A 243,793-nucleotide genomic window follows, 5' to 3' on the forward strand; every position below is an offset into this window, starting at 1 on the left:
CAAGCGCCGTGGGGTCCTGGGGGAAAAGCAGCCTGTGTTTGTTGCTGCTTTGACAGTTGAGGCTCGGAGAGGGGCTGGCAAACAATGGGAAATGAAACATTTGAGTGGTTGCAAAAAATTCCGTGGGAAATCCCCCCTGGTGGTATTTATGTGCGCCAGCAGTGACAAGGGGAGCTCGGGGCTTTCGATTTCAAGGGTTCCTGGGCAGACCACAATAGCATGCTGAGATGGCGGTCCCCAGAAACAGCTCTTCTGGGGCTGCACAAGCCTGACCCTGGTCTGTCCAGCTAAGTAAGATTTGGCCACGCGCGTGGAGCTGGCTGTGAGCTTGTCAAGCGCTCATCCACGATTTCAGAGCACGGGCCTCCCCACTTCCTTCTCTAAGACAAATCCCTTTCAACTCTTCCTCTAGATTTTCCCTGGCCTCAAGAGCCTTGGGGGAAAGAGGGAAGTGGGGAAGGGGGTGGGTTATATGACTGGTAGGTTTTCCCTTGGGCTCAGCCCCACCTGCATAATTGTGGGAACCTTAGTCCCCTGCAGACCCCTTCCCCACAATCTAATTGAAAAAAGTCCAAAATTGAGGCCTTATATACGTTCCCCTGGCATTTTCCCATTAATATCTGGCCTCTTGCTTTCTCCTTTCCTGCTTAAAATGAGCATTTATTTGTCTGCTGCTTCTCCTCTCAACCCTCATTTAGAGAATAAAGTGAACTGATAGTAGCCAACTTGAGAACTAGTGAGTGAGTATTCAAAATCCTTAGCCATTCTTGCTGATGTCTTGCTACTGCTGCTGCTGTAATGGCATATATGTGTTTATAGATGCTTATACTTTAGGGGTGTGGTGGAGGTGGGGCTTCCCTGGTGGCCCAGGCAGTAAAGAATCTGCCTGCAATGCGGGAGTCCTGGGCTTGATCCCTGGGTGGGGAAGATCCCCTGGAGAAGGGAATGGCTACCCACACCAATCTTCTTGCCTGGAGAATCCCATGGACAAAGGAGCCTGGCAGACTACAGTCCATGAGGTTGCAAAGAGTTGGACAGGAATGAGCAACTTTCACTTCACAGGGGTGAGATGTATGGATTTTTAGAGACACTTTGCCCATTGTATTAGTCAGGAGGTTTCAGTTGCAAAATGACAAACTCCTAACTTGAATGGACTTAAGCCAGATCAAAAGTGTATTGGAGTTTTTAACTGAGAAGTAAGGGCTGTGTGAGTTTCAGCCATGGCAGGACCCAGGCTCTCCTTGAAGTCTTCAGGAATCTGCCTCTCCTGACCTCTTTGGCCCTGCTTTCCCCTGTTTTGGTTTCATTTTGAGATTGGCTCTCTCCATCTGTTTTACAGAGTCTGATGGAGGCTTTCTCCTGGTTGCCTCCTGGAAAAGTCCCGGGGTCGGGTCTGGTGGGTTCTGATAGGTTCAGCTGCCCATTGCTAAGCCAATGACTAGGGCAAAGGGGCTAGAATGATCTGATTGCCTGGGTTTCAATCACATGCTCACTGCTAAAGCCTGGCCGAGTCACAGGGATAGAGTAAGGGTGAGTGGTTCCCCCCGGGAACACCAGGGTACTCTTACCAGAAGGGGAAATGGATGGTGGGTGGGTGCTGCTGGAGGGAGGAAGACAGTGGTGGGGAGCCAGGAGGACTGCTTGCTGGGACTATAGGACACCTGCCCTTCTCTCAGCTGTGTAACAACTCTTGTGTCCATTTGTATGTTTCATTCCCTTGAATACTTTCATTTAAACAAACAGATTCTCATAGTTTCAAAGCTTGAAAATCAGTGATTTTTTTTTTTTTTTTTGCAAACTTTGCCTGCTCACTTATTCATAAATGAGTAACAATAATAGCCAGAAAGAGGCAGGAGCCTAGCCAAGGCCACGCGGGCAGCAGCAAAGTGCAGGATCTGAGAAATCACACCTCAGGGTTCCCGTGTCCTGCCCTTCCCACTTGCCACCTTGCGGGTTGGCTAGAGGTCTGTGGACAGAGACCACCACACGCACTCCTGCCACGTCTCACTGACTGGTTAGCCAAGGAGGCAGAATGGAGCGGCTTCCCAGGGCAGAGCAGAGGGGAACTCCGTGTGGCTTTTTCTCTGGTCTCTGGGTACAGGCAGCCACGGGGGACCCCCTCTGTAGGTAAAATCCTGCCGGCATGGAGAACACCAGTCAGATTCCGCTACTCCTGCCTTGTCCTGGGAGCTTACATCACCGTCCCAGAAGAACTTACATGAGTGAGCCATGTGCTTCTGTTTAAGATGTTTACAAACAACTTCTCTGCTCTGCCCTCCTTGTCTGGAAAGCTGGTCTCTGGGCTCCAGCCCTGCCATGTATTTCAGACCCAGCACGCTGCAGCACCAGTCACTGCTAATCATCATAGCTAACCTTTTTCGAGTGCTTACAGTGTTCTCGAAAGTGTGTGCTAAGTTCTTGATGGGTATTGTTTCATCAAATCCCCCCAAGGCCCCCTTCCTCTCCTCATCTGTAAAAGAGGTGCTATTATTATTTTACAGGTGAGGAGATGAAGGTGCAGAGAGATGAATCAGTTTCTCCAGGGTGCTCACCCAGCTTCAAACTAAAGCCATCAGAACCAAGAGCATGAGCTGGTGTACGGGAGGTGCGTGATGAACGCATGGACAAGGAAGGAGCAGTTGGAGCCGCACCTGTACGCAGACAAACTTCTCCGCTGCCGTTTCCCTTCTCTCCTACGCTGTCTTGCCTGGTGTCTCCGGCAAACACACACAGGGGATTCCAGGGAGAGAAGGCTCCCAAAGTGCAGGCGGAACATGGGTGGGTCGAGTAAGGAGAGGCACGTGGGCTCATTACTTAGACTACCTTGCGGCCGCTTATTGAATTAGTGTGATTCTTAACATCTTCAGCTTGGATCTCCTCCAGGCCAGCCAGCTGGTGCATTCAGTACGACTCAGCTCGCCTTAACTCAATTAACAAAGCCGGACTGAGCCGAACTCAACAAGTATTTCTGAAGACTGAGCTGGATGCAGGGGTAGAAAAAACAAAGGCAGGCAAGACTCAAGACTGCCAGACTCAACCCTGATGGAGATGCCTTGAACTTCTAGCAGATAATTCAGTGCCATATTTTCTAAGTACCACCTTTGCACTCCCCCTGTGCTATGAGATACTTGCTTCACAGTCTTCTTTAAATTAACTTCTAAGAAAATTAATTTCCTTCTTCAAACTTAAATAAGTTACTCTTTTTAAATTATCAAAGTGAAATTGACAGAACATAAAAACAACTATTTCAAAGTGAACAATTCAAGAGCATTTAATACATTCCCAGTGTTGTATAACCACTACCTCTATCTAGTTCCAAAACATTTCCATCACTCCAACATAAAAACCCTGCATCCATGAAGCAGTTTCTTCTTGTATCCACCTCCTCTTAACCTCTCATAACCATTAATCTGCTTTCTGTCCCTGTGGATTTGCCAGTTCTGGGCATTTCATGTAAACAGAACCAGATAATACGTGATCTTTTGTGTCTGGTTCCTTTCTCTCAGCATCATGTCTTCGAGGTTCATCTATGTTGTAGCCTGCATCAGTTCGTCATTCCTTTTTATGACTGGGTAATACTCTGTTGTTTGTATCTATCACATTTTGTCTATTCATTCATCTGTTGATGGATATTTGAGCTGTTGCTACCTTTAGGCTATTGTGAATAGTGATGCTAAATAAGTTTACCTCGTTCATTCATTTAGATATAATGGACATATAACACTGTAAAAATATGAAACGCTTCACGTATTTGCATGTCATCTTTTCTCAGGGACTGTTTAATTTTCTCTGTATGTTCCAATTTTGGGATCCAACACTGGGTACCAAAGTGAATGCTGAATGCTTATTTCAAAAGGAAAATTTAAATAGAATAGATATGTAACTCTTATAAAATGTCACCTACATGGCACATAAAATCACTCCCATATACTCTGATGTGGTAGTAAAAAACCCGATCTCTGGATGTGGTCAACCTTGACTCTGAATCCAGGTTTCACCAACTGAGGGGACCCTGGCCAATGTCCTGTCTTCCTCCAGCTCCCTGAATAGCACATGGGTTAGTGGCAGGGACTCCTTCCTGCACAGTCAAAACAACCCCAATATAACTCTCTAGGTGGCCCTCATATCCGCGGTTCCACATGGAGGATTCAACTGGCCACAGGTCATGTAGGACCATAGTATTTACTGAAAAAAATCTGCATGTAAGTGGATCTGTGTTGTTCAAGGGTCAATGGGACTTGTAATTGCTTCCTCCTGAAGCTGTTGTGAGAATTAAAATCATGTAAGGTGCTCAGTGCTGTCAGGCACGTAGTCAGTGCTCAGTATATGAAAGCTTGTAGGTAGGACCACAGGTTCTAAACAGGCACACTAACAGGACTGGTAGCTAACAAAGCAAGTTATGTGCCATGTGCCAGGAACTTGGGAAACGCTTTGCGTGTGCAATAATTCATGTAATCCCCACAAATTATTATTACCCCCATATTGTAGGTCAGAAAACAGGCAGAGAGGTGAACCCGGGAGCTGAAGGCCACACAGCAGAGACCTGAGCTCTGGGAAGGTTAAACAACAATATGAGAAGTAACCCCAAGTCCACTGGAATGTCAGGCTGTCCCTGGGCACAGATAATTAATTGCAAAAGGGCTGCCTGGGCCCTTGAGGTCCCTGGCCTGGCAACTTGCTGCAGACCCCGTCTGGAGGTGCCTCCCAGCTGTGTGTTTTTATTGAGTCGCTCTTTCTTGGGTCTGCCGAGAAGATGCTCCTCACATCTTTTCTAGCTGACTTGTCTTTCGTAGTTAATGGGATTCACCTGCTCTCCCTGCACCTCATCATCCCTCAGGGTCCCTAAAACTGCCCCTTTGCTCTGCGATCTCCCCTCTTCCCATGCTTCGGGAAATGCCACGCTGTATAAAATACTGTCAAATGCAAAGTACATTCACAACTCTTCTGTGTGCACAGCAATAGAAGATGAGTTTCGGGGTAAATATACCAACTCTGGAGCGATTTTGTGATTTATTCAGAAAATTGGCTTCCAGATCACTGTGGACAAGACCCAACTTGGCTGGAAGACTGTGATCCGTCAGCAGAGCCACACGGACAGCTGAGCTGGCCAAATTTTATTCTGAGAAAGGATAACTCTCATAGTGAAAGGCAAGAACTTTTAAGAAAAATTTACGCTACAGTCTGGTCCTACAATGTATGCAGTTATGTTCCGTACATTCATTCAACTGTGGGACTCTGCAGAATAGTAATAATAACAATAGCATGATAACAAGAGAAAAGACTAAAATACCTGTAAGTGCTAAGGCAAGAGTTCACCTGCCTTTCATCTCTGGGGTGCATGCAGTATCAGCCCCAAGCACCTCTCAGTCCTCAGCATGAGTCCAGCGCATAAATATCTGCTGTTTTCATGTAAGACAGCCTCTAAAATTTGGCCAGCTTCATCTGGTGCTCAGCTGAGCAATCAACAACCTTCTCCAAAACCGGAGAAACCCAGCTGTGTTGGGCTGACGGCGAGAAATCACAACCGCCTCCAGTGGAACGTCTCTCCAAGGGCTTTCAAGGTTAATTTCTGATCATGGTCTGAATTCGATTAGCTGGAGAGCTGTACCATCACCTCAGATGTGTCTCTGCCGTATTCTCAAAGATGAACAGAAACTGGTTTCAGCTGTATTGTCAAAGCAACTTTTCTGAAAGCCAGGACCAAACCTACAACAGGGTTCAGTAGGGGCCATCAAAGTGATAAGATTTGAAAAAAGTCAATCAGCATCACTCCATTTCCTATTCTCTCCCCACCCCATACTAAAAAAGCCTAGAGGGGAAAACAACAACAACAAAAAACTTTTAAAATCTGATGGTGTTACCTTAATGGGGAAACTCTTTCATCCTCAGTAGTCCAGTAAGTTTATCAGTTTACCTACTTAGTCACCAGCCGCTAGAAGTCAGAGGGTGCAGAGATTCCCAGCAGCCTGGGGAGCACAGAGCCAGTCCTCACTCTCTCTCAACTTTGTCCCTACGTAAAAACTCCCACTGCCCACAGAATGACATCCAAACTCAAGGACCTTCATTTGCTGGGCCCTACCCACCTCATAAACTAAGCTCCCAGGGCAGGGTCTGGTTCTCACTTATCTGCAGGTCTGCCTAGCACCGAGTGTGCAGAGTTTGGCAGATAAGCCAGAGCACAAGGAATACATGTCAAATAAGTTTAAAAAAAAAAGAAGAAGAAGAAGAAGTAACCCGTTTAGAGGCTGACCTGGTAGTCCAGGGGTTAAGAATCCACCTGCCAATGCATGAAACACAGGTTCGGTCCCTGAAGATCCCACATGCCACGGGGCAACGAAGCCCATGTGCCACAACTATTGAGCCTGTGCTCTAGAGCGGTGCTCTGCAACAAGAGAAGCTACTGCGATGAGAAGCCCATGCACTGCAGCTAGAGAGTAGCCCTTGCTCGCCACACCTAGAAAAGCCTGCGTGCAGCAATGAAGACCCAGAGCAGCCAAAATAAATAAATAAAGAATTTTTTGTATAAAGTAACCTGTGTAAAACGCAGGTGAAGTGCAAATCTCAGCACTATGTCATATAAAAAAAAATTTTCTTTTAAAGATAACTAGAGAGCAATTTAAATCTTTACCAGAATTTTCAGGAAACATCCAAAAAAATATGATTTATAATGTAAAGCAAAACTTCGGAACTTTGGTATTTCTCTTTAATGGCATCTGGCCCCCAAGTCACTCTCAAATTCTCCCCAACTCTCCTTCAGCTCTAACTTTTCATTTCCTCTCCCATCTCTCTTTCCAAATACAGCATCCATTCTTTTCTAGAAGTGCAGGGTAGCTGGTTAAAAGCATGAGTGCTGGGGCTCACTTTGCTGATTACAAACACAGTTCTGTCACTCTGATTTGAGCGGGAACCTGGCATGTAAGTGCCCCATAAATGCAACCTGTTATTTAAATCCTATTGGCTTCCCCGTTCTATTTTTTTTTTTCCAACTTGGCCCACTTTTCCATTAATGCAACAAGAAATGTATATGAGTTTTCTAGGGCTGCCAAAACAAATTGCCATAAACTTCATGGCTTAAAACAATAAAAATTTATTCTCTCACAGTTCTGTAGGCCAGAAGTCCAAAATCAAGGTGGCAGTAAGGCTATGCTCCCTCCAGAGGCCCCAGGGGAGATTTTTGTTCCTTGTCTCTTCTAGCTCCTGGTGCCCCCACAGCTTCACTTCCTGCCCCTGTGGATCTCTCCTCTGTGTGTCTCATGGGAACGCTTGTCATTGGATTTAGGACCAACCCAGATGAATCCGGGATGGTCTCATTTAAAATTCCTTAATTTAATTACATCTGCAAAGATGCTTTTTCTAAATAAGGTCACATTCACAGGTTCTGTGGGGTCAGAATACGGACATACTTTTTGAGGGGGCCATCACTCAACCCACTACAAGATGATACTGGGTCCTTCCTCTTGTGGGTTGTGGGTGGGTGGGAGACAAGGCTGCACACTCCTGTAATTCTTCCTCTTCTTTTTTTTAATCTTTTTATTCTCATTATGATAAATAAGTCAGTAGCCAGCATCAGGTACTTGGGAATGAGGAAGGAAAGAGGCAGATGACAGGAAGGCACTGTCAACTTTTCCTTTTCACTGATCCTCATCAACTCCTTAAATGATGCAGGTCTGCAGCCATTGCACACCTCATTGCAAGAGCTGCTGCATCCTGGGGGTGAGGTGGGTGCAGGAAGCAGAGTTTCAGCCACAAGGTCCGACCCTCAGGCAGACACATCCTGTCAAAGGCCTAGGGACAGAGCATCTTGGCTTTCCCACTGGGGGTCGTGAGCTGCCTGCAACACTGGCTGGGGCCAGGAGACAGTTCACATTAGTTATTTATTGATATCCTGTGTTAAGGTTCTGCCTCGGCGGCACTGAAGGGATCCAAGAGGCAGTGACTTCACGTGACTCACACTGCAATCAACCAGCTTCTTGGCACAATGTATTTATCTACCCAGAACTATTTTTGGTATGTGTTCATAGACAGCACACACTAAAGTATTTGGTATTTGAGATGCAAGCATTAAAGATGATTAAAGTTAGCTGATAATGAGCATGCCTAGAATAGACAGATTCTGTGTGTGTGTGCGCGCGCACGCTCCATGTGTGTGCTCTGTTGTGTGTCTGCAAAGCAGATGTCTACAAGCCTGCCCTTACGTGACCTCACCAGTGTCCTGGATCAGCTAAGATGTCCACGGATGGAAGATGGAAATAGATGGGAACTGGCCTGTCTTACCAGACACCCCAACCTTTCCCAACTCTACTCTGCCCATCCTTCAAAGCCCAGCCCATTCTGCCTTATCAAAGAGCCTTGCTTGGCCACTCTCTGAACTCCTAGACCACAGATAACAAACAGGCTTCATCTCCAGGACCAGCTTGGATGAAACGGGCAGGGAACACCCAGAGCAGTATGTTGAGTGGGGTGCTGAGAGCATTCAGACCACACCTACAGCGTAAAGCCTTTATATGTCCCTGCTCTCTAGCCCAGGATCTAGATGTAGTAGGCACTTAATCAATACTTGTGCAGTAATTAATTTTCATTGTTTGGACTCTGAAATTAGGTCAGAAGAAAGGTCTCTCTCTGAAGTGCAATCCCCTGAGGACTTCTGAGAGTAAACTTGGATGACCACTGAGGGTTGGGTGCCTGGGCATATTCTTTTTTTTTTTTTTATTTTACATTGGAGTATAGCTGATCTACAATGTTGTGTTAGTTTCAGGTGTACAACACAGTGACTCAGCTACACTTGTACATATATCTAATCTTTTTCCAATTCTTTTCCCATAGAGGTTGTCACAGAACACTGAGTAGCTCCCTGGGCTATCCAGTAGGTCTTTGGTGATTATATAGTTTATATATAGAAGTATGTATATGCCAGTTCCAAACTCCTAACCTTCCCCCACATTCTGCCCATCTCGTAGACCAAATCCTACATGTGTACTGGGGTGTCCCCGTCTAAGAGGATGGCCCTGTAATTCTGTAGTGAGGTAATAACACCAGGCTCATCTGTCAAGCCCATCTCTAATTGTTTGGTTTTCCTAATGGAATGTAGCGTCCTCAAGAAGAAGAGAAGCACCATAATGTGAGGTTTTGTGTAGGCTGGTTTCTAGCTGTGAGCTGTGGACCTGAAATGATAGTTAAATCAATGAAGAGGCACTGAGCTGTCGACTCGGAATCTGGGTGCTGGTAAAACCCAAGTATTGACGGCCCTCCGTGGATGTGTTGCAGCCCAGCTCTTACAGCCTTGATTGGGGTGCGCGCACTCTCTCTCTCTCTGGACAGGAGCAGCCAAAGAGAAATGGAAGTATGAGGCTAGCTGATTGTTTTCAGTCTGCATGACAGACCGCCCCCCTAACAAGACTCCAGGTCAAGTGCTCTTCACTCTGCAGATCTAGTGGGGAGAAATTAGCTCTCAGTAGTATTCCCAATTATGGAGAGAAGCGATTCCTCCCTGCTCTGGCTGTCACGGGTCTGGCAGTAGACCAAGAGGCAGGAAGCCTGTCTTCTTCCTCAGCCTCTTTCTCCATCTTGCGGTGTGACCTTGGCAGATGACTTAACCTCTCAACTTCTTTGCTGCCTCATTTGTAATGTTCCACCTTTTATCACTTTCATAGTCCCGGTTCTAGAATAAATGAGACAAGCCTCTAAAAGTCGTATTTTAGTCTCCGAGAAATACTGGAGCCAGGTAAATGCTAAGCACAGCCATTTCGTTTGCTTTTACTGTGTGTGTTACTAACTTGTGGGACTTTAATAATGGCAAAAAATGAATGGATTTATGTAATTGTTTTGTTTTGTCCTAGGCGCCTTGAGGCATTTCCGGAGTATTGTGTTATTGCTCACCTCTTTTATGGAGTGGATGTTGCTGTGCCCATTCCTTAGCAAATGAAGGGAGCTGACTTCGAAGTGAGCCACGTGGATGGGCTGGAAGTAATTCCTGCTCCTAATGTAGTGTGGGGCTTCCCTGCTGACCCATAGGTCCCTAGCACACACTCATGGATACTGGCTCAGCCAGTTATTCAGCCATATCCCCCCCCTCCCTCCACCAGGTATGCTGACTTTCTTTTACTTCTTTACAAGCACCAAATGCTTTCCAATCTCAAACTATGCACACCTGTTCTTTGTGGTGGGCGGCCCTTCCTGCCCATGTTTCCTCTGGCCAATCCAGACCCACCCTTCAGGCCTCAGCTTCGATGTCACCTTTGCAATGAAGTCTTCCATGACCCTCCATTCTCTGCTCTCACAGGTACTATATCTGTCCTTTACAGAGCTCATCACACTTGTGTCTAAATAACTGTTAGCTTAATGTCTGTCTTCCCCACTAATGATGAGTTCCATGAGGGCAAAGAACTACTTGTCTTATTCATTACTGTGGCACCAGAACTGAGAGAGCACTCAATAAAAATCTGTGGAGAGAGAGGATGGATGGATAATGGATAGATAGATGGATGAAAGGATGGAGGAATGGATAATAATATATAAAGAGGTGGATGGATGGACAGATGGAGAAATAAATGAATGTATGTATAGACAGATGAATAATGGATAGATGGATGGATGTAGTGTTTGTATATGAGAGTGATCCAAATCACTGGTATTCATCATCAAAAGAAAGCTTTAAGGTCCAAATATTCACAGAAGCCTACGGATGCAGACCTAGGATACATGTCAACAGGGCCACAGAGACTCTGGGTAGAATCCTTCTTTGCCTCAACCTAGTTTCTGATGATGCCTGCTAATCCTTGACATTCCTTGGCTTGCAGCTACATTACTCCAATTTCTGCCTCCATGGTCACGTGGTAGTCTCTCACCAGGCAGAGGAACCAAATCAAATTCCCAACATTCATTGGATCACAGAGAAAGCAAAGGAATTCCAGGGAAAAAACCTACTTCTGCTTCATTGTCTATGCTAAAGCCTTTGACTCTGTGAATCACCACAAACTGTGGAAAATTCTTAAAGAGATGGGAATACCAGACCACTTCACCTATCTCCTGTATACAGGTCAAGAAGCAACAGTTAGAACTGCATATGGAACAACAGACTGGATCCAAATCAAGAAAGGAGTACGTCAAGATTGTATATTGTCACCCTGCATATTTAACTTTTATACAGAGTACATCATGTGAAATGCTGCACTGGATGAATCACAAGCTGGAATCCAGATTGCTGGGAGAAATATCAACAACCTCAGATATGCAAATGATACCACTCTATTGGAAGAAAGTGAGGAGGAACTAAAGAGCCTCTTGATGAGGGTGAAAGAGGAGAGTGAAAAAGCTGTCTTAAAACTCAACATGCAAAAAAACTAAGATAATGGCATCCAGCCCCATCACTTCATGGCAAATAGAAGGGGGAAATGTGGAAACAGACTTTATTTTCTTGGACTCCAAAATCACTGTGGACAGTGACTTCAACCATGAAATTGAAAGATGCTTGCTCCTTGGTAGGAAAGCTATGACAGACCTAGACACTGTATTAAAGAACATAAACATCATTTTGCCCACAAAGGTCCATCAAGTCAAAGCCATGGTTTTTCCAGTCGTCATGTACAGGTGTGAGAGTTGGACCATAAAAAAGGCTGAGTGCCGAAGAATTGATGCTTTTGAATTGTGGTGTTGGAGAAAACTCTTGAGAGTCCCTTGGACTGCAAGGAAATCAAACCAGTCAATCCTAAAGGAAATCAACCCTAAATATTCATTGGAAGGACTGATGCTGAAGCTGAAGCTCCAATACTTTGACCACTTGATGCAAAGAGCCAACTCATTGGAAAAGACCCTGATGCTGGGAAAGACTGAAAGCAAAAGGAGAAGGGGGCCGCAGAGGATGAGATGGTTAGATAGCATCACTGGTTCAATGAACATGAATTTGAACAAACTCTGGGAGATAGTGAAGGGCAGGGAAGACTGGCGTGCTGAAGTCCATGAGGTCGCAAAGAGTCAGAGATGGCTTAGAGACCAAACAACATATAAGGACATCACTCATACAGGGTTAAAGCTCCAGGCTACTTGAGTGTGACCTCATCTTTAATTATACCTGAAACAACCTTGTTTTCAAACAAGGTCATATGCTGAGGTACTCTGAGTTAGGATTTCAAATGTGCCTTTGGTTGGGAGATTCAATTCAACCCATAACAATCTGGGAGACAGCAATGCTTCTCCCAGGTATGTATCCTAGAAACACCCCTGCTTGGGGTGACAAGGAGGCATGTGTGAGGATGTTGGTGGCAGCCAGGTTTGTCACAGCAAGGAGCTTGAGGTGACCTATCTGTCCATGACAAGGGAAACAGATAAGCCAAATATGATGAATGCAGATCATGGAATAACATGCAGCAGGCAGAAATAATACACTGGGTTTGCATATATCACCGTGGATAGATCTTAAAAACATAGCATGAGATGAAAAAAGTAGGAACTAGACTGAGATTTATGATATAAAACCATTGACATAAATTTAAAACACACACACCCAAAGAACAACATTATGTATGTTTCATAAGCATTGGAAAGTGGGTTGGAAGGATTTATTTTTCACACACTGGAGTCACTGCCTGTGAGAGCGGTAATAGTAGATGAAGGCAAAAAATAACACGAGAAGGCACGAGAGGGTTCTGAGGCAGACAAGTGCTGAACCTGTGGCATAAACTGGGATGTGCGATGCTACGAATGCGTGCATCCGGGGTCCAAACTTTACAAAAAGGGAAGAAATCATGTAACGAATTAATTAGTGACAACTGTGCTGGGGACCCGGCGGGGTGGGTGGGCTGGTGCCCATGGTCTTCCAAGGACACACAGCAAAGAAACTTGATGTGCTCTGGAACAGCAGGTAAGATTTTGTGGAGAAAACAGTGCTTACGCTAAGACCTGGGGAAGAACTGGAGTTGGGCTGGGTGGGGAAGGGAAGGACAGAGGGTTCCAGGAAGAAAGACGGCGTGAGTAAGAGCCCAGGAGAGTCCAGGCTGGCCTGGCCCGTCAGCCTGGGAGAAGGGCACAGGCCCCACGTCATTGTTCTGCCCTCCCCCCAGCCCCTAAGGGGGAAGGGGGGCCAGGGCTGGCTGTCAGATGCACAGAGGGACCAAGTGGCAGAAAAAAGTAAAAGACGCAGACGCATGTGAAGCACTTCCACAGAGAATTACGGGTCTTCCTATACTTCAAAAACACAGGGCTCTCTCCAAGTCTCTTTTGCCTCCTGTTTGACGGCAACATGGGTGCCTGTTTCTTTAAGAAAAACAGCAGAGGAGTGTGATGAGAAGCCGCAGATTCAGAGCCGGGGGAACTCTAGGGTGGGGTGGGGTCTGTGGAGCGCCAGGAAAGGATGCTCCAGCGGAAGGGGGAAGGGGCAGCTGCTGCTGAGCTATGGACAATGCCTGCCTCCTCCTGAATGCAGTCCCAGTGTTGACACCTCTTTCCTTTTTTCACGAGAAACTTGAAATTGCTCTGGATATATATGGGAAATCTTCTCCTTTTACCTATTACAATCTAACCTAACCATAATGAGGTGCCACTTCACACTAGCTAGGATGCTATCATAAAAAAATAAAATGGTAAGTAACAAGTGTTGAGGAGGATGTGGAGAAATTGGAACCCTCATCCATGGCTGGTGGGAATTGCAAAGTGGCCCAGACACTATGGAAAACAGTGTGGTGGTTTCCTAAAAAGTCAAACAGAATTACCACATGACCTAGCAATTCCACTCCTTGTTACACGCCCAAAAGAACTTGAAGCAGGTGCTCAAACTAGCATGCCTACAGATACAGTCATAGAAGCATTATTCACAAATAGCCAAAAGGTGGAAACAGTCAAAAGTCCGTGAATGGCTAAGGGCATAAACAAAAAGTGGTCTATCCATACAATGGAATATTATTTGGCCACAAAAAAGAAATGAGGTACTGACACAGACTACAACAGGGATGAACCTCGAGAACATGACACTAAAGGAAAGAAGCCAGACACAAACGGTCACACAGTATATGGTTTCATTTATACATAGTGTCCAACACAGGTACATCTCTAGAGACAGAAAGATCAGTGGTTGCCAGGAGCTGGGGGGAGAGGGGGATAAGGATGAATGAATAATGGGTGTGGGGCTTCCTTTTGGGTGACGAACATTTTTTGGAACTAAATCAAGGTGGCAGTTGCACAAGATTGTGACTGTACTGAATGCCATGCAGTTGTTCACTTTGAAACAATTCACTTCATATTATGTAAATTATCCCTCACTTAAAAACACTAGAAAATATGTAATTCAAATATTCAATAGAAAAATATATATAGGCCAAATGAAACAAGCCTGCAGACTGAATCTCAGGCCTGGGATGCCCACGTGTAAGTCTGGTGCACTTAAGTAAGCCCCCAGAGACAAGTTTTGTGCAGAGTTGGTGTTTAGGATCCCTGTTTTATTGGGAAGGAAACGGAGGCCCTCAGGGGTAAAGGGATTGGATGAGGGCTGAGTGTAGGAGCTGGGGCAGGGGACCAGAGTGTGGTCTCTAAGCAAACTGACCCCATGTTCCCTGCATTTGGGGCTGAGGTCTGGGGAAAGACAAGAGGGACAACAACTATTGAAGCAGAGAGTGGTGAGAGGTATGGTCTGAGCTGTGTGGTCTGAGCTGCAAGTTCAGACAGGAACCGCGTGTTGTGATTCCCTGGAACTCTCACCTTCTCCTCCACAAGACCAGGAGCATTGCTTATGAATTTAGGCAATTCAGCAAACCCATGCTGAACACCTACTATGTATACAATTTGAGCTACGTATGAAATAATAAAAGTTAGCAAGTGGGAAACCGAAGGGTTTGCTCTGTGCAAAGCCCATTCTATGCAGGGGCCTCTCTGATACCCACAGCAACTCTATGAGGCAGAAGCAGAGCTGGCACACCCTGCATGCATTCATATACCAGTTCAACCACACACCACTGGCCAAAAAGAAGAGAGGTGGATGCTCATTAAAAGGGTGTGGACAACACCCCGTGTCCTGTCCCTATGTAGACTTGCCACACAGGAAGCATGCAGAGAAAATGTGTGGACCTGCTCATTCACGGTCTCCAAACCCAGGAGCCTTTCCTCTTATGTGTATCTGTCATGTCACCATTCAAATGTGATTCTAGAAGAAGGTTTCTCAAACCTGCGGGGGAAGGGTAGGGGTCTGAAAGATTTTCATGACGCTTTTGCCTTCACCCTGGCTTTAGAATCTAGTACCCACATACACTGCAATTCATAGGTAGTATTATCATCCCATTACACAGGTGAGAAAACAGAGAATCACAGGGAATAAGTTACTTGCCCAAGGTCTCTGAGCTAATAAATGATGATTTGAGCTCAATCCATTCTACCCTAAAATTCATTCCTTTTTTCTCCACCACATGGCCTTCCTATCTTCAAGAGGGGCCCAAAAGAAATCAGCATGCCGGAACATAGAGAGACTCTTCACAGACTCTCACTCCTGGAGGTGGCAGTGAGCAGTTATCTACACACCTCCTGGTTCTGCATGAGGCCACAAGTAAGTTCAAATTCAAAAAATATGTATTGAGCTGTGTAATACTTAGGATTGTAAGACATAAAACCTAACTCGGACTGGCTTAAACCCAAAAGGGAATGTATTAGCTCATATAGCTGGAAAGTTCATGGGGGTGATGGCTTCAGGCATGGCTGGATCAAGGGGCTCAAATGGTCAGCACACAGTCACTGCATGTTTGTTTTCTTCTATGTTGGCTTTCTTCTTCGGCAGATTCTCCCTCCCTTTATATAAAGAGATCTGCCAGCAGCACCACCTTTAAAATTTGACTGCTGAGAAACCCAGCAGAAAGATTTTCTCCATCCCAATAATTCCACCAGCATCCCTGAAGTTAGCTCGGATGATCTCAACTTGGGTCCTGTGCATATCCAGGAACTTGTCCCTACAGTCAGGAGTGTGTGAGATTCTCCAGGATCAGTCTCAGGTCACAAGCTCACCTCCAAAGTGTGAGAATGAGGATGAGCCCTGAACCTTTACAGAGAAGAGAGAGAGGGATGCTGTGGCCAGAAGGTAAGGGAACAGGCTGAGGGAGGTGAAACAGATGCACTAAAAACTACCCTGGAACACCAAAAACTGGGCTGGGCATGCTCAACTCAGGACAGTGCGCACAACAACTGTGTATCATTACTGCTGCTTCATGAGGCACAGAGAGGCTTGACATTGTAGCCCACACCTGACTTCCAGGTGAGGAAACAGCCTTCGTTGCCCAGAGGCACCCTGCTGTCAGGTATCACAGCCAGGACTTGAAGTCAGATCTGCCTAACTCCAGGGCCACAGCTTGCCGCTGTCTCAGAGGAACCCGTGCACGCTGGTGAGCCCCGTGAAAACTCTTCAGCGCTTTGTTCCTTTCTCTTAAGTTGCAGACCCAGTCAGCGAGTTCTTTATTTCCACAAATGGTGCTGTTAAACTAATGGCTCTGGGACCTAGAGTCTGGCCTCTGAGCAGTCAAGCCTTCCCCACATTCTGCCTTGCAAAGAATTCATTAGAAAGTCCAGGAGCCAAGGCCCACGTGGAAACGTTTGGCGGCCGCCATTTTGCTGCAGGGTGGCAAACGTGAGCACCTTGCACGTGAGCGCCTTACACGACCTCTCGCCCAGCGTTAAAGGCGGCAGGGGTCGTCACCTCCTAGAAAGCCCCCTTGTAAAGGGCGGTGGCGGACCTCGTCAGGCTGAAAAATGCTAAGAAGCCAGGGTTGAAATAGAGGCCTCTTTCTGTTTGGTCAATAAGCAGCTGTGAAGGATGCGTAGGACGCAGCTAAATTTATTTGTTCCTTTCTTTCTCGGAACAGCAGCAGCCAGGCTCAGAATGCAGCTGTCTCGCTCTCCCGTGAGCCTTCTGCAGGCACCAGCATGCACAGAGGTTGGCTCTCCAGGACGCAAAAAATTATCCCCCCCCCCCACCCCCCCAATTGGTTCCCTTCCTGCTGCGGGCAGGACTTCCAGGGCCTCTCTCCAGTGGGGAGAACTCAGGAGCTGCCTCCCTGGCCCTAGGTGGAATCATTTACCTTTTTTAAAAACAGACGGGCTGCTGAACGGAGATACCCTGGCCCTTGCGGCCACACCCTGGAAAACCACACAAGTCCTGACCGCCTCTGCTTTCACTGCTTAGACCTGTGGGAAACTTGCAAGACACAAGCCGCGTGGGGAGCGGGCGGGGGCGCCCCGGGAGGGGCCCTTCCACCTCACGGCCCAGGCGGGCTTGGCAGAGTCCTTTCTGGAATCCATCTGCCGTCGCAAAGCCTAGCTGAGGGCTACCTTCAGCCGGGGGCTTGAACATACTGGTTGAAGTGGATTGGTTTTTTGTTTTTTGTTTTTTTTTTAAGAAGTGCTTTGTTGAGTCTTTCAGAAGGGCCCTGCGGGTGGGGAAGTGAAAGGAGGGGGGGACGCCGCGGGAAGAAACTGCTTCTTTATTTCTAGCCTTGCCTGAACGGCTTCTTGACGGTTACTGCTACGGTTCTGCTGAGTCAGATGCACACCCCCCCAGCTGCTCACCGGAAACACAGCTGTGAGGCGAAAATAACCACAAGGCCCAGCACGGAGCACCGTGCGCCTTCCAGAAAAGAGGGCAGAAAACCTCAAAACAGAAGAGAAAAGTACAAAACAACAACAACAAAAAAACCCACCCGTCAGAAACCCACCGCGGCTCGCTCACCTGGCCAGGCCTGGGGCGCTCTCCTTGTCGGTCACAGCTCAGAGGCGGGGAGATGGACCGCTTTACCACTGTAGTAGGTTAAGTAGCGCCCCCTTCCCCCCACCGCAAAAGTGAGATGTCTATGTCTTAACCCCCGCGACCTGTGAATGTGATCTTACTTGGAAGGGGGGTCTTTTCTGGTGTAACAGACTTACAGATCTCAAGATGAGGTCACCTTGGATTCCCTGGGTGGGTCCTACATCCAGTGACAGGGGTCTTTACAAGGGTGAGGGCGAGGAGATTAGACACTGCAGATACAGACGGGAAGGCCAGGGGAAGACGAGTCCTGATGCAGCTGCAAGCCAAGGAACATCAAGGATTTGGCACGGAAGCCACGGGAAACTAACAAAGTCACCATGACTTCCACTTGCCAGGCCGTCTCCTCGCCACCCCTTTCCCCTTGTCTGGACTGAAAGCATTCATAGCTTCTTGGTTGCAAGGTGTCTTACACAGATATTGAGGTTCCCTTTTTCCTGGGCTTCCCTGGGGGCTCAGATGGTAAAGTGTCTGCCTACAGTGCGGGAGACCCGGGTTTGATCCCTGAGACGGGAAGATCCTCTGGAGAAGGAAATGGCAACCCACTCCAGTACTCTTGCCTGGAAAATCCCATGGACGGAAGAGCGTCAGTCCACGGGGTTGCGAAGAGTTGGATACGACTGAGCGACTTCACTTTCTTTCCTTTCTTTTTTCTGGACTTAGTAGTTATCAGGAAGTAAGATGGTGCCCCAAGGACTTCAGGATCTAGGGAGCAGCTGGGGTCCCCAGTTATAGATAAGACTCTGCCACAGACAGAGACACAGGTGTGTGACCTCATAAACCAGCCACCATTCACTGACGGAGCTGAGCATGGCATGTTAGAAAACGGGTTCTATGTTTGAATACTGGCTCGGCCACTTACTAGCTGTGCGGCCTGGGGTAAGCTACTTAACTTTTCTCAGCCTCAGTTTCCTCACTAATTCAATAGGGAAGCTGTCCCGTTATACACTGGGGATCTATCTCTACCGTGGAGAGATGACCTGAAAATGATCCTGCTATTAAACATATAGAGAGATGTTGAAAAGAATAATCACTGTTAATGCAGAACAGAGTTTCTAAGGAAATCAGGGTAATTCCCAGGTAATTCCCAAAAATAAAGAAAGCAAGCCCAAAGCTGATAGCGCTGTACCTACAGTGCCTGGGGACAGGAGGCACCACCTTGGGTCACAGCAAGGCTGGGAGCTGAAGCCAGAAAACCGTCATAAGACTGGTCTTCATAAGCTTCCACCCTGACACAGTTGTAAGGATTATGTGAGTTTGCACATGCAAAGTTGTACTTGGATGAGGCTGTACTTGACAGCTCTTTTTGTTCGGTGCTTTATGTGAGTGTAGTTAATGCCTGTTGTTTTTGGCAGTTCAGTAACTATGACACTGTATTTTGGTGACAGCATCCCAGTTTATCTTTGGGAGATCATCTCTCTTCTACCACCTTGGAAGGAGAATATACAACTCAGACCTGGCCCATCAGAGTCAGGGATTATTCAGGGATGGATGTGCAATCCAAAGTGGGCTAATCAGAGTGAATGATATCTGAAAATATTGGGAAAGAGAAAAATTCACTCTGTCTTGGATCTGCACATGAGTGGCGTCTAAGCCTGGGGCTGCCGGAGGACATCTCTGCCACTATCTGGGAAGAACCTGCCAGAGGATGGTGCCAAAACCAAGGAAAGGAAAGATGAGAGGCAGAGAAATTCCCGGTGATACTGTCTGAGTCCAGCTCAGTCGTGTCCAACTCTTTGTGACTCTTTGTGACCCCATGGACCGCAGCACACCAGGCCTCCCTGTCCATCACCAACTTCCAGAGTTTACCCAAACTCACATCCACTGAGTCGGTGATGCCATCCAACGATCTCATCCTCTGCTGTCCCCTTCTCCTCCTGCCTTCAATCTTTGACAGCATCAGGGTCTTTTCAAATGAGTCAGTTCTTCACCTCAGGTGGCCAAAGTATTGGAGTTTCAACTTCAACATCAGTCCTTCTGATGAACACTCAGGACTGATTTCCTTTAGGATGGACTGGTTGGATCTCCTTGCAGTCCAAGGGACTCTCAAGAGTCTTCTCCAACACCACAGTTCAAAAGCAACTGAGACTCTAATTACATGTAGGGTCAGTCACCTAAAACTGTTGCAGAATCTCCAATGCTGTGGTAATTTTTTTCCAAGTCTTTTTTCTCCCTACAGTGCTACAGTTTGAATAACTTCTATTCTTGTGTTAATGTGTGTACTAATCTTTCCTTATGCAACTTTTTAATGTGCTGTTGTTTAATATGCTAAGAAGATGTTTCATATGTTATTTAATATGTAAACCTGTCCAGTGGATTTTACATTTAAGATATTTTTTTCTTTCTAGAAGTTTCCTTTGGTTCTTTAAATTTTTTTCTCCTATTTTTCATTATATTCATTTTTTCCTTTAAATCTTTGAACATATTTGTAATAGCTGTTTTAAAGTCCTTGTCTGTTAATTACACCATCTTTATTATTTCTAGTCTGTTTATCGTGACTAATGTTTCTCTTGGTAATGGTTCACATTTCAGTGCTTATTCCTTAGATACCTAGTATTTTTTTATTTAGATTTTGTTGGTTTTGGAGAGCAGTGATTTAATGGTCAGTTTGATTTTTTGAGGCTTTTTTAAAAGCTTTGTTGGCGTGGATCTAGCGGAGTCCTTCTTCTAAGGCTGGTTTAGCCCTGTTACTAAGTCTGACCTCACTGTGGTCTCTAATGAATACCTTGGATGTTCAATAGGTTATTCCCATCCTGGCTTGCTGAAATAAGTGCACCTAATCCCATGAGCACTCTGGGAATTATTCAGCCTATACTTCCACTTAATTATGCTTTGCTATATTTGTAGCATTTTATCCAAAGCCTGAGCAACTTAGTATTCGGTCAGTGACTCCAAGACCTCCTCACACAGATCTCTGGCACTGTTTATCTATGTGGTACCTTCTTCTCTGGAACTGTACTTCACAGATTCCAGCCTCTTTAGCCTCTGCATGTGATAATCCATGTCTCCTCAACTCTAAGAGGCCACTATGCTTTGTTTAGAATCATCCTTCCTGTGGCTCAGTGTTAGGGAACCTGCCTGCCAATGCAGAGAAATCAAGAGATGCAGGTTCGATCCCTGGGTCTGGAAGATCCCCCGGAGTAGGAAATGGCAACCCACTCCAATATTCTTGCCTGGGAAATCCCATGGACAGAGGACCCTGGTGGGCTACAGTCCATGGGGTTGCAGAGTCGGACACGACTGAGCAAGAACACACATCCTTCTTGTACTGCAGTCTAAAAAGTACTTTCATGCAGCAAAGTGATCATGGGCTCAGTCATCTGCTTCCCTTCCTTCAGGCTCACAGTTCTGCACAGCCTGTTTCCCAATGCCTGAAAACAGTTGTTTCATATATTTTGTCCATTTTCCTAGTTGCATACAGCTAGAAAACACGTCTGGTGCCAGTTACTTTATTATGGCCAGTGGCAGAAGACAACTCTAGCTAACTTGAGAGAGTGAAAAAAAGTAAGCATTGGAAGGGCCTAGGGGGACTCACAGAATAGATGTACTAGCCGAAGAACAGTCCTCAGAAGGGACATTGGCCACAGCAACTCTGGAGACTGAGGGGAACTAAGAGTCTCTTCTGGGCATAGAAACCTGGATGAATGAGCTCCAACCCTGTGGAGTCCTTCAAGAGTCAAATTTCTGGGCGACTATGTCTGGACTAGCCACAGTCATGGGGTTATGTCTTGGCCAGAGGAGAGCAAGTCACTCTGATTAATGATTACTACCAAGAAAACATCCAATGGAAAAGGATGGATCACCAAAACAAAACTGGGTTTCTCTATCCAGAAAAAAGGAAAATGGCTGATAGCCAAGGATAAACAACAGACACAATATCCAGTGTCTATTAGAGAACAGCATCTTTAAGAGGAGTTGGCTTTTAAACGCTGAGCCTCGGTGTTTATTTTTGCTGTTTCCACACTAGACTGCATAGCTGTCCTTCCCCTCACATCCCTGCCTTCCTCTGCAACACAGAAAGACTTTCCCAGCAACAACTGCACTTTATGGGCAACATATAGACAAGATAAAGGGGCTTCCCAGCTGGCACAGTTGGTAAAGAACCTGCCTCCCAATGCAGGAGACACAAGAGACTCGGGTTCGATCCCTAAGTCAGGAAGATCCCCTAAAAGAGGAAATGGCACCCCACTCCTGTATTCTTGCCTGGAAAATTCCATGCACAAAGGAGCTTGGAGGGCTACAGTCCAGGGGTTTGCAGACAGTCAAACACGACTGAGCGCGCGCGCACACACACACACACACACACACACAGACAATATAAACTTCATATCAGGTGAGAAACATCAGTTTAGGGCTCATTGGTAACAGATTCTCTGAGTCTGCCAATGTTCAAGGAAGACTTCCAGAAAATAAAACACATGGGGTGGGGGTAGAGGAGGCAAGCTTGAACCTGTGTCCTGGGAACAGAGCAAGGAACAAGACATGTCCATTCTCCTTCCTTTATTCATAACCACTCAAAGCTGGAAGCTCCCTGCCTGAAGGAGACTGTTTTGTGTTTCAAGAGTGAAGATGAGGTGGCTGCAGGCTAGTTCATCCAGTGGTTTAATTCAACCAAACATATAGTCAGATGCATCAACAGGTAAAGGAACCAGATGTTCTCTGCTTAGGTTGTTCTGAGGAAATTCTGCCGCCTCCACTCTGCATAGAGGCTAATCAGATACTGTGTGTGTCTGTCTGTCTGTGTCTGTGTGTGTGTGTGTCTTTGTGAAAGTTCTGCAGAACTCATCACCTGAGGTTCTAAAATTTCCACAAACATTACTTTCTTGTATAATCATACCCATCTCGGAGATGGAAAATCAGAGGTACAGTACGTGGAATGGTGAGTCAGTGACACAACCTAGAATCGAGTTCGTGACTGCAGGGTAAAGTTCTCCTGGAGCCTTGAAAGCAAATTTTGAAAGCATGGGCAGGGGAGCAGGGACAAAAGAGAGAGAGGGGAGAGAGAGAAAGGAAAACAAGCCTTCACAGGTGCTGGGTTTTCAGAGTGTTGAGAGATGATGTTTATATACAATCAAGATTTAAACTGAAATCATAGTCAAGTAAAAGCACATCGAATCACATGGCTATGTTGGTTTTTTCCCCCCTCAAGCTTTGTTTATTAGCTATGTCCATTGTCTGGTTCAACTTAGAAAGAAGTCTTTTCATTCCTTGTTGGGGCTTTTCCTTTCCTAAGAAAGAGACTGGTACGTTCATGCTGACTGAGCTCACCTCCTCGGCCAGTGGGAAAAAGAGATGGGGATTCGGTTAGCCTTCTGGGGAGGTGTCCAGAGCTTGTGAGGGTTATACAGGGACAAACGATTCACTGCTGTGTTTCTGATGCCAAGCACAATGCCTGATCCATGGTGGGTGTTCAGGAAATTATTTGTTGAATGAAAGAAAGACGGCATGAACGTGAACTTCCAGTCACGCCTGGACTACGTATTTGCCAAAACAGACCCCAGCGCTTCCAGGGCTTTGCACATTTTTTCCATTCTTTGTTGTCCCGGCGATTGTCTCCTCAACCTTTTAAGGCAATGGATCTTAACCTTTTGTGGGTCATGAACTCTTCTGAGAATCTGAAGAGAGCAGCGGAGCCTCTTCTCAAAAAATGCACAAACTCAGACACACGGTTTTGCGGATCCTGTCCAGTTGTGAGCACGTGTCCTGAACCTCATCCCCTGTCTCAGCCGAACAATCCCAGCCTTGCTCTCCTTCATCCCCCGGAGTTGCTTGCTCCTTCACCAAGTTCCCACAACACTTTCTTTTTAATTCAAAACAACAATAGTTTATTTTGCTCACACATGTGTCATTTGGGCAGGGCTTGGAGGTGCCCTCTGCGCTGTTAGCTGGGGCGGCTTGAGACTTCGATTGGAATCACCCAGAACTTGCTCACTCACCTGCCTGGAGGCTGATGTTGGGGCGACCTAGACAGCTGGGCTGCTGGAGGGGAGCTCTGCACTGCCCTCTCTCTCTCCCCTCCCCGGGCCTCCCCTCAGCCTCTCTGGAACGGCCAGAGCACTTTACACACACTTCTCTCATAGTTTAACACACAGCACTTCGGTTATTATTTATGCCTGTTGATGGTGGTAATTGCCTTAGTCACCAGCAACAAGACTGCACGTTCCACCGGGGACAACAACTACAACGTGTTCATATGCATTTCCCCGGGGCCCTAACGAGTACCTTGCACATGGTACCTGTTAGGGACCTGGGGAAATAGGGCTATATATGCTAATTGAAATACCTAAGTAGGTATGTGCTTATCTTACTATTATGCCCCATTACATTTAAGAAATAGGATTAGATGTTAGCCTATTTACATACATCAATACCACAAAACAAAAAATTTTAAACGAGGAGATGGGGACTCAGTGAAAAGGTAGGCAAATATGTTGAAATGAAGAATAAGATTGGTACTCAAAATATACACCATGGATTACTATACCATTATTGGCAGGGACCCAGAAATCCAGTTTCAGCATCCTGCCAGTAAGGGCAAAGAGGGAAATATAATCAGTTGCAAAACTGATGGTGTTGGATATAAGCAAACTGACTGCATAGGAAAGCACAGCTCCTGCTGGTAAAATTGCAACCTTCCAGTATTAAAAATTATAGCAAGTTTATACTCCATGCCAGTTAAGGAAAGTTCAATACAAGCCAATCTATAAGTGGCCTTAAAACAAAGAGATAAAAGGTTGCAGACTCTGAGAGTCTGGTTTCATCCACAGAAAAACATAAGGCTGTCTAGTCCACCTTTTCCTAAAGGACATGTGATGGCATACAGTCCTGGAAAAGCTCTGCCCACAAAGGGTTCTGCAGTCAAGGAGGTGGGAAACCGCCTCCAACCCCACTGACATCCTCTTGGGATCTCACAGTGAATGCTAGCATTTTAAAGGCTCTGAGAAGTCCTGCAGTAAAGAAACCCAGCCTTTCTCAAGCTCCTTTGCCCACTATTGTGCAAGAACCTAGGGACTGTCTCCAGATGGGACCTAGGTCCTACTGTAAACAACTTTTCTTTCTCCTAAGAACAGGTCAGATGAACAGACTGCCATTCTTAAGCAGCATATGCCAATACCTCTTTCTTTTGTTCCTTCTAAAAGGACATGGGGTGGGCGGGGCAGGGGGGAGCTTCCCTGGTGGTCCAGTGGCTAAGACTCTGCTGTCAATGAAGGTAGCCTGTGCTTGATCCCTGGCCAGGGAATTAGATCCCACCTGCCACAACTAAGCGTTTGCATGCTGCAACTAAGACCTGGTGCAGCCAAATAAATGAATCAATATTTTTTTAAAAGGACATGGCGTAAGAAAGAAACAAAGTAATATCTGCAAATCTCCTCCTTAAAATCACCTTTATTTAAAATCCTATTTGCTCTTTTTTTCTAGGTATGACTCCAAATAAAGAAATATGTTTTAGAAAAGAAACTGGTCATTCAAATTCCAAATAAGGCAGAAGAAAGGTATGAGGGACCATCACTCAGAGCCCACAGTTTCTCCCCATGAGAAATTAATAAGGGGTCAGCACACCCCTTTTCTTTGCTGGCCACCTCTGTAGATATCGGATAAGACCCCTGAGGTATCTGTAACCATAGCCATGGGACTTCCCTGGTGGTCCAGAGGTTAAGAATCTGCCTTGCAATAGATGAGACACAGGGTTGATCCCTGGTCAGAGAACTAAGATCTCACAGGCTGTGGAGCAGTTGAGCCCCCACACCGCAACTAGAGAGTATGTGTGGCACAGCAAAATATCTCACATGCCAAAACTAAGATCCAATGCAGTCAAATAAATAAAACCTTCAACAACAACAGCAGCAAAAAACCCCATAACCATAGCCACGTCCTCTGTTACCTATAACTGAGCACTAAACCAGCAGTACTTACTCAGACCAGTCAGAAAACTATCGAGTTGCACCTTCGGCAGATGGCGGGGAGCAGAAGGGGCAGTGACTGTCTGTTTTGGCTTCGCTTGTGAAGAGAAATTAAGGGTGTGTTAACTTTTGTCCAGCTCCTGTCTCCTGGTACACTAGCGTTTCCATCTCAAAAGAAGCCAAGTGTGAGCTGGTTCGAAAAGGGAAAGCATGTCTGATTTTGGCAGGCCATGGAACAATCCCCGAGACCTGTCTTCACAAAGCACTTGTTAATATCCTACTTAATAACTCTACGGGACTCGCAGCAGAAAACTGATGAAACGAGTGGAAGGATTGCAGAGCCTTTAAGGTCAATTCTCAAACTGGGTTCCATGGAGCACCAGTGGTTCCACAGTGTCTCAGGGGCTACAGGGAGGGAAGGGAAGAGGCCCCTGGCAAGCAGAGATCTGAGTTCTCAGACGCAATCAACCAGGGCAGTTTCTCTTTTTCCACGCAAGAACATATTTGAGGAAGAGAAGGGGCAGGGATTTAAGTACTTAAATTAGAAAATGTTTGAGAACTACTGCTTATATGGAGCTTCACACATATTATTTCTCATAGCTGAGATTCTGATAAGAATTGAAAAGCTAACAATTAACGTTATATTCTTAGCAAGAACCTAGGGGGCAGAAATTTAATTTTTTTTTAATCAAAAGCAGAGCAGAACTATGGCAAAACATGTGATAAATGATGAAAATACTTGCAGTCATATAATTAATAAAGAGTTAATATGCTTAGGTTATAAAATGATCCTACAAATTAATGAGGAAAAGACCAATAACCCAGTAGAAACGTGGGCCAAGGATACAGAATTCACAGAAGCAGAAATGCAAATATTCAATAAACATATGAAAAGATGCTCAGGCTCACTTGTCAGGGAAATGCAAATGAGAACAATGAGATACTATTTTTTACCCATCAGATTGGCAAAAATGGAAAATATGTGTAACATCCAGAGCTGGCAAGAGTGTGAGGAATCTAGTTCTCTCAAACGCCATCGGGGGAGGACTGTAAATTATTATAAAGTGGTGGAAAGTCAACTGTTGGTATTTTTGAAAATTTAAACTGTAGCCCGGCACTCCCACTTCTGGGAATATATCCACCAGAAATGAAAATGCCAGTGTATAAAGATATAAATATATGAAGAAGTATATTGCAGCATCGTTTGTAATAGTTTAAAAAAAAAAAACCTGGAAATACTCTGAACGTACATTAATAAGAAAATGGTTGAACAAATCATGATGTATTTATATTAAGGAATACAGCACAGATATTAAAAATTATAAAATAAAATTGTACACATTGACTGGGAGTTATGCCTACAACATCTTGTTAAACAGAATAAAAGCAAGTACAATCCTATTTTTATTTAAAAAACATAACAAAAATACCAAAAAAAAACAAAAGTCACAACCAGTAAGTGGGTTTCTGTATGTTTTTATAAATAAAGAAAACAGTAGGGAAACGTTTATACCTAACTGTTAACACTGATTGTATCAGGGAGCTGGACTGGAGAGGAGTGGTAAGACTATTAATTTTATTTCAGACACTTCTTTATTATTTCAAATATTACAAAAGATATGTATTACTTTTGTAATTCAAATGATCAGAATTTTTAAAAACAGAATTAGGACAGGAAATTCAAAGCAAATCAAATTACTTTGACAATCACTGGAAGGCAGAATGGAGCTGGTCTCCTGGTATGGGGTCTTAAAGCACTGAACCCAGGGAGATGCACAACTACTAGAAGGCACCCCAGCTATGCATGGGGGTGGGTTGAAGGAGAGCCTTTTAATAGGGCTGACATCTTCCTTGAAAAACAGTCATGACTCTTCTCTAACATAAGCGGAAGGATTGAATGAGACCCCAAAGTGACAGGCTACAGCAAAGAAGTCAGAGGGATTTCCCTGGCAGCTCAGTGGTTTAGACACTGTGCTTTCACAGGTTCAATCCTTGGTTGAGGAAATAAGGTCCTGCAAGCTGCTACCTGGCCAAAAGTAGAAACAAACAAACAAACAAAAAGAAAAAAAAGAAAAGGAGCCAGCACATTTTTCTGTAAAAGACCAAATAGTACCTCTATTAGTTTGTGGACTGTTTGGTGTCTGTCACAACTATTCAACTCTGTCATTGTAGCAGTATGTAAATAAAATGGGCATAGCTATGTCTCAATAAAACTTTGAAAAAACAGATAATGGGTGGATTTGACCCTACGGCTGACCTCTGCTACAGAACATGGGCATAATTATTTTTTAAAAGCAAACCATTTCATTGAAGTATATCTAATATATGTATGATAAAAGTATGCCAATCTGATGAATTTTTCAAAGGGAACACATCTTTATAACTACCACCCAAATTAAGTTGCAGAACATTACCAGCACACCAAATGTGTTCCTTGGGCTTAACCCAGGTATCCCCAGCCCCCAAAGATAGCCACTAATTTTACTTCTGTCCTCACAATTTGTTTTGAATGGTTGTAAACTTTATATAAATGGAAGCATACAACACTTTCTTTCACTCAATGATATGTGAGATCCCTCCATGCGATCGTGTAGTTTTATCCAATATCATCACTATACAGCGTTCTATATATAGTGTTGCAATTATCAGATTGTAAGAATACATCACACTTTATATATCTGTTTTGATATTGATGATATTTGGGTTGTTTCCAGTTTGGAGCTTGCTATACAGTGAATGTTTTTGTCCCTCTAAAATTCACATGTTGAAACCTAATCCCTGTTGTGATGGTATTAAGAGGTGGGGTTTGGGGGAGGTAATTAGGTCATACAGGTGGAGCCCTCATGAATGGAATTAGTGCCCTTATAAAAGAGACCCTAGAGAGATCCTTGTCCCTTCCACCATCTGAGGACACAGTGAGAAGATGGCCATCTATGAATCAGGAAGTGGGCCCTCACAGGACACTGACTCTGCCGAAACTTTGATCTTGGACTTCCCAGCCTCCAGAACTGTAAGAAATAGATATGCGTTGTTTATAAGCTACTCAGTCTATGGTATTCTGTGATAGCCACCTGAATGGACTCAGACAGAGCTATTACAAATAATGCCACTATGAATATTCTTGGCCATGTCTTTTGGTGCACACATTTACTTTTTACTATTGAGCATATTCCTAGAGTACATGTGCTACATCCAGTTTTTGTAAATACCAAGTAACTTTCCAAAGTGGGTATTCTAATCTGCCCTCCTATCCTAAGCTTATGAGAGTTCCAACAGTTCCCAGCATTGCCAACACTTGGTATTGACAGATTTCTTTGTAATTTTAGCCATTCTTGTATATGTGCAAAATTTATATATATATAGCAAAGTTCAAAAATCTTAGGTGTTCATCTAAAAGTTTTTACTCGTATAAAAATTATTTGTGGTTTGAATCACATTCCCTTAATTACTAATGATGTTGACTCTCTTTTGACAGGTTTATCTGCCCTTTGGATTTCTTTTTTGTGAAAAGAGTATTCATGTGTTTTGCTCATTTTTTTAAAAAAATGGATTTTCTTTTTCTCATTGATTTACAAGAGTGCTTGAAATATTCTGAATACGAGCTCTCCATTGATATCTTTATTCCAACTATCTTCTCCCACTATGTGACTTGCATTTTCATTGTCTTAATGGAGTCTTTTGATGAACAGAAGTTCTTCATTTTATTGAACAATTGATCAATTATTTTTTCATGGTTATTTGTGTGTGTGTGTGTGTGTGTGTGTGTGTGTGTGCCCTGTTTCAGAAATATTTGCTAAAGGAAAACTGTCTCTATACTCACAATACTTCTGAATGAAATGTGTTGAATTTTTTTCCCTCAAACCAGCCAATTTCCCAATCTTGGAACACAAACCAGGTGTCCTATAATTTGACTCAATTTTGACACTAAACTCCACAAGTTAAGAGCTCAATTCCCACACGACTGTCCTCAGTCAGATGCCTGTTACAAGTAGCAAGTGCCCCAGGTACCCATACTTCCATCTGACTTGGCTACAAAGTCAGGAGTTCCCACAACTCCCCATTTTTGATAATTTGCTGGAACAGCCCACAAAATTCAGGAAAATATTTACTTATAAAGTGTACAGATGAAGAGGTACATAGGGTGAGGTCTAGAAGGGTCACAATCACAGAAGCTTCAGTCTTCGTGGAGTAGAGATGTGCCACTCTCCAAAAATGATATGTCCTCCCACCCAGAAGCTTTCCAAATCTCATAGTTTAGGGATTTTTATGGGGGCTTCATTATATAGGCATGACTGGCCCTTAACTCAATCTCCAGCCCCTCCCCTCTCCCTAGAGGATGAAAAGTGGGGCTGAAAGTTCAAAGCCTCTAATCATGACTTGATCTTTTTGATGACAAGCCCTGGAGTAGGAAATGGTCACCCAACTGAGCATGGACACATGCACGCCCCATCCTGAAATTATCCAGGAGACCACCAAGAGTTGCTTCATTAGGATGAAAGAAGCTCCTTTGACCCAGGAGATTTCAAGGGATTTAGGAGCTGTGTATCAGGAAATAGACACAGAGTCCAATACATATGTCTTATTATGTCACATTTGCCTATCCTCAAAGTCATGAAGACATTCTCCTGTATTATTTTTTAGAAATGTAGAAATGCTCCTGTTTTACCTTGTACATTTGAATCTACAACCATTTGAACAAACTCAACCAGAAATGTTTAGGAGTGAGCATTACCCACTGCACTAGTTTCAGTCCCTGTGTTCTTCCAGAACCTTGACATTTGCCATCAAGAGGTAGAGTTTATCTTCCCTTCTTTTCAACCTGGGCTGGCCAACAGAATTCTCAATCAATAGAATGCTGCAGAAGTGACAGCATGATTTTTTTCAAGAATAGGTCACAGAAAGTGATGTGGTTTCCACCTGACTCTCTGTCTCAGGACATCTGCTTTGGGTACCTTGGCCACCATGTAAGAGAGCCAGCTTCCCTGAAGCCACTCTGCTGGAGAGACCACAATGAGATATGACATATAGCCAAGGAACCCGGCTGTTCCAGCCCCCAACCAGGGGTATAAGTCTGTCCAGCCCAGCTGCCAGACATGAGCATCTAAGTGACCTAGACTTCTAGGTGACCCTACTTTCGCCACATGAGATACCCTGAGCTAGAACTGCCCAGCCAAATGTCCCATCTTTCCAGGCTCTGGGCTTCTCTGGTGACTCAGTCATAAAGATTCCAGGTGCTAACTTAGCACTAGTTTTACTGGGAAAACTAACCTGTGACTGGGTTAGGCCGGTTTCCACTACTGCTGTTTATTTCAGGGGTGTGTTTGCAAACTCCAAAGACAAAGGAAGCTTTGACTTTCCTTTGTCAAGCCTCATTTCAATCTATTTAGTGTCTATGCAAATGAAAGAGCCCATTCATGAAAGGAGAAAGACTCCTGTAGATTAAACAGATGGGAAAGATGAGATAAGACGGTCCCCTTGGATACTCTTGAAGGGTAGTGAGTCTTGGTGTTCATCCAGAGAGATTAGCTGAGGATCACTTCACTAACTTTGGTCAGAAGGATAAGACCCAAAGTGGGGCTGGGGGAACCTTTACCCCATCCAAAACTGGAATAAGGCTGATTTCACAAAGAGATTTTCCTGCTCCAGAGTCCCTGTCACTCAGCTTCTGTCTCCAGTTATCTAGCAGCTCAGGTTAAAGAAAAAACTCCTTCCAACTAGTACTCAGGAACTAACCAGGCCTTGGGGATCCAACCCAGGGAAAAAGGCTGGTTCTACTTCCTGGAGGCTTAAGTGGAACATGCAAATCAATGTGTTTGAATTATCAGCAGAACTGCATTTTTCACTTTTTAAACACATGCTTGGATGGGGAGACACATGTGCACCCGTAGGTGATTTGTGCCAATGTATGGCAAAAACCACCACCATATTGTAAAGAAATTATCCTCCAATTAAAATTAATTAATTAATTTTTAAATGGTTGACTTGCTAATAATGGCAATAACATCTACCTCTATGCACAACCATATTATTTACCTGTTTACTCCCCACCTCCACACCATCACACAAGGAGATCAGAGACCTGGGTTGTCCACTTCTTGCTGCTTCCCCTGCGCCCAGCCCAGTGGGCTCCAGACCAACTTCCTGAATGAATGAGTGAGTGAGTGAGTGATAAATGCTAACAACAAGCTTTTAAGAGCACCTACTCCAGGCAGGCACTATGCATTATTTCACATCCTCCTTCAGCTTCCCTTGAGGGAAGGGTGGTTGTCTTGGTTTTACAGAGGTTAGAAAATTTGCCCCAAATCTCAGACTCTCTAAGGGGAAGAATCCAATTTCAAATCCAGCCTGTCTGACTCACAGAAACTCCTCTTTAATACTAAGCACAAAATTGGCCACAGAAGGGTCAGGGGGAGACCACCCACCCTTTTTGTCTTTCCTGAGATAAGAGGGTTTTCATAAGGGCCTTGAAGACCAGAGTCTAAAACTCTACACTGCTCTGCTGAGCCTGGACCCAGCTTTGCAGCCCTGCCCAGAAACCTCTGCTTAGACCAGGGTTCCTGTCCCGCTTCTGTGGCCTGGGAACTTGCAGGGAAAGGGCAATTAAATTAACAGGGTCACGGAAAGAGGAGGAGGGTGAGAAGCTGGTGGCCAAATCCAGAAAGACCAGATTTCAATTTGCATAATAATTTTGTTAGCAACAATAGGCATCCAGGACATCTATTTAAAGGCTGTAATGTTAATTTAATGGGGAAAAAGCTAATACAATTCCCCTAGAATTTTTCAATTAAATTAATGTGATGGGCTTTAATGGATAGCTTAAGTAAAGAGCGTGAATTAGAGAAATATTGCATAAATTATACATATACTTATATATATGCCGCCCATATATATAATCTCTCTGCTCTAAGGTTCTGACATATTGAGAGGCCCTATGCTTAAATCTGGCAACCAGTTATAACTCTATTTCAATTAAAGTGACCCTTTTATTATCCAGAGAAGGGGAGGGCTTCTTCCTGTGGGGTTTCTTCAAACCCCTACCCTTCAACAACACACCAGGAGGCTCCAGTCTTAAAGAAACAGAGGACTCACTGAACGATAGGCCGTGACAGGAGAGTGCACAAAAAGTCGATGATAATGAGACATCTCGCAACACAAAAGCCTTTTCCTCGATCCCTTCTCCCTAAAGACATCTAACAGGAGAGCAAACAAAATGGACTGAGTTTCAAGAACCACTTTACTTTCTTGAGCATGAATTCATTCACACGTCTCGTTCAGTGAGTGTGAACTGAACAGCCACTAAACTCTGGACACCGTTGTGGATGCCTCCAGGAATGTCAGAGTGAGCAATCAGATGTGATCCCTGCCTCACAAAAACATCCAGGCTGTGTTCAGTTATGCTCTTCATGCTTCTGTTTTGTCACTTGTTAAAAATGATGATATTAAAAGACGCTTACTACTTGGAAGGAAAGTTATGGCCAACCTAGACAGCATATTAAAAAGCAGAGACATTACTTTGCCAACAAAGGTCCGTCTACTCAAGGCTATGATTTTTCCAGTAGTCATGTATGGATGTGAGAGTTGGACTATAAAGAAAGCTGAAGGCTAAAGAATTGACGCTTTTGAACTGTGGTGTTGAGAAGACTCTTGAGAGCCCCTGGACTGCAAGGAGATCCAACCAGTCCATCCTAAAGGAAATCAGTCCTGAATATTCATTGGAAGGACTGATGTTGAAGCTGAATCTCCAATACTTTGGTCACCTGATGTGAAGAACTGACTCACTGGAAAAGACCCTGATGCTGGGAAGGATTGAAGGCAGGAGGAGAAGGGAACGACAGAGGATGAGATGGTTGGATGGCATCACCGACTCAACGGACATGAGTTTGGGTAAACTCTGTTGGTGATGGACAGGGAGGCCTGGCGCGCTGCTATCCATGGGGTTGCAAAGAGCTGGACACGACTGAGGGACTGGACTGAACGGAACTGAAAGATGATGACTGCAGGAGCCACAGATCGCTGTCCAAGATGGTCCCCAATAACCTCACCACCTCGTTTCCTTACCTTTGTGTGGGACTCTTCCCTCACTAAGAGTGGAGCCAGCAGGATATGCAGAAATGGAGGAGGTGATTGCTAAACCAAGATCATAAAGGATATCGCAGCCTCCTCTTTCTTCTCTCTCTCTGAGGGAAGCTGGCCACCAGGTTGTGAGGATGCTAAAACAGCCTGAGGGGGTGGCCCATCTGGGGGAGGGACTGAGACCCCTTGCGTCATCTTGCCAACAGCCATGTGAGTGAGTCACTTGGAGCAGATCCTTCAGCCCCAACCAAGCCACCAGATGAGATAACAGCCCCAGCTGCCATCTCACCCTCTTGAGAGATCAGGAGTCAGAAGCACATTGCTAACCATCCTCAGGTTTCTGACCCACAGAAATTGCACAAGATGATAAATGTTTATCGTTGCTTTAAGCGTCTAAGTGTCAGAATCATCTGTAATGCCCCAATTAATAGCAGACACAGTGGTCTCCCCATTCATCTAGCCTTGGGTGAAATCACGATGGAGGCAACGTTGGTCCTGTCTTCAGGGTCTGCACCTGTCTCCATTCGCCTTCCCCACTCCCTTTCCCAAGGCCACACTCCCTGCTCCTTTGCTCAAGCTCTGACCTGATGCACAGGCTGCCTGACTGACCGTTCTCAGGGGTGTTGTCATTGTAATTAAAGTCTTTCAAAAAATCAAAAAGGATTTCAGACACTAAGAAACAAAGGTCTCCAGGTGAAATTTCAGGAAACTGAGGAGCTGTTAGCTACTGGGAGTACTTAGAGATCCTCACATCACTTCTCCCAGGGGCCCATGCTTTTTACTCAGTTTCAGCAGCCAAAACAGAAAGGGCACACAAGTGCTAACACTGACTCATTTCCAGTTTTTAGCATCAGTCTTTGTTTCCGTGGGCAACTTTTCTCCCTCACAGACTATGAGTTCATGAATTGCTGATACAAAAGATAAATAGCTAAGTGAGGTTTCTATTGATTCAACTCCAAAATGGACCAGCAGTGAAGCCTGGCTACATCGGTCCACAGAGGTGGCTGTGAACTTGCAGGGAGCCCCAGACTGAGTCTTGGCTCGTGCATGAACATGAGTGAGTACAAGCATCTCTCCGAGCCCATTTTCTCTTTCGTAAAGTGGGGATATTAATAGCTGTCTCACGCAGGTAGGAGGGAGCCTGGCATGTAGGAAGAGCTGAATGCACACTGCTCTTGTACAGCACCCCGCGGAGAGCGTGGCAGAGGCAGCGGGAAATAGCCTTTCTGCTCGGCATCCAGCAAACTATCTCACTGAGCCTCACAAGAGCTGACACCTAAGGGAGATGGCGGGTCTGCTGTGTCTGATGGTCAGTGCTCTCTGATTGGCAGGCCAGACTCCAGGGGGCTGCCCAGCTACCAGCAGCTCTGCTGCCCGCCACGTCAGGTGGTCCTTCTGGGCTGTTTCCCAAGGGGGTTTCCCTCTGAGACTGACTGCTGAGTTGGCCCCTTTCCTAGGAGGCATGAGGGCAACAGCAAGGGGAGTAGGGAAGCCAGAGTTCCACAGGGTGGAGTGCAATGTTCTCCCTGTTGGGACTGACTCCCATCTGAAGTGGAGGCAGGCTGAGTCTCTAAGGGAAACACATTTAGGAAAATCATGCGGAGGGTGGCGGGGGCTGTCTCCAGAGCATACCACCCATGGGATGCCCCAAGCACCCAGATGCTTGGGTCCTTCTGGTTTGTACAAACCAGGGTAAGAGAGCTGCCACTCCACAGAGTCGGAAAGATGTGACTTGAGGGTTATTCCAGCCGTCTCCACCACTGTGTGTATAAAGTTTGTCTGCAGGAAGAGAGAGCAGGGCATACAGTTCCTACATCTCAACCATTTCCTTCTCTTTTTGAGCAGACAGCTGGGTCCTTGGCCTCTGCAGCATGGTTCATCACTGTCTGTGAAAGATCAACAGTAGAATCTGAACAAACTTCACTAGGGAAATGAGCACTGACACCCTGTCTTATAAATGAAAGTGGGCAGGTTGTGTTACAGAAATCGGGCAGCCAGACAATGAGAGAATCAGGGAGTTTTTGCCGTTGATAGGAGATGCTCTTCGCAGTGGAGGCTGTGACAGAGTGATGATCCTGATAGCATCTGTCAACTCTCCCCCACATCCCTGCATCCATACATCAACTTGTTCACCTATCCATTCATCCATTCATGCATCCACCCATTCATCAATGCACCAATCAATTGATCTTTCTATTCATCCATCTATTCTTCTATCCACCTACCTATCCGTGTGTCTATCCATCCATGTATCCATGTAGCCATACACCCACGTATCCATCCATCCATCCATCCATCATTCATTCAATCATTCACTCATTCACTTGGCAAGATTTTATGGAGTACCTAGGACAGCCATGGCCCTGTGAGATTCCCAGTTCAGTGCGCACTTAGCTGAGAGCCTACTCTATGCCTGCTGTGCTACCTGCTGGTCTGTGAAGGGGAATATGCCAGGGCCCTCCAAGGAGTTTACAGTCTGGTTATGGGTGGGGGATAGAAAAGTAAACACCTGTTAGAGTGAAAAGAGTCTAGAGAAACACAGAGGAGACCAAACCGTCTGTGATTCAAACTGGCCCACAGCAGTGACAATGGGGCTGCCCAGAGCCTCCTAGTTTCCACCCAAACACCACTGAAAGTAATTGTGCACCTGCTGAAGAGCTAGTGAGGGGGCAGCAGAGATAACTCACCACTGTTTCACCTGACCAGCACCTTTGGGGAGAATAATAAGTGCTCTTCCGTTCTCAGCCGCCGTGGTTCAGGTGGAGCTGACCTCACTCATCTGCTCCAGGTCTGGCCAAGCAGAGAACCAAACACTCCTGGCTGGAGGAATGAGTTCTGGGGTATGGGCAGCAAACCTTCCTTGAAACTTTGGTAGGAACCTGGGGAAAGGGAAGACTCTTTCTAATTCTAATGGGCCTGGAGTGGCCAGGACCCATGCTTCCCACCACAGAGCAAGTGTATCTGAGGATGATGCCAACACAAGGGAAGCAAGACCCAGAGGAGGAGAGAGGGACATGGTGTTGTTTGGGCTTCAGAATCTAGCCCTGCCTCCTCTGATACGTGAGCCAATAAATCCCTCTATGGCTTCAAACAGCCTACGGTGGTTTCTGTCACAACCTAGAATTCCAGAGAACACACTTGGCAACATTCAGAAATAAGACTCATGGCCATCACTGCTCCATCAGGCAGCTTTGTCTGCATATTAGCAGATAAAGTAGTGGAATGGTGGGAGGGCGGATGGGCAGGTGGACGAGATGATGAATTGAGGAATGCTGTCTTGTTCACCAGTCAGTCGGAAACTCTTATGCCAAGAGCAGCTTCTGTCAAGGACATGTAGGGTTCACCGACTCTCTCCTCAAGGGGAGAGGTGACCTAGATTTTTGTTTTAACCCTGCCTCTAATCTTCTGTGTGATCTTGAGCTGGTGACTGTCTCTCTCTGGGCCTCAGACACCTCAACTGCAAAGTGAATGAACTGTAGTGAGATCTGCATTTCTTGAAGCATCATCAGGAGAACAGCAGTCTTTTGAAATGAAATGGGAAGACTATTTACACATGTGTATGCTTAGGAACTGTGACGCATTAAATTGGGTCCCTTCTCCCCTCCCCTCAAAGACATGTTGAAGACGCGCAGACTTTCAGAGCATTTCCTTATTTGGAAGTAGAGCAATTGTAATCAATTGTAATCAGTTAACATCAGATCACAGTGGAGTAGGGTAGGCCCCTAGTCCGGTATGACTGGTGTCCTTATAAGACAACTGCTATGTGAGGACAGACACAGGAAGAAGGCCAGATGAGGATGAAGGCAGAGATCACAGGGATGCAGCCGCAAGCCAAGGAATGCCAGCAACTGCCACAGACTTCCAGAAGTTACAAAGAAGCAAGGAAGAACGCGTCCCTACGGCCTTCAGAGGGAGCGTGGCCCTGCTGACATCTTGATTTCCAGCTCCTAGCCTCCAAAAGTGGAAGACAACCAATTTCTGTTGTTTTAAGCCCCCCAGTTCACGGTGCTTTGTTATGGCTGCCCCAGGGCACTGCTGAGGCAGTCTGGACGTCTGCTGATTCTGTATGGCGTGACCCCTTGGAGACCACCAGTCACACTCTTGCCTTAAAAGGTCTAACGATTCCTCCAGAAGAGATTCTCTTAACACATCTAATCCAGCATTTCCACAAGCTCTTTGATGGCTGCTAAGATTTGATGATCTCTAAGATCTGTTCCAACAGTGACTTTGTGGGATTGCTCTTAAGTTCATCATCTCAAAGGGAGAAGACACAGCTAGGAAAGAAGCCAGATGGGGGATGTGGGTAGGTCTAGTCAAACTTTCATCCTTTTTATATTTTAATTTTTTAAAAAAGAAACTGTTTATGTGGTTTAAAAATATTCAAACAGTTTTAAAAAAAAGGCTGTATAATAAATCTCTGTACTTGGAAAATAAGTCTCTCTTCCACACCTCTCCCCTAGACCTTCACAAGACATTCTCTTATTTATTCATCTGGAGATAATTCTATGCATATATAAGCACATATATAGATACAGTAGCCTACTATCAATATACTTATTGTTTTCTGTAGTGTCTTTTTTAAACTTAATGTATCTTTAAGATTCTGTATCGGTAGCTACAGATCAAAGTTTCTCACTCTTGGCACCACTGGTATTGTGGGGTGCATAATTCTTTACTGTGGGGGCAATGCCAAGCATTGCAGAATATTTAGTGGCATCCCTGGCCTCCACCCACTAGATGCCATTAGTGCTGCCCTTCCCCCTTCAGTTATCACAGCTTATCACAACCAAAAGTGTCTCCAGACTTCGCCAAATGTCCTCTGAGGGGTAAGGCTGGCCGGAGTGAGGACGGCTGATGTAAATCTGCCTCGTTCTTCCGAAGGGCCATCCAGCCTTCCGTTGCGTAATTTACTCAGTCAGTCCCTTACTGGCAGCCACTTACATTGTTTCCAGTCTTTGGTTGGTGTAAACAATGTTATAATGAATATTCTTGCACCGGTGTCTTTGGTGCAAAAACATAAGTTTATCTGTTGGCTAAATCTGTAGGACATTGTCTTGTTCACCACTTAGTCAATATTGGTTAAGTAAACATACGAATGGGCTTCCCAGGTGGCTCAGTGGTAAAGCATCTGCCTGCCAAGCAGGAGACAACATGGGTGTGATCCCTGGTTTGGGAAGATTCCCTGGAGGAGGAAATGGCAACCCACTCCAGTATTCTTGCCTGGGAAATCCCACGGACAGAGCCTAGTGGGCTACAGTCCATGGGGTCATAGAGTTGGACACAGCTGAGCGATTATACATACACATATGAGTAGAAGGAGAACAGGAACCGGGAGCTTCCAATTCCCATCTTTTCTACTAAGTGGGGGAAATTCTGCCTGGAGCTGGACATGAAGCCAAGGTGGAGTAAGAAACAGCACCAAGGGATGGAGTCTTCGTCTAAGCCCCTTGATATAGTCGTTTCTGAAGCCATCACCTCCTGGGTTTGTCCACTCTGTGAATCAATGTATTGTCTCTATGACTTAAGCCTGTCTGAGTTAGGGTTTTGCAACCTTTAACTAAAAGATTTCTGGATATCAACAGAAGCGTCAGTCCTCTAAGAGGCCTGTCCTGATCCAAATCCTCTTTTCTGGGCTCCTACGGACCCCGTGCTGTGCGCACTCAGTCAAGTACTTCCCCTGTGACAGTCACCCCCATAGGTCTCCTCACCCCTCCATGCAGAGCCCCTGCCCAGACTGGATGCTCAGAAAGCTCTGTTGAATGAATGAATGTGAGTACCATATGACTCGCAGCCTCAACACCTCTGCTAAGTAGGGGCTCAATAAATCCACGTGAGGAGCCTTCTGGCGGCAGAAGCCTCTTAATTCTGGAAGCTCTGCCAAAGGAGCAGAACAATACCAGCTCCAGGGCACGGGGCTGGGCGGGGAGGGAGGGGTTCCTAGGGGTTGAGGGGTTGTCTTCCAGGAATCTCTGCTGTCCAGAGCCACCCACTGGACTTCACTGGGCAAATGGCCTGCACCTAAACTTTCCACTCACTTCCAGAACAGGTTTGGCTTCGCTGGGAAGCATCCTACTTCGGCGAATCATGCCCCAAATGCCGCAAACAAAGTACACCATTTATGTCGTTCATGTTTATAAAGTGCTCTGAGTGTCTTGGACAAGAGCCTCCACACAAGCGCAAAGCTTCACAAACCAGCAGAAAGGACTAGAATCTCCTTCAACAGCTTCCACCCTGCAAAGTGGCCCGAATCCTTGCCAGAGGATCTCGAAAGACCCAGAGGCAACAAGCAGGCATCCTAAGTGCCAGGCGTGTTTACACGCATTCCGTATTGATAAATGAGCACCTACTGTGTGCCAGGCACTGGTCTAGGAGTTAGTCTGATGTTCAACAGTGAAAGAAAGCTTTTGTTCTAATGGGATGGGGGCAGGCAGAGAAAGGAAGGAGTCATTTCAAATACAAATAAACATTATAAAGAAAAGAGAACAGGGACTTCCCTGGCGGTGCAGTGGTTAGGACTCTGCGTTTCCACAGCAGTGGGGTAGGAGGGACGTTGATCCCTGGTTGGGGAATTAAGATCCCACAAGTCGAGTGGCACAACCAAAAAAAGAGAGAGAGAGAAGAGTGAGTGTGGTGATAAAGAGGACTCTGGAGAGGTGTTTCCTGAGGATGGGAAATCGCTCTGTCACCTCCTCAATCCCCGCAGCCACTGGAAGTCACCTCACTGGGAGCGGAGGCTGCAGGTAAGAGAGCACAGTGCCCTGCCACAGGCACACAGCCAGAGCGGGCCGTGTTCAGAGTGCCCGGGGCTTGTTTTAGGCAGCTTTGATAAGATGCTCGGGCACAGAAATGACTGCCATGAGAAAAAGAAGTACATCATACTCGCAGATCCCTAGAAACAGGAGGCATGGCCCGACCTGCCGGGTGCCATGGGGAAGCACCAGGGACTGTCAGGAGGTGGAGGCAGCAAGGGAAAAGTACAGGTGAGAACTTTTACTATGGTTTCTCCTGGGAGGAATGGGTGAGACAGAGCAGCAGGCTCCAGACGGGCTAGTAGTAATAACCTCAGTGAGATCTGGGGAGTGGGGACGGTGCCCACGTTGCATGTCCTGGGTGAGTAGGGCAGGTCGACAGTGGCTCAGAGGGTGAGAGGCCTGTCAAGAAGAGGGTCAGAGATGTGACATCTGGATTGGCTGGTCTGCATCTGAAAGGCGTGCTTCCTGGCGACTTGTTCCCTATCTCTAGAAATTGGCTAAACCCAGGAGGAGCAGGTCCCAAGATGTTCAAAGCATCAGAATATAGGAAATAAGACACAGCTAATAAGCAGACTTAGCCTGGGGTCTCAAACTATCCTCCCAGCTGCCCACAGTCACTGCAGGGACCAAGACCCTGGCAAAGTGGGACTCTCCACCTGTGGGAAGGATACAACAGGTCCGGTTCAACTACATAAGGAAAGAGAAGAGTTGTTCCGGCGTCACTTAGGACACTGTCTTGGCATGGGCCCATTCATCCTCATAAGCCTGCAGACAGAAGGGTACAATGAGATAGACAAAGGCCCTTAAACTGTGAAGCTGATGAGAAGGAAAATGAGTTTGTGCTGCAATGCCCAAGAGTTATTTTATTTTCTTATAAATTCTGCCCCATTTCAATTCAGAGCTTGTTGTCAAGAGCAAAGGACAGAGGAGGTGGTGTCCTTGATTAAAACAACACAAATACTGTTTTCAAAAATGTAGCTGGCTGGTGCCCATGTTGTTTTAATTTGCTGGGACCAGATTGTCCAGCCCTCGTGGATTTGATCCCAGACAGGCTCGTTTGACTTATTCAGAGAAAAACTCTGTTCTCAGCCACAAACTGTACCCCTCACCCTGGCCAAATATGTTGCAATCCTTGCTAAAGGTCCCAACAGTTGTTGCCCAGGAGTCCCAAGCCCACCTTCTGGACACCAACTCCAGATGCTACTCACATGTCCTCCACATGCCCCTGATCCCAGAAGGAGACCACAGAGCTGGTCCAGGCTTACCCTTAGAGTAAAGCAGGTTGAGCTACCAGCATATGGTAGGTACTCCACAATTGTTTGCTGAGTGAATGAGTGAGTAATTGGATGGGTGGATGGATGGATGGGTGGATAAGTGATGGATGGATGAACACATGGATGGATAGATGGCTGGATGCCTGGCTGGCTGCATTTTCTTTAGCCATTCATCAACTGATGGCTTTGGACTTTAGGCTTGGTTCAATTTCTACCAGGCAGGTAAAAAGAATTTTCTCTCTCTTTTCCAGTGAAATGTTTCCATCCCCATATTGACTAGACCAGCTTTCTCTTTTTCAAAAGGAGCTACTTCCTTCATCCAAAAAAAAAAAGGCAAAAAAACCCCCAGGGTTTCCCTGGTGGCTCTGTGGTAAACAGCCCCCAGGAGAGCCAGGCAATGCAGGAGAGACAGGTTCAATCTCTGGTCCAGGAAGATCTCACATGCCACGGAGCACCTAAGTCCGTGCACCACAGCGATTGAGCCTGCGCTCTCGAGCCCGTGCTTTCCAACAAGAGGAGCCACTGCAATGAGAGAAGCCGGCGCACTGCCACAAAGAGGAGTCCCCGCTCTCCGCAACTGGAGAAGAGTCCACATAGCCAGCACGGCCAAAATTACAAGTAAACAAATATTTTAAAAAGTAAAAACAGAACTACTACTACATGATCCAGCAGTTCCACTGCTGGGTATAACTCCAGAGGAAACGAACTCAGAATCTTGAAGAGGTATCTGAACTTCCAGGTCAGGGAAGCATTATTCACAATAGCCGTGACATGGGAACAACCTAAGTGTCCACTGGCAGGGGAATGTCTAAAGAAAATGTGGCATATTTACACAATGGAATATTATTAGGCCATTAAAAAAAAAAAAAGGAGATCCTGCCATATGCAACAACGAGAACCTGGAAGACATTAGGCTCAGTGAAATAAGCCAGACCCAGAAACACGATACTGCACGGTATCACTTATGTGTGGAATCTAAAAAAGTTGACCTTGCAGAAGCAGAGAGTAGAACAGTGCTTGCCAGGGGCTGGGAGCGTACAGGAGATGGGGAGATGGTGTGGTCAAGGGCACAAAACTTTCAATGTGAAGATGAATAAGTTCTGGGGATCTCCTTAATACTGCTGATTAGTACTGATTAATAATTAATTAATAATTAATAATACTGCTGATTAGTACTGAACTGCATTCTTGAAATTTGATAAGAGTGTAGATTTTAAGTGTTCTCCCCCCTACACACACAAAGTTGTAACTATGGAAAATAAAGATAAAAGAATGCACCTCTGTCTCTTTCATTTTATTCTGCTCTCTTACTTCATGCCTTAAAACAAGTCTGGCAGCAGGAGAACACAGGGTGCTCATGAAGACAGTCTCTCCTTTAAAAATGACCATGATCTCACTCCTCCTCCCACCCCCGTGGAAACTGGAGCACGGCTCAAGGAGACCTGCTGTCACAGGATCCGGCTTACGGGCACAAAAGCCGGGAAATTTCAGAGCCGATCTGGGCCAGGGGAGGCCAGAGCTCGTGAGCTGGGCTGAAATGATTCTTCCAGACTGCAGAGAAGAGAGTGGCCTGCCCGCCCGCCAGCCTGCCCAGCGGCAAACAGGAAATCCCAGAATTTATAGATGACCCCGTTACAAGGCAAATGTTTTGGAACAAACTGTTCTTCTTTTTAAATCCTTGTTTTCCACTAGTTTTTCTTTCTGGATTCCCCCCTCCTTTCCACCTTCCCGCTGTCCTTGTTAAACCGGGGCCACAGCGCCACCTGCTGCCCGTCGTGGGCAGAGGGCCTCCACTCGGACGGGCCCTGGGTCCGGTCCCCAGCGCCCCTGCCCTACCACGGGTGGGTGAGCGGCTTTCTGGCTCCTGTCCCAAGGGTTTGTGCTTAGGGTCACGTACCAAGCCGCAGGAGAACTGCTCCTGTGGTTCTTATGTGACCTGAAGACTCGTGGTAAGCTGTCTCCCCACCGCCCGTCCTCTGGGAGGGCTGGTGGAAAAAGCAAGTCATGCGGTATGACCGGCCAAGGCCAGGTCTCCACTCCGCGCACACCAGCTGGGCCAGCTTTGGTCAATCACGTCAACCCGAGGAGCCTCGACTCCTTCCGGGCCCGACTGCGGATACCGCGCCGGGTGGTCTGGAAAACGTGAGGTGCACGTGCCACCGAAGATGCTCCATGGACGTTGGTCTCCTTTCCCTCCGTTTGGAGTGCTGCTCATCGGGAGAGAAGAGCCGGGAGAGTTTAGGGTCGAAGCCTGCACCTCACGTTTCTCTCCTGACTGAGAGCTCCTCACAGGCACGCCGGCCCCGGGCACACGCCGAGCCTCAGCGCAGCCCCCGCGTGTGAGCGGAGGGCCCCGGGCGGCAGCTTCTCCCTCTTCAGTTTCGGGTTCCTCCCCTGTATCTGGAACGGTAGTCATGCCCACAGCACAAAGCTTGCTGAGCCCTGAAACGAAGGCACGTCCAGAATTTAGCGGGCAGGACTTGGCGAGTAGTAAAGTCGCCCACGACCCTAGCTATCATCATTATCGTGAGACGAACATGGTGCCTCACACGTGGTAAGAGGCATTTGGTAAATGCATGAATGAAAAACATCAGAGGACATAAGGCAGAAGTTAGTTACAGTTCAGGCACTGATGTGCCATGAGACACTAAATGTCACTGTGCCTGACCCTTCCCGTCCAGGAACCTTCCTTTATTGAGTATAGGACCCTCCGCCTGGGACCTCAGTTCTTCCACCTGTTGGATGGGCATGACATCCATCCTCCCTATTTCTCAGAGGCGATCTGTCCAGGGGTATGTGTGAAACAGCTTTGAAAAGTTTTAACGGGGTGTAGCAAGGAAGGAAGGCTTTATTTTCATTTAGGGTGGTTCCATGTGCCTGGTGGCTTCGCCCTCACCCTCCAAGGGTTCCTGGGGCTCTCTGGGGGTACGTGGGGTTTCTCTTGACACAAAGTGGTAGCCATGTCCCTGGGCCCCGAATCTCTGGGTGGGGTGGGGGGAGGGGTCAGATCAGTTTTATACTACAGAGCCTGGGCTTGTTAGCTCTATTGCTACTGACCCAAGTTGAATACACTCCAAGAAGTGAGTTCCCCTCTAGGAAAGCTCCTCCTCCAACCCAGAGAGAGAATCATGCCTGATAATGCATCTCCAATATGGCGACTAGTTGGGGGAGAGATTCGAGACAGGTGGGTCAGGTGACATCAGGGAGAAAGTCTGGGGGCCACCATAAGCACCATGACAGAGTCCCAGCCTCGTCTGGGGGGTCCTGGGGGGCCACAGAGTATTCGTAGCAAGGGAGGGACATGTCCAGAAAGAGAATTCAGGCAGCCGCATGAGGGATACATTACAGCAAGGGCCACACAGCTCCTTCCATGCTACGTGGCCTAGAGGTAGGATAATCGACCGTCCTGGGTCACCCAGGACAGAGAGAGTTCCCAGGGCATGGGGTCTTCAGAAAAACTGGAGTGTGCTAGGACAGGTTGGACACACTAATTCAGTGTAAACAGCGCCCCCTGTGGTTGTGCAGCCATGATTCTGACTCCCGCCCTCTAAGGCCTGCTTTCCCCCGACCTCCTCACCTGCTCTCGCAGATCACCTGTCTCTGGTCCCACTCCCTCTCAGTTCTATTCTGCTGAGTAACAGCTAGCTTATTGGATTAATACACAGGGATGGATTGCACACTTATCCCTTCTAGGTAAGCTTTATGCGTTTAAACAAAGGCTTCCTGAAGACAATGTTTAATCCAATGGAGTGACTCTAACCATAAACATTTTTAACCCAGGAGAGGTGGGGGAGACACGGGGGTGCTAAGCGGGGAGTTGCCCACATCGCATCCCCCACCTGGCATCCTGTTGGCAGCTATCTATTTCACCTTGCGCGGAGCCAGCTGTGTCTTCCTGGCTTTCCACTCACCCTCCTGCCCTGGCAAGGGAGCCGGCGGGAGCCCGGGCTGCTTAAATATTCTGTAAATAATGCTGACTGCAGAACTTTATAGATAGACTCACAGAATCACAGCCATAGAATCACAGAATGTCAGAGGAGAAACAGATGCTAGACATCATAGAGTCCAGGGTCAGAAAACACACTGCACTCAGGCTGCCACGTCCCCCTGCCAGGCCCACGGCAGACATCACTAATCCATCATGACACCGTCTAGCTGAGCTTGTTTGTCGCCTTAGACTCCTCCGAGGCATTCCAGGAAGCAGCTACCAATTATCTCGGACCTACTAATAATAGCTAAGGTTTATTGAATATACTTACTGTGTTCCTTTTTCCACACCCTTCCTCACTGTTACCACTTGAGTCACTAATTGTCTGCCAAGCCCTTTATATCAGCGTTACTCAATCACAGCACCATTGACAAGTGGGCTGGACAATTCTGTGTTGGGGGGGAGGGAGGTGGGCAGGCTGTCCTGTGCATCCCTGGCCTCTACCCACCAGATATCAGTAGCACTGCCCTCCCACCCACCGCCCCCCAACTACCACCCAAGTCAGGACAACCTAAACTATCTCCAGGCATTGTCAAATGTCCCCTGGGTGGGCAGGGTGTGGGTGTGGGGGGGCATGACCCTCCTGGTTGATAATGGTTTATAGATTTTCTCTAATCTTCATAATACTCCCCTGAATTTATATTATATGGATGAAGAAACCAAGGCCAAGAAAGGGCTCAAGAAAAGTTGGTGACAAAAGCAGGATGCAGGGCCCAAATTCCCCTCCGAGGACTCTTCCTCCTCCAGCCATTAGGGAAATTCCGTTAGGGTTCATTGTCTTTGGCTGCAGATTCCCAGGGGAAGGAGTGGAACCTGCAAGGCTGAGAAAAACCAGATGCCTAATCGATGCTCCCCCCCCCCCCCCCCCCCCCCCCCGTTTGACCGAGGGCGCTGGAGGAGGACAGGGCCTGGTGTGGCAACCATCTTGGGCTCACCTCCCCTGAAAATGGCCCTGGGTTGTGGAGGCAGCTCTCCCCCAGGGGGAGAGGGTGTCTGGGAGCCTGTGAAGCTTGCCAGCGGCACGGAGGCTGTTAGAGAAGAGGGAGCAGCAATAGCGATAATACCCTCCTTCCCGCCAACATTGACAAGGCTCTCCCCACTTCATGGGGAGCACGTGAAACCTGGCTTTGCCCCCAGAGATTTGGGATTGAAATCCTGACAGTTTGGACATATAGCCCGTGGGCAATGTTTCCCTTCCCCGGGGCTTGTGTCTGTGCCAAGAATTCCTAACAAAGGCGGGCGTGGGGGGTGTGGAGATTAATTAATTGTAACCCATTTTAAAAAAAAAGCGAGGGGTGGTGCTCACGAAACTGACTGGTAAGATGGTAAGAAACTGTCCATTTTTCTCCTTGGTAGCGATCAAAATGTCCTGAGTTTCTACACACATATTTTACAGACGTTCCATAAATCCTCTCTCTGTGCTTCTTCCCTATAAGTTAGGTCCCCTGGGAGGTCATTGAGTTTCCTCACTACGTGTATTCAAGAGAAAATTGGATGTAACACTTAGAGTAGGCAGCAGTCGGTTGGGGGAGGAAGGGGGAGGAAGGGGGAGGACGTCTGAGGAGAGAACGTGGACTGAAAGTTCAGTGCCAAGGACAGCGACACCCCTTGTCTTGGAAATTCCTGACATTTCCAAGCCATCTTTGGCTACTAGTGCACAAATAATCTCTTTGTACTATCTTTTTATTCCTTTTATGTATTTATTTCCAACCACAAAATTAATGCTCCTTTTTTTGCACAAAATCTGAAAGAGGAGAGGAAAGTAGAAACAAAATGGGACCCCCCCCACCCCCACCCCTCACCAAAAAAAAAAAAAAAACCTACCCGCAAAAACCCCCACCTTGGATCCCAAGATTTTTTGCTTTGTTCTGTTTTGTTTTGAAGATTTTCCTGGGCAGTTTGAGAGCATCATTTCAGCCACAGTAGTCCCACCTTCAGTGTGTGTGACAGGCACCCAGGGAGCTTGTTAAAACTGCAGAATCCCCAAGCCTGTACTCCCAAGAGTGGGGGGGTTGTAGGTCGGGGGTGGGTCCCACGGATCTGCGTTTTTAATAAAACCCTTGGGTGACTCTGATGCGGGCGGACATTGGACCACACTTTGAGAAATAATGAGTTTCAGGTTTTTCAGACCCTCCGCAAATCAGAGATGTGAAAATCCAGATTTAAAACAAAAATTGGGATGGTGGGGGGTGGGTGGGGGCGAGGATTGTTTTCTGGAAGGGCTCAGCTTAAACAGGCATTTCCCTTAGTGCTGCTAACATATGATCCCGTTCACACTCGGTGATTCAGCGACGCAGCCCGGACCTCATCCGCGCGCTCTGGGCCAATACGGCAAAACGCCACCTTTTTACAGAGCAGCGGTGACACCCATCTGCTCGGATAAATTAACGTTTCCATCTCAGATAACTCATTTGGCTGGATCATCAAGGTTACACGCCAACTCAGAGAGAGGGGAGGAGATGATGTAGGGGGTGGGTGGGAGGGTGGGGGGCAGGAGAAGCGTTTTGCAATGTATAAATTGCAACACTGCCGCATTTTTATAGCCAAAGGGTGGGGGAGTGAACACAGTTATAGTGCAAGCCAAACGCACCCCGTTACTGTCTCCTTTCATAATTCCTGCTGATGCCTTGGGGTAGGTCATAGCCAAAGCTGCATCAGCTGAAGATGGGTGCAGCGAGTTGGGGCTGATGTTCCTGTGCAAGACACTGTGGAGCACGTGTGAGCAGGAGCGTGTGCACATGTGTGTGCGCGCATGTGCGCACCTGTGTATGTGTGTGTGCGTGTGTGTGTGTGTGTGTGTGTGTGTGTGTGTGTGTTGGGGGTACCGCATCGAGATGTGAAGATTGTTCTAGACAATGAGATCAAGAATTTCAGTGAAGGGCATGGAGGCCATAGTAAAAAGGTATTTCTTTTTTTTTTTTAACTTTTTACTTTGAAATAAATTTAGAGTTGAAGAAAAGGCTCAAAGATAGTACAGAGATTTCCTGTATATGCTTTGTCCAGCTTTCTCTAATGTTAGCATCTTACACAACTGTTGCCCAACAAGCCAAACCAGGAAACTAGCATTGGCACATCACTGTTAACTAACTAACCTACAGGTCCTATTCTCCATTTCACTATTTTTTTTCTCTCCTCATGTCCTTTTATTCCCGACAAAGAGGTACTTTCAAGTCAGAGAGAGTTGGGTATGAACCCCAGCTTTGTCACTGGGAAACTGCCCAAAGCTCTGTCGATGCTGAGTCCTGGTTTCTTCACCATCAAATGGGAGAGAGCCATCTCCACCTGATGGGATCCTGGTGAGCACTGCACGAAAAACTATGTCCTGAACTTGGCACGAAAGTAGGCAGTGATGTTCATTTTTCTTTTTTCCACCCTCTTTCAAAGGAGCATATTTCATCCTCAAGGACAAGTGGACATTTGCATAAATTCCTGTTGGACCAGCTTAACTTAATCTCAGCTGCTGGTTCTGTTTTTTTTTATTTTTTTTTTTGATTAAAAAAAAAATAAGACAAGAGAAGAGGAAATAAAATTAGGAAGCCATTACAATAGCCCGTGTGAGCTAAGCCTGCACAGTGGCAGTAGAGAGGTAAGAAGAGAAGAGGTTTGATAAACATTTCAAATGCAGAATAGAGAGGAGCTGATGACCGTTTGGATGTGGAGAAGGGAAATGGGAGGAGCCAACGATTAGCAGATAATACTTCTGAATGACTGCTAATCCCTTTCACTGAGATGAGCAAGAGGAACCAGCTCCAGGGAGGAGAGAGGCCAGACACAATAATAACCCTAACCAGCACTTGTTGAGTGCCTGCTGTATGCCTGCCAGGTGCCACGCCAAGCGCTTTCCCAGACGGTGTCACTGAATTTTCTAAAACAACCGAAGAAAACTGTGACACAGAGAAATTAAGTCACGTGCCCACATAGTTTTTTGGGAAGTATTAAAACAAAGTAACCTGCAGGCAGGACCGCTACACAGTTTGCTGGGCTCACTGTAAAATATAGATGAGAATACCTTGTTCAAAATGTATTAAGTATTTCAGGATGGTGCAAGCAGAACATTCAACCAAGCGCAGGGTGCTACTGAGAGCGGGGCCCCGTGTGACCGCACAGGTCTCAGGCCCTGCTGCAGGAAATCTGTATGAGGGCAGGCACAAGGAAAAACTTTGAGACGAGACGAGAACTAAGGAAGGGCACGGAGGGCCACACTCACAGCAACCAGCGAGAGGAACGCACAAAGAGTAGCCGGCAAGTAGAAGCAGGAAGAGGAAGATGTACTCAGAGCCACCGAGGATGGAGGCGGCCCTCTGTTTGCCAACTGGGACATTGCTGTTGGCCTTGGAAGCCCAGTTTTCAGAAGCAGAGGAGGCAGAAGCCGACTGCATTAGTCAGTGGTCTGAAAGGAAGTGCAGGAGCCGCAGGGCAGCCCTGGCATTCGTATCTTAAGAAGTCCCTCCCTTGCCAAGATCCAAGGGCAAGTTTGTGGCACCACCAAAGTGATTAAAAAAAAAAAATCAAACCACTGAAAGACTGCTTCTCATTTGGGTCCCCTGGGCACTGAGAAATGCCTTTCTCCTTCGGCTTCTTCTCCTCCCACTTAGCCTCACAAATGTTTGGCTGACTCCATCCTCAAGTTGTGGCCGGGGACTGGAGCTGAAATGCCTTTGAGGATTCTTGTACAGCGACCACGAGACTCTCTTTCTGGGGACTTGAGGGCTGCCAAGGCTTCAGCGTGGCCAGGGGGGGTGAGGGGGCTCGGATCCAGGAACAGGCTACGTTCCTTTGTTTGGACAGTTGCAACCAGGAGGGACAGATCGTCATGGGCTGTTTATTTATAGACATTGGCTGGGTTGTTGGTCTCATTCTGAATAAAGATACTAAAAGGAAAAGAGGCAGCTCATGGCTCCCAGATTCGGCCTCACGGAGAGAAACTTGCCTCCTGTGTCACAGCTGCCTGCTTTCAGTGTCATCCTCCTGAATGGCCTCACTCCGCTTTTTCCTTCCTAAGCCAGAGAGTCCCCAAGCGATTGGAAGCCCCGGCAAATAACTGGCCTTCAAGGCAAGTGTGTAGATCACCGACACTGGCACTGAACACTTGGACTTGCCATGACTGGTTAACTCCTGCCTGCGTGCATGCTGAGTTGCTTCGGTCTTGTTGGACTCTTTGCGACCCTATGGACTATAGCCAGCCGGGCTCCTCTGTCCATGGGGTTCTCCAGGCAAAAATGCTGGAGTGTGTTGCCATGCCCTTCCCAGGGGACCTTCCCGACCCAGGGGCCGAACCTTCATCTCTTCGGTCTCCTGCTCTGGCAGACGGGTTCTTTAACACTGGTGCCACCTGGGAAGCCCCGGTTAATTTCTGAGCATAACAATAATCTGAGTTTTCAGCAAGTTGTATGTTTCTAAAAGTCACAGGAATGGTCCATACCACAGTGAAAGATTAGCTTTTTAAAAAATAGACTTCATTTTTAGAGCAGTTTTAGGTTCACAGCAAAGCTGAAAGTAAAATTTGCTCAGTCGTGTCTGACTCTTTGCGACCCCATGGCCTATATACAGTCCAGGGACCGAACCCAGGCCTCCTACATTGCAGGAGGGTTCTTTACCAGCTGAGCCACAAGGGAAGCTCCAGTAAAACTGAGTGGAAAGTAAAAAGAGTTTCCATTTACCCCTGCCCATCAACACATACTGCCTCCCCCCACTATCCTTATCCCCCAACAAAAGTGGGGCATTTGTTGCAACCAATGAACTATACCGACTCACCATCATCACCCAAGCCCACAACTGACATTCTGGGTTTGGACAAATGTATAATGACATGTAACCACCATTATAAGATCGCACAGAGTAGTTTCATTCCCCTGAAAAGTCCTCTGTGCTCCACCTCCCTCAACCATCATCCCTCAACCTCAACCTCACCCTTCCCTCAACCTCATCCCTCCCTCAACCCAGCAGCTGGCAACTTCTCATCTGTTTACTTTCTCCATAGTTTTGCCTTTTCCAGAATGTCACATAGTTGGAATCATATGGTATATAGGTCTTTTAAGAGGTAAGCTTAATATTAACTTTTAAAATACATGCTTAATGTGGAAAACCCCAACTGCACGGAAGTGGATGCCACTGCCAGTGTGAACTAGTCTGTATGAACCAGCTATGCCGTGCTGTGGTAACAAATCGGCCCTGAAACCCCAGTCCCTCCTAACAGTCCATTTCTCAACCATAAAAAGTCTGATGCAGGAAATCGGGGACTCTCCCCACCTCAGCACGTGGTGCCGGAGTTGCTGCAGCGAAGGGGAGAGCGAGAGTCAGAAACTCCCACCTGCTTTTAAACAGCTCCACCTAGAAGGGACACCCAGACACGCTCACCCCGATGGCCAGACTCGTCACTCAGCCTCTATCAAACAACACAGAGACAAGGAAACAGACGCGAACACAAGGTCTACACAGCAAGCAGGACTGTCTCTGCCCCAAACTGAAAGTTATCCCCAAACCCTGATCCCATTCCACAGAGGTAACTAGCTCCGGGTAACTAGCTCAGGTGACTAGCTCAGGTAACTGCTGGGTTGATAACTTTCCAGATTGTCCTCTAATATATGCATATTTATCTACGTTACTCATAACCTACTTTCCTACACATTCACCTGTAACGCCTAAAACTTCTTCTTTTACATAAATGGGACTGTGCTTTGCCTGTGTTCTTGCAATGTACTTTTTTCCCACTGGACAGTGTATCTTGGACATCCATTCCAGTAGCGATCAGCTTAAATGTGGTTTCACAATAAAGCAGTAAATTTAAACTGTCCTCCTGGTGCTTTCTGCTCCAGTTGTGAGCTCTGGGCCACAGGGATAGCATCTTATCACCGGTGCCATACATTGGGGATTTCCTGCATACAAGGTGTGGTGCTAAGTGACCTACCCACTCCCAACAACACCAGAAGGATGATGCCATTGTCATCTCCTCCCAGTGTTCAGGTGATGTACCTGTAGTTCAGAGACATGAAGAAATGTTCTGTCCAAAGTCACGTGGCTGGGAGTGATGGGAGGCCACCTACTGGACTCCATAACTTGGATTTTCTCCTCCTTCTTGCCTGTGGTGCATTTTTGAAGCCTCAGTGCCTACCCTGGTCTTGATACTTGATAGATGTTAAGTAGTATTTATTGAATAAATGGCCAGGAGGTGCCCAAAGACTGAAAGGAATCCCCCAAACTATATGGAAATGGCTATAGGCATCTGAGGGGCTTCCCAGGTGGTGCTAGTGGTGAAGAATCTGCCTGCTAATGCAGGAGATGTTAAGACATGGGTTTGATCCCTGGGTCGAGAAGATCCCCTGGAGGAGGGCATGGCAACCCACACCAGTGTTCTTGCCTGGAGAATCACAGGGACAGAGGAGCCTGCAAGCCTTTGGTCCATAGGGTCGCAAAGAGTCAGACATGACTGAAACGACTTGGCACACACACACACAGGCCCTTGTAATACTTACTGCCAGTACCAGTCTCCACGCTGAAATGCAGTGTGTACTTGGATTCGTATTCTGATGATGCTACAAATTCCTAAGGGCCTAAACCATGTGTTTCCTACTAAGTATCTCCAGCTCCCATCAACACAGGGTAAGCGAGAGCATCTCACCACCTTGCTGGGAAGCCCCAGGCTCCCTGGCACTTACACTGAAACACCCAGTCCCACCAGGCATGTGCGCTGTTTGCACCTCCCCTCTGCCCACAGACATCCTTCCCTCCCCTGGATCTTTGCTCGAATGCCCCTCTCCAGAGGACTTCCCTCACCCCTACCTTGAAGACCACTGTCTGTCTTCTCTGAGCCGGGGTCCTCAGCCTCGACACTAGTAACAGTTCAGTTCAGTCTCTCAGTCATGTCCGACTCTTTGTGACCCCCATGGATGGCAGCACGCCAAGCTTCCCTGTCCATCATCAAGTCCTGGAGTTTGCTCAAACTCATGTCCATCTGGGCCCAGACAATTCTCTGTGGTGGGGCTATCCTGTGCATTGTAGGATGCTCAGCAGCACCCCCGCTCCCCACCTCCACCGCCACACACACACAATTGTGACAACCAAAACTGTCCAGACACTGCTGACTGTCCCCTTGCAGCAAAGCCACCCTCACGGAGAACTCCTGCACTAAGTGATTAGCATGTACACAGCCATCTCTTAAAAAAGGTCAAAAGGATGAACCTATTCTAAGAGGCTGGCGTAGCTCCTCTAAAGAGGCATTTCTCTGTGTCCTTCTGAAAATGACTTACAGCACTAACCACGGCAGTGCTCAAAGCAACCTAGGACTGGTCTTCTGTTAAATAGAATTAGACCTTCTAAGCAAAGGTCTTCTGTGAAACAGACTTTTTGGATGTCCAGTGGGAAACTGCTCAGGGTTTCTCTTTGTTTCCACGGAAGGGGAAATGGGGGAAAGGATGCTCGTTCTTTATGACAGCATCTTAGAATTCCTGCCTGGACCTCTCACTCAGAAACCAGGTAGAGAAAAAAATAAAAGAAACCAGGTAGAGGTTGCTGACTTGTGTGGCTGGGCTGAAAGGCAGGGAGCCAAAGGCTGGCTTAAAACCCTTCCCAGGTCTACTCCAGAAAAAAGTTGTCTCTATATATAACTAACCTAATACCGAGGTTAGGAACACAAGCTCTGAACAAGCCTGAGAAATGCATGCTGTAAATGGTGATAGTTGAGGCAAAAGCAATACACTACATTCATTAGGGACACCCTCTGCCTGGGGTTTCTGGCTTCGAAGGGACAATCCAAACAGTGCTTCAGACCTTGTCCTTTCCCACAGCTGTGACCTCCAAGGCAGGGCAGGCTGTAAACCAACCAGGAAGCTGCCACTTGTGCCCCCTGGAAGCTCAGCTAAGGGATGGCTGCTCTAAGAAGTGCCTTCAGCCCCCAGCAGGGAAATATGATAACTGTTTTGCTTCTCAGAATGAGTTTCAGGTTCATTCATTCAAATGTTCTGCAAGTGCTGACTGGGCCCTAACCACATTCCTGGTGGTCTATGAACTAGTGGTTAAGAGCGCCGCTGGCTCTGGAAACAAATAGCTCACTTAAATGCCATCTCTGCTACTTACTGTGTGATGCTGGGAAAGTTACTTAACTTCTCTGAACCTAATTTTGCTCGTATGTAAAACAGGGATAAAAATACCTACCCCTGGGGCAGTGATGATTAAATGAGATAGTGTCCATAAAGTGCTTAGCAGAGTAGCATCAAAGAGGAAGCAGATAGTTATTATTATTACTATTATCATTCAGAAAGATGTAAATAGCTTTGTAATCCCTGAAGGCAGAGTGCAAAGTGACAGCAGTGGATAACAAGGCTGGTTGGTAGATAGAACTGCGTTATTTCTGACCAGGAGAGGATACAAAATCATACAATCCTAGAGCAGAAAGGAAAATTCAAGATCACTCAGTTCGATACACTTTGTAAGCATGGAAGTAGAGTTGAAGTACACGGATGTTGGGTGAAGTGACTTGTCCAAGGTCACAGAGAAAGTTAAGGGTAGGTCTGGGCTGGAGGGAGCTCAGGCTTCCTGACGCCCAGAGAATTTTCCATGGCTTTATCCATCACTGATGCATGGACGAAAGGGAAGTACCTCCTCCCTCAATGTAAACCAAGACCATAGTCACAGACAGATGTTCCAAAGACTTTGCTGGTGGAAAATTCAAGTTGACGTATAGTAGTTTTAAGGAATGTTTCCATAGAGATGCACAAATAATTGGAACAATAATCCCTTGTACGGGCAGAAAAGAACCATTCATTCAAACAGGACATGGAGAGGAGGTGGGGGTGATGTGCTTGTTCTAGAACGGTGGACAGAAAGGCCAGGCTGAGAGCTCCAGTGATCCAGGTTTAAAAGCCAACATACTGGACGTCAGTCCTGTTCACAGATAACACCCAGCCTGCATGTCTTCACTGAATGAGCATGTTTTTCTGTAAGCCAGGCCCTGGCTGAGGCACTGACCACAGACTGTCAACTCCTCTTCCGAAAAGCATTTCTGCCCGTATGAGTCTGGTCTTGCTGCTGTAACATACGGCCACAGACCTAGCAGCTTATAGCAACACTGGTTCACGTTCTGCATGTCTGAAGTCTAAAATCAAGGTGTCAGCAGGGCTGGCTCCTTCTGGAGGCTTCAGGGGAGTATGGGTTTCCTTGTCTTTTTCCACGTGTGGAGGCCACCGCCCGCATGCCTCAGCTTGTGGCACCTTCCTTGTGTCCTTCCCGTCTCCAGGATCCATCATCACGTCTCCTACTGCTGACGACAACACAGGTGCAGACATGTGATAGCCAAGGGGCCATCGGAAAGGTACTTGACTTCTTTGAGCCCCAGTCTCCTCTTCAGAAAGGCATCAGTGGTGGGAATGCGTGAAATGAGGTATGTGTGAATGCTGAGCACCAGGCCTGGCCCACAGTAAGGACTCAAGAAAGGCTGAAGTTTTTATGATAGCAGTGATTATTGTTACAGCCATCATCATCATCTGATGCTCTCATTTCCATCATACAGCTCAGGGGACACAGACGAAGAGGTGTGACATTTGCCGGGGATCTCAGGAGAGGAGAGCCCTGAGCTGGTCCTGATCAGATAGCTGTGAAGAAATCTGGCCAACAGACAAGGGGAGAAGGAGGAATTTTCTGGACAAAGGAAACTGCACAGTGCAAGGCACGGGGGTTTGAAAGTACACGGGGCGTTTATAGAACCAGGAGGGCTCAGGTGGCCAGACTAGAGGGTCAGGAGGCAGGATGGATGGCAAAGGGCTTGAGAGTTAGGTCTTTGGAATCAGAGGGGCCTGGGCTCCAGCCCCACGGCTCCTCTTAAGAGCTCTGTAACCTAGGACATCTTTCTCTCTCCGCATCCTCCTTTGTAAAAAGTGGGAGGCGATAGCGCCCACCTCCCACGATTGTTGCAAAAAAAAATGATTTGGGTGAGCTGAGAGGTCTCCTGGGAAGGGCTTTGTGGACCTGACCGAGGAGCCGCTCTCTCTCCTCCTGTTTTCCCTTCACTCTGTACCCTCTGTCCCTTCTCCTCTGCCAACAGGAAGTCTGAGCACTGACCTTCCTAATCTCATGTTTCTGTCACTGTCCTCCTGAACTTAAAATAATAGACTTTTCACAGGTGGAAAAGATGTTACGAGACCTTTGCTCATCTATAAAACGTGGGTAATGCTATAAAACGATGCTATCATCGGCCTTCTATGGTTGCCCTGAGGATTCGCAGAGACTGTGCAGAAGGCCTTTGATGGCGTATCGTGGGAGGTTAACGGCGTGGGCTCCGGAGTTGGCTGCACGCAGCCCAGGTTCTGGCTGTGTCGGTTACCAGTTCTGTGACTGTGGGCAAACCCTCTCTCCGTCACAGTCCCTCATCTGCAAAATGAGGATGTTCATGCCGGTGGCAGAGGTCCTTTGCAGGGGATAACTGAGAGAATGCCTGGGATATACTCATTAACTGTTATTATGATGATGCTCTTTTCATTTACATGTGAGGAAAATCAGTCTCAGAGACGGGAAGTGCCTTGCCCAAGGTCACACAGCAACTTGGTGGCGATCCATCACACAGGAGGCAGCTTCCTGTAGGATCAGAGGTCCGAGCGAGTTCTTGGCACAGGTTCCAGTGCCTGGGACCCAAGACCATGCGGCCCACTGCCCCTTGGTAGGCTGTTGTCCTGTGTGAAGGGCAAGGTGGTCTCCGCCGCCCCCGCCCCACTCCCCCGCAGCCTACAAATCCGCCTTGGTGGCCCCTGCATCTCAGGGCAGTGCTGCTCTGCCTGCTGAGGAATCAGATGGCACCAGCAGACGGTCTCTCCATGCTACGGGAGCCTGCATCGCTCCCATCATTTATTTTGGACAGGACACAAGATGGGATATCAAAGGAATCAGCTGCTGGTCAGAGGAAACGGCTAAGGGGCCAGACCTCCTCCCGGGGCTTCCGGGAACAGAGTAAACACCCTGTGCAAGTGGGAAGCTGGCTCCCCCATTTTAATCCGACTTTATGAATTGAAACTTAATCCATTCAAAGATATTGGAGGCCAACTGGTTTCCTGGTAAAAAACTTTTTACTAAAAAAAAAAAGTTATATATACTTTTTAAAATTAAAAAAACCTGGGTGTATTTTTATTTATAGAATTCAAGTTAAGATCGAAGAGTCTCGAGCAACAGTTGGGGCCGAATGAAAGGAAAGGGTCAAGACCGCTGGCTCCCCGCTTTCAAAGGAGCCAGAGGATGACCTTCGGCTCGGGGCTATATTTTCCATCCTGCTCTGTGGAATAAGTGAGTTTTTCAGACTTCTTGGGAGCAGATGCTAGTGTGAGTAATGCCTTCCTTTGCTCAAGGCACAACATAAACATGTCCTAATGCCCAGTCAGTGGGCACACAACTACATTCCAGGCCAGCAGGCACCACTGTCGTTAAGAGGCAATTGCCATCGTCCGGCTTCAACAGCAAGAATGCCTGAGGCAGAAGTTCTGGGGAGGATGCCTCGTAGGGGCCAAAGACGTCAGTGTTCGCGTCTTCCGTTCTGGGTGTGGGCGACCAGGTCACGGATGGGTTGGTGCTGACATTTTCCTTGGCAGGTAGGGTGCAGTGGAAAGGACAACGACCTCAAGGTCGGCAGATCTTAAGTCATAAGCCTGCCGGATGTCCAAGTCTATCCTTAGTTTTCCCATCTATAAATTGGGCATCTCCCAGAGACATACTCCGGGTTTTGTGTGTGGGTGTGTTTTAAGTAAATTTTAGTTTTTAGAGTGGTTTTAGGTTCATAGCAATGTTGAGCAGAAACACATGTGCAGATCCCTCATTCTCAAAGTCCCCCAGCAGAACGGGACATTTGTTACAATCGATGAACCTACACAGACAGATCATCACTGCTTAAAGTCATAGCTTACATTCGGGTTCAATCTTCGTGTTATACGTTCTATAGGTTCCGACAAGGGTATAATGGCATGCATCTGCCACTCATGTATCATACAGTATCACTGCCCTAAAAATCCTCTTGGTGTTGTTGTTGTTTAGTTGTTTAAGTCATGTCCAACTCTTTCATGACCCCATGGAGTGTAGCCCACCAGGCTCCTCTGTCCATGGGGTTTCCCAGGCAAGAATACTGGAGTGGATTGCCATTTCCTTCTCCAGGGGATCTTCCCCTCCCAGGTAGAGAACCTGCATCTCCTGTCTCCTGCTTGACAGGCAGATTCTTTCCCACTATGCCACCTGAACCACCAAAAACCTCTCTGGACTCTGCCTATTCTTCCCTCCTCCCACCCAACTGCTGGCAACTACTCTTTTTACTGTCTCCACAGGTCTGCCTTTTCCAGAATGTCAGTTGGAATCATATAGTATCTAGCCTTTTCAAGATTGGTTTCTTTCACTTACTAATACGCATTTAATTTTCCTCTATGCCTTTTTACAGCTTAATAGCTCATTTATTTTTAGTGCTAATAATAGTCTGCTGTCTGGATGGACCACAGTTTATTTATCCATTCACCTATTGAAGGGCATCTTGGTTGCTTCCAAGTTTTGGCAATTATGAATGAAGCTGTTATGAATATCTGCATGCAGGGTTTCATGTGGACATAAGTTTTCAACTTCCCAAGTCTGAAAACCAGACCAGCTGTGTCTCAGATGTTCAGCATCCTTTTGATAGTTTGCAGTCTAGAAGTGAGCCCAAAGGAATTTACTCTGCTGTGTCAGTCACACTGGCCACTAGAATCTGAAAAAAATGTAGCTGAGAATACCAGGGGAATGGCTGAAGTGGAGATCAGAATGTAAGAATTATCTTTACACCCACAGAAATAACAACCCTTTGTTCAATCAGTTTTTCATAGCAAAATCAAAAGGATATCAAGGAACCTCATCCCCCTCAACCTCAACAATCAATTACAGGCATACCTCATTTTATTATGCTTCGCAGATGCTGCTTTTTCTTTCTTTCTTTCTTTCTTTTTCTTTTTTTACAGATGGAAGGTTTGTGGCAACCCTGTGTCAAGCAAGTCTAGCAGCACCATTTTTCCAATAGCATTTGCTCACTTCCTGTATCTGTGTCATATTTTGGTTAATTCTCAAAATTTCACTATTATTCTGTTTGTTACGGTGATCTGTGATCAATGTTCTTTGATGAAGGCTCAGATAAGGGTTAGCATATTTGAGCAAAGAAGGATTTTTAACTTAAGGTCTGTACTTTGTTGTTTTAAGACATAATGCTAGTATAGATTTAACAGACTACAGTATAGTATAAACATAACTTTTATATGCACTGGGAAACCAAAAAAGATACATGTGATTGATTCATTTTATTTCGGTGGTCTGGAACCGAACCTGTGATAGCTCTCAGGTCTGCCTATACTATTATTTAGGATGAACAACAATAGAATTGCCCTCCACTTCAGCCCCGTCTAGAATTCAAAACTGCTTTTGGCATACTACTCCATTCATTTTCACAGTAACCCTGGGAGTGTTCTGTTAGGTAAAATCTGTATTATTTTTACCACTACAAAATACATAGTGCTGTTCTCTTGATGGAAACTTACTCAGGCTATGGTCTTTAAAGGAATAACTGAGAGAAAATGCTCTGGGTGGTCTGAGCTCTCGTGGACAGTCCGAATAACTCCCAAATGTAAGCACTGCACACTCCCCCCACCCGACCCCGACCTCTGCAGCAGTGAGGAAGTGTTGCTTCTGAAGGGTCAGGGCTGGGAAACAGCTTCTGATGACCTGAGTACCACAGGGCCCTGGGAAGCTCTTAGGTTCACTGCGTTTGAGTCTCCTGAAATAATATTATGTATTATTCTTGGCTCTGTAGCTCTCTTACTGGTTGAAATTAGAGGTTCATGTAAACTCTCCACTTTCCTCACTTGTAAATGGGTTCATTGTTTTTGCCCACCTTATGAAGGTGTTGTGCTGATAAAACAAATTGAAGGCAGACCAGTAAGGCCCCTGAATCATCTGATGGGCTGCATCAGAAATGCTAACTGTATGTAGAGAAAGAGCTTACAGAGATGTTCACAGTCCTGACGAGCAATCACCAACTGGGGATGGACCCTGCAATCAGACAACTAGTGCCCAGGCTGGGGAAGACCTGGGAGAATGCAGGTCTGGGGCAAATGGATGGTCTTCTGAATTGGAAAGACCTGGGCTCAAATCCCAGCTCTGCCACTTGCTGGCTGAGGGACATCGGGTAAGTCAACTAACCTCTCTGAGCCTCCATTTCCATGAACTCTTCCATGAACTGAGAAAACCCAGTCTCTTAGGATTGCTGTAGGGATTAAATGAAGCATCTGACATGTAGTAGATGCTTAATAAGGGACAATGGTTGTAAGAGCCTGTCATTTGTCATGAGGTCTTATGAATGTAATGCAGTGTTTCCAAAATGTGCAGCATTTTTGCCACTTACAGGGAACAAAGAGAGGGTTCCAGGTGGGACACAGAAATTCTTAGATATGTGGAATTAAGAACAAATAAGGTACAACAGATTTGTTATTTCATGACTGTTACCACTTAGAATAGGGCTAAGTTTTTAGAAAATAAGTCATTTTTAAAATGATAATAGATAAGTGATCATACAGTTGGACTTGGGGTAACAAAACTTGAAGGTGGTGTATGAAAGCCTTAAACCACAAACGGCTGATGGAATAGCACAAAGGCACTGTGCTAGGAGCGGGTTCTGACCTTAGGTTTACACTCATCAGTCACATGGCCAAGGCCAGCTCCTAAATCTCTCTGAGCCTCGGTTCCCTCATATGTAAAATGGGATGATAATATCTAAGAAGGTAAAAATGAGGTTAAAAAAAGAAAACTCTTGGAAAACTGCACAAGCACCATCCAGTATAAGAGGTTTATTACTTGCTATCCCTAATGTGTGCTTTGACAGAGAAATAATCTATGCTTGGCTGCCAGCTGATAAGACTGAAACATAGATTAAGTTCCAAGTCAAGGAGGGTTTCAATCCCCACCCTGCCATTTACCATCCTGCAGCTTTGAGAAAGCAGTTTAAGGTTTCTATACTTCAACCTTCTCGCCAGTAAAAAAAAAAAGGGGGGGGGGGTTAAGAAAAACAATACCAAGGTTGTAAAGGCCAATAACCCAAAGGAAGGTGGGTAAAATGTGACAGGACAGAGGACCAGAGGTGAAATATACGATGGCTCTTCAACATGCAAACATATTCTTTAACTCACTCATAAGATACACACTAATTAAAACCACAATAATATGACCTTTTTCTCATTTTTATGGGTATGGCTTTTTATCACCAAATAATCAGTTTGGTAAAGCTGTGTTAATGGTATAGGAAATAATTTCGCCTTCATAACGATGGCGAGGAGGTAAACTGTTACCACCTCTGGAAAAAAAGTGAAAGAAATTGAAAGTTAGTCGCTCAGTTGTGTCCAACTCTTTGCAACCCCATGGACTGTAGCCTGCCAGGCTCCTCTGTCCATGGAGATTCTCCAGGCAAGAATACTGGAGTGTGTTGCCATTTCCTTCTCCAGGGATCTTCTCAAGGCAGGGACTGAACCCAGGTCTCCTGCATTGTAGGCAGATCCTTTACTGTTTGAGCTACCAGGAAAGCCCACCCATATGGAGGGCAATTTATAATTTGTCAAGAGTATATGAAAGTACAGATCCTTTGAGGCTGAATGCTAGGGTCCACATCCTAATCCCTGGAATATGTGTTACCTTAAGTGGCAAAAAGGATTTAAGATTAAGTTAGGAATCCTGAGACTGGGAAATTATTCTAGGTTATCCAGGTAAGTCTGATATTATCCAGGGGTCCTTATAAAAGGGATACAGGAGATGAGAGAGGAGGAGGCAATGTGCTGACAGAGCAGAGTTTAGTGTCCCTTGAGAATAGAGGAAGTGGCCACAAGCCACGGAAGACAGCTGGCCACCAGAAGCAGAAAAAGGCCAGGACATGCTTCTCCTGGAGTCTGCAGAAGGAATCTGACCTGCCAACACCTGGATTTTAGCCCGATGAAATTTATTTTGGACTTCTGACCCCCAGAGCTGTGAGAGAAGATGGTTCAGTGTTGTCCTGAGCCCCTCGTTTGTGGCTAAGCGGTCATGGGAAACTAACATGCGTTCTGCCATTCAGCGAGCTCATTTCTAGGATTTTATCCTGAAGACACAACTGAGTAGGTACAAAATAATGACAGACGGGGTTGCACGCTGACCTCCACAGGTCAGCTCTTTTGTCCATGAACAGGCTCTGACTGTGCCTTCATGCTGTATGTAGGGCTCGGTCACACCCAGGCATGCTTCATCCTTCCTGCTACACTGACGCTGGCAAGACAACGCCTCTCTGCCAGCCTCGGGTCCGACGTTGAAATTGCAGGAAGATTGCCTTTGCCGCAGCAAGTTTCTAGCCCCTACTCCCAGGGTCAAGTGTTAAGGGAAAGTTCCTCGTTATCTAATCCTGAGAAGCCCTCGGGTGAGCCCAAACGGAGCTCTCCTCTCTCTTCAAACACAATACACAGCTCTTTGTCTTCATTGCGGAGCAAGGCTTTTTCCTGACATGGGAAAAATACTCCTGCATGATGGATTAAAATTCCTCAAAGAGGGAGAAAGAGGAAAGCAAAATAAATGTATCTGCTTGACTTCGAGTACAGATCCCCTTGTGGGGCCTTGTACCATCCTCAGAGCTGGGCTGGAGCTATTTTAAAACTAATGTTGTGCATGAGACGAACCTACTCAATAGAAAAATCTTCTGTTCGGGGATGGAGATGGGCAAGAAATCAGTGCCGGGGCTCCGAGAGGGCTTGCTGTGGTTATAAACGTTCCCAGCTGCATCAGCAAAGCTGCTCCGGAGTTGACCGTAAACCTTTTGCAGGAAACTCAGGAGGCAGGGCTGACGAGGCAAACTGAAAACTGGAGTCCCTTTGACTAGGAGTCTTCTCAGGCCGCTAAAAATACCCAGTGATCTGCCTGCCCCATGTGGGGGCAGGTCAGGGAACCCTTTCTCCTCCCACCTCCCTGTGCCCGGTGAGAAAAGTGGCCAGGTAAGGAGGTGGGGATGGTGGAGCAAGAGAATTCAGCAGATACCAGGTGAAGAAACTCTTGCCAGGCCCGGTGCTATGTGCCAGAGCCGCAGAGTGTCTCCCTAGACTAGTAGGTGAGGGCAAAGCATGGAGTTTAGAGCCAGAGAGATCTGGGTTCGAATCCCAGCTCTGCCATTTATACTTGTCTGTACGGCCCTGTGCCCGAAGCATGTGGCTTTATAAGCCTCAGTTTTCCCATCTGCAAAGTGGAGCTAATAATCCGAATTTGTGGACTGCAAGCTTTAGGGATTACGTATGGCAAGTGCCTGGCGTAGAATGGGTTCTGTATAAATAGGAGCTGCTATTATTGCTCTGCCAATCTAGTGAAGAAAGACCTTTAGAAGCAATGGGAAATCAAACAAGGAGGAAAACCGCACACAATCCCAGGCTTGTAAGGTCTGGGCAGCAAGTGTCAGAAAAATTCTCAGGAAGGAAATGTTCTTGCTAAGACCTCACCCAATCTCTGTAGTCATAGAAATCTCTCCCAAACTTCCAATGTCAATAAATGCTCCCTTTCTTCCAGCCTGCCCAGATCTGCCAGGGGGTTGTCCTTTTGTGCAGCATCACTGCAATATTCACCTGTTTGCTGTCTGCAGCACTGAATGGCATCATTCCTTCTCCGACACCCAGGGAACTGGAAAACGCCAGGTGGGTGATAAAAGAGTAGATTGGAGGGTTTGAATGGAGAGCAGAGAACACCCTGGGTAGAGGAGGCAGGGAGCACCAGCAGGCGAAGCAAGTGTATCACTCAGAGGCCAATCAGCAAGCTGGGCCACTACACACACCGGCCTCCACTTTAGACGCTGGCCACAAGGAGGAGTCCCCAGGCCACCTGCATGACTGGCCACAAAACCAAGGGGGTTCCCAGGATTCTCTTAGGTTTGCTTATTCCCTAGAACACCTCACAGAACTGAGAACAGTTGTAAAGGACATAGATCGGATCACCAGAGGAAGAAGCACACAGGGTGAGGTTGGGGAGGCCCCTGAACATGGAGCCTCCCTGCCCTCCCTGGGAACCAGGGCATCAATGTGTTCCATCATCAACATGAAGCCTGGCACAGCTATGCTTTCTCCAACCAGGAAGCTCTACCAGGGTTTTATTTTTGTGCAGAGATTGGGATTTCATCACAATGGCATGATCGACTGAATCATCTAGAACATGCAAGGATGGGGATTCTGGGAAACATAGGTGGGGGGGCAGTCAAGGTACCATACATGAGATTAGTGAGAAGTCAACCGCAAAGCAAGACCAATGCTAAATGGCAGGGGCAGAAGGGAGGAGACCCCTGTCTCCACGGTGTGAATTAATGGGCAGTAAGAAAGATGTTTCTAGAACAAACCTGGAGCCCCAGGACTCCAGGGTAATCCTGACTGTTCCTTTGGTCTTTTTAAGAATGGAGACAGCCTGAGAGGAGAAATCACAGGACACAAGCCTAGACTCTAACTAGAGTCCAGCGGGTGTCTGGTACTTCCTCTGCATATAACTTTTCTCATCCTTGACTGACTCAAACCTCCAATGTAGTAAAGCAGATTTTGTTCATCCATGGTTTGCAGGACTGGGTTACTCTTAGGACTGTGTTTCTGTATGAGCCAAAGGCAGACCCAGGAGCCCTCAGGCTGATGGCTTTGTACCTCACTCACCAAATCCACACACTCTTCCCATTAAAGGCTATATACAAAGGACCCGCCATGGACCACAGACCACAGGCCGGGTGAGTCCGAGAGTCCCACTTCCTGCAGGAGGGACAGCGCCCCTTCTGCTACATCCTTCAGCCCGCTTCTAAGCCATTTCACAACCTGTTAGTGCTTCCGTCACAGAGGAGCTGACTTCAAACAGTCCATTTCACCACCTGGAAGCCCATTTAGAGGAGAGGATGGAGAAGGGGGTTAGTCCAGGTGCTCACACGATGACCCAGGTTATCACTTCCTTCCAGCTACTCATTCACAGTATCTGGGGATAATTGAGACATACAAGGAAAGAAGATGTAGAAGAATATTATGGATAACTGATCCACTACTGAGGAGCAGGCAGATAGATCCGATAATGTCCTCCGTTTCCTCAGGAATTGCTTAATTTCAAAACCTCATCCTGTGGCTGGGTGACGTATCTTTATCTTTGCTTAGAAAAATATGGTCAAAATATGTATAGACTAGAAACGAAGAGATTAAGAAGCGGTGGCAAGAATATACAGAAGAACAATACAAGAAAGGTCTTAACGACTTGGATAATCACAAAGGTGTGGTCACTCAACTAGAGCCGGACATCCTGGATGTGAAGTCAAGTGGGCCTTAGGAAGCATTACTACATACAAAGCTAGCAGAGGTGTCAGAATTCTACCTCCTCAATGTTTTAGAAATCAGGATGCAAGTGCCCAGGCCCCCTTTATAGGTACGTGACCCAGAGCCCACACGTCGGCCGCTCCTCACGAAGCGACCCTAGAGGTCGGGGTTCGTTGGTGTAGGAGGAGCAGATCCAAGACGGACTGCGGCTGGGAAGGTGCTGCAGAGGCCGCCAGTCCAGCTGAGACCCCAGTGCTGGGGCAGAAGCAGAAAGGAAAGCTGTGCTCAGGGCACGTGGAGCTCACCACCAGCAGCACAGGGATTTAAGCATCGGGCCCCTGGGCAGACACTGTTTTGGCGGCTGCTCTTGGAAGCTTGGTTTCAAATCTGGTCCTCTCCCATAACTTTGAGAGTGACCACATATCCTTTAAAAATATACATATATATATAGATCTCCTTTCTGCTTAAACCAGAGTGGATTCCATTGTTTACCCTAAGAACTGCCAGACAGAACCCTCTTCAGTCTGTTCTCCAGGACACAGTCAAAATCAGTTTTTTAAAAGCTGAAATCAAATAGCACCACTTGCCTCCTTGAGAGGCCCTGTGTGACGGGATCTCGCTCAGCTCTCCAACCTCATACCACCCCACACTCATCCTCTCGCCAGCTCTGCTCCAGCCACGCTGGCTCTGACGCCAGAAGTTCCTTCCCAGCGACTGCGTGCCAGCAAGTCCCTCTGCCGGGCAACGTTGCCCTTCGACCTTTCCCATGCTTGACCCTCGGATTGCAGGTCAGTGTCATCTCTTCCAAAAGGGCTGCCTGGATCGTGCTGTGGCAGAAGCCCATATCTCCCTCATTATTCTCCATCTGGTCACACTGTGGATTCCTTCAGAGAGTCTACCCCAATTTGTAATTGTTTCGCCTGTTTACTTGCTTATTGTTGTATTACTGTTTATTACATTACTTGTTGTTTATTGGCCACCTCTAGATGATAGATTCCATGAGAGCAGAGATAAATTTTCTCCTTAATTGCAAGGTCCCCAGACCTAGCACACTCCTTGCTCCGTTTTATTGTAACAACTTGGAAGATCTTAGGTGAATGAATGAATTAGCATTTACTGAGCATCTGTGTGCAAGAATTGTCATAGAACATGTGCTATACATGCATATTAACTTGCCAAATCCTCATACTAACCCTATGCGATAGGTATTAGGTATTATTATTCTCCGTATTTTATAGATGAGAAAATTGAGCACAGAAAGGTTAGGTCATTTGCCCAAGGGCACACACAGCTAGTCAGTGGAGAGTAGTCTGTACCTAGATAGACTAGCTTGGGAATCCATAGTCTCAACTAGAGCTGCCTGGAAGGAAAGAAGGAAGAAAGGATAGAAAAAAGGAAGGAAGGAAAAGTAATGAGTGAAAAGTAGACAAGTCCAGTATTTCCGGAAGCAGGGTGATCTCTAGGGATCCCTTCAAATCCCAGGACCCTATTATTTAGTGGGGTAGAGGCTGACTGGGGCTGCTGCACGTGATGAGTATTTGCACTCATGGAGTATGTGGGTATTTTACCAGTCCATCTGCCAGATGCTGGTAAATATTATTACATCCACATCTCACAAGGGAATTGAGGTTTCAGACTCAGAGTCACAGATCTTTTCCTGTGTGCTGACTCACAGAGTCTCCTGTGAGACTCAGAGATCCCCAGGGGGAGAAAAATTCAAGCTTCCCAAGTTAGACCCTGCTGGAGCAACTGGGCTGGTCAGTAGGTCTAGACGTCAGCCACGGAGAGCCCTCTAAAGATATCTCATGTCACAGCTGAGCACGGTCAAGTTCACATGTCCAGGTAGCGATTCTCTTAGCTGCCCCCTCAACCCAACCGCAAACACATTTTGGAGTGAATTCAGAGCAAAACAAAGTTCATTTTTATTAGTGATGGCAGAAAATACTATTTTGTTATGGTTATGATGTTGTTATTTACCATTATCTCTTCTGTTATGATGTTATGATATACTGTTACAGACGAAGTTATGAACAGTAGGAACTCCATATCAGGGTCTCTTCGGAGTATCTAGAATAATCACAGTGGAGATACAGTAGAGACCATAGTCATATTTTCCCCATGTCATTAAACAGTGAATGGATGAAATAGGATACGACCAGAAGATTTGTGACTTCCTTGTTCTAAAGATTAATAAAGGACTCTGCACAAAGATACTGTTTTTTCCGAGAGCTGAGATTCAAGCGATCTCTGTTTTGCTCTATTTATAGTCTCTGTATATTTACATTCTCTTTATATTTTGCTGCATTTTCTGTTTGTTGGTATTCTTTTTTAAATTAAACAACCAATTAATTAATTTTAAATGGAAGGATTTAAAATTACAATGATTTACAATGTTGTGTCAGTTTCAAGTGTACAGCAGATTGATTCAGTTATACATATACATTTTTTTTCAGATTCTTTCCCATTATAGGTTATTACAAGGTATTGAATATAGTTCCCTGGGCTATATAGTAGGTCCTTGTTGTTTATCTCTTTTATATATAGTGATGTGTATCTGCTAAGCCCAAACCCCTAATTTATTCCTCCCCCGCCCCCAGTATTCTTTGTCAGTAAGGATGTTTTAGTTGTTTTTATAGTCAGAAAAAAAATAATAATAAACAAACAACCAAAGGAAAGCATTTGATACATCAGTCTGGACACTGATCAACACAACAACCTTACTGTTCTGTAAGCTCTACGGGATCCCGAGGCTAAAGGACTGGGTGCAGGAGGACGGAGAACTTTGCCAAAAAGAGTTAAGGGGAGGCTGAGGCCAAGGCCTGGAGCCCAGAGGAGGCAGGAAGTGGAAAGAATCGATCTGGAGGGTGTAGGGCTCAGGACACAAGGCTCTTCCATCTTCAGCGCTGAAAATCCCATGTCCTGGGGAACCCTCGGTCCTGAGCACATGGTGACAATCAGTCAGCCTGATGGGTAGCAGGGCAGTGCTGTAAAGAGAGAGCCCACTTACAAGGCAGCTGTGACCACCTTATGACTTTGCTCTGTCACCTCCATGAACACTCAGAATCCTTTAATAAAACAGCTTGTCCAAGAGGTCTGCTCTTTCTCCATCCCCCGAGAGGCCCCCTTCATTTCCTGAGAGAGGACTTTATTCTCGACTTGTTTTCACAGTGGTCTTTTTAAAGTCTCAGCTGTTCCAGGGAGAGTAAATAGGTTTTAAAATTAATTATCAATTAAAGGGAGGTTAATTGGCACTGGGCTAGCCATCTATTTTGTCTGTAACTGAGGCAGCCCACCCCTCCCCACTCTCCAGAACCCCAAAGACCTACACGAGGGCCAATAAACCCCAGCAGCAGAGGCTGTTCATGTGTGATCTGAGGACTAATGAAAATCATCCTTGGTATTTACCTCTTTCCTGTTGGAAGGTGAATTCTGTGGTCATTTTGATTTTCCTGCTCATCAGTATATATGCCAGTCTTCCAGGTGGACTTACCAACTTAAAAAAAAGAAAAAAGTGGCTTGCGAATATTTTATTGGCATAAAGATTTCTCCCCAGCCCCCACTGCACTTAGGGAAATTGCCATGACAGAGGAGATGAGAAGAGCAATGGAGGAGGAGCATATTTGTTAACCGGCATGTATCTTCCCCTGTGATTAACATCTGGCACATCTTCTCATATCCTGATTTCATTTAAGTTCAGTCTGATTCCTTAGCTCTTTCTGATTCCTTAGCTCTTGACGTGTGATCCTGTGCCTTCCTCGCTCCTGCTGGAAGGCTCGGCGTCCTTCAGGTGGGGGAGAAGGCTGTGGTTTGTGTTAACAATGATCCTTTGCTGAATTCCACGGCTCATCTGACCTCAACGTTAATGAATATTTATAGGGAGCCAATAGGGAGCATTTGCAAATTTGGCTCAGGCCAGACAGGTGAACACTTGCAACCAAGATGATTACCTCGCCTGGTGTAATGATGGACACGAATATGGAAATACACCAGATTATACAAACAGGACAGACTGGCTCTTCTCTGCATTCTGTCACTGACCTCGAATGCCTTAAAATGCAGAAAACAGGACTTGAAGAAGCCATGCGTCATTTGGGTGTCCTGGGAATGCCAATCGATGATCTGAGGCCCAGGGACTCTCTTGGGAGTCAGTTGGAGGGTGACAGCCAGCGGGTAGCGTTAGGTGAAGACGCAGCTGGGCCTGCGCCCACAGTCACGCTTTCTCCCCACTCTCTCCGCTCCTCTCCTCTGCTAGTCTCAGAAAGGTGGAACCTATGTTACGCTGGTGGGTGACATGGGGGCCGTCACAGGCCCTGGAGGTCAAGCATGTTCAACCTCTGGGAGTACCTTGCATTGTCGCTCTCAGTCACTGTGTCAGGCACAGGGGCTGGCGTTACCCCATTGAGCAGAGGAGGATACTGAGGCGGCGAGAAGAAGGGACACGGTGATTTGGGAAGGGGACTGGGCTCACTGGAGAGGCGAGAGGAAAAGCCCAGCTCATCTCTTGACTCCCTGGCTGAGGTTCTAGCTGTTGCTCCCGGGGTAAATGTGTTCACTGATGACTTTCTCTCTCCAGGCTCCCTTCTCCAGGTCAACATCCGTTTCTTTCCTTTCTCTTCCTTCTTCCCTGCATCTTTTAAACCGAAGTTTCTCATTCTCAACACTATTGACAGTTGGGGGTCAGGTATTCCTTGGTCTCCAGGGGCTGTGCTGTCCCTGCAGGATGTTCAACAGCATCCCTGGCCTCTACTACCTACCAGACGTCCACAGCACCCCAACCACGCTGTGAAAATGAAATGTGTCAAATTCACAGAGACAGAAAGTGGAATGGTGGTTACTGGGGCTGGAGGGTGTAGGGAAAGGGGGAGTTACTGTTTAACAGGTATGGGGTTTCAGTTTTGCAAAATGAAAACAGGTTTCTGTGAATGGTCGGCGGTCGATGGTTGCACAAAAATGTGAAGGCACTTAATGTCATTGAACTGCACACTTAAAAGCGGTTAGGATAGTAAATTTTATGTATGTAGTATCTACCGCAGCGAAAAACAATAGTCAAATAAACGACTTAAATGGAAAAGAAACTAGAGCTGAGCTCAATAGGGAAACCCCAGGGATGTGACAAAAGCACTGGCGTCGGATATTTGAATTCTTGTCTCCGTTATGACTTTTGTTCTCGCCCAGCACAGAGGAAGGAGAGCATGTGGACATAGCCATGCTTGTCTTTAGAAACAAGTCGTGCTGCCCCCCAGGCTGGAGAGCCCCCAGTGACCAGCAAGAGTCCTGGAGAGCATTTTCTGTTTCTCATGTCCTACCACTCTCCCCCTGCCTCCCATCCTACATTAAAAATATTACTCATCATCTTAACCCAAGCAGCAAACAGAAATAGCAGTTGCCTCCTTGTGTCTCTCTGTCACGTCCCTGTGATCTCTTGTTTGTAATGATTTTCTCGAGATTCTTGAGACACTATTTTAAAATCCCCTACTGGCAGAAAGGGAGATTGCACCTTTTCCAGGGTGGCCTCCCAGCACCGCACAGACCAACTCACTGACTCTCCAGATAGGAAAAACTGAGGACGATTTTTTCCAGTCTGCCACCGTGAGTGACAGGGGAGAGGGGACAGCTGCTGATCCCTCTCAGTAGGCTTTCCAGAAGGAACTCCCTCCAAGACTGTGCAGTTCAGTGGTCAGACTGGCTCTACCCAGGCTCTGCGCGGAATTTCCCAGGAATGGGGTTAATCTATGCGGTCCCAAAGATGACTACCAGAGGACTCTTAAATGGAAATGGGTGCAAGGTTAGAAAACATTGTCACTCCAGTCTTTGAGAGGTGAAGCTGGCCCAGGTCAGTGACTAGGACCTGCTCTAAAGCAGCCGTGACGGGCAGTGTGCCCCGGGTTATGCAGTGTTGTACACAGTGGGTATGGCATCTTTAGCAAGGTGGAAAGGCAGCAGGTTTTCCAGACTGCTTTAGCACTCTTAAATTACCCTTCAGAAGGAGGTATGAGTGAACTGGGTAGCTGATGATTCTAAATGGGGGACTATAAGGTGTGTGTTGGGAGCGGGGGTTGTGTATAGTCGACTTAAGATTTCAGACAGAAGTGAGATGGCCTACTACTCTCTCTTGCCAAGCCACGAAAGTCTGTCTCAAACAGATGAAGGTCAGAGCTGGAGAGTCTGGGTGACAAATACTGGCATAGTTTTATTTTGAGCAACCTCAGGTTATTTCATCTTCCACTGTGCTCCTTGGGAAAATATTTTCCAGGAGCCAAACTGTGTCCAGGCGCAAAACAAAACCCGTTCATCTCGCTGGGAGTTAAATAGCGAGGGAAATGGAATTTAGCATGTTTCTGTAAATATTCATTAATTCAGCAAAGTGATCTTAGCATGCGCAAGGCGCTGTGTTCCCTAGCTCTGTGGCTATCAAGATTAAGAGTGTTTTAAAATGACACATGTTTAAGCAAAGATATCTAGTGTTTAAATACCAATGAATCTCCCTCGTTTTAGGACAGAGATCAGCTTGAGGTCCAGTGTGGTGAGCCAGGGACAGCCCTCTCCCTGGATGATGGAAACAGCCTTCTTGTTTGATGTTACTTCTGCTAACTACGCTTCTCAGAGTGAAGGTAAACATGAAGGCCAGGGGAGTTTCACAAATATTTGCTCTTTGGTTAATATTAATGTATATTCATGTTTACTCGAATTTTCAAGTATACCCTGAATTGGTACCAACTGGCCATAAATGAACTAGTAGCAAAATCAGTAAGAGCAACACAGGAACAGGTGCTAGTTTCTTCACAACCATATCAGAGCCCTTAAATGGTGTTCAGGCATTTCTTTTCTTTTTTTTTCCTGTTTTTCATCTTTATCACCAATATTAAGCCCCAGTGTTGAGGAAGAAGAGACATTCTTTCTAAACACCCTATCGAAGTGTCCCTTTTCACAATCTTAGTCCCAGACTAGCATCCAAGAGTGAGTTATCATTCCCATTTTACAGACTGAGGAAACAGGCACAGAAATGAAGTAATTTGCCAAAGGTCAAATGATTGGAGCCCAAGTCTGTTTGACTGCAGGCTCTCTATTATTAAGCAAATCAACGAAAACATATGCTTTCCTTTACCTGGCATAGAAGTATGGAAAATAAATGAAATCAGAATTTGTTTTCCCTAGTTCATTATGAAAGGTTGTTTTTCAGACCATTAATCATCTGATAGAGAATAGGGAAGGGATGGGGAAACTGAGAACTCAAACACCCCAAACCAATGGCGGTTACAGATGAAGTATCACTGAAATCATAATGCTGATCACTGGGAAAATACAACTCGATTTGAAATGTTTGATCTGCACCCAGCGTTCAGCACGCTCACTTATAGCATAAATTAAAATAGATTAGCAACAAGGACAGAGAAGCAGGGATCATATTGAGAAGAGGAGAGGCTTGGGAGTCAGAGCACCCTGGACCCCATATCTGAGTGCTCTCTGCTACTTCTAAGCTGTGAGACCTTAGGCAAACTGCTTAACCTCTCTGAGTTTCAGTGCCCCCGTTTATGAGCTGAAGATAATAACTTTCCAGGAGGGTTATGGTGAAGTTTAAATAGGACAAAGTATACGAACACCCAGGCTTCCCAGGTGGTGCTAATGGTAGAGAACCCACTTGCCAAGACAGGAGATGTAAGAGATGCAGGTTTGACCTCTGGGTCAGGAGGATTCCCTGGAGAAGGGCATGGCAGCCCACTCTAGTATTCTTGCCTGGGGAATCCCATGGACAGAGGAGCCTGGTGGGCTACAGTCCACGGGGTCACAAAGAGTCGGACATGACTGAAGCGACTTGGCACACACGCACGCATACAAAGCACCCATCCCATTGGGGATGATCAATAAATATTGATTTCTTTCTTTTCTCCATTCATTAGACTATAAAATTGTAACAAGTGTCTGAGGCAACTTCTAAGGCTAGGTTGAGAATAATATTAATAGACTGTGAAGGAATTAGGAAATAATCATACTGGGAAATTTATTTGAGGCAGAAAAAAATGCTATCTATCTTTATGATCTAAATGTGTGCATCCTACATACATGTACCTATCACACAAATGTGGAGACGTGTCCATTTCTGAGTTGGTGCCAGAAAGGTGCCAACACACATAGTCCTTCCTTCTGAGTCAGAGAATTAGTTCAACGCAGTCCTTCCCAAAGCGTGCTCCTTAAAGCTCCAATTGTATAAATATTTCCTAAATGGAAAACCAAAAGGAGTGTTCAGCCTCTAAGACTGGAAATCACAGCATACTGTATCTATCCCTCAGAAATTTTAATACATGTTAATGGCAAACCTATTTGACCACAGAACCCTTTTCCACTTAACATCTATTATTCATCTTATGAAACTAGTGTCCCAATAACACATGCTGGAAAATGCTGTAGTTAGACTAGTTGAAAATCTACTGCATTTTGACAGTATTAAAAGAGAGAAATTCCTCGTCACTTCTGACTTGACCTCTGTTCCCCCTGGCTTTCTCTCTCAAAGTCATTTCTGCTTTCACATGTGCTCACGGTGGTTTATTCTACTTAATATAACAAGAAGCAATTTACTCCCATTTCAGAACATGAGAGCTAGACTCTCATACAGGGGAGGGAAATGACACATTTCCTAAGTCTACTGTCCATCACGAGGAACAAACAGAAAGTGGTCCTCGCACCAGTGTGGGCAGACACTAATTTTGGCACTTAAAATCCCTTAAAAGTTCAACTGCCTGTATTTGACACATCAAAGAGGATTATATTGGGCACATCAGAAGGGTGTTCGTTTCAAAAGAGCCACAGAATCAAACAAGGACATAAAAGCGCGATTTATCACTTTGTCAAGGTTCGGCAAGGTCCCAGTCCACAAGCTAAGAGCCCCTAAAGCGAATAGGAGCCATCAATTCAATAATCGACAAGAGCCAGTAGAGATATTATCAATGAGCTGCAGAATACTGTTATACTTTAAACGTTTGTTGGTCAATGTCTGCCATAAAGTTGGAACTTCTTGCATGGCTGGTGCATTAAAACGTTTTGAAGCTGTAATCAACAAAAGACCTATTTTAGTGTTTGTGTCAAAAGCCTTGTGGGAAGCAGAATTCTAGCTTGGCCCCCAAGATGCCCAGCTTTTGCTCTATAGACACCTTTCCCCAGTTCTTCAAACACCAATCTAGGTACTGCTAAGAAGATAATTCTGCAGAAGTAATTAAGGTCATAAATCGGTTGACCTTTAGAGACAAAGATTATCCAGGTGGGTCTCACCTACTCACATGAGCTCTATAAAGCTGAATCTAAATGTCAGAGATTCAAAGAGCAACGTTCTATATGCCATCATTGGCTTAAAGATGGAGGGGGCCACATGGCAAAGAATGTGGGTTGCCTCTAGGAGTTGAGAATGGCTCACAGCTGATAGTCAGCAAGTTCTAGAGTCACAAGAAACTGAATTCCACCACCAACAAGAACAGTCTTGGAAGCAATTTTCCCCAGAGCCTCCAGATGAAAACTCAGTCCAGATGACACCTTGACCTGAGCCTGGAGATACTCTGAGCAGAGAACCCAGCTCCTCCATGTTGGACCTCCACCCTACAAAACTGGGAAATGGTAACACTGCGGGTGTTATTTTATGCCACTGAGCTTGTGGTAACTTGTTAGACAGTAATAGGAAACTAAAACAAGTCTCAGTCAACTCAGGGTTAGTCTGAGGAGCACAGGGAGATGATTCTTAGGTAAGGGCAGGATGCAATTGCTATTAGGACCCTCTATTGCTTTTCTTAGTCTGGTTTCTCAGCTGACAGTCAACTATCAGAATTAAAATAAAAGACACAAGTGGTGAAAATACAAATCAAGACCACGAGAAATCACTTCACACTCAATAGGATGACTATTAGAAAAAGAAAAAGGACAATAACAAGTGTTGGTAAAGATGTGGGGAAGTTGGAACCCTCACACTTTGCTGGTGGGAATGTAAAATGGTGCAGTCACTTTGGAAGACAATCCAGCAGGTCCTCAACAGGTAAAATATAGACTTATCATATGACCCAACAATTTTGCTCCTAACTATATACCCAAGAAAATTAAAAATGTACAGCCACACAAAATCTTCAACATGAGTATGCATAGTAGCGTTATTCATAATGGCCCCAAAGTAGAATCAACCCCAATTTCCATCAACGGATGAATGGGTAAATAAAATATTATATACCCATACAATGGATAGCATACAACATTATGCTAAGTGAAAAAAGCTAGATACAAAGGGTCATGTACTAGATCAATCCATTTATATGAAATGTCCAGAACAGGCAAATCCACTGAGACAGAAAGTAGTAGACTAGTGGTTGCCAGGGGACAGAGGAGGGAAAATGAGAGACTAATCATAAGTATGGGGCTTCTTTCTGGAGTGATGGGAATGTTCTAGAATTAGATAATGGTAATCATCATATAGGGGCTTCCCTGGTGGCTCAGCAGTAAAGAATCCGCCTGCGATGCAGGAGATGTGGGTTTGACCCCTGGGTTAGGAAGATCCCCTGGAGAAGGAAATGGGAGCCCACTCTAGTATTCTTGCCTGGGAAACCCCATGGACAGAGGAGCCTGGTGGGCTACAGTCCATGGGGTCGCAAAAGAGTTGGACGCAACTTAGTGATTAAACAACAAAAGCACAATGACTGTATAACAGTGGATATACCAAAAAACTACTGAAAAATAGACTTTAAAATGGTGAATTTTATGTTATGCAAGTTATATTTCCATAAAAATTTAGAGAAACAGAAGTGACAGAAAGCTCATAAATGAAGTGGGTTTTTTCCCCAAATACATCAACTCTCTGTATTTTATTCCATCCCCATCTTTTTATTGTGAAAAGTTCCAAACATATAAAGTTGAAAGAATGCATTCCTGAATATCTTTCACCACATTCAACAACTGCCAACATCTTGTCATATTTGCGATTTGCTTTAATGCCCTCTCACTTTCTTTCCACACATGCACACACATGGTTTTTGTTTTTCCTTAACTGGATCATGTGAGTTTGTCTTGCCCATACCACAAGCATAAGTATTTTGAGGGTAAATATTAATAACACCTTTTGCATTCCCCAAGCCATCTAACAATAAACACCGGAGAACAAACACAGTGGGGTGCCTCACTCATCTCCAGAAACACTATTCTCTAGGGCAGTAACCTTCAAACACTGTGTAAGCAACACAATCCTTCCTTTGATTGATAATCATATTCAGATGAGCTTTGTTTGGTTACCTAGAAAACATCTGTGAGGATTAAATGTAGCATGCTTGGTACACGGTGAGTGATCAATAGCTGGCATTATTGGGTCACAAAGAAACCAGGTTTCACTAAAATAGTAAATGGGTAGCTTAGGCTTAAGTACAAACAACATGTCGAAAGAGTCTTCTGAATTAAGTAAGTTAGTTAATGCAGTGAAATTTATGTCCTAGGCTTATCATCTAGTACAGAGACGATAGCTAGGGTTTGTTGACTGGTGGGGAGAACAGGTTTGCTATGATTGATTAGTGATGTCTGCCATGGCACTGGACCTTCTCTAATCTGAATGGACATGTCTTCCACATCTGATCTAGATTTACAAATGCAACATGAACGCAGAGTAGAGGCCTGACCAGTCAAAAAGCAATTTCAATAAAGACGTCTAGGTTCTCACTAAACGTTCTTCACTGTGCCTGAGTTTTTCTTTCGGGTGTCATTTTCCTGCTTACCTATGCAACCTCCCACCCACGCTGTTCTCCCACCATCCTTTCTCTATTACCTAGATGATAGAAACCAGAGAGTGAACACACAAAAACATCACGTGGTATCATTGCAACCAAATTCTAACACGCTGGTTACGAGTGCCTGGAAGCATGAAGAGATGAATAAGCATCATAAGGAGTGAAACCTCCCTTCCCTTCCCCCCTCAGCTTGAAATAATTCAGCATTTCTTCCTTTTCCTTCTCTGGGAAGTGGCTTCCAGGTACAATTCCTCAAATGGCAGATTTTTAAACATATCTACATCAGAACTTTATTCACAATCTTAAGTGAAGACTCAGTGCGCCAAGCCAGGATGATGATAACAGTGAACTCTTTGGGATTTCATTCATGGTATTCAGTTAAGTCATCTCTTTTCTATGAAGACTTTCTTTGGAGTACACTCTAGATAATAATAACCACTTACATCTATAACATAGTACTTTTCAAAGAATTTTCATCAACAATTGTCTAATTGATTCTCATTTTACAGATGAAAATTCAGATGTTGAAGCATCTGAGAAGCTAAGTGAACTCTCTGAAGTCACACAGGATGGTACAGCATAGTCCAGTGTCTCTCCCAAGAACATTCTTTGGGAGTAGCAGAAAGAGGCTGGCCCACTTACCAGCTGCTTGAGAAATACTGGCAAGATAGCAAACCTCACTGAGCCTCAATTTCCTCTTCTGTAAAACTTCAAAAGTTATAGCTACCTTTTAGGCTTGATATGAGAGGTAAAGATGGATAAAGTGCCTATCCTCTTGTGGAATGCTGAAAAGTGGCCCTCCAAAGGTATATATTTACTTCCTAAGTCCCAGAATCTGTGACTATTATGTCATATGGCAAAAGATGTGATTAACCTGAGGATTGTGAGATGGGAAGGTCATCCTGGATTAACCTAGCAGGCCCTAAATGCAATCACATGTTTCTAGAAGAGAGAGGCAGGGGGAGATTTGATACTGGCACACAGAAAGAAACTTGATGTGAATACAGAGGCAGAGATTGGAGTGATGTGGAACACAAGCCCAGGAATGCTGTCAGCCACCAGACACTGGAAGAGGCTAGGAATGGGTTTGCCTTAGAATCTCTGGAGGGAATGTGGTCCTGCTGACACCCTGATTCTGGACACACACATATGCACACATATGTACTGTATGAAAGTGCACATGTGTGCCCTCACCCCCCCCACACACACACAATAAGGTAATGATGGTGCCTGTCTAGGAGTGTCGCTGGGAGGATGGAACGGGATGACGTCTGCTCCAGGTCTGGCACAGTTCCTGGCACATCGCTCTCATGCAGTAGCTGTGGGATATTATCTCAGTAAGGAAAAGTCAGCGTCTCAAAGTAAAACTAAAACTGAAGGTAGAAATCTAGGTGAGTTTCCTGTTGCTGCTGAGCAAATGACTACAAACTGAGGGGCTCGCAACAACACAAGTCTGTCGTCTCCCATTCTGGAGGTCAGTGGTCTGAGATGGGCCCTCAGGGCTGCCTTCCTAATGGATGCTTCAGGGGGAATCTTCTCCCTTGCCTTTTCTGGCTTCTAGAGGTCACTCGTGTTCCATGGCTCTTGGCCCTACCTCACTGCTACCTCCACTTCTGTGATCACATTGTCTGTGACTCTGACCTTCCTGCCTCCCTCTGATGAGAACCCTTGTGATCACATTGAGCCCGTCTGGATAATCCACACTAATCCCCCCATCTCCAGATTCTTACCCACATCTGCAAAGTCCCTTTTACCACATAAGGCAGCAGATTTGCAGGTTTTGGGAATTAGGTGGTGGACATTCTGAGGGGCCATTATTTTTCCTCCCACAGAAAACCTTGGTGCTCTGCTTCTCCCATTAGAGGGCAAAGAAATCCTCTAAATGGACCTGCTGTTTTCCTTTTCTTTTTAATTGAACATAGTGGGGAAAGATGGAAATCTGCATTTCAATACAATATTTATAGTCAGCAGACACGTTTACATGTTCAGGAGCTTATTTAAATAAGGAGACTTAGAATCAAACAGGCAGATCACTTACCTCATACACATAAAAACGGGGTGGAAAGAAGACCCTAGTTACTGTTCGTCACTTTCTTTTAAAACCATGGACACCGATCACACACCGCAGCATTTGTGCAGCAGCTTGTCAGCAGCTCGTGTAATCAATGGGAACATTCATCTCAACAATATGTCCAGCCATCTACTTTCCATGACATCACTGTTTCTTTCCATAGAAAAGAACTCCGCAAACTTTCCCAAAGGAGCACATTTTGGCTCTCTCCCTACTCATTTCTCTGTGTCTTCTACTTTCTTTTTTTCTGTGAATCTTGAGCCAGAAGGTCCCGGTTTTGCATCTATCTGCTGCCTCTGTGCCTCAGCGTCTGTCCCTTCCTTCCTTCCTCTGACAACCCTGCCTCTCTCTCAGCCTCTGCCTGGAAAAATCTTCTCACTAACTCGGATGTTCAAACCTGACATACGAAGGGGAGCTGCTGCTGCTGCTAAGTCGCTTCAGTCATGTCTGACTCTGTGCGACCCCATGGACTGCAGCCCACCAGCCTCCTCTGTCCATGGGATTCTCCAGGCAAGAATACTAGAGTGGGGTGCCATTGCCTTCTCCTACAAAGGGGAGGGAGGGTGTCTAGTGTTGGCGGTACTTAAGACAATCTGAGAGAGGAGAGAAGTGGCTGCCTGGGGTAGGGTGTGGGGATTGAGGGGCACGGGAAGTCACTGCCATTGGGTATATGATTCCTATCATGAGCACTGCACAACTTTGTGACTATATTAAAAAACCACTGATCTGCTCACTTTTCATGGGTAAATGATATCTCAGTAGAGCTTTTTTTTTTTTTTAATATTGATTGATTTGGCTGTGTCCAGTCTTAGTTGCAGCATGTGGGACCTTTGATCTTCATTGTGGCACACGGAATCTTTTCGTTACAGCACGTGAACTCTTAGTTGCAGCATGTGGCATCTAGTTTCCTGACCAGGGATCAGACCCAGACCCCCTGCATTGGAAGTGCAGAGTCTTAGCCACTGGACCACCAAGAAAGTCCCAACAGAGATATGAAAAAAAAAAAGACAATCTAACAGGCTGCATTAGTAAGAGTAGGTCTCCTTCCCTTAGGAAAAGTGCCTATTTTCAGTATATGTAGTAGGCACTGTGTCCACTGGAGGAGACAGTCAGGTTAATGGACTGTGATACAGTGACAAGGTAAGAGTTATGACACAGGGAAGCAGAGTTTCAGGAATACAATAGGAACCAGCAGACCTGAGCTGCATTTAGCCTGTCTGTTCCATTGAAGCCAGAAATCCACCCCTAGTAAAATCGTCTCTGACTACCCAACACCATTCACAATGTCCCCTTGCCTCACTGCACCATACCCTCCACCGCCCTACTAGTTCACCAGTGGCTGGGTTCCTGGGTCTGTTCCTGGTCTCTGCCTGGCTACTCTGCCTAAGCCAGTGAGGCAGGCCAGGCTAGGGCACTCTTCCCAGCATAGGTGACACTTCATCTCAGACTTGAAGGACATTTAAGAGGCAGCCAGGTGAAGAAAAGACAGAAGAAAGCATTCCAAGCCAAGGATGCACCTGTGCGAAGACACGGGAGTTAGAAGCACATTGAGTCGAATTCAGGAATTGTAAGTAGTTTGCGTGGCCAGGCCATCAGGAGGGTGCACACCATGGGCAGGGAACAGCAGCAGCCACATAATGGGTGTCGTGCTGAGGAGCTAGGACATCATGCTGAGGGTTATGGGCACTCTTCACACACCTATGAGAGAGGTGACTGTTCACAGCAGCACTGTTCACAAAAGCCGTGAAGGCAAAGCCACTCAAATGCCCATCCACAGATGAATGGGTAAACAAAGTGTGGTGGGTCCTCGCAATGGAGTATTATCCAGCCACAAGAAGGAATAAAGCAGTGACACAGGCTACAGCATGGATGAACTCTGAAGTCATTATGCAGAGTGAAAGAAGCCAGATATAAGGAACAAATATTGTACCATTTCGTCTGTATGAATTATCTTGACTAGGCAAATTCACAGAGAGTGTAAGCACGTCAGAGAACATCAGGGGTAGTGTTGGGGTCAGGGATAGAAAGTCACTGCTTCCTGGGTATGGGATTTCCTTTAGGGGTGATGGAAAAGATTGGGAAGCAGACTATGGTGATGGTTGCACCACGTGATGAATGTAATTAGTGTCACTGAAGTGTACACCTTAAAATGGTCAAAATGGCATATTTTATGTATGTATATTTCACCACAGTTTTTTTTTAAATATGAGAAGCACAAACATTCATACAGTATTATTCAGAATAGCCAAAAGGTGGAAGCAACCCAAATGTCCATCAGTAGACGGGAGGACAAACAAAATGTGGCATGTCTATACAATGGAATATTATTAAGCCATAAAAAAGGAATGAGGGGCTGACATCTGCTACAAATGGATGAACCTCCAAAACATATGCCAAGTGTAAGAAGTCAGATACAGATAGTCACATACTGTATGATTCCATTTATATGAAATGTGCAGAATAAGTAAATCCATAAAGACAGAAAGTAGATTCAATATCTGTAAGAGGCGAGGGGAAGAGGCACTGAGAGTTACTTCTTAATGGGTATAAGTTTTCTTTGGGGGCAGTGGAAGTATTTTGGAACTAGACAGAGATGATGGTTGCACAACACTGTGAATGCACTGAACGTAAGTGAATTATATATACTCTAAAAATTAATTAATCTTATGTTTGCAACCCTTTGGACTATAACCCACCAGGCTCCTCTGTCCATGGGATTTTTCAGGTGTGAATTTTACCTCAAATTTTTTTTTAACATATGAGAGGAAAAGCTTCCTCATCCAGTAAAAATCTGTCCCACAATTTGAAGAGTTTACATCACTGAGCAGAACCCAAAACCCAAGGCAGGGTCTCCACTCTCAAGCAATATTTTCCCAGTTCCTCGGGAACCCCTGTCGGTCAGACAAAAGAGGAGAGCCCTGGCACCTCAGCCTACAATGCAGCAGCTTCCAAACTGAAACCAAAGATAAGAGCTGAGAAAAGAAGGCAGATTCTAGGTCATTTCAAAACAGCAAGCCCTGGCTTCTTCCTTAGAACCACAAAGCAGAACTTACACGTTAAAGGGTCACGATCTGGTCTGCCAGGGGATGCAGGCAGCTGGGTCTGTATGTTTGGAAACCATTGCAGGAAATACTTGCAATCTAGAACTATCTAGAAATAGTTCTAGAGAGTGCAGGGCCACCACGGACTCCTTTTCCCAGCCCTCCTGTCCACCAATGTACTACTTTTTAAAATTCCCTCCAGATAATGATTGATTTCCACCCCTGGCTTTTGCTCTTTCTTCTAAAACCACAATCTTATTCCTTCTAGTTCAATGAGTTGAGGAACTCAGGCTTTAGAAGATTCTGGGGGTGAGAGTGAAGTTAACGGGGCTCCGCACACCAGAGCATTGGCTTGGTTCCTCATGTTCCTCGAGTCCTTGAGTCTTTATGAGAAGCAGGAGCATTAATTTTTCCCTCTGCGTGAACGAGGCCACCCACGGGCCCCAGATGTACAGAGGCAGCGGTGAGGGAAAGCTGAGCCACGCAGCTTACTCAGAGCTCCAGTGGCCTCGGTACAGAGCAGCTTTCAGGGTCGAGGAGCAGATTAACAAGAAAGCAGAACAAAGAGAAATTTGGATGATTTTTGTAATGTTTACATTAAGAATTTCAACTGCCTTATGATACTGTACAGTAGCTCTCAACTTCAGGGATTCTTGGCTATATGACATTTTTAGTTGTTACAACGAGGGAGGAAGGGGCTACTGGCACCTACCAGACAGAGGTCGGGAGGCTGCTCAGATTCCTACAATGCACAGGACAGCCCCTGCAGCAAAGAATAATCCAACCCAGAATGTCAACAGTGCCAAGACTAAGAAACTGTTATACCACATTTACATTAAAAGACTGTTTTATTTTGGTTTTTTGAACATACAGTAGTCAATAAGAAAAGGGAATTTTACACATGAAGACATAAATAGGATCTCAAATGCTTACCCAGAGCATTTCCCAATGATAACTTTCCTAAAATAAAAAATTAAATAACACAGGACCTTGGAATGTTCCTCATTTTCTTCTTTAATCTACAAGGCTACAGACTAGGGATTGTTTACATATGTGCCTGAAATGCCCACATCAGGAAAAGCTTTGCCATGGAGGAAATGGGATCATCTAAATGGGATTCTGGGGCTTTGAGCTCTATTTCCAGATGAATAAGATGGCTTCTGTCCCTAGGTGCCACACAATGTGAGAAATTTTCTAATAGTAATGCAAAAACGCTTATAAATATAGGCAAAGAGGTGATTCACTTCTCCTGGGGTATTCAGAAAAAATACCCAATAAGGAGGATTTTGAACTTGGTCCTCTAGTAATTTTTCAAGAGAATAAAATGAGGAAGAACATCTGAGACAAAGAAAGAGCTAAGACACTGCCATGTACTGAATTGTGTTCCCCCAAAGGAGATGTTAAAGTTATAATCTCTAGAACCTGAGAATGCAACCTTATTTGGAAATAGGGTCATCACAGGTATAACAATTAGATCATACAGGAGTATGTAGACCCTTAATCCAGTATGACCGATGTCTTTATAAGAAAAGAAGAAACACAGCCACATACAGGGAGAATGCCATGTGAAGATGGAAGTGGAAATTGAGGTATGCAGTTGCAAGCCAGGGAATGCCAAGGACTGCTAAGAACTACCAGCAGCTTAAAGAGGCAAGGAAGGATTCTCCCCTACAGGTGACAGAGGGAGTGTGGCCCTGCCAACTCTTTGATTTTAGACTGCAGCCTCAAGAATTGTGAGAAAATAAGCTTCTATTGTTTCAAGCCACCCAGTTGGTGATACCTTGTTACAGCAGCCCAAGGTAAGTAACGCAGGCACACAAGAGTTAAATAACATAAAATTCCTTCATTTTGAACAAACAGCTGGATAAATGTTTCAATTAATGTGGTGGCAAGTAACATAAGAGTCAATGTTGAAAAGATACCACAGTACCTGTCACATCTTTCTTGAAGGCTATATGGAGGAGGTGTGACTGCGGGAGCTGTGAAAAAGGATGAAAGTGATAGAAGGGAGATGGTTTGATAAGCTGAGAATTACGCTAAGAAAAGCTGTAAATGCTAAGATGAGAGGCAACATGCAGAGTAGCATCAATGCCAATTCTCGACTAAACTATCAACTGGGAAATTTTTGAGCCCTGGTATCAGTAGTGTCAAGGACAAAAAAAAATATATATTTAAGGCTTTAATGTCAGGATTAGAATCAAAAAGGAAGAGATAACTGAAAAGAAGGAGGAAGAAGAGAGGGTAACGAACACATGGAAACAAATAAAGATAATTCTATATTTATAATACCAAAAAGCATGAAATAAAAGTTTTTTTTTAAGTGCGTACACAACCTGTACAATAGAAACTACAAAATGCTGCTGAAAGAAATTCTAAAAGACTGAAATAAATGGATTGATATACCATGTTCATGGATGGGTAGGGTCAAATTGTTAAGATGTTGATTGTACCCAAACAGATTTAACACGACCCCAATCAAAATTCCAGCAGACTGTTTAACAGAAACACGCTGATCCTAAAATTTATGTGGAAATGCAAATGACCTAGAACAGACAATATAGGAGATGTAAGAGATGCGAGTTCGATCCCTGGTTTGGGAAGATTCCCTGGAATAGGAAATGGCAACCCATTCTAGGATTCTTAGCTGGGAAATCCAATGGACAGAACAGCCTGGTGGGCTACAGTTCATGGGGTCAAAAGAGTCAGACACGACTTAGTGACTAAGCAACAAACAAAAGAAGGTACACAATGACCAGTAAACACGTGGAAAAGTGCTCAACGCTAGTATCAAGGAAATGCAAATGACAACCACAATGAGCTACCACCACGTCCATTAGACACGGCTAACGTTAAAAAGACTGATAAAACCAAGTGCTGATGATATAGAACACCTAGAAGTAGACACTGTTGGTGGGAATGTGAAAATGGCATCTAAAGGTCTGGTAGTTTCTTAAGAAGTAAATATATACCTAACGTACAACCCAGCTACTCTTAGGTATATATCCAAGAGAAATGAAAACATATGTCCACACAATCTCATACACAGATGTTTACAAGAATTTTTATTCATAACATCCAAATCTGGAACCAACCCAAATGCCCATCAACTAGGTGAATCTATAAACAAGTTGTGAAATGCTGTTCAACAGTAAAAGGAAATAAACTACTGATATATGTAACAATGTGGCTGAATCTCATAAACCAGTAAAAAGAAGCCAGACACAAGAGTACACACAGTTTGATTCCATTACATGAAATTATACAAATTGTAAAAGTAGAGTGACAGAGAGCAGATCAGTGGTTGCCTGAGGGCAGAGGTGAAAGGGGACGGACTTCTTCCAAAAGCTGGAAGGGATTTGGAGGGGTGGAGTGTTGGAAATATTCTATACTTTGATTGAAGCGATGGTTATCCAGTTGTAGACATTTGTCAAAACATCAACCCATACACTTAAAACGAGTGCTATTCATTGTGTGAAAATTACACCTCAATAAAGTTGACTAAAAGACATATAAAGGTAAAGTCAAAGATCTCCTTGATACTTTGCGAGTGTTAAGGAGACTTGGCTGGGTTGTGGTTTAACTCTGCTCAGTGTTACAGCAGGCGACGTTATTTGGGCGCTTTGTTGACATGCAGCTAGACACCAGGACTCTGAGTTTTTCTCTGCTGACTTATGTGTGTGTCTTCCCAGTGCTCAGTAAATGATGACAGTAAAAGGTTTGAGATCAATTCTCATCTTGTGTGCTCTGCAGCAGGGAACTCTGATTGTGATTCGCAACATTCTCTCAGTGTCAGTTTCTCTTTGAAAACACAGAGAGTGAAAAATGTGTCCTTTACTTGAAAGAGGGAGGCCAGTTTGGATAAGCACCAGCCTGAGTCAAGAGCCACTGAGAACAGGCTCTGACTGGGAAGAGTTGTGACACTCACTCTTCCTTGCCGATCTGCAAACCTGGTGGGGTCTGCTGGACCCTGTGTCAGGAACCTGACCTATTGGGAGGTGACAGTCTCCTTGACTGATTCTCTTCCACCTAGGGTCATGTCACAGACTCATAGGGCTTGTCAGCACCAAAAAAATGCTCAAAAGTTTCACCCCATTCTCAGACCTGATGCTACATAAACCTAAACCATCCTGCAGGTAAGAGGATAGCTTGTCCTACATCTTGGGTAACCAACTGCTGTGTTGACAGCAAACAACTGTATGAGAAGTTAAAAGAGCGAGGGACGACCTGAGGCCCAGATGTGGACAATCCAAGAACCAGTGTCAATCCACCTATCATTCTGGGGTCCAAGTGGCCACCACATGAGGGCCTAGATGACCAGGGAGAGTCCAGCAGGTGTCATAGGACCAGTTAATAACGTAAGGAGTTAGTCCACCTGGTGCTGCTAGCAGGGAAGCAAAGGATGAAGAGGCAATGTGGACTTCTGCCTCGGCCACCCAGGAATTTGGTCCAACTCCCCACATCCCACTCCACTCAATACCTCCCATGTATATTCTTTGAAATAGATAATTCTCACTGCCTCAAAGCCTGTAAAGTGCTATTTTTAACACTGCTTCAAGACAAGTTACCAATATGTGTCTCTGAGATAGAACATTCTGGAGCCACCAGTGTTCTCTTCTGTTTCAAGTTGTTCTCATGGCCTGTGTTTCTCTACCTAGAAACTCAATCTCTGCCCTCATTCCACCCTGTCCCATTCTTTGAGTTAAATGTCTATCTTCCTACAAGACGGAAAGCCCTCTGAGGACAAGTGCTTTATCTCTCTTCTTCCTTATTAGACAACAGAGGTGAGCTCACTGACTGGTGTATAATCAATATTCAGTGGCCTAACCGCTCCCCTCCCCAACCATATTCCCTGCTGGGGGGCAGTGCGAAGCCTTCCCTGTGCTATTTGGGGAAGCAAGACCCACAGTTTCCAGCAGCAGACAGGAGCTCAGTCCTTAACACCAATGAACACTTGCAAATGGTCCCAGGACTCTTCTCTTTTCAACCCTACGCCAGTTATCATAGCTCAGTTCTGACTCAGGAGCCACCTGCGACAGTGGGACCTTGGGCTCCCCTTGCTCACCCCATTCCCCAGAGGCAGCAATGACACAACTTTAGAGTCCCAAGATTTTCACCAGACTCACCCCACCTCCGACCCCTGGGAGACCAGATTTAACTCACTTGAAATCAAAGTTTCCTTATGTGTCTTTTGGCAGGGAATGGGGGCGAGTGGATGTGGGAACCCTAAAGGAGATGTTCTAATGAACTTATTTTCCTTCATTTAAGGGTCGGGAGGTTTTAGGTCATTTTAAAAATTCCTTCTCTGTTTTACTAAAGCTTTGTTTGTTTTCCCAGCAGATCTACTATGATAATTAACTAAGCTCCTTAGACTCCTCTCCCCAGGTGGCACTAGTGGTAAAGAACCTGCCTGTCAATGCAGGAGACATAAGATGCGGGTTCAATCCCTGGGTTGGGAAGATGCCCTGGAGAAGGGAATGAAAACCCACTCCAGTATTCTTGACTGGAAAATCCCAAGAACAGAGGAGCCTGGCTTGGCTACAGTCCATAGGGTCACAAAGAGTCGGACAAGACTGAAGCAACTTAGCACGCACAGATTCCTCATGGGAGGGACATGGTTTTAGTAGGCTGTGAACCCCTTGTGGATATTCATGGCTTTTGATTCTTTTTTAAAAGATTGAAAATCGTTGGTATAGAAGAAGCAGCAGAATCTTCGTAAGCAAAAGGCTTGTGTTCAAACCCCAACTCCCCACCTTCAAAATGAAGTAACTCTGGGCAGACTGTTTATGTCATGTTGGAAGTTCTGTAGAGGGCTGTTGAGAGGTCTTTCTACATGGAAGCCCTCCTGGGCTAACAGGTCAGAGTGCACTCGTGTTCTCTGGGAATTTCAGCCTGACGTCCTTAGGCAGTGACATCCTCTCTCTTCACCCACGAGTGCAGGTGATTCCGTCCTACAGACGAGGAAACAGGCCAAGGGAGGTTACTGAACATCCCTGATAATGATAGAGAGGGGCTGAATCTTGCAAGCAGAAGGGAAGAGGAAAAGAAAAAAAAACCCAAACCCAAAATCATGCTTCTTTGTTCGCCTTCTGGAACTCAGACTCCCAACTTGCCAGAGCGAGCGTTGCGTTGAGTCCTGGAATGTTTTTCAAGACGAAGATAGCTTCCCCATCCTGTCGTGTTTTTCACTCTCCCCTGACTCCCACCTGCTTGTTGCTGTCTGCTGGTGTCACACCTTCTGCACACTCGGAGCTCAGAGCTGAGTCGAGCTGGGTGAAACCAGGGCTCCATCTGCCTGCGTGCTTGCTGGGGGTGTCTGAAGGTAACTTTGTGCCGGCACCCTTTGCCAGGAGGCTGAGAAGCCTTCTGCAGTGCCACCCGGCTCCCATCCACTCTCGGCAGAAGAAGTCGGTACCAAATCCAGCCCCTGGTGCCACTCAGCCAGATGGCAGGGGAAGCAAAACAAAAGTGACCTTGTTAGCAGACTGTGTCTTCCCCGGGAGAAGCTATTTTTGTTGTGGTTGTGAACTGAAGTTGTCTCGGCTGAGTTCTCCTTCCCTGCAAGGCTGTGGAATGTTAATTTGTTCCAAAGTTCAGTATTTTGATTAGAACCAGGAGTGCCAGATTTTGTCAGAAATATTTTGGAATGGGGTAGGCTCATGCGCGCTCATTCTTGCCGGCTCGCTGTCTCCCCTCCCTCTCCCTCTCTCTCTTGGCCGCTGTACAAAGTAAATGTTGCTGCAGCAGCTGCTCTGGGGCAGCAGCCCAGCACAAATCGGCGCTGAGGGGTGAACCCGCTCTTCCCTGCGTGCGGCCGTGACCTCATCGCCACAGAGGCACCCGGACTGTGGAGAGACGTGAGATGGTACCGTCAGGACACACCCTGGGTTCGTGTGGAAAGAGCCGAGAGCCTGACCCAGAGCCTGGAACACAGGGGTCCTCAGTAAAGAAATGTGTGCTGGAGGAAAACATGAGCTTCTCCAAGCCTCAAGGCCAGCAGAATTTCTGCAGCCAAGAGGTCACACTCAAAGTTTGAATTCACATTCAAAGGTTTTGGATTCCGAAAACCCTCCAGGTCTTTATCTTTGGTTCTTTTCCCTGATCATCTTCACTTCTCTCTCTCTCTTATGAGTTATGAACCCAAGTCCTATACAAGTATATTCTGCATTGCAGAATAAACACAAGCTAAGATGAAAGTGCCCACCAGCCTCCAGTCCCAGTCCTAGCCCTCTAGGCCTTTTTGGACGTAATGAGGTATAGGCCCTTCGCCACTGCCTCATGGTGATTTGATTGTATCAAACCTATTACTTGTCATCAGTCTGGTGGATGAAAATCAGCTTTTGATTTTGGATTTGAGTTTTTTGTTTGCTTATTTTATAGCATAAGAGTGGTTAAAAGCATGGACTTTGAACCCAGCTTTTCTGTGATCTGATCCCAGCCTAGTAGTAGAAGTAGCAGCAGCAGCAGCTGTGTGGACAGGTTACTCAACCTGGCTGAGAGTCCATTTCCTCGTGTGTGGGATGGGAAGGTTTCAGTGCTTGGTTCCAGGGTGGTTGGGGGTGTTGAATGGACTTGCAGAGTATTCAGATCGGGCTGGCCCGTGCAGCACTCTGTGTTGGGGGGTGGGGGTGGTTATCATCAACACCATGATCTCCCTGCTCACACATACTGCTGGCCCCACACTGTGTCTCGATTTTGGGGTCGACAATTCCCCAGGTCTCCCAGGTTCCACACCACACAGAACTCTGGAGCAGGGATTTCTGGGCTTTTGTTCCAGCCTCTGTGCAAAGAGAGAACAAATACTTGCAGAGGAGCAACTTTCCTGCTTCTTCCAGCTGGGACAACGAAAGTCTCATGGGTGGAGGGATATCTCCAGATGCACAGAGGCCACAGAGGCAGAGCCAGGATAAGCATCCTACAGGACAGCTCTCCTCTTCCTCTCCAGGGCCAGCGCTGACTGCAAGGGCGGCTGTTGAGGAGGATTCTGAAGCACAGTAGAGATGCTGATAGGGAAGCCATGCTTTGCTGTGAACACGAGTGGTGGTGCCTGCTGTTTCCTGTTCCTGCTGCCCCCGCTCACCTCCCGCCCTTTCTACTCCACCACCAACCTCCACTGGTTTTCCTGCCATCAGTGAGAGTAAGGGATAAAAGTTCTGCTGAACCCAGGATGCTCAGGCTTTACTTCTGGGGCCCTTTCTTCCTCCGCCTGATCTAGTTTCCTGTGAATGGTCATCTCCAGCAGACAAAACTGGATACCCTGGCCACTCCCTCATCCATACTGTGGCCAAAGTGGAGGCTTGGTGGGACTCTTGAGTGGGTGTTCAGAGACACAGCAACACAGCCCCCAGGTAATAATCATTTAGAAGCGTTAGTAAGCCTGTAGTGAAGACCCAGCTCTCTGAGATGCCTGTGTACTCCAGGCCTCGGATCGATACTTGGAGGGGAGGAGCAGGTGTGTGTGCTATATACACAGAGGCGGGCGCTGCAGTTTCAGGCTACGGCTCCTCAGGAGCCGGGCCTGCTTCCCTCTCCCTCTCATTTCCCTTTGCAGGGCCAGGAGACCGTGGGGGTTCTGCTGCAGGCTGACATCTGCTGCTACACACACCTGTGCTAGATGCCGTCCATGCAGACCAACTGTCTGTCCTTCCTCTCTTCCCTTCAGCAGCTCTTCCTCCCTTTTCCCCCAAGCAAGCCTTTCAAATGGATGTGCAAACTGCAGGCAGACGCTCAGGGTGCTTCCTGGACTGTCCAGGTACAGGACAGCCAGCACTTCTTCCTCGGTACCTGGTCAGCCAGATCCCCGAGCCTCCGGAGAGCTCACAGGTGGGTGAGCTCACCTGTGAATTTGGGAAAACCCAGTAGGAACAAAGTCCATGCTAGCCAAGCAGATCCCACAGGCAAAGTGTCTCCACCCGGCACAGTGATGCTTCCCGTCGATTTAATGATTTCTGTCCTCCGCTGGTTCTAGGTCGTTAACCAGAAGAAGAGGGGCACATATACTGGATCACCTGGAGTTTTTTCTTTCTTATTTATTTATTTTTATTATTTTTGGTTGTGCTGGGTCTTTGTTGCTATGCGCAGCCTTACAGACCCTAAGTACATGGGCTTCAGTAGTTGCAGCACGTGGGTTCAGTAATTGTGGCACATGGGCTTAGCTGCTCCTCAGCATGTGGAATCTTCCCGGACCAGGGGTCAAACCCATGTCCCTTGCATTGAGAGGTGGATTTTTATCTACTGTACCACCAGGTATGTCCTCACCTGGAGTTTTTTCAACATTTACCTGGCCAGTCTCCACACCTCCCACTCCCAGGCAAACTGGGGAGGAGAATTAGTTGAAAGATGTCCCTAGGCCAAGGTAATACTAATAGACCCCTTCTCTACCACTACCACTGCTATCCTTGTGCATTTAAGCTCTGAAATAAAAATCAGTAATTACTGACACAACGGGGGAAAGGATGGTCTCTTCAACAAATGGTGGTGGGAAAACTGGATATCCACAAGCAAAAGAATGAAGCTAAAGAGGTATCTAAACATGGGATGTCTCAGAGTCTTTAAATGCCAAAGTGCATGGTCAGTCTTAAAACGTGTAAAGAGGGTGCAGCTAGTCCTCAAACTCATTTGATGGCAGGCTCCTTCTGGATCCCCCTCTTTGAGGAGGATTTTTATAATATGTGCCTGTAGATGCAAAAGATCTTGCTTAGAGTAAGAAGAATTCATCCTGCCTGGGATTAGAGAGAGCCGGAGGGGAGCATGCAGACTTAAAGAGGTTCCTCCCGTCCTTTCATTCATTCACTCAGCACACACTGTTAAACACACACTAAGAGTTGGGCCTTTTGACACACACTGAAGATATGGAGATGGATAAGAAATGGGCCCCCTTCACCCTCACACAGTCCAGGAAAATCCGAATAGCAGGGCTCCCTGCTGCCCCACCAAGCGAACTTAGGCCAAATAGTGGAAGTTATGGGCTCAAATATTTGAACTTCACAGGGAATGGGGAAGAGAGTGCAGGCAGGGAGGTGAAATAGGAAATTATTATAAAGGCCCAAGAAACAGATGATGAGGGCCTGGGTGGCAGAAGGAGAGTGGGATCCAAGAAACACTAGACTTGTCCTGTCAACCAACAGGTGACTCTAGAAGGCTGTTTTATTCTGGGCACTGTGGGGATACAGGAAAATAAACACAAGGCATGACTCTGAGCCTGCAGGAGTTTCCATCTAGCTGATCCACTAACTATCCATGAACTATCTTCTCAACGAGGCTTATCAACTTTGTCAGAAGCAAACACATCCCAGGACTAAAGGGATGGAGATGAAAATGGCACTCAGGCCCAGGCGTAGAGAACACAGCAGGGGAACAGGAAGACTGACCAGCTCCTTCAGTGCCAGTTGTCACACCAGACAACCACTAGGTGACAGATGGAAACGCTGTACCTTTTCTCTCCCAAGATAGCCAGAATAATACCAGAGTAAGAGAGGAAGGAAATAGAACAGAACGAGAACAAGGGTGGGGTGCAAATGAACGAGCTAAATGGGACAACAAACAACAAGGCACAGTGGCAGCCGCCAAGCTGAGCTGTGCTGAAAGCTGAGAACTGGCCCCGAGGTCAGGGGTAACCCCAGGCATTCAGAAGGGCCAGCGACTTCTACAATGTGCTCTGGGACTCCCTAAAATGGCATTCTGCCCCCTCCCAATCACTTCCTGACCCCTAAAATAAATGGCAACCAATAATGAGGTGAACCACGAATGCAGGTTGAGGGGAACACGCACCTGTCAAGGAAAGAGGCCAGAGACGGAGGTGAAATTCAAAGTCGATGTTCCATTAGTTTCTGCTTGCAATTTGTGAGTCTTAGAGTCACAAACCCAGACTCAGTGTTCCTTTGGAGCATTCTGGGTTGTGCAATGGTGATATGTGCTCGCTCCCATGGGGGTTGGGGGAAGAGGATGCTGGAGAGATTGTGTCTTTTCATCTCTAAGCACTCGGAGGCCTCCTGCAGGCAGCTTTGGAAACCCAGTCCTGTGGAATGCAACCTAGGTTAGGACACCCTCAAGGGCTGCTAACACACAGGAGATGAGATGGTGAGAATGTGAGGGCAGGGGAGGGAAGGAGAAAGGGAGAGGGGACTACTGGTCTCTCCAGAATGAGAAACAGAAAGGACAGGAACTTGCCTGGTGTAGGTTTGAGTCCCAAGTGACTTTCACGCTGGGGAAAAACCCCCCAAATGCTAAACCAACTCTGACTCTGTTTCCCCCTTGTGCAGTTAGGATGTCACCAGGCTCCTTAGCAGACACACGCGTTTTCTTTAGACTCCAGCATGGTTCGGGCCTGAAGGGCAGTACTGGATGGAGAAATGTATCCATGGTACTCAGTATGCTGAATATGACTCAGGAATGCTTTAACAGAGCCTGCCCTGGGTCCCCAACACCACTCAGCCCCCCTTGAAGGAGCTTGGGTTTTCAAGATATTCTTGTTTTACTGACAAGCAAGGGAGAAGGGAACTGTCCCCTGACAACTAGCCTGCAGCTGACAACTTAAACACCAAAGATTCCAACTCCTGCATCTCCTTCTATGCTGTGGTGGGGGGTTGTCAAACTACAACCCACAAGCCAAACCTGGTCCAAGGCCCACAAGTTAAAAACGGTTTTTACATTTCTTAATGATTGGGTTGGGGGGGGCGGGGGGGGGGGGAAATGCAAAAGAAGAATATTTTGTGAGAAGTGAATATTATTTAAAATTAAAAATTTTCATCCATAAAGTTTTATTGACCAACAACCATGCCAACTCATGATGTAGTGTCTACAGCTGCTTTTGCGCCTTAACCACAGAGCCGAGCAGTTGCAACAGAGACCGTATGGCCCAAAGAGCTGAAAATATTCACTCCCAGGCCCTTAATAGAAAAAGTGCGTCCCTCGGGGGCCAGCGGTGTTGGCTGCTGGGCGTTGAGACCCTGGCCGGGAACTGACCTCAGAGCGGCTCACCGGAGGTTCCCCACTGCCCCCGTGGCAGCCACTCATCTGGCAGGTGCAAAGGCCCTACTCCCTGGCCTCCATGAGGGATACTTCTCCAGGTAGCCCCGTGGGAATGCCTGACACTTCTGCTGCATCTGCTCGGTCCTGCCCTCACTCCCTTACAGATGCTGTTCCCCAGAGCACACTCCGGGAATCTACATGCAATCTCTGTCTCAGAATCTATTTCCTGAAGGCCCGATCCAGGTTGGGGGAGCATAATGAAATTTGAGGCAAAATATTGTCTTTTCTTCTCCACTAATCACAGACCAGCAGCTGTGTCTCAGTTTCTTTTTAACATAATTTGATGCCTGATCAATTTCAAACCAGTTCTCATTCTGGTGACTAGATTTAATAGAGAGGATTTGAGGATAGGGAGCATAATGGTTTTCTATTCTTTTTAAAAATATTTATTTATTTGGCTGTACCAGGTCTTAGCTGCAGCACACAGGGTCTTCAGTCTTCATTTCAGATGTGGGATCTTTAGTTGTGGCATGTTAACTCTTAGTTGCAGCATGTGGGATCTAGTTCCCTGACCAGAGATCATACCTGGGTTGCTTGCACTGGCAGCGTGAAGTCTTAGCCACTGGACCACCAGGGAAGTCCCCATGGGAGCATCATTGGTTTTTTAGTCAGCTTTTCCTATTGATATCTTTAGAAGTCATCCAGACTGCCCTGCTTAAAACTTATCGATTTCCCACTGCCCTGGGGCAAAGGTCACAATAACATTCATGTCCCATATGGTCCTGTCTTGTCTCTAGCTTCACTTTATCCCTGCGTCCCCTTATTCTCTGCACTACACATCTCTGACACTCTCCAAGGGTTAGTTCCCCTACCACAGGGCCTTTGCATGTGTTGCCTCCATTGCCAGGTCCACTGAATTAAGTACTATTTATTCTCTGGATCTCAGTTTAGTTGTCTCTTCCTCAGGGCAGCTTTTCTTGGGCTGATTTCTCCATTAGACACAGCCAAGGACCCACAATACTTTAGGGGCCCAGGAGAAAAATGCTTAACTTCTTTTAAAATCAGAAGAACAAAGTGACTATAATAGAAACTATATATTGATGAATCTAGCCTGGGTTTATACTAACTCCATTGTAAAATGTAATTTTTAAAAAGAATGGGGTCCCCCAAGACCTGATTAATGCAACCCGGACCTTTTCTGACCTCCTCAACCTCCCAGCACCACTAATGGGTCAGGTGACCCCATTAAATGCCTGCAAGATGCCCTGAACTCTTCTATCAGAGCACTTACCTCGACTGTCATCTTGCACCTGTCACCTAAACTGCAAGCTCGATGAGGGCAGGGGCCACATCAGACACACTCCGACAGCATCGCGTCCGACATGGCACCTGGCTCATCATATAAGCTCAAGAGATACAGCTGCAGGTGTAAGGACGGGAAGGCGACCCACCTGCACAACTCAGCCTACTTTTTAAGCAAGAAACTCACTCCATCTGCTTTCAACCACCCACTTCACTGGCGGGTCTAGGGGAGGGGACAGGACGGAAACCCAGAGGAAAGACTCACAATGGACTTAGGAGAATGGACCTTGCCAAACTTTTCCCCTTGGGGAGGGGGGCAGGGACGACAGAGATGAAGTATAAACAAACATTTCCTTGTCTGGTAGGTCATTTTGTAATTATGCTCAGGTCAAGCACTTTAGACTCCCGGAAGTCAGACAATATCTGCTTCCAGAGGCCATTAATGCTCAAGGGCCCCCCAGAGTGAAGGGGGACTTTCATTACCAGGTCTTGTCCTATTCGGGCAGGAAGCGTGCTAAGTGACAGTCCAGAGTGAAACAACGGAGCCAGGAAAAAGCAATAGGAAGGGGCACTGACCTCAGAGTTCAGAGTAGAGGAGGGGCAACAAAGCAAATGTGCTGTGAACTCAGGGAATCAGCCAAGCCAGCCTGGAGCCCTGAGCAAGGTGCTCTGGGGGAAAGAGGTGAGACTTGGCAAGGGGACTGGAGAGCAGTGCTGGCGCCCGGGACGGTCTACACTGCCACTGGGGCTCTCTGCTGGTGGGAAATGTGTGGACCCTTTAAGAGAAAGCAGATGAGGCTGCTGCCAGATGCGGGACCTGGTTCTTGCCATGTGGCTGCCCCTTCATTCATGTCCATTCAGCAACAATGGCAGGGACTGTCCAGTTCACCCTCATTGGTGGGGTTACATCGATCAGGTTGGAGGGTGAAGAGGATAAAGGGGAAGCTTGACTGGCAGCCCAAAGGAAAACATAACCACACACGCCCACCCACATACAACCCCCAACTGGTAGCAAACAGGATGGACTGGTGGCCGCGAGCCAAGATCCTCTGGGCTCACACTTGACACTGGCTTGGTGGCACAGCCGCCGGGCTTCCCTTTGCCGGAACAAGGCGGGTTATGGGAAGAGGCGCCGGCATTCTTAAAATTCCCCTGTCCTCACAGACCTAAAATTAACAAGACTGTTTACACTGCTGGATATGGATTCGGAACATAATATTAGTAAACAATATAATAAGGATCCAGTGATCCAATGGTCTGAACTGCAGTTGTCTGTGCCTGTAGCAACCAATTGCCAGTGCATTTAAAAGGCTGTAACTGCCCTAATTATGTCACTGGCCTTTGTATTCAGGGATGACAGATACTGTCCCTGTATGTTGCAAAGAGCATCAAAGAAGGAATCATGTCATCTTTTTCTTCAAATGGCTTTTTGAGATACCATTCACGTACCATACAATGCAATGTGTTTTTTTCTTATATATTCACAAGGTTGTGCAACCATTACCACAATCTAATTTTAGAACATTTTTGTCTCCCCTAAAAGAAACTCCATACCAATAGCAGTGAATCCGAGTTCCCCTTCCCTCCACCCTCTAGAAACCACGAATCTCCTTTCTGTTTCTACGGTTTAGCTTATTCTATGTATTCCATATGAGTAGAATCCTACAGTGTGATCTTCGGTGCCTGGCTTTCACTGAGCATCGTATTTTCAAGGTTTGTCCTTGAAAATTAGATGTTGGGGCATCTACCTGTATCACGTCAACCATTTTCATTGCCAAATATTATTCCATTGTATGGATATGTTGCGTTTTGTTTCTTGATTCACCGGCTGATGGCCATCTGGGCTGTTTTCCACCTTTGGGCTATTATGGCTAACGCTGCTGTGAACACGGGCATGCTCCACCAGGTAACATCTAAAATGGCAGCTGCACTGATTATCGCACAACTTCAAACCCTGAGTATCTTTCTTCTAACCTCACACATTGTGTGAAAACACACTATGCTTTCCAACTTATCTTTTCCTAAAAGGCAGTTTTGTGTAAAGGGATCATGGCAGACTATGGGTTGGAACAGTGGAGACTGTGAAGAGACAACACCTGAATGATTTGGAAAGGCAAAATTGTTCAGCTAGGCAGTGCTTCTTATGTAACAACTGTGTGATGTGTGTGAATTTGCACATCAGTACGCTTATAAGACAGGCTATATGCAAAAGGTGCAAACCTGGGGCCCAAAGACCAAATTCATCCCCATGGACATGCTGTGTTGGGCCAGCATATTATCTTAAAACTGTTGTATCCGACATTTAAAAAAATATGATAAAAATCTTGATTTCTGCTCTCTCTTGGAAGTGCAGAAGCTCTAGCCTCACAAGGACTTGTCCTTTTGGATGGGGTCACCTTATCGCAGTTGCCAAGACTCCATGGCTCCCCTTCTTCCCTGGATTTGAGGCCAGGTTCAGCTGTCACTGATCATTTACATGCACTGTTGTTTCTATGATGACAAAAGAACCCTCTCTCTGTAGCCAGGCCGCCACCAAAAGTGAGAAAATCTAGGTGAGCAAGCTTCAAGACAAATGGAGAAAGCATATTTCTTTGTGGAGAAGCAGATCACTCCTTTAGGATTTAAGGAGCACAGTCATCTGCGTATGGTTGCGTCATACTGCATGCGTCACTCCTGCCTGAGGCCTCTCTGTGCTCCATAGGTGTTAGAGTCTGCAACCCTAGGCCTGCAGTCTTCTCATGTGTGTTTGTGGCATCTCTCCTATCTGAGCATATCTCCTAGGTTCTTTGAGGATCATCCCTCTAGTTTCTTTTTGTATCCATCACCCCTGGTTCCCTGAAGCACCTCCTATGGGACTATCAATCAAAGATGCCTTGATATATTAACATAACAGGCTATCAAATCCAATAAAATATTTGAAGATGATAAGTGCATTCATTAGGCACTTGCTGTATGCCTGAGTCTGTTCTAAGCTTCTTAGACACTCAGATCTTCACCTGCCCCATGACAAACAAGGCAGGTGAGCTGTCCAAAGTCACCTAGTAAATGGTGGAGCTGGATTTGATATTTGGTGGTTAGATTCTGGAACCCACCCTCTTAACTACTAGTCCAGATGGCTGCTCTAAGTTGACTTTTCTTGGATGTGAGGTCTCTTTTATAACAAACTGAGAGAAACTGAAGCACAAAATGGTCCAAGTCTCACTCAGGATCAAATTAAGCCTGAGTGCCCAGGACTTTCTTCCATGGACTGGCAGTGAATTCCTTGTTCTGTTCCTTGTAGGTACCTGATTTCTGCTTCACACAGACCTTCCCATTCCAAGCCCAGCTTTACTTTCTAAATGTCAGAGGTTTGGGGATAATAATAGACAACATTTTGGGGGGGGGGGGTACAAGAATACATTCAGAAAAAATTCAGAAGCTGCCTTTTCTCATTAAGAGTTAAAAAATAAAAAAGCCACATTCCACATGGAGATGAACTATAATTGTTTACAACTTCATTTGATTACAGGCTGAGACACATGGATAGCAGCAAAGAGGTGGCTGAGTGTTTCAATGTTCCATCTGCAGAGCTCACTGGGATTCATCAAGTGCAATCACACTCATTTCCCCCTTTACTCTGGAGACCTCTTGCAATAGCTCCTGGGGTGGAGTGTCCTATCTTCACAGATGGGGATAGTGTGAATCAGAGATATGAAGGGATGCACTGAGTCCCAAAATCACATGCAACAAGTCAGCAGCAGCTCAGGGGTCAGAATTACTTGATTCCATACAATGTGATAATGACCAAGCTTGTGCCAGGGCCTGCAAGCAGCGCTGGGAATATACGGAGACAGGTAAGATGCATCTCTTTCCTTATGATGATAGAGTCTCTGTGTTCAGCTCAGATATACACCCCAGAGAAGCCCCTGTTTCTCCAGGTGCCAAAGGTCTGGCCACTCTGGGTTTCAACAGCCCCTGGGGGCTGAAGCCCCAGCCTGCTGTGGCCCCAGCACTCCCCCACACTGCAAATTCTCCCCCCAGCCTCCTGCTGTGGTTCACCCGCCCCCCCCCCCCAGTTTGGTGAAACCTGGGCATCAAGGAGTCCAAACAAGTTCCCCTCAAAACCAAATAGGAGCTGGACTCCTATATCACTCCTTACATCAAAATAAATTCCAAATGGACTAGCATTCAATTTAAAAATTAAAGCCATAAAAAGGCTAAGGAGAAAAAAACTGGTCATTAAAAATATATATAGTTGTGGAGAGGAAAAGGCAAACACAAAACCCAAAAGCCATAAAGTAAAGATTAATATATATAACTACATAAAAATTAAAATCTCCATGGTGAAAAAAATTACAAATGCAAACAATAAACTAGAAAAATATTTGTAACACATTTCTTTAGTATTCAAAGAGCTCCTAAATCTCTCTCTTTTTTTTTTTTAAAGACAAAGCCAAAGCACAAACTGTGCAAAGGGCATGGAAAACCAGTTCATAAAAGAATTATAAATGGCCAAATAAACACATGAAGAAAATGCACTCATAATGCATGTGTGTTACAATGAGCCAATTTTTCAGTGGGAAGATTGTCAAAGATTAAACAGGTTGATAAAGCTCAGGGAGGGTGAGGATGGGGGCTGGTACCTTCATGCACTCTGGGGGAGGGGAAACTGGTGCAGACATTTGGAGCACAATTTGGCATCATCTACTGAAAGCTAAAGTGTTCATACCTGGTGACTAGCAAGCCCACTGGGTCATTTATTCTGCAGGAACGTTTGCTCCTGCACTGCAAGGTGTACGTACAAGGATGCTTCAGCAGAAGCATCAGAGGTGTCAGAGGTGAACATCAGACACAATGGAAATATCTATCGATAGGTAAGGGATGAATTAACTGAAGTTAACTATCCAGCCATGTAAAAGAATTAAGTCTGTATGTGTTAATCTGGAAATATCTCCAAGGTATGCTGATAGCCTCAAAAAAGCAAGACCCAAACATCTTCAGGTTGGCCCTGGCTACCAGTGACATCTCCTCTCCAGTCTTATTTCAATTCCAGCCCTACAGTCAAGGCTAATTTACTAACCGAATGACCCTGGGTGAGTCACTAAATCTCTCTGTGCCCTAGTTTCCTCCTGGTGAATGAGGATTGTAAACACTTGCCCGTCATGGGATTCAGTGGGCTAATACAGGAAGCACTTGGAAGAATTCGCAGCACTTGGTAAGCACTATCTAAATATTGGAATTTTAAAAATTACCATGAAGCAAAAGAGTGTGAGGTACAACAGTGTAGATAGCACTTGTTATAGCTTTTGTACTTACAGGGAAAATAGATATAACACGTGCAAAGCATGAGCCTGTATTTGCATAAATACAAGATAATGGTGACACTGGAGGAGAACAGAGAGGCTGGGGACAGCAGTGGGAGAGGGACTTTTCCCAGTAAAATCCTTTTGAATGTTGAACCATGTACATGTATTAGCTGGGCAGAAATGGACAAAAAAAAAAAAGGAAGTTATACATATGTACAGATCCTTATACATGAATAGAAAATTTCAGGAAAGCTATACAAGAAATTGGTAGCTGTTTACATCTGGGAAATGAGATGAATTGGAAGGCAACTTTTACTTTTGTTTCTCTTTTATACCACATTGCTGCATTTTTGAAATCTCACATGTGAGCTTTATGGGGAAGAACAAAAAAGGCATAGCCAAGACAAAAAAGATGAATAGAAAACGGCTCCCTTCCTATATCACTTATGAGACTCATCCTCCCTAGTGGTCTAGTTCTTTCAGCTGAGGGGCTAGTCAGCCCTGAGGATGGGCAAGAAGCTGGATGGGCAGGACTTGAATCTGACGGTGGTCAAAGTTCCAGGCACGGTCCAGCCCAGGTTATTTCTCCATCCATCTCCCATTGGCAATGGAATCAATATCCACTTAAAAACCTGTGCTGGCTTCCCACTGCCGACAGGAAAAAGTCCAAACTCCATAACACACCATGAAAAGTCCTTTGCAATCTGGCCCCCTACACCTCTCCAGCTCCATTTTCTACGTTCGAATCATACCAAGTAGAGGAGTGCTGGGGGACAGCATGTGGGGTGGGGTGAGAGGGACAGACAGGCCTGGGGAGAAATCTTAGTTCTCCACCTGGTTAGCCTTGACCTCAGCTGAGCAATGCAGTCTCCCCCAGCATCATCTGAAAAACAAGGATAATACCACCTACTCCTTGCAGGATACTGGAGGATAAAACAAGAAAACGGTTAGCATTGTTGTTGTGGTTAGTCGCTAAGTTGTGTCCCACTCTTTGTGACCCCATGGACCACAGCCTGCCAGGTTCCTCTGTCCAGGCAAATTCTCCAGGCAAGAATAATGGAGTGGGTTGCCATTCCTTCTCCAGGGGATCTTCCCGACCCAGGGAGTGAACCCATGTCTCCTGCATTGCAAGACGATTCTTTACCACTGAGCCACCTGGGAAGCCCTGTAGTTAGCATACTTTTTGGTATGTAATCAAATGATGCTATTTGATGACTTTTTCTGTTACCTTTTCTGGTCCTGGTAGAAGCTCATCCTTCTGTCTCCTGATCTCCTCCCTCATCTTCTGCCTGGCGAACTACTCATGAAACCTTTCCTGAGTCCCTTTCCAACTTCCCTTAGTATCACGGTGATACCTGCCGGTTCATAATATAATTATGTTATGTATCACTTAGTTCAGATTTGGGCAGAGTAGGTGCTCAGTAAATATTTTCTGAACCAATACATTTGATCACTTACCTTCAGTGAACTCCGGGCACCACCTTTACCACATTCATCGAGAAGGGGAGTAACTGAGAAAAGAAAAATAGGCTTCCAATGCAAGGAAGCAGACAAGGGCTGCAGTCAACTCCCCATGGTTGGCCTTTTGTCTCAAAGAAAGTTGCACAGACCTATGCCATGGATTTCTTAATGCTTTGCCATTTCTCACTTCCCAAGACTTCCCTTTAATGCTTACCTGTTTGCATACAATGTAACCCCTGGGCACCATAACCCTGACTTAACTTTCAAATGAAATGTTTTTGACAAATGGAGAAGCAACCCAACCATTCCACTTTCCAATTACAGATGCACTAGGGCCCCACACCTGAGAAATATCAGCCTCATTCTCTTCCTGTCTGTGACCCCGGAAAATGTCAGAACAGATGTTTCTAAATTGTGTACAAAAATAAACAAAGCCACAATGAAGGGCTCCCTGGCTGGCCCCCACATGACCAGCAGCCGGGCCTGGAGTGCGGTTCAACGGCTGTGGTGGAAACAGGTGAAAGGAAAGTAGTTCCACACGGCAACAATGCTTCGGTGGGTGGGGAGAGGAGGGTCCCAGTCCCTTGAGCTGGGGGGCAGGGGCTCACTGATGCCTGCCTGAGGAGGTGAAGGACAGGGGAGGCATGGGAGGCTTGGCAGGATTTGGATCTTCACATGACTCTGGGATCCGAATTATCAGTTTCCCTAGTGCCAGGCTGCAGACTTTCATATATATGATCTCATTTCATCCCCATGTCCCGTCTGGGAGATGGGCATTCCCATTCTGCAGATAAGGAAAACTCAGTCCAGAGAGGGAACTGTAATCAAAAGCACAGTCAGGATTCTACCCAGCACCATGGGTAGCCCTTGTTACCCTGCCCCAGCAACAGACTGGGGCAGGCCCCCACGCTCTGCAAGAAAGCAGCGCTCTGTCCTGTGGGTACCTGCGACCTTTAGCTTGTGGAAGCCAGTGACTCCCGATCTCTCCTCTACCCAGGTAGCCCTGGCTTTCCTTCAGGCAAAAGGAAAGCTGTTCCTAGAGAAACCACATCCTAGGGTAGGGGAAGAGGTGATACTGCCCCCCAGTGTTCGATGGACCACACGCACCTCCACATCTCAACGGCAGCTCTTTCCCTTTAAGACTGCCCTAGATATCCATTTTAATCAGATTTCAACTTAATAATAATGGAGAAGCACTCCTGTCATTCACCCTGTCGCTCATCCAGAATTGTGCGGGTGGCCCTGGCCCAGCAGTGATAATGCACATAAAGAGGTCACATGTGGAGGGGCCCAGGGAAGTCCTTAACCGCCCTGGGCATTTCGAGTTAGTGGAATTAGATTCCAGGGCTCTCTTTCCTTTAAAAGGCACATCCATCAACTTGAGTACATCAGGGGCTCTGATTCCAAGCACATCTTTGCTGAAACACAGGGTTCCAAGCAGGTAAACACTGCCCCTAACCCATCTTTAAAGACAGGGTGACTCACCCACAAAAGCCCCGCCAGGCAGGCATTCCATGTTTGCCTGGGGTGGGGGGTGGGGGAGGGTGGAGGAAGGAGAGTCCTCTGATGGGGAAAAACCAAGGTTTATGTATAATTGATGCAAGATGTCATTTTTTGGATCAGATGATAGATTTTCTGGTCTTTATCCTGTTAAAGAGACTTTCTATAAATTTCTCTTTATAGAGTAAGTGCTCAGTAATCAGAAAAGAATCCAATTCTAGATAAGCCCATGCTTTAAAACAGAATCTTAGGCAGCCCCTCTCCTCCAACAAGGGATGGATCCCAGTTTCAGAACACTCACACTGGCTCTACAAGTTCCTGGAAACTTCCCTGACCCTTGCTTGCCTCGGTTTCTCCTACTGTAAAATGGAGCCATGCTAGCTGCCATTTGTGAAGAGTTTCAAGGAGACTGAAGGGTGTTAAAGAAGGTTTCAAGTATCCTGGACTTGGAATTCTCATTACAAAAGCTTATTTCACCTTCAAAGCACTGTAGCATTAACTAGATCTGCCTAATTACACTGCAGAGAAATGCCTTGAGTTTATTTCACCTGAACGTGACAGAAATTGGGGTGGTCATCTGTCAAAAATGTTCCTGTGCCCAAGAGATAGATATATAAACTTTCAGTCTTATCTGATTATCAATGAAGGTTCTGTGTGGGATTTTTTTTTTTTTAAAGGTCTAAATACTGGGTGCATGATAAGAGAACTGTTCCTTTTTGCAATATGCCAGCTGTCAAGGATTTCTAGGCAAGATATTATTTTTGATAAATAGATATGGACAATAGATAATGTCTATATTAATCTCACTAAAACGTGGTCCTCTCTTGCAGCTCACCCAAGACAGGGACAACGGTGTGTAAAGAGGCAGATGCCAGACAAGAGACTTTTTTCTTGTGACAGTTTGAGCTCCCCTGCCACAATTAACTTTTTCTCCCCCTCCCTCTCCTCCTTCATCTCTTGCAATGTGGTTCAGTAAAAGGGGGTCTGTATTTTCCTCCTGCTGATGGAAGTTGATTAGCAGTCAGGTGGAGTGATGCTCAGGGGACAACACAGCGGATTAATTAAATCACTTCTACTGGCTAAGTGGTGACACTTTGATTTATAGCAGAGCTCACTCAACCAGACAGCAGCTTTTCTTGCATGCCGAAGGAGAGGAGGGCCACACTGGCCACTGGTTGGAGGCCGAGGGCTTGGCAAACTTTAAAGACAAGCATCCTAGTCATTAAAGCAGAGGCCCCCCGCTGAGCTCTTCTCTCCAGGGCAGGGGGGACCTGCAGGCTCAGGAGAGGAGCTGGAAAGAATGGAGCCACTGAGACAGGCCAGCAGTCTAACAAAAAGCCAGGGTATCTGTTTCAGAACATGAAGAGCTCCATCACACCCCTGCAGAAAGGCAGGCTTGAAACAGCTTAGCATGTTTTTCTCCAGGTTCGTCTCTACCGGAAGGGTTCATTAGCACTGCACCTTGGTTTGCTCTGAAGACACAGCCCTATGATGGTCCTGTCAAACTGATTCAAGGGTGTTTGTGACTATTTTCCATCATAGCACAGGGTCTTCTCAATGAGAAGCCCTCAGGCCAAAATGCACACAATAGCTGTGCTCCTGGTGGTATATTTTATGTTATAAGCTGGATACATGTTACGGCTAATCTTATTTCACTCTTTGCTTGGGCTGCTAGGAAGCTCAGAGCTGACCCTGCAGCCTAAACTATAGGCCCTCACAGATGCCCCTGTGTGTGAATGCCTTATGGGTTGCAACTCTCCCTTTACCCAGAACACTTTTGTTTATCTTAAAATGTTTGGGGTGAAAGCTGCCTCCAACTCCCTTAAGAACAAGATCATATAGGATAGTAGTCAAAACCTCTAGACTTTACTGATATTAAGCACACTCTAGTTTTCTGGTGACCTGTATTGAAGAAGTGTGCTTATTAAGACACAAATTCCTGGAACCTACTGCAGACTTTCTGAACCTTCTGAGTAGGTCAAGACAGGGCCCAGGAACCTCCTAAACAATCCTGGAATGTTTGAGAACTATAGTTTCATCTTTTTTAATTTTTATTTATTACTTATGTACTTGACTGCGCTGGGTCTTAGTTGAGCATGAGAACTCTTAGTTGTGGCAAGTGGGATCTAGATCCCTGAACAGGAATCAAACCCAAGCCCCCTGCATTGGAAGCTCAGAGTTGTGGCCACTGAACCACTAAGGCAGTGCCAAGAACTATAGTGCTAAGCCCCAAAACCAAATTTCAGCACCACCAATTAATAGTGGGTTACCTCAAGCAAGACCCTTCATTTCTCCAGGCTTCCTTTCATCAACTATAAAATGGCATTGGTGAGAATTAAATTAGATGTCTGTAGGTAGGCAAACACCTCACATGGTGGACTGGAAACCGTAATATTCAATAAATAGTGGGCAACCCAAGTGGCCATATGAATGGAAAATGGAGTATATACAAAAACGCAATATTAGTTGTTAAAAGTTCTGACACCTGCCACAACATGCGTGAATCTTGAGAACATTATGCTAAGTGAAAGAAATCAGATACTAAGGAATAAATATTGTATGATTCCACTCATACGAGATTCTTAGAGGAGTCAAAGCCATAGAGACAGGAAGTAGAAAGGTGTTGCCCAAGGCTGGGGAGTGGGGGTGGGATTAGGGTTTAACAGGTACAGTTTCAGTTTGGGAAAATGAAAGAGTTCAGGAGTTTGGGATGGAGGTGATGGCTGCAAAATGATGTGAATGTACTTCACGCCACTGAACTGTGCACTGAGAAATGGTTAAAACGGTAAACTCTATATTAGGTATATTTTATCACAATAAAAGAGAAGATAAACAATAGATATGGTTACCTCTCCCACCACCAACAAACCAAATTTATTTTGGACACCCTCCTCCCATTTCCCACCTTGCTCCCTGGATCCTCTACAATCAATTTAGCAACAAAGCATCTGGTTGAGGTGTGGGAGGAAGGAGAACAGATGAGGAATGGAAAAGAAATCACAGTATCTAGCCCCCTCATAGTTTTTTCTTTAACCCAGGGATCCCAAAAGTCCCCAAGATGCCACAGAACGCTTACCCCAACTGTGAAGGAAGCTGATGCGACATCAAATATTAAAGGGTATAGGAACCAGCATAGCTTTCCATATAAATGAATCTACTAACATATATGAAGATTGCTTTTAAAATTCAAACATAATTATTTTTTAAAAGGCATCCTGTGAGCACTGTCTCTCTCCCAACACTGACACTTCTGGGCCCCTGTCATGCTCCAGTGAGGAGCCCGTTGGCAGCCAGCCCAAAGCACTTTGTAACATGCCCTCCAGATCCTAAGTGAAAACTGATCAAAGAATTGGCACCGGCAAAGACAAGACTGAAATCAGCTCTCAAAGGGGTGGGGCTGGGCTATTGTCCCCCTTTGTGGGAACAGCTGCTTAACGGGGAATTGGAGCGGCGTGATTATAATATGCAGACGGGCCGCTCTGTTAACAGAAGCCGGCTTAAAGTATTCTGGGGGCCTCCACCTTGCGTTTTGGCAAAGGGCTCTGCGAGGATGCTGTGTCAAATCTTTTTTGAAAATGTCTCCTTGACACGGAGGGTGAGTGAGGGTGCCTGCGAATCTCATTACAGCCCCAGGCCTCCCCTCTAGAGTCCCCCTGCTCCCTTTTCTTGGCTGCTGCCATGTTGGGGGGAGGGGGGGGCGGTCATCCTGCCCCCAGCTTTAATCAGGACAGAGGCAGTGCGGGAAAGGAGAACTTTGGTTACCTGGGTGGAACTGGGAGCCCAGCTCCTGAACCCTGTGAGGGATCTGCAGATTCTCCCAGGTGGGGAGGGGAGGAAGACGGAGTGAGTTTCACCCAAGTTCTTCTGAATGATAACATGTCACGGAGAAATTCATCTTCATCGTGCTCGGCGCCATCTCTCAACACTGGGGACCTCAAGGAGCCCCATGGACACACGTGACCTCTGGTTTCACAGACCCGGAGTGGGGATGGGGGCGGGGGAAGCGATCCTTCGGGAGGGGAGGGGAGGGGAGGGGGGGGGGAGGGGGGGGAAGCGATCCTTGGGGAGGGGAGGGGTGGGGAGGGGAGGGAAGCAAGCCCTGAGACCTTAGGCTCTTCCCTGTTCCTTATCTGACATAATCCTCCCCATGCTGACATCCCCTTCAGGAGAGGAGGAGACTGTGCATTAGGAAGGTTAAAGCTATGTTACCGAGGTCCCCTAGGAGAAAGTGCCGGGGCTACCACACAGCTCCCAGTCGGTTTCCCTCCAAGGCCTTTTGTCTGCAGGTTGGTTTTGTTTGTAATTGCACCCCGCCCTAAGGAAATGGATGCATTTCTTTTTCTAGGGGGAAAGGTTGGCTGCTACCAAAATCCTGCCTGCCCCAGTTCGGAAGACTCTCACCGCCTCCTCTGCCTGTTGGCAGCTAAAAGGCCCCCTGGCCTCCATCTCTGCAGAGACGGAGGAGGAGATGTGGAGGGAGAGGGGGGAGCCGGGAAGAGTTCTTAAATGAATATATGCATGTGTCTCTCCTGCTAATCACTGGAATGCATTTTCAGGAGAGGTAAGCACAGGGATTAGCTGCAGGACTCCCATTAATGTTAACTTTATTTCAGTAATGAGGTGCCAAGGCATGGAACAATCACGGTGGCTAACACGGCGTAATCACAGTGATGAGATACGCATGCTGGGAAGAGGGGAGAGGGGGCGAGAGTCAGGAGCGGGGAAGTCGTTCGCTGGTGGGGACGATGACACTGCAGAGGCAGCAGGAGCCACACTCGAGAGGCGAAGGGAGGAGGCAGGTGAACCCTGTGTCTATGGGCTGAGCTGGATAAAGGAAGGCCCTGGCAGGTGGGAAATAATAGCAGCTCCCCAGTGAGGTCTTAAGTAGGCCAGGCCAGGTGAGGAGCCCTGCTCTTTTCATGGCATCCTCAAGAGGAAATGGATACCTGGGTATTAATACCCCCATTGTAGAGATTGGCAAACCAAATTTTTAAAAAGTGAAGATATGTGCCAAAGCCATGCAGTCAGTGGAAGAGTCTCAGTTTGAAGTCGTATTTCTCCTAATTAGCTACAGTTGACAGTATGCCCCCATAGCTATGAATATAAGGTGGGAGAAATAACCTGCAAACACCAGACGCTAAAAGAACAGTACCAGAAGGAGGAAGACGTGGCTTTGCACACGGGCCCCCTGCCTCCATGACACTGGTTTGCAGCTGTATTTGTAGGGCTCACCACGCCCGACCACAGCCGTCACCTGGAAATCTCAGTGATGCTGAGAGAGGTGATGGAGAAAAGAATTGCCCTCATTAGCCAAGTTCCAAGTACCACCTGCAGCCAGGAAAGAAATCCTCAAGACACCCATGAACAGAAGCTGGAATATGGGCTGGCTCTCCAGACCACACAAATCCTTCGGTTTGAGAATGTCTGCCAGCCAGAGACACTCTCAACAGAGCCTGGTGAGACTATCCAAGGGTGGTCTGCAGACTCATCTGGGCACCTGTGAAAAATGCCACTTATCCCCGGAAGTGCTTATTCCGCTGGTGGAGGGGCTCTGGAGCCGCCCTTCCGCCAGACCACTGGTTTAGGTTTCTCGAGCTTTCCCTATGCTTTAAAGAGCTTGCAGGTGGCCAAAGCACAGCATTTCGATGTCCACGATCAGTTAAGGCATACTCTGTAGGCCAGTCCTGCCCTAATCCTTGACTCCATCCCCTCACAGGTTACTTAGAAGCATGAAGTTTGTAGCATTCAACACAATTACAGAGCACCTACCATGTCCAAAGCTCCATTCTATGCCCTTGGAATATAGCAGGGGACAAATCTAAGTCCTTGCTTTTCTAAAGCTTGCATTCCACTGAAGAAGACAAACAGATTGGACAGCCTGTCGGAGAGAGCCATGAAGAAAAATAAAACACCTGCAGGAAAGCGGTGATTCTCAACCAGGGCAACCCTGCCTCTCCAGGGACAGTGGGCCATGTCTGGAGTTATTGTTGGGCATCACAGTTGGGTGTGGGGGGTGCCACTGTCATCAGTTGGAGAGGGGTGAGGGACGCTGCCCAATGTCTTACAATGCCCACGGCAGCTCCCACTATAGAAATCATCTGGCCCCAAACGGCAATAGTGCTGAGGCTGAGGACCCTGGCCCAGAGAACACAGATGTCTGGTCTTCAGGGTAGGGATGAGGGAAGGCCTCTGGAGAGGGGCATTCAACCAGAGATCCAGGGAAGGACGTCTGTGGGCAGAGGGGAGGCACCCACAGAGCATATCGCCTGGTGGGGCTGGTGATTTCAAGGGTACGTGCCAGGGAGCCTGGGACTTCCCGGCAGGATGGTGAAATGCTCTCTCTTTCCTTTCCCGAGGGTCCCTCTGTCTGTACGGAGCAAAGGGGAGTGGGAGAACCAGCTGGGAGGCTGCTCGCCTCTTCTGGACCAGAAATGTAGGGGCTTGAATGAGAGCAGGCGAGGCAGGGTGGCAGGAAGTGGTCTGCTGCAGAACATGCCGTTGAGGTAGAACCTTTGGGACCCGCTCATGGATTAGAGGAGGGTGCAGCACAGAGGACTCAAGAGTGATGCTAGGAGCCCCCTCTCCACTAGGTCGCTGGTACAAGTGCGCCCCTGGACAACATGACTCCCTGCCCCATCCCTCCCCTTAACCCAGTGGTTCTCGGGAACACGAGGCCATGTCTGGGACATCATGGGACACTGGGACACACTGGGGCATTGGGCCGTGTCTGGGACATCGTGGGACATCGGGCCGTGTCTGGGACACTGTCGCCACTGGGAAGGAGGGTGCTACCACTACCTAGCGGGTAGAGGCCAGTGATGCCGCTCAACGCCCTACAGTGCACAGAGCAGTCCCCACCTCAAAGACTCATCTGGCTCCAGACGCCAACGGTGGTGAGGCTAAGGAATTCCTCCCCGCCCCTGGGCTGGACGCCTCCTCTCACGCGGCGCCCGGCCCTGCCAATTGAGCGGGACTTTGTCAGAGCCTGGAGATGCCAAATCAATGCCTGTCGGTGGCTAAGGTCCACATTAACTACATCTCACTTGCTTCTGACGGTGACACAGATCAGATGCTGCTGCCGTCGCCACTGCCACCACACGAAACGAGACTGCTGGAGAGCAAATTCATTACCCAGCTGTTAAGAGCGACAGAGCATACACGCGTCTCTCTCAGGCCGCGGACCTGGGAGCCTGCCCTGCTGCATGATTGAGTGGCTGCCCGCCTCCTCCTCTCTGTGACCTTGACGCGCCGGGGCAGGGCCTCCAACACACAAGCTAAAACTCTGAAAGGCAACACAGGCGAGCGACAAATGGATGGGTTATTGTGTTTCATGTCTCCTTTGCCACCAGACTTTCACTGGAAAAACAACAACAACAAACCTCCATTTTGGGGGCTTAATATCCCAGCTGCTAGGACTCAGATTCAGCAGAAGGAAGAAAGTGTGACATCAATGTAGAGATCTGTTTGTATTCGGTTGCGTTTGCTTAAAAACCGGTTTGGGGTCCGCAGGTTATTCTTGCTGGCTGGGACCTCGAGCAACAAGCGCTCACACTTCCAGGTGGTATCTTTAAGGAAAGCTAATTAGAATTCTTGGCACTTGGAGCATGAAACATTTTACAATTTTCTTCAAAGCAATTTGCCAACATTAGCTAATTAAAACACCCAGCCTTCCGTTGAGGGACAATGGGAAAAAAGTAGAATCTTCATTTCTCAGCATCTGCCGGAGGGTAAAAGTTCCAAATTCCTGTTGCTTCCACTTGGTGCAGGGTTTTCTCTAAAGGTGGCCTTTTGTGGTTGTTAGCGACCTTCTTGTGATCACTGAATAGACTCCGGCTTTTCTAGCACTTTGTCTCTAAAATAAGGGACAACACTAAGAAGGGAGGGGGGTTGAGCAATTAAGATTGGCCTGCTAAACCAGAGGTCAGTACATTATAGCCTGCAGGCTGGATCCGGCTTTTTTTTTCCCACCCCACCAATTGTCCCTTCACATCTGCCTTGACCATGATCTTCTACCTGGGAGGGTCACACTGCCCTCGGCCCTGACTGGGTTTATCTCCTGCACCCATCTCCAGGTGTCCGTGTCACCAAAGGGGCTTCTGAGATTCAGCACTCAGGCGGAAGCAAGAACCAGCATACATTCATGGGGAGAAAGGCTTCTTCATACAGGATAGAGCTCAGCTGGGACACGTTTGGGCAGAAGGGCGGAGGGCCCAGGAATGAGCACAGATGGTCTTCATTTGCAGTCACTTCTTGCCTAACGCCTTCACCTCACATCCAGATGCAGGGCTGAGTCTGACCCCCACTTGCTGGCCTCCTTCAGGGTGAGTTCAGGACTCACTCCCCCGTGTTGGGCACCACCCCACTGAGGCTTCGGGTTCAAAGAAGAGCACAGGATGGGGCTCACCAGGGCCCCGGGCTGCCTAGAATTGTTGGGAGGGGTCAGGGGTCACCAATGGAATTAATTTCCTCTGGTCCCGAGGTGTCTGATCGAAGGACACATGTGACTTGTTGGCTTAGGGACGGCAGAGACATTCGAGACACCCCCTTCCATTTCTCCCCCAGCCTCACTGCTTATCTGCCTTTATCCCAAGCATTGTTTGTGTTGAGTAGCTTGAAGGGTCCTTATTCATCCAAGACAAAACTGCTTTACGAGGGTACAGGAAAAGCTGCTCTTGGCCACACTCCCAACGTACCCCTTATAACAAGGCCCCTCTGTCAATCGACCCCTTGATGAAGGAGCTGGTGGAGGCAGAGATGGGGGTGACCGGCAGACAGGACACTGCCTACAGATGCCGCACAGGCCTTTCAGGATCGGAGGACAATGCAGGTGTGCCCACTGGCTCACAAGCCGCCACGCGCAGGACGGGGGTCTTGCAGGACAGACCAGAGTGGGCTCGGCTCAAGCAGACCACTAACTTAGGGTATCGAAACAAAGACACCACAGACTCCTGCAGTGGCCAGGCTTTTAGCTTAGTCCAAACCCCTCATTTCACATTTTGGATCCACTTGACTGCGTTAACCCTAACCCACTAGATGCTTCTGGGAGGCAAAGGGGGCTTCAGAGTCTGTTCGCTAGCCTGAAGTCACAAATTCATGGCAATTCAGGGTTGAAAGACAGGGATGAGTATTTGCTGAGCGTGGCTATGTGTAAGAAACTTTACACACATCATCTATTTAATCCAAAAAGAGCCTGTGAGGAGGATACTGTCATACTTGTCTTACAAATAAGGAAACAAGCTCCAGAGCAGCTAAGTACTGCGATAAAATGATGCTTCTTGTCCAGGTCAGAACTGGGGTTTAAGCTGGGGTCCTTCTGGCTGAGCCCAGCGCTCCACTTCCTCCATGGGGTCCCAAGCCCAACACCCTTTCCCAATACACACACCAGCTCTTTGCAAAGCTCATTGTACACACTTTAAAAACAGCTTTATTGGGATATAGTATAAAATGCACACCCATTTCAAATGTATTTTTAGTATATTTCTTGGTATATTCAGAGTTGTGCAGCCATCTCTACCATCAACTTCAGATCATTTTCATCACCCTGAAAGAAATCCCACATCCATTAGCAGCCACCCTTAATTCCCCCCATATAATAATCTGCTTCCAGTCTCTATAAATTCGCTTATTCCAGACATTCCATATAAGTGGAATTATATAACACATGGCTTTTGGGGACTGGCTTCTCTCACTAAGCATCACATTTTCAACAGTCACCATGCTGTAGCTTGTGTCAATACCTCACTCCTTTTTGTGGCTGACTCATATTCCACTGTGTGGATGGTCCACATTTTTACCTGTTCATCTGTTGATGGGCATTTCGATTGTTTCTACTTTTTGGTTGCTGTGACTAACACTGGCATGAATATTTGTGTAGGTGTTTTTCTGCATAGTCTTTTAATAATCACATTTTTACTTATTTTATTAAAGACTGAAAGTTATAAACACCTGTTCTCTCATTGAACAACAGTGCAAATATTCGTTGAAATGACTGAGGCATTTATGATAGGAGAAGCAGTTGGGTGTGGTGAAGAGAAAGCAGGTTGGGAGTCAGGATACAGAATTTCTTTTTTTTGGTCTTCAATAAAGATTTATTAAAATAGAGTATAAGGCATTATATTGGATACTAAAGATTGCACATCCCAATTGTTCCATAATTTATTTAAAAAAAAAAATGTGTTGCCCATTCTGTCCTAGAAAACAAAGATAAGTCACTTACCTTCCTAGGGCCTCACTCTTATCAGCAAAGTGGGAACAATACATAGACCTGGGTATGCCTGGGAGGGCTGGGCAAAGCAGGCAAAATGATACACCTGAGAGAGTCCTAGCCTATCGAGGACTCAATAAACATAATAATTTGACCCAGATGACAGGAGAAATGACTTGCATTCATTTGCCTTTCCACACTGAAGGTAAAGAACTGCTTCCTACTCGATAGTAGAAATGTGTAACGAACTAGCAATTGCCTGTAGAACGAGAAACACACAAGCTTCCCTGCCTTATAGAAAACAGGTTCACTTTTTGTAAGTGGTTGAAGTTTTAAACATTATTTCAAAAGGTGAAAAGACTTTAAAGCAACAGGAAGAGGTCAGAAGGAAAAGAATTAATTGGTACCTGACAATCTGCCATAGAGAAAGGGAAAAATAAAAAGACCTTCGGTAAAACCTTGAAATTTCTGGCATTGCACTTCCCGTCTTTGCCAGAAGATGGCAACGTGGCCCCACAAGGTTGCAACACGGCAACGCGGGCGATCGAAGGGCAGGGACTTAGAGGGCAGCCAAGTTGCGCTGTATGGAGACTTTCGCTCCTTGTCAGTTGCATTGCAGAGGTCTGGGCACCACTCGGCACATCCACAGGGGAGGAAAAAGGACATGTGGAACAATGATGTGTTACAAAGGCTACAGGAATCTAATGCAACTTGTAAACGACTTGAGGTATAATTCCCAATGTCACCAGAATAAAGATACTGGGGGTGAGGGTGGGCGCGAAGACATTAAAACAAAGACCATTATGCAATTAGTATCAAACAATTATCTTTTTATGCTACATCTATTCCAAGGAATATTATCATTCATTAAGAATCAATTAGTATCACAATATGATACCAAAACCACAAGCAACCAAAGAAAAATTAAATTGAACTTCATCAAAACTAAAATTTTTATGCTTTAAAGGACACCATCAAGAAAGTGAAATGACAATCCATAGAATAGGAGAAAATGTTTGCAAATCATGTATCTGACAAGGGACTTGTATCCAAAATACATAAAGAAGTCTAACAATTTATAAAGACAACCCAATTTTAAAATGGGCAAAGAATTAAGATAGACACATCCCTAAAGATGTCCATGTGGCCACTAAGTACATGAAGAGATGTTCGGCATCATGAGCCATCAGGGATACACTAGTTCAAAACCCCCAACGAGATACCACTTCATCATCATTAGGATGGCTACAATAACAAAGACAAGTGTTGGCAAGGGTTTGAAGGAATCGGAATCCTTGTACACTGCTGGGTGGGAATGTGAAGTGGTACAACTAACTGCTTTGGAAAACAGTCTGGCAGTTCCTCAAAAGATGAAACCCATATCATATAACCCAGTAATGCCACTTCTAGGTATATACCTAGAAGGGAACAGAAATCAGATGCCCACCTAAAACTGGTACACAAATGCTCAGAGCAACATTATTCACAATAACCAAAAATGCCCATCATCTGATGAATGGATAAGCAAAAGGGGGTCTATCCATATTGTGGAATATTTAGCCATAAGAAGGAATGAAGTACTGACACATGCTACAACATGAGTGAACTTTGAAAACATGCTAAAAGAGGTTAGTAACAAGAAACTACATGCTGTACAATTCTATTGATGTGAACTATTCAGAATAGGTCAATCAGTAGAGACAGAAGGTAAATTGTTGCCACAGGCTGGCAGGAAGGAAGAATGAGGAAAGACTGCCAATAGGTACGGGGTTTCTTTTGGAGGATGAAAATATTCTGGAATTAGTGGTAGTGGCTGCACAACTTTGTGAACAGGAAAAAATACTCTATACTTTTAAAAGATGAATGTATTGTATATGAACAATTCAACTAGAAAAATAAAATTTTAAAAAAGAACAAAGCACTGATACATGCTATAATTGGACAAGTCATGAAAACATGATATATGAAAGGAGCCAGTCCCAAAAGATTATATATGATTCCATTTATATGAAATGTCCAGAATATGCAAATCTACAGACTAAGTAGATCAGTGGTTATCTAGGGCTGGAAAGATCAGGGGAAATGGGAGAGTGATAGCTAACAGGTACGGGATTTCTTTCTGGGGTGATGAAAATGTTCGAAAATTGATTGTGGTGATGGTTGCACAGCTCTGAATAATACACTAACATCATTGAATTGTACACTTTAAATGGGTGAACTACATGGTAAGTGAACTACCGCTCAACAAAGCTGCTACAAAAAATAGAGTTCCAGGGCTGCTGGGTCACACAAGGGGGGAGGGGCGGAGGGGTAACACGGAATACACCATTCTGTTACCACGTGAATGATGCCCTCTGGAGTTGTGAAATGTGGGTGTTCACCATCTCCCGGGATCAATGCATTCTTGGTAGGCAGTGACCCTGGTCACCTAACTCTACAGCCAGTCTGGCATGCAGACATCTTTCTCTGCCTTGTGATCACCAAATCAGATATCAAAACCCCATTCAAGGGCCATTCACTTGGTGACAAAAGGGTAAAGTAGGGTTGCAATTTTCTTTTTTGTTAAATATATGTGCATGTATACAAAAAGAGACATATCACATAAGTGGGTATCTACAGATGGAAGGATTATGAAAGTTTTTATTTTCTTTACTTCTCTGACTTTCTATAATGTAATGTGTCACTTTGTAATTAGGAAAAATGCATATATGGATTTACACATCAACTGTGTTTCTGTCTCACATCTGCATGTTGGCATTCCACTTAAAAAGTGTCAGTCACTCAGTCACATCCAACTCTGCGACCCCATGGACTATAGCCTGCCAGGCTCCTCTGTCCATGGGATTCTCCAAGCAAGAATACTGGAGTGGGTAGCCATTCCTTTTAAACTAGTTCTACTAATCAGTATTATATATAAACACATAGCTTCCTCAGGTCTTTTCTATTTTTTCATATTTACTTTTATTTATTTGGCTGCACCCCGCCAGGTCTTAGTTGGGACACACAACATCTTCGATCTTCGTTGAGGCACGAGGATCTTTAGCTGTGGCATGCAAACTCTTGGCTGCGGTATGAGGAATCTAGTCCCCTGACCATGGATTGAACCCAGGCCCCTGCATCAGGAGCAGAGACTTAGCCAGTGGACCACCAGGCAGGTCCCTCCTCCAGTCCTTCATAAAAAGAACCAAGCGGGCATGCTGCAGTCCATGAGATAGCAGAGTCGGACATGACTTAGTGACTAAACAGTAAAGGTATACTAGTGTAGATCTGTGAATGAGGCAGGATTCAACAAATGATGCTTGGCTGTCCAAGCAAAAAACGTTCTCTGGAAATCCAAAGTGACAGTTTATCCTAAGGAGGATGGTAACATCATCACCTAAGAATGTTTAGGTATTAATACCGTGTTCCCAAGATCAGAAGCTTAAGATCAACCCAAGTTTAAATTCCAGGAGACTCTTCCAGGTCTCTGCACTCCCTAGCACAGAGCTAGGTAGACAGTTAAGTGCTAAGTGAGTACCTGCTGAATGAAGGACCAGAGCTGACAGTCCCACATCACCCCCATTCGAAGGGCAACAAAGCTGACCCAGGGTTTCTCCACCTCGACCCTGCTGACGCTAGGCGGTGGACAACCCTCTGTGGTGGGGGCTGTGCAGGGCCCTTGCGCATGTGCCTCAGCTGGAGGCACACAGACACACACACGTCATGACAACCAAAACTGTCTTCATACGTTGGCTTATGTCCCCTGGGGGGCAAAATGCCCCTCTGGTTAAACACCACAGGTTTAAAGCAGCACTTTTCAGGTCTTGAGGCTAGACCCTGAAACTAGAACCCCTGAAGACCAGGGCTGGAAGGAACCTTGGACATGGTCTCAGGTACACTTTCACAGAAAAGAAACACACTGGAACCAAGACGACTCCAGCGGTGCAGATCAGTGTTGCTACCTGCCTTGCTATCCTTTGGGTTTGCATAGTAACTCAGCATCCCGATGCTATCAATCACCGCAGGCTGCCTTAACAAAATACCATAGACTGGGGAGCTTAAAGGACAGGAATTTATTCTCCTGCAGTTCTGGAGGCTGGGAAGTCTGAGATCAAGGCGTCAATAGGTTTGTTTCTCCTGAGGCTGTTCTTAGATAGATGGCGGCCTTCTTAAAGCCCTCTTTAAGGGCTTTCTCTCCCTCTTCTCATAAGGACATAGTCCTAGTAGATTAGAAGCTACCTCACAACCTCATTTTAACTTAATCACCTCTTCAGAGGCAGTTTATCTGAATAGGTTACACTGTAATGCACTGAGGGTTGGGAATTCAGTATATGGATTTGGGTAGGGGGAGACAGTTCAGCCCATTATAAGCACTCTGACCAGGGAGAAAAAGGAAGTTACCAGAGCTGTGCTGAAAAGCTAAAATCAACTTTCAGTGCATTCTTCAAACACCCTTCCTGGTAGGACCAGCAGCAAGAAGGTGAAACATTTTGCTTAAATCAAGGATGATCCAAATCCTAGGCCAAATAGCAAGCTTTAAAGCAAACAACCCCTCCTCCATCTCAGCCTCCTTCTCAGCACTCAGCCCACAGTGGCACTTACATCTCAGGGGCTAAAAGTCAAGGTCCTGGAGCAAAAAAAGATGTGGGTTCAACCACTATCCTGGTTTAAACCACTAAGATGATGTTTCCCCAGAAAAAGATATTAATCTCTGAGTTCTTTAGAATGAGGATAAAAAACCTTTAACTTCATAAGCGTGGTTGTTGAGATTAAATAAGAGGCCTTTAACACCAGAAATGATTGGAAGGCGGTCGCTGCGATCACAACGTACCTAGGCTGGGCCTGTGTGCGCCTTCCGGGGCTCTGCAACTGGCATCTATAACCTGGATAAAAATATAACCCGTGTCAGAGCCAGGCTCCTAAAATGAAGATGAGAAAGAATACCTGCCTTAGGAGACACTGCCGTGTGAACGTGATGGTGCAAATGCAGGATGGTACGTTATAAGCAGTTCCCAGATTTTTTTTGTCAGGGTAGGAACAGTCAAGAGACTATCCTACATTTCACCTCGGCAAATGGGAGAGGAGGAAGAAGGGGACGGCACGGGTCCTGAGTTAAGCCTGAGGTCTTCAATGGCACCAGCAGCAGATTTCCTTTTCTTTGCAAAAGGACATGCCTGAGTCCCTATGCACAAAGTCGATGGGGCTCTGGGAAAGAGTCCTGGATCGTCTTCACCACCAGATGGTCCTTCGTCTATAGGAACAGCTTCATTGTCTCAGTGAGAGGGAGCCCACGTGGGCACACGTCTCACAGTCTCCTAACAAGGACTACGCTGAGGACAGAAAACCTAAGTAACTGGTGCCCCCAAGTGGCGCAGAGAGCAACTGTTGGCATATGTGCCCCCAACACCTCCTGCTCTCTCCTCTCCCCTTCCTCCCATCTCTCCAGCTTCTCTTTCTCCTTTTTTCCTTGAGAGAGTGCCCATGAGCATCGCTTCACTCGGCAGCCATCCTTAAAGATCTGAAAAGATTGCAATGAAAAGACAGGGCTTTAAGATCATATTGGACTTGACTCCATAGTTCCTCCCTCTGTTAAATCAGGTCAATGAGCTTATTTGTGTCAAATAAATGAGCCTGGCTGACGGCTAAGCGGCTGCAAGACCATTTATCTCAGGCCTCCAAGCTGGCACGCAGCAGACTGCAGGCAGAGCCCTGGAAGGGCACGGGTGTCAGCGCTTGCACTCTCAGAGCACGCCCTGGACTGCTGCCTAGGCAAAAACTTCCTCAGAGAAACTGAGTCCAGCACGTGCGAGGGACGCCAGGCCTCTTGAGGATCTGGAGGGGAGCACAGAGGATTCCAGCTCCAAATAGCAATCCAGAAAGATGGTCCTGTGTCCTTCCCAGCCATTTTATAATTTTTTTAATTTAATTGCTGCGCTTAGTGATTTACTGAAATGAATGACATAGTTGGGGAGATCTGGAGCAGGGCTCCCCCCATCTTTTTTCCTTAGCTCTCTCGAGAAAGTGGGGTTCTGCCGTGAAGGTTTCAACCTCCTCACGTTTCCTGCAGGTCAACTCTGGCTGAGGTAGGAGGCCTGTAATTTATTTGTGAGGAACACAAAGACCTGTCTCCCCACTGTGTAAAAATCAGACAAAGAAAAGGGATGTAGAAAGGCAATGCCAAACTTGTGTGCAGTTCTAAAAGGGTTTTCAACCCTGACTTTATGTTAGAGGCACAGATGATACAATTAAAATGTACACTTTTCCCACTCTGTAAATTAATTAGCTATAATTGAGTTAAGCCAACCCAACAGGAAAGATTTTAAAATATTACACAGCAAGATTCTACCTTTATCTATGTACTACCTGACTTTATGTTAGAGGCACAGATGATACAATTAAAATGTACACTTTTCCCACTCTGTAAATTAATTAGCTATAATTGAGTTAAGCCAACCCAACAGGAAAGATTTTAAAATATTACACAGCAAGATTCTACCTTTATCTATGTACTAACACAAAATATACATTATATACAAAAAAAAGGCAAAACTTTACATCAAAACTTTAATTAGTGGTTATCTCTTGCCGGGGGTCGGGGGCGGTGCTGGGGAACTGATAATTTAGTATCTTTGTAATTTCCTGTATTTTGAGATTTCTGCCTAATAATCACAAAAGATATGAAAGGGAAACCTTTTACTGAAGCAGTGACTACAGAAGCCCTAAACAGGAATTCCAAGATGCTCTGAGTATCTCAGGTTAAGCATGTCTAAATAATTTAGCACTGTGTTAAGGTACAGCTACAAAGCACATTCTGGGCCTCTCTGCCAAAAGGCAGCTGTTTTTATGATGGAAAACACAGCAGCTGTCTTCACAGGTGCAGAGCAGCAATACATGATAAGTTGGTCCCAGCAGAGAAGAATATGGTGTCTATTTAATATTTGAGGAGAAAGAGGCAGAAAATGGTGAGCCCTAGCCGAAATCTTCAAGAGAGAAGGGGAAGCCCCAGTCTGAAGAAAACAGGCTCCAGATGGCTGGTCTCCACTTACCCTCTGAGAATCAGGGCCAAGGGCCAAGTTGCTGGGCTCTGGTCTTGCTTTATATGTGGCCGGATCTTTGGCACAAAAATCAGAATTTTGGATCTGCAAGATATCTTAGTAATCACCTGCCTCTGACAAATGACAAAACCAAAGCCAGAAAAGGTTAATTTACTTAAGGCCACTAAATGTCTGTGCTCTCAATAAAATTAGGATGCTACTCACACACTTCTGCTGTTACACACATACTCCTCCTCAGTAATAGTAACATGTGGCCACCATAGACTGAGATCTTGAATTTCACTGATAGCCAATACCACTTTTCTCACTTAGCAAACATTTCTGACTTTGATAACCCAAATGCAAGCTGACCAGAGCTTGCCTACACTATGCTCCATAAAAATATGTAAGAATTTAAAAAGTCCAAAGACTGGAAGAACTACTGACCCTACCAACAACTAGGAAAGCACCCACTTACAAATATAATGCATTGCTTGCAGTGATACAGTTTTGCTTTTGGTTCCCTTGAAGTCACTGAGCTTGCAGTCCTGGGAAACAATATAGGACCCCTGTTTAAACATTTGACTGACAGTTGGGCCCACTCGCTTTAAGTGACTAGATGTTTTGTTTCTTTATTAATATTAAAGGCTGTACTTCTATTTTTACAAAGTCCACCACTGCAGCTCTACAGCAGAGGGGAATCGAATTGTACACATGAAGGTATGTGGTGAGGGGCTACCAGGACACGGAGTCAGCTGCACAAATACAATGACCCCCACTGGTCCCCACTCAGGCCTGAGGGGGCCACCTGTTCCTCTTCCCACCTGTGAAAGAAGACCGGACGAAGAACATCACAGCCATGTGACTGAGTGAAAACAGGGATCCCGGTACCCCAAACTGTCTTTACGCTGTGATAACAAACCCTGCATGAACAGTCCACGCAGGCAAGGGGCTTGGAAGGCAATGGACTGATGCCAGAGAGTCAGGGAAAGTGCTGTGCAGTAAAGAACTGTCACAACTCCACTTTTCCAAAAGCTTTTCCTTTTCATTATTACTATCCACTTATGTGGTACTTTGTTATAGTAGAAGGACTAGTTTTCTAAATGGGATCTGTAGTGACATTTCCCCTCCCCCCCCCAAAACCCTCCTTGCAAAGGGCTGCTGCAGGAGAACGGGTAGCAGAGGGGGCTGTGAGTAAACCTGAGGTTACTCTGCCCACAGGAGGGTGTCTGTGCTTGGGCTGTGTCAGCACACAAGGGACGCTGATGCGGAGTAATAAGCCAGTTCCTGGAGGCAGCACTGGGCTGGTAGAGACCAGCGAGGAAGCCGAATGTCCTGTGGGATTTCAAGGTAATTTAATCAGCAGCACTTGGGCACAACAGAAGGCAAGGGCAAGGAAATAATCAAGTCAGCTCTCAGCTCCTGGTAGTTTTTTCTCTTTAACTGAAAGGGAGGAAATGTGACCAAGAGTAGGGCCTCTCCACATCGGCACCACTGACGCTTGGAGTCGAATCATTCTGTGTCACAGGGGCAGTGGGGTGTTCAGCAGTATCCCTGGTCTCCAACCATCACACCTACTGACCACCTGGCAATCTAGACGTTGCCAACTGTCCCCTGGGGGCAAAACTGCCCCTGTTTGCTGCCCTAGATCAAGTGGAAAGGTTAGTTTGTTAACAAACAAGTCACTTGCCTCTGAAAAACGCAAGGCTGAGAAAGACAAGAAAAGGGGTTTGAGGCCTCCTTCGGTGAAAAACGCTCTGTAAGATAAAGACCAATGAAAGAAAAGCCGGCCAAGGTCACAAGCAGCAGTTCATTACATCAGAATGATAAGATGACCAATCAAAATATGGGAAGAAACCAGATAAACATCAATTAGAACACTGAGCTCCGTCGGCAAAGAGGTAAACGATACCATGGGGTTCTTGGGTATGCAGAAAGAGACACTCATCTCATACATGAGGTGGGAGCATAAATTGGTGAAAATCATTCTCAGATAAACATACAATCGTGCACATGAAAGCACATCATCAGTGCATTATCTGCAGAAGCCAAAAAAGAAAAAAGCAACACGCAAATGCCCTCAGCAGGGGATTAACATTACTGTATATCTGTGAAACTGACACCATGTGATCACTAAAGATTATTAGATAGGCCTGTATGTCACACAGAAGAATGCTCATCAGAGGACTGCTTTCAAGAAGAAACAGGATTCTCGTATCTGCCTAGAAAGTCAAGAGGGAAGAGAAAAAAAACAGGGGCTGATCTCTAGATTGCATGATTTTACATAATTATTACTTTCATCTTGACATATTTCTAAACTACCTCCATTTGAAAAATTATCTTTAGCATGAGTTCTTCTAAAAATAGTAATGAAAACAATACCCAGAACTTTGTAGTTCCCTTCCTTCCACCCGAGGGGCTCACCATTCCCAACCTTGCTGACCACCTAATGCGGGGCCCCTGCTGGGTTGCAGATGTGGACTCTGTGCCCAGGACTGAGCCCTCACTCTCTCTGACACCTCACAACAGCCCCACGAGGAGTCATCGGGTGTGATCCTGTATCACAGAGCAGGGCCTGGGTCCGAAAGAGGAAAGAAGATTACCCAAGGCCATGCCTTAGTTAACAAGCAGGAGTTACTGACTGCAAGGCCACAATCTCTCCAGTAAGTGAAGAGGAGATTAAAGAAGGAACGTCTCTGCCCGTTTACAATTTACCTGCAAATCCCAACGATGGGAACAGCTTGCTCAGAATCTTGCACACAGCTCCCACAGCACCTGTGCAGCCTCACCAACCGAGGCGCTCCCTGGACAGCCTCCGAGTCAGCTCCGGAAGCAGGCTGAAAGCTGCAAACCCTGTTCGAAAATCCTATCCCCCGCTTTTACAAGAGCTGCAGAGTTGGCCCTTCAATACCAGCTCCAACACTGCCAGGTCCAGGGCCACCCTGAGTCCCAGGCTGCATCGAGGCAGGTGGCCCTTTCTGCACAGCACCCTTTTCACGAACGTTTCTTTCCCTATCAGGACATATCTTTACAGCTCCACCAACAAGCATGGCAGTTAGGATTCAGAATTGGGGGAAGTGCTTTAAATTAGCCAATTACCTTTCACCCCAAATGTTTCGAATTTAATACATTTTCTTCTAAAGGAATTCTCGTTTCATCTTTGATCTTTTCCTAAAATCCAATGTGTATCACGCACTTTGCTGACCTCTGGGCATACAAAACTAAGACAATATTCCTAATCATGGAAATATTCAATCAAAGGAACCAGAAACAAACCAGAGAAGGGAATAGAGAGGGGTCCAGGCTGGAAGCCTGGGGAGGCCCAGGATGTTCCAGGTCCTTGGGAGGCTTCGCTACAGTCTGCAGTACCGTGAGTTTCCAAAAACAGTTAACACACCTCTTCGCTGACTACAGTACAGAGAAACATATTCCAGGACTGAATGAAAACGACCTTTGATTATTGACCCAATTTGGCTACTTAGGCCACCTCTTCTCTCTTCCAGCCTGGACAATCTAAATCTATATGCTCTCAGGGGAGTGTTTACAGATAAGTCAGCACTGGAGCAGGCGAGGGGCACTGGGAAGGACGGTGGACCCCCGAGCAGCAGATGAAGGTTGTGCTCTGGTTCTGTCGTGGGGACCCAGGAAAATCACTTCATTCTATCACCTCATCAACAGGGTGGGAACAAGCGAGCTTAATTTTCTACTTAAGTTACAAAGACTGTGAAAGCAGTGAAAATGCAAAGCAATGCACACCAATGTTCAAATACAGAGTAAATAGGCATGGCTGATCTTTGATATAAACTGTTTTCACAGTAAATCTACTGTGAGTTATTGCTCAAGGGTTCAAATAAGCTCAAAGGAGAGGCTGATCAGTGACAACCACCAGGAGACAGGCTGAATTACCAAAAGCAGTGAGATGATGAAACAGGCAGACGTACTCAGGCTTTCACGGAACACACACAGGAGCCAAAGAGCCCAATGCACACTAAATACATTTCTTGGGATCTAACATTTAAAAACAATTGCCAGATAGTTTACCCTCTAAGAAAGTGGACTTAGGGGGACAACTAGCTTGGGAAGATAAGGGTGAGAAATAATGTGAAAGAGTTAAGGGAAATTCCAACATGCAGACTTCAGAGATACAGAGGAAGGCAAAGTTCCACTGAAATAAAAATGCTGAAAGCGGGCTGTAAAACCTGTGCTCTGCTCCAAGGGAAGCAGTTGAACAACCGACAAAGAACGAGGGAGACCTTGACGGATTCAGAGGTTAGTGAAGGGCTCTGGAAAAGAACTGTGTGTGATAGCATGACTTCAGAGAGCAAAGAGTTGTGTTATGCGACAGGCACGACGTCTTGACCTAAGCCCCAAATGCTGCTGGCATTGACCAGAGGGTTATTGTTGTAACAGAAGCACAGGAGGCCCTGAGCAAGCAGACCAGCGCCTGTGAGTCCTGCATTCACTGACGGCAGATGTCTCCTATAGCACCTTGACCGAAACTTGAGTTTTGTTGTTCTTCTCTGTAAATCAGAGAGAAACCAAATGTCTGTACCTGTTACATCTCCCGAAGCTGAAAGTAATGAAGGACGGCCACTTACTGTCAGTTGTGAGATGTATCTTCACTTGGGAATCACCTTAACACAGGGTTCCCATGTCAGGAGAAGAGGAGGCCGCCCCACAGGTGACTTTCTTGAGACTCCTGATGTTCCAGGGCTGAGAAGACCAGTCATTTCAACCAGGGTGTAGGAAACAATTACAAAACCCTCCAGGACCACAGGGTAGAATTTCTGGTTACAACGATGCATGTACATCAGTAAACAAGCATATCCAAACAGACTAGGAAAAAACGTGAGAGCACACAGTGCCAGATGCCAGAAAGTTGGCACAGGATGAGAAGGGAACAGCATCTGAGATTCTAGACAATTTTAGACGTCAGGGCACACTCCTGAAGATGCTGTCAAAACAAAATAAAAAATAAACCACCTTGAGAGAACATGCACGTTTTAAGAGGCCAAAGTTTCAGTGGGTGAAGGGACAATTTCACTCATGAAACTCAAGAACACAAGAAAACAACAACAAGAACAACAATCTCCTTGAATGTATTCAACCCTCAAGGCAAAACATTTTCCTACAGGAAACAGAATTTTCCCACCACTCCAAAGAAGTTCAATAAATAACTTTACAGTGAAGGGCCCGGGGAGAACACACAAGGGGGCCCACAGGTTCCCAAGCAGCCGCAGGGCCGAGGCGCCCAGACCGCTGACGCCTCCACCAGGTCACCCGCCGTTACTGTCTTTCTTGAATGCGACCCGCCGGTGTTTCCAACTGCTTTACGGAGCAAGTCCATTTGGTCAGCCCAGGGGCAAGTGAGGCCACAGAGCACAACACAAGAAGTGGTCATGATCAAGTCTTCTCTCGAAGACCAGAGAAAAGCTTCAGGCTGCAAGTTCTTCAGCAGCACGTCCTCCCAGAGGGCCGAGTCTCCCGCAGCGTCAGGCGGGGAAGAGCTCGGGAGGGCTCTCTCCGTAGCAGTACTTTGCTATGGGATCCCTATAGGTGTTCTCGTGCTGCACGCTCTGTTGGCAAAACGGAAGAGAAGAGCGCTGTGAGAGAGAACGGGATGGCGGCCCTCTTCAAGCAAGGCGGGTGCTCAGCACAGAACGCCAACGAAGGGCATGAGGAAGGACAGAGCGTCACAGGACCATTTCTTTTACACACACTAGTGAGTTTTTTAAAACCCAGCTGTGACTGGGACAACTTGAGACAATAAACTTTTCTCAGATTATGTTAAGTCAGATTAAGATCCAACAGGTGTTTTGCACTTGACCCTGTGCTTCAAAGTAATTTGGTCCCCGGCACTGCACCCTGCAGAGATGAAGGAGATGCACTTCCAGCTGCTTCCATCAAGGTTTGTGTACCTAAGGGCTGGCACATGAGCAAAACACCACGGTACCACACAAATGACCACACAAATGCTTGACCACATCTGGCCAAGCAAATGGAGTGTGACTACAGGTAATCAGCCTCGATGACTAATTTTTCAGCAATTTGTCTTCATACAAGCAACTTGAATTTTTGGCTAGTCAAGAATTCATTAATTAGTCTAAGACCAAGCCTAAACACCTAAATTGTAAGTATTAATCCAATTTATAGTCATGCAGCCAAATCTGTTTCTTGGGACACTGTTATAAACGCAAACTGGTAACTGGGAATTTTCTCTTTACAATGAAAAAGCAAAGTCGGAAAGTTCAGTATCTTCACTCAAGTTTGGAATTAACTCCTGGGTTTTATCAGTTAAGGAAAGAAAACACCCGGCCTTTTTTCTATTTTCCATTTCTCAGAATGAGAGTATGAATCAAAGTCACGGGTTCAAACTTCCTCCACATTTTCTTTAAAGTCTAGTCAAATGGAAAGCTCTTTCAGCAAAACAAGGCCATTAGGAATTTCTTCATGTTTCAAATACTCATTATAATCCCTGAAACATTTACCCAACAATGCTAGATGCCGTAAGAGCAAACCAGAGACATACAGAGTAGCATAAAACCCAGAGGAGGACTACAGAAATCTGGCAGAGGGTTTAAGAGTTCCAGAGAATGGCAAATGAGTCATGTATCTCAGACAGAGCCAGGTCAATCTTGGAGGCACCATGAAGGAAAGCCAGAGGAAGTGTGCTTGTATAACAGATCTGGTGATTTTACAGAGAGAGCTCCAACAACCACCAGATCACAAAGGCTGAGAGCAGAGGACGGGGAGTCAAAAGGCAAAAAGGTTCAGACACTCTCAGCAGCTGGGGCCATGTTGAATGCCCACAGAGCAAAGCATTTAATGACAACATGCTAGAAAGTACTGAAAGCTTAACAACCTACTGATTTACCTGTGTATTTTTCAACATCCCCCTGCCCCATTCCCTTGAATCCTAAAATAAACCACATTTTTGTCCCAGAGTAACTTAGTACCCACTCTAAATGAGTGGTGGCTGGAAAGCCTTAGTCAAATTTCAGTCAAAGACAGAGGAGAGAGCCTCTCTCAGGAATTTGACTAGTAGGACTTAAAATGCAAACAAGCTAATCAGACAAGGAAGATGCAAGTTAGTCAGACCTTGATGTGAATAAATATAAATATTTTACATCCCTAAATCATAGAAATCTCAGTTGACATTCTAAATACAGTCAGCCCTCCGTATCCATAGGGTCTGCATACATGGGTTCAATCAATCACAGATCAAAAGTAAAACTCCACAAAGTTCCAAAAAGCAAAACATGGCCTTTACACTGTATTAGTTATTATAAGTAATCTAGAAACACTTTATTTTTTTTTTGTTTCTTTCCTAGAAACGCTTTAAAGCATATGGGAGGATGGAGGGAGGTAATATGCAAACATTATGCCATTTTATATGAGCATTTAGAATTTGGGGTCCTGGAACCAAATATCCTCAGATACCAAGGGATGACTGTACAATCAATCCTCCAAAGTTCCATTTAAATCTCTTCACCATTATCACCCCACCAAAGGGCCCCCAGAGCAGATTTTCAAGTTTTCTTCCAGACTTTGATTCCCACCAGCCCACCCTGCCACCAGAGGCATCATGGCTTCTGACCTGGGATGAGGTCCTGCATTTAGCCAAACACAATTCAAAGTGATCTTCGACTGCCATGAAGAGGTTCTGGAATGCCACAGCTGCCCGGTTGAGGAAGCGCTCCAGGAGGAGTTGCTGTGGAAACAAAAGTTAGTACCTATAATAAATTCCAAACTCAGCAGCACAAGGTAACCTTGGAAACTTCTCCTAAACTAAGAGACTGCTGATGCAGGGAGGGAGAGAAAGAGGGGCTTACATGAGCAGGAGGCTGATGTCCTATTCTTTAGACATCTGACTGGGACTACAACAGCCCACCCTACCAAAGCACAGCTGGAGGAAAGAGAACTACCTCCTTCCCTTGCAGACAAAGGCTACCTCATAGCAGCCATTTCTGACACCCAGACAGGGTTCTCTTCTATTTTCAAAGAATCCCACAGAAAGATTCTAATGCTCACTGTGAAATGCAAGCAGAAAAATTAGAGGAGGTGCAGCCCAAGGAGCAACTCTCCATACCTTGCTGGGCTGCAGGCAGCAGGAGACACAGTACTCGTAGGCGCTACAGCAGCCGTTGGGCAGGCAGCCGTCACAGCAGTGCCGCTTCGTGCCAGGCGCGTTGACGTTGCAGCAGCCATTCACCAGTAAGTCTCTCCTCTCACAGACGTACCCTGCAAGTCAGAGACGAGCCTGAGTATAAACCTGGCAGTCCCTGCCTGTCCACCGGGGGCGATCACGAGGCAGCAGTGAAAGGCCTGCTCCCCAAGAACACAGACCCAGGAGTCTGGAGTCAGGAGCATCCTTAAGACCATCGAGTTTGGAGTCAGACAGTGTCTAATCAGAGCTTGCTACCTGCATGCAACAGTTTATAGGAAACACAGACTCCTATTTTATAAGTAGGCTACGCACATCCTAATCTACCTAAATGACCTTTTAGTCTGCAGTCACATATTTGATTTAATCATCGCATGGCCTTTGTTTCTCTGTTCTAACCTATGCAAACCAATTTTTCATCTATCCCTGGAGAAATTTTTTTTCAAACAAAAATCTTGAGAGGGAAAAAACAAGGCGTTCATTCCTGAAAATGAGATCCTCCTAGATAAAAAACAAAACAAAAAAAACTTCACACACACTTTTTATAAATACCTTTCATATATTTGCCATTTCACATCTAACCTTTAGAAACTGATTTAGGCTGTTTTTAAGTATACAGAACAGAGATTCAATTGGCCCTCAGCATTAGGGAATGCCAGTACTCTAAGACCCAAGGAAGAAAAATCCTAATTTCCTCCACTCATCATCTAAATATATTCCCTCCAACTTAGTTCATGTATTCATATTCAACTTTAAGAAAAGAATCTCCTCACAAAAGCTAACTTATTTTTCATAGCTGCTAAAGAGACAATTCTCTACATCCTTCTGGGAGTGGGACAGAAAAATGTAAGAGTAAGTCCATGAGGGACACCACCTGACCCATGGGCAAACTCCCAGGTGCAGGCCCAGGCCCACAGGTGCAGAGCAGCTGTTCCTCACATCCTTCCATTCCAAATGCCCCAGCTTCACAATCCTCAGAGAATGAGTCCTCGTGAAGCAAGAGGTTGTTTTCAGAAACCATTCTGGAAAACAAAGTCTGTGCAAAAGCAGAAGGCACCAGTAAAATAACAATAGAAGAGGTGAGAAGGGCCCTCACTTCATACTAGGGAAATTGAGGCCTGTGAGAAGCAGATTCCACTTATCTGGGTGCTGGTGCTTCTAGTTGCTGCTGTGGTAGTTTTAACTATGAGGTTTTGTCTTCGAAAATAAGAGCAGGTGATCCTAATGCCACAATAAATGTTTCTGGGATTCTTCCTAACTATTCTTACTCATCATCTTCAGAGGAATTACAAATTAAAAATCCAAATAAGTCAGCATGTTCCTTAAGATTCTGCCCCAAATGATAAATACAGAGTATCTTATCATGTAATGTGTCAGAAAGATGTAAAATATTACCCTCGTTGAAATGATCTTTCTGCCCTTTTCTCTTTTCTATGTTGTAAGTGTTGGCATCTCGGGTCTTCTATTTTTCCCCAGTACAATCTGTCAATATTGAGCTTTGAAACCAGATCTTTCTAATTTCTGGTGAAAGAAAGCCCAACAAGATTTTTCCTCTTGCACCTGGAGAAATGCACTCTTGCAGACATTATTTCCAACGAGTCCTGTGAGATCACAATCTCAGAGTGTGCTGCTCCTGACTGAGAAACCAACTTATAACCTTTGCAAAGTTTCTAACTCTATTGGTTGTCTTACTGAATAAGGTATAACTCTGGCAACACTCGTGTTGGTGGCATCTGCTCACTAAAACACAAAAATTTCCTGCAAGTTTTCTTTATTACACTGTTTATCTCCTCTCATGTATTCATGGAGGTAATATAAAACATATCGTTCTTGGATTTTTATTGATTAGTTCTTGGCACTTTTTACTTAAGAAATCTGAGAGCCTTTGTCTCATTTGAATTAATCAGAGGGTAATCATTCTTTTGCCAACTATGACCAAAGGAAAAGACAAACTGTCATTTATAACCTTATATTAAATAATAAAGTCAAGGCATAAAATTTCAAGCTTTCTCACCAGGTATCATACAAACTAAAGTCTATAAAAAAAAGCACTGAATTCCAACTTCAGTCCTGGTCTTAGTCCTAGGTCTACCCCTGCCTGACTAGTTGGGTCATACTGTGGAAGTAACTTCCCTTAACTGAACTTTACTCCATTAAAACAAAACAAATGTTATTTGCAACTTAATCTGCTTTTTCAATGTAATCTTAAAAACAGAGCTCAGCACTGCTTAGTTTTCCTGATTCTTTCCTTTAATCCCAAATAACCTCCTATGCTCTGACACCTTTGAGATCTTTTAGGAAAAAATTTTTTTTCCTTAATTATTTTACTGAGGTTGCAAACTTAAAATACACACACACACACACATATGCACTGTAGCCTCATTTTAAAGACAGTACCTGTCTTCATTTTGTTGAGCTTCATCATGTATCAATGAAGACTAATTCAGGGTTACTGTTATCAATTTCAGTATTGCTAGGTTCATAATTCATTTGTTCTGAGACTCTCTGAGAGCAAAATTTACTCTTGCAAAACAAACCAGATTATTTGCGAACCACCAGCTGAAAAAGGAAAAAAACCCACAAAACAACTGAGGAATTCTGACCACTGTTTGGATAGTCGACATTAAGGAAAAGCGGCACCAGTCTGCAGGAGAGGAAAGGAGCCAGCCTTACCCAGTTCATCTGTGATGAGGTGTTTCCCCTGAATGGAGTTCCGGCACTGGTTGCTGGGCCGACTACTATTGCCCAAATTAAACTGTACTTTCCACGGGATGGGTTGATCGTGGTCTTGGACCTGGAGGAGATTCCGATCTCTCACTGCCCTCTCCTCCTACAAAGAGACCATAAATGAGAAGGTTCAACTATCGTTTCTTGCATGTTCACCAATTTTTCATATAAACTACAGTAACAGGACAAAAACAATATAAAAAAGCTTGCACAACAGAAAACCTCACTTGGTGTAAGAAAAGTCTGGGACAAAGTCATTTTAAAAAAAAGCAAAATAAACCTGAAGGAAGAAGTAATAAATTAGAGCTATGCTTCAAAACTTAACATAAATGCCCCTGGATTAAGTACACATTATAAGTGTGTACAAAAGCATTAGTTTCTTCAAAAAATTTGAAGGGAAAGAGTTTTGAACTTTCTGATGGCAAATCATTTAAAACATTTTTTATGTCAAAGTAAACATTTACATTGTGGAGGAGAATGTAAAATCTGAATACATTTTTAAAATAAAAGAGGAAACTTCAAAGAAACTTTCCAACTTTTCATTTCAGACAATACTGGAACACATCACAGGTAACAAGGTTACTTTAATTTGCAGTGAGGAGTACAGTGGTAAACTAATGGGAACACTGAATTAAGAGCTTGATTTTAGGTGCAAGAAGCATGGAAACTTGCAAGTTTTTTCTATGAAAAAATACTGAGTATATGACCCTTGGGGCTTCCCAGGTGGCACCAGTGGTAAACAACCTGCCTGCCAATGCAGCAGACGTAAGATTTGATCCCTGGGTCAGGAAGATCCCCTGGAGGAGTGCACGGCAACACACTCCAGTATTCTTACTTGGAGAATCCCATGAACAGAGGGACCTGGTGGGCTACAGTCCATTGGGTTGTAAAGACTGAACATGACTGAAGCAACTTAGCAAGCAAGCAATGTGACCCTTAGAATATATCTTTCTTTACAAAGGACACCCACGTCAGACAGCCTTTACCTAGACATGCAAAGTGAGGAGCTTCTCTAGAGGCAAGAGTTTAGACCTTTTCTTCTAGCCCTCGCGTCGCAGTTAGACTTTCCAAACTGCTTTGTTATACTCTTAAGACAAACTAAGTAAGGTGCCCGAGTGCCAAGACACAGACCATGCCATCTTCTGATTCAGGAGACAGCCATCTTCTGAATTACTCAACCCACCTATTGTTGGAAAACAAAACAATGATAAGACTCCCTCTGAGAGAGGTTGTGTATATGGGTGTGTGTATATGGGTCCCTGGGGGCTGAGTGGTGAAGAATCTGCCTGCAACACAGGGTTCAATCCCTGAGTTCAATCCCTGAAGATTCTCTGGAGAAGGGAACGGCAACCCACTCCAGTATTCTTGCCAGGGAAGTCCCATGGACAGAGGATAATTTAACCATTCTACCATTTTAATAGAGCTCTGTGGCTTTTGCCATTAAGAATGACCTGTCATGCGTCATTGAGCTAAAGGGACTAACCTTGAAAGTTGATGACAGAGGTTATACTTTAAAACAACAGAAAACAGTTATTTTCTGGGAAGAGTTATTTAATATTTACAGCATGCACATCCACATATACTTTGGCACAGCAAACACATTTTTGAAACCTAGCCTCTAGAAAGTACCAATGTATAAGGGTGTACTAGGATGTCCACTACAGAACTGTTTATGTGATAGAAAAAAAAAAAAACCCAGGAACCCCAACCACAAAAAAAATGATTGAATAAACATGGATAGCTATGGCTATTACCAAAAAAAAAAAAAAAAAAAATAGACATGACTGATGTGTATTTACCTACAGCAGGAGTCCTTAAACATGACTAGAATGTTAGATTATATAAAACACTTAAATTCTGAGTCCTGAGTCTAACTCCAGACTGAGTAAAAAGCTCTGTGGGTGGGACCTGGGAATCATTATTTTTTTCAAAGCACTCAGAGATGATATTAATAAACAGGGCTGCAGATCACTGGTGGATGTCCTTAGTATATTAAGCTAAAAAACAAGTTACAGAATAATATACATATTACCACATTGTATTACAATAATAACTGTGTTAATGTATACATATAGGTTTGTAAGAGCTGAGATAAAGGCATGGAAAGATACACTACAGACCATTAACATGGAAAGGATGGGTGATTATTACCATCTTTCATCTTTGGAAAAGTTTCATTTTGAATTTAAAATAAAATGATAGAAGTTATTAAAAACATGATTAGCATTAACAAGAGGAGATACTAGTGCAGAATCTATAGGAACTCTACCCTTGAAACTTCTCTGTAAACCCGTAATTATTCCAAATTAAGTTTATTATTTTAAAATAACCATGATTACCAATCTGAAAGACATAAATACCCGACAATCCCATTACTTAAATAAAGCTGTAGCTATTTCTGCATATTAACTTCTAGCCTTTGACCCCAGCATTTATACTACAAATTAGGATGCTTCACATTCAGCTCCTCTTGACACTAATTGGATGGTAAATGATTCAAGTACCTACATTATCTTGATAATCATTTTCAAGGCTATATAATAATCCATCATGTTGATGTGCTGTAATTTAGTAAACACATCCTCTACAGATCAATGTTTCAGTCTGCCCCAGGTTTCTGTTATCATAAACAGCACTGCAATAAAAATGGGAGACCTTTCGCTTATTCTCTTGCATCATTTGTGGCAGGAATTATTATTAGAAGTGGAGTCAATGCTATAATTCAATTCAGTCACTCAGTTGTGTCTGACTCTTTGTGACCCCATGGACACCAGGATTCCAGTTCATCATCAACTCCTGGAACCTACTCAACCTCACGTCCACTGTGTCAGTGATGCCATCCAACCATCTCATCCTCTGTCACCCCCTTCTTCTCTTGCCTTCAATCGTTCCTACCATCAGGGTCTTTTCCAATAAGTCAGCTCTTCACACAGTGCGAGGTAATTTTCCAAAAGTTATATATGCCACTTATAACATTACCAGCATTTAAATAACACTGTGCCACACCAGTACTGAATTTTGTTCCTTAATTTACTAAAGGTAAGAGAGTCCTACCAGGTGGCTTTAATTTCTATTCTGCCCCCTTTCTTTTGGAATTCCCTGGTAGCCAAGCTGGTAAAGAATCCACCTGCAATGCAGGAGACCCTGGTTCAATTCCTGGGTTGGGAAGATCCCCTGGAGAAGGGATAGGCTAAAACTCCAGTATAGTTGGGCTTCCCTGGTGGCTCAGCTGGTAAAGAATCCGCCTGCAATGTGGGAGAACTAGGATCAATCCCTGGGTTGGGAAGATTCCCTGGAGAAGGGAACAGCTACCCACTCCAGAATGCTGGCCTGGAGAATTCCATGGACTGTATAGTAAGTACATGGAGTCACAAAGAGTCGGATATGACTGAGCGACTTTCACTTTCCCCTCTCTTTGGTTTCTTTTGAACTAGCATCAGCATGAACAAGATGGGTTATACAAAAACATCAGTATTACTTGGCTGGGGGAAGAATGGGAGTTAAATGCAGAAGCCTTGGGAATATGGACAAATCACTTAGGTGCACACTGCTTAACCACCTGTAAATTCATGCTCCTCTGCTCTGTTGGGGCTGTACCAGTTAATGAGATAACCAAGCTATGTGCAAGCTAAACTGCACTTCAAATGCTACCCTAGATAAATTAATAGCCGTAAAGACTTAAGAGGCTGGTCAAAGTACAGTAAACTGGATTTACAGTATAGCAAGGTTGAAAGTGCTCTTCAAATTACTCTCAAACTTTCCTGTTATTCCTCCTGAAAGAAAACAAGCATTCATGGACAAGGGCATTCCAGAAGGACCTCTTCCACATTACTATGATCCTGGTAAACAGGAAGGCAATGCTCCCAGCATTTGAGATTGTTTTCAAACCTGAATATTCACGACCTTGCCAAAAGGACTGAGGCAGAGCTGTACAACCAGAAAAGACTGTACAAGACAGAGTGTAAGACATAACGACAAATGTAATGAATTAGCACATGGTTGTTTTTCCAAAGGTCCACTTTTACAAAGACGTGGTGAAGGGGCACTGAAGGGATTCCTTCACTGAACAGACAGCATTAAACCTTTCCCCAACTGGTCCACCTACCCTAACAGGCTGTCTCAATTTTAAACATCCTCTCCCAATATGTTTGTATTTTCTTATTTCAGATCCATCCAAAGCCACCAAGTTCTTACAATGTGTTAAGGATACAGAAACAAAGGTAGCTGGGTTCTCTATTTTCAAAGCACCTCCCGAATTTTCATAAACTACAAGCAACTATAGAAATGTTTTATTACTAATATGTATTACTTAATCTCTGATTTAAAAGGGGCTATATTGATAACTGGGGCTTCCCAGGTGGCGCAGAGGTAAAGAATCCACCTTCCAACGTAGGAGACACAAAAGACATGAGTTTTGACCCCTGGGTTGGGAAGGTCCCCTGGAGTAGGAAATGGCAATCTGCTCCAATATTCTCGCCTGGAAAATTCCATGGACAAAGGAGCCTGGAGGGCTACAGTCCATGGGGTAGTAAAGAATCAGACACAACTGAGTGACAGAGCACATAAGCACACGTATTAATTACTGTCCTATTTTTCAGGAGTTAGCCTAAGGGTCAAATGAGATACGTGTCTCATGTAAGCAGTAAGGCACCTAAGCATAAGGCATTGTCATTAAAAGACTCGCTTATGACTCTCAAAAGTAAAAGAAAAAAAAGGGAGATAAAGGCCAGAGGGAATCCCAAATGTCCAATATTTGGGGAATGACTAATAAATATAACCTGATCATTTTTAGTTATAGAAAATTTTATAGTTTAGAAAATTTTAGTTATAAAAAATTTTAGTTTAGAAAATTTTAGTTATAAAAAATTTATACTTAGAGCTTTTAAAGATGGGAAAATGCATACATGTTAAATGAAAAAAGAGAATGCCCCAATTATATGTTTAAAATATGAAAATGAAGAAAGAAAATATGCCCAAATATCATCAGTGAATCCCTCTGGTGGCTGAGATTAAAGATACCTGTTTTCCTTGTCTATCCTGTGCAGCACTTTACAAACTCTGAAAGGTATATGTACTTTGGTGATCAGTGAAAAACAGAACAAAACCACAGATGAACAACTCTCTCTTATGATTTATTACACTTTAGACAGTGTCTAACTTGAAACCAATTTACATACTTAATTACTTTAAAGACGATGATGTTCATGTATTTCTCAAGTAGTTATACAAACAGCCCTGACACTTTCAGAACTGCACTACTTGAACAACTATGAGAACAGATATTTACATGAGAGGACCTCTAAGGACCCTTCTGACTCCAAGACTGGGATTTCTTTAATCTCAGCTCAAATGCCCCAAAGAGTTAGGCCCACCTTGCTGCTCTATCATAGTACCTTGTTTTGTTTTCTTTATATTACAAATTGTTATGTGAAATAATCCTGCTCATTTGCCATTTCTACCCCTCACCCCCTACAGAATACAGGCTCTTGGAGAGTCAGACTACATCTGCTTTGCCCCCCACTGTATCACCATTATCTAGCAGACATTGCCTAGTGCAGCTGGTTTTCACTAAAACATTTGTTAAATCAGTGTGCCCAAGTCACCTGGCACCCAGCCCTCTCCCCCAATGGCATCCCCACCAAGGTCACTCATTTCTCTTGTGTTCCCATACCTACAATTTAAACTATCCCCCAGAGCATTAATTAACAAGAAAACCAAAGAAAAGAGGAATTCAAAGCTGTAGAGAATAATCAACTATTCTCTAGGCAAAAAGTGGCTGCATCTGCTCCAAGAGTTCAGTCTCACTGAAGCAGAGCTAAGGATCATATGAAGCTTTGGAGTTTTCCAGTCTCCTCTCAATTAATTCTAACCACTCCCACCCTGCCTTCCTGTCCAGTAGATAGCACAGCTCTGTTACAGATGGAGCCTGAGGGTAGGCAAAACGGAGCCCACTCGCCTCAAGCCACTGATCTCAGGAGTGCCGAAGACCAAAACAACAGCAGCAAACAGAACTGGCAGGCAAACTCACACGTGTGTAAGAGCATCAGTCAGACTGGGATGATGCTCATCTCACAAAAGTTCACGGACCCTTTATACTCTTAAAAATTATTCAGGACTTCAATATGTGGGTCACTGAGGGTTATGGCTATTGATCGTTATCATATTAGAAATTAAAACATAACTTCTTAAAACATTTTAAATAAGCTATTTGTTTAAAAATAACAATAATGAGCCCATTAGCTATCAACAGTTTTTCATGTGCGTGTGGGAAAAGAACATTTTTCAAAACAAAAATATGTATTTTGTGAGATGAGAAAATGTTTTTACATTTCTGCAAATGTTTTTAATGCCTGGCTCAATGGAAAACAGCTGGATTCTCACAACTCCCTCTGCATCCAATCTATTGCAATACATTGTTCAGGTTAAAGCTTATGAAGAAAATCTATCTCATACAGATGTGTAGTTGGAAATAGAATATTTTAGTGGTTTTTCCAAATAATTATGGATAACCTTTGATAGTACATCAAAAACTTGACAAGTATAGTTTATTAAAAGTTCACTGCAAATGGTGTGGCCACTTTGAAAAACAGCCTGGCAGTTCCTCAAAGAGTTAAACAGAGTTACCAAGCGACCCATCAATTCCACTCCTAGGACCATATCCAAGAGAACTGAAAACCTATTTCCAAACAAAACCTTGTACACCAGTGTTCATGGCAAATAGTCAAAAAGTAGAAACAAGTCAGTATTCCTGCCCTGAGGATTCCATGGACAGAGGATCCTGGCATGCTACAATTCATGGGGTCGCAAACAGTCGCAACTAAGCAACTAACACTTTCACTACTTTCACTTTTTTCAGAAACAAGGCAAGTCTCCATCAAACAAAATGTGGTAGATGTCTACAACAGAGTATTATTCAGACATAAACTACTAATACATGCTACAAGATGGATGAGCCTTGAAAACACAGGCCTTTAAGTGAAAGAAGCCAGACAAAGAAGACACACAGTACAAATCCATTTAAATGAAATGTTCAGAATAAGTGAATCCATGGAGACAGAAAGTTGACTAGTGGTTGCCAAGGGCTTAATGGGCAGAAATAGAGAGATCATGGCTAACATGTTTTTTAGGCCATGGGGTAATTAGATCCAAAAAAATATACAAAACGAAAACAGTTGTGAACAGTTTTAAGGACTCACAATCATTCCCCGCCCCCTCACCCAAACATACCCCTATGATTGTGGCCATAGATCAAAAGTTAAATTAAAAAAAGAAAAAAAAAAAACAAAAACTAGGTACACCAGAGTAAAAGGTAGTTGTAGTGAGAATTCCCTGGTACTCCAGAGGTTAGGACTTTGCATTTTCACCCAAGGGCCTGGGTTCAAACCCTGGTCAGGGAACTAAGATCCCCCAAGCCTCATGGTGTGCCCATCCACACCCACCCCTCAAAAAAGGAGATTGTAGGGAAAGTAACAGAGTAGACAGCATCTCAGTCAAGAAAGGAAAAATCAGTAGGAGTGTGCCAAACTGGGAAGAAAGGAAGCCACCCAATTATAAAGATTTGATTGTTCAACCAATATCTGAATAACCACGACAGTGCCCGGCAGTATTCTAGAGACTGGGATTCTATGAACAACACAAAGTCCCTGTTCTCCAAAAAATGATGCTCTAGAAGGGAGAGTGAGAGGAGACATATAAACAAGTAAATGATCCAGAAATACTCAGTAAGCTATTTCTATCACACAAAAAAAATAAAGTACAACTATGGACAAGAAAGTGAAGTCACTGAAACCGTGTCACCCGGTGTGGCCTGGGGCAGTAACAGTAAGCCTCACCTGAATTAACAACAGCAACAACAAGACTCACCATGCAGAGATCCTGGAATGTGAGCCTGGAGTTTTACCTAAATGCAACAGGAACCCAAAGAAGAATTATATCTTTTTTTCTTTTCAGGTGATCACCCCCTCCTGCTGGTAGAGAACAGACTATAGGACAAGAAAGAAAGCAAAGACCTGTGGGTGGGCCCCTGCAGAGGCCCAGACAGAGACTAAGGCAGACTGCCCTAGGGTGGCTGCGGTGACAATTGGGAGAGAACAGATTCGGGATCTGCTGCGGAGGCAGAGGAAATGTTTCACAGGCGAGGAGTGAGATAAAGTAAAGCAGAAAGTATTTGTGGCCGGACCACCTGAGGAACAGTAACTAGTGAGCCTGGGAAGACTGGAGAGGAAGTGCAGGTGTGGAGAATCAGGAGTTCGGTTTTGGACAAGCAAGAGGAGCTGACAATACATTCAAAAGGGACTCAAGCAGGCAACTGGACAGAACAACCTGGGGGTGTCTGAATCAGTCGAGGCTGGAGATAGAAATTAGGATAGCCAACAGCATACAGTTGGTATTGAAACCAACAGTGCTAGCAGTGAGCAACAGCAGGTGGGAGGGAGGCAGGGGGCTGAGTCCCTGCTCACCATGGCACTCGCAGGACAGACAGGGGACAGCATGTGACCACGAGAAGGTGTCTGTGAAGTTGTGAAAACACACGTCCAAGAAGCCCTGAGTTCACAGGAATGTCACCCACACAACCTAGTCACGAGAGGGAGCTTACAACACAGGTGAAAGATGGGAAACAGTTCTCTAACGTCCTTTTTTACAGCTCCCCCACCAACCTGCTAAAACTAGGGTGACCATCTCGTTTATTATTTTTTTTTAAGCTCAGAAAATAACTGCTTTACAATACTGTGCTAGTTTCTGCCATCCAACAACGTGAATCAGCCCTAAGTATACATATATTCCCTCCCTTGTTTAAGTAATTTTCTATTCACTGATACATTCTATTTAGGAACTTGACCCTTGAGAATGAAAAGGTGAGATTTTTTAAACTCCCATCAGAGCAACAGCATAAAGCAGGGTTGTCCCGGGTACCCTCTGAAGCAGGTTCATCCGTTGGAAAAACCCAAACGCTCCCACCAAATTTCTAAACGCCCTGCCCCGTGCTCTGGGTAACATTTCCCAACAAAGCTCTCTGCCTTTTCTGTCAGAAATTCGCACAGAGAAAAAAAAACTCAGGGGGTGGGAAGGTGAAAAGAAAATTCCACCCAACCCTGTTTTGTATAGGAAGAGAACCGCGGGAGTCCTGAAGTGTTTCCCTGGCGACCACTGAGCCCCGAAATCAAATAAACCAGACACACCGGCGCTGGCCTCGCAGCCTGGCTACTTATCGCCCAGGAATCTCCACCTTTCCCAGTCTCCAGGTTCCCCCGCTACAACACGTGGACACTACCCAAGTCCCCCCAGAACCGCCGCGAGGAGGAAGGGAGAAACGCCAGCCCCAGCTCAGCCCTGGGCCCGGCAGCTGGGAAGCCCCGAGCCCGGCAGGTAGGAAGCCCTGAGGGTGAAAAGAACAGCGTTAAAGGCCCACCATGGCGGACTCGAGTCCCAGCTCTGTCCCAACCACAGGGGCAGGTTCCTTCTCCCGCCTCAGCCCCGGCGCGCCGCACACTCGGGCAGCGCGGCTGCAGAGGCAGCTTCCCTCACCCGGCAGCCGGTGCAGCACTGACCTGCCTGAAGGTACTGCTGAGGAAGTAGACCAGCGAGAGCCCGAAGACCAGGGCGAGCACCCACCTCTTCCGCAGGAGCCGGCGCCACACCATAGCCGCCAGGTTCACCATCCCGGCGCGGAGCGGGGCAGGCGTGGGGCCCCGGCGGCATGGCCCCTACGCGGCCGGCAGCCCCATGGCTCGCGGCGGGCGCCGGCCCCGCGGCCCTCAGCCCAGCCAGCTCCCGTCAGCCACCTCTCACCTCCCCACGTGACCCCGCCCACGCACCGCCTCCGCACCTCTCGCGTCACCCGCGGCCTCATTCAGCCTCCTCCTCATTGGTCCCCTACACAGCGATGGCTTCTTATTGGCTAAATCTCGGGAGGGGGTGGGCAATCATGAGCTGTGCCCGGGTCTTAGCGCCGGACCCGGCGACCTGAGAGAAAAACCTGAGGAGAGGCCGGAAGCACTCGGAAGTCAGGTGCTCTCCGGGCCTCGCGAGTGATTGGCTTGGAAGGACGTGAATGATGCCGCTGTGATTGCTGAATCGTCTGTGCAGGTAAAAAGAGAACGTTATTATCCCCCGCCCCTGCCAGCCCCAGTATGGTCAGTGTAATCTGCCCTTGCAGTCCTAGGGCGTTTCGCGCTAAACGCTGGTTGCAGGAATGAAAAACGCCCACGGCATTGTATTCGAAGTGCACCTGCCTGCTTCCAATGCAAGTGATGCAGGAGATGCTCTCTTGCGTGCATTTCCGTGCAATCATGTAACGGCCTGGGGGTGCAACTTAAAATCTCCCATACATTGAAGACTCTTGGTGAAATCGTTCTTAGGAATGGAGTGCGATGTATGAAGCAGAGGGTAAAAGCATTTCAATCAGTCATTCCAGGAGCATCCCACATGCAATCGTTTTATTCTAGAATTCGGTATTGGAATAGTTATGTATGGCCTGCTTCCAACACAGAACCTGAAGCCCCTTCGAAAGCAAGCATCTGAAAGTGGAATCTTGGGTATTTGATTTAGGAGGCTGTGGCAAATTTGTGGATAGAAACTTGGAATTTTTTTTTTTTTTTTTTTTTTTACAATAATTTGTTTGACTGTGCCGGGTCTTAGTTGCGGCATGCAGGATCTTCTATCTTCTTTGTGGCTTGCAGGCTTCTAGTTGCAGCAGTATATGGCATCTAGTTCCCTGACCACGGATGGAACGTGGGCCCCCTGCATTGGGAGGACAGAGTCTTAGCCACTGGACCACGAGGGAAGCCCTGAAACTTGGGATTATGTATTTTATTTTCCCCAAGGATTTGTAGGTGATGAGGAATCATTGTAGGGGGAGGGGGCATTAAGGCAAGATTGCAGGTTCTTGAAATGAATTTACAGGATATGTTCAGTTCAGTCCCTCAGTTGTGTCAAGACTCTTTGTGACCCCATGGACTGCAGCACTCAGGCTTCCTTGTTCATCACCAACTCCTGGAGCTTGCTCAAACTCATGCCTATTGAGTCAGTGATGCCATCCAGCCATCTCTTCCTCTGTCATCCCCTTCTCCTGCCTTCAATATTTTCAAGCATCACAGACTTTTCCAACGAGTCAGTTCTTCATATAGGGTGGCCAAAGTATTGGCACTTCAGCTTCAACATCAGTCCTTCCAATGAATATTCAGGATTGATTTCCTTTAGGATGGACTGGTTGGATCTCTTTGCAGTCCAAGGGACTCCCAAGAGTCTTCTCCAACACCACAGTTCAAAAGTATCAATTCTAAAGCGCTCAACTTTCTTTATGGTCCAACTCTCACATGACTACTGGAAAAACCATAGCTTTGACTAGACAGATCTTTGTCAGCAAAGTCATGTCTCTGCATTTTAATACGCTGTCTAGGTTTGTCATAGCTTTTCTTCCAAGGAGCAAGCATCTTTGAATTTCATGGCTGCAGTCACCATCTACAGTGATTTTGGAGCCCCAGAAAATAAAGTCTTTCACTGTTCATTCATTGTTTGTGTATCTATATGCCATGAAGTGATGGGACTGGATGCCGTGATCTTAGTTTTCTGAATGTTGAGTTTTTTTTTTTTTTTTTTTTTTTTGAATGTTGAGTTTTAAGCCAGCTTTTTCACTTTCCTTTTTCATTTTCATCAAGAGTCTCTTTAGTTCCTCTTTCTACCTTAAGGGTGGTGTCATATGCATATCTGAGGTTATTGATATTTCTCCCAGCAATCTTGATTCCAGCTTGTGCTTCATCTAGCCTGCCATTTCACATGATGTACTCTGCATATAAGTTAAATAAGCAGAGTGACAGTATGCAGTCTTGACATACTCTTTTCCCAATTTGGAGCCAGTCTGTTGTTCCATGTTCAGTTCTAACTATTGCTTCTTGACCAGTATACATATTTCTCAGGAGGCAGGTAAGGTATTCTGGTATTTCCATCTCTTTAAGAATTTTCCAGTTTGTTGTGATCCACACAGTCAAAGGCTTTAGTATGAAGCAGAAGTAGATGTTTTTCTGGAACTCTCTTGCTTTTTCTGTGATCCAACAGTTGGCAATTTGATCTCTGGTTCCTCTGCCTTTTCTAAATGCAACTTGAACATCTGGAAGTTCTCAGTTCACGTACTGCTGAAGTCTAGCTTGAAGAATTTTGAGCATTATTTTGCTAGCATGTGGGATGAATACAATTACGGGATAAGCTTTCCTTCATATATGGAGATGGTGCTACTGACCAGTTTTGTTTTGTTTTGTTTTTGGCTGATTTTCCAAAAAAGAAAAAAGGCTTCTGTGGTGAATTGTTTCCAATCAGCAGCCCTGGTAACACTGGTACTGTCCCCTGAAGCAGGCTGGTCAGGATCAAGAAATCGCTCAACAGCCAATTATGGTGCCCTGAACTAAGCCAGATATCATCTTTTGTTCTGGGCCAAGAAAATATTTAAGGAAGCTAAACCTATTCATGTAAAGTCTCTGGCTTTTATTTCTTCTCTAGAGTGAGAGGTCAGGAAGGAGCAAGGGATATATAGAAAGAGGTAAAGTGAGAGACCCACTGATGTTTTACCTGTTTAGTGTAGCTCTGTGCCAGGCAGTGTTCTACATGTGGAGGTAGAAGGGCAAACTAGGCAGACGGAGCCTTACTTTTGTGGCATTTACATTCTAATGGGGGACATAGCATAAATAAATAAGCAAACATGTAAATAACTGATGAATGCTATGAAGATAGTTGAACAGGGCAATGATATTTTGGGTCAGGAAGGTGAGAAGAGATGACCTCTAGGAGGAGGTGACATTTGACCTGAGGGAGCTAGCCAGAAGGAAAAGCATTCTGGGGAGCGGGAACAGTAAACACAAAGGCCCTGAGACAGGAACAAGCTGGCATCTTTGAAAAACGAAAAAATCAGTGCAATTGAAGGGGCTTGGTTAAAGGGAGAATGGAGGCAGGTAAGGTTGGGGACAGGTGAGGCCTGCAGGCCAGGAACAAAACTTTGATTTTATTCTGGTTACAGTGGATCACCTTTGGAGGCCCTAAAACATGTGTGTATTTCCCAGTCAGGACTCAGAGTTTGACAGTATGGAAAAATATGTTCAGATCATAACTGTCCTCAGGAATACCAATGAGGGATCAATGGGAGGCTAACAAGGGATAAGAAGGCAACAGAACCATCTGCTTATAGCACCCCATGAAGCCCTAAGACTTCTTAGGTTCAAGGTATTCTAGTCACTTAAGTGTTCTGTGCCATCCAGGATTTGGAGTCTCTGGTAAGCTCCTGTGACCCGTGTGTCCCTTTGGAGAGAAGGAAGAGGGAGAGATCTGCTTTCTCTGGAATCCAGTGGTCACATCCCCACCTGGAACCCTGAATGCCCATCTGAGGTGTCGTCAACATGGAGTTCTGAAGTCCATGTGGTTCCTCACAGTGAACCAGGTGACGTGTCTGCATGGGAATTCACATATTCATTACCACTTTACCAAATGTGAGGGCTGGAAGGAAGCTCTGGGTTCAGACACTCCACCCCTCTCTCTTTGAACCCATGGGGACTCTAAGGCCACCAAGAGGTTACTGACTTGTCCATGGTCACACAGCAAATTAAGGGTGGCAGCAGTCCAGGATCTGTGTTTCCAAAATGTCTGTCTACTGCACCTCCTCCAGCACCTCTTTGCTTTATAGTTCACTTCTTTCTTCTCTCATGTGAAGACTTCCTCCACCTTCAAGTCTCATCCTCCTCATCCATGAATGACACTTTCCTCATGGGACAGAATGTTGATTTGAGGGTTGAATGACATAACAGACTGAAACCTAGTTTGCAAAATGTCAGAAAGCTCTAGGGATATAAGAGATGAGTAGTACTTATTTATAGTTACCATGGCAATCTAGGCACTGGGAATGTTGGGAGACTCTAGTTCATGCCTGTGTTGACTTTTAGGTCTTAAGGAAAATGCAGAGACGTCACAGCAGCAACACAGAAAACGTTCCACCTGAAAGGTAGGCATCGCTCTCATTCCATCCGAGGCTCTAAGCTTCAGGTGGTCGGGACAACCCAAAACTGGACTGAGTATTACCTGCTCCTCAGGGCTACTTGTCAGAAGGGCAGAGGAGATCTGATCGGAAACTGCTTTGCACAAAGATGACCTCATATCCTCAACACACAACAGCTTGCTGTTGCTCTTACGGTAATTCTCAAAGCCCGTGCAGCCAGTGGTCCACTTGACTAACTGTATCAATGATTGCACCCAGGGGATTTTAATTTATAGAGGTGTCTGGGTGGGAACATGGAGAGGCTGATGACCTTGAAAGAAGATTTTTATTGCTTGCACTTCCCAAGAGAAGAGGCCATCCCATCCTACGCAGGGCCACATGGTGAAGCACCAGGGTCAGCCAGGAGACAGAAAGGAGCAAAGGGAAAGCATAGGTCACAGCTTTTATTGTGTTTTCCACACAAAGTAAAGCAGGGCAAAGGAAACAGCTTAGCGTTGACTAGTTTGGATAATGTTGGTGGCCTCTAGGCTATAGGAGTGGTCTCTAGCTGTCTGGTACCTGGCCCTGGGTGATTTGAAGTGGAGGAAATATTGGCTGAGAATGTGAATTAGATAAAGGAGATGGTTGGGGATATAGGCTCTGGGTCACAGGGAAGCTGTAAACAAGTTTGGCCATTAGTTTGATCCTGTAATGTGTGTGTGAAAGTGTTAGTCACTCAGTCATGTCTGACTCTTTGCGACCCCAGTGACTGTAGCCTGCCAGGTTTCTCTATGTGTAGAGTTCTCCAGGCAAGAATACTGGACTGGGTTGCCATTTCCTTCTCCAGGGGGATCTTCCTGACCCAGAGATCGAACCCAGGTCTCTTGCATTGCATGCAGATTCTTTACCGTCTGAGCCACCAGGGAAGCCCCAAAATGAGTAGATGCCAAATAGACAAATACAGAACCTAAGAAAACAACAGTTAAAACACTAATGAACTAGGATTTCTACCTACTTAAGCCAAAAAGAGTACAGACCATGGGGCCCTGTTCTCAGGTTGTGACAGTCTCCCGGCCCCAGCCCTCTCACCATGCTGGAACATACACCCAAGAAGCTGGCAACCAACCTTTTCCTATTTCAAGTCCCCTGTGACTCTGAGGTTCCCCGCAAAATCACAAAGTACTCACCAGTGCCAGTGTTGAGTTTTGCATGAAGCCTCCCTGTTCTCTGAGGAAAAACTCCTTTAGTCAGATAATGCTTCGACAGAATCCCACATCAGTCACTTCCCACTTCAGTGCCTTTGGCAAGCACCTTCACCTCTAGTGTCCCCATCTATAAGTGGCAGATAATAAAACTCAGGGTTGCTTGTGAATGAGTGAAAATACATAAACACAGCACCAGGGATGTTTGATAAGCTGCGCCGTTGAAGCTTTTTCCAGCCTCCAAAGACAGAACTGCTCTCTGCTTTCAAATGAATGGTGAGATCTTTGGGGGGAGAGATGACACTGGAAAAGTAATGGCCACTATGACCCATGTACTTTCTTATGTCACCCTCATATTAGCCTGTGGAAGTCAGGACTGTTTTTATCACCATAAATGAGGAAACTGGGGCTCAGAGAAGGTAAGTAAGATACCTGAAGTCACACAGACAAGAAGTGGCAGGGCTGAGATTCAGGCCCCAGTCAATTTGACCTCTGCAAAGTATGTGCTTTGAGACTCTACATTTCAGCTGTCTCCTATTTTGGTGGGTTCACCATCCTTCCAGGTTGCTTCACATTCTAGCCTTTAAGTGGTTAAGTTGGAAGCTCAGCCTCTGCTCTCCCCAAGGATTATTCTTTCTCGTTTAGGCTGAAATCTCAACTGCATGCTGGGGAAAGGCCCAGGGAAGGAAGGCCAGCTATAAAAAGGCCCTTGGTGGGTTGAGCCTTCCCTGGTTGCACTAGAAGTCCCCTGAGCCCAGTGAGCTTAGAGTGCTGGCGAGCTCAAGGTGGGCAAGAGGTTTTCCAGGGCCCCTGGGGTGGCGGGGGAGAGGGTGGCTGCTGTGGGCACCTGCCAGGACTCCTGCTTTCTCAGTTCAGCTTCTTAAAGTGCAGAAAAAGCTGAAGGCCCTTTGAGGATCATAGCCATGGTGTTAGTTATTGTTATTATTATTATTATCTTTATCATCATCCCAAGCTCAAGAAACTAGGACCATACATTTCCTGGGCTTTTGGAGCTACCAGGGATGGGTCATGGGAGGTGGGGGAATAGGTAGCTATCTTCAAGTTCCCTCCCTTGCCTGGGCATAAAGTTGGTGGTTTATAATAACTTATGCCCAGGTCAAGTTTGTAAGGCTGGTGAGGCCAGCCCCAAGATTTCTGCAGATCAGTATCTCCCCTGCCAGGTTTCACAGATGTTCTTCAAGATGTGAGTAGGTTTTCTGTGGAGGAAAATAATCCCGTAATCAAATAAGTTTGGGAAACACTAGGTTTAAACAAAGTTTTTCAAATTTGTTAAACAAAGTTTAAACAAATTTTTTCAATTGCAGGCCTTCTCAGAGCCTTTCAAAGCCTTTAGTGTACTTATTCATTCATTATTTCAAGTAATATTTATTGAGCATATTCTATGTGCCAGGTTCATTGTGCTGGGCCATGGCAATCCAGTGGAGGGCAGACAGTCATGGTCTTTAACCTTATGGAGCAGGGCCCAGTCTGAAGTACCATTCTCAGTGCTGAGTACATGTTATAATCACCTGGGGGCTCTGAGGGAATAGAGGTACTGCGGCCCAACCTCAGAGATTTTTTTTTCAAGTTAGAATTAATATAACTTTAATGAATTTGTATACTTCTAAGTGTTTCTTTTTCATTGATTGGGCTTTATCTAGCTGTTTCATCTTCTAGTGTCCTAGGCACCTGCTGTGGTCTAGGCCGCTGGCTGGGCACTGAGAATAAAGAAGTGAATCAGATACAGTGTGTGGCCTCAAGGAGCTTACAGTCTAGTAGGAGAACAGGCCATGTAAACAAATCAGTGTACTGTGTTCTAACTTGTGGTATACTGTCCGACCCCAAAGATTTTTGATTCAGTTGGTCAACACTAGGTCCAAGGCCTGCATTTTTCAAAAACTCCCCTGAATGATTATAATGTACACACAGGGCTGAGAGTCCCAGGTAAGGAGTAAAATAACTATGATCAGTCCCATACAGAGGAGGTTAGGGTACAGTGAGGACAGAGAGCAAGGAGACTGTCATTGTCTGGGAGGTGGGCAAAGCTGCACCGAGCAAGAGAGATGTTTAGCTGAAATCTGATGGATCAGCAGGTTACCTGGTAGGACCAGGTGGGGGTGGGGGCCAGCCAGTGAAGGGGCTGGACTTGGCAAAGGCCCTCCAGTAGGAAGCCCTTGGGTAGTGAGAGATTGGAGTTCAGGGCCAGAGATAATCCAGGCTGTCCAGCAAGTTCATCTCTCTGAGACTGAGTCTGTGTGCTGTGCTGTGCTAAGAGACTCAGTTTCTTTATCTATAAAATGGGAATGATATTAGTCCCTATCTATGGGATTTATCTGAGACTGCAGGAGGGCGTTTAGAATGGGAAACCCTTTTAGTGGGATAGTGAAATAATTGAATATATGTTGGGTTTTTTTTTTAAATTCAGTCTGTTCTCTGAGTTGGGGGTAGTTTACATAAGGTCAAGTGTGAAGGCAGTGTAAAACCTTCCCTGGAGCCTCCCTCAGGGGCCATTTTCTGCCTGGATGATAGCTGCCATGAATTTATTAAGCACCTACTGTATGCCCTGGGTTGTGGAGTCCAGAGGATGAGTGGAACTCAGCTCTCACTTGGAGTAAACTCGGGATGTTTTGGGTATACTGAAGGGGTTTGTGGAGGTGCCTTGGGGGCCCTCTTCTGGGGTGAGAGGAGGAGGAAAGGGTGGCTCTTTGCCCCTCCCACTGGTGCAGCACATTAAACTAATCAGCCCCACCTGTTCTGTAGACTGATTCCATTTGAAAAGGACAAGCCCAAGAGAAGACAGGACATCCAGGGCTCTGGAGCCTGGTGTTTATGGGAAGGGCACCCAGTTCAAGGCTCTCCATCCTTGGAAGAGTAACTCTAGGCTCTCTTCTTCTCTGGCAGTGGCTCTGAAAGAGCATCATCATCCTTTATCTGATTCCAATATAAGAGGCTGTGCTTGGAACTAGAAATGGCAGTTGGCCCTGGAGGTTTTGCATGGGGATAGAGACAAGGGTTCCCATTTACTTAGTGTCAGATATATTGAAAGGGGCATTCTAAATTTGATCCCCAGGAATTCTATGCATGAACAGTGTTTATACCCATTTTCTAGGTGAGAAAACTGAGTGTAGGCTTGTTAAGATCCCTAGGAAGGGTGGAGCTAGGGTTCACATATGGGCTTCTCCAATTAAATCTTCTTCCCATTACTCTGCTGTCCTCCAAATACCAGCTGTAACCAAGGTGGATCCTCTTGGGAAATGGGAATCATTGAACTTGGAGATGACAGAGCCAGGGGAACCTGAGTTCCTGAGGTTATTCTCGAATCGTAGGACCCTGCGCTCCCTTTTCAGTGAAGTAAACTGGTCTACAAAGCAGACTCCAGAGGTAGCCTTCTGGGTTTGAATCTCCCCTGTTCCACCACTTACCAGCTGTGTGATTTTAGACAAGTTACTTTTTTCTGTGCCTCAGTTTCTTGATCTGTAAGATGGGGGTATTATTAGTACCTAGTTCACAGGAGTTGATAGGAAGACTTAATGAGTTAATTTAATGAAAAGCACTTGGAAAACGTATCTGGCACATAGTAAATTTTCAATAGAGATTATAACCCTATTGCTATTATTACTTGTATTAATTTGCGAGGGCTGGCCATGACAAGGTGTTGTAGACTAGGTGGCTTAAATGACAGAAATTTATTTTCTCACAGTTCTGGAGGCTGGAAGTCCAAGGTCAGGGTGTCATTAGGGTTGGTTTCTTCTGAGGCCTTCCTTGGTGGCTTGCAGATGGCCACCTCCTCCCTGTGTCGTCATATCATCCACCCTCTCTTGTGTCTGTCTCCAGATTTCCTCTTGTAAGGACAAAAGTCATATTGGATTAAACTGTCGGTCGCTTAGTCATGTCCAACTCTTCGCAACCCCATGGACTATAGACTGCCAGGCTCCTCTGTCTATGGGATTGCCTAGGCAAGAGTGGTGGAATGGGTTGCCACGCCCTTCTCCAGGGGGATCTTCCCCACCCAGGGATCAAACCCCAGTGTCCTGCATTGCAGGCAGATTCTTTCCCATCTGAGCCACCAGTGAACCTGTACAAGGGCTGGCCCTAATAATCTCCTTTTAACTTAATCACCTCTGCAGAAACCCTTCTTCAAAAACAGCTGCATGCTGAGGTACTGAGGGTTAGGGTGTCAATGTAGGATTTTCCCAGGGGAGGGGGCACAATTCAGCACATAACATTATTGATACTGTCATTTGCCCCCCACCCTCCACTGCCTCCACTGACTTCCTCCTCCTTTCTGGTCCAGAAATCGCAGCCAAGCGCTCAGCTCCGAGGCGAGTGTGGACGAAGGCGGCGTCTTTGAGAGTCTGAAGGCAGAAGCGGCCTCCCCACCAGCGCTCTACTCAGGCTTATCCGGCCTCCCGGCAGGCAGCCTCCCCACCACCCCGTTCCCATCCAGCCTGGTCCTGGGGGCCGCGGCCGGCGGTGGGGACGTGTTCCTGCAGATGCCGGCCTCCAGGGAGGAAGGCGGGGGCCGCAGCGAGGGGGGCGCCTACCACCACCATCGCCAGCCCCACCACCACTTCCACCACGGCAGCCACCGCGGGGGCTCCCTGCTGCAGCACGTGGGCGGGGACCACCGCTCACACTCAGACGAGGTGGGTGATGAGCAGCCCGGGACACCCGCCCCGGCCTTGTCCGAGCTGAAGGCCGTGATCTGCTGGCTCCAGAAAGGGCTGCCCTTCATCCTCATCCTCCTGGCCAAGTTGTGCTTCCAGCATAAGCTCGGTGAGTGTGTGTGTGGGGGGGGGGGGGAGGTGGGGGGTGTGGGGATGCAGTGGTCAAAGCCTGCTACTTTACCCAAGGGGTTGGGGGTCTCCATCCCAAGTGCCAAGGGTAGGTAGTAGAGGTCCTTATGGTGCAAAGTCCTTAAAAGGCCAGGATTCCGCTTCAGACCTGGGTTCAAATCCTGATCGACTAGCTGTGTGGCTTGGGGCAAGGCACTCACCTTCTCTGAGCCTCAGTTTCCTCATCTGTCCAACGAGAGTTGTGATAGAAACTTCCTCAGCTGGTTGGGTGACTTGAAGGGATCAAGGAGTTCAGACTGCTCCGGTCTGAACCTGAGTTCTGCCCCTTCCTAACTGTGTGATGCTGGGAACGTTATTTAACCTCCTCTCTGTGCTTTAGTTCCATCATCCATAAAATGGGGGTTTAAAATAGTATTTGTACTATTCAGGGGTCCCCAACCTCCAGGCTGTGGAACAGTAGTACCTCCTGTCAGCTCAGCAGCGGCATTAGATTAGAAGTAAAGTGCGTAATAAATGTAATGTGCTTGAATCACCCTGAAACCATTCCCCCCATCCCTGACCTGTTGAAAAATTATCTTCCATGAAGTCAGTCCCTGGTACCAGAAAGGTTGGGGACAGCTGTACTATTTCATATGCTATTATATAGGTATCATAGATACACATATACTATAATGGTATGTTGCAGATACTATTTTATGTACAGCTTCTGCCTTCGTAAGATTGAGTAAGGTTAAATGAGTAAACACATGTTAAGTCCTTAGGTCAGTGCCTGGCAGAGAATAAGTGCTGTGCAACTGTAGATGATTGTCTTTATTATATTCATTGTTAGTACCTGTAAAATATTTAACGTGGAATCCTGCACATAGCAAGTGCTCAATAAATATAGCCTATTATTGCTAGGAAGCAAAATAATGATTTATGAAGTACTTAGCATAGTTAACATTCAATAAACGTGGTCTCTAGTCCACTGTTATTAATTTCTGTTACTGGTATTAGATCATGATGTTGCTGTGCCCTGGAGAGTTTTAGGCTATTGTTTTCATCTTATGGTAGAAATTGCGGTACAAATTATCTCAGCCTAGTACATCCCACAAGAAATATCTAGAAGAGGTTAGGCCATCATTTGTGTCTTATTTGCCCCTTTCCGGTATATTCCAGCTGACCCATATCACTCCTTCCTTTTTGGGATGCTACCATATCAGTCCCTTCTTTTTTTTTTTCTTTTTGACCAATTAAAAAATTGTGGCTTTTTTTGTTTTTTATAATCTGTGTATGCACTGGGTTCTGGGCCCTTCAGCACCTCCTTCCGAGTCTAGCGCCAGCTGGACTAGGGCTCCTGTGGCAGTGGGGCCGGTCCCCTCCTTGGATGCCTGACCCTTTCCCCAGGTGTTGTAGACAAAGCCTCAAGCGGGAAGTCTGCCCCTTGCTTCTAAACTTTGCGAGCTACTGAGCCTCAACCCTTGCAGGCCCCTGCTTTCTCCACCCCCTCTTTCTCCTAATGTAGGTAAAGAGTGTACTATACACCTATACCTTTTCATGAAAGGAAGTGAGAGTGCTAGTCACTCAGTCATGTCTGACTTTTTGCAACCCCATGGACTATATAGCCCACCAACTCCTCTGTCCATGGGATTCTCCAGGCAAGAATACTGGAGTGAGTTGCCATGCCCTTCTCTACCTTCCATTTTATTCCTAGAAATAGAAGCTGGCCTGTTTCTTCTTACCCTGAATTCCAGCAAACTCACCACCAAGTTTTGTTTTGTTTTGTTTTTACCACCAAGTTTTATTCCCAAGTTTGATCATATTCTTTCTCAGCTGTCAGGTTTGTTCAGTTGATCAGAGAGTATAAGAAGGGATTGTGGGGTTACTGATTTTGATTTTACATGTTTTCAGTAAAGCAACTCATCTTTTATAAAGTAGATCTGGAAGCATGCATGAAATACATGCACTATTTAAAAAGTAAAAGTGAACTGCAAGCATGGGAAATTGTGTACATTGTGTAAAAGCAGAGTCCTGTCCACAAGGAACAAAAAGTAGGATTTGAAAATTCCTTTTCAGGGAGAATTCTGATTGTAGCTTAGCAAATTGTGGAATAAAACTCCGTTCTTTTCCCTCCCTCTCCAAAGGTCATGTTTTCCTGTCAGCTAGGAACTCTTTTCCCTTTTAACATAAAACTTCCATTTCTTATGGTGCTGTGGTCTTTTGCTACATATACTTTTATTACAAATAACATGCCTCAGATTCTTTTTGAAAATAGAAATACTTTGGCTACCTGATGCAACTCATTGGAAAAGACCCTGATGCTAGCAAAGACTGAAGGCAAAAGAAGGGGCTAGCTGAGCCAGCTCATTGGAAAAGACCCTGATGCTAGGAAAGATTGAAGGCAAAAGAAGGGGCTAGCTGGGGATGAGGTGGTTAGATAGCATCACTGACTCAATGGAAATGAGTCTGAGCAAACTCCCAGAGTTAGTGAAGAATGGGGAAGCCTGGCGTGCTGCAGTCCATGGGGTCGTGAAGAGTGAGACATGACCTCGTGACTGAACGACAATAACAAACTGCTAGAGATTGTGCACTGTAAGCAGTATCCCTCCTTGAGTTCAGTTCTCTTATTATTCTGTTTTTGCAGACGAGCAAACTGGACTCAGAGAGGTGCAGTGACTAGTCCAAGCTCACACCGAGAGGAGGTGGCAGAACTGAGATTTGAACCCAGATCTTACCAGACTGCACAGCCCATGCTAACTGGTCCTATAAAATACCCTCTCCCCAGTGGCCTCAATCCCATCCCTAAGTCAGGGGCCTCGAGGTTCCCAGCAATATACATGGCAGCCCAAATGCCCCAGAGATGGGATTTTCACTCTCCTCTGTGGTTAGTGTGTTGACTCTGAGGGGAGCAGGAATGTGTTCCGTGTCCCCAGTAAGCCAGGCCAAGCCTGATGCATCTAAGTGGGTGGTCTTGGCCCCTCCTCTGCCCCGCAGGCATTGCCGTGTGCATCGGAATGGCCAGCACCTTCGCCTATGCCAACTCCACGCTCCGGGAACAGGTCTCTCTAAAGGTGAGTCACCTGGCAAATCAACCTCCCAGCGCTGCTGTTACAAGTGACCACACACTCAGTGGGCTTAAAACTGCACAGATGGGTTCCTCGTGGTTCTGTAGGTCAGAAGTCTGAAGTGGGTCCCTGTAACCTAAGATCAAGGTGTCCACCAGGCCTGTCTTCCTTCTCGAGGGTTCAGAGGACAGTCTCTTTCCTTGCCTTTTCCAGGTCCTAGAGGTCACTCACATTCGTTGGCTCCTGGCCCCTTCTCCTTTGGGGCAGCCACATTGCATCTCTGTGAACATCCTTTCATAGACACATCCCCCTTCTGACTCTGCTCTTCTGTCTCCCTCTTCCACTTTTTTTTGGACCAACCCCCTGGATAATCCAGGAAACTCTCCCCAACACAGGGTCAGCTGATTAGCAATCTTAATTCCACCTGCAACCTTTATCAACATGGAACTGAACAGATTCACAAGCTGCGGGAATTAGGACAGGTACACCTTTGGGAGTCATTCTTCTGTTCCTACCCTGGCAGCTCCCCAGATGTGCCACCCTTCTCCCTTCTAAGAGCAGCCTCTCCTCTCATGCCCCTAACCCAGTCCCCTTACCCTCCTGACATTCAGTTAACTCATTTCCAGCCCACCCTCATGGTTAAGGCCACCCCCGTGGCACTTCTGGGTGGCTGTGTGGGTTTCACCACCATCATCCCCAGTGCCTTCTGATACCTGCTGAGCACTCAATGTGTCCAGCACCGTGCTGGACCCATTTCACAGCTCTTCTTGGAGATCTATCCCAGCAACTTGGGAGGCAGGCAGAATCACATTTAACTTATTTTTCCAGTGAGGAAACAGTGGCCCAGAATTTTCTTGGCTAAGATGTAAGTTTTCTGCCTAAGGACATACAGTCAGTGCGAAGCATGGTGTCAGGATATGAATCCAGGCAATGTGCCTAGAGCCTGTGCTCCCCCAGGTTCAAATCCCAGCCTCTCCACCCTCCTGCAAGCCCTTGGAGGGGTGACCTCACTGATCTCATCCTCAGGTGCCACCTCTGGGCAAGGAATTGCCACACCCACTCCGTTCACCCACTGAGAGGATTAAACAAGATGGTGTGTGGAACCGTGTTTTGTGCAGCACCTGGCTCATAGGAGCAACTTTACTGAGCTATTTTTTTTTTTAAACAAGCCTGTGTATTCTTCAGCACATGGGCTCCTATCATAGCCACGATCCTCTCTGACCCTGCTTTGGGGTCATCTGCTTTCTTGGAAGCACCTAGGCCTCCATGAGACGAAAATGCCAGCTCAGTCTTTATTTTAAACAAATGAGCACGTTGAAGTCAGGAGCAGGGCATGGAGTCAGAGGTTCTTCTTGACCCTCAGTCTCATCTTCTTCATGCAAACCCCTTTCTGTTGCTATTAGAACAACAAGTTGGGACTTCCCTGGTGGTCCAGCAGTTGAGAATCTGCCTTGCAATGCAGGGAACACAGGTTCAATCCCTGCTTGGGGAACTAAGATCCACATGCTTTGGAGCAACTGGGCCCATATGCCATAACAACTGAACCTGCACATGGCCACAACCAGGGAGTCTGTGCTCCACAAGAAATGATCCCACGTGATGCAACCAAGTTCCCACATGCCTCAACTGAGACCCCATGCAGCCAAATAAATAAAAAAAAATTTTTTTTAAATCACCTATAAAAAAGAACAGCAGGTTGTTCAGTGTCATAGTGGGGCTGTTGGGGCGTCTCTTTCTCAGATGCAGTAACATCCTCATGGTGCCTTGACTTGAATTTTAAGGACAAGGGAATGCCTGTATCCATGAACAGGCTTCTAGGGGTCTTTACAACCTTTGAAGACTCGGGTGATGTTTTGCTTATGTGTGCATATTTCAGTGGCAGTAGGTCTACATGACTCTTGGTTTAGGAATCTCAGCTTACTCCTGGAGAACTACCCCACTTGTCCTCCCAAGTCTGGCTTCTCAGGGCATTGCTCATTCCCTCTCTCTTCTACTTTTGGTTCAGATTTACAGGGGATTAAACTGGAATCTATTATTTATTGGCATAAAAAGGACTGCTGAGTGGATTAATCACATTGATAAGAGCAGTTGGTTGGTTGGAGGTGGTTTCTCGAGCCGTTAACCTTGACCACTCCTGGAATAATGGGTGGATGGAGATGCATTTATTTTGTCTGCTCTGTGGAAATGTGTGTTGTAACAGTGTGTGAAGTACTGAGCTGTGTCTGGAGACTGGAGCATTTACCGAAACCACAGGGAAGGTTACACTGGGAAAGTTATGACCTCATCTTATTCCAGCAATGCAGCCGCCCCGGTCCAGGAAGAGACAAGCTTTTGAGAATCAACAGCACGGGGGTCTGATTGTGTATCCCAGGGTACACAGGCAGGAACACCCTGCTGTACGCTTCCTCTAGAAATTTCCTGGGTTTGCTCTCAGGCTGAGAGACTACTGAGAAAGCAAACTGAAAAGGTTTCCCAGCTTGTCTTCCTGGGGACTAATCAGAAACAAGTCTGAAGAAAGAGAAACCGGGCTGGATCGCAGAGGGCTTTGACGTCAATGTGTTCGAAGCTAACTGTAGTCCTACAAACGTGCCCCTGTGCTGAATGGTCAGTCCGGAAAGGTGCATACAAAAAAGTTAGAAAAGCAGTTTCTGACTTGTCAATCTGAATCGAGTGGTGGGTTGTGAAGTTGGAATAACAGGTCCTGCCACTTAGTGACCCTGAAACACGTTCCTGTGCCTGACTAAATGTTTACATTCGTCAGGTTTACTTAAACCTTAACAAAACCTCACTTGTGAATAAGGGCACTGGACCTTAAAATATGTGCCCCTAAAGGACTTCCTTCGGAGAAGGCAATGGCACACCACTCCAGTACTCTTGCCTGGAAAATCCCATGGATGGAGGAGCCTGGTAGGCTGCAGTCCATGGGGTCTCGAAGAGTCAGATACAACTGAGCGACTTCACTTTCACTTTTCACTTTCATGCATTGGAGAAGGAAATGGCCACCCACTCCAGTGTTCTTGCATGGAGAATCCCAGGGACAGAGGAGCCTGGTGGGCTGCCATCTCTGGGGTCGCACAGAGTTGAACACGACTGATGTGACTTAGCAGCAACAGCAAAGGACTTCCTTGGCGGAGCAGTGGTTAGGTCTCCACGTTTTCACTGCAGGGGGCACAAGTTTGATCCCTGGCCAGGGAACTATAAGACTCCACATGCCTCACAGTGTGGTCAAAAAAAAAAAAGTTATTAAAACATGTGCCCTTGAGCAAGCGTTGCTTAAATTCTCCCTGCCTCAGTCCCTACCAGTAAATGTAAACTAGCATTTCCTATATGTCAGTCACTGTTCTAAATGGTTCATGTACATTAGCTCTCATGACTTTATAAGTTAAGATATAATATTCACCCTTTCTGAAGATGAGGAAAGAGAAATGCAGCGAGTTTAAGTAATTGCCCAGGGTTGAACAGCCCCCAAGTAGCAGATCAAGGATTTTAACATAGGTCATCCAGCTCTAGAATCAGTTTTGCTAACCATGGTGCCCTCCTGACTCTGGATAGTTCTCCAAGCAGGTTCACACATTTCTGTTACCTTCACTGTAACCATTGCTTGGGTTCCAGTGGGATGGAAAGATGCCAACACCCTTCCTTTCACCATTAGCCGTGTTTCCTCCAAACCTTTGAGAAAGGGAACATTTGCCCCTTGTTGGGGAGCATTCTGGAATATTCTGCCAGGTGTACCTTTGGCATTTTAGCATCCCCACAGATCTCTCGCTTTGTCTCCAGGAGAAGAGGTCGGTGCTGGTCATCTTGTGGATCTTGGCCTTTCTAGCGGGGAACACCCTTTATGTGCTCTACACATTCAGTTCCCAGCAGCTGTATAACAGGTGAGCAGGGGAGTCTGATCCTCAGTGGGAAAGTGGGGAGCTTTGTTGTACTTGGGACCCACAGCCTCTTCATTGGAGAATGATATAGCAGCCCTCAGTCACACTGTAACCTTCAGATCCCACCCTGTTGTTAAGTGCACACATGCCTAGAGCGGAATTCTCGAGCAGAAATAGAATGCAAGCTGCAAGTATAATTTTGCATTTTCTACTGACCACCTAGTGCATGAGAGGAAAGGACTAGCCAGTGACGGTCTCTAATACAGGGTTGAAACTCAAGCCAAGCTTTCAGATTATGTCCATCTGTTTTCAGAATGGACTTTGAGGAGTAAGCAGTTTCACCACTTTCTGGGGCCACCCAAAGATGCATAAAAGCAATTTGCGGAATTCGTTCCAAGGCATCAACATGCCTCTCACACGTTGCATTAGTTGCCCGGCCCAGAAGATCAAGGTCCTGGTGGAGGGTAAAGGAGATGGAGTTTCCCAGAACCTTGGGTGAATTTCCAGCTCATGCCATTTTCTGGGCATGATCACATTTGCAGGCTCAGCCCTCTGTGCCCTCATCAGACCAGGGCTGAGTCAAACTGGCAGCACGTGAAAAGAAAGAGAGTGGCTTGGCGAAAAGCAATAGAGTGCCTTCCTTTTTGATGTCCGTGGTCTAGAGTGTGTTTGTAAGTGATACCAACAGCCATTATCTTACTTTGCTTTCCAAGTGAGCAGGGTATTGCTGTTGCCGTTTTACAGGTAAGGAAACTGAGGCTTAATGAAACCCTTTTTAATGAACCTTAGTCCCAGTAGGTGAAAGCAAGTTTGAATCATCCCAGGATTTGAAGTCTGATGACCAGACTTCAAATAGTGGAACCTTTTTGAACCTCCCCTAGTTTCCGTGTTTGTGAAACTGGGAGCAAGTTAATTGCTGCTTTTCCCACCTGAACAGGCTAATGATTAGAGAGGCCAAATATTACAATATGCAGAAACTACTGGGCAAACTGTACAACATTTGATATGTCCTAATCATGTCATAATATTATTGTTTTATGATGAATTACCATACCTTTTGGTGGTGGTGCCTAATGGGGTGGAAAACTAACAATAAAATGTATCCGTCCATTAAAGTTCATGGTGTATGTTAGAAATAAGTGGATGTAGTGATCAATCTGTGGAAAAACACTTTGGCATCTTTCCGGCATCAAAGCCAACAGAAAAACACGAAGATGATGAAGTAAAACCCAGGTAGGTGAATGTAACAGATTGGTGTCTCTGGGATAAAATGGAAAGTGGATGGCACATCTTCATTTTTTTGCAATCAGAGATGCATGCATAATAGAGAAGCAGGGTGTGAAAGTCAGCCCGCCAGCCTGGGATATGCCCAGGCAGGGATAAGAGCAGAGATGAAGAGAGGAGCTCAGGGCCGCCCGCCTGTCCCCATATTGTAACCTGGGTGCCTCTCAGACTTGGAGACGAGGCATCCCATGAAGATGGGGCTCAGATGTGGAAGGACACTGATGGTGTCATGAGAGATTGCCAAAATAGATTGTTTTCATTGATTTAGCCCATAGTCTAGCTCTTCAAAGATCTTTATTATAAATAGAAATTGATTTTTAAAAATAAAAGTAAAAAAACAGACCATTTGACTCCTAGAATGCTCTCATCAGGGGACCTCAGTTTGCACTGTTGTCTGCCAGCCCAGCAGAGTATGTGGGAAGAGTTTAGAAAGCACTCAGTCTGGGCTGTGTGCACTGTCCCCTGCTTTTGGGGGGACAGGCAAGACTCGGAGTGGCCTTTGCTTGGAGCCTTTAATCCGGCAGAAAGAAAAGCGAGGGGCCCAGCACAGTTTGGTCACTGGTTCCAATCCTAGCTCTACATTCTAGCTGAGATACTGTGGGCTCCATGATGTCATAGAACTCCAGACTCCCCAGCTCAAAACTCGATAATCATAGTGCCAACCAGTTAGAGCCTTTGGGAAGATGGAATGACTTGAGACACATACAGCAGGTGGAGTAGGGCCAGCGTGATGTAAAGAACCAAGATATTATTAACATGAATAATATCGTCATCTGCAGAGGTGACAGACAGCAGTGCTGCTCCACATGTGGGCCACGGACCAGGGTCAGTTTGAGAATGACTTTTTGTCTGTCTCCCGTGAGTGAAGTACAGAAGTTGAGTGTGAGGTTGCCTTACCTGGTCATGGATGGGTAAGAGGGATTACACACTCCAAGCAGCCCTTCTGTAGAGTAAGGGTTGAGGGCAGTAATTGTAGCTAGCGCACCTGGGTTCAAATCTACTGCTGTTCCTTCGTATTTATAGGACTATGTGCATGTTCCTTTACTTTTCTGTGCCTCCATTTTCTCATCTGCAAAATGGGTAGATAACAGTGCCTGCCTCGTAGAGATGTGGTTATCATTGTCAGTGCTGCTTGACAGAGTCTGTAGTATGTCTATTATCTCATCAAATCCCACCAATAACCCTAGGAGGGACAGAACGATTCCCATTTTATTGATGAGAACACTGAGGCTTATGGAAAGAACATGATTTGCCTAGTTCAAAAAATGGAGAAGCCTGGATTCAAATTCAAGTCTGTCTGATACTCATGACCTTATCCTTAGCATGCAGTATGACTTTGGGCAACTTACCTTACCTCTCCAAGCTTTAGTGCCTCATTTATAAAGTGAGGGTAAGCAATGCCTACTGCACAGAACAATAAGATTCAGTGAGTAAAGGGCTTAGCACACTGTCACACATCAAAACCTTCCTCCCTGCTTCTCTCTTTCCCTCCTTCATAGTGTTGGTCAGCTTTTTCTCCTGCCTGCCTTCCTTCCAGTTTCTCTTGTGAAGCCTGTTGTGGACCCATAAAACTGGAGGGGATTTTAACTTATGATGTTCCAGGCCAAGCTCATCATTTAACTCTCAGGGGAACTGAGGCTCCGAGAGGTTAAGATAGCTATCCGAGGTCATACGGCAAGTTAGTAGCATATTCAGGAACAGAGCACAGATGTCTGACTCGTAGTTTAGTGCTCTTTCTACAGGTAATATTTACAAGGTTCCTAGAGTGAATAGAAGGAGTTGCCAAGGGCCAGTGTTCCTAAGTGAGCACTCTGACACTCTGACTCTCCCCCTAGCCTCATATTCCTGAAGCCCAACCTGGAGACGCTGGACTTCTTCGACCTGCTATGGATCGTGGGCATCGCAGACTTTGTGCTCAAGTACATCACCATTGCTCTCAAGTGCCTCGTCGTGGCCCTGCCTAAGATCATCCTGGCCGTCAAGTCCAAGGTAGGCACAGGTGGCAGCCCCCATCACACTGATCATGCAGGGGTTCTAGTGCACCTCCTGGAGAAAGAAAGGTTGGACTTGAGCAGAGCTGATGTCAGGTCATCAAATGAACAGAGCCTGAGCTGGTAGATCCATGACCCACCTCTCATCATTGCTTGAAGCTGTGCATCATTCTTTATTGTCATCACCCTCCTGTCACGTCTCTACTCTCCAAGTGCACTTCCTAAGTCTTTTGTTCAAAGCTGGCCTTTGAACTGCAAAGATGAAGTTTTCATCTAAATTCCTCCTGAGAAAGGAAAAAAGCACACCAACATGCCCTGGATCCTGCTTCTCATATGGAAGGGTGGCTCTCACAGGTCTCACTCTTCGTGGCTTCTGGGGCATGTTCTGTAGGGGTAACCGAGGCTCAGGAGAAAAGAACTCTGTGATCTATGAGTGATGCTTGCCATGGCTGCAAGAGGAGAACTGGTGACAAGGATTCTTTGCAATGTCATCTTAGGGAAAGGTCTGCAACAGGTGTTGGTATGAGGAGGTCTTGGGGGATAATCATTGTAATTCAGAGAACTGGGCAGTGTTAGGAAGAGACATCTTCATTAGGTCAGAAAGCTCAAAATTTATCCCAGGCCTTGGTTGGCAGAAGAGCAAGTTGGAATTGACCATTCATTTTGAGTGACAGCTGGTCAAATCACTGGCCAGGTGTGTAGGAAAAACACACTCCTGTGTTCCTTCTGTACACAAGCATGCTTACTACCTCTGACACCAGACATGTGGGTTTCCCACACGTCATGTAATTCTCTGACACCAGCTGGGTGTCCAACAGCTTATCTAGTTCTGACACCATCCACTTCAAGATAGTATTAGATCCCACGGGAGAAGGACTTAGTCCCACCAGACTTCTCCTGTCCCTTCAGATGGCCAGTCACAAGCCCCAGGTTGTCACCTGTGCTTCTGATCAACCAGCCACAAAGCAGGGTTCCCACAACCCCCTCCTTGGGTTCGGTCATTTCTAGATACCCTGAGCCTTTTCCTTCATAGCAGTTGTGACACTTTGTGGAAGGCAGGAGATGTGAATCCAAGCATGTGAGGAAGCTGGCTCAACACTGACGGCCTGGAATAACAATGGCTTGCAATTATTGAGCGCTGACTGTGAACCTGAGACTGTGCTGTGTGTGCCTAGTCACTCAGTCATGTCTGACTCTTTGCAACCCCATGGACTATAGCCCGCTAGGCTCCTCTGTCCAGGGAATTTTGCAGGCAAGAATACTGGAGTGGGTTGCCATGCCCTCCTCCAGGGAATCTTCCCAACCCAGGGACTGAACCCAGGTCTCCCACATTACAGGCAGATTCTTTACCGTCTGAGCCACCAGGGAAGCCCAACAATACTGGAGTTGGTAGCCTATCCCTTCTTCAGGGGATCTTCCTGACCCAGGAATCGAACTGGGGTCTTTATGTATGAAGGAATTTATGTATGGATTCCTTTTGTAGTCTCTTCAATTCCTCCCAGGGAGATACTATTTCCCTCATTTATGATGAGACAGAAGGACAAGCAGCTGTTACGTGGTAAGGGTTGGGACTCCAGCCCAGAGCTTCAGCTTCAGGGCCCAAGCTCTGCCTCAAAGTAGCTGTGGGAGAAAGATAAGGAAAACAAGGCAGAGGATGGTTACTCTTCACCTAGTACACTCTGCCTCTTGCTAGATTCTTTTCTACACCTTGACTCATGTAAGGCTCTCAGTACCCCTCTGAGAGAAAGAGAGAGATTATCATCAACTCTTTCCAGATGAAAAGCTGGGCACAGTCACCCCTCAGTATCTGTGACGGGTTGGTTCCAGGATTTTCCTCGGATGCTCAAGCCACTTATGGTTGACCTTCTGCATCCACGGTCCCACGTCCTTAGATTTTCTACATGAGATTGGCTGAATCCACAGACGAGGAACCTGTTCTTCAGTTAGACCAGACCCTACTTCTTTCATTCCTTTCCATACCCCAGCTAGTCCCAATCTGATGTGTGGCAGATGCTCTTATCCTGTTTTCCACATGAGAAACCTTCAACACAGGGATGCTGAGTAACTAACCCATACAGCTTCCAGAGCCGGCTCTGTGCTGCCCTTTCTCCTACCCACTGATCCTTCTACCTCAGAGACCCTTTTCCTTCCTTGTCTCTTAACCCATTCACGCTCCTCCTACAGATCACAGCCTCTTAGACATCTTCCTGCCCTTTAGATGAGGGATGGTGCTCCTACTGGGGCTCTCCTAACACCTTGTTCTCCCCCTGTTCCAGCACTCACCACTCTGACTGTAATTGCTTATTTAATTGTCTGCCTGCTCTGCTCAACTGTAACCTCTGTGACAGCAGGAAATGAATGCATCTGGTTTCTTTGTTGATAGATCACCAGCGCCAGATATGCACTCAGAAATGTTCATTGTATGTAGATATGGGGAGTAGATGGATGGATGAATGGCTATATAGGTAAATGGGTGAACTGAATGGATAGCTGGGAAGGTTGGTGGATATGTGGATAGATAGATCATCAAGTGATTGTGTGGATAGATGGATGGATGGATATTTGGATGTTGGATGGATAGTGAATGGATGGATGGATATTTAGATGATGAATGGAGATTTGAATGGATAGATGGATGGATGGATATTTGGATGGAGATTTAGAAGGATGGACGGACAGGTAGGTAGATGGATGGGTGAGTGGATGAGTTGATAGTCTAGCTAGCTATGCTAACTCTCATCACCTCCTCTTATAACTGCAGTGAGAGCTTAGACTCCATTGTCAAGCCAGCTCAGACCTCTCATGTCTGGTAGATGTCCAGACACCCTGTTGTGAAGACACCAAGACCTGCAAGGCAAAGTAGTACTCACTTCCCTGTGCTAGAAAGGAACACGAAGGGGCCTTCAAAAGGACAGCTGCCAGACCAGTAGTAATAAACACAACTAAACATTGCTGAGCAACTACCAGGAACCAGGTCGTGTTTAAGTTAAGCATTGCCATTTGTTCAAGAAACAGTTGCTAAATGCCAGCTTTGTGCCAGGCACTGTTCTAGGCACAGGGGTATATCAGTGAACAAAGTAGACAAAAATCCACATGCTCATGGAGTTGATAGTCTACTGAAGACATTGTCTTGTTTAATTTTAACAATCCTGGTAGGTAGATACTGTTGATACTTCCTTGCACACACGGAGCAGACACTGAGTTAAATAATTTGCCAGAGATCACAAACCCCAGCATAATAATGCCCATGGCAGTAGGAGCAGTGGACACGGAGTCAAGCCTTCATGTGGGCCAGGCCTGGCTCTAATTCATTTTCCTCTGACATCTGTTCTAGAAGGCAAGTGCTGTTGTTTTGTGGGTTTTTAAAAATTGAAGTAAAATTCACATAGCATAAAATTAACCAGTAATTATTTAAAAGTGTGTGATTCAATGACATTCAGTACATTCACTGGCAACCATCATGTCTATCTAATTTTAAAACATTTTCATCACCCCAGCAGAAAACCTCATGTGCATGAGAAAACCTCATACTCCCCCTTCGCTCTGACAACCACCAGTCTGCTTTATATGTGTATGTATTTACCTTTTCTGGGCATTTCATATAAATGGAATCATACATTATGTGACCTTTTATGTCTGGCTTATTTCCCTTACTGTCTTATTTTCAAGATTTATCCACATTGTAGCAGATGTCAGCACTTCATTCCTTTTTATGGTTGAATAATATTCCATTGTATGGTGAGACCAGCATTTGTTTATCCATGCATCCCTTGATAGACATTCAGGTTACTTCCACTTTTCGGCTATCGGGAGTAGAGGTGCTTTGAACATGTGTGCACAAGGATCTCTGAACACAGTTTTTCTGGGTAATACTTAAGAGTGGAATGGCTGGGTCATATGGTAATTCTGTGTTTAACTTTTTGAAGAACGACCACACTATGTCCCACAGCAGCTATACCATTTTACGTTCCCCGGTAGGTGCTAGTTTTATCCCTGTTTTCCAGAGGAAAAAACAAACCCAGTGAGAGGTTAAGAGGCCCAAGGTCATGCAGCTTATACACGGCTGAGTGGGGATTTGAACTCAGGCAGTCTGATTCCAGGAGCGCTCTGAATCACTAGACCACACTCCCTCCCAGGGAAGTTCTCTGCGTTTGCCTAGGGAAATTCCTGCGTTGACTGAGGAATGATATCCCCATACACCATCTCTAGAAAATCCCCCCAAGGTTCAGACAAAGTTTTCCTCACTTCTGTCTTCTTTGACGGGCACTGCTGGGGGTCAGGGGGCGGGGATGGGATTCGGCACCCCTTCCCTGCACTGCCGAGGTGTGGGCGACAGTTATTAATGCCTCCCTGGCAACTATCCAACTCCCTTTTTCTGATTATTATTATTTTATTCGGCGAGATTAATGTGCCAGGTCAGAGCAGAATCCAGCCTGTAAGGAGTGATGTGAATAGTCTCCTCAAGATAAATTGCAGGCTTGGAAAAGGTTCGCAGCCTTTCCTTGCCTGTCTGAGTACTCTCCCGAATCCTCATCAATCCTTGTCTGGGCAGAAGAAAAGGACGGGTCTTCATTTGCAGCTGGTGGGGGGAGGGGGAGGCACACATCTGTCAGGGACCCTAATGGCTCACAGCACAGATGCTCTTTCCTGCGCCTCCATACCGTCCACTGAGAGGGTGGGTTGGTTTTTAATATTATAATCATTGTATTGGAAGGGCTTCTGGAATTTGGGTTTGCCTGATGGCCCCACAGTCCCTGATGTGTGAGTCCGGATGAGCCACCGATCCCCACATGCGTCCAGACACCAGAGGGTCTGTCCGGGATCTTCTCACACCTGGGCCTCCCAGGATCTCTAGGCTCATTGGCCAGCCGAGAAGGGAGGTGGGGTTAACAATGGTGACCACCCATCTGTAACCTCAGCCCCAAACCATCACACTGGCCGGATGACTAGAGCAGCCACTTGTCATCGTAAATCTAGATAACTTATACGACCCATACATCTAGGCCCTGCCCAGTCAGACTGCCACCCACTTCTCTGACCTCATCACCCATGACCTTCTCCTCTGCCTTGCTCACCCTGGACCAGCCTGTGCCTCCCCTCTCAGACCCTTAGCACTTACTGCTCCCTCTGCCTGCAGAGGTTTTTGCCTGTGTTTCCATGGCTGTCCCATTCCCATCATTCAGGTGTCACCCCAGTGTCACTTCCTCTGAGACTCTGTCACCTCCCTGACCACTCTGTTCAGAGTAGTGGTCCCAGCCTGCATTATCCCATCACCATTTTATTTCTTCCTCTAGCACGTGCCAGTATCTGAAATGACTGAATTGTTTTGTGTTTATTTTCTACCTCTCCTACTCGGGTATAGACTCACAAGGACAAGGACTATCAGGTCTGTCTTGATGCACAGGAAACACACCTTGGGTATTATGGGCTGAATGAAGAGCCTCGTGTTGAATTCCTATTGGGAGGTTAAAACCAGGTCTGCTGCTGCCCCCATGTAGAGTTCTTCTCAGCCACCTCCCCTCTCTCTCCTCAATCCGACTCACATCATTTGGAACTTATTTGCTTAAAGAGGCAGTGCTAGACCTTGAGAATATAAACATGAGTAAGACGCCTTCCTTGCCTTCATGCACTCCCTTATTCTCTGCGAGTAAAGCTTGCTTTTGTATTAACCTAACCCAAACCTAGTTACCAGCTTCTCAGGTGGCAGTAGTGGTAAATTACTCACCTGCCGATACAAGAGACGTAAGAGACACAAATTCGATCCCTGGGTTGAGAAGATCCCCTGGAGGAGGGCATGGCAACCCACTCTAATATGTTTGCCTGGAGAATTTCATTGACAGAGGAGCCTGGTGGGCTACGGTCCGTGGGGTCACGGACTTGGACATGACTGAGCGACTTCACGCATGGGTAGAGGACGTACTTGCACAACTGACGTCTACTGAGAGCTGAGTCAGTGCTGACCTGATGAGAAGTTGTAGGGTTAGCAAACCTGAGTTCCAATCCTGATTCCCGGACACTTATTGCCTATGCAATCTTGGACAGGTGACCTCACTCTTTGGAGCTTCCTCATGTCTGAAATGGTAATTTTTATCCCGTTAAGGTTATTAGAAGGTAGAGGAGTGGGTATCCAGTTGCTGGATGGTTAATAAGACTAGCTATGTCAGAAACAAGGAAAAGTTTAGCCAAGCTGTTTCTCCAAAGAACACAGCACGTGACCAACTTCCTATCTTCTCCCATCAGAACAGGAAAAAGAAAGTCCTTCCTGTGTCTGAAATCATCGTAACTGACTCCTAGTGCAGTCTGGATAGCCAGCCCCCGGATGAGAGGTTTCCAGAGGGCGAGATTCCACGAACTTTCAGCCTGGTGGTTTGTCTCTAAGTACAGGGGAGAGCCGACAAGAGCAGGAAACGTGGTTTTCTTGGATGTGAGAGCCGAGAGGATTCATGAGGCTTTTGGTGCCATTAAAATCACTCTATTTTCTGGGCCTGGAACCCAACACTTTTGCTCTCAGAGTGGTTTCCCATTGATTGAATCACCTTCCCTCCTGGAAGTCAGTCATTCCCCTCTCCACTCCCCTCCTAAGCAGACGAAGGTCTCCACCAGGGCAGGGTTGGGTTTCCTAGGTCTCAGCTGTGGTTCTCACAGTACATGATTCTGTGTATGAAAGTGCAGAACTTCTCGATGAGCAGGCTGTACTTGGCCCAGCTGCCCACACAGCTGGGCTAGTGTGGGGGACTGGGGCGGGGGGGACATTTGGTCATTTCTGGAGATTTTTTTTTTAATATTTATTAATTTGGCTACACTGGGTCTTAGTTGCAGCATGCAGGATCTTTCACTGGGTTGCACAGATTCTCTAGTTGTGGCCCATGGGCTCCAGAGCTCTCAGCCTCAATAGTTGTGGTGTGTGGAATTCATTGCTCCATGGCATGTGGGATCTTAGTTCCCTGACCAGGGATTGAACGCATGTACCCTGCATTGCAAGGCAGATCCTTAACCAGTGGACCACCAGGGAAGTCCCTCGGGAGACATCTCTGATTGTTATAATGGGGTTGGGGGTGTGGTATTCGCATTCAGTAGGTAGAGAGCAAAGATTCTGCTCAGCATCCTATAGAGCACAGGACAACGCCTTGAGACCAAGGATTATTCAGTCCCCAGTGTTGAGTACCAGGGTTGAGAAACCCTGGGTTAAATGTTCATTTTATGGACTGAAATGTGTCCCTTCACCAAATCCATATATTGAAGTCCTAAGCCCTAGTACATCAGAATGTGGCTGTATTTGGATAGAGTCTTTAAACAGGTAATGAAATTAAAATGAAGCCATTAGGGTGGGCCCTAATCTAATATGAGGGCTTCTCTGGTGGCTCAGATGGTAAAGCATCTGCCCACAATGCGGGAGACCCGGGTTCAATTTCTGGATCAGGAAGATTCCCTGAAGAAGGAAATGGCAACCCACTCCAGTACACTTGCCTGGAAAATTCCATGGATTGAGGAGCCTGGTAGGCTACAGTCCATAGGATCACAAAGAGTTGGACACGACTGAGTGACTTCACTTTCACTTTCACTTTCTAATCTAATATGACCAGTGTCCTTATAAAAAGGCAATTAGGACCCAGACACACACAGAGGGAAGACAACATAGAGACACAGGAAGATGACGGCCATCTTTAAGCCAAGGAGAGAGGCATGAAGCAGGTCTTGTCCTTACAACTCTCAAAAGGTACCAACCCTGCTCATACCCTGATCTCAGACTGCTGGCCTCCAGAACTGTAAGAAAATAAATTTCTGTTGTATAAGCCCCATGTCTGTGGTACTTTGTTACAGCAGCCCTAGGAAATTAATATACCTACAGACCAGTTTATCTGTCATTCTGAGTCCTTTTGAGAGCATTTTTTCCATCTGTTCAAATGTCTCCCAACTTTTCCCCATTCCTCTCATTATTGAGGACACCATTTTTTAAATGGGTTATATAATCACAGAATTCAGAAGTCAAAACAATAATGGTGAAAAGTCTCCCCCCCTCTCCATCCCCCAGACACCCATTTCTCCTCCTGGGAAATAATCATACCATCCTTGAATCTTTTTATAGCTACTGTGCCACATACAAGCCAACCAATGGGTATGTTCTTCCCACTCATCTTTATATATTCACACAGTAATATTTTTTTTTAAAACTTTTTCTTTTGAATGGGGATACAGCCAGTTAACAATGTTGTGATAGTTTCAAGTGAACAGCAAAGGGAGTCAGACATACAGACACATGTATCCATTCTCCCCCAAACTCCCCCCCATCCAGGCTGCCTCATAACATTGAGCAGAGTTCCCTGTGCTATACAGTAGGTCCTTGCTGGCTTTCCATTTTACATATAGCAGTGTGTACAAGTCCAGGCCAAATTCCCTAACTATCCCTTCCCGCCATCCTTCCCCCGGGAACCATAAGTTCATTCTCTAATGAACCACAGTTCATTTTTCAAACAGCAATATTCTATACATAGCTTCCACCTTGCTTTTTAAAACAACTTAACTATCTGTGTTGGAGATGGTTATAGACAAATACAAATGGAGAACACAGCACAATGGTTAAAAGCCAGATTGTCTGGGTTCAACTCCTGCTTGAGAAGCCCTTTGCCATTTACCAGCTGTGTCACCCTGCAGACTTTCACTTCCTCAACTGTAAAATGAGGTCACAGTAGTCCCTACACTTGTTAGTTTTCAACTCTTACCTAAGAAATTACCACCAACTCACTGGCTGAAAAACACCCGTTTGTTAGTTCACAGTTCTGCAGGTCAGAAGCCGGGTGCGCTTGACCGTGATCTCTGTATGGGGTCACATGAGGTCAGAGTCAACATGTTGACCAGGTGGTGCTCCTGTTGGAGGTCCTGCAGAATTGACTTCCAGTCTTATTCAGTTATTGGCAGAATAAGTTTCTATGTGACTGTAGTACTAAGATCCCCATTTTCTTCCTGACTGTTGGCTGGGGATTACTCTCAACTCCCAGAAACCACATTCTGGTCTGTTCATGTGGCCTCCTATATCTTCAAGCCAGAATGGAATGCTTCTTGTGCTTCATGTCTCTGTAACTTACCCTTCTGCCTTCAAAGGGCTCATGTGATGAGAGTAGACCTACAGGACCTCTAGGACCCTGATTAACTTCACTGACCCTCAGTATCCCCTTCTTTAAAATGGGAGTATCACAACCCTGTTGTGAGGGATAATTAAAATAACACAGGTCAAGTGATAGCTGGCTAGTTAGTCTTCTTTAAGTACAGTTGATTTACAATATTGTATTAGGTTTTAGGTGTACAGCAAAGCGATTTGGCTGTACATACATGTACATTGTTGTTGCTCTTATTCATTCACTCAGTTGCATCCAACTCTTTGAGACCCTATGGACTGCAGCACACCAGGCTTCCCTATTCTTTACTGTCTCCTGGAGCTTGCTCAAACTCATGTCCATTGAGTCGATGATGCCGTCCCACCATCTCATCCTCTGTCACCTGCTTCTCCTCTTGTCCTTAGTCTTTGCCAGCAGCAGGGTCTTTTCCAGTGAGTCAGCTCTTTGCGTCAGGTGGCCAAAGTATTAGAGTTTCAGCTTCAGCATAAGTCCTTCCAATGAATATTCAGGGTTGATTTCCTTTAGGATTTACTGGTTTGATCTCCTTCCTGTCCAAGGGACTCTCAAGAGCCTTTTCCAACACCACAGTTCAAAAGCATCAATTCAGCACTCAGCCTTCTTTATGGTCCAGCTCTCACATCTGTACATGACTACTGGAAAAACCATAGTTTTGACTGTACAGATCTTTGTCAGCAAAGTGATGTCTCCACTTTTTAATACACCGTCTACATATCCACTTTTTATTCTTTTCCATTATACTTTATTGCAAGATATTTAATATAATTCCCTGTGTGTGTACTCAGTTACTTCAGTTGTGTCCGACTCTTTGTGATCCCATGGACTGCAGCCTGCCAGGCTCCTCTGGCCATGGGATTTCCCAGGCAAGAATACTGGAGTGGGTTGCTATTTCCTTCTCCTCCAGGGGATCTTCTCAACCCAAGGATCGAACCTACGTCCCTGCATTGCAGGTGAATTCTTTACCAATGAGACACCAGGGGAGCCCATAGTTCCTTGTGCAATACAATAAATCTGTGTTGTTATTAGTTATTGTTATTCTGAAGAAAATGGAGAGCATTTACAGTTTAAGGTAAGCAAGAAAGTCAGAATCTAACCATAATCAGGTGGGAAAAAATTACCATTTACTAAACTATTATTCTGGGGACTTAGGGAGATATTATTAAAAGGTGTTGCTTCCTGGAAATGGCTCCTGTGACTTTAACTTACATTTCATTGGCTACCACACAATCACAGTTGCTGTATAGGAGCTGGGGCCCATCTTAAAGTTGGGTTCCAGTGGATCTAAGCAAAAATCATAGTTCTTATTTTGAAGGAGGAAAGGGAGAATGGACCTTGGGAGGCACCAGTACATGCTGTCCCAGGTCGCTTATCCCTGATTTGTAGAATGAGGGACCCAAGGCTCAGCAAGGTATATTCGTTTACCCAAGAATCACACAGCAAGTCTATGGCAGAGCTGTGACTTAATGCTGAGTCTTCAGATGCCGAGGGAGATGCCCCCAGAGACCAGAATAACAACATAATCAATATTCTGTTTATGATTATTGATAATCATAAGATGATAATTATGATGCAGCAATAACAAATAGCCAGTGTCCTTAGTACTGTTCTGAATGCCTAATAGACATGAACTCGTTTAATCATCACAGCAACCCTATGCAGGAGATACTTACTACTCCCAATTTGCAGATGAGGAAACTGAGGCACAGAGGGGGTAAGTGACTTGCCGAGGGCACATAGCTGATGAGTGGCAGAGCTGGGATTTGAACTCGGGCAGTCTAGTTCCAGACCTCCCCCCTCTAACCACTATCCAGTCCTCTCTTCTCTGCCCGTCTTCCCCCACCCCTGCTCTCCTGACTCAGTTTCCGCAGCACAAATAGCGGCAACAACCCCGCTTTGTGCGGCTGGGGAAGAGCCAGGATCACTCCCCACCAGTCAGGTGCCTGAGACCCTCCTCTCCCAGCCCCTCTGGTCCATAATCTCCTCTCTCAGCTGCCCTGACCCTGCTTCTGTCTCAGAGGCCCCACATCATTTTTTGTTGTTGTTTTGTTTTTTTCCCTTCCCTTCGTTCCCTGGGAGACTCGAGGGCTACATTCTGCCTCCAAGGAATGCAGTACAGACGGGCCACAGCAGGCACCTGGGACTTCCTGCACCCCAGCCTCCACCCCTGGGGAAAGGGGGGTCTTTCACCTTATTTATTTATTTATCTAGCCCTGCTCGGCTCCACACCCCCCAAGCTGTTGTTCCCCACTGGGGAAGATGAAAAATGGCTTCAGACAATGGAGGACAAGGCTTGCCACATGGCCCCCGCAGTTTAATTTCCTTTAATTCATTTTATATTGAACCAAATGATACTGTTTGTTTTTAATGGCAAACACTCAACACGGAGGAGGGGCGGCCAGGCCTCCTCCTGGGGAAATTAGGAACACAGCTGCTATTTAAACTCTCCTCCATCCGCCCCCAGTGCTGGGCCTTTGGAAGTCACTTTCCAGGTTGAAAGATGATACCTTTCACCGCTCAGTGTCACTGCATACACAGGGAGCTGGCATGGCTCCCTCCAGCTGTAGTCACCCCCTCTGAGGGTGGCTGCCCTAGCCCAGGGCCCACCCTTCCCTAGGAACAACTAGATACACGGACACAGGGCTGCGACCACGGCTGTTGCTGGGGCCAAAGCTGCTGTCGGTGCTCCTGCTGCTCTGGCTGTCACTGAAAATTTGGGGCAGGCACCTGGCCCAAGAAAGACCCATCCAGTGCCCTCACCCAGGGAAAGCGGAACACAGAAGTTGAGTACACTTGATCATTCAGCACCTGGGAGCAGCATCATGCATCAGTCTGCATTTTAACTAGATCCCCAGGGAAAGTTGGAAAAACATCATTCAAGAGGAGAGGTCCTTCCACTCCCGCCTTCAGATGACCTGGCGATCTCACAGTCAGTCCAGCAGGCCCTTCTGGCTTTGGTGGGAGTCAGTTTCAGTTCCTTGCAGGCAAAGACAGCTGTAACATACACACCAGCTCCCTTGGCAGAGGCTGGAGGGATTCACAAGCTTTGGCCTGCTAGCGACTTTGGCAGGGGCCAGACCACCATGATTAATGCTCAGTTTGGACATTCCAGTTCAGTGCACAGTCACTCAGTCGTGTCCCATTCTTTGCAACCCCATGGACTGCAGCACCCTAGGCTTCCCTGTCTGTCACCAACTTCCACAGCTTGCTCAAACTCATGTCTGTCGAGTCAGTGATGCCATGCAAATATTGCATCCTCTGTTGTCGCCTTCTCCTCCTGCCTTCAATCTTTCCCAGCATCAGGGTCTTTTCCAATGAGTCAGTTCTTTGCCATCAGGTGGCTAAAGTATTGGAGTTTCAGCTTTAGCATCAGTCCTTCCAATGAATATTCAGGACTGATTTCTTTTAGGATTGACTGGTTTGATCTCCTTGCAGTCCAAAGGACTCTCAAGAGTCTTCTCCATCACCACAATTTGAAAGCATCAATTCTTCGGCTCTCAGCTTTCTTTACACCCCTTTTTCTCACATCCATACATGACTACTGGAAAAACCATAGCTTTGACTGTATGGACCTTTGTTGGCAAAGTAATATCTCTGCTTTTTAATACGCTGTCTAGGTTTTTCGTAGCTTTTCTTCCAAGGAGCAAGCATCTTTGAATTTCATGGCTGCAGTCACCATCTGCAGTGATTTTGGAGCCCAAGAAAATAAAGTCTGTCACTGTTCCATTGTTTCCCCATCTATTTGCCATGAAGTGATGGGACCAGATGCCATGATCTTAGTTTTTTGAATGTTGTTTTTAGCCAGCTTTTTTTCACTCTCCTCTTTCACTTTCATCAAGAGACTTTTAGTCCCTCTCTACTTTCTGCCATAAGGGTGGTGTCATTGCACATCTGAGGTTATTGATATTTCTCTCAGCAATCTTGATTCCAGCTTGTGCTTCATCCAGCCCGGCACTTCACATGATGTACTCTTCATATAAGTAAAATAAGCAGGGTGACAACATACAGCCTTGACATACCCTTTTCCCAATTTTGAACCAGTCTGTCGTTCCATGGCCAATTTTAACTGTTGCTTCTTGACCTACATACAGATTCCTCAGGAGGCAGATAATGTGGTTTGATATTCCCATCTCTTTAAGAATTTTCCACAGTTTGTCGTGATCCATACAGTCAAAGGCTTTGGTGTGAAGGCTTCTGACTAGTGAAGCAGAAGTAGATGTTTTTCTGCAATTCTCTTGCTTTTTCTGTGATCCAACGGATGTTGGCAATTTGATCTCCCATTCCTCTTCCTTTTCTAAATCAAGCTTGAACATCTGGAAATTCTCAGTTCACATGCTGAGAACTGTCATACACGGACATTCCAGAGGTACCCACAGTACCTCAGAGGCTGGGCTATACTCCTGGTTTTTTTGCAGGGGTTGGGTTTTTTTTGTTTTGTTTTTTCTGGCTGCACCAGGTTATAGTTGTGGCATATGGGATTTTCAGTCTTTGTTGGGCACGCAGGATCTCTTAGTTGTGGCATGTGGGAGCTAGTTCCCCAACCTGGGATCACACCCGGCCCCCTGTACTGGGAGTGTGGAGTCTTAGCCATTGGACCAGCAGGGAGGTCATTCCCTTTTGTTCACAGATTTAGACCCAGAAAGACCTTCTTCTTCTACAGATAAGGAAACCAAGTCTCCAAAGTTACTGCTCCCAGATCACATGATTTATCTTCTCATATATTTATTCTACAAGTATTTATTAGACATCAGCAGAGTGCCAGGCACCCTGCTAGGCATGGGGGCTACCGAGACCTAGGACTTTCAAGCTCAAAACTCACAGTCTGATGGAGTGACAGGCAGGAAGTGGAGCCCTCTTGGAAAATAGAGGGGTGGGCACCTAAACCAGCCCCCAGCAAAGTCTTCCTAGATAAGGTGACCTTGGAACTTAAGACCTTGGCGGTTTAAAAGATGGTTAGTAGTTATAGACAAAGCCAAACCAGAAGGGCAGGCGAGGGAGAGGGGACAGCCAGGACCATGGCACTGCAGTGGGAATCAGTTTGGCGTGTGCATTTTTCCAGCTATTGAATGTTTCCCCCAGCTGGACTCTGAGCTCCGGGAGGGCAGGGGTGACGTCCACCCTGCTCGTTACTAGGCATGGTGACACATAGTAGGTGTGCAGTGACTCTCAAGTGAACAGATGAGTGATATAAATGGCTGGTGTGACTTTGCATTCGGGGCAAGGCAGGGCGGCCCCGGTCCGTCACTCTCAGGCTCACCACGTGCCTTTCCGCACCACGTTATGTCTGTGCAGCGGCAGCCCCTCCTCTGGGGTGCTGCGGGGATTAATTAGCCAGCTAATTGGTGATTGTTTTGCTCTTCTCCAGCTAAATGATTAGGGAGGCAGCCAGGCTTCCTGAGGTGGCCTCACAGGTGTCCCCTCCCTTCGGGTGGGCACCCGAGTTTTGCCGGGTAGCTGCCACTCTGCTCGTTTTCTGGGGTTGACTTCCTCTGCTGTGAGTGGGCCTGCCCTGCTCTCACATTTCCCCCAGATACCCTGGGGGCAAGAAAGGGGGTTACAACTGAGACGGTCTGAGGGAACTCACCACTTATACTTCTCAATTTACGGTGTGTCCGCAAACATTCCAGAGTCATTTGGAAAGAACTTGGGCTCTGGAAGGGGGCAGATTCCCGTTTGAACTCTAGTTCCGCCATTTCTATCTGTATCACCTCTGGCCTGTCACCTCCCTGCTCCGTGCCTCACTTTCCCCATCTGTAAAAAAGGAGATAATGCTGTTTCCCTCAAGCCTTTAGGGGAGATTTGAGCTAAAAAAAAATGAGACAGCACAGGTAGAGGTTCTTTCAGCAGTTACTGACACGTAATAGGTGTTCATATGTGTGTGTGTGTGTTTCCTTTTGTGTTTTCTCCCCCGTGACCCTCACAGGTCAGAATTCTGCTGGAGCTTGGAGATTGGAGGTAAACAAGCTGCTCAGCGGCTGAGAGCCCGCTAAAGCTTGGCAGACCCCTGCCTCTTCATCTTGGGGCTTAGGAGTGCCAGAGTCAGACCTTGAATAGGCCAAAGAAGGAAAGATATGTTACACTTCCTGCCCTGGCTGGGTCTTAGAACAGCTAGGCTTTGAATCCCGTTCACCACTAGCCATGTATCCTCAGAGAAGTGAGTTCAGAGGTTTGAGTTTCCACTGCCTCCTCCGTATATGTGGCTGATAGACAATGTGGCTCGCGTCAAAGAGGAACCCAGTGAAGAGAGAATGAGCTCATGGATTTAGAAGGCTTAGCACAGAGTTCTCAGTGCCTGCTCAATCTTTGCTGTGAGGATTTTATTTAAAACAAGAGGCCCAGCATTTTCATTTTCCACCAGGCATTGCAAATTATGTAGCCAGTCCTGGTGGTCAGAGAGGCAGCAGGGGACCACAGCACCAGAGGCCATTCCCAGCCCAGGACATGCTTTCTGGCCTCCTCCCGTCCTGCCCTAGAGCCAGTCTTTCAGGGAGAGGCCTTAAACTAAGAGTCTCCGACCACTTGGTCCTGACTCTGTCCTCATGACGGGGGAACTAAGACAGAGTATATTGGCTTCCTCTTGCCACTGTAACAAACTGCCACAAATTTAGTGACTTAAAACAACATAAATTGATTCTCTTACAGTTCTAGAGGTTGGAAGTCAAAACTGAGTCTCATGGAGCTAAAGTCAAAGTGTTAGGTATGGGCTGGTCACTTCAGGAGGCTCCGGGAAAAATATGTTCCCTTGTGTCTTCCACCTTCTGGAAGCTGCCTGTGAGCCTTGGCTTGTGGCCCCTTCTTATCTCTTCAGAGCACATCTCTCCAACCTCTGCTTCTTTCACTCTGACACCCCAACCTCCCTGATAAGGACCTTTGTAATGACATTGCTCCCACCCCTGGTAATCCAGGCTAGCCTCCCGTTCTCAAAATCCTTAACATTTAATCACATTGGCAGAGGCACAGAATTCCTTTTACCACACAAGGTGACATTGAACATTATATAGGGATCAGGATGTGGGCATATGGGGGAGCCATTGTTTAGCCTACCACCTCCCCCAGTTTGCAGAAGAAGAAGCTGAGGCTCAGAGAGGTGATATAATGCGGGGGAAATCGCTCCTAGCAAAGGGGCAGACCTGCAGTTGAAATCCATGTCTATCTAGTTCCTCTCGTGATCACTAGACCACCAGGAAGGAGGCAACTTCTGCCCTTCTTGGCCACCCCTGCCCCGTGCACCCACTCACCCCACTCCACTCCCAGTACTTTAGGGGGCAGACGGGCTTGGGAAGCTGCGGCCAGAGCATTTGTGCCCAAAAGTGTAGCTGACACAGGGACAAGTAAGGACATCTATCCCCCTGGGATTGGAATGGAGGGAAGAGACCGCCTTTCTGCAGCTAACAGGGTCCCAGGCCACTTCGGGCTTCATTGTCAACACCTTATAATTGGGCCTCTCCTGGGTCCTGAGAAGCGGGGCCCTGATTGTGAGGAAGCTCTGATAACGCATATTGCCAGGACACATGGCCTGGGCTCTTCCTGTTCATGGGGCAGAGGCTTTTAGTTTTTATTTTTATAATTTACTTTATTTTTGGCTGTGCTTGGTCCTTGTTGCTGCACAGGTTTTGCTCTAGTTGTGGAGAGCAGGGGCCACTGTTCGTTGCGGTGTGCGGACTTCCCATTGCTGTGGCTTCCGGTTGCAGAGCACAGGCTCTAGGCGCACGGGCTTCGGGAGTTGTGGCACGTGGGTTCAGTAGTTGTGGCTCCTGGGCTCTAGAGCACAGCGTCAGTAGTTGTGGTGCACGGGCTGAGTTGCTCCGTGGCATGTGGGATCTTCCCGAACCAGGGGTGGAACCTATGTCCCCTGCATTGGCAGGCGAATTCTTTACCACTGAGCCACCTGGGAAGCCCACGGGTGGAGGTTTTTAAATCAAGGGAACCACAGCCAGTGAAGCCAGATGCCTGACTGCTGCTATTGAAGGGCAGGTTTCTCCTCACAGCCAAGAGACTCTCTGGGGCCTCAGTCCAGCCACAAGAACTCTGTGTCAGCAGGCCCCTGGAGCCACAGCACAGAGGCCGATCCCAGCCATTGGCGTGGAAACCCAAAGAGTAGAAAGAGGACCAGTGTAGGAAATTGGAGGTGGGAGGGTGTGGGTGGCAGGTGTTTTCACCAGCTCTGCTCTTTAATGACAGGTGTCTAGTTATCAGAAGGCAGGATGTAGTGGTGGGTGAGAGCATCCATGTTGACATCAGACAGACCTGGATTCCAGTGCCCCCTCTGCCACTTATCAGCTCTGTGATCTTAGGCAAAACGATGAACTTCTCTGACACTGAGCCTCAGTTTCTCCCAAGATTCAGTGGTTCAGGCTAGTGGGCAGTGCTGATATTCAAACCTAGGTTCATTTGACCATAAAGCTTGGGTTTATTTTGTACCTTCTAGGAAACTAGGGGTACTGATTTGCCCCCTGCCTCTTGGGGTTGTTACAGTCAATTTAATAAGTAGGCAAACAAATGTTCTGCTTGTGGCATTTTTAAGATAATACATGAGGTGTATATATATATATACACACATACATATATATCAGTTCAGTTGCTCAGTCGTGTCCGACTCTTTGTGACCTCATGGACTGCAGCACGCCAGGCTTCCCTGTCCATCACCAACTCCCAGAGCTTGCTCAAACTTATGTCCATCAAGTCAGTGTTGCCATCCAGCCATCTCATCCTCTGTCATCCCCTTCTCCTCCTACCTTCAATCTTTCCAAGCCTCATGGTCTTTTCCAGTGAGTCAGTTCTTCACATGAGTTGGCCAAAGTATTGGAACTTCAGCATCAGTCCTTCCAATGAATATTCAGGACTGATTACCTTTAGGATGGACTGGTTGGATCTCCTTGCAGTCCAAGGGACTCTCAAGAGTCTTCTCCAGCATCACAGTTCAAAAGCATCAGTTCTTCGGCACTCAGCTTTCTTTATGGTCCAGCTCTCACATCCATACATGACTACTGGAAAAACCATAGCTTTGACTAGATGGACCTTTGTTGGCAAAGTATTGTCTCTGCTTTTTAATATGCTGTCTAGGTTTGTCATAACTTTTCTTCCAAGGAGCAAGCATCTTTGAATTTCATGGCTGCAGTCACCATCTGCAATGATTTTGGAGCCCCCAAAAATAAAGTCTGTCATTTTTTCCATTCTTTCCCCATCTATTTGCCATGAAGTGATGGGACCAGATGCCATGATCTTAGTTTTTTGAATGTTAAGTTTTAAGCCAACTTTTTCACTCTCCTCTTTCACTTGAATCAAGAGGGTCTTTAGTTCTTTGGTTTCTGCCATAAGGGTGGTGTCATCTGCATATCTGAGGTTATTGATATTTCTCCCAGCAGTCTTGATTCCAGCTTGTGCCTCATCCAGCCCAGAATTTTGCATGAGGTACTCTTCATATAAGTTAAATAAGGAGGGTGACAATATACAGCCTTGATGTACTCCTTTCCCAATTTGGTGTTTTTCTTCATCCAGTTTGTGAGAGACATACATTTAGTAAATGGAAAACAAACCTTTCCCTGCACGCTGAAAGCTTTCACTCTAACTTGGGCTTTGAACAGTTTCACACAGCTTTCAGCTAAACTTGGGAAAACGTAGGTTTGTAGGTTTTCCCAAACATTTCTCTAGCTACTCCAAGTCGTGGGTACAAGCTCCATGGTGGTTTAGTCACTAAGTTGTGTCCAACTTTTGTGACCCCAGGGACTGTAGCCTGGCAGGCTCCTCTGTCCCTAGGATTTCCCAGGCAAGAATACTGGAGTGGGTTGCCATTTCCTCATATTGAGAGAACAAGCTCCATACATTGACAGAACAATCTCTGCAAAAACTTTGTTCATCTGACTTGTAAGAAACACATACATTTTCTCCACAGGAAACAAACTTCTGTGAATGACCTTCATCTTATTCATTTTTATATATTTATTTGTTTTTAATTTTTTGCTTGTGCCACACAGCATGTGGGATCTTAGTTCCCCAAACAGGGATCAAATCCAGGCCCCCTGCATTGGAAGTGCAGAGTCCTACCTACTGGACCACTAGGGAAATTCCCTTACTCGCCTTTAGAATACAGAAATTTGTGCAGCTTAAGGTAGCTTAGAAGAGCAGTATTACAGATCTCTTCAATAATAATACATGCATCGCACTTAAAATATATCTTCCATTCAATGAAAGAACATAGTGCATAGATTTCCTTATAACAAGAAACTCTGTGTTCTGTATGTTTGTAAACAACAAAGACTCATGTACCCAGCTTAAAAAGTAGAAAATTACTCGTAGCTTAGAAGCTCCCTGTGCCCATCTCCTGGATTCTATCCATTTCCCTTCCTCCCTTTGTGCATGAGAAACCAGAATTTTGTGGTTACCACTACCTCCTTTTCCTTGAGTCTGCTTTTGTGTAGTTTTTATATCTCCTTCCTTGCTGAGCTGTTATTAAAGACAGGAGGAGGGGATTTCCCTGATGGTCCAGTGGTTAAGAATCCTCCTTGCAATGCAAAGGACACAGGTTTGATCCCTGGTCTGAGAACTAAGATCTCACATGCTGTGAGACAACTAAGCCCACGCAGTCCAGAGCCCGCGTGCCGCAACTGCTGAAGCCTGTGCGCCCTAGGGCGCATGGTCTGCAACGTGAGAAGCTCCGCAGTGAGAAGCCCCACCTCCACAACTAGAGAAAGCCCACGTGCAGCAACAAAGACCTGGCACAAAAACACTGAATAAATAAAATTGTAGAAAAACAAAAGAACATCAAACTTGTCAATACTGTGAGCAAACTTAGGATTAATAGGCTCTGAGTGAGCACCAGAGGGATTTTGCTGCGAATTAAGTTATGTGTACCAAGAAGCTTGGACTTCTTAGAAAGTAAATGTAAGCCCAAGCTTAAGCCCAGATGATCCTGAGTTTGAACATCAGGACTGCCTACCAGCCCAAGCCAACAATTCTTTGCATCCACCCTAAAAACATTTCTTGTGTGTCTGTTGTATGACAGGCACCGCACAGTGTGGGGATGCAACGGTGAGTGAAACAGACAGGGTCGGTGCTTTCATTGAGTTGGGAAGAGCACTGTTAGACAAACACAAACATAAAGCTTCAAACTTCTATAAGCACTAAGAAAAAAATAACAGAATTCACGGAGGATTCATTTAGGAAGATGGGAAGGACTTTCTGTGTGGAAATGATATTAGAGCTGAAGCTGGTACGGCCTTGCCATCTGATTTTAGTTAAAATAAATTCAGTTTTCTCATCTGCAGAATGGAGCTGGTAATGACCCCCTCACAGCTCTGCTCTTGGTAATGGCAGTGACTCAGTGCCTGGCTTAGCACAGCCACTCAGTAAATGTCATCTCCCTCCCTCCCTTGTCAGCCTAGGCAGTGGATGCTGAAGAGCAAATGGTGAGGAGTAAGTGATGGAAAATCTGCTCCTGGCAAGGGAGTTGAACCACCCTTCAAGAGGCCCTCTCACTGGCCTATCTTTGACTGCCTTTGATGGTTGACCTGAGGGGGAAGGAGACAGGTGAGAGGGTATATTGTCCACAGTTAACAGGAAAGCGTCCCCTTTTGTTGCGGAAGGTGGTATAAAGTAATACAAAGTTTGTGCTGTAGAATCAAATCCTGGCTCGGCCACAAGTCATTTCACCCCTCTGAGCCTTATGACTCTTATCCACAGACTAGCCCATATACTCTAATACCTTTCCCATGGGTTTGGCATGTGGAACTGTGACTTTTAACATAAAGTACCCAGTGCATGGTGGGCACCCAGCAAGTGTGGCTGTGATCACTGTTTCCACCAGAGCAAGGAGGAGCTGGGATAAAGGAGCAGATGTTTGGGATGCAGCTAGAGAGAGCCAGAGTTAAAGTCCTTGCTCCAACCCTTTCCTAGCTGGGTGACCTGGGGTAGGTGTCCCTTACTGCTCTGAGCCTCAGTTCCCTAGACTGCCAGACAGCTAAGAATAGAAGTTCTTTCACTGAGCGGCTGTGAAATCACGTGTGCAAGTCGCCTTGCACTGCTCCTGACCTCAAGTTCTGGGGAGCTGCTGCAGCCTCTCCCTGCTAGACACGTGGCCTCAGTGGTGACAGGTTCAAATAAGTGGGCAGGAAAAGGTGCAGCAAAAGAGTGGAAAAGGTAGCTTTGCCCTTCTGAAACAGCCACCTCCTTTGTCCCCGAAGGCTGAACAGCCAGGAGCTAGGGGGGGCTTGCTTGGTACTGATGGCAGGGTGCCCAGAGACCCTGGCACTGAGCCGGCGCGCAGACCTGGGCAGCCAGGGGCGCGGGGCTGTGACCTCATCGGCCGGCGCCGTCCCGCGGGGCCATGAGATCATGAGATGCCGGCGCTTGCCGTGGAGTCGATTTGTTGGGAGCACGGGGACAGCCGGCCGCCCGTTGCGGTGATCTCATCCGGGCCCGGGGGAGGAGGAGACAGGCGGCCCCACTCGCCCGCTCCACCGGGAGGGGGATTGATGGCCTCCACCGCCGCCGATGACGTCACCGGCAGCGCTTGTTGCCGGGTAACGTGTGGCCGCCTGCCTCTGGCACCGCCCCCTCGGACCCTGCCCCCCCCCCCCCCCCACCCGCCGTGCTCCCATCCTCTATCTCCAACCTGGCTCAGTCTTCTTTCTTTTTTTATTTATTGAGGCATAACTTACATATTGTAAAGCAGTCTAATTATAAGTGTACATGCTCGATGAGTTTTTACATATGTATGTATCCATATGTAAAATATGTATATGTATATCCATATGTTTCAAGATATCACCAGTGCGCTCCAACAGAAATATAGTACAAGTCACATAAGCAATTTCCAGTTTCCAAGTAGTCACATTAAGCAAGCAAAAAGGAATAAGTGACATCAGTTCTAATAATATATCTAACCCAGTATGTGCAAAGTATTATCATTTAAACATGTAATCAATATAAAAAAATTTAATGAGGTATTTTACCTTTTTGTTGTTTTTCTAAGACTTTGAAATTTCTTGTGTATTTCATACTTCCAGTACATCTCAGTACAGATTTAGCTACATTTAAAGTGCTCAATAGCCACACATGGCGACTGGCTACTGTATTGGGTGGCAGAGATATAAAGTGCTTCCAGCACCCACAAATCTATTTCATTCTCTATTCTGGTCAGAACCTCTACAGGTCCCTTACCGCTCCCCCCACCAGAGACTCTGTTCCCTAGACTGTCAGACAGCTAAGAATAGAAGTTCTTTCAGATAAAAGACCTCTTATCTGAATCTCATCCTTACTCTGGTTTTCTACCCTCCCACACACCTTGTATCTTTTCTTTCTCTCTCCCCTCTCATCTCACTCTTAACTTCTTAACTTAGAGTCTCCTCTTAGAGCTCAAAACACAAGATGGGAAGTCAGGCTGGCTTTAAACCTGGCTCTACCCCAGTCTAGCACATGGGAACCCCTCAGAGCCTCTGTTTCCTCACCTGCTAACTGGGACTGATAAGAACAGGGTTGTCAGAGTTGGGGGCCACATGCAGGTACTAAGTGTTCCCAGAGAAGCTTTCATCACCAAACTGAGCTGGCCCTCGATCTTCTCTCTTGCTGCTAGTTTCTTGTCTCTCTGCTCTTGTACATATGTCATTAGCTTAGTCTCCTGCGCTTTATTCTTGCCTCCCCTGCGTTTGTTGAGATTTATCATCTGAGAGATGAAACTGGGTCATAGCTACCCTACCAGGGGACCATTTGATGTACAATTCTTGGCCCATGATGTGTATTTAATAATGGGATTACTTTCTCCTCCTTGGCCTCCTCTGTGCTGGTCTCTCATTCTTCAGTGCCCTTTTTCTTCTGACCTCTGACTCTGTCATTCCTCCCTGCTCTTCTTTTGGGCACATCCCCTATTTCCCCTCCTGTGTCTCTCGCCTTCCCCCACCCCCTACATTTCTCTCTGGCCTTCTTTCTAGTCCCAGTCCCCTCAACACCTCTTGCTTCCAGCACTCCAGGCCAGGCTGTTCTGAAGGCAGTTACCAAGCTCTTTCCCCACCCCTAAGCTTTCTGAAGTCTGAGATGGGCCCTCCTGCCCCTGAGCCAATGGGCACAGCACTTCAGAGGTCAATGTTGTGACTGTTTTGTTCTGAAGGGCTCTTTCAGCTGTGGACCCCCCGGTGCAGCCAGCAATCATAACAGACCCGCAGGATGCCTTCCCAAGAAAACAAGTCTTTATTTTCAGCCTTTTGCACTGGCCCAGCCCACCCATTTTGGAACAGGAAGCGTGGCCCTGTCCCTTGAGTCAGCCCAGCGCTAACTAGCAGTCCAGGGCTACAGAAGCAAAGGAAGGCAAGCACCGGGAGTCTGGACACAGTTACTGTTTATTTTCCCCACATTAAAGGAGGGCTCTGCAATGAGGACTCCCTTTGGCCCTGTTCTAACTTAAACTCAGAGAAGCTTTCTGGCTTCCTTTTCCTGCCACTCCCCTCTCTATGGGGGAAACACCCCTCCCTCTACCTGTGGTCCTGATGAGGCTATCAGTCGTGGCATCCCACCCACTGCCTGCCCCATGTGACCAGTTTATCCAGGGCTTGCTGTTCAGGTTGGTAAATGGGCTCAGGGAGTAACAGGGCCTCTCTTTCTGTTGGAGTTAGGCTATGTGAATGTTGGCTTGGGGCTGCCAGTGGCCATCTTTCCTACCAAGTTGAGGTATCCAGAACTTTTTAGCTGTGTCCCTTGGGACAGGTTACCAATTCTGTGGGTCTCACATTCCTTATCTGTAGAATGGGAGCATTTATAGCACCTACCTCAAAGCGTTGTGCAGGGAGTGGGTGCCTAGCACATAGTAAGAGCTAAGTCGTTGCTTTTTTCTTCTGCACTACTTGCTTTCCTCATGGTGCTCTTGTGCCAAGCCCAGCAGTCACTGGACAGCCCCTTTTCCTCACTCCTAGCCTCAACAGTTTCAAGCATTTCCTTATACACAGTCCCTTGGTTCCTAGCATCTATGATTTCAGGGTTCTCTATGAGCCACACCTGTGGAAAACCTAGCTATTTGAACAATAGGATTATTTAGCCCACCTATTCATCTGTTCATTCATTCATTCAACAAACATTTGTTGGTCACCTACCAAGTTCCAGATTCTTTGTATTAGTTAGAATTGGGATATGCCAGTAACAGCAAAAAAAGAAAAAAATAGTTTAAATTTAAAAAGAGTTTATTTCTTCCCATGTTAAGTCCAAAGGTAAGCGATCCAAACCTGGTAGTATGACACCTTCCACATTACTACTTTACCAATCCTGGGATGTAGGACACTTCCTCATGACCCAAGATGGCAGCTGGAGCACCAGCCATCACATCTAAGTCCAAGATAGCCAGATGGAGGAAGAGGGGAAGAATAAGATGAAAGTTTCTCTGAAGGTATCACGACACTTATATCTTAGTGCCACTGAAAAGGCAGCTGGATGCTGGAGAGAAGCTGGGAAGTGTAGTCTTTGCTTGAGATATCATCTAACTAAAATATTGATGCCTCTAGTACTAAGGAAGAAGGAAAGAACGAATGTGAGGTGACAGTCAGCAATTAGGAATACACACTGAGTAAGCATAGGGGAAAGACGGTGAACAGGATATGGTTCTCAGCACTCATGAAACTCACAGCCTATCAAAGAGACAGATGGTGTTAATAATAGTAGTAGTCAAAGTTATTGAACACTTACTCTATTTCAGGTGCTTCTTGGGCTTTCTCAAACATTTTAGACTTAGGACCTCTTCACACTTTTAAAAAATATTGAAAACCCTACAGAGTTACCATGTATGGATTATTGTTATGACCCAAGTAACCATAATAGAAATTAAAATCAGTTCACCACAATAAAAATTAAAACCAAGAACTTTTTACAGTACTTACTAATTAGCTTAATAATCAACCCATTACATATTAGTGTTAAAACATTTTAAAGACGGTTCAGTTCAGTTAGTTCAGTCGCTCAGTCGTGTCTGACTATGCAACCCCATGAATTGCAGCACACCAGGCCTCCCTGTCCATCACCAACTCCCAGAGTTTACTCAAACTCATGCCCATTGAGTCGGTGATGCCATCCAGCCATCTCATCCTCTGTCGTCCCCTTCTCCTCTTGCCCTCAGGCCTTTCCAGCATTAGGGTCTTTTCCAGTGAGTCAACTCTTCACATGAGGTGGCCAAAATATTGGAGTTTCACCTTTAGCATCAGTCCTTCCAATGAATACCCAGGACTGATCTCATTTAGGATGAACTGGTTCGATCTTCTTGCAGTCCAAGGGACTGTTGAGAGTCCAGCACCACAGTTCAAAAGCATCAATTCTTCGGCGCCTAGCTTTCTTCACCGTCCAACTCTCACATCCATACATGACCACTGGAAAAACCCATAGCCTTGATTAGACGGACGTTTGTTGGCAAAGTAATGTCTCTGCTTTTAAAGACAAGTATCCTTTTAATTACTGAGAAAAAGGGAATTTTTTTTTTAGTATTTTCATAGATTATTATGTGGCTTAGTAGAAGATACCTGTGTTCTCATATTCATTGCAAATCACATCACAATGAGTCCACAATGATCAGATTTGCATTTTTCAAAGAACATTCTAGAAAGAAGAGCAGGTATTGCTCTTCTTGTGGCAGTGTGGCTGACTTTTGAAAACAGGATCTTGGAATGTTAACATACCAAACCAACAAACATCACCAGCCATCCACACATCAGACTTACCCAAGAGAGTTGGCCTTAAGTGCAGTCAGCACCCAAGATGGTTGTGACTTATCTCTCTTTAGCCCTTAGTCTAAAATGAAATTCATTTAGCTGGCAGCAAGCAGCAGAAGTAATAATAATTGCCAACTTTTAATATTGTGCTATGTCACACCTTGTTTTAATATCTTTACATGTTACTTACTTTTCTGACGAGAGGGGATTTATAAAGTGACCTCTGGAACGAGCCTGCCTGGATTCAAATTCTGTCTCTGCCACCTACCAGCTGTGTGACTTTGAGCAAGTGACTTAACCTCTCTTTGCCCTAGTTTACTCTTCTGTAGCATGAGGATGATGATGTCTCCTATCTCATAACTTGTTGTGTGGATTAAACTAATTCATGCAAAGAGCTTAGTATAGCACCTGGCAAGTAATAAGCCCTCAATGTATATATTTATTATTAACATCAAAACCCTTTTGAAGGACCTTATCTGCAGTCTATGTTTAAAAACATGGAGGCCCACTTATTCATTCAACAGATGTGAACTGAGCACCCTCTATATTCTTCAAACAGAAATGATAACACCAAAAAGGCACAGAGTCCCTGTATTTCAGGTGTGTGTATTCTCATAACAAATAAATACAGTCTGTGTTGGGGGTGAGTGCAAAAAAGAAAAATGAAAAGCTGAATACAGACAGTAGGGAGTATGATGGTGCAGTAGGAAATACAGAGGTGCTATTTTATGTACATTGTTCAGGGGTCCTTACTGATGAGATGACATGTGTACCAAGACCCAAGGGAAGTGAGGGAGCCAGTTAGTTGGCAGACGTCAGAAGGAAGGGTGCTCTGGGGAGGGGGAAGAGCAAGTGTGAAGGCTCTAAGGTAGGACTGTGCTTGATTTTTGTTTTTTGTTTTTTGTTTTTGAGAATCAAGCACATCAGACTTGTGAGCTGGGAGGCAGTCTTGTAGGATCTGGAAGGTAGGAGGGAGCATCAGATGTCACTCTAAGAGAGGTAGAAGACATTGACAGATTTGAGCCCAGAGATGATTTGATCTGCCTTGTGTTTGAGAAGCGTATTTTGGATACTGTACAAAGAATAAGCATAGTGGGACAAGGGCAGTCGCCACTAGGGAGCTGTTTCCAGGAGGATTTGTAGATGGATTGGATGGTGGTTATGAGAGAAGGGAGAGTCAAGGATGACTGTGTGAGTTTGGGAGAGAGAGACAGGTAGTCAGCACTGAAGGAGGGAAGGAGCAAGGGAGAGAGGCAGGATGGATGCTCTTTTATCTCTTCTTATAAGGACACTAATCCCATTCGTGAGGGCTCCATCCTCATGAAGCCCTTCATCCTCCTGAAGGGCTCCATCCTCATAACCTACTTACCTCTCAAAAGGCCCCTTTCTCCGGATCCCATCATACTGAGGGTAAGGGCTTCAGAGTAAGAATTTTGTGGGGACACATTCAATCTATAGCACTAGCTGAGTATCCTTAGATGAGTACTTTAGTTGCTCTTCTTTCTCTTTTTTTCTTTCTTTTGGCCTCAAACAGCCACCATTTCATTATTTCCTGATTCTGTGGGTCAGGAGTTCAGCCAGGACACACCGAGGACAGCTGGTCTTCATGTGATGTACAGTGAGTCTGGACCACCTAAGATGGCTTTTTCACTCATGGGTCTAATGGCTCAGCTGACATGGGTGGGACAAATTGCCCAAGGTGCTCTATCTGCCACCTCAGCTCTCCCTGTTGTCTGGGTTCCTTGCTTCTCCTCCATGTAGTCTTGCTCAGAGTCTCTCCCTCTGCACATGGCATCTGCATGTAGTCTTCCTTTGGGTTTTTCATAATGTGGTGCTGGAGGAAGAAAGGCAAGCGAGGGGGAGGCTCTGACAGCTACCAGGTCTCATGGGGCCTGAGCATCCCAGATAGCACCTCTGCCTCATTCTAGTTCAGTCCTATTTCTTTGGAAATAGGACTGGGTGTGCCCCATCTCTGAAAGAAGGTGACAGTAATAGTGCCCACATCCCCAGGTCATCGTGAGGTTCTTTCCTGGCTCTCATCATGCACTGGGCCCTTTCTGGGTACCTGTATTTTAGGTTCATATGCTCACTCAGTCCTCCCAATCACTTTGGTGTATTGGAGCCAACTAGCACAGGCTTGTCAGAGCGGATGGTTACACTTTCAGGAAATTTGCAAGAAGTCCTTAAACCCTGGGTAGCTTGAAATTGGCCTGGTGGGAGTATTTACACCAGAGAAATTGGAAATGTACATATCGGGGCCCCTTTTTTTTTCGGTTGTTTTCCACTGTGTGTCTTTGTTTTCAAGCCCACTTACAGATGAGTAAACTGAGGCTCAGAGAAGTTTAATTATTGCCCTAAGTCAACCAATTTAGTAGGCAGCATATTTGACCTTGGAGCCCCAAATCCCATGCCCTTAACCACTGTGCTGTCTTACCTCTATAGACGAGAAAAATGTGTCTTTGACTATCTTGCTTGTCTCTGTCCCCTTCCTCTTCATCCCCGTAATCCTTCACATCACCTTTCCTAGGCATATTTCTGAAGAGTGCTCTTTCTCTGTTCCTTCCTTCGGCTTCTCAGCATCCCACTTGCCTTTACTTCCCACTCCCTTCCAGAGTCAGCTCTCTGTTGTTTCCTAGCTTCCCAGTTCACTTGTGGTCCTTCCCTTCCCCCTCCAAGCAGTAAGAAAGTCAGAACCGAATCTGCCTTCTCCATCTCAACTGTTACCGCCCCCTTTATCAGAATCCCAGCAGCAAACTCTCCATGCCCAAGTTCTGCTGCAATTGCTACTGTTCCCCCTTCACGGGTGACAGGGAGGCCAGACGGCTCATAATCCGATTGCTTTTCTTGTTCTCTGACACCCTGGAGAAACCATACATTCCATTTGGTGGTCGTCAGAAATAACACGCTTAAGCAACCTGGAATTATAAAACTGCTTAATTAGAGAGAGATGGTTTCACTGGGATATGCCCAGTTCTCCCCGGTGGTTCTATCTCCTTCTCCAAGTGCCTCCCCCCACCCCGTCAGCAGCTAATTGCTACCTTTAGCTTTCTCTCTCCCTTTATTTTATTTTCTGTGACATCAGGGCTTGCTTATAAAGAAAAGTACTCTCTTCCATGTTCCAATTCTGTTTCTCCATCAGCAAACTCTAGACATTGACCTGAGTAATAAGGGTGGAAATTTTGTGCTTCCAAGTTGTCTAGCTCTTAAATAAGCTTCTACTTTGTGTTGCGTGCTGGCGATATCACCAGGAGCCAAATTATCTTCATGCTGATGGGGCTTGCAATCCAGAGGAAGAGAGAGATTAGTTTTTTAAATATTGTGAGAGGTGATCTGAAAGAGGGATTTAAAAGGTGTAACAGGAGTACCTAATTAAGTAGTTGGGGAAGAGTTCTCATAGGAGGTGACAGCTAGCTGAGACACAGAAGATATACAAGTGTTAGCTTGGCAAAGAGGATGGGACCAGACATCCATCTGCAGAGAAGGAGCTTGGTCTTCATAGCAGAGCACCTGAAAGAAGGACCCAAAAGCTGTTCCCTGAGTCTGCCCTGAAATTCTGGGGATATGTTGGGAGCCCCCAGACTTGGCTTATCTAGCTTCTGATGTGTAGATCAGGGGTCAGTAAACCACAAGCTGCATTCAAATATGCCCTGACACCTGTTTTGGTAGATAAAATTGTACAGCCTTGCCTATTTGTTTGTCTGTTGTCAATAGCTGAGGGGTATAGTGGTGACAGAGGCTGTATGACCTCAAAGCCCAAGTAGTCACTATCTGGCCCATGGCAGAAGAAAAAAGTCACTGACCTTTGTTCTGGATTCACCCATTAGGCCAGTGGCAAGTGTGGGGTCTGGACCAGAGGACCAGCTCTCAGCCAGTGGAGCCTGAGAATTGGGGGAATCCAAAGACAATGACAAGGGAACAGAAATAGCAAGGTAGCTGGCAATAGGATCTAACTCCAGGCTGTGTGGTTCCCGAGGCTGCACTCTTACCCACCAACCCAGACTGGGTACAAGATCAGCCTGAGAGGGGACAGGAGGGTCTGTCCCCCAGAGCCAGCCAGATGCCAGCAGGCAGGGGTTCCCAGAGATACAGGGACATGGGACCTTTCATGAGGTGGTCATATCCTCACCCATCATGGGGCCAGGTGGACAGAATAGGAGGCTTCCCAGCAAGATAGTCAAAGACTGACTCATCGTGCCCACATTACTGCACTGTCCTTCTTCCACTTATCCATTGAAAGAGAGCTTCTCAAACTTAAACGTGCACACCTATAACCTGGGAACCTTGTTCAATTACAGATGGTTCTGGGCTTTAGCAGGTCTGGAGTGAGGTTTTGATTCTGCAAGGTCAGACATGGGGGTGAATGGATGACTGGATGCCTGTCCTTGGTCCTTAGCAGATGTGGGCACATCCACTTCAAGGGGTCCCCTGCAAGTGACCTGTACCCAGGCCATCAAGACAGAATATAGCAACATGGATATAAGGTCTCCATCCATAGCCTTTTACATCATCCATTTGTGGATACACAACATGTTTTCATAACCTTTTTCTCCCTCTAATTTAAACACATCATATGCTCAGTACCAAAAAAATTGGAAAAGACAGAAAACCACAACGAAAATGAGTAGTTTCTGCATTCTGTGGCTTTTCCACTTGGAACTATAATATGAGCATTTCCCTGAATCAATAGATATCTTTTGCCAGGATTATTTCTTTTTTAATTTTTTATTTTGGAATAATTTTCAACTCAGAGCAAAGTTGCAAAAATAGAGCAGAGTTCCCATGTACCCGTCGCCTAGCTTCCCCTAATGTTACATTTAATATAATCATAGTTCAGTTAGCAAAGCCAAGAAATTAAGATCAATTCCCTTACTAGTAGCTAAACTGCAGACCTTGTCACATTTTCCCATTGTCCCACAGATGTCTTTTTCCTGATCTAGACCAAATCTAAGATTCCACATTGCATTAGTCATATCTCCCTAGTCTTGGCTTAGATGGTAAAGAATCTGCCTGCAATGCAGGAGACCCAGGTTCAGTTCCTGAGTCAGTAAGATCCCCTGGAGAAGGGAATGGCTACTCACTCCTGAAGAATTCCATGGACAGAGGAGCCTGGCAGGCTACTGTCCATGGGGTCACAAAGAGTTGGACATGACTGAGCAACTTTCACTCACCTATTTCTCCAATCTAACAATTCCTTGGTCTTTTCTTGGTCTTTCCTGAATGTCATGCTTTTGAAGAATGTCAGATAGTTATTTTGTAGAATGTTCCGCAGTTTGAATTTGTCTCTTATATTCTCATGATTCAATTGAGGTTGTAAGCTTTTGACCAGAATACACAAGAGTGATACTGTGTTCCCAGTGCATCATATCAGGGGTTTAGTCTTCAGTGACTTATTACTGGGGATGTTAACCTTAATTAACCTTGGTTAAGGCAATATGTGCTGGATTTCTTCACTGCAAAGTCACACATTTTCAGGATGGTATTTGACTGGCTGTATGGCTTTGCATTATTGATCTCTATCATAACCAGACTCTCTTTGTACACATTTACTTTGTCACCTGTTTTTTGTGTGTGTTTTTTTTTTTTTTTTTGCTCTGTTACAATCAATGCTGCAGTGGCCATTCCTACTGACATATCTATTAACCCAAATCCCTGATTAGTAGTATAAATTCCTAGAAGTAGAAATGCTGGAACAAAAATTATTCACTTTTTAAAAAATATTTATTTATGTATTTATTTATTTGGCTGCATGGGGTCTTAGTTGGGATCTTTGTTCTTCATTGTAGCATGAGGAATCTTTAGTTGCGAACTCTTAGTTGCGACATGTGGGATCTACCAATAGTTTCCCGACCAGGTATCAAACCAGGGCCCCCTGCATTGGGAGTGCAGGATCTTAACCACTGGACCACCAGGGAAGTCCCTATTCATATTTTTAAGGCTGTGCATGCTTGGGGCAGGGCTGTTTGTTTCTGTTTGTTTATTTCAGTTGGCTTTATTGAGGTGTAGAACATTGTATATCTGTACAACAAAACACATAGATCTGAAGCACACATTTCAGTGAGTTTTGGCAAATGTATGCACACAAATAACCACCACCCCATCACTATATACAGTATAAAATTTTATGTAGACAATATCTGCAATTTCTTTCATTCCCCCAAATTCCCTGATGCCCCCTTACAGTCTGTCCTCCCCCATCTTGCCCCAGGCAACCACTGATCTTGTTTCCACCATTGCAGTTTACCGTGGCCTATTCTAGACCTTCATGTAAATCACAATGACACAATATGTACTCTTTTGTATCTGTCTCCCTTGATTGGCTAGAATGTGTAAGACTCATCCAGGCTGTTGTGTATCACAAACATTTGTTCCTTTTTTATTGCTGAGTAATATCCTATTGTATAAATATGCCACAATTTGTTTATCCATTCTTCTATGGATGGATGTTTGGGGCTGTTTCCAGTTTGGGGATATTATGAATAAAGCTGCTATGAACATTTACCAGTGAATGGACATATATTTTCCTTTCTCTTGGGTGCACACCTGGGAGTGGAATTGCCGGGTCCTGAAGAGGTTTCTGTTTAACCTCATTGAACATGGCAGGGTAGGTTGTTTTCATGTCCATTTTATAGCGCAGGCTCCAGAAAGCTGAGAGACTTGAATAAAAGCCAAGAGAGGAAGAGAAAGAGAACCCTAAATACTTTTCCTGTTTATTTCCTTTAATCTTCAGAGCCACCCAGAAGGTAGCAGTTGTGATTCCCATTCTGTAGATGATGACAGTGAGGCTCATGGACATGTAGCAAGTTGAGGTTCTGAGTCCCCCCCAACCTGAGACCCCACCCCTGGTCCATGTTCTTTCCCCACATACGATCCTGCCTCCTTGGAGACAGTAGGCAGGGGAGCTGGGCCATCTTCTCCCCTCCTCTTCTCTGCCTATCCTTCTCTGCATCCCGTGGTCCACCCTGCCCCTGCCACTGAGGGCAGTCACCCGTGAAGCCAGGGCCAGCCCCCTAGAGATGAGCATGATCTGTGTGCAGAGCCAGTGACTGTTGCCCCATGATTGGCTTGGAGCCCTCAAAGCCACAGCACGCACCAGGGAGTGACCCCCCACTCCAACCTTCTACCAAAGGTGTCCAGTTTCTGCCTCCCTGAAAGGCGATCCTCAGAGTGTTGATCTCCTGGGCCGGTTGGTAGCGGGCGAGGGCAGTGGGCAGGGGCCTTGTCTCCCCGGCCACATCGCAGGTCCATTAGGAGCAGGCCTGAGTGCTTTCCAGAGCTGATTAATGGGCTGGCTGTGACCTGGAATGTCATTACTCCCCAGGCTGGAGGGCCCCCCAGCTGGGTCCTTTGGGTCTTTACTGCTGATAATAATTGATGCTTTCTGTGCGGTTGCAGGGAAAGTTCTATCTGGTCATCGAGGAGCTGAGCCAGCTGTTCCGATCCCTCGTTCCCATCCAGCTGTGGTATAAATACATCATGGGTGATGATTCCTCCAACAGCTACTTCCTGGGAGGGGTTCTGATCATCCTCTACAGCCTCTGCAAGGTGAGGCGGCCTGGGGGCTAGTGGGCTGGCCTAAGGATGACCCATTCACCAGCTGGACCTGGCAGGTGGTGTTGGGGTGGGGCAAGTGAGGAACCTGGATAAACACCCTAATCTCTTTCTGTTTAACTGAAAAACTAAATTCACACAGTGCGAAATTATTTTATCATTTTATAGTGAACAGTTCAGTGGCACTTAGAAGATTCTCATTGTTGTGTCACCACCACCACTGTCTAGTTCCAGGACATTTCCATCATCCCACACAGAAAGGTGGCTCAGTGGTAAAGAACCTGCCTGCCACTGCAGGAGACTCAGGTTCGATCCCTGGGGCTGGAAGGTCCCCTGGAGAAGGAAATGGCAATCTTCTCCAGGATTCTTGTCTGGGAAATCCCATGGACAGAGGAACCTGGTGGGTCACAGTCCATGAAGTCGCCAAGAGTTGAACAGGACTTAGCAACTAAACAACAGCAGCAGCAACTTATGAAGCATCATTCTTCCTTCTTCTATCAGCCACTGACCACCACAGGTCTTCTTTCTGAAGACTCTCTGGATTTACCTTTTCTGGGCATTTTCATGTAGATGAACTCATACACTCTGTGATCTTTGGTGTCTGGCTTCTTTCACTTAGAGTCATTTCTGAGGTTCCTCCACATTATACCATACATCAACACTTTCCTGCATTTATGGATACAGGCATCCTAATTTCTTGCCCATAAAACTCACTATATGCCATCCTTTCTCATTGTCTTCTTCACAACAACCCTTCCAGACACATTCCATTATCATATCAATATTATGGGAAGGGTACTGAGGTCCAGAGAGAAGTATCTTTCCCAGTATCACTCAGCTGGAGATCACAGAACGAGCATCACACCCAGGCAGGCTACCTCTAGAGTCTGGAGATCTCAACCCACCTACAGCATGGCCATGGAATTTGTTTTCTGTCGCTCTTAAATTGCACACCCTCAACTCTGCAAGTCAGTATAGAGTGCTTCTCTTTTCATCATTAGTGCAGACTCAGATTCCCCCACCCCCAACAATAAGCACATCCTCCTCTTTCTTTTTCCGTATCTATTTCTGGCTTGTAGAGAATCCTGGAAGAATCATGGAAGGTGATTCTTTAAGGAAAGAGCCTTTCCTTAAAGCAGGACTGGCTAGGCAGTCCATGTAGAGTCAACCACTGCGGCTTGTCTTGCCTGCCAATTCTGATCTGCTGGCCGTGGCCGACAGGAGTGCTAGATGGAGAAGGATGATCACAGCCTGGCTCAGAAGAAGAGTGATCGATGTACAATGCCTGCCCTGGGCTTATGACGGGGGAAGAGGCAGTAGGCATGCCATGTGTTCGCCATCCTGGCCCCACTGGCCCAGGAGACTGCTGATGGGTAGCAAGACAAAAGCCAAGCATAACTTGTGGGAATGGGAAGTTTCAAATGGGAGGATGTACCCTGCAGCTGTTCAGAGTCAAAGTGAGGCCCATGGTGAGAAAGATCCTGAACCACCCTTGGATAGTTTGTAGCCAGCCCCTCACTCTCCTTTCAGTCCTTCGACATCTGTGGCCGTGTGGGCGGAGTCAGGAAGGCCCTGAAGCTTCTCTGCACCTCTCAGGTGAGTTGGCTTCTGATGGGCCTCATGGGAGCCGGGAACTGGGATGAGACCACACTGTGCTTCTGAGGGTACCTCTCCAGCGAGGGGCCACAGCTGTGTTTGTGTCTTTCTCCCTCCCTTCTGTCAAGCAGAATTACGGAGTCCGGGCCACGGGGCAGCAATGCACAGAAGCTGGTGACATCTGTGCCATCTGCCAGGCTGAGTTCCGAGAGCCTCTGGTCCTCATGTGCCAGGTGAGCAGGGCCGGGCAAGACCACTGGAGACGGGGGCCGTGGGGCCACAGGACCCTGCCCCATGCGGAGTCCCAGGTGCCTGTCCTCTGGCCAAACCTCGGGGCTCTGGACTGGGTCTCTGGGAACAGTGTGGTCAGGCCTGGGGTCTGTCAGACCCAAGTATAAAACTCAGTTCTGCCTTTTCCCAGCTGGCTGCCTTGGGGCAGGTTACTTCACCACTCTGAGCCTTGGTTTCATCAGTAAAATGTAGAAATGCACGTTTCAGTATGGTACAGTGTCAGAATGTTCTGCGTGTGAATCTCAGCAGGTGTGTGGACCCCAAGTGGCTCAGTTCATCTCCCCAAGTCTTGGTTGTTGTCATTTATAAAACAGGTATCATCATAATGCCTACTTTATTGAATCATAAGGGCTATTCTTATGATCAAATGAAATCATCCCTGGAAAGAACTAAATTTAAAATATTCAGCCCTAAAACTTTATACTATTATAGTTATTAGCATCATTGTAATTATTACTGCCACTTGTTTTCATTATTAGTTGTGGGTCACCAACTCATAGGACTGGTCAGTTACTTTGAGCTGCCTAAACTTATCCCTTCTCCTCCTCCCCCAACCCTTCTCCACCCTCTCCCCTTCCTGACATGGGGGCGGACTAAGATGTCAGTTCAGCAAATGTGTATGAGTCAAAGCATCCTATCAGACACCCGGGAGGGCAGGCACGGGGCACACAGGCCCTGTCCCCTTCTCTAGAAGTACACAGTCTCCCTGGGGAAACAGACACATACATAAATAACTATGAAACAAGGCAGGCAGTGATAAGTGCTGTGTAAGAGAGATTCATGCAGCGTCCCAGGGGACCGGGCCAGAGCTCGATGAGTTGGAGGTTGAGAAGGCTTTGGGGGAGGCGTAGCCTGCAGACTGGAAGGAATGGGAGAGCATACGGCTCTGCCCCTACCCCCTCGCCCCCACCACCCAGGGGTAGGAGGACAAGAGGTGGGGGCCTTTTTTGGCACGAGCAAAATTTTTTTGTTTTCGCTGTTTGGGGATGTTTAGGAGGTTCATTTTTAATTCTTAATTGTATTTATTTTTTAAATTGAGAATAAATTTGTGTGACTCAAAACATTCAAAAAGGAGATGAAGAAGTCATGATGATTAAATGCAGTGTGGGACCTGATACAGAGAGAGGACAGGAGGGAAAAACTAGTGTCATAAAATCCAAAGAGAGGCTAGAGTTTAGTCCATGGTCATGCCTGTGTGGGTTTCTTTTTTGGCTTTGACAAATGAACCATGGTGATACAAGACAATGATGCTGGGGGAGACGGAAACTGGGGGAGGGACATCCAAGACTTTTCTGTACTGCCTTTGCAGACTTCCCTGGTAGCTCAACTACCACCTGCAATGCAGGAGACCCTGGTTTGATTCCTGGGTCAGGAAGATCCCCTGGGAAATGGACAGGCTACCCACTCCAGTATTCTTGGCTTGCTTCCCTGGTGGCTCAGTCAGTAAAGAATCCACCTGCAATGCAGGAGACGTGAGTTTGATCCCTGGGTTGGGAAGATCACCTGGAGGAGGGCATGGCAACCCACTCCATTATTCTTGCCTGGAGAATCCCCAAACAGAGGCACCTGGTGGGCTGCAGTCCATGGGGTCACAAAGAGTTGGACACGACTGAGTGACTAAGCATAGCACAGTACAAGATTATTTCAAATTAAAAAGCTCCTTAAAAAGATATTTTAAATATACAAAAAGGGAAGTGATGACAGGGCTCCTTCACTTATCCCTAGCTCTCTAGGCCCCTAAATACCCACACGGGCAACCATTGTTGCCAGTTCCCTTTATATCTTTCCAGAGATGCTCTGAAAAGTTTAAATGCACAACACACACCATGAATGTATCATTTCCAAAAAGACCTAACTTGTGACCCATTTTATCCCAGCTTCATTTTGCATTTCTTTTTGACTTGAAACTGCCTGAAGAGATTGCTCCTTATTTGCATAACATCCTATTTTTATGGATTGATCATACTTTGTTCAACCATCCTCCCATTGATGGGCCTTTAGTGGTTCATAATCTTTTGTTACTACAAATATAGTTGTCAGGAGGGATCAGGGAGATCTGTAGCACCTACCTGGACTCATTGTGTTGATTAAATAAGTTAATTCAGGTGATGCATCTAGAACTACACCTGGCACACGGTCAGGGTTCCATAAACATTAGCTCTCATTGGCACGTATTCCATTTCACACGTGTGCAAGCTCTTAGGATACATTGCTAGTAGTGGAATTACTGGGTTAGAGGGTATGCAGTCTGACAGATACTGCTAAATCACCTTCCATAAAGGAATGTATCTGTTTGCACTCCCAGTGAGGAGTGTGACTTGCCCTCTTGCTTCGCCCCCCTCACCAACACACCACATTATCAAGCCTTTCCTGAGCCTCGCCAATCTGACAGGTGACAAACGTTATCTTGGTGCAGTTTTCATTTGCATTTGTCTAATTATGAGAGCAGATGAGCATCTTCTCATATGCTTCAGAGCCATCTGTATTTCCTTCTCGGTAGCAGTGATTATTTGAACATGATGTCAAGGTGAAAGTTTTTCTTCTTCCTTGATGGCAGTCTCTCTAAGCCTTTATCTGTGTGTCTCTCCCCCATTCTTCTCCCAGTACCACTATGTGTTCCCATCACTGGATCAGAATTAGTGGGAGGGGTTGGACAAGACACCACCATCCCAGAGCTAGGAGCAGTGGCCACACCCAGTGCTGGTTGAAGCTCTGGGCTTCATACCTGGCCATACCTGGCACATACCTGGCCGGGCCCAGTACATGCCTCAGTCTTGCTCTGTTCCTGTGAGCTGGGCTTAGAAGGACAAGGACAAAGATGCCTTCCACAGGGAAAAGGGCCTCAGTAATTCCTAAATGCACTGAATGAATGAGCAAATGGATGAATGCATCAAGTGTTACATCCTCATTAAAGGCTTCCCTGATTCTGTTTCCCCAGACTAGTTAGCACCCCTAGCTATGCAGCCTCCAGATCATATGTTTTTCCTTCAGAGAACTTATCCCAGTTGTCAGCTAGATGGCTAATTGGGCAGCTAGTTAGGTAAGGTCTGTCTCCTCTTTGCCAGATTGTAAGCCACTTGGGAGTGGTGACCATGTCTGTCTTAGTAGTGTAACCACAGTACTGACTCAGTAAACATTGGCTGGATGGAAGGAATGGGATGGTTGGAGAGATGGATGGATGGGTGGATGGGTGGATGGAACAGACAAGATGGATAGAGCATCTCCTGAGGGCAGGGTGGCCCGCCCCCCAACCCCAGGATATCTCTCCCAAGTCCACACTCCAGGAGACATAGCCAGGGAACGGTTAACCATCCAGCCCCGCCTGCGATCCCCCACCAACAAACCAACCTGATGCTACACATCCCAGCCCAGAAGGACCTCTCCGCACCCTCCCTCTGTAGACACGCCTTTGCTTCTCTAGATGTAGGAGGCAGTCCTAGGTCATGAGCTCCTCCAGTCCGGGCCCTAGGGTCCTATGTGCTTTGAATCTCTTAATTTGGCACCAGATTCTGTCCTGTCTGATTCTCTGAGAAGGAGACCGTGAGCTCCTGGAGGCCAGGGACCAGGTCTTCATTATCCTGATATCTCTAGAATCTCCCACCTAACCTGCCTGGGAAGGCATTCATTTGTCAGAGTGCAGGCCAGGGCTAGGCAGTGGGGCTACAGCAGCAGCAGTCACTGCCCTCGTGGAGCTGCTGGGCTTGCTGACCCTTGGGTCCTGCCCTTCAGACCATGGTGAGAATTTGGGCACGGCCTTCAAGGCTCCACATGGCCTCCTCACCTCCTCTCCCCCACTCCCCTACACCCTGTAGCCACATTAAGCATCTCTAGATTCTCAAACACTTTCCCATCTCAGGAGGTTTGCACAGCTGTTCCCTTCAGCTTGGAATGCTCTAGCCCCACCCCCTCTCTTCCCCCAGTTAACCCCTAAACATCCTTCAGACTTCAACACAAGCATCACCCCACCTCCAGGAAGCCTCCCTTGACTACTCAGGGCAGAAATTGTCTGTCTTGTTCATACTGGGTCTCAGCTCCTAGGACCAAGGCGGGCATGGAGCGAGTGCTGGGGAAAGCAACCCCAGTGGTCCTGATTGCTGTCCCCCGCAGCACGTGTTCTGTGAGGAGTGCCTCTGCCTCTGGCTGGACCGTGAGCGCACCTGCCCACTCTGCCGCTCGGTTGCCGTGGATACCCTGCGCTGCTGGAAGGACGGGGCCACTTCGGCACACTTCCAGGTGTACTAGGGCTGAAGACTGTGGCCCCAGGGCTCCCAGGCACACCAGGGAGATGACGGAGGGTCAGCGGTGTCGGGACCACCTCTAGGAGCTTCCTGGAAAACAGCCCTCAGGCTCTGACTGTCCTGCCTCCTGCCTCTCTCCATCCAGCCCCTGTCCCCCCCCCAATCCTCACCTTCCTCTCTTGTTCTGTTCATGGCATGCGCACCCTTCGCCTCCACATGGGGACTCTGTCTCACTCACACTTGGTCTCTGCCGAGGTCGGGTCTCCCTCCTCCCTCTGAGTCAAAGAACTGATAATGGACCAGGTTCTACTTGTTGATGATCATAACCCGTGGTGACCTGACACCTGATGCTGCAAACTGGAGAGAGGCCTTTCAATGCTGCCTCCCCGCCAGGGGCCCAGGTCTGCAGGTGAGAATCACCGTGAAGTACTTTTCAAATGCAAATACTGGGCCCACCTCATACCTACAGGAACTTCGTGTATCAGAACCCTCAGAGCAAGCCAGGCAGTCTGGAACTTTCGGCCCAGACGCCCTCCTGTAATGCTCACGCCACCCCAAGGTGGAGGTACTGTTGTCTCCTCTGTTTCACAGGTGAAGAAACTGAGCTGAGAACTCCACGTGGAAACTTTCCCAGGTCACCCGGGGAGCAGTGACAGACCAAGCTTCCAACCCCGGCCGTCTGGCTTTGGAGCCTGCCTCTTAACCACACACTGACTTGCTGCTCAGACACCACAGGGGCCCCTCAGTCATGTTTCTTTTTTTTCAAAGCACAGGAGGTGATTCTGACGTCATCAGTGACTCAAGTATGTAGTGTGTTTCATTTGAACTGCGTTGAGGATGCTAATAGCAAATGCCAGCTCCGGAAATCTAGTCGTGATTGGGTTCACGGAAAAATTTGGTCCTTAAAGTTGCTGTTTAGCTGGACTCCTGCCAGGGATGCTCAGTTGTGATTGGGTATCTTCCAGGTGGCGCAGTGGTAAATAATCCATCTGCCAATGCAGGAGACATGGGTTCGATCCCTGGGTGGGGAAGATCCCCTGGAGTAGGAAATGGCAACCCCCTCCAGTATTCTTGCCTGGAGAATCCTATGGATGGAGGAGCCTGGCGGGCTACAGTCCATGGGGTCGCAAAAGAGTCAGACACAACTGATGGAGCGCAGCGTGTGGCACATCAAGAAAGGCCAGTTCTGGAGACCCCCTGGAGGCAGTGGTTACGACTCTGTGCTCCCAGTGCAGGGCGCCTGGGTTTGATCCCTGCTCAGGGCACTAAGATCCCACATGCCATGGGACGTGACCTAGAAGTGAAAAAAGAGAAAGGCCGGCTCTGGTCCAGATGCAGGTGTCACTGGGTGTCCCTTCCCGTCTTTATTTCTCTCCTCCTTCTGTCCTGTCCCTCATTTAAGTCTCAGACTTGTCAACAGCTCCTGTGGCCATCGCCTTCTCCCCTGGTAGCCTTCAGAGCAAAAGATCCTTGTTACGGATTTTTTTTTTTTTCCACAAGCCAGTCTGCTGGCAGAGAGCACAGCAGCGATCGGTGTTTCCTAGAATGTGTCTACCAGAGCTCCCAATCTCTGTAACACAAGCTCTCCACCCACGAGACCCTCCCTGCTCTGAAATCTGGGAGGAGAAGGCACAAGTGGTCCCTTGGAAGCCACTGGAATCTTGCCTGGCCTACCCACCCTCCCAGTGCTATTCTCTCACTGTCAACCTCAGCACCACAGGCTGGTGCCAACAGCATTACAGAGAGAGCAATCTGGGTGGCTACTGAGCAGATTAGCAAGAAAGTCCCGAGAGAAGTGGTGGGAGCCTTGCTGCCACCTCACCCTCAGCCAGGCTTCTCATGCCCATCCCATCCCCCAGAGATTCAGGACATTCACCCCTTTTGTGCTATCAAGTCAGGACCTTTCCTTTGCCTGACTTCCCTGGCTCTTTCCTGATACCCAGCAAGACATCCCTTCCAGGGCAGCATGGCATCTTTCAAGCTCTGTTACTATGGCAATGGCCGTGATGTTAACAATCCCACTTGCCTGGATAATCAAGTCGGAAGGGGAAGTGGGGCCAGGCGGATTTGGCTGCTCTGCCCCCTCTCCCCTCTACCCCCCACCCCCACCCTGCTGCCTTGAGGAAGAACTGAAGGGACACACCAGGAGCTTCTACAGCTGATTTTTATCAGAAGGATCATCCTGCCTGCAGATGCCATCAAAGAAGCATGAGAAAATGCCACTGAAGAAGACTTATTAATGTGCCAGCATGTGATGGCGCAGACAGAGCAGTCTGCTGGGAGTCAGGCCTGGAATTCTGATTTCAGACTCCGCATGGCTTTGGGAAGTCACTTTGCCTCCCTGTAGCCATCTCCAGGGTGACAAAGCCTAGTGCATTATCTACGGGAACCAGGGAAACCAGCAATGTAGATTACTGATGAATACCCCAACCATTTTGTCAATTATACTCATGCCACCAAAAAAATATTGAACATTCTGCAAATAATGAGCTGTGTCTCAGACACGAAAGAGTGTCACATGTGGGGGACACTCGGGGGTGGGGGGCAGGTGGGATGATTTAGTTTAGATTTTTATTTATTCATCCCACCCTCTGGCGGAAAGTCACGTTCTGGAGGTTTCCTTTTGGAGTGGGAGGATTTAACTTCTGCTTAAGGCAGAGAAACAGAGGCCAGGGCAGAGGTTTCCAGACATCAAGCTGCATGTTTTCCCTAACACGAGATTTTAGTAAAAGCAGCCAAGAGTCACCATTGGAAAGGAAGAGCAATGCCACTGTCTTTTATCCACCTTGGCTCTGCAAACTCATTTGTTAGAGGCAGGGTTAATTGAGTGTCAGGTGGGAGAGTCCTGCTCTTAATATTTTATGATTCACTGGCTAAAGTTCCACGGAGTCCTTGGAAATGGCTCTCCTAATGTAAAAGATCTTGAGCGTAATAAATATGAGATGGAAGAAAAAAAAAAAATGCCAAGCTTTGGATCTGGATGTCATAGGTTCATTATCTTCCTAAGGGGAGCATGTGAGAGGCATGGGAAGATTTCCAAGATGCCAAGACTTGGGGTTGGAAATAGGAAATATAAAGTGAGTCCTAGAATCTTTTAGTATGTTTGCTCTGGGCCAAACAGAGCCACCTTTGGTGTGTTTAACATCTCCTTAAGTTGCCGTCTGCCAATAAATATGATGTGTTGATAAAAGTTATATCCGGGTTTTGAGTCTCCATTTGCCTCTTGAAGCCAGGTGAACCTGTTTTAGGACAATTTCGAAGAGATGTTTTGTGCAAGGGGTGGTTTTGATGGCAATGTTTCCCCAGAGTGGAGTCCACTGAGTTGCACGTGATTTATTAAGGAAGTGCTCCCAGGAGAAACCAGTAAGGGAATGAGTGAAACAGGAGAGGAAGGAGATGGAGCCCAACAAGAGGGCGACTTTCAGGGAAGTCCCAGCTCAGCTTGGTCCCACGGGGAGCTCTGGAGCATCAGCTGCATCTCAGGGTTGGTCCCACCCTGAGGCTTCTGTGCTCCCAGCTGTGGGCTCATGCCCACTCATGGGGGTGGGAGGGACTCTCAGGCACTCCACTGAGGAGGCGCCTGAAAGTGTCAGGTGCCACAGAACACATAAAGGTGCAAGGCAGCACCGAGGACTGGCAAGAGGGATCTACAGTGCCCGCCGCAGCCTTCACTATAGGCTGAAGGACACCAGGTGCATGGGCTGATTCAAGAAGGGTTTTCCCAGACCCCAGGTGATGATGGGTATTTAAAACATCAATAGCAGTAGTGACAACTGGTGCTCTCGGGTCAACATTAGGAAGCCAGCCACACAAGCATCATCAGGCAAAACCTTTTGGTCGCAATTATTGGTAAACCAAGTCAGCTATGTCTTGAATAAAAGGACTTTATTTGGTTCATGTAACAGCATGGGCTTCAGGTACAGCTGGATTCAGGAGGTCCAGGGACATTAGAATCACGTCTTTTCATCCCTCGGTTCTGTTTTCCTTTGAGATGCTTTGATTTTCAGGCGGGCAGATCCCATGTGTTGGGACGAGGGCACCCGGAAGCTCTGTGCTTGTGTTCTACCAGCTTCACAACCTCAGCAAAGAGCCCCTGCTTCCCTGAAGCTCCAGCAGGAGTCCTGAGCCTTATTCTCATTAGTTTGTTCCCAAACCAATCATTTAGCTCTGGGGACTCAGAGCGCTGGACAAGCTTGTATTGGGTGTTGAGCTCTGGACATCAGAACAGAGTTGGGTGGGAAAGGAAGTCCATCCCTCCAAATCTTATGGATTGAGAGTGGGGAAGTAGTGGGTCCCCCAAAAAGAAAGGACCTATTATCTAGAAAAACAATTTGTCCTCAACCTACCATTCTTAGGAAGAAACTAGAACTTGGTCTCTTGGTACAACTCAGACCAGATAAATGCAGGTGAAAGTACCCCACCCAGAGCGGTTCATTCATCCTTAACTGAAGACATGAGTCTGTAGGCTCACTTGCTTATCTACATGATGTCATGCATAAATGATGCTTTTGTGCACTGACCTTGTACATGTTCCCCCAGTCTGTTGCTCAAACCAAGGGTACTGCTTAGGCCAATCCTCCCCTTGGGGTGTTCCCAGGAACCTGATAGACAGGAGCTGAGTGTGTGGCCTTCTGTCCCCAGGAAGGGTAGCATGTGCGGCCAGATCCTTCCTTAGTCCTTGGGGACCAATCTTCCAAGAGGAAATGAACACGCAAAGGCCTTTGGCTGGAAGCACACAACTAGTTTGTTTGTTTTTTAATAAAGTCATTACAAATATGTACAAAGCGTCTCCAAGGTATGAAATTCCTCTTACAAAAGAGCACAACGAACCAGCAAGGGTAGAACCCGGAACGGAATGTCCCCAAGCTTATTGCCCCTCCAGCTGAGTCAGAGGCCTCACTGAGGATCCAAGCAGCTCCACAGCCATCCCCACCACACACGGGGTTCCTGGGCGCTTATAGTGCAAAAGACCTTGAGGGGAGGAAATTGGGGGTTTGAGTTGGGGAGGAGGGAGGAGACAAGGAAGGGAGAAAAACTTCCCATGTCCTAGGAATCAAGTCAAACAGACCTTGTTTGCAAATGAGATACTTGTCCCAGGGACCTTACAAAAACCAGGAACACAAAGGGCCAGGAACAGATAAAAAACCCCAGCTAAGCCATCCAGCCTGTCCTGGAGTGCCCCCAAATGCAACCTAAGTGGGGCTCCCCTGCCCCTTACTGGGCCCCAGGCATGTGCTTGCCTTTGAACTGGCGATGCTGTGGAAGGAACTCAGTGAAGCAGGATGGTTAGTTCTTGGGCTTGGAGAGAAGTGAGACCAGGGCAGCAGAGGGGGGCGGGGGTCACAGAAACCTGAGTCCAGATCTTGGCTCAGTAACTTCACTCTTTGCATGCAACTTTAGCTAAGTTGCAAAACCTCTCTGAGCCTCAGCTTCCTCAACTGGGAATAATACCAGCACTGTCTTCCAACGTGGGCATGAGGAATAGCTAAGGGGTAAACACAGAAAGCACTTGGCACAGCTTCTTTGCTGTGTGAAGCAGCAAGAACCAGCCTTTTCATGCTGGGAATGAGTTGAGGTCATCGGCTTTTGAATCGCCTTCATGAGTGTAGCTCTTAGTAAATATAAATTCCGTAGAACAATCTGCCAGCAAGGCTTGGGGTCATAGCGATGACCTGACAAATCTGTTAAAGACTATGAACCAGACTGGAAAGAGATGTTGAGTATCGTCTGGTTCTAAGCGGGTCTACCCCACCATGATCAATACATAAATCTCTTCCCAGAGGACATTCTACAACCTGGCATGTTGTAGGTGCTCAATAAATAGGTGTTGAATGAATTAAACTTTTAAAAAGTAAACTTTCGGCTTACACTTTAAAATGACACTTTGACATCAGCTTCCTCCATCAGTTCCCATGGGACAAGGCTAAAGTGTCTAGCCTGCCCCCTTCATCCCCTAAACCAGCTTCTGACCCTGTGATGGGCCCAGGTGGACTTAGGGGGACATTCGGAAAAGGAAATGGTATCAACATAGAAAAACAAAACCTGTATTCTGATCACTGCAGCCTCTAATACCAGGTGGACACTTAACAGTTCCACAGTGGCAAGCCAGTGTCCCCAAAAGACATCTGTATAGCATCAAAGAGGACTTTCTTAGTTTCCCAAGCAAGAGGGGAAGTGATATTTTGTCACTGTCAGGAACATGAAAATAAAGGTAGGAGTGCATGAGATCAGATACATGAATTGTGAAAGCAAAGTCACAGGTCCATTGTTCTGTGACAGTACTGTTTAAATCACCCTTTCCCCCTCACCAAACTAGAAAAGAACTTTAAAATGAGACCACTGGAAGAAGTGGGGGCAAAGTTTCCAGGATCCCAGTGAAAGAGGAACAAAATGGGAATTGGGTTCTAGGAAATGCACCATCTAGGACCATGGACAGCAGCCAGAGAGGCACAGGGCTCCCCAAAGAAATCTATTACTCAAGCTGTATCTGTCCAACAGGATAGGAAAGGGAACCCCACATTTAAAAAAGGGAGAAGAGATATTCTCTGCTCATGGGAGTTGGGGTAAGGGAGAGAAGCTTCCAGAAGGGAATGGATCTAATCTGGAATGTTGAAGTCCCAAGAGGATTCAATCCCTGTGGCTCCTTGATCCCTGCCTTCTGAGAGCAACCAGAATAAAGGAGGCCCTTCTGTGTGCACCTCACCTCATTATGCAGCAAGCTACCGAAACGATGATCTCAGAGGCCTCCCTCTGCTTTGCACGGACACACACACACACACACACACACACACACGCACGCACACACACTCTCTCTCTCTCTCTCACTGCTGTCTGCTGAAACCCGATATGAGGTCTTTTTTAAAATTTATTTCAAAGCCTCCCTCCCTCTCTCTCTCTCTTCACAGACGCTCTGCAGTGAAGCTAATCAAAATCAATGACTCCTTGGCAGCCAGAGAAAAGCAAGGGGGTGGGGAAGGGGGAGAGGGAGGGATGGTGCCAGCACTTTGCATGCTGTGGAAATATTAAAAAAAAAAAAAAAAACACCACCCCACTATCTCATGCAATCCAAGTAATGCAACGGGAGAGATGGTGGAGACAATATATACATATATATCATGCTTCAATTTCCTAATACAAATGTCCATCAAGAAGTCAAATCTCATATAAAAACAAGCATTAAAAACAACCCCTTGTCAAAAATCGGGGCAGTGGAGAAATGCACTCAAATTAATGATGTGCAAGAAAAAGCCAGGGTTAGATAAATACACAGTTTCTAATAATACAAGAGAACATGTACAAGGGACTTGGCTGTAAAGCTCCATCAGGAGGGTCCTGGGTGCCCAGTTCTCTCAGCAGTGTGACTTCATTGAAATAAAAATTGCCCCAAACCCCCGCGCTTAGAGTTTGTATCCTCCAGTGGAAATGTCATAAGCTAGTCAGGGTCCAAAAAGGGGATTCTCTGGCCTTTTAGTCTGTGTCCAGGTGGTCAGTACATCCCCACTGTGGTCTTGAAGGTGCAGTCTGAAAGCAGCAGAGAGCTGTGATCAAGTACAACTACCGTGATGAAAACCTCCTCCCCAGAAAATGGGGTCAGCTGGAAAGTCTAGCATCTGCCTAGGAAAGTGACTGGCTAAAAGCAGAGACTGTATTTCATCTCATTCTAGTGAATTTGCCTTCTCTGAGTTGACGGCTTGGTGGGAATGTCACCTGCCACTCCCTGACAACTGTGCCTACACACCCATCCCCTGTAAACATAACTGCAGGAAGGGCTCCAGCCATGGGGGAAACAAATCATCTATAAACAAGCTTTCCTTTTGGCTCTGCTGAGTTCCAAGCTGTCTGGGAGGAGAGGGGAAGCTGCCCTCTCCTTCAGCAGTTCTGGGTTGCATGTTTCTTTAAAGGGCTATTTAGGAAAACATAAGGCATGGACTTACTTATTTTTCAAAGAAAGAGACAGCTCCCAGCTTGCAGCAGCACGGAAAGCTCCTGCATTCTAAAGGACCTGGTAATTTTCAGCAAAGCCCACGGGAAAGAGCTGTTGTTTCAGCCCCGTGTCAGTCTTAATACAAATGATCCCTCTGCTGGCTTCTTGGAAGGTGTCTGCAGAACAGCCCAGTTCACCCGCTGTCCACAAGTACTGGGTGGCGACCTGCAAACCCAGCCTTGTAGAATGACTGTCTGGACCCACAGTCTGGTGCCTCACCACCTCAGCTTTAAAAACCGTAGGGTGTACCCTTACCCTGCACAGAGGAATAATACCTGTTGTTGTTGGATTTTTTTTTTAATGAAAGCAAAAAATAATCACCGCTCCCTGAAGAGTCTTTGCAGCCAAGTCTCAGTCCAGCACACATCTTTTTTTTTTTTTTAGCCCTTCTAGAAACTTCTGAAAATAGTAGCTTATCCTGGAGAAAAAAAAAAAAAACACATCAGACCTTCAGTCAGTGAGATGCTGGTGCATTTCATTTAAATGACCCCGCTCCCTCCCCCAACATCCCTGGCTTATAAATCACCCTTGACCAGAACTTAGCCGTTTCTTGGCTCTTTAATCCATAAAACCTAAGCCCTGAAATCCCCTTGGGGTGTGGGGGAGGCTGTGGACTGAACTCCCAGGATACTTTCTGTGGGGGTGGAAGAGACAGCAAACAAGCCACATGTGAGGTCAGCTTTCTACCTCGTAACCAGCACCCACCTCCTCCCTCCCAGACCCCAAGGTTTGCTCCAAAACACCTCTGGATATTCATCCCCACGTACAGAAAGAGAAGACTCTCAAGTGGCACTTTTGTGACTGATCCCTTTTAAAAAAGAATCCGAAACAGCAAAATACATCTCTCTCGTTCCCTGGCCTCACGGGTCTGGCAACAGAACACCATGGCAGCACCAGCAAGAACACGCTTAGCACCAGCAAGATTTAAGTGAAGCACCAGAGACATCAGATTGGTCGGGGGGAAAAAAAATGCCTTTTGTCTTGATGTGACAGCGGGACTAGTCATCTATCTAGGTAGACAGAGGCTAGGATTTGTGAAGACAGAAATGGAAGTATCCCCGGGCTCTGCCTCTACGACATTGGTCCCAGGTCCTCCTCACTTTTTTTTTTTTTTTTTTTTTCTATTTTGCCTTTTGCCATTTCACCTCTTCCTCCACCAGCATCCCTTCCCAGGCAGTTGGTCGCCTCCGAGGTTAACTCCCACTAGTCTTTGCAAATTTTCTAGGTACACAGTAAGCATCTCTCTTCCAGTGCCCCCAGACATGACAGAGCATCAGAGTTCACATCGGAAGGTGCAGAAAAGGGAGGGGACCACATCCTCGACAAGGCATGCACTGAATAGTAATATTCATATTTTCTTTTTTTTTTATATATAGAAAGCTGTATGTAAATAGCATTGGGGTGTCTTGTTTCTGCAGCTGGACATCCAGAGGGCTTCCCCAGTCCCGTTCCTCGTTGCTACTATTGCTCCAGGCGCTGTATTTATTCTCCACTTCCTTCTCGAAGTGCCAACTGTGGCCTTTCAAGCTCTGGGCTCCCCCTTGGGAAAACAGGAACCAGCTTTCTCCAGGACACAAGGTTTTCACCAACCTGCAGAAATAAAGATTCGTATTTCAGTCAGTAGGCACGTGCAGACAGCGGCTGGGGATGATGTCAGCGCCTTGGACTGCTGCACAGCCAGCCCTGAGTGTCAGGGAGGGGGATGGGTGACAGCGGCTAGATACCAAAGCTCTGATTTGGGAGGAAAGGTTCCCCCAAAGGTGGTCCTGGTGCTGCCCCTCCCCACAAAGCCCTGTCCACGTAGCAGCCTTCTCTAAACATGCATTTGTGAGTGCACACACACACACACACACACCTGTCTCTGCTTTCAGACCTAGATGGGTTTACATAGGCATCTTCTGTGATTAAAAAAGAATGTAAAGACACTACTTTTTTGCTCCTCCGTGTCAGGAAACAGGACCTTCATCTATTCATTTCATAGATCCATCTTCAAGGCAGACTTGTAGGACAGACTCTGCTTTCATCCATTCATCCATCCACCCACCCATCCATCCATTCCTTCACTGATGAACATGCCAAGCACAACCTAAGGTGTTAAACATCCACTGATACAGTTCTTACCCTTCAGGGGCTCAGAGGCCAACAAAGGGAAGATGGGATAAAATCAATCATGACAGCATCATGGGAAGAGCCTGCAATCTGGGTAAGCGTGGGCTATGAGGGACCAGAGGAGAGGTAGCTTGTGAGGGAGGAGGAGGAGTCTGAGAAAAGTCCTCAGAGAAAGAGCAAACAGACCCCTGCTGAGTACTGAATGATGCCAGTGAATTAGCCAAGTTAAGGTAAGGTATTCTGGGCAGGGCTGAAAAAATAGTACAAACCCAAGAGGGTGGAAACTATACATCCACAGAAAAACTTGTACACAAATGTTTTGGGAACATTTGTGGAATGTTCCCAAAGTGGAAACAATGCAAATGCCCATCACCTGATGAGTGCATAAATAAAGTGGGGTATTTCCATACAGTGGAATATTATTTGGCCACGAAGAGGAAAGAAGCACAGATACATGCTACAGCACAGATCAACCTGGAAGACGTGATGCTAATGAAAGAAGCCAGACACGACAGGGACAAATATTGTATGATTCCATGTATAGGAAATGTCTAGAATAAGAAAATCTATAGAAACAAAAAGCAGATTCATGGTCACCCAGGACTGGCAGGAAATGTAAACAGTTGCGGGGGTAAATGCTAATGGGTCCAGGGCTTCTGCTGGGGAAATAAAAATCCTCTAAATTTGACTGGGGGACGGCCACACAGCTCTGGAAATATAATAAACATCACTGATATGTGCACTTTATTTTTTAAAAGATTGCTGTGTGTCTGTGTTAGTTGCTGTCATGTCTAACTCTTTGCAACCCCATAGACTGTAGCCCACCAGACTCCTCTGTCCATGGGATTCTGCAGGCAAGAGTACTGGAGTGGGTTGCCATTCCCTTCTCCAGGGAATCTTCCCAACCCAGGGAGCCACCAGATAACCAGGTTATCATCTGAGCCACCAGATTGCTAGCTTATTTTTAATATGTATTCATTTGTATATTTATTTAGCTGTGCCAGATCTTAGTTGCAGCATGCAGGATCTAGTTCCCTGACCAGGGATTGAACTCAGGGCCCTCTGCATTGGCAATATGGAGTCTTAGCCACTGGACCACCAGGGAAGTCCCAACTTGTGCACTTTAAAAGGCTATGAGGAAGGGGAGAGGGAGTAGAGGAAGGGGCAGGGGGCTGAAGGGAGGGATGAGGAGGAGGAAAGGAAAAGAAACAGGACTCAGAGGAATGACGTGGCATGACAAGGTGGGGAGCATGATGAGGCTCAAGTGAAGACTGGGCCACAGGGTCACGGGAGAGATGAGGCTGGAGAGTTAGCAAAGGAGACAAAAACGGTTCACACGTTCCTCTACAGCAGGTGGTAGGGAAACTGCCTTGGCCTGTTACAAACCACGTGGGGTAGGAGAAGGATCACTTGATGACCTTCGGGTAGGCAGCAGTCTGGGATTTTGACCTGTCCGAACTGCACCAACAAGCTCGCTTGGGCTTGTGGCCTCCTGCGGGGTCTAGTTCTCAGAAGGCAGTCACGGGGCCACAAATAGGGCCACAGATCGGCCAGAGCACCTGCCAGGAAGCTCTCTGCTATAGCCCCAGGGTCCGCTCCAGGCTCCGGTCCCTGTCCTCACCTTTAGGCCAGCCTGCCGGGAGGGGTGGAGGGCGTGGTGGTGGAGATGGGGCTGCAGGCACCTCACCGATTTCCTAAAGCCTGCCCACATGTTGCCGTCAAACCTCTAAACTCTCCTCTGATAAATCAGTTTGGGGGTGCTTGCTGCCTCTTATTTGGACCCTGGCCAATACATACAACTGTGTGAAAGAGGGGAGTCACAATCATGGACCCCACAAGCTATTCGAATGACCAAAAAGTCGGTTAGGGTTTTTCCATGAACGTTTTGGCCAACCCAATGCATCCGCATCAGAGGGTCACAAAGATCTGAACCAGCAACTTCAAACCTTCTGCTTTTGACCGGCTCAGTTGGAAGGAGAAGATCCCTGCAGCCCTCCAACTACCACCCCAACCCCATTCCCCTCCTGTCTCATCAGGGCACAAGTGCCAAAGGCGTTCTATGTAGCTGCTGTGTGTTTTCATGGAATACAGATTCAGAGTCACTGTCAACTGAGAAACACGCTTGATTTAGTTCATGGAAACCAGCTCTGTAACTCCTAAAAATCTTACTTTGTTGGTGCCTAGTCATACTGATCTATAGAGCCAAAGTCAGTGGAAGCCTGCAATATTAGCCTAAGGCGATTATGCTGCCGTATTAAATACCAGTACAAAAAAGGAAGGACGAGGGGACTTCCCTGGTGGTCCAGCGGCTAGGACTTCACACACTCAATGCAGGGAGCCTGGGTTCAAACCCCGGTCAGGGGACTAGATCCCACATGCTGCAACTAAGACCTGGCACAGCCAAATAAAAAAATAAGTATTCTTTTAAAAAAGAAAATAAAGAGAGAATGCACCTACCGTGTGCTATCAAGTGTGCTGACTTTGTACTAATAAGCAATGTTCCCTGCTCTAGAAAAAGCTGTTTCTGCCCTCAGCTGGCCTCCAGTCTTATTGGGGAAGACATGAAATACCAGCGGTCAGGACTGCAAAAGACCATTGTCTGCAGGTGTGTTTAGAGCCTAGAAATCGGGATGCGGTTTTATCACCAGGAAAGTTTCAGAGAGGAAGTCGGATTTCATCTGGGTCTTGAAAATACACGGGGAGTTTTTTTCCCTATATTTGGAAGAAGGGAAGATGGTTTAGGTGGGGAAGAGGCTGAGCAAGGCTCAAGGACAGTGACAAGTATGGCTCAAACAGGAGACCCTGATGAGCAGGGAACTGCATCAGAGAGTTGTGACAACTGAGATTGTGCTGATACTTGAATTGAGCAGAGATGACGAAGGGAAAAAAAGGTGGCATCAGGCAAGAATCGGTCTTGTTTTCTTGCAAAACTAGAACCGGCAACTGACTTCCACTTTTCCTACCTGTAAATCATTGAGCCAATAATGAGTTTTTCTAAGGCTCTCCCAGGGCTGCTGAATGGACAAATTCCTATACCAGCTGGCATCCTGATTACAGGTTGGTGTCCACAGTGAAGGATGAACATCAGAAGCACCTCTCTGTACTGCATGAAAAAACCAGTGGGCATGTCACCACATCCCACAGTCAGTGGGTGGGCCTTGCGTACACTTCTAGGGGATCTTAAATTGGACACCCTACCCTAGCCCACAGAAGTAGTCACATAAGTGTACTTAAGGATGTCCCCTCCAGCTTTATTTGTAACAAATTCGCAATTTATTACAAATCTGGAATTTGGAAACAACCCATGTGTTTATTTTTATTTATTATTTTTGGTTGCACTGGGTCTTCATTGCTGCACACAAGCTTTCTCTAATTGTGGCAAGTGGGCTTCTCATTGAGGTGGCTTCTCTTATTGCAGCACACAGGCTTAATTGTGCCCAGGCATGTGGGATCTTAGTTCCCGGTCCAGGGATCAAACCAGCGTCCCCTGCATCGACAGGCAGATTCTTAACCACCGGACCATCAGGGAAGTCCCCTATGTGTTCACTGACAGGAGACTGGATTAACAAGCCTCATGTAAATTAGAAAGAGGTAAATCTACATTAGATAGACAGAAGAGGAGAAATATATGACATTCCTTATATGTGGAATGTAAAAAGAAATGATACAAATGAATTTAAAAAACAGAAACAGACTCAGTGACTTAGAGAAAGAACTTATGGTTGCCAGGAGATAGGGGAAAGATGGAGGGAAGATATAGTTAGGGAGTTTGGGGTGGCTATGTACACACTGCTATATTTAAAATGGATAACCAACAAGGACCCCGCTCAATGTTATGTGGCAGCCTGGATGAGAGGGGATTTGGGGGAGAATGGATACATGTATACGTATGGCTGAGTCCTTTCAGTGTTCACCTGAAACTATCATAACATTGTTAATTGGCCATACCCCAATACGAAATAAAAACATTTTTAATGTATTGAGATAGAAAGTTGGCTATGATTTTTAATTGAAAAGAGCAAATAGCCCAGGTCTTTTTTTTTCTTTCTTTTAATCAATATGTGTATTTGTGTATGTGTATACATAGACATTTATATATATATATATCCTATATATATATATCCTATCTATATATCCATATAAAAAGTATTGCAGAAAGGCAAAATACTTTAATGGATAAGGGCCCAGACTCTGGAGCTTGACACCTCAGTTGGAATCCTGATTCAAACACTTAAAAGCTGTGTGACTTTGAGCCAGTTATTAACCACTCTGGGCCTCAGTTTCCCTATATGGAAAAGGAGTGGGGCAGTATTTTGAATCTCATTGTGTTGATGTAAGAACTGAAAGCACCGACCCATTTGTTATTATGATTGTTACTGTTGTTATATATACATCCAGACTGAAAGTTACACCAGGGGCGTAGCTTTAGGGGCTGAGTAAAAGAACACTACAGTACTCTATATGCTGTACTTCCATATTGTTTGTTATTTTTCTTTTGTTTTGCAAGGGGCAATATATCTTTTATATTAATTTAAAAACATAAAGTCCACCGCCCGCTATGAACCACTTGCCCTGCCCCTGGGATATGCTTCCTCAAACTTGGCTCATAAAGCATTTTCTGAAACGCTGACTCACAAGCAAAGCTCACAACTGGGGAGATTCATGGAACTTCTGTTTTTCAATGGCCCTGATTCCCCTTTGCCCCCACAGAGTGGAGGGGCGGGGTTGGGGTGGAGGTGGGGACAGGAAGCCTGGAAACCCCACCTGCCTGAGCTGAGGCATGGCAGGTGGGGAGCTGTGAATCCCACTGAAGCATTAGATGGGGAAGAAATCTCACTCCCTTTCCCCTACATCAGAGAAGAGTTAGGACTCTTGGCTTCCCTCCTAAGGGGTCCCAATTTTAAATTAAAAAAAAAAAACTTTTTTGTTCTCGCTGTTTGCATATGTGGTAAGTTAGAAGTTCCAAACAGCAGAGAAGGATATAGAAATAAAAGAAAGTCGCCTTCACTCCACCCCCGAGCCACCCAGGACACCTGTGCATGTACACACCAAATCTCTCCCTTGACCCATCGCGTTTCCTCAGGGCCCAGCAGCGTGCCCGGCACACAGTAGGTGCTCAGTTCAACCTGTCAAGTGACAGCGGCTAACTGAGCACATGAATAATGGTGGTAACTTCCCAGCTTTTCCATCTTTGGGGATTTTTCTTTTAATCTTTAAAATAGATTTTTACTGGAGTATAGTTGATTTGCAATGTTGTGTCAGTTCCTGCTGTACTGCAAAGTGAATCAGTTATTGCTGTTGTTCAGTCGTTAAGTCGTGTCTGACTCTTTGTGATCCCCATGGACCGCAGCACACCAGGCTTCCCTGTCTTTCCCTGTCTCCTGGAGCTTGCTCAACCTCATGTCCATTGAGTTGGTGATGCTCTCCAACCATCTCATCCTCTGTTGTCCCCTTCTCCTCCTGTCCTCAATCTTTTCCAGCATCAGGGTCTTTTCCAGTGAGTCAGCTCTTCGCCTCAGTTCAGTTCAGTCACTCAGTCGTGTCGGACTCTTTGCAGCCCCAATGAATCACAGCACGCCAGGCCTCCCTGTCCATCACCAACTCCCGGAACTTACTCAAACTCATGCCCACAGAGTCGGTGATGCCATCCAGCCATCTCATCCTCTGTCATTCTTTTCTCCTCCTGCCCCCAGTCCCTCCCAGCATCAGGGTCTTTTCCAATGAGTCAACTCTTCTCATGAGGTGGCCAAAGTACTGGAGTTTCAGCTTCAGCATCAGTCCTTCCAATGAATATTCAGGGTTGATTTCCTTTAGGATGGACTGGTTGGATCTCCTTGCAGTCCAAGGGACTCTCAAGAGTCTTCTCCAACACCACAGTTCAAAAGCATCAATTCTTAGCACTCAGTCTTCTTTATGGTCCAACTCTCACATCCATACATGACTCCTGGAAAAACCATGGTGGTGGTGGTTTCGTTGCTAAGTCGTGTCCAGCTCTTGGGATCCCATGGACTATATAGCCTGCCAGGCTCCTCTGTCCATGGGATTCTCCATAGCTTTGACTATATGGACCTTGGTCAGCAAAGTGATGTTTTGCTGTGATGCTCTGCTTTTTAATCAGTTATACATGTACCTATATCCACACTTTTTTAGAACCTATTCCCATATGAGTCACTATAGAGCATTGAGTGGAGTTCCTTGTGCTTTATAGTCATCCTTATTACCCACTCTTTCATCTTTGGTTTCAACAAGTTGATTTTGACCATGGAGTTCAAATGGTACCAGTGGTAGGCCCTAATGTCTAAGAATCATGGGTACAGAGTTCTTCAAGTGGAATCCTCCTAGAGGCAAGATGCTCTGGCCCATGTTATCATTTAAATCTCCACCTGTGTAGCTCATGCTGGCCAGTTAGGAACACCGGGCTCTGAGGAGACGGTGGTTGAGGGGACTAAAGAGCAGGAGGCGAGGTTCAGGGTGTACGAGAAAGGAAGCGGCCGTTTATCTGGCAGCTCCTGGAAGGAGTGTTTGCTCCTCTCTGCCTATCTGTCTGTTGCCCCTGTTATCTGTGAATAGTTATCAGTTCTACCAGTGAATAGTGTTTTTTAATTAATTACTGTATTTTTCGCCTGTGCTGGGTCTTCGTTGCCGTGCCGGATTTTCTCTCGCTGCAGTGAGCGGGGGCTGTTCTTTGTTGTGGTGCCTGGGCTGTTTACGGCGGCAGCTCCGCTTACTGCAAAGCACAGGCTCTAGAGCCCGTGCTTAGTAGCTGTGGTGCTCGGGCTTAGTAGCCGCTCGGCGTATGGAATCTTCCTGGACCAGGGATCTGAAGCTGTGTCTCCTGCACTGGCAGGCAGAGTCTTAAGCACTGGACCACCAGGGAAGTCCAGTGAATAGTTACTGATCACATAAAATCTGTGGAGAGAGCCCAGAGAACTCAAAGCTCCACCCACTATGAAGTTTGGCAGGTGGGCCTTGAATGCCAAATTCAGTCCATGTCCACAAATTCAGTCCCTCCACAGAAGCTGGGGAGGCGGGGAATGGAAAGGCACAGAAGTGACACCAGATCCCAAGGGCAGATCCTTCTTACAGCGATCCCACCATGCATATCATCACCTTATCACACACTCGTTTTTTCACCCAACAACTTCACCTCTAGGAACTTCACTTTTTTTTTTTTTACAAAGTTGTTCAAACAAGAATGTTCACCAAACCTCATTTATGAACTATCAGAAAATGGCAACAGTGTAAATATCCCTGGGGAAATGACCAAATAAGGAAATCATGGTCCATCCAAGCAACAGAACACCATGTAGCCATAAAAAGAGATGATGAAAACCTCTGTTGACATGGGAACATCTCAGCAACCTATTTTTTTATTGGGGAAAAAGCAGATGACAAATGGCAGGACCAGAATGATCTCATTTATTTAAAATAGGATGCATGTGTGGGTGTGTCTATGCATCAAGGGACCTCTGACGGGGTGGTCTCCAAAATCAGGCATTGTCAATTTAAACGCATCAGATCCAGTGCAGGAGGGGCCACAGTCATTGGAGAGCTTGTGTCCCATCTAAAGAGGTTTCTGATGCTCATCTGCAGTCTTTCACTGCCACATGGAACTCGATGTTGTCAGATCTTTCCATTTTTTTCAAGAAAAACTGAAAATGTGGGCTTCTATATGAAAGTGCCTGGTTTGTAAGTGTTGGGGAGAAAGCATGCAAGTCAAATAAAACTCAACAGCAGGCCAGTTTCAGCCAGGAAACCACCGGGTTTCGATCTCTGCCTAGACACGAAGGTAGTCTTAGACAAGGACAGCTGGCGTGTAAGCCCACCTCCTTTTAACCCTCAGGAGCTCTCTGAGCCTTGGCTTCATCGTCTACAAGGTGAGGAGTTGGATTTGGTGGTTTCCAAAGTCCTGTCTAGCTCTGGCTAGGCTTCTGGAACAGTGATCTCTTGGAGTCCTAGATCTTTTGAGACTCAGATCAGAGCTATGATTTCTCTCTGAAGTGGGGGAGAGGAATAAAGGAGTATGACTCAGCCAATTGTATGTCTCGTTTCTGGGGGAGGGTCCCAAATTTACTAGGCCTCTCCCCAACTCATTCACTCATTTACTCATCCATCCATTAATTCAGTAGTTAGTAAATGCTTGCTCTGTACCAGTCACCATGCCAGGCGCTGGGAGAAGTGATGAATTGGGGTCCCCTGGGGACCCCAGGGCTAGTGTCCCCCAGGACAGTAGGGGAGTCCTGTCCCCTAGGACAGTTGGGGAGTGGTGGTCTGGAGGTTCCCCCTGCCCTGGTGCAGTGACTTAAGAAGTCTGTTGGTGATCCACAGGGTTGAAGAGGCAGGATTGACAACTGCTTTGTGCAGAAGGCTCAGAGAAGTCCCTTGAGAGTTCCCACCAGGGACTTCCCTGACGGTCCACAATTCTTAGTGGTTAAGAATCTGCCTTGCAATGCAAAGGACATGGATTCGATCCCTGGTCAGGGAACTAAGATCCCACATGCCACAGAGCAACTCAGCCTGTGTGCTACAACTACTGAGCCCTTGCACCGCAAATAGAGAACCCGTGTGCTGTAATGAAAGATCCCCCATGACACAAGGAAGATCCCACATGCCACAGCTCAGACCCAACACAGCCACATAATAAATAAATATTAAAAAAAAAAAAAAAAAAAGAGTTCCCACCATACACTAATATGAGGCCATGGACTGAAATTTACACCAAACAAGAACACATATCCTGCACTATCATTTACCACTTCCCACCATTTTCTGAACATCAGTGACACGCCTTATATGCTCAGAAGGTACAGAGGCAATGCCTACAGTCACACGAGTGGGAAATGGCAGATCAGGACCTGATCTGAGAGTCAGCCTGACTTGAAAGTTCATGTCACTTTCCACCAAGCTGTCCTACGTCGGCAACAAATCTGGGTGCGTTAGATAAACAGTTACCAGCAGTTCAATTTTCTGAGGCTCCACGATGCACTAACAGACTAAAACATTTTCAGTCTGGGCTGTCTTTGAAAATGGTGCGTGCTGATTGCTAAATTGCTTTAGTTGTGTCCAACTCTTTGTGACCCAATGGACTGTAGCCCACCAGGCTCCTCTGTCCATGGGGATTCTCCAGGCAAGAATACTGGAGTGGATTGCCATGCCCTCCTCCAGGGGATCTTCCCAACCCAAGGGTCGAACCCATGTCTCTTATGTCTCCTGCACTGGCAGGCGGGTTCTTTTCACTACTGCCATCTCGGAAACCTACTAAAATAGTGCCTCTTCTTAAATCTATCTCATGGCCCCTGGCAAATTCCCACCCTCAGAGGACCCCTCCAAAATCACTTTGTCTAAGATTCCCCGCCATCATGTTAGCATCCTGCAGTATTTATTAAGTACCATGTGCCAAATCCAAGAATATCAGATGAACATCGTGCCACAAGTACAGCCAGGCAGGCGGAGAAGTCCTTCAAACTCAGTGACACTGCTCTGACTTGGAGCCCCGCCCTGAAGTTGGGATGGGCATGCCAGCGGTCACTGCACTTACACACTCCAACAATGGCTGGAGGTGTGGTCTACGGAGAATATTCCGTAAAAACACAACACAGACTCAGCTGAGGATGGCAACAGCCAGCTCCAGAGTCAAGCGATCACATTATGGATAGTGGCTGGTGACATAAATGAGAAATGGGAACAAACGGCAGAGTTTATCTAGAACCCACAAGATTTTATACCCTTTAGACACCCTTTATAATAAAAGAATGTTTACATACACTTTTAAGACCAAAGTTCCACCTGTGGGCCTTCTTAAGAAAATCTCTGTGAGGTACCTGAAGAGTGACACCCAAGGACATTCCATATCACAACTGGAAGCAATCCAAACCTCCAAAAATAGCCGAGTGAGAAGGCAGATGATGGAAGAGCCAAATCCTAAGTAACCTCTAAGAAGTGTGTCACGGAAAATACTATAAAACATGCAGAACTGTCCACGATATAATGACAAAGTCAGATTACAGAAAATGCATTTACAGGAATTCCACTTGTTAAACTACTTCTCAGTGGGTTTTTTTTTCAGCCATGCCATGTAGCGTGCGGGATCCTAGTTCCCAGACCAGGGATCCAAGCCATGGCCTTTGCAGTCGAAGTGTGGGGTCTTGACCACTGGACAGTCAGGGAAGTCCCCTCAGTGCATTTTTTTTTTAATGGAAAAAAAAAATCTATCAAAATGTTAACAATGGGTAGTGAGATAAAAACAATCGACTGAAATGTTATTTTATTCAATATTTTCCAAATATTTGATAATGAGCTTGTAATATTTTTCTTAATCAAGAAATAAGCCATTTTTTTTTCTAAAAAAGGAATATTACATAAAGTTTCCCAGAGCTATTTAATTCCATCTTGCCCAAGTCCGTGGCCTGTGGAGCAAAAGTTTAGAGATGGCAACACTCTGTGGAGTAGTCAATTTTCCCTCTACAGGGCAGGTAAAGGAGGCTTCTCTTGTCCTGGGTGTACAGGACTACTGGAAGGTCACGTCTCACTGACCAAAAACAGAGATCCCCACCCAAAAGCAGGGCATCAGTTTAGGGCAGGAAGGAGAGAAGGAAGACAATACGGAATTGAATGGTGAAATTTCTTAGGTGATGGAAATCCAGCCTGTATCCACAACCTTCTAAGGGCACTGAGGGTTGGGCATCAGAGAGCTGGTACAGGGACCAGAATCTCTCAGACCTTAAACAACCTAAATATTCATCAACAGAGGCATGGATAAAGAAGATGTGGTTTATATATATATATATATATATATATATACATACACACATGTATATGTATACATATATATACATACATGTGTATATATGTATATATATACACAAGGGAATATTACTCAACTATAAAAAGGAAAGAAACTGGGTCATTGGTAGAGACATGGATTGACCTAGAGACTGTCCTATAGCATGAAGTAAGTCAGAAAGAGAAAAACAAACATCATATATTAATGGGTAAATGAGGACTCTGAGAAAATTAGCATAGACCATCTTATTTACAAGGCAGAAATAGAAACACAGATGTAGAGAACAAACGTGTAGATATCCAAGGGGAAAGCGCAGACTGGGATGAACTGGACAACTGGGGTTGACATATACATGCTATTGATGTCTGTGTGTGGGCTCAGTTGTGTCCGACTTTTTGCAATCCCATGGACTGCAGCCCACCAGGCTCCTCTGGTCATGGGATTTCCCAGGCAAGAATACTGGAGTGTGTCGCCACTTCCTTCTCCAGGGGATCTTCCCGACACAGGGATCAAACCCGAGTCTCCTACGTTGGAAGGCAGATTCTTTACCACTGAGCCACCAGGGAAGGCCAGTTCTCTTTCTTGCATGACATCGAATCCTCCGCTTATAAAGCAGCTCTTCCTGTGCTGTTGGCACTTGTGCCTCCCTTTATAGCAAAACTCACCCTCTCTACCATGGCCTGATCTAGCCCCTGCCTGCCATCTGACTTCCTCTCCCCCTGGTTCATGTGGTCTTAGCCCACTGCTCCTTTTTCTCTTCCTCAGACATACAATGCAAAGTGTCACCTCCCCAGAACATCTTTCTTCCAGACACCCACATGGCTGGCTCCTTCTCATCACTCAAGTCACTGACCCCTAGGTTTCTCCTCGAGTGGCCATCACCCTCCATTGCAGGTAGGAATGCACCAGGCTCCCTCTATGACAGGCATACCTCAGAGCATTCACAGTTGTTTTTGTTTTTTACAAATGGAAGGTTTGTGGCATCCCCGCATCGAGCAAGTCTATTGATCCAATTTTTCCAACAGTATTTGCTCACTTCATGTCTCTGTGTCACATTTGGGTAATTCCTGCAATATTTCAAACTCTTTCACCATTATTATATTTGTTACGGGTGATCTGTGATCCGTGATCTTTGATGTGATTATTTCAAAAAGATTACAACTTCTAGAAGGCTCAAATGATGGTCAGCAGCACTTTTTAGCAATAAAGTATTTTTTAATTGAGGTGTGTACATTGTTTTTAAAGATATAATCCTACTGCACACTTAATAGACTACAGTATAATGTAAATGTAACTCTTATATGCACTGGGAAACCAAAAAAATTCATGACTTGCCTTATTGCAGTGGTCTGGAACCAAACCACAGGATCTCCAAGGCCTGCCTGTATATTATCTGTGTGTGTTACCATCAGAGCCTGCAGCACTTTCTGAAATTCTGTGTTTAGACTGCATAATCCAAAGATGGCCACAATATCTTCTCTCCAATTTGCTATTCTAGAACCCATGGGGTGGGATCTAATTCCACTCTCCCCTAAATCTCGGCCTACTTGTGACTTACTTTTGACTAAAGTGATTTCTTTCTTTCTTTTTAAAATATTTATTTGGCTGCGTAGGGTCTTAGTTGAGATATGTGGAATCTAGTTGCCTGACCAGGGATGGAATCCGGGCCCCCTGCACTGGGAGTGAGGAATGTTAGTCATTGGACCACCAGGGAAGTCCTTTGACCAAAGTGATCTCTGAAGCTGGGTCAAAAAAGACAAAGCAGCTTCCACTTGGCCCTCTGAGACGTCTGCCTTTGGAGTTCTGAGACACCAGATCAGAATCCATCTACCATGAGGCTGCCATGCTGTGGGGAAGCCCAGGTCACAGGAGGAGACTGAGTATAAATGCTCTGATTGGCAGTCCCAGCCGACACCCAGCTTCAACAGCCAGACCTTGATATAAATGAAGATCCCACTCCCATGACTCCAGTCCCCCAGTCAGTCTGGAACAGAGATGAGTCACCCCTGCTATGCCTTGTTTGGATTTCTAACCCTTAGAATGTTAGAGCCTAATCAAATAGTTGTGGGGTTTTTTTTAATGTTTATTTAAATATTTAATATTTAAACACTTATTTAAACATATAATATTTAAATATTTATTTAAATATATAACAGTTTAGAATATTTATTTGGCTGTGTTGGGTCATAGTTGCAGAACACGGGATCTTAATTGCATTGTGTGGGCTCTTTCATTGTGGCACATGGACTCTCTAGTTGGGGCGCTCAGGTTTAGTTGCTCTGGCATGTGGGATCTTCCCAGACCAGGGATTGAACCTGCATCCCAGGCATTGTAAGGCATATTCTTAACCACTGGACCACCTGGGAAGGCCCTCAAATAGTTGTTTTAAGCCAGTAAGTTTTGGAGTCATTGGTTACACAGCAGTAGTAACCAGAACAATCTTTAGTGATTTATCATCTATACTCTTCCCCTAAAATGTAGGCTCCATGAGAGGCGGGGGCTTCTAATGTCTTGGTCTGTGTCCATCATGCCCTGCACACAGCAGGAACTCAAGAATTAATAGGTGAATGAGTGGAAGAAGCTGAATTTGAGAAACAGTGATACCCATCTGACACAGTTTTTGAATGACTCATGTACTGTATTCGTCATAGTTATTTTGTATCTACTATGCCACAAGCAAGTTGCCATGAACTAGGGACACTGTGGAGCAGCTTGTTGCTCCGGTGAAATCCTACCACACAGAGTGATGACCAGAAGGGAAACCGAAGCCGTCACTATTCTGCGTCCTCCCTACTCCCAACATAGGTCTCAAAAGCTGACGTTTCAAAAACCAGAGGTGCGGGTGCCAAATCCACCCAGCCCACATTTGGGGGTGTATTTAATTATCCCCGGGTGTGGCTATGTTTACATCCACAGCTCAGTCACTTGTGCCCTGGCCTCTCAGCAGGCAAGTGAGTGATTCCAGACAGGGACCATGTGGCAGGAGGGCTGCCACAGTCCCGCACATCTGGCCCCTTCCTAGGGGGTGGGGGTGGTCCTTCCCAACAGCTGTCTCCCTCCCTTCTGTTCCCTCCTTTCCCTCTTCCCTGCTGAGGCTTTCAAGCTCTAAAAGTCATTCTGGCAGGGGTGCAGCAGTCTGGGAGGGAGGCCTGAAGGATGCGCCTCCAGGTTTAACCACTTAATCCCCAAAGTACCTGCCAAGAACCAGTTAGCATGTCTGGCGGGCAGGCCAAACCGTCATTAATTCATTAAAGCCGGCTCCTGCTGGCCCATTATCTTCCTTGCCGCTGACCACGTCGCCTCTTGGGCTCGCAGAGTCCCCCTTTCTCCACTTCTCCTTAGTCCTAAGGCAAGGTTTTGCCCACCCCTAGCCTCCTCCCCCTGCCAGAATCCTCCTCCTTCTCTTCCCCTCCCCTCCGCCTCCCAAGGCACACACTTCTCCCTCGCACGCCTCTGCCAGCCAGCGCTTACCATAAAGCATCTTTTGTTCCCTCTCCTGTATCTTTTGAGCAGTGACTGGTTAAAACACACCCATTCTCCTCCGGGCCTCCCCAGCCTCCAGGGAGTCTCCCCCCCACTCCCCTGAGGCTCTCTCAGAAAGGGAATCTCTCTAGTGCAGGAATTTGAGGCTCATCACCCCCTCTGCTTTCTGCTCAGTATCTTCTCATCCCCTGCACCCCTCAAATCATCTGAAGGGTGGCTGGGTGAAGGCCCCCAAAGACAGACCCTCCAATGTCAGCTCTGACTTTGCCCTTGATCCTTTGGGACGACTCAGGTGGACTTTCTCTGCCTCAGTTTCCCCTTTGAAACAATAAGAATGGCTTTAACCATTTCATAGCATCCTCTAAGGATTGAACTAAGTGTCAGGCACTGCTTTGGGCATTTGAAATGGATGGCCTCCTATCGACCTCTCAGCAACCCTGACGAAGATACAGCTGAGGTTTACAGATAAAGGCTCAGAGAGGTTATGGTTCTTACCCAAGGTCACACTGCCAGAAAGTTCTTGGGCTGGGACTTAAATCCAGTTTCATCTGATTCCTAAACCCATGCTCTTCATCAATATACTATCTTGGCCCATGTGGCCCTGATTCCCCAAAATGGCAAGTAGGAATAGTGTGGAACCACCAGCAAGGACAATGGCAAAATGTTGTCTACTTTCAGGAAGAAAGGTATTAAATGCACAATCAAAGTGAAACACAGGTATTAAATGCACAATCCCTTCTTGATGCACAAGGCGCTGTTTTAGAGCTTTCTGTATATGACCTCATTTTGCCCTCTTGACAACACCTATGCATTTAAGTACTGTTATTGTCCCCACATTACATATGGGAAAACTGAGTCTTGGAGGAGAGGTTGACTCTGTTTGTTTAATGATGACTTCTGAGAAAAGTATTGCTGGCTCACAGTAGAGGCTCCAGACCACTTTGTTGAAACTGCCCTGGTACCTATAGCTAAGCTTGCCTTTAACGCCTAACAGAATGGTCTGCCGTAGATGGCGGATTCAGGCCATCCTGAAACCCCTAAGGTACCCTGTGAGCATTTCCATTTCTCCTCCAGGGTAGGAAATGTGGAGAGGTCCACACACAGAACTCAAAAAACTGACTTTACCCAGGGGATTTCCTTTCACTTCTTCCTAACGTACCAGAGGTTAACCAAAGATGGGTTTCCCCCAGTTAAGCCAAGAGCACAAGAAAGGCCCGAGTGGTGGATAGCAGGGAGAGAAGCCAAGTCCTTGGTACGGGAGCCAAGCCTGGAAGACCCAGCGCAGCGAACCCCGGGATGGTAGTGGTATACACTCTACCATTCTATAGGCGATCTGAGAGGGTGCCGGGCATCCTAGGGTCAGGGCACCCAAGGAGGAAGGACCCTAGAGGGGTGTGACTGCTGGGGTCTCCCGGCAGGGACACACAGGCGGGAGGTGGCCGGAGTCGGGACGCAGCACGAGACTCTGCGGCAGAGATAGAGTGAGGAGGGGGAAATAAACTCGGCGGCGACGTTGCTTAGCCGACGCCGCCCCAGCCAAACTCCTCCCAAACTCCTCCCAGTCTCCCTTCCGGGTGGCGCGGGTCCTCCCGCGCGCCCGAACCCAGAGCGGCGCGCTCCGTCCGCCCCGCGCGCCCTCGCGTAGGTTTCGGGCCACCTCCCCGGCGGCAGCCTTCTCCTGAGGACCCCGGGAGCATCCCCCGGCCCCGAAGCGAACACACAGTCAGGCTCTGGCTGCGCGCTCTCCGTCCCGGGGGTGGGACGCCCAGCATCCCGCACCGTCCTGTCCTGAGAAGGCAGCGCTTCTCGAACCTCGCCTGGACCCCAAGACTGGAGGAAGCGATGTCCTAACCCTCCTCCCCATTTCCACTGGGTTCCTCTCGCTTCACATCTTTCTTATCCACGTTCCCACTGTCTTGTTCTCCGGGAAGTCTCTTTTTCTCCAGTTTCTTCGACTTTCTTTCCTTGTCTCGCCGCCTTTTTTTTGTTTCTGTTTTCTTTGGTGGGGTTGGTTTTTTGTGGGTTTTTTTTTTTTTTTTTTTTTTTTTGGTCTCTGCCTCCTCTTCCACCTTCTTTCCGCCTTTCCCTAAATTACACACTTTGGGCTTAGCGTCTCTTTCTTGGCTTCTTTTTCTGCCCCGCCTCCCCGTGCCCCATCCAAAATTTTTTTCCTGCTCCCAGGATCCGGCAGCCCCCGCCCGGCCCCCTGCAGCCGAGGGGAGCCCCCCTGCAGCCGAGGGGAGTCCCCTGTCTCTTTCGCGAGAGGGAGAAGCGGATGGAACCTTCGGGAGCCGGGCAGAGGGCGCCCCGAAGCGCGCACCTCTCTGCGCCAGCGCCGGGGCTGCGCCGGCCCACGCGACATCTGTCGCCCGCGCTCCCGGCTCACACCCCGCGCACCCCCGCAGCTCCCCGGGCGTTGCCACCCCCCACGCTCCGGCTGCCGCCTCTCCCTGCAGGCGCCGCGCCAGCTTCCCAGGGTGTTGGCGCACCGCGGGGCTCGGCCGCGACCCGAGCGCTCGGCGTCTGCGGGCCGTGACTTCGGGGCTGGCTTTCTCACTTTCCAGCCCGAGACCCACCGTGGTGGGCTCAGCCTGATTCTCTCCACCCCCATTCTCTGCAGCTCTCCTCTCGATTCCAGAACCTGAAAAGACAGTCCTGACCCGCCGTCTCCCCGCAAGTGCCTAGAACAGTGCCCGGCGCTCAGCGTGTGCTCAGTAATTCCCCAACCCAAGGACTTAGCGCACAGTAAACGCTCAGTACCCTCCTTCTACTGGTACCAAACATGCTAGGCGCTCACTACTGACTACCCATCCCCATCACCACCCAGTGCCTAGCATACCGCAGGCTCTCAAACATTCCCTCCAACAACAAGGCCTAGCAACCAGAAAGAGCTCAGTGAATGCTCTTTCGTTAAGGCCTTCCCTTGGAGTTTCCCTAAGAGCCTCAGATTCCCGTTCATTTGGGGACATCGCCTTCAAATCAACTTCCTCCGAGCTCCTTGAATGGGACACCTCACTGGAGAAGGAGAGAAGTTGGCAGAGCGGGGGAAAAGTGCAGTTTTAGGGAGAAAGACGGAGCCAGCCTGAAACCTGGAGGGGGAGGAAGTCGCGAGATGCGCTCCGGGCACCGAAGGATGGGCTACAGAAACTGGAGAAGGGGCACTGAAGGAGAACAGGGTTTGGGGCGGAGGTGATGCAGACGGTGGCTCTTAGGAATGGCAGGCCGCAGGAAGAGGACTGAGGACTCGTCTTGAAAGCGCGATAGATGAGGATTCTTTGGCGTGGCTTGTAACTCTGTTCTCTGAGCAAGCACACTTTTCTACTTGCAGTGTGTTTCCTTGAAGGGTTGGTGGGACTTACGGAGGCTAAAGTCCTCCCAAAGCCCCTCGATGGAGGGAGTGGCAGGATGCGCTTAAGGGGAGTTGGAGACAAGGGGCTAGAAACGGTGGGCCTGGTACGTGAAAGGAGAGATGGGGACTGTCTAAGAAGGGGAAGAAGATCCCTGAGAGAGAATGAAGCAGAGAAGAAGCCGCAGACTTGCGGCTCTCCGGCTCCCAAATCAGCCTCACGTCTCCAGTCCCCAGCCGCCGCGCCCTGGCCCTAGCTCGCGTACCTGTTGCTCGCTCCGGCTGGGTCTCGGCTCCGGCCCCACCAAGAAGCCCCGCGTTCCTACAAGTTCCGCCTGCCGAGCAGCCAGGCCGCCAGCGCCGCCACCTGCGCGGCCGCGCACAGCCAGGGCCAGTAGGTGGGGAGCGCGCCGGGCGCCGGCGCCCTCCGGCTCCGCGCGCGGCGCCGCCACATGGTGCGCTGGTGCAGCTCGTCGCCGAGCGCCTTGAGCCGGGCGGCCGTGAGCTGCGCGGCGGACGAGCGCAGACCCAGGCGGCCGGCGCTGCAGGCGCACACAGCCGGGGGGCCGCGACCGCGGTGCAGGGGGCACGGGCACATGACCGCTCGCCTCGCTCCCTCCCCGCGTCCGGTCGCCCCTCGCCTCCTCTCCCTCCGGCCTCTGCGCCCGCCTCCGCCGCGCTGCAGCCGCCGGGGGCCTCCCCTGGACACCAAGTTTCTCCCTGTGTTGTGCGTTTGTTGTGCTGACGGCGCTATTATTAATTAAAGTGTCACATGGTGGAGGGGGGCGGGGAGGGCGCGGGGAGGGGGGTTACATCATCCGGCCCCGAGGGTGGGTGGGGGGGGCTGCAGGCAGAAGCCGAGAGGTAACTTTTAACCCTAACGGCGCCGGCCGCGAGGGGACGCGCGGGTTGGGAGAGGAGGAGCGCGGGGCGCCGGGACGCCTGAAAGCATCGCTGGGGTCTCGGGCTGGAGGGGTCGCAGGAGACCCTCAAGGAAGCACGGCGCGCCGGGGGAGGTTTTCTCCCTCTCTTTTTCCCGAATTAAGCTCCGATTCCGATTTGGCGGTGGGAACAGGCTTGTTTGCCGTTTTGGAAGAAGCTGATGTCGAATTCGGCTGCGTTTAAAAAAAAAAAAAAATGTTCCGAAGCTGTTGTTTTGTATGGGAGAGGTGGGTCGGTTCAGCATCTCCTCAGAGGGTCAGATCCAACCCAGCTTGCCTACTTTGGGGTCTGACTCCGCACCTGTAGGCTGCGGATACAAACACACCCGACACACACCCCCACCCCCATCCAGAGTTAAGCCGCGGGGACCCTAAAGCGCCCCCAGCTCCGCTGGAAACCTTAATGGAGGAGTGGGGAGGGCTGGGGATTGGCCTTTAGCCTTGGCAGTTTGCAGCGCACCGCGTCTCCACCCGAGAAAGACCCTCACTAGGGGTTTTCCAGAAGGAAACTTATTTTCGCGTGTTTCTTTTCTCAGCATTACTTTCCTGCCCGGGGTTAGTCTGTAGCAGTGATCTCCATTTAATGCGCAATAGAGAGACTGAGGGGTTGGGGACGGGGCGGTGGCACCGCAGACTTCAGCTTCTTTTTTCCCCCTTTTTCCCCCAATCCTGGAGTTGCCCCTGTGTCCCTCCAGACTGGATCTGTGTCTGCTGGTGAGGGTACAGATGGGCGAGAGGGCCCTTGGGGGTTTCTTTGGGGGAGAATGAGACCCTCACCTACCTTGAATCCACCGAGATTCAGAAAACTGGGGGAGCTCCAAGCTGACCTTCTAGGTCCTGATGAGGCAGCTGCATCGTCTTCTCCGCAGGAGCAGTGTTGCTAAGGCCTGACAAGTCCTTCGGTCACTTGAACAAGATTCTTCAGGACTGTGAACTTAGTTTGGGTCTGGGTTTATCATGGAGAGATTTCCCCTTGGCCTGGAGCATGGTCAGGGCTCAGACCGCAGCTCTGCTGTGTGACCTTGGTGCCTCTTTAGGTCCTCGCTGCGCCTCTGGTGGTTCAGATGGTGAAGAATCTGCCTGCACTGCAGAAGACTTGGGTTCCATCCCTGGGTCAGGAAGATTCCCCTGGAGAAGGGAATGGCTACACACTCCAGCATTCTTGCTTGAAAAAATCGCATAGACATAGGAGCCTGGCAGTCTACAGTCCATGTGGCTGCAAAGAACCGGACACAACTGAGCTCATCTTTGGATCCACTGGGCCCCAATTCTCCTACCCTTAATATTGGTCAACACTTATTGAGTGCCTTCTGTTGTAGGTTACTGGGCCGTCTACACTGCCTAAAGTGAGTTTCCCAATTCTAGGGTGGTAAGAATGTGCTATTACTATCCTTTTTTACAGATGAGGAAACTGAGGCACAGGGAGGTAAAGGTTCTTGCCAGGAGATCACAGAGTTAGTGAGGAATAAACCTGGATCTAAATGACGGCAGTCTGCTGCAGGCTCCAAGCTCTTAACCATGGTTTTATACTGCCCCCTGTAATCTGGGAATAATAATACCTCCCTCCCAGGATTGGGGCAGAGATTAAATGAGAGAAATGTGTGCCAAGCACCTGGCAGGCAGCGGGCCCTGGATAAACCTTGGTTCCTTTTGCTTCTGGCCAGAACCACTTCCCCATTCTCCCGGGACTCACCTCCTTAATCCCCGCTAGACTTTGCAGAGGGGACCGGATCCGTTGCCCAATGTAGCGTTCCAAGAATGAAGATACAGTGTCTATTTAAAAAGCCCTTTGGATTTAAATTGAACAATTCCCTCCTCCTCCCCCTTTTTAATCTGCACGCTTTTAACGGCTCACTTCATGGACATTAATTTTAATGGGACGATTATTACCCTGTTTGGAAGCGTGCCCCTCGAAATGCTGGGCTTGTGAGGTGGCGCTGGGTCGAGTCCCAGCAGCTTGGATGTTTTCTGTAGTATAGAGAGTGCAGTCTTGGCCATGGGGACTGTGGACATGTTGTCCAGCAGAGGGGGTGATGGAAAAGAGGGGGAAAAGGGAAGACGTCCTTCTCTCCCCCAACACTCTGAAGGTGACAGTCAGTCCCTAACTGTCTCACTTTTGAGTGGGCCCATCATTCACTTACTGGGGAACTTGGCCTTGAGATGCGGCTTTTTGGAGCCTGGGAATAATAATAGTACCTGCCTTACAGGATTCAATAAGATCATACCCGGAAGCCCTGAGTACGGTGCCCAGCACACTGTGAGCACTTAATAAATGTTGGCTAATGTTGCTATTTTAAGGTAAATCATGTATTTGTCAAAAAGTGTGCTTTGAAGGTTGGTGGGCCCACACCTTCAAATATTTTGGGTTGGCAAAAAAGTTCATTTGGGTTTTCTATAAGATGTGATGAAAAACCCGAATGAACTTTTTGGTAAACCCAGTATCTACGGGTCCCCTATTGTGAATTGACGGTTCGGTCACTAATGATGAGTATTATCTAGAAAGAGCAAAGTCTTTGGGAGATTGACATGTAACACTCTCCTAACACTTTAGTAAAAATGAGTTTTTGATGTTAACGTTTAATTTAGTAAACACTTACATGGTACTTACCCTGTGCCAGACACTGTTCTAAGTGCCTTAGATGTATTAATCCATTTAATGACCCTATGTAATAAGATAGGCTTCACTGGTGGCTCAGATGGTAAAGAATCTGCCTGCAAAGCAGGATACCTGGGTTCGATCCCTGGGTCTGGAAGATCCCCTGGTGAATGGAATGGCTACCCAGTCCAGTATGCTTGCGTGGAGAATCCCATGGACAGAGGAGCCTGGCAGGCTATAGTCCATGGGGTCACAAGGAGTCAGAGATACGATTCTTAGTCCTTTATTATGGATGAGCACACTGAGGAGGAGCATTTAATTTGTCCAAGGTCAAAACGCTGTCTGGCCCAGAGTTAATACTCTTTAGCATTATGTCACCACTGGGGACTTGGGAAGAGGGAGGGAAGGAGAGAGGTTGTAATGGGCTGAACTATGTTCCCTTAAATTTCCTGTGTGGAAGTCCTAAGCCCCAGTACCTTGGAATATGGCTGTATTTGGAAACTGGGTCTTTTTATTTATTTATTTTGGCCACGTCACACGTGGGATCTTAGTTCCCCAATTAGGGATCTAACCCACGCCCCCTGCATTGGAAGAAAATTCTTCACCATTGGACAGCCAGAGAAGATCCAGAAACAAGGTCTTTAAGTTAAAATGAGGTCATTAGAGCAGACTCCCAACCATTATGACTGATCTCCTTATAAGAAGAGGGTACAAGAAGGAGGTCATCTGAAAGTCAAGGAGAGAGGCCTCAGAAGAAACCCACCATGCTGACAGCTTGATCTTGGTCCAGAACTATGAGAACATAACTTTCTGATGTTTAAGCCCCCCAAGTCTGTAGCACCCTGTTAGGGCAGCCCTAATATAGAAGGAGTGTGTGTTGGGGGTGGGGGGACATGTCCTAAAGGGAAAGCTAGGAGCGTATATTCACCAGACTGCCCCCACTTTTACTGCTGGCCACATGCTTGGACATTTTTCTAGGACTGTTCATGTGTTTCCTTCTTTCTCCTTCATGTCCTGTTGAAAACATATAAGGGAGAAGTTGTTTTAGTGGATTATTTTGAGAAATAGTTTGTGAAATCCAGTTGACACATTTATTCAGAGAAAACTTTACCTACCAATTGCCAGGATGCATAGCTTCTCTCTCATAAATGATAGATTTTTCTAGTCCATGAAGACTTCCTGTAGTACACAGGTACTCAGAACTGGGTTCAGTGGGGCTTCCTGGTGGTCCAGTGGCTAAGACTCCTCACTTCCAGTGGAGGGGGCCTGGGTTTGATCCCTGGTCAGGGAACTAGATCCCACGGGAGGCAACTAAGACTTTGCATGTTGCAACTAAAGATCCTATATGCTGCAACTGGCAGGTGTTCAGTAAATATTTGTCCTTAGGAAGAAAGAAAGACACAAAGAGGGAGGGAAGGAGAGAATGAATGAATGGTAAGCATTCTGATTTTTCTTTCTCACTTTCAGATATACACAGTGATGTACATAGAATTGTTACCATCAATAACATCAATTCTTACTGCAAGTCATTCCCTTACCTCCTACAAAAATCAAAACTGAAGTATTTTGATCAGGGAGTGTGTGTGTATGAGGAGGAGGGTGGTGGTGGTATTTCTCTTCTTTAATTAAAAAAATAATTACCTATCCTGGTGTTTTAGACCAACTGAGCCTTACCTTATGGTGTCTTAATTCTTGTGGCTTGGTGAAATGGTAAATGAATGAACAGCTGTTGCTGCCTCCAAACAGCTGTGTTTTCTGAAGCCATATATTAGTGCCAGGGGCATATTTGATGCCAGGAGTCAGCCTGATGAACAACAGAGTTCTTGAATCAAAATCGCAGAGTGGTTTGACACCCTGTGCCAGAGAAACCTAGGTTTGAACCCTAGCCCTACCATGAAATCTAGGGTCCTTTCTTGGGCATATTTTTCATCTCTCTGAGCCTCTACTTACCCATCTGTAAAATGGAAATAATAGTCAAAGCACCGACCTCATTGGGTTGTTGTGAGGATTAAAAGGAAGACTGTATCACATGTTTAACTAAGTGCTTGGCACTAAATAAATATTTGTTATGATCCTTGTTGATGTATAGGATTATTAAGCATCCACTTAAGAAATAAGAACAGGGGCCCCGACCCAAACCCACTGGGAAAACAAGAGGATTCATATTTCAGTGAGTCCAGTGTTCAATGACATCACAGTTATTCGTAGGAAAGTCCCCTGCATTCAATAGACCCGGAGCAAGACAGCACTCATCTCTCACATTTATCCTGTTTAACCCCTGATACAAGGAACGATGGGGTAACTCCTCCAGAGACTTCCTAAGTATTCGTTTGCTACTTCTCCCTTAAGGATGTTTCTATTGTAAGTGAAGAGAGAACAGCAGACAAATGTCCACAGCAGGAGGGGAAAGCTTAACCAGTGCATAATTATAGTCTCATCAATACTTTAAGTGTAAAGGGTAAAGCTCACTTAAATAAAACCTAATGCCTTGATTACTGGAGTCACAAGAGATAGGGTTGATTAAACTTGCACTCCTGCTGTGAAAATGCAGATGTATTGTCCCTTGCTCAGGCAATAATCACTTTATTGGAGGCAACTGAGCTTAAACACATGAATCGCTAGACTTGAAATTATGCTGATGAGAGGGTAAATGAGGATAAATACTAGAGAACAATTTGGCAGACCTGGAAAAATTGGAAATTCATATACCCTATGATCTGGTGATTCCGTTTCTAGCTATTTACTCTTAGATCAGTGGTTCTCAACTAAGGACAATTTTGCTCTCCAGGAGACATTTGGCAAAGTCTAGAGACGGTTTTTGGTTGTGAAAACTGAAGGGTGCTACTGGCATCTCATGGGTAGAAGCTTGGAATGCTGCTGAACATCCTACAGTGCAGAGACAGCAAAGAATTATCTGACCCCAAATGCCAATAGCGCCAAATGTGAGAAACCTTGTTCTAGATACACTGTTGATATGCATTTGGCAGGGGCTTTCCTGGTGGCTCAATGCAGGAGATCTGGGTTCGATCCCTGGGTCGGGAAGATCCCCTGGAGGAGGGCATGGCAACCCACTCCAGTACTCTTGCCTAGAGAAGCCCATGGACGGAGGAGCCTGGCGGGCTGCAGTCCATAGGGCTGCACAGAGTCAAACATGATTGAAGTGACTAAACAGCAGCAGCATCATCATGCATTTGGTAGAGACTTAAATCATAAGGGTTTTTATTATTTACCTGACAACCAGTCCAGAGCAGGGATTGGCAAACTATGGTATGTGAGCCAATGGGTCTGCTGCCTGTTTTTATAAAAATTTTATTGAAATGCAACATTGTTCATTCATTTATGTATTATTTCCGTAATTCTTTCTGCTGCAACAGTAGAGGTGAATAGTTGCAACAGAAACTGCACACCCTGCAAAGGGTAAAATATTACTATCTTGCCCCTTAGAGAAAAAGTGTGTCAACCACTGATTTGGAGGAAGACAAGCCCAGGATTGGGTTTGTGGTACAACTATTTCATTAAGAGTCAGGCTATGCCTTTACTTCTACTCCAGAGTCCTCAATATTCTGGTTTTGGTCCTCAAGCTTATTGTCTCATGGCTGTAGGAGGGCTGCCACAGTTCCAGATATCACATGTGTGCTGGATTGAATAGTGTCCTCCAAAGTTTGTCTCCATCTGGAAGCTGTGCATAGAGCCTTACTTGAGGATAGGGTCTTTACATACATAAGCAAGTTAAGATGAGGTCATATAGGATTAGGGTATGTCCTACTCTAATGACTGATATCCTCATAAGAGGAGGGAAATTTGGATACAGACACGCACAGAGGGAAAACGACAAAGGTACAGAACTGCCTATCATGGGGGCCACATCACAGCGTAGCATCTCCCTGGGCCCAGTCCTGCTTCTCTCTCTTCCCTTCCCTAGGGTGGGATCCCAAGGGTGTCCCTTGTTGTTGTTCACTTGCTAAGTCGTGTTCAACTCTTGGTGACCTCGTGACCTGTAGCCCACCAGGCTTCTCTGTCCATCACTATCTCCCTGAGTTTGCGCAAATTCATGTCCATTGAATCAGTGATGTCATCCAACCATCTCATCCTCTGTCACCCCTTCTCCTCTTGCCCTCAATTTTCCCCAGCATCAGGGTCTTTTCCCATGAGTCACCTCTTCATATCAGACAGCCAAAGTATTGGTGTTTCAGCTTCAGCAATGAATATTCAGGGATGATTTCTGTTCGGAATGTTTTGACTCTTTGCTGTCCAAGGGACTCTCCAGAATCTTCTCCAGTGCCACAGTTCCAAAGTGTTAATTCTTTGGTCCTCAACCTTCTTTATGGTCCAACTCTCACATCCATACATGACTCCTGGAAAAAACCATAGCTTTGACTATAAGGACCTTTGTCGACAAAGTGATGTCTCTGCTTTTTTAAAACACTGTCTAGGTTTGTCATAGCTATTCTTCCAAGGAGCAAGCGTCTTTTAGTTTCATGGCTGCAGTCACCGTCCACAGTGATTTTGGACCCCAAGAGTGTCCCTAACAAATCGCTATATGCTAATCTCCATCTCAGATTGACTTCTTGAGAAACCATACAATAACCATGTTAGACCTTCCACCTTTGTTGAAATGAAAGTTCTAACACTTCAGTCAAAAGATAACCATATTACAGATGATTGAATGGGTAAACAAAACGAGGTCTAGCCATACAGGGGAATAGCATACAGCCTTGAAAAGGAAGGAAATTCTAACACACTCTACAATGTGAATGAATCTTGAAAGCATGCTAAGTGAAATAAGTCAGACACAAAAGGACACATATTGTATGATTCCACTTCTGTGAGGTTTCTAGAGAAGTCAAACCCATAGAGACAGACAGAGTGGTAGTTGTGAGGGGCTGGGGGCAGGAGGTGCGTATTTAGTGCTTAACGGGTTTAGAATTTCACTTGGGGTTAATGAAATAGTTCTGAAGAGGGATGGTGGTCATGGTTACTACAATGTGAATGTACTTAATGCAACTAAATTATACACTTAAAAATGATGAAGATGGGGGGTGGGAATTCCCTGGTAGTCCAGTGGTTAAAATTCAGAGGTCTCATGGCTAGGGCCTGGGTTTGATCCCTGGTTGGGGAACTAAGGTCCCACAAGTGGTATGGCATAGCCAAAAACAAAAATGGTTAAGATGTTGAGTTTTATGTTGTATATATATTAGCACAGTTAAAAAAAAATCAATAGCAGCAAAACCCCTCATACAACCATGCCAAGTCTAAAGACCTTTTATCTATCATTCTTAAACTTTTCCTTTACTTATACCCACCGTTTTTTTTAAAAATATTTATTTATTTATTGGTTGTGCTGAAGTCTTTTTTGCGACATGCAGGATGCATGCTCTTAGCTGTGGCATGTGAGATCTAGTTTCCAGATCTGGGATCAAACCCCCACCCCCTGAAGTGGAAGCATGGAGTCTTAATCACTAGACTTCCAGGGAAGGTCGCATATTTTTCTTTTTTAAAAAATAAATTATTATTTTATTTTAGTTAGAGGATAATTACCTTACAATTTTTGATGCTTTTTTTTTTTTTTTTTGCCATTCATCAATATGAATCAGCCACAGGTGCACATGTGTCCCCCCATCCTGAACACCCCACCCTCTACCCATCCCTCTGGGTTGTCCTGGAGCACTGGCTTTGGGTGCCCTGCTTCACACATCAAACTTGCACTGGTCATCTGTTTCACATATGGTATTATACACATTTAAATGCTATTCTCTCAAATCATCCTACCCTCACCTTCTTCCACAGGGTCCAAAAGTCCTTTCTTTACATCTGTGTCTCTTTTGCTGCTCTGCATATAGGATCATTGTTACCATCTTTCTGAATTCCATATATATGCATTAATATACAGCATTCGTGTTTCTCTTTCTGACTTAGTTAACTCTGTATAATAGGCTCCAGTTTCATCCACCTCATTAGAACTGACTCAAATGCATTCTTTTTTTTTTTTTAATTTTTTATTTTTCAGTGGGTTTTGTCATACATTGATATGAATCAGCCATAGAGTTACACGAATTCCCCATCCTGGTCCCCCATCCCACCTCCCTCTCCACCCGATTCCTCTGGGTCTTCCCAGTGCACCAGGCCCGAGCACTTGTCTCATGCCTCCCACCTGGGCTGGTGGTCTGTTTCACCATAGATAATATACATGCTGTTCTTTCGAAACATCCCACCCTCACCTTCTCCCACAGAGTTCAAAAGTCTGTTCTGTACTTCTGCATCTCTTCTTCTGCCCTGCATATAGGGCCATCGTTACCATCTTTCTAAATTCCGTATATATGTGTTAGTATGCTGTAATGTTCTTTATCTTTCTGGCTTACTTCACTCTATACAGAGTGAAGCCCATTATACAATGGGCTCCAGTTTCATCCATCTCATTAGAACTGATTCAAATGAATTCTTTTTAACGGCTGAGTAATATTCCATGGTGTATATGTACCACAGCTTCCTTATCCATTCGTCTGCTGATGGGCATCTAGGTTGCTTTCCATGTCCTGGCTATTATAAACAGTGCTGCGATGAACATTGGGGTGCACGTGTCTCTTTCAGATCTGGATTCCTCAGTGTGTATGCCCAGAAGTGGGATTGCTGGGTCATATGGTAGTTCTATTTCCAGTTAAATGCATTCTTTTTTATAGCTGGGTAATATTCCATTGCATATATGTACCACAACTTCCTTATCCATTTGTCCGCCAATGGACATCTCAGTTGCTTCCATGTCCTAGCTATTGAAAATAGTGGTGCAGTGAACATTGCGGTACATGTGTCTCTTTCAATTCTGGTTTTCTCGGTGTGTATGCCCAGCAGTGGGATTGCTGGGTCATATGGCAGTTCTGTTCCCAGTTTTTTAAGGAATCACCATACTGTTCTCCATAGTGGCTGTACTAGTTTGCATTCCCATCAATCCCTATATCTTTCTTAAAAATCACAATATCACAGTCATGGTATATCAGCCTTTTCTTGTTTTGTTTTTGGCCGCCTCATAGTGTGCAAGATCTTAGTTCCCTGAGCAGAGTCTATCATTCTTTTTATTCGTTGGTGGATTTGACTTGCTAATAGATTATTGAGACTATTTGCACGTGTGTTCACGAGAGATATTAGCTTGTTGTTTTCTTTTCTGATAATAAGAGTATTAGCGGAATTCTGGCCTCATTGAATGAATTGGGAAGTATTCCCTCTGCTTCTATCCTCTGAAATAGATTGTGGAGAATTTACATAACTTATTTTTTAAATACTTGATAGAAGTCACCAGTGAACACATCTGGGCATGGTGCTATTTTAGAAGGTTATTAACTATTGATTCAATTTCTTTAATATAAGCTTAATCAGATCATCTATTTCTTCTTGTCTGGGTTCTCATCCTGGGTATCAAATTGGTAGGCATAAAGTTGTTCATAATAGTCTTTTTATTATCCTTTTACTGTCCATAGGGTCTGTGGTGATATCCCTTCTTTCATTTCTGATATTAGTAATTTATATCCTTTTTCTTTCTTCCCCTCCTCCCATGTGGAGGCTGGAGCTGATTGAATTTGGACATTTCCCTTACCCCCAGGTCACTTAGGCTCTGATAATATCCCAACAAGTTGTGCTCTGGTTAACTATTAATAGTTTCTCCTGAGGGCAAGCCTGGTTAAGAAGAACAGAATACTCTGGTGTATTTCAAAATGGTTCATTTACCCTTTCCCCACTGGAACTGTGAGACGACTTTTCTCTGATATTTGTGGTAAGAACTTGGCCAAACTTCTGGAGGAAAAACTCACAAGAGTGTGGCTCCTGTGACTGGGTCCCCTTGAAGCTTTTATCTCTCAGATTTGTACACACTGGACCTCAGGCAATCCATCCATTACAGCTCAGGTTTTCCTGTCCCAGCACTATTCTGCTTGTGAAACTCTTCTTCAATAAGCTAGACTCCCTATATTCACCAATTTCATCAATCTTTTAAAAATTATTTATTTATTTATGGCTGCATTTAATATGTGTCTGTTGTTGCGTGTGGGCTTTCTCTAGTTGCAGTGGATGTCTCTTGTTCCAGCGCACAGGCTCTAGGCTCTCAGGCTTCAGTAATTGCGTCGTGGCCCACGTGGCCACAGCCTCAGTAGTTGTGGCCCACGGGCTTAGCTGCTCCACAGCATGTGGGATCTTCCCAGCCCAGGGATCAAATCTGTGTCCCCTGCATTGGCAGGCTGATTTAAAACCACTGGACCACCAGGGAAGTCCATGTTTTACCAGTCTAGGGGACAATGGTTTCCTCTGTTATCACTTCTCTTATGGATACAAGAAGAGTGGAAGATTTTTCAGTCTCTTCAGCTTTTTACTTGTTGTTATGACAGAGGGGAGGCTCCCAAGCTCCTTAAATGCAGAATCAAAAGTCAACCTAAGAATCTGAAGTAAAACAGAATCTAAGTCAGTCTGGAGAAGGAAGAAGGAAAGAAACCTTCTTGGAGGAGGTGACCTCTAAAATGAAATCTGGTAGGAGTTAGGAGGAATTACAGAGCCTCTTGATGAGGGTGAAAGAAAAGAGTGAAAAAGCTGACAAAACTCAACATTCAGGAAACTAAGATAATGGCATCCAGTCCCATCACTTCATGGCAAACAGAAGGAAAAAATGTAGAAGCAATGACAAATTTTATTTTCTTGGGCTTCAAAATCACTGCAGACAGTGACTGCAGTCATGAAATTAGAAGACACTTGTTCCTTGGATGGAAATCTATGACAAACTTCGACAGCATATTAAAAAGCAGAGACATCACTTTGCAGATAAAGGTCTGGATAGTCAAGGCTATTATTTTTCCAGTAATCAAATACAGATGTAAGAGTTGGACCGTAAAGAAGGCTGAGGGCCGAAGAATTGATGCTTTTGAACCATGGTGTTGGAAAAGACTCTTGAGAGTCCCTTGGACTGCAAGGAGATCAAACCAGTCCATCCTAAAGGAAATCAGTCCTGAATATTCATTGGAAGGACTGATGCTGAAGCTGAAGTGCCAATACTTTGGCTACCTGTTGTGAAGAGATGACAAAACCCTGATGTTGGGAAAGATTGAAGACAAAATATGAGGGCAGCAGAGGATGAGATGGTTAGATAGCATCACCTACTCAATGAATTTGAACAAACTGCAGGAGACAGTGAAGGACAGAGGAGCCTGGTATGCTGCAGTCCATGGGGTCACCAAGAGTTGGACATGACTTAGGGACTAAACAACAGCAGCAACAAGGAGTTAAGCAGATGCAGGTGAGAGGGGATGAGAGCATGGGGTGGGAAGCTATATGAGACTGAGATGATTAGAGCTTAGTGACTGAGAAAAGTGTTTCGAAATCAGACTACAGAGGTGAGCTCAAGTCAAATTTCAGGTCTTACATGGCATTGACCTTGCAGAAATACTGTGAAAATGGACATTAAGATTCGCAGCACTGATGTCACCAAGGAACTCAGCCATATTATAGACATCCTTGACTTCATCCTCACGACAGTTCCACCTGCAGTGTTTTGATGAAATTCTGAGTAACTTAGGGCACTTGACTGCTATTAAGTGCCCATATAAATTGAAACTTACTGGCTCAGTTGTTTGATTTCCTATTTTTCTTTCCATTTGTGTGTCACCTGTAATTAGAGTTCCAAAGTGCTCTGTACACCAAAGTGCTCAGAGTGATTTTTCTGTAAAATAGAGACACATGTTTTCAGCAGTCTGTAAAATGGAGCAGACCAAGAAACCCTTTCCATCTCCTACATGAGCACTTGTGTTGAGATTTATGAGACTTTCAGTGAGGTCCCTCACTTCTTTCTTAAAGGAATGAATTCATCTTTCTCTTACGCTTTGTGTGAGTGTTTGTGTAGTTGTGCATATCTTTATTATAGCCTCCTCAGTAACACAAACATTTATTGAGCATCTACTATGAGTGGTCACAGCCCTCAGAAATACCTTCTGCTTTCTCTTAGCTTCATCACCCATGGATTCATTCAGTCATTCATCCAACCAACCAACCAACCAACCAACCAAATTCCAATAAATCCTAGGAACAAAACTGAGATGAGAACACAAGGATGAACAAGATATAGATGGTTCCCAGGGAGCCTACATTCCAATGGAGGAGATGACAAGTAAATAGCAAACAGAACAACTTATTACAGTAAGAGTGGATTTCAGTGACAAACAGTTGTGTATGGATGCCTCAGATGAGGCACGTAGGGATGGCTTTTCTGAGGAGGTCACATATAAGCTGAGCTAAAGGGTGGATGGGGCTTCCCTGGTAGCTCAGCTGGTAAAGAATCTGCCTGCAATACAGGAGACCCTGATTTGATTGCTGGGTCAGGAAGATCCTCTGGAGAAGGGTAGGCTACCCACTCCAGTATTCTTGGTCTTTCCTGG

The 243,793-nt window shown here is 46.2% G+C and overlaps 3 protein-coding genes and 1 non-coding gene across 7 annotated transcripts; 1 reads left to right on the forward strand and 3 right to left on the reverse strand.

Moving 5' to 3' along the window:
• Positions 1-3,727: 3,727 nt before the first annotated feature.
• Positions 3,728-3,834, reverse strand: LOC136146185 (U6 spliceosomal RNA). Its single transcript, XR_010658918.1, has one exon. It is a non-coding gene; the product is annotated as a U6 spliceosomal RNA (small nuclear RNA).
• A 110,104-nt stretch (positions 3,835-113,938) lies between these two features.
• On the reverse strand, positions 113,939-142,325 carry SPRING1 (SREBF pathway regulator in golgi 1). 4 transcript variants are annotated; one of them, XM_065904347.1, is made up of 6 exons: positions 142,074-142,325; positions 132,472-132,628; positions 129,724-129,875; positions 129,232-129,345; positions 119,432-119,483; positions 113,939-113,958 (listed from the first exon to the last, which is right to left on the reverse strand). In XM_065904347.1, exons 1-6 carry the CDS (start codon positions 142,182-142,184, stop codon positions 113,954-113,956), a joined length of 591 nt encoding a protein of 196 aa, XP_065760419.1. In that variant the 5' UTR covers positions 142,185-142,325; the 3' UTR covers positions 113,939-113,953. The 4 variants fall into 4 exon arrangements, with proteins under 4 accessions (XP_065760419.1, XP_065760417.1, XP_065760418.1 ...); XM_065904345.1 differs by lacking the exon at positions 113,939-113,958 and having other exon boundaries at positions 119,406-119,483; XM_065904346.1 differs by lacking the exons at positions 113,939-113,958; positions 119,432-119,483 and adding an exon at positions 126,718-127,210 and having other exon boundaries at positions 142,138-142,325.
• Positions 142,326-142,484: 159 nt separating this feature from the next.
• Positions 142,485-205,305, forward strand: RNFT2 (ring finger protein, transmembrane 2). The gene is made up of 11 exons (XM_065904197.1): positions 142,485-142,611; positions 145,770-145,948; positions 146,448-146,506; positions 151,976-152,457; positions 155,451-155,527; positions 159,299-159,399; positions 162,516-162,669; positions 195,868-196,017; positions 197,554-197,619; positions 197,751-197,852; positions 202,018-205,305. The coding sequence occupies exons 2-11, from the start codon at positions 145,925-145,927 to the stop codon at positions 202,150-202,152; spliced, it is 1,350 nt and encodes a 449-aa protein (XP_065760269.1). The 5' UTR covers positions 142,485-142,611; positions 145,770-145,924; the 3' UTR covers positions 202,153-205,305.
• Positions 205,306-211,642: 6,337 nt separating this feature from the next.
• HRK (harakiri, BCL2 interacting protein) lies at positions 211,643-230,451 on the reverse strand. Its single transcript, XM_065904150.1, has 2 exons — positions 230,120-230,451; positions 211,643-211,722 (listed from the first exon to the last, which is right to left on the reverse strand). Exon 1 carries the CDS (start codon positions 230,449-230,451, stop codon positions 230,176-230,178), a length of 276 nt encoding a protein of 91 aa, XP_065760222.1. The 3' UTR covers positions 211,643-211,722; positions 230,120-230,175.
• Between the last annotated feature and the right edge of the window lie 13,342 nt (positions 230,452-243,793).

Source organism: Muntiacus reevesi, chromosome 13 (assembly GCF_963930625.1).
Source record: "Muntiacus reevesi chromosome 13, mMunRee1.1, whole genome shotgun sequence".
NCBI classification, from domain to species: Eukaryota; Metazoa; Chordata; class Mammalia; order Artiodactyla; family Cervidae; genus Muntiacus; species Muntiacus reevesi.

Coding starts and splice junctions, on each gene's coding strand:
- RNFT2 (XM_065904197.1), top strand. CDS start 145,925: ATGTGGTTCCTCACAGTGAACCAG. Junction 196,018..197,553: donor TCCTCTACAGCCTCTGCAAG/GTGAGGCGGCCT, acceptor CTCTCCTTTCAG/TCCTTCGACATCTGTGGCCG. Junction 197,853..202,017: donor CTCTGGTCCTCATGTGCCAG/GTGAGCAGGGCC, acceptor TGTCCCCCGCAG/CACGTGTTCTGTGAGGAGTG.
- HRK (XM_065904150.1), bottom strand. CDS start 230,451: ATGTGCCCGTGCCCCCTGCACCGCGGTCGCGGCCCCCCGGCTGTGTGC.
- SPRING1 (XM_065904344.1), bottom strand. CDS start 142,184: ATGGTGAACCTGGCGGCTATGGTGTGGCGCCGGCTCCTGCGGAAGAGG. Junction 129,876..132,471: donor CCTCATCACAGATGAACTGG/GTAAGGCTGGCT, acceptor TCTGACTTGCAG/GGTACGTCTGTGAGAGGAGA. Junction 127,211..129,231: donor AATGCAGGACCTCATCCCAG/GTCAGAAGCCAT, acceptor TTTTGCCAACAG/AGCGTGCAGCACGAGAACAC.